At 39.2% G+C, this 204,251-nt stretch overlaps 1 protein-coding gene and 1 pseudogene across 4 annotated transcripts; both read left to right on the top strand.

Moving 5' to 3' along the window:
* Positions 1-82,321: 82,321 nt before the first annotated feature.
* Positions 82,322-203,903, top strand: FAM135A (family with sequence similarity 135 member A). 3 transcript variants are annotated; one of them, XM_082855775.1, is made up of 23 exons: positions 82,322-82,687; positions 95,998-96,087; positions 97,497-97,612; positions 114,146-114,225; positions 139,443-139,582; positions 139,696-139,766; positions 141,195-141,368; positions 144,156-144,282; positions 144,890-145,043; positions 148,982-149,059; positions 153,136-153,185; positions 159,089-159,244; positions 173,120-173,193; positions 174,522-174,676; positions 175,481-175,744; positions 176,417-177,254; positions 178,990-179,156; positions 180,276-180,367; positions 180,867-180,964; positions 183,324-183,475; positions 185,066-185,176; positions 196,596-196,709; positions 203,000-203,903. In XM_082855775.1, exons 3-23 carry the CDS (start codon positions 97,536-97,538, stop codon positions 203,203-203,205), a joined length of 3,378 nt encoding a protein of 1,125 aa, XP_082711901.1. In that variant the 5' UTR covers positions 82,322-82,687; positions 95,998-96,087; positions 97,497-97,535; the 3' UTR covers positions 203,206-203,903. The 3 variants fall into 3 exon arrangements, with proteins under 3 accessions (XP_082711901.1, XP_082711900.1, XP_082711902.1); XM_082855774.1 differs by having other exon boundaries at positions 175,481-177,254; XM_082855776.1 differs by having other exon boundaries at positions 174,893-177,254.
* On the top strand, positions 197,037-197,948 carry LOC309972008 (homocysteine-responsive endoplasmic reticulum-resident ubiquitin-like domain member 2 protein; annotated as a pseudogene). Its single transcript has 2 exons — positions 197,037-197,119; positions 197,169-197,948. The product of its transcript is annotated as a homocysteine-responsive endoplasmic reticulum-resident ubiquitin-like domain member 2 protein (transcript).
* Positions 203,904-204,251: the final 348 nt, after the last annotated feature.

The following is a 204,251-nucleotide window of genomic DNA, read 5'->3' as shown; positions in this document are numbered from 1 at the left end:
GAGACTGTCCTCAATTCTTTTCATTCTTTTTTTTAAATTCTCCTCTGAGGTAGTTATTTCTACTATTTTATCTTCCAGGTCACTTATCCGTTCTTCTGCCTCAGTTATTCTGCTATTGATTCCTTCTAGAGAAGTTTTAATTTCATTTATTGTGCTGTTCATTATTGTTTGTTTGCTCTTTCATTCTTCTAGGTCCTTGTTAAACATCTCTTGTTTTTTCTCCATTCTATTTCCAAGATTTTGGATCATCTTTACTATCATTACTCTGAATTCTTTTTCAGGTAGACTGCCTATTTCCTCTTCATTTGTTAGGTGTGGTGGGTTTTTACCTTGCTCCTTCATCTGCTGTGTGTTTCTCTGTCTTCTCATTTTGCTTATCTTACTGTGTTTGGGGTCTCCTTTTCGCAGGCTGCAGGTTCGTAGTTCCCGTTGTTTTTGTTGTCTGCCCCCACTGGCTAAGGTTGGTTCAGTGGGTTGTGTAGGCTTCCTGGTGGAGGGGACTAGTGCCTGTGTTCTGGTGGATGAGGCTGGATCCTGTCTTTCTCGTGGGCAGTTCCGTATCCGGTGGTGTGTTTTGGGGTGTTTGTGATCTTATTATGATTTTAGGCAGCCTTTCTACTAGTCAGTGGGGTTGTGCTCCTGTCTTGCTAGTTGTTTGGCATAGGGTGTCCAGCACTGGAGCTTGCTGGTCGTTGAGTGGAGCTGGGTCTTGGCATTGAGATGGAGATCTCTGGGAGAGCTTTCACCATTTGATATTACGTGGAGCTGGGAGGTCTCTGGTGGACCAATGTCCTGAGCTCGGCTCTCCCATCTCAGAGGCACAGGCCTGACACCCGGCCGGAGCACCAAGACCCTGTCATCCAGACGGAAAAAGAGAAAGAGGAAAAAAAAAAATATATATATCGTTGCTCCCAAAGCCCACCTCCTCAATTTGGGATGATTGGTTGTCTATTCAGGTATTCCACAGATGCAGGGTGTATCAAGGTGATTGTGAAGCTTTAATCCGCTGCTTCTGAGGCTGCTGGAGAGATTTCCCTTTCTCTTCTTTGTTCTCACAGCTCCCAGGGCTCAGCTTTGGATTTGGCCCTGCCTCTGCGTGTAGGTCGCCGGAGGGCGTCTGTTCTTTGCTCAGACAGGACGGGGTTAAAGGAGCCGCTGATTCGGGGGCTCTGGCTCACTCAGGCCGGGGGGAGGGAGGGGGATGTAGTGCGAGATGGGCCTGCGGCGGCAGAGGCTGGCGTGACGTTGCACCAGCCTGAGGTGCGCTGTGCGTTCTCCCGGGGAAGTTGTCCCTGGATCCCGGGACCCTGGCAGTTGTGGGCTGCACAGGCTCCCCGGAAGGGGTGTGTGGATAGTGACCTGTGCTTGCACACAGGCTTCTTGGTGGTGGCCGCAGCAGCCTTAGCGTCTCGTGCCCGTCTCTGGGGTCCGTGCTTTTAGCCACGGCTCGCGCCCATCTCTGGAGCTCCTTTAAGCAGCGCTCTTAATCCCCTCTCCTCGCGCACCAGGAAACAAAGAGGGAAGAAAAAGTCTCTTGCCTCTTCAGCAGGTCCAGACTTTTCCCCGGACTCCCGGCTAGCCGTGGCGCACTAACCCCCTGCAGGCTGTGTTCACGCCGCCAACCCTAGTCCTCTCCCTGCGCTCCGACCGAAGCCCGAGCCTCAGCTCCCAGCCCCGCCCGCCCCGGCGGGTGAGCAGACAAGCCTCTCGGGCTGGTGAGTGCCGGTCGGCACTGATCCTCTGTGCGGGAATCTCTCCGCTTTGCCCGCCGCACCCCTGTGTCTGTGCTGTCCTCTGTGGCTGCGCTCTCCTCCACGGCGCCGAAGCTTCCCCCCTCCGCCACCCGCAGTCTCCGCCCACGAAGGGGCTCCTAGTGTGTGGAAACCTTTCCTCCTTCACGGCTCCCTCCCACTGGTGCAGGTCCCGTCCCTATTGTTTGGTCTCTGTTTATTCTTTTTTCTCTTGCCCTACCCAGGTACGTGGGGACTTTCTTGCCTTTTGGGAGGTCTGAGGTCTTCTGCCAGCGTTCAGTGGTTGTTCTGTAGGAGTTGTTCCCTGTGTAGATGTATTTCTGGTGTATCTGTGGGGAGGAAGGTGATCTCCGTGTCTTACTCTTCCGCCATCTTGAAGGTCTCCTCGAGGGTTTTTTAAATTGAAGTATAGTTGATTTACTGTGTTGTGTTACTTTCTGCTTGCAGCAAAGTGATTCAGCTTTACATATACACATATATAGACATATATATATATATATACACACATTCTTTTTTAATATTCTTTTCCATTAGAGTTAATCATAGCATATTGAACATGGTTCCCAGTGCTCTACAGTAGGACCTTGTTGTCTATCCATTCTATATATAATAGTTTACATCTGCTCACTCCAACTCCCACTCCATCCCTTCCCACCCACCCCCACTTGGCAACCACAAGTCTGTTCTCTATGTCTGTGACTCTGTTTCATAGATAGGTTAATTTGTGTCACATTTTAGATTCCACATATAAGTATTATCATATGGTATTTGTCTTTCTCTTTCTGGCTTACTTCACTTAGTATGATAATTTCTTGCATCCATGTTGCTGCAAATGGAATTATTTCATTGTTTTTTCATGGCTGAGTAGTATTCCATTCTATATATGTACCACATCTTCTTTATCCATTCCTCTGTTGATGGACATTTAAGTTGTTTCTGTGTTCTGCATTCTGATTGCTCGAAATGCTGAAAATGCTGATTGCTCTGATGCTGAAAGCTATTTGCATGGAATGATGTCACATTCCATTCCCCAGGCAGGAAGATATAGCAGAGAAGGCAGGGACGTCTAAAATCAGGAGACGTGGCCTTGAGCCCCCCTCGTTCCACCAGTGGTGTCCTTAATTGGTCTTTTTTAAAAATTTATTTTAATTTATTTATTTTTGGCTGCATTGGGTCTTTGTTGCTGCGTGTGGGCTTTCCCTAGCGGCAGTGAGTGGGGGCTACTCTTCATTGTGATGCATGGGTTTCTCATAGCGGTGGCTTCTCTTGTTGCAGAGCACAGGCTCTAGGCCTGCAGGCTTCAGTAGTTGTGGCACACAGGCTTCAGTAGTTATGGCTTGTGGGCTCTAGAGCACAGGCTCAGTAGTTGTGGCGCAGAGCTTAGTTGCTCCACGGCATGTGGGATCTTACTGGACCAGGGCTCAAACCTGTGTCCCCTGCCTTGGCAGGCGGATTCTTAACTACTGCACCACCAGGGAAGTCCCCTTCATTGGTCTTAAAACCACTGAGCTGGTTTCCTTTTCCGTCCAGTGGGGACCCCCTTAGAAGTTCACTGTGAGACCCAAGCTCATCCACGTGAGAGAGCTTTGCAAAGTGTCAAGTAACCTACAAAGGTAATTATTGTTTCGGAAGTATTTGGGGAGTCCCTATGATGTGCAGGACCACAGTTTCGCATAGTAATCACAACTGAAGAAGGCAAACTCTCAAAAACCTTAAAATGTAGCAGAGAAGTGAAGACATACATACCCTGACAGAGTAGCAGATAGTAAGTTCCCTAAGCAATACCCCATGACTTCAACTCAGTTTGACAAATATCCATGAAACAGGCTCTTGAGATCCAAAAGTAAACATGGTCCCTGTCACTCGTCTGGCAGGAAGGACAGAGAAACAGTGATGGTGTCAGTACAAGCAGATGGTGATAAATCCCGTAAAGAAAGAGCTTACTGGGAATGTGTTAGGTCTGTGGAGAAAGGCAGATGGAGAGGCTTAAGCCTAGATGTCCACGGGTAAAGTCTGCAGGAGATGGCAGCGTGTGAAATCTGTTTCCAAGTACTGGGTTTCTTTTTCCAGAAAAGGTGAAAAGGACCAGACGTGGCATTGGATCGACCAGCGCAGTAAGGCAGCTGGTTGCTGGGGGTGGAAGTGGAGGTGACCACGGAGACTCAGCTGTTCTGGGAAAACGTAAGGGTGGGTTCGCACCACCTCCAGCAGAAGCCTGATCACCGTGGGGGGAAGAGAATGGTGCCGACAGAGTCAGGGAACCAGGGAGGGGAAAACAGGGACGTTGGTTCCGGGAGGACAGGATCTACCAGACGGGTTTCTTGTTTGTTTCTTTTTTAAATCATAACTTTAAAATAGCAATTTTATCTGGGCACTCTTCTAAGCATTTTATCTATAGTGACTCATTTAACCACACAGCAACCGAGAGTGGTAGGTGCAGTTATCCCCACTGGAGGGATGAGGAAACTGAGATGAGGAGAGTTTGACCACATTGTGGGCTGAAAAGAGGGAGCCAGCACCTATACGGAGAGCAAAGATGCTATCTGAACTCAAAGGAGGGACTGCTCGGGGATTACGGATGATCGATATTGTCCTTTCCACATTTTTTAACTCCTAACTTCTCTACCATAGGCATTATCATCTTTGTAATCAGAAAACTAAACCATACAAAAATGGGCAATCATGGCTTCCCTGGTGGTGCAGTGCTTAAGAATCTACCTGCCAATGCAGGGGACACGGGTTCGATCCCTGGTCCGGGAAGATCCCACATGCCGCGGAGCAACTAAGCCCGTGCGCCGCAGCTACTGAGCCTGCGCTCTAGAGCCCACGAGCCACAACTACTGAAGCCCGCACGCTTAGAGCCCGTGCTCTGCAACAGGAGAAGCCACTGCAATGAGAAGCCTGCAAACCACAATGGAGAGTAGCCCCCACTCGCCACAACTAGAGAAAAGCCCGCGTGCAGCAACAAAGACCCAACGAAGCCAAAAATAAATAATTTTTCTTAATGGACGATCGTGTTAGTGATTAATATTGTCTTTAAATTTGTCCTTATGTCTTCTATGTAAAAATAAGATTTCCAATAAGAGAGTTCGTATCCTGAGGGTAGGAACGGTCCCTTATTTCTCCTTTCCCCCCACCGTCTGCACCTGAGGCGTGTGTGTGTGTGTGTGTGTGTGTGTGTGTGTGTGTGTGTGTGTGTGTGTGTGGCTTTTAAAGGGAACAAAATTAAACCCAACCAAACCCAGACCCTTGTTAATAATGCCTCAAATTTAGCTTTCCACACGCTAACTACCCTGTGTTGCTGTCCTTGAGTACCTTTAGTATGTGCTTTAATTCTTTTTCCTTCCCCTTCCATTATCCCATCTCCCACTACCACTACTTAAGGACCTAGGATATAGGCATCCTCTTCTGGGGCCGGCCGGCCAGATGGCAGATATGTCCTGCCATGGGCTCTCACTGTCTTATGTTGGGGATTCACAACTTTCCCCTGTAACATCACCCAGATATCTGAGTAATAATCTGAGCATACTGTCATTTTTGTTTCTTTGTCATTTTCATAAGCTGAGATATAAATTAAATTGCAGTCTTTTACATTCAATCTTAACGTAACTTTCCTTCAATGTATTGATTTTTTTAAGTTTGTGCTTGTTGCCGATATTGTTGTTTTTCTAGGGAAGAGAAAGCAAAAATGCCATTTTTCCTATATTTTGATATTCCTTTCTTTCTTCTTCCTCTCTCTTAGCCAACCCATCCCTGAAGTTCATGCTTCTCTTCCTCCTATGAAAACTGTTCCCCTTGGTTTCCTCACCGCTATACATTAAAATTTCAAGGGAGGAAGCCTGAACTCCTAGGTCCATTCATGGGGATCACTTCCTCCCAAGTTCAATGCAGGTCCTGTAGGGCTTTGTCAGGGAAGAAGACAGTCATGGGCGAGGAAGACATGTAAGTATCAGCCTGTCTCCATGCACTGGCCTGTGTGGACCTGCGTTCAGCACATTCACGAAAGATGGGGAGGTTGTAATTGTTTAAGAACTGCTTCCCACTTCTTCCAGAAGTGCAGGTGAGAGGGGTCCCAGGACGAGAGTGAAAAGAGAACTCCCTTAAACAGAATGCTGGTTCTACTCGATACAAAAGAATGTGTGTATATATAAACTGAAACACTTGACTGTACAGAAGACATTAACACAATATTGTAAATCAACTATACTTCGATTAAAATAAAGGATTTTTTAAAAAGCTGTCACACAATGCCTGAAATTCTGGACCTATTTGTCCTCTGAATTTTTGATCCATTAGAGACATTATAGCTGTGTGAAACAGTATATTAAAATGACTTGCTGACCTTTTTAAAAATTCCGGTGCTTGGATCTACTCAAGCAGATCTGGGTAGATCAGACTTAATTGTTCAGAGGTTCAGATTTAATTGCCTGGGCATCAGTATTTTCTTAAATCCCTCTCCCCAGCCCCTCATGCCCTCCACGTCCACCCCCAGTGATTCTAACACGTAGTCAGGTTGGGAACCACTGCTATAGAGCCAGTCCAAAAACCCAAAAGTTTAAGGGGTGGTTGAACGTCTATGTATCCTCATTGGATCTTGAAATACATTCTAGATCTAGTTTCTTTCTAATTAAGATAAGATTACATCTGAGGTGACAGTCAAAGCTCTTCACCAAATTATCTCTTCTTTACTACAAACATGCACAGCAATATTAAATTAAAACATCACTCCAGGGCTTCTCAGGGGACTAAACAAGAAATTTGACCTAGTTATCTTTACACCAGCTGCACGTGACATCGCTAAACTTGCTAAGGAGACAGCAAAGTCATTTGGGACGGAATGTTTCCATGTTAATATGACTTTGATCCAAGAAAGCAAAGAAGCGTATTCTGCTGAAAGTAATTAGAAGATGTGGCACTTTTAAAAAAACATCTAGTCAAAGAGATTATAAAACTCTGGCCCTGAACGTCAGGACATATGTGAGCTTTGGGACGTGGAGAGCCATTCCTTGCTTCAATTCCTAGCTTCCAAGTCTGGAATAAAGCAATATTCAGGTGCTCTAAATACAGTCTGTTCATATTTAAAATAACAGAACGTTTCACCTCTCAATGACTCGTGAAAACTGTAGAAGTGCACCCCAGTGTAGAGGGCAGAAACTGCGAGCAACCATGCTTCGGAGTTTTACTAAAAACAGCCGCAGCTGTGGTCTCTCCTCAGTTCATTCCTGGTTGGTTTCATTTTCAAGTTAGGCAATTAGATTGAGACCCTTTCCTCAAGGGGCAAGAACTTTTTTCCTGCAACTCACAGAGGACAGTGAAACACGATTCTCCTGACCCTCGGTTTGAGTGGCTCTTTGTCTCATGAAACTTCTAGGCTCAGGTTCATGTCACACACACGCACACTGTCTTTGCAAAGAATCCACAGTTCATCCTCAATAATATATAAACCAAAAGTCTAAGGTGACCAACTCATCCCAGTTTGCCCAGGACATTCCCGGTTTTAGAAAACCTGGCGTCCTGGGAGTCACCCTCCCATCCCGGTCCTAAGCAGATCAGGATGATTGGTTACCCTAAAAACAACCAGAATCAGACTCCAGCCCAGAGTGGACTTGGAGCTGTCGGGACCATCCTTGGGGCCAGCCGTTCCTTCCTGATAACGGTCAGCGGTACCTGTGGAAGAGGGTGGACTGATCCACCAGCTCCCCCCCACACCCCCTCCCCTCATGGGACCTGCCACCATGCTCTGTATGTGTTATCTGGAATCCTGCCAACAATGTGGAGGACAATTGTCCTTACCCCAATATTAGAATATAAAGAAATAGAGGCTCTGATAAATTAAGTGAGCTGACCAAGACCACACTGGTGGTACCTGGAAGGGCAGGAGCCCATCACCAATAATACATCTGAAGGACTACGTAGAGAAGATTTCGTAAGAGCTAAGGCAAAACTAAGTAATAAAACATGGAGGGAGAATGGAAATGACAAACAAAATATCAGACTCTATATGAATTCAATCAAATGTGAGGCATAAACAAGACAACCCGAAGCTAACTGATGGATTACAAATCGCCCAAAGTCAAATTCCTACGCTTCTTTATAGTAACCTCCCAAGTATTCAAATAAATACCGTGACCTTAGGCAAGAAAGGATTTTCTATTCATATGTATGAAATACTTTGTTCCTAATTATTTCTCCTTAGAGTGAATAATAATGTCTAGCATAAATATGATTTGTTGCTTAAATTTTTGTATTTTAATTTATTCTCTATGTTTACAAGGATCATAAAGTTGCTATATAAGAACTGTCTAACAGGGGCAAGAAAACTGTTGATTTATAATTTATATCTTAGCTGTGTGTATTTATTCTCAGCATATATTTAAATATGTGCTGATGTAAGTCAGCACATATTTTTGGACCAACATAATTACAAAAATATTCCTAAAGCAATTCATGTCTGCTGTCTTTTTCTTGACATTCCTTTATACTCCTAATTTTCCCTATATGTCAGTCCTATTATCTGCCTCCTTACAGTGGATCTTTGGAAAAGCACAAACCAAAGGAGATGTCCTTCTAGTAGCTACTACAGGAGCTACTAGTAGTACTTCTAGTAGCTACACCTAGAGGAAAGGAGCTGACACCCATCAGTGATAATGAGAGTGAGTTTCGATGATGTGTGATGGCCCAGGGCAGGGTCCCCACGTGAATCTCTCAATAGAATGGCAGAGAGGCAGACTTTCTGGTGCTGATTTTTAATTATTTTTTTTAATGTGTGCTCCTATGTTATACCATCTTAAGGTTGTCCGGCAGCTTAAAAAAATTAATATACTCTTAACTGTTGTCAGACAACTAGATTTACAAGTGGCAGAATCAACAACCAGACCTGACCTAACATTGTCTGGGTCTCAGTAATTTCCAAAGTCTCCAGTATTGTGGCTTACCAAACACCTCTGACATCTGGAAAAGTTGAATAAAATGTCTTTAGGATACCATTTCCATCCATCTTCAGGGTATCTTTTTCTCTGAGAAATCTTGAACATAGCACATTTCAGCACTTTCCATAAAGATCTTTTTTTTGAGGCATAGTTCATTTACAATGTTGTATTACTCTCAAGTATACAGCAAAGTGGTTCAGTTTTATAGATAAATATATATATATATATATATATACACACACACATTTATATGTATGTATTCTTTTTCAGATTCTTCTCCATTATAGGTTATACAAGATATTGAATATAGTTCCTTGTGCTATTCAGTAGCCCCTTGTTTTTTTTTATCAATTTTATATATAGTAGTGTGTATCTGTTAATTCCAAACTCCTAATTTATCTCTCCCACCCCCCTTCCCCTTTGGTAACCATAAGTTTGATTTCTATGTCCATGAGTTTATTTCTGTTTTATAAATACGTTTGTTTGGATCATTTTTTAAGAGATCTTTTACTGAGGAAGCCCTGTAGAGCCTTTATGTCGGCATGGAAATGAGAGCCCATCAAAATGTGATACTCTATCAAAGATGGACTCAGGTACTTCAAGCTTTTACCAACTGGCCATGATAGAGCAGAACGGATATGATGTAGCCTCTCTGGATTAGATACTCTCTAATCTAACGTAGGATGTGCAGGCAGCGAAGGTGGCTCCCTGCGGACTTTATGTGTAAATTAAATGGATTCTGCCATGGACTCAATTTTTGGGCCCCCCTGTCGCCCACAATTCACAAGTTGAAATCTTAATCCCTGACGTGTTGGTATTAGGTGGTGGGGCCTTTGGGAGGGGATCAGTCGTGAGCGTGGAGCCCTCACTGTAGGGATGGTGCCCATGAACGAGAGGACCAGAGAGCTCCCTGGCCTCTTGCACCACGTGAGGTCACAGCAAGAAGACTACAGTCCGTGAAGCAGGAGTTAGGTTCTCACCAGACATCGAATCTCCTGGCACTTGACCTTGGACTTCCCAGCCTCCAGAATGGTAAGGAATAAATTTCTATTGTTTGTAAACCACCCAGTCTGTGGTAACTTTTTATTGCAGTTTAAACTGACCAAGACAGGCTCTCACAGCATCTTTTTTTTTTTTTAACATCTTTATTGGAGTATAGTCGCTTTACAATGGTGTGTTAGTTTCTGCTTTATAACAAAGTGAATCAGCTATACGTATACATATATCCCCATATCTCCTCCCTCTTGCGTCTCCCTCTTCCTATTTGTGAGTGGGAAGAGTCTGGGCTGGGAACTCTTTAACCAGCTAATGAGGGACATAAGAGAATCAAGAGTGGGAGAAAAAGATTTAGTTCCTTTTACTTTAAATTAAGTACTGTATGGATTTATCATAATCTAATACTGTTGCCAGATTTTCTTTAAAAAAAATTCTTATAACTGCTTCATCTGCACTATCAGAGGAAAAAATGGAAAAGAATAATCTGAAATAAAAGCAAATCAAAATTTATAATTGTAATACCTGTAAACTCCTGAAAGTTTAATGGTTGTATTTTGTTAACAACCAGCCATGTAGAGGAAAATTTTATATTTGTCATATTGCCTGATAAATATGCAGGTGACTTCCTTCTTTGGTTATATTCTGTTTCATCATCAGTGGGAAAAAAAGTAACATGCAAGCTTAGTCACTAAACTCATGAAAAACAGATGGACATTCTGAATAGTGCTACAAATTGAGCCATAGGGGCTTCCCTGGTGGCGCAGTTGTTGAGAGTCCGCCTGCCGATGCAGGGGACACGGGTTCGTGACCCGGTCCGGGAAGATGCCACGTGCCGCGGAGCGGCTGGGCCCGTGAGCCATGGCCGCTGAGCCTGCGCGTCCGGAGCCTGTGCTCCGCAACGGGAGAGGCCACAACAGTGAGAGGCCCGCGTACCGCAAAAAAAAATAATAATAATTGAGCCATAAAAAGAGAGAGACCCCTAAAATAAGTAAATAATGCTTTTGCACAAAAACTCAAATCAAAGGTTAAAGCTTGGCACTGTTTCTGAATACCAATTCAGTGCAAGCCAGTACACATGTATAATTATAAATTCCAGGTCACGTTTCCTATTTACCTATGCTCCGCTCTTTTCTGCACCAATCACTAGACATTAGCAAGACAAGATTAAGCACAAACGGACAAGTTAATTGACAATGCCATTAGAATTGTGGAGAGAACTGAAATAACTCTCAAGCTAATTGTTGAGTGGGGAAGTTGGCTTTTACAGTTTCCGTTTTGCAGAAATCTTTACACACATCTTTTTTTTCCCCAGAAACTCGACATGTGTGAAGCTGTACTGACGGGAGGTAGGGGAGATGATCTGGAAAAATTCTGGATCAGGTGTTTCAGAATTCTCACCAGTAGCAAATCAAGCCAAAACCAGGTTGAAAGATCCCCAAAAGCATCTTGTAATCTGCTAGCAGCAAACTGTGAGTCACGTCTATTTTTTGATCCTCTGCAAGAGTACAAAACAGGAAATAATTTTAGAATGTAATAATGTTTCTTTCCAGTTACTTAGAGAGATTTGACTTTAAATTCCGGTCTTTCTCAGTTGTCACATAAATATTGGGTTGGCCAAAACGTTTGTTCGGGTTTTTCCGTAACATCTTATGGAAAAACGCGAACAAACGTTTTGGCCAATCCAATACCTTCTCCGCCTTCTGAATATTGTTGTGTCATAACAATCTCCTAGGAGGGACTCATCAAACAAAGTGTCACACCCAGGCAAGTCATATAACATGTATGACACGGTAGTTCACAGCAGCCAAATCTAAAGAAACCTGGAAAAACTCAAACCCAATTCTAAGTAGGTGTCAGTATCCATGTGAGATGATAGTGGCCACTGATGACAAAAATTCTGCAATCTAAACAAAATGACAAAATGACTATATGGTGATCCCACATAAATGTACAAACATGACAAAAAAGATTAAAACTAGGCACCATTATTAAATACAAAATCCAGTTATTGATACATGTGTGCAACTAGAGATTATATCTCTCCATCCTTTATGCTAGAGACATTGAGAAACAGGGCAGCAAGAGATGCTAGAGACCTAGTCCAAAGGGTCAAGGGCTCTTCCCCTCCAGCAGCCCCTACAGTGAGGGGAGGAGAGCATGGAGATGCTGAAGCCCTGTTTGTTGATGACTTAGGTGACAGTAGTATCTTTTTTTTTCTTTTCTTTTTGCGGTACACGGTCCTCTCACTGTTGCGTTCTCTCCCATTGCGGAGCACAGGCTCCAGACGTGCAGGCTCAGCGGCCATGGCTCACGGGCCCAGCCGCTCCACGGCATGTGGGATCTTCCCGGACCGGGGCACGAACCCGTGTCCACTGCATCGGTAGGCGGACTCTCAACCACTGCGCCACCAGGGAAGCCCCAGTAGTATCTTTTAAAGTACTTCAGGGCTCAAGCTGAAGGTGATGAAGAGCATTTCCAAACCATACTGACTGCTGAGACCCGTCAAGGGTCTAAAATTCTACCCTCCTTGCAAGCTACTGAGACAGGCTGCCACGTATTCACAGCTGCTGGCAGAAGACACGAGATTCCTGGCTCAGAGGCAAAGGACAGTTTACCATTCCTAGCTGTAGCCAGAGCATCAGCATTTGTGTCAGGGCCCTGAACTCCAGTTCCCACAGGGGATGTGAAGGCCAGGTGATGCCTGCACGTGGAGTGGGGCTTGTTGCAGGAGAGCTTAGGAAACCCCAGTCTTTTAGAATGGGAAGTCAGCCTGGCAGAGCTTGTCTTGGAGGGAGATGGACCTATTATACTGGAGAGTAAACAGACTTGACCTTCGTCTACATACAGACACTATCTCTACCTGCTCACACAGTACCATCGTCCTCAGAAACTGCACTCACCACCCCAGTCCCAAATTGCCCCATGTTTTTCCTTTTATTCCCCAGCGGTTTCTCCATATTGAATCTAGTCCTTGTTTTTGCTCTGGTGTCTGAACTACTGACTCCCAGCCCTAGCTCTTAGAATCACCTCTGACTTATGTGCCTAGCTCATACCCCCAGCAAGAGGATCTCACAAGTATCCTACCACTGACAGCTTCCTTACCTCGCTGGCACTGGCACTCAAGCACTGCCCTGATAAGGAGTCCTCTCCTCTCACAGGGCACATACTGGCCACGAAATTGCTTATTTCTAGAGCTGGGTAGGATGGACAACCTATAGGTGACTGGATAATTGGTTCAGCCTGCTCTAGCTTTCTTTTTTTTCTTTTAATGAGCTTTCTAGGGAAGGAGGGGACTCATCTCATGCATACGCAATTTTAGTTAATGCTATTTGGAATAGTCTTTCAGTCTGTAAATCCCATATGTTGCCATAGAAACAAGTCTGCATCTGAAATGCGACCAGTCAATTCTGAAATTATGATTCAGAGCACTGCTATAAACTGGAACAAATCCAACAGGTACCCGGCGTATCACTATTTAGGCAGTAAGCGGCATTGTCTCATTTTCAAGTCAAAAAATGAAGAGAGAAGAACCCAACTTGGATATCCATAAAAATTCAAACATATTCAAAGTAAGAACATTTCTTCTTGATTATGTTACCCTTGAAGCAGCATTAAAATAGAGCTATGTAGGGGCTTCCCTGGTGGCGCAGTGGTTGAGAGTCCGCCTGCCGATGCAGGGGACACAGGTTTGTGCCCCGGTCCAGGAAGATCCCACGTGCCGCGGAGCGGCTGGGCCCATGAGCCGTGGCCACTGAGCCTGCACGTCCGGAGCCTGTGCTCCGCAATGGGAGAGAACGCAACAGTGAGAGGCCCGCATAACACACACACACAAAAAAAAATAGAACTGTGTACACCATTCAGAAAAGACAAGGTATGTTTCAAATGACTAAACAGAATGCAGTGTGGGGAAAAGGGTTCATTTAAACAGCTTTATTCTTCTTAGCAAAGGAAACTGTAAATTTATTTATTGGAAGAACTCCAATAAATTTTAGAGTGAAATTTTAATACTCTCTTGCACCTATCGTCTGCTTGAAAATATTTTAACCACTTCATATTCCCAAATGGAAAATTATTAGGAGTTATGTAGCCCATGGGAAGAGAGTCACAGATCTGAAATAAGGATCCCAAATTTCCGGAATTTAGGGGCAAGGTCGGAAATTTTTCCCATATGGAATTTATGACAAAAAGAATAAACATAAAATTAATTAAACGATCCATCAATTAAATTAATCCACCCCAAATGATGATAAGCTCACGTGTTGGCAGTAAAACTTAAGTGCTTTCCAAATCTCTTTCTGGAGTTCACGTTATTGAGATTTCATCAGGAAAACACTGGTATGCAGTCTGTAGAGAAGCAGTGTTCTAGGGAATTTTCTGCGGTGATGGAAGGAAGCTGTAAGCTGTGCTGTCCAGGATGGTAGCTGCGGCCACATACGGCTATTGGGCACTTGAGTGGGGCTAGTGTGACTACAAAGCTGAACTTTTAAAAAAATGTTAGTTAATTTAAATTTGAATTGTGACATGTGCCTAGTGGCAACCATAATGGACAGCACACATTTATATCTTAATAGTCAGAGTTGATATTCAGAGTTGGAGTCATACTGACAAGGTTCAAACTCTGGCTTCACTATCTATTTTGTTACTTTTCTCTCCCCCATTGTTGGGTTGATGTGAAGATTCAGTGTGTTACATGACATGCTATATGAATCTTAGCAATCTTTTAGTTTATTTTTACTGACGTATAGTTGATTTACAATGTTGTGTTAGTTTCAGGTGTACAGCAAAGTGATTCAGTTACACACACACACACACACACACACACACACACATATTCCTTTTCAGATTATTTTCCCTTATAACTTATTACAAGATATTTTGTATAGTTCCCTGTGCTATACAGTAGGTCCTTGTTGGTTATCTATTTTATATATAATAGAGTGTATATGTTAATCCCAAAATCATTCCAAAAAATGATACAAATGACCTTATTTACAAAACAGAAATAGACTCACAGACATAGAAAACAAACTTACGGTTACCAAAGGGAATGGGGGCAGGGAGAGATAAATTAGGAGTTTGAGATTACCAACAGTTATTATTATATCACAATTTGACGATTTTCTAGCCTGATGGTCAAGTTACCTAACCTCGCAGTACATGAATAATTTCATCTGCAAAACAGGGTTAATAATACTCCTTCATGGGGTTGTTCTGAGGATTAAATGAGATAATGCATTAAAGTGCTTTGCACACGCCCACCACATGGAAGCACTCAATACATGTCAGATGTTATTATTCAATTATGATTGAAGTCATATTTTAATAAGAGATTTTTATAACTTGTAGAAAATACTGGAGAAAACGGGGTGAAGTTATAATGATTTATACAGGGTGAGCCAATAACAGGGAGCTAAATCAAATTTGTTCATCATCAAATGTAAGACTTTAAAACTGGAATGATTCCACCAAGATTCAAAAGACACATGAGATTCATCTCAACACAGTCTGCCAACTTTTCTTTTTCATAGTTGCAGCCTCATTAGCAGAGGAAAAATGTATATTATATATATTTTTATTATATATATTTATATTATATATTTTATGTATGTATATTCTATATTCTATATAATATGTCTATTATATATATGTATATGTATTCCCTTCGTCTTTCCTAGTATGGCGTTACTCTTTCCTTATATTCAGTAGCTGGTAGCACAGGAAAGGTAGGTAGAAGAAATATATCACTTCAGGAAATCCTGTTTCAAATTATTTCAAGATGTGCAGCGCCCATCAATGACATTCCCAGCTCTAAAAACAACATATTTATAGCCACGACTTTGCACACCTCAAAAGATATCTTAACATGATGTTCAAATAAACCAGTAACTCCCACACATGTCAACTCTCTCTATTTATATCTTAACTACAGTACCAAATGATAAAACAGCTAAAGTTTAAGAATTTAGAGAAACTGTTAACACATTTTTTAAAAACGTTTCTTCAAATGCTTCAGAACTATGTGAGGTCTGGAAGATCTGAGAAGGAATGCTGCGAGTCGTGCATTAAAACAGTTATACCTCATAAATGGACCTGGTGTGCCCTTCTCATCATTTTTCTGGCATCTCGACAGCAGACAAGGAAAGTTCTTGTTTATCCGGCAGACTCCTCGGTAAAGTCTAAGTAGGTCAGGGCAAGAAGCAAAAAGCCTTTCTTTCAGTGAGAAATTAGCAACTTTATATTTAAGACGACTTTGACCGTACAGCTGCCTAAAAGCAAACACGTAGCAGACCCCTCGCTCCCAGATGTGTGCTCGCAGATCCTAAAGACATAACAAACCTTCAGTGTTGGAACTGCAGATTTCCCGGGATATTTTGTACTCTGCTAATCACAGTTTGCGAAATTGCGACGCGATGTCAAAGGCATGGCAACCTGTGATTATCCTCGGCCGTGGCTGCCCCCTGAGTGAGCAGTTAGTTGTAATTCAGACTCCGCCTCTGGCAGACAAGGTAATCTGGCTTTGGGTAATTTTCAAGTACAGATTGGAGTAAGAGGACAAAGGTATGAGGGTCGGAATTCAATTTAGAGGCAGCAGGAAGATGATGTGAGTCTGACTTTCCAAGGCCTCCCAGATTGGACTACAGCGTCTCAAGCTATCACGAGACAAGGATCACACCTGTGCCGTGTCCTTTCGCAGGGACGATGCTTCTATAGATCTGAACTTTTAACTTACACCAGTGTCTGATGATGACCGTTCTGACAGTGACATGTAAACACTTTATTGTGTTCACATGAGTAATGCAGGTGGTAGATGGGATCTCTCCACTCCCTGAGTTCCAGCTGAAACTGCCCTGCTCTGCCCAAAGCCTTCCCCAGGGTGTTGCTGATTTGGGGGTAACTATATTCCCAAGGCCTCCTCTGCCTCAGCTTCCTGCATCCACAGATGTGTCCCTACTTCACTAGGCATCAATTTGGACAGAAGATACAAACCTTTCATCAATTTCCACCACCCACCCCCCAAAAAACGGCTCATTCACAGAGAACATTCACATGGTTAGTAGAAGGGGGCGGCATGGACTCATCTGAGGAAAGATCCCCTGAGAAATCAATGACCATAAATGTAGGTAAGCAAAGAGATAGACTCTCTCCCACTCTCTAACCCCGAACCACGCTGTCTCAGGTGATCATGGCCCAGTGAAGACAAGTTACTTCCACATAAGACTAAATGGTGTTCCGGGATGGAGTTCAAATACAGTATTCCAAAAGTACACGCATATATACGTATTAAGGACTACATCTTTAAGAAAAACATAAATGAGAAAAATGGCCAATAAGCTCCCCCCACACACCTGCATAACTTGATGACCACACCACAGTCTTTATCTCACCACTAAAAACAAAAAAGAAAAGAGACCTTTCAGTAATTACTGTGGCCCCAGTTCAAATTCTTGATAATTGGACATTTTTTTTAAGTTTAAGATTTTAGTTTCATGATTAAACGCATTGTGTGAAGTACTTGATTCTGGCTTGTTTCAAATTTTAAATTGCTTTTCTTTCCCCCTGGGTAAGGGATTTGGAAAGAACCCCATTTAGAAAGCAAGCCATCAGGGCAGGGAAAGGAGTATTAACTCACTGAAGTCACTATATATACTTAAGAGAGCCTATAGCCTTGATTGAAGTGCTAAGCTAAATATGGTATCTCATCACACTTCTCTGCTGGAGCCAATGCTGCAGAAAAGCAAACTGACATGAATGAGGTTCTTTGATTAATTTTCTAGTACAAGACAGTTTAAACATCACACTGGCTATGTAATTTAAATTAAGCAGATGGAGATGGCAAAGTCCTTACAAAGATTCCTGCACACTCTTCCGGGATTAAGAAGTCTCTTGTTTAAGCACCAGAGCCTATCTTAATATGAGTTACGTGTGGATATCGGCTATTGAGTTGCCAGGTCAGAGGGAGTGTGATTCATGTGACCCAGATGAATGATTCTACTGCAGAAAAAATAAATATACAACTACCATATTGTTACTCTGGTAAGTGGTGTTATCTGTTATGGCTCTGTGTTCTAACCAGGTAAGCTTCTATCGGACACCCTGACAGGAGTTCTCCCCGTAGATGGTCTCGGGGAATTTGATGCTATTGGTTTATGACCCATCCCTACTCCCACACTCGTGAGAACGTCTGCAAGATGAGACAAGCACGCGTGGACTCTTACCATGGAGCTAAATCAATGTACTGAGTTACCATAACAGAGCAGAGTTCAGTGTTGGTCTGTGAAGCCAACCTATTTCTCTGCTCTCACACTGTCTGACTCCTCATCAGACTTGTTCGTGATGACTAAAGATACAGGCATTATTTCTTCTACTTGGGCTACCTTGCTGCCTAAGTTTGCCTTACTGGTTCAAACCAGAAGGGCTTTTCTGGGCTTGTCGGCATGGTGAACAGCTGCTCAGGACCCCCAGCCCCCAGCCTGTGCCTACATGGTTGCTGCGACACCGGTGGTCCATACGATGCTGGATGCATTCCAACTTCTTCCTTTGGCTCCCAGGAGCTGTATCCTCTTCAGTTTCCAGCTCTTCTCTCTTATTCCCATCTGTGACTCGACAGAGATATGGGGTTACACTCTGTAGGAGTGTAGTGTTCACACTCTGTAGTGTTCCCAGAACAATGTTACTCTATGTGGCAAAATGGGAGGCATAATCACGTTGTCAATGTGATCCTGGTTATGGACAGTCAAATAGCCATGATATCCCAGTGTATTCAGCTGGGCCCAATATATTATCAGGCAAAATGCTTAAAAGTAGGAGAGGAAAATGGAAGAGTTAATCAGAGATGCAGGAGAAAAGAAGGCAGGAAAGAGGAGGCAAAAGGAGAAGTCACAGGGAATAAGTATGAGAATCCCTGGACCACCACTGCTGCTTTGAGGATGGAGAAAGAGGCCCACTAGCCAGGGATGCAGACTGGACCACATTGCTGCTTTAAGGATGGAGAAAGAGGCCACAAGCCAGGGATGCAGATTGGACCACATTGCTGCTTTAAGGTTGGAGAAAGAGGCCACACCCTGGGATGCAGACTGGACCACCACTGCTGCTTTGAGGATGGAGAAAGAGGCCACACCCTGGGATGCAGACTGGACCACCACTGCTGCTTTGAGGATGGAGAAAGAGGCCACACCCTGGGATGCAGACTGGACCACCACTGCTGCTTTAAGGTTGGAGAAAGAGGCCACACCCTGGGATGCAGACTGGACCACCACTGCTGCTTTGAGGATGGAGAAAGAGGCCACACCCTGGGATGCAGACTGGACCACCACTGCTGCTTTGAGGATGGAGAAAGAGGCCACACCCTGGGATGCAGACTGGACCACCATTGCTGCTTTGAGGATGGAGAAAGAGGCCACAAGCCACGGATGCAAGCAGCCTCCAGAAGCAGAGAACAACAATTAGCCCACAGCCAACTTGGAAATGAGGAACTCAGTGCTGTACCACATGGAGATGAATTCTGCCAAAGACCCAAATGAGCGTGGAAGTAGATTCTCCCTCCAGGTAACATCCTAGGCAGACCGGCACCTTGATTACAGCCTGTGGCACCCGTAGCAGGGAAACCAGCTGAGCCTTCCAGGCTTCGGACCTACGTAACTGTAAAATAATAACTCTGTTCTATTTTAAATTGCTGAGTTTGTGATAATATGCTGGTAATAATAGGCAGCTAATACACAGTCAGATCTAACTTATTATAAGAATATGATCCTCTCTGCTTTTCTAATCGTATAGTGCCTCCATACCTTCAAGGAACTTAAAATCCAAAAATCATTTTAAATGACCTTGTCTTTCACAGAAGTAATTTCAAAAATTTGTCTTGTGCCTTTTGCTGAAAGCAAGAATGGTCTCTATTATTTTGCTGCTGCTTTTTGGAGGAATTGGCTTAAAGATTCAAGACCTAAAATGTACTTCTCCAAAATTAGCAAAATCACAAGACAGTAGTACTCTTGTGAACTTCTCCCCTGAGTCTTAGGTGGTGAGTTTGAGTTCCAGAAAATCCAAGTGGTGTGTTGGAGGAGAGCTCTCAGCAAGACCCAGAGGCATGAATCCCTGTCCTAGCTCTCATACGAAACAGCTAGGCAGCCTCTTGGAAATCAGTTTGCTTCTCTGGATCTCGTTTCTTTCCTCTAGAATAAAAGGGATGGGAAATCAGGAAGGCTTCCTTGATGAAGAGCTGCTCAGTTGGAATCTGCAGGCCTGATATACATCAGTGAGGTACGAGAAATGGGCAGATGCTGGGAGAAGAGTGGGTCGGCAGGCTCAGCCTGTCAGGTTCTATATGCCACGTGCTACAGTATCACTCGGTGACAAAAACACAGAGCCCAGAACAGTCCGTAATGGGCTTGGAAGAATTTACACCGCTTGCAGGCAGTGTTACCTCTAAGAAGGTTTATCTGGAAAAATTGAGGGCTGAGAGAGTCTTATAACGTAGAGTTTAAGGGCATGGAACTTTTGGTCACGCCTCCTAAATCGAGTCCTGGCTCTACCACTTATTAGCTGCATGTTTTCTCTAGATCCCTCAGTTTCCTCATCTGTAAAATGTGTATATGTGTGCAAATGCTGCTCAGGACAGATCTTGGCACATTATATAAATTAGCAAGCACTACACCAATGTTTATCAATAGTATTGCTATGGACTGAATTGTGTACCCACCCACCCCCTGGCCAAAATTCATACACTGAGGCCCTAACCCCTGTTGTGATAGTATTTGGAGATGAGGCCTTCAAAGGTAGTTGGGTTCAGATGAGGTCATGAGGATGGGGCCCTCTTGATGGGATTAGTGTCCTTCAAGTAGAGACACCAAAGAGCTTGCTCTCTGTGTCCAGCCTGTGAGCACAGAGTAAGAAGGCAGCCACCTACAAGCCAGGAAGAAAGCTTTCACTAGAACCCGGCCGTGCTGGCACCCTGATCTCAGACCTCCAGCCTCCAGAACTGTGAGAAAATAAACTTCTGTTGTGGAGTCTATGGTATTTTGTTATGGCAACCTGAGCTGACTAAGACAATTATTAAGGAAGAACTTCAGTTTTTGCTCTGTAACTGCTATCTTATGTAACTTTCCTTTAAGAATATATTAACGTATTTTTATTATTTAAATGAACTAAAAGCAAATCAAGGGGGAATAAAGCCCTATAGCCCATTTACAGTGATACTTTCATTTATCTCATAGACTCAGAAGCGTACCAGATGCAGGTTGAATGAGCCATCAATGAAAGACATCAACTGTCCGTTTCATCAGTACTCACACTCAATTTGGAAGATGTCTCATTGATCCACTCATCTACTTTAAAGTGATGCAGTTAACAAGTATTGCAATGAAAAGACCCTTCAGAACAATGTCAAAAATTCAAGAGAGCACTAAAATGTGGCTCTTCTGATGACATTTAGAAACATATATAAAGTTCAGCAATTACTTCAAAGGATGACTATGAAAAAGAAACATTCATAAAATTCACAAAATTCAGACCTTGGAAATTATCTGTAGAACTGCTCATATAATATTAGAGAAAATACTTAAAGAGAAATTGTAAGTTGGCAAATTAAATATCTCTTTAAAAAAGGACAACTATACGCCTGTTATCAAAATATAATTTAAAATGTAATGGTTGCTGTCTTGGTGCTTACAATTTAGTGGGTTAGAAAGGTATTTTTAAATAATCAAATAAATTAGTGTACAACTACAAACAATAATATGGATTTTATTTTTCTATACTCTCCCAGGGGCCCCCAACCCCCGGGATCTAATGCCTGATGATCTGAGGTGGAGCTGATATAATAATAATAGAAATAAAGTGCACAATAAAGGTAATGCGCTTGAATCATCCCGAAACCATCCCTCCACCCCCAGCCTGTGAAAAAATTGTCTTCCACGAAACCGGTCCCTGGTGCCAAAAATGTTGGCAACTTGTCCATAGTACTTTTTAGTTATTGCTATTAATCTTGTTTGCTTAGACCCTAAATCAGCCTTTCTATCCCCTCTATGTACATAAAGAGCTATACACAATGAGGAAATTATTATATAAGGCACAAAGCACCGGCCTGAAAATCAGTTGAGTCCCAGCTCTGCCACTAGCCAAGTGAACTTGCAGAGTTCTTTAGACTCTGTAAAATTAGGTGGTACCATAGATATCCTGGTAGGGTTCTTTCAATTTTAAAATCACATGATAAGTATCTTTCCAATCACAACATTATTTTATATTCCAACAATTTATTGTTTCATAACAAATAAAGGCTGTGTCCTCCAGAAGGCAAAGGGACTTGAAAATATTCACGTATAAAGAATTCACACAGGGCTTCCCTGGTGGTGCAGTGGTTGAGAGTCCGCCTGCCGATGCAGGGGACACAGGTTCGTGCCCCGGTCCGGGAAGATCCCACATGCCACGGAGTGGCTGGGCCCGTGAGCCATGGCCGCTGAGCCTGTGCGTCTGGAGCCTGTGCTCCTCTACGGGAGAGGCCACAACAGTGAGAGGCCCATGTACCACAAAAGAAAAAAAAAAAAAGAATTCACACAAATAAGTAATAAGCAAAATTGTAAGAACACAATAGGCTTGGCTCTAAGAAACTTATAATAAAGAGTGTTCAGTATAATCAATAATAGACAGGTTTATTTGTGACCAGAGGATGGTTGACTTGTGTGATGTTAACATCTTTCTCTGGAGGTCTTTAAAGACAAAGCAGTTGCAGTGGGATGGCTTAGGAAGCAAGAGGGTTGGGATTACGTGTCAGGCACATCCCAGCCCTCTGAACATTATCTGAGACATTTTCTTCAGAACTCAAGAATTTTTTTCTGTAAAGGAAGAGCTCTTTTTAATTATGCATGGACATAGACATTATTAATCAAACTCTATCTTTGAATCATAATGCATGCCAAAATCCCTAGAAGTTAAGAACATGTATAAGAATTTATGAGAATTTGAAAATTCCACACAAAGGTCATTACAAAGATATTAAAGGTCATTTGCTTTGTTTAAATGGGATGTACTTTATGATTAGGGCTGATTCACACCCTCTGCAATACTCCAGGGGAATTAAACACATTAATCTAATTATGAAAGTTTCACATCACTCTTAGTAGAAAGGCATTCAGCAAACTTCGGAGAAAGAGAGGGTGACTGCATGAAAAGATAGTGAGCCCATTGGAGCCCATTGGAGCTTGTTTGTACCCAAGCAAGAAGGAACCAAGAAAGAGAGACACTGGCAACGTAAAGAAGATAGGAGGAAACGGAGGGACCAGTCTTCATGAAAAGAAATGAAAGACTGAGATTCAAGACACCAACGAAGAGATAAGTCTTGGAAGGAATGTTTGCTCAAAGGGTGGAGCAAAGGGGAGTAAGATGGGAGAAGAAACAAAGAAATTAGAAGGGAAAGAAAAGTTGCAGAGAACCTAATAATAGAAAATGGATCACTTTTTCCCATCTTCTCATAGAGACATAAGGAATTTCCAAAGGACTGAGCTTGTGTTAATCTTCTCTCACTTACTTAAATGTAGTTAGCTTCATCCCTGCAGACTACACTTAATACCTAGTCTTAATTCACTCTAAGCCTGATGTCTTCTAAATCTTACATGCTTTTCATGAATTTTCAGGCGGTCACTCATGCGCCATGGCCGCTAGCAATATCATACTTTTAGATCGGGAGCTGCAGGGATAGGAGAGAGTTTACCAGCCTGACTCAGTGGAAGCAGGAGACCGTTATTCACAGGTTTTACAGGCAGACATCTTGTTTGAATTGAACACCAAACATAATAAAAAGGTACATTTCATTTTTTTTAATGGTTGGAAAAATGTAATTTACAGAAAAGTGTGTTTTCCTTTATATTAAAGAGACAGGAAGAAAGGGAGGGAGGGAGGGTTGCCAGTTCTAAAATTCTGGAAAGTTGTCTGACACCCCTCCCTTCTATTTCTGCTGTCTCCCACAAAGTTCCTAAACCGACAGTGTCCAAGTCAGCAGATAATCGGGCACGCAAACCTACTGCTCCCAACAAACGAGTCAACAGATTTGGAAATACTGATTTATTTCACGTGGGCCAGTATCACTCTTTAAAAACAAGGGATGGTTATTGTGTCAATTGTCTCATCTTTAAGAACCTTCTTCCAAGAGCACAGAATCCTTGTTATCGGGTTTCTCCATACAAGTGATAGTAGAGCCTCTCTGGTCTTCCTTTCCTGCGTCTCCTTCCTCATCCGCAGGGCATCGCACTCTGTCTCAGCCCCTTCTCACCTTATACCCACACCCTCCAGCTCTCCAGTTCCCAGCTTTCTGAACACCTCCTTGAATCATCTTCATCTTGTCTTTCCAGACCTAAAACCTTTCAGTGCCTCTCCATTGTGTGTTACAGGGGCTATTTTGTGGCACTCATGGATGGGCTTCAAAGGGATTTTTGAAGGCATTGAAATTCTGTGCTAACTTTTGTATACTGTGCATTATTTTGCTGGTAAAAATATCCAGTTTTTTCACATCCTCCTAGAGGCCCTAAAAAATGTTGAGAACCACCAGTCTAGAGGGCAAAATCCAAACATGACATGCAAGAAGTGAGACCAAGTCTGAATCCTAAGTAGGATCTTCTGCTAGGTCAGTTCTCCACACCGTATTCGTTCATGTATTCATTCAATAAACATTCGCTGAGCACTTCTATGTTCCAGACAGGACAATAGGACACATAAGTGAAAGAACAGTTTCTTCCCTAAAGAATTTCCAAGCTCTCCTCACAACTCCCTGCTCAGGTGGGTAGGGAATTAGGTCTGTGGCCAGGCTTGCAATTTCAGGAATTGGAACAAGGTATGGATGTGGAATAACAGAAATGGCCCTTGGGGTCAGCAACAAAAGGGATGCCGTCAAATCTGAAGGGGGGTGCTGGGCAGAGAGGTGAAGACCAAGCAGCAGCTGAATCCAAGGTTCAGCCAATCTAAACAGAGCAAATGAACTCAAGAGGATAACACAGGAGAGGGACCAATAGAGAGACCCTGAAGGTCCCGCACCTGCCGCCATGTTTCCTACGCATCCTGCAGCTGTGCCAGGGAGAGCACTGTCGGGACACTGAGAAGCAGCAAAATGGGGTGCCGAAGTGTTCTGAGAGTCGTGGAGGGCCTTACAGTGGTGGACACACGTGAGCTGACCCTTTAAAGAGGAGCAGGACGCTGTCAGGTGGACAGACAGGAAGGCAGGACATGCCATGAGGGACATTAAATACAAAGCCCAGAGACCTGACACAGCGTGTTTGGGAGAATGAAAAGTGCTTTAGTGCAAATAGAGGTTTGGGGAAAATAATTTAGAGATGATGACTGATAACCCAAAGTATACTGATACACGACATTGCAAAAGAAAATTAGATTTGTAATTCAGAATGAAAGAGCAGGGATAATTAGAGTTTGCTAGACCCAAGCCTCTTTATTTTGCAAAGAAACTCAGGTTTGCAGGGGCTGGGGGACGAGAGGCATCTGTCTCACCCAGGTTAACTAAACGACATCCTTGTCTGCTGGTCCCAGCTTTGATGTTGCTTCTGCGATGCACAGCACAGCTCTGTGACCTGATCCAAACAATTTGGCCTCACACTCAAACTGGGGTGTTCAGAAAAAAACCATCCATGCCTGCAAGGTTAGAGGGTAGTTGAGAAAAAGGTAATCTTTCATCTTCATGGTTTATAATACTGAGCAGCTTTGGAGATTCTAATAAGAAACAAAATAGAGAAGACCCGACAGGGGCGCCGCGATCCCACCATCCCTGCCTGGACCAGCACGAGGACCAGCCTTGAGTCTGGAGCCTGGGCAGTGGTGTGCTGACAACTGTTTAAGCACCAGCATTCAGGACGAGAAGGCGGGAGGCTCATCTGCAAAGTCTTCCGACTTCTGTGTTGTGACTCTTCCCTTCATGGCCCGTTCCAAGCTACCAACGTGATGTAACTGAGATGCTGACAGTCGGTCTCAGGAGCCAGGACAAGCTAGTTCAAACACAGCACTACGGGTGGACCTCAATAAGCCCCTAATGAATCCATCCACAGCCAGCCAACAACCACCTGCAGGGCTACCAACCTCCTTGGCTTCAGTCAGTGGTTGAGCCAGGGCTGCCCATTCGTGGCAGATCGTCAAATAGTGCATCTATCTCGCTAGCAAGTGCCGCGCTTCCTAGAAGAATAGAAAGAGGCTAAACCCTGCCTTCCTGGCACAAGAGCACTGGCGGCTCCTCCTGACCTTGGATCACGAGCTTGAACTTGACCTCGGTCCCCACCGTGGTGTGCCCATCACACTCCAGGGACCAGAGTGACCAAAACGTCGACCAAAATAGAGCTGGGAAATCACCCCCTTGCAAATTTTCAAACAGTCTCCACGGAAGTTACAGGGTTTCCACTGCTCCTGGAGTATTTATATTGTCCTGAAATTAACAGCACGGAAATCAAGTTGCGATCAGGCAGATGGAGTTCAGGGGCCGTCAGGCAGAAATCAAGGTCAAGTGTGACACCTGGGGACAGTCTCGAGCCGTGAGGGGCCATAGGGAAGCGTGGTGACACTCACCAGCCACAGTTAATATCACTGCTGGCCTTGTGCCCCTACTGTGGCTGAATGTGACTAACAGGCTCCGGGCAAAGCACTACAGCCTGGCGTCTCTTAAGACCTGGGCTATGCGTTTGCAGCCACACTAAAGTGGGTATTTGAAAGGTCCTTTAAGGAAAGGCCTTCTAGGGCTAGGGGATCGTGCAGGAGCGTCCCCTGCAGGCTTCACCACTTAGCCAGCCCAGCTGGAGCTTCTGTAACTATCACGCCCTCCTCCCAGCTTCTCCCTGCTTTCCTGGCTCCTAAATTGACTTTGATTCAACCAGGCCACCCTGCGGCCCTCTGCTGCCCCCTCCTGTCGCCAAGTGATACTGACTCCAGCGGCCCCATGCTTTGGACCCGAATCCAAGGTCACCCAAAATCTGTTCTTTCCCCTCTGACTTCTGCATGTTCCTGTGAACTGTTGGCAGCTCTTCCCAATTTGTCCTCTGGCTTCACAGACAACTACCTCTCCTGGCTTCTTTCATAACATCTCTGTTGACACTCAGTCCCTTCCCGAATTTCGTCTTCTTCTGTATTAATAATGAGCATCTTCAAAGAGACAGTTCAAGGACATCTGCTTCTTTTCTCGTATATTGAGTCTTGGGGAAAGCCATTGCCTTACAGATTTTCAAACAGCAGCCTCAATGGAAGTTGTAGATTTCCATTACAAGACCTATGCTACGGTTTCTCTCCACCCTGCATTGTTCATTCTCTCTCTTTTCACAAACTTTACTTATAGATTTCTGGGCTGGAGTTAATCATTTAGCTGGTTGTCCGGCCCTGGCACTCGAATGACAAGAGTATAAGATTCAGGCTTTCAGGGACAAATTGTGTAGATCTTTCTCAGAAAATTAAAGTTTTTCTTCCCATGTGCAAATCCAGCACACTTCTGCTGGAAATTCATCAGCACTAGAAAAATGATGGTTAATCAGACCCAAAGAAGAGGCAAATGTGTACACAAACCAAGACAATAGGGTTTTGGTTCATGTACATATCGCGAACCACTCAATGGCATTTGGGCAGAAAAATGATGCACTAGTCATGTGGTTTTCACTAGCCTCTGCATCCCCTCCCCTGTTCAACCCCATTACAAAGGAACAACTTTATAATTTACAAACACACGCACATGATAATTATTCTATTTTCTAAAGAGGTGGGAAGATTCGCAGTATGCCAGTGTCAGTTCCAAACAGGATAATCTATTGAGGATTAAGTTCTAAGCTTATCCTCTCTAAGTTCATCCATAATAATGAGATTTGGGTTCATTTGAATATAAAATGCTACAGCTGAGTATCTGCAAGCAGGATTTATTAAAATCCTTACCCAGGTTATTACTGAATGTGCTGCCTACATGTCTGACATGATTTTCCTTAAAAAAGATAACATTTACCCAGAAGTGAACTAAAATGACTCCACAGTGTAAACAAATTACCTCATTTCTATTTTAAATAATTGTACTTTATTTTACTTTTTAACCTAATCTTGGGCATTTTCCACTTTTAATAAAGAAGTATTTTTCTGTCATTGAATAAAATTAGCTGATCTAAATCAAACTTTATGCCACCAATTTTATAAGAGAAGTCTACTCTGAAGTAAGCATACCTTATCATGAGTAATAAAATATACTTATTTTATTTATTTTAAAAATGGCTTTTTAAAAGCTTCATTATAATTTTGCCAATAAAGACTTTACCAGCACTGAATTTTACATATCCTAAGGAATGAGACATCCTATTTTTGACTTTTAACCTGACAAACATCCTACAAATAACCCATGATACAGAGATCCATCACTATCACATGTGGGGAAATATGTTCAATCAATTAAAGCTTAATTTAAAATAGTGAACATAACCCACATTTAATATGTGTATATATATCAGAGCTTAAGAAATTAACTTGAATGTAGTTAATACAAAACCTGACAAAAACTAACAAATTCTTCAAGTACCTTCTGTTTACAGTGCAAATAGAAATGTCTTTGTAAAACTCAGTCGGCCTCAATTATAAGTGGTTAGAAACTAGTAATAAATTAGTATGTCTTGAAGTCCCAAGTCTTGTACTGAAGGCAGTTAACATCAAAAAATAAAAGACTGATAGAGTCATAAAAATTTTGTGCAAACATTAGCTCAGTACTTTGAACTAAAGTGTAAACATAAAGATTAGTCATTAGTTTGCCGATGGTTCTTAACAGTTCTTGGACATCTACCAAAGTTTGTGCACTCAGAGCTGTGTAGGAAACCAGTATTTCTTCAATATTGCCACTAGATGGCAGGGACTTGGAGACCCAACTTTGGTCTAAAAGCAGTTTAAACAAAACAAAACACAAAAGCCTATGGGATAAAGACACAGACCTACTAGAGAATGGACTTGAGGATATGGGGAGCGGGGAAGGGTAAGCTGTGACAAAGCAAGAGAGTGGCACGGACATATATACACTACCACATGTAAAATAGATAGCTAGTGGGAAGCAGCCATATAGTACAGGGAGATTGCTCAGTGGTTTTTGACCACCTAGAGGGGTGGGATAGGGAGGATGGGAGGGAGGGAGACGCAAGAGGGAAGAGATATGGGAACATATGTATATGTATAACTGATTCACTTTGTTATAAAGCAGAAACTAACACACCATTGTAAAGCAATTATACTCCAATAAAGGTGTAAAAAAAAAACCCCATGGGAGAGATGGACCTACAAGATGACAGAGGAATAAGACATGGAGATCAACTTCCTCCCCACAAATACACCAGAAATACATCTAAATGTGGAACAACTCCTAGAGAACACCTACTGAATGTTGGCAGAAGACCTCAGACTTCCCAAAAGATATATATTTTTTCTTCCTTTTTCTTTTTTACTGAGTATGTGTATGCTTCTTTGTGTGATGTTATCTGTATAGCTTTCCTTTTACCATTTGTCCTAGGTTCTGTCTGTCCATTTGTTTTACTTTTTATATTTTTAATAATTTTAAAAATTTTTTTTATCTTAGGGCTTCCCTGGTGGCGCAGTGGTTGAGAGTCTGCCTGCCGATGCAGGGGACACGTGTTCGTGCCCCGGTCCGGGAAGATCCCACATGCCGCGGAGAGGCTAGGCCCGTGAGCCATGGCCGTTGAGCCTGAGCATCCGGAGCCTGTGCTCCACAACGGGAGAGGCCACAACAGTGAGAGGCCCACATACCGGAAAAAAAAAAAATTATCTTAATAACTTTATTTTATTTTTATTATTTCTTTATTTTTTTCTCCCTTTTCTTCTGAGCCGTGTGGCTGACAGGGTCTTTGTGCTCCAGTCAAGTGTCAGGCTTGTGCCTCTGAGGTGGGAGAGCCAAGTTCAGGACATTGGTCCACCAGATACCTTCTGGCTCCACGTAATATCAAACAGTGAAAGCTCTCCCAGAGATCTCCATCTCAATGCTAAGACCCAGCTTCAGTCAATGACCAGCAAGCTACAGTGTTGGACACCCTACGACAAACAACTAGCCACACAGGAGCACTGCTCCACCCATTAGCAGAGAGGCTGCCTAAAATCATAATAAAGTCACTCCAAAACACACCACCGAATGTGGTCCTACCCACCAGAAAGACAAGATCCAGCCTCATCCACCAGAACACAGGCACCAGTTCCTGTCACCAGGAAACCTACAAAACCCACTGACCCAACCTCACCCACTGGGGACAGGCACCAAAAACAACAGGAACTATGAACCTGCAGCCTGCGAAAAGGAGACCCCAAACACAGTAAGTTAAGCAAAATGAGAAGACAGAGAAACATGCAGCAGATGAAAGAGCAAAGTAAAAACCCACCAGACCAAACAAATGAAGAGGAAATAGGCATTCTACCTGAAAAAGAATTCAGAATAATGATAGTAAAGGTGATCCAAAATCTTGGAAATAGAATGGAGAAAATATAAGAAACGTTTAACAAGGACCTAGAAGAACTGAAGAGCAAACAAACAATGATGAACAACACAATAAATGAAATTAAAACTTCTCTAGAAGGAATCAATAGCAGAATAACTGAGGCAGAAGAACGGATAAGTGACCTGGAAGATAAAATAGTGGAAATAACTACCTCAGAGGAGAATTGAAAAAAAAGAATGAAAAGAATTGAGGACAGTCTCAGAGACCTCTGGGACAACATTAAATGCACAAACATTCACATTATAGGGGTCCCAGAGGAAGAAGAGAAAAAGAAAGGTACTGAGAAAATATTTGAAGAGATTATAGTTGAAAACTTCCCTAATATGGGAAAGGAAATTTTAATCAAGTCCAGGAAGCACAGAGAGTCCCATAGAGGATAAATCCAAGGAGAAACATGCCAAGACACTTATTAATCAAACTATCAAAATTTAAATACAAAGAAAAAATAGTAAAAGCAGCAAGGGAAAAGCAACAAATAACATACAAGGGAATCCCCATAAGGTTAACAGCTGATCTTTCAGCAGGAACTCTGCAAGCCAGAAGGGAGTGGCAGGACATATCTAAAGTGATGAAAGAGAAATACCTACAATCAGGAGTACTCTACCCAGCAAGGATCTCATTCAGATTCAATGGAGAAATTAAAACTTTAAAGACAAGCAAAAGCTAAGAGAATTCAACACCACCAAACCAGCTTTACAACAAATGCTAAAGGAACTTGTCTAGGCAGGAAACACAAGACAAGGAAAAGACCTACAATAACAAACCCAAAACAATTAAGAAAATGGTAATAGGAACATACATATCGATAACTACCTTAAATGTAAGTGGATTAAATGCTCCAACCAAAAGACATAGACTGGCTGAGTGGATACAAAAACAAGACCTGTATATATGCTGCCTACAAGAGACCCACTTCAGACCTAGGGACACATACAGACTGAAAGTGAAGGGATGGAAAAAGATAGTCCATGCAAATGGAAATCAAAAGAGAGCTGGGGTAGCAATTCTCATATCAGACAAAATAGACTTTAAAGCAAAGAGTATTACAAGCGACAAAGAAGGATACTACATAATGACCAAAGGATCAATCCAAGAAGAAGATATAACAATTGTAAAAATTTATGCACCCAACATAGGAGCACCTCAATACATAAGGCAAATGCTAATAGCCATAAAAGGAGAAATCGACAGTAACACATTCATCGTAGGGGACTTTAACACCCCACTTTCACCAATGGACAGAACATGCAAAATGAAAATAAATAAGGAAACACAAGCTTTAAATGATACATTAAACAAGATGGACTTAATTGATATGTATAGGACATTCCATCCAAAAACAACAGAATACATTTGCTTCTCAAGTGCTCATGGAACATTCTCCAGGATAGATCATACCTTGGGTCACAAATCAAGCCTTGGTAAATTTAAGAAAATTGAAATTGTATCAGGTATCTTTTCTGACCACAACGATTTGAGACTAAATGTCAATTACAGGAAAAATCTGTAAAAAATGCAAACACATGGAGGGTAAACAATACACTACTTAATAATGAAGAGATCACTGAAGAAATCAAAGATAAAATAAAAAAATACCTAGAAATAGATGACAATGAAAACACAACAACCCAAAAGCTATGGTATGCAGCAAAAACAGTTCTAAGAGGAAAGTTTATAGCAATACAACCCTACCTTAAGAAACAAGAAACATCTCAAATAACCACCTAACCTTACACCTAAAGCAATTAGAGAAAGAAGAACAAAAAAAACCCCAAATTAGCAGAAAGAAACCAAAAATAAAGATCAGATCAGAAATAAATGAAAAAGAAATGAAGGAGACAATAGCAAAGATCAATAAAACTAAAAGCTGGTTCTTTGAGAAGATAAACAAAATTGATAATTCATTAGCCAGACTCATCAAGAAAAAAAAGGAGAAGACTTGAATCAATAGAATTAGAAATGAAAAAGGAGAAGTAAAAACTGACACTGCAGAAATGCAAAGGATCATGAGAGATTACTACAAGTAACTATATGCCAATAAAATGGACAATCTGGAAGAAATGGACACATTCTTAGAAAAGCACAACTTTCCACAACTGAACCAGGAAGAAATAGAAAATATAAACAGACCAATCACAAGCACTGAAATTGAAACTTTGATGAAAAATCTTCCAACAAACAAAAGCCCAGGACCAGATGGCTTCACAGGTGAATTCTATCAAACATTTAGAGGAGAGCTAACACCTACCCTTCTCAAACTCTTCCAAAATACAGCAGAGGGAGGAACACTCCCAAACTCATTCTCCGAGGCCACTATCACCCTGACACCAAAACCAGACAAGGATGTTACAAAGAAAGAAAACTACAGGCCAATATCACTGATGAACATAGACGCAAAAATCCTCAACAAAATACTAGCAAACAGAATCCAACAGCACATTAAAAGGATCATACACCATGATCAAGTGCGGTTTATTCCAGGAATGCAAGGATTCTTCAATATATGCAAATCAATCAACGTGATACACCATATTAACAAATTGAAGGAGAAAAACCATATGATCATCTCAATAGATGCAGAAAAATCTTTTGACAAAATTCAACACCTATTTACAATTAAAAACCCTTCAGAAAGTAGGCATAGAGGGAACTTACCTCAACATAATAAGGCCATATATGACAAACCCACAGCAAACATCGTTCTCAATGGTGAAAAACTGAAAACATGTACTCTAAGACCAGGAACAAGACAAGGTTGTTCACTCTCACCACTTACTCAACATAGTTTTGGAAGTTTAGCCACAGCCATCAGAGGAGAAAAAGAAATAAAAGGAATCCACATGGGAAAAGAAGTGGTAAAGCTGTCACTGTTTGCAGATGACATGATACTATACATAGAGAATCCTGAAGATGCTACCAGAAGACCACTAGAGCTAATCAATGACTTTGGTGCAGTGACACAAAATTAATGCACAGAAATCTTTTGCATTCCTATACACTACTGATGAAAAATCTGAAAGAGAAATGAAGGAAACACTCTCATTTACCACTGAAAGAAAAAGCATAAAATACCTAGGAATAAACCTACCTAAGGAGACAAAAGACCTGTATGCAGAAAACTATAAGACACTGATGAAAGAAATTAAAGATGATACAAACAGATGGAGAGATATAACATGTTCTTGGATTGGAAGAATCAACATTGTGAAAATGACAATACTACCCAAAGCAATCTACAAACTCAATGCAATCCCTATCAAACTACAAAGGCATTTTTCACAGAACTAGAACAAAAAATTTCACAATTTGTATGGGAACACAAAAGACCCCAAATAGCCAAAGCAATCTTGAGAAAGAAAAACGGAGCTGTAGGAATCAGGCTCCCAGACTTCAGACTATACTACAAAGCCACAGTAATCAAGACAGTATGGTACTGGCACAAAAACAGAAATATAGATCAATGGTACAGGATAGAAAACCCAGAGATAAACCCACGCACATACAGTCACCTTATTTTTAATAAAGGAGGTGAGAATATATAATGGAGAAAAGACAGCCTCTCCAATAACTGGTGCTGGGAAAACTGGACAGTTACACGTAAAAGACTGAAATTAGAACACTCCCTAACACCATACACAAAAATAAACTGAAAATGGATTAAAGAGCTAACTGTAAGGCCAGACACTATAAAACTCTTGAGGAAAACATAGGCAGAACACTCTATGACATAAATCACAGCAAGATCCTTTTTGACCCACCTCCTACAGAAATGAAAATAAAAACAAAAATAAACAAATGTGACCTAATGAAACTTAAAAGCTTTGCACAGCAAAGGAAACCATAAACAAGAGAAAAAAACAAACCTCAGAATGGGAGAAAATAGTTGCAAATGAAGCAACTGACAAAGGATTAATCTCCAAAATTTACAGGCAGCTCAATATCAAAAAAACAAACAACCCAATCCAAAAATGGGCAGAAGACCTAAATAGACATTTCTCCAAAGAAGATATACAGATTGCCAGCAAGCACACGAAAGAATGCTCAACATCACTAATCATTAGAGAAATGCAAATCAAAACCACAATGAGGTATCACCTCACACCCATCAGAATGTCCATCATCAAAAAATCTACAAACAATAAATGCTGGAGAGGGTGTGGAGAAAAGGGAACCCTCTTGCACTGTTGGTGGGAATGTAAATTGATACTGTCACTATGGAGAACAGTATGGAGGTTCCTCAAAAATCTAAAAATAGAACTACCATACAACCCAGCAATCCCACTACTGGGCATATACCCTGAGAAAACCATAATTCAAAAAGAGTCATATACCACAGTGTTCATTGCAACACTATTTACAATAGCCAGGATGTGGAAGCAACCTAAGTGTCCATCAGCAGATGAATGGATAAAGAAGATGTGGTACATATATACAGTGGAATATTACTCAGCCATAAAGAGAAATGAAATTGAGTTATTTGTAATGAGTTGGATGGGCCTAGAGTCTGTCATACAGAGTGGAGTAAGTCAGAAAGAGAAAAGCAAATACCATACGCTAACACATATATATGGAATCTGGAAAATAAATGGTTCTGAAGAATGTAGGAGCAGGACAGGAAGAAAGATGCAGATGTAGAGAATGGACTTGAGGACACGGGGAGGGGGAAGGGTAAGCTGGGACGAAGTGAGAGAGTGGCATGGACATATATACAGTGCCAAATGTAAAATAGATAGCTAGTGGGAAGCAGCTGCATAGCACAGGGAGATCAGCTCAGTGCTTTGTGACCACCTAGGGGGTGGGATAGGGAGAGTGGGAGGGAGACGCAAGAGGGAGGAGATGTGGGGATATATGTATATGTATAGCTGATTCACTTTGTTATAAAGCAGAAACTAACACACCATTGTAAAGCAATTATACTCCAATAAACGTGTTTAAAAAAAAACCCCAAAACACTAATAGAATTAAATTTGATCAGAAGAGTATACACTTTTAGTTTTTGATTCAAATGTGAAGTTTAATTCACTTCTGAATGCTTCCTTATCTGATAGAAGTGAAAATGATAGCTACTTGGTAAAGCAGTTTTAAGAATTAAATTAACCAATGTAGATAAAGAGATTAACACAATACCTGGCACACAATAAATGATCAGTAGATGGTAGCTTTTATTAATGGTTAATGTTCATGCGATTTTCTGATTGGGATTTGAATTTTATTTTTTTATCATTTACCAGTTTGTAACTTTCCATACTATAGTGAAGCATATGCTTTTTTAAATAAAAAATTTAACTTTTAAGGTATATTTTGAAAAAACTGTTATACATCCATTGAATTAAAAAGTAAAATATAGTATGTAAAATAAAATAAAATAATTCCAACTGGTTAAATTTAGTCAAAATAAAAGAATATTCTATCATCTCTTCAAAAAAAAAATCCCTATGGTAATGGTAGGCATAGGGAAAAGGTGTTTATAATACTTTGGGTCAAAGAATCAAAGAATGAATAAGGAGTCTTTCTTTACAGCAGATTCAGTTTTCCCATATGAACATTTAGGATACTAGAATTTTACAATTTGGCACACATAGGACAAGTGAAAAAAATTGGTGGTGAAAGAGAAAAATATTTCCCTAAAATTTGTCTATTTTTAACTATGATAAATATTACAACAGAATAGCAATAAGCGAGAACTACAGAGGTTAAAGCCTATGGTCCTCCCCTCTACCCACTTTGGAATGAACTCAGATGAAAATATATCTGCCAACTATTAGGAACATACACTTACAGATTAGTAAATTAGTTGAATTTAAATTGAAGCCATCTGGTGGCATATTGAACAACTTAAATGTCTTTAAGTGTAGCTCCTTATTTATAAATCCCAATGGTAATTTTCACTCCAAACAACATTTTTTAACAGCTTACTGAGATAAAACTCACATACCATACAATTCAACCATTTACCCTGTATAATTCAATATTTTCCAGTATAGTCACAAAGTTACACTGCCATCGCCATTTCTAATTTAAGAGAATTTTGTCTCCCTTAAAAGAAGCCCCGTACCCATGGGCTGTCAATACACATCCTCTCTGCCATCCCCCACTCAGCAAGCACGAATCTACTTCATGTTTCCATGGATTTGCCTCTTCTGGATTTTTCATATACATGGAATCACACAATATGTGGTCTTTTGAGATTGGCTTCATAAATGTAGCATAATGTTTTCAAGATTCATCCATGTTGTAGCAGCTATCAGAACTTCATTCTTTTCTATTTATTACTGAAAATAGAAAATATTTTATATACTGCATTGATAATATTATATAACAGTAATACATAGCACATTTTCTTTATCCATTCATCAGTTGATGGACATTGGGTTGTTTCCACCTTTTGGCTCTTCTGAATAATGCTGCTATGAACATTGGTATACAACTATCTGTTTGAGTCTATGTTTTCAAATTTGGGGGTTTATACCTAGGGGTGGAATTCCTGGATTATATAATTCTATGTTTAATCTTCTGAGGAAATGCCAAAGTGTTTTCCACAGTGGCTGCACCATTTTATATTCCCACTAGCAATACACAAGTGTTCCAAGTGCTGTTTTCTAGTGGTTGTTTGTTTGTTTGTTTGTTTCTTTGTTTATTATGGCCATCCCAGAGTCTGTGAAGTGGTATTTTGTTGTGACTTTTGTTGTGTTCCCCTAGTGCCTAATGATGTTAAGCATCTTTTCATGTGTTTAAAGGCCAATTATGTATTTTCTTTAGAGAAATCTCTATTCAAATTCTTTGCCTATTTGTAATCGGGTTATTTGCCTTTTTATTATTGAGTTCTATGAGTTCTTTATATATTCTGGATATTTGTCCCTTATCTGATACATAGTTTGCAAATGTTTCTTCCATACTGAGGGTTGCCTTTTCACTTTCTTAATGACACCCATTGCAGCACAAAAGTGTTTGTATTTTTAATGTGGTTTAATTTTCCATTTTTTCTTTTGTCACTTCTGCTTTTGGTGTCATATCTAAGAAGCCATTGTCTAACTCAAAGTCACAGAGATTTACCCCTATGGTTTCCTCTAAGAGTTTGGTTGTGTAGGTCTTACATTAAGTTGACGACCCATTTTGAATGAACTTTTATATGTGTGAAGTATGAGCCCAACTTCATTCTTTTGCATGGGAATATCCAGTTGTCTCAGCATCATCTGTTGAAGAGACTATTATTGCCCAATTGTTGAACTGTCCTGGTCCAAGTAACATATTGTATCTTAAATAATTTGTACGTGTTTGAAAGTAAAATTAAGATATATTGCTCCAGATGCTTTACTGAGGCTCAGGCAAAGGTTATTCATTTAAACATTTCAAATGAACCTGTGATTTCAACATAGCACCATGCTTAGCCTCAAAAGACACTCAAATTTTTTTGACAAATTAATGAATAAACATACAAACATCTTTGTCATTTTCTATTTTCAAAAACCAGTTTATGTATCTCTTCCTTCATTTTGACTTTGTACATTTTACTTACAAATTATAAAATTTTCAAATTGTATAAGACATGACATTGTTAAATTCACTAAATTCTTACTTGTATCTATTTATTTTGCCTCTTGAGAAAGGTGTTACTATAAAGAAACTTGTTTAGAAGACTACCTATATTGAAATAGCACCTGACTTTAAGTTTGCTTGAAATTTTATTTCTTACAAGTGCTATTTCTCAAACTTGACCCCAATCTGCTAGTAGCAACTGCAGATGACACACAAAATGCTTTATGAACTTACTCAATAAAAAATGACATACAATGTGAAGAGGACAGTTACCATGCAATACTGAGCACTGGACCAGGCATTTTTACATATGTTAAGCCACTGGCCTGTGGTGGCAAAGTTAGTAAGCTACTGGCCTTGGATTCAAATCTAGATCTGTCTGACTCCAAGGACAATTTGCTGGCCTCTTTATTGTGTCCTTTGGAGATAGCAGTGATTGTGTTAAATTTCCCAATGAACATTTAATAGATGTGTCTCTAGACATATAGACAGGATTTAGATTTATAATGGTTAACACTGAGGAGGCCCAGGGACACATAAAACTTTTTAGTTCAAAACGTATGCTCCGACCAATACTGTAATACAAATAGAACTATAAGAAACATAACAGAATGTGAAACATGACAGAATTTATTCATTTATTCTTCCTTTTATTCACTCATTCAGCAAACACTTAGAGAGAGTGACGATTATACTCTAGACGTTACCCCCGGCACTAAAGATACATCCATAAACAATACAAAATTCCTGCACTCGTGGACCTTCCTTTCAGTGGATAGATACAGATAAGAAATACAAGCAACTAAAAATAAAATAAGCTCATTTTTGATGGTGAAAAAAAGCTATAAAGAAAATTCAAAAGGATGATGAAATGAAGAGTTAGAAGGGAGAAGGGCTACTTTGCCTTGGAGAGTCGGAAAAGGTCTCTATGTGAAGACGACATTTGCCAAAAAAGATGAGAGGGTGCCAACCATGCCAAGATCTGGGAACAGAGGGCTCCAGGCAGAAGGAGCAAACAAAGCAAGTGAAAGCACATGGAGGTGAGAGTAAGCTTAGAGGCTGCAGGAAGACGTAGATAGCCCAGGGGATGGGACACAGCAGATGGGAACGCATGGTAGGAGGTGAAGTCTGGAAATAGGCTGCCATGGGGTCGTGCAGGCTCTTGTCAGCTGTGGTAAGAAGTGTGGGTATCAGTCTAATGGCAGTGAGTGTACCTCACAGGATTAAAAGCAAAGAAATAGCATGGCCAGTGGATATGGTAGAAGTGGTCAGATTCAGGGCATAGTTGAGAGGTAGAACCAGAAGATCTTGCTGAAGTTTCACCTGTACAGGTAACAGAAAGAAAAGAGTTATTCATTCATGAAGCAAGGTCTCAAATTGTAAAACATAATTCATACTTGTATTTTTGTAAGACAAGAGAAAAAAAGTAAATTTCTTAACAGAATTGAAATTTAAAGAAAAACTCTGTTCCCCTCTTTCCTCCTGTGGAGAGTGTTGCCATCACCAAACATCCGATTGTGCATTCCAACAATTCTAATCACACTATGTGATTCTAGGTATAGAACATTGTTCCACGAAAAATGGAAAGAATGAACTATTTTGCTGTATTCACTGAAGGGATTTTCCTTTCAATAACTGTGTGTACTCCTAGTGGCCGACATGTCTGGGGGTACCTACCCCCTCCTCAGCCTCTGTCTCTACAAACTAATCTTACCTATAATCCCACCCAAGGAGCCAGCCTAGATGGCCATGCTCGTTCCATGTAATTTCATTCCCTTCCTCCAAGACCGCAGGTGATTGGGCCAAGATTGCCCAGGGCTGGCTAAGTTATTGGCAGATCAAAGGGTTGACAGAACAAAGACAGAGCCCAGTGACTTCTGTAGCTCTAGGGGAGTGGAAACTGGAGGTAGCAGGCTGGGGCAAGGGTGGGACTTGGGAGCGGGGGAGGTGAGACCAGTATGAAGGCAGGAGAAAGCGGCAGACCGAAAAGCAGAATCAAGAGAGCATGCAGACGCGGAATTTGAGAAGTCCAATCCTTTGGGTGGGTATCTTGCAACCATAATTCCAGGCTGAGACACTTCTCTGCTCCACTTAAAATATGATGCCATTTACATCTACTGGGCTTTATTTAACTTTTATTAAGAACAAATCTACTGCAAGACCTGGCTGTAGGGTGGCCACGGGGGGATACTGTTGACAACTGGCCTGTCTTTTCCATTTCAGTGAAACAATAATTCTGTCTCAGTATCACTCTTTCAAGACAGCTTCAGACCACCAACGTCCTAAAACCCTCGGTGGCTCTGAGAAAGGGAAGAAGGTTAGAAATTACAACTCCCTTTTCCAGAAACCCTAACAGATATTCCAGGCCACTTAAAACTTCTGTGACGGCCACCAAACTAACAGCAGAAACTGCAAGAGAAGACATTTTTTCTGGCCAACTTGATTAGATCCAGCCCTCATTTGCTAGTTGAGATTAGAATATGTTGGGTGATAAGATTTTGTATATGAGAGTTACAAGCGTGTTATCACCCCTCTATCATGGGGCCAAAATAAGAAGAAAACGTGAAGGGCTAGCACTCTAAATGTGTGGGAACCTGATAAGGAAAAGGAAGTCTGCAATGTGTGTCCACAGATAAATTTCACCAAGTGTAGCAAAAATCAAATAATAAATATTCTGGGCACCAAAAGATCTAAAATAGAAACAAGGACAATATGATGTATTTTTAGCTGTATATTCTCACACAGACTATATTTCCAAGTATTATATATTCTACACATATATGTACACTCATTCATAAAGAAAGAGCTGCAAAAAGACACACCCACCAATGAGAGCAGTGGTTGCCTCTGGGGAAGCCTTCAGGGGACAGGAGTGGTCGGAGGGAACTTGGGCTTTAGCTATAATGTCTGAGCTTGTTTTTTACAACAAGAATTGCTTATATAATTAAACATACTTTTAACTGCTTGAGGAAAATATGAAGAAAGGCTTGAAAAGGAAAAAAAAAAAGGAAAAACTACATCATAAGAAACTGTGTTTCATGCAGCAGGGCAACTAAGCCCGCGAGCCACAACTACTGAGCCCACATGCCGCAACTACTGAAGCCTGCGTGCCTAGAGCCCGTGCTCCGCAACAAGAGAAGCCACCACAATGAGAAGCCCATTCACCACAACGAAGAGTAACCCCTCTTGCCGCAACTAGAGAAAGCCCTTGTGCAGCAACAAAGACCCAGTGCAGCCAAAAATAAATGAATAAATTAATCAATTAAAAAAAAAAAGAAACTGTGCTAATGTGAAAATAGTTGCAAAAGACAAGGGTGTGATGCTGCCCTGTTTACCAACCTATAATCTATGGAAATCGCGGCTAAAGGCTCACATACCCATGCAACCAAATTCTGACGCAAAACATCTACAGGTCCCCATCGTCCACTGTTTCACCGAATTGGGGAGGAATAAGATGTTATCTAAACCCGCTACATGGGCAAGCTGCATCAGTAGAGAAATCTAGGTTCCAGGACAGTTTACGTTCTCAACAAAAGATGGACTGTCCGAGCTCTTTCTCACTGATCTTGTTAAAATCTAAAAAGATGTGCCTGTCAGAAAGTTGGTGGTTGACATATATATACTAATATGTATAAAATAGGTAACTAATAAGAACCTGCTGTATAAAAAATAAATAAAATTAAATTAAAAAAAAAAAGAAAGTTGGTGAGAGCTTAGCTGCAGTGGTAGTACTGATAAGGAATCCTCACTTCAAACCCTGAAAGTCTACTGCAGTAAGTTAGCAGTGGACAAACAGGAAACAACAAATGGCAGATGACCTGTTCTAAACATCACTGTTATCAAATATGAAATCATTATCCGCCTTGTCATTGCTTAATCCTTTCAAACCACCCGAAGTTATTCAATACATAACTGAAATTTCTAACCTTACACCAAAAATTTCCCCAACCATTTATCAGAATATGAATCACAATTTCAAACCATTCTTTTTTAAAAAAGAAAAGAAAAAAGAATAGTGAGAAATGTACTTACTTGTGTGCCAGATATCTCAAAGTTTTCCAAAAGCATGAGCTAATCTAAAAATATTCTAGAAGCACAAGATGAACTCACACTTTTTCCATGTACCTTACAGACATGTTGCCAACGTTACTGAAGGTATTCAGAAGGAAAATCCGATTATGGTTTTCATGAGAAAATCAAAGGTCACTCTGAAAAAATACATGAAATGTTAGGGAAATCTTCAGAATGTCTAGGAGGAGAAATATAAAAAGTAATTTCCCTTGGAATTCCTTTTTTCTGTTTTTGAGGGGAAGAAAACACAAATAAGTAATTGAAGACATCAAGTTTTTAAATGCACTCTTTTATTCGATGTGCTTTTGGGTACACCACTGAACCACTGTAAATAGGGTGAGGAACTTCCAATTGACTTTTCATTGTTGATATTGGCTTTGCACACTGTGTTCTTTTAGACTGCCCCATGGGCCCCAGACCTCATATGTGCACAATGGCAGAGACAGCTAGGAGGTGCTGCAGCTTCCAAAGCAAGGAGGGCTGGCTAACTGCACCGTGTCAGACCTGAACCCGCGATCCTGGGATCCTCAAGGCTATAATCAAAAGAGCTGATAATCAACCAATAACTGCTCAGATAAAAGCCGTTTTCAAAAATAATGGTGAGATGAACAGTATTTCAGAAAATAAAAGTATATTACTGAAGACTCAGAAACCAAATAGCAGAGTATAAAATCAAATTTTGCTTTCAAATCATGTCCAAAATGCTTTTTTGGTTGTTGTTTTTAAATCTCAGATAGCCTTTGGTGCAATAAATTTAAATGTGGGGGTTTTTTTGTTTTGTTTTGTTTTTTAGTTTTTTGTTTTTTTTGCGGTACACGGGCTTGTCACTGCTGTGGCCTCTCACGTTGCGGAGCACAGGCTCCGGACGTGCAGGCTCAGCGGCCATGGCTCACGGGCCCAGCCACTCCACGGCATGTGGGACCTTCCCGGACCGGGGCACGAACCCACGTCCCCTGCATCAGCAGGTGGACTCTCAACCACTGCACCACCAGGGAAGCCCTAAATGTGTTTTTTAAACCTAAAGTTTTATTTATGTGGATTTTAAAAGTCTAAGCTTTCAAAAAGTAGTCTGTATCAAAATAGGTTTTTAAGACTCTGTGAGTTAAGAATTCATTGTTATGGGATCTTGAATGAGCTACTGATCAGAAAGGAATGGGTAAGCTAAGGTAGGGGCAAGTTAGTAATTAATAATCTAGTAAGTTAGTAAACTAATAACTTTTCTGCTGAAACAGAAAATTTAAAGCAACCACAAAGTTCAACACAAACAACCAGCAACATTTGGCTACATAAATAATGGTTCTGTCCCTCAGTAGATCCCCATCAACACAGGAGCCTGAAAAACCAGGAGTGAGGAACTGTGATGGTTAATTTTATGTGCTAATTTAGCGAGGCCGTGGCACCCAGATATTTGGTCCGGTGCCAGTCTGGACATTGCTGAGGAGGTCTTTTTTGATGATATTCACATTTAAATCAGTAGACTTAAGAGTTAAGCCATTTATCCTCTGGTTGTGTGTGGACCTCATGTGACCAGTTGAAGGCCTTGAGAAGATAGACCGAGTTTCCCCAGAAGCAGACGTAATTCTGTCTGCAGTCTGTCTTGAGAACCAAGCTGCAGCACCAGCTCTTGCCTGGGTTTCCAGCCCACGCTGCAGCTTTGGACTTGCCAGCTCCTACAATCACAGGAGCCAATTCCTGCAACTCTCTCTCTCTCTCTCTTTATTTATCTATGCTTTACGTACGTAGGTACATAAAAGAACCAAAGAGAAACACTTTCTCTCCCGACTTAGCAGGTTTTCCCGCTAAAAAAAGACATAAAGACAAATACCTGTCCTATGATTACTTTTAAATATGTGCATTTCCATGAAAAGAATGAAGCCGAAGACTTTGGATTCATTTACACAACAAATGTTTATGGAGCACCCACTACACGGCAGACCCTGCACGGTCCCGGTTCCCATGGGGATGCAGCAGAGAACAAAAGAGACTCAACCTCAGCGCTCGCGGAGTTCATCATCCAGTGACGAGATACACATAATAGAAAAATAAATAAACGCATAACGGATTCAATGGTATTAGTGCCAAGAAGAAAAATAGAGCAGGAAAGGGAGATGGGGAAGAGGGTTGCTGTTTTATAGTGATCCGGGTGGGCCAAGAGGGTATCAGTGGAGGAGAAATACCAGGCGAGGGAACAGCAGGTGTAAATGTCCGAGGGGGGGTGTGCCCGGTGTGGACACAGAGCAAGGAGGCCAGTATGGCTAGAGCAGAGTCATCCAGGTAGAGGAGAACAGAAGACAAAGCCTTTCTCTGAGTGAGGCGAGAAGCCAGTAGAAGGTTTCGAGCAAAGGAGTGAGGTGATCAGACGTGATTTGGGACAATTACTCTGGCTGCTCTATGGAGAGTAGATTATGGGAGGACAAGCCTGGACTAAGGGAGACGTTGAAGACGTTATACTTCAGGCAGGAAAGGACGGTGGCTAGAGTCATTGGGTAGGAGATATGCAATCCATCAGCGCATGGGCGACAGAATTCCAAATTAGAGGTGCTCCTCTTTGGAAACATCAAGGTCTGAAGGCTATAGCTGATTATGGCACAGAGGAGTGACCAGTGTTTATGCATGAACCCAAGTAAACGTTCTTGGAAGTTCCGGAGTGGGGGACAGGCAGGAGGATCTCTCAGAGACTTTGCAACCACAATGACCCCTTTATAATCACAGCTAAACTATCCAATGTTCATGGCTGTGGAGAAAGGATGTGGGTCAAAGGGGACATAGTGTCTCTGCAGTCTAGCAAAGGGAGCAATGGCTTCTCTAGTCTGTCTCTAGAATTATCCCAGAGAGGCAACATGTTGGCTGTTTTCACATTCAGTCCGTTGCAGGGCACAGGCATCCTTATAACACAGAGGGATACAGCAGACTCTCTTGGCTTGATGGCAACAGATGCTAGGATCACCCACCTTCATCTCCTTATCCTGATTCCATGCTCCACTAACAACCTGATGCGTAGTTTACTAATTACTAGAGTTCCCACACTAGTGATCATGAACTTTACAATTTGCTTGATAGCTGTGCTTTTCATTGTAAATTAATAAATCGGTTCAAAGTTGTAATTTAGTGAATGCCATGAGTCTAACTGATGTGAATCAATCCTCTTGAATCCGAATGCTTAGAAAATTTCAGGTTTGTGTGTCTTGCTAAACGGAGGAACAGACTCTGAATCCCTGGCAATGCTGCGCTGAGAAGTTCGGCATAAATGGTGGGGTGACTTGAGTTGTCTTTTGATGAGAGAATAGGAGTTTGCTAGGTGAAGAATTCAGGAGGAAATCTGAAAGAATGAAATATGCAAAACCACAGGGACAGGAAAGGGAGCATTGTGTTCACATAGTTGCTTAACATCCACTAAGCAGAGACTGAGCATTTGAGCAATGTTGAGATACGTCTGGAAAAGTTGTTTGGGGTCAGATTATCCCCCAAATGCCATAACGAGAAGTTCGGATTCTCTCCTAAGGCCAGGGAGAGTGAAAGCTATCTGTGAGCAGAACTGGAATACAGAGGAATATATAGTTGTTTTAGAAAATGTCTCTGGTGACGATGTGGAGGATGGACTGGACAGGAGAGAAATTGGATGTACTGGGATGTATGAAAAAGAGTTTCCACAGGAAAGGACATGGACCTTAACAAAGGTGAGGGCGATGGGTACAGAATGGAAGCAGAACCAGCAAGACGACACAAAACGAACCACACACGAATATTAATAGAGAAGCGCGGGTAGCTTTAGCTTAGTCAAATAATTAGACAGCAAGGTCGTTAACTGAGATAGGGAAGGGAAATGGACAAGCAGGTTCTGGAGGTGGATATATTGAATTCAGTTTTGAACATGTTGATTTTGAAATGGTTATGAGTCATCCAAGTGGAGAGGCCCAGAGGCAACTGAAACATAGGTCTGTGGTTCAGGAGAGCTGTGTGGGCAAAGCTGTAACTTTGGAATTTGCTGTAGGTGACAAGCAAAGTCCTAGAAGTTGATCATTTAGAATATAAATTAGAATTTGGCAGTGTGAGGAAAGAGTCAAATGAATAGAATGCCAGATTCATCTAGAATGCCAGTTACCTCATGTGATTGTCCATTCAAAAAACTCCAGTGGGAGAGATCTTAAAAGTTCTCATCACACACGCATAAATCTGTAACTATGTGAGTTGATGGATGTACTTGACTTACTGCAATAATCATTTCACAATATACACAAATACCAAATCATGATGTTGTACACCTGAAACTAATATAAAGTTCCATGTCAATTGTATCTCAATAAAAAGTAAACAAATAAATAATAAAGTTTATCTCTGCACACCAAAAAAAAAAAAAAAAACCAAACCAAACACTTCAGTGGTTCCTCATTGTTTCTTATACCCTCTTCAGCCTGGTTCCTCATTCTTTCTTACACCCTCTTCAGCCTGACATTTGATGTTTGACCAGGATAGGTCATCCTCATCCTTTCCATCCTATAACCACCTCCCACCTGCTTTAGCAGAGATGGACTTCTCACTGTTCTACATGCCAAGACATTAGGCTGACTGGTTCACCATCTGCCTTCTCTCAGGTAGTCAACCCCACCTGTCCTTCAAGGTCAAGTTAATTTCCAAGACTTCTATGAAAAATGAGGAAGAAGAGGAAGTGAAAATAATTACCAAACAGTTTTGTCTATTTTACCTTACAGGTGGGCTAGAAAGAAGAGAAGGGGAAAATGGTTACGGAAATAAATAATGTCTCTATGAAGGTAGAGATCAGTAAACAGACACTTTTGACAACTATCATTCATGAACATGTATTTACATGCTTTTGATATTGAAGTTTCCTATTTACTTCAAACAGTAGTGTCTTGTTTTTACAGTAACATAGCAGCTCCTGGATTCAAGGTTTACAGCTTTCTGCTGAATACGTGAACAGTTGCTATATGACAGGTTTTGGTCCCAGCTTTGCAATTCAAGCACTAGAGAAAAATACATGGGGAGGTTTTTGAAATTACCCACACTCCTAGAGATTCTGTTATCACTTCCCTTGGGGGCTACCGCCCCTGCCTGAAAACCCCTGACTTCTGAGTCTTCCCACAGATGGACGCGTCACTTGCCTAGGTGTGGGTTTGCGAATCACTGCAGAGCATGTTGGGGTGGGAAAAGGCAGACCTCTGACAATACCTCAGGTTGGTTATCCCTAGTGAAAAAGTGACTCCCCAAATGAGAGCAATTAATTGGGTGACTCCAGTTCCTCAGGATATAAAGAATAACCCCCCAAAAGTATTAAATGATATAAGGAAATTTTTCCCGCAAATAGTCACACAAAAATTTGAAAAATATCTAAGAAATGCAATATCAAAGTGAAAATAAGCCAGCAGCCTGTCTCCAATCTGTTGGGTGATATATTTAGCATATTTTATAATTAAATAAGCTGACTTGAAAGTTGTTTTGAAAGTCTAAACTACGTAGTTTTCCTCATAAGACTGCACAGCACTCTGTATCTTCCTCATGGGCAATCATATTGATGAGGCTGTGTCCTCCAGAGAGGCGAGCTGTATTTCCTGCTACACTGCGTTAATAGCGCTTAATGATATGGATACAGTTTCACTGGGGCAGTCATTTTTTTATTCAGTTTATGAACACCAAACAGTCCCAAGCTGTTCTGATGACTAATGCCCTCATGTATTGTTCAATCAGAGCCAGGATAGCCAGTATTTATTTAGCATCTTAAATTTTAATAGCTTTGTGTTTATTTTTATTAACAAAAGCAAACAGAGCTCTTTTTTTTTTTTTGAAGATGTTGGGGGTAGGAGTTTATTAATTAATTTATTTATTTTTGCTGTGTTGGGTCTTCGTTTCTGTGCGAGGGCTTTCTCTAGTTGTGGCAAGCGGGGGCCACTCTTCATCGCGGTGCGCGGGCCTCTCACTATCGCGGCCCCTCTTGTTGCGGAGCACAGGCTCCCGATGCGCAGGCTCAGTAGTTGTGGCTCATGGGCCCAGCTGCTGCGCGGCACGTGGGATCTTCCCTGACCGGGGCACGAACCCGTGTCTCCTGCAGCGGCAGGCAGACTCTCAACCACTGCGCCACCAGGGAAGCCCGCAAACAGAGCTCTTTGAAATAAGTAGACAGTTGGCTCTGAGGAAAGATACTAAGGTACCAAAAGTTCAAACTCTAACCCAGAATTTTAAAATCAGAGGAGACTTGGACCATTCCTTCCGTGGTTGACTCCCACTTTGGGTGTGCAACAGAATCCAGTGGGGAACTTGTTCAACATATGGATCCCCAAGATGGAAAGTTCTCCTGAGTTCCCCAAATCTGCAACTGAAACAGAGCTCAGGATGATCCTTGAGCTCCAGTGTGAAACTTACTGACCAACCCCCTCACTTACACGTGATGAACCTGAGCCCCAGGGAGGTTAAAGGACTTCCCCAAGGTCACATACCTGGATAAGGACTAATGACGGCCAAGGGAAGAACTAATGTAGCCTCACTCTCAGCTCTGGGCTCTTCACCTCGACTCCCCGCCCGTCTAGACCTCCTAGGTCCCCAGGGCAGGACCAGTCACCTCTCTAGGGCTTCCAAGAAGGAATATTCACAGACAGTTCTCTGCGGGTGCCGTGGACCAGAAGGAAGTTACCTCTGTGACAATAGCAGGAGAAAGGCTGTCACCTTAAGGGGAGGACAAATGATGCAGGCACCAACGGAACATTAAGGCCAAGTGCCAAGGGCTTGGTGAGACAGGCAGAGACCCCTCTGAAATGGCAAGTTCACTCGTGGACTCAACGTGAATAAAATCGTAGAAAATAAAAATAAAAACAGTCCATTTTGAGTTTATTTTTGTATATGGTGTTAGAGATTGTTCTAATTTCATAATTTTACATGTAGCTCCCCAGTATTACTCAGCCATAAAAAAGAATGAAATAATGCCATTTGCAGCAACATGGATGGGCCTAGAGATTATTACATTAATTGAAGTAAGTCAGAGAAAGACAAATATCATATGATATCACGTATATGTGGAATCTAAAATAGGACACAAATGAACTTATTTCCAAAACAGAAATAGACTCACGGACATAGAAAACAAAGTTATGGTTACCAAAGTAGAAAGGGGGGGATGGATAAATTAGGAGTTTGGGATTAACATATACACACTAGTATATACAAAATAGATAACCAACAAGGGCTTACTGCATAGCATAGGGAACTAGACTCAATATTTTTTAATAATCTATAAGGGAAAAGAATCTAAAAAAGCATATATATATATATATATATATATATATATGAAAAGTATATATATATTTCAATTGAAAAATGAAATTAAATTTAAAAATAAATAAAAACAAAATTTGTGCTCCTGGTAACAAAATCTCAGAAAGGCCCAAACTTACTTATCTTTCTGAATTTCAGTTTCTTATCTGTAAAAACAGTATGTTAAACCTACACACTATGCAGAATTACCAAGAATATAGCGATATTATTTGAACAGTGCTTCAGGCAGTCCTGGCACATGGTAGACACTCAATAAATGTTATAATTCTTAAAAATATTATTATGTGGTGGGAGAGCCAGGGAGATTAGAATTACAAACATACCAGAGTAGAATTATTGATCCCTCCCGTCACTAGAGTGCTGTACAAATTACAACGCATGGCAGATAGAGGGTATTAGAAAGATTTAGGAGTTTTAAGAGAGCACCTGTGTATAATAACACGAATGGGGCTCATGGAATATAATGTCGAACAAAGGAAGTAATGCTGAACAAAAACTGCCACAACCCAAAATATATTGCTTGGGAAGGCATAGTCAGGAGGCAGAGCTAGAAAGCAAAGCGAGGAATTAACAAAAACACCAGGATAGTCGTTCGCACTAAAGGGTACAGGGTGAGGGCGTTGCCATGAGGAAAGGCACTCGGGGGCTTCTGGGGTGCTGGCCGTGTTCTATTTCTTGACCTGGGAGGTGGTTACATCGCTGTTCCCTTTAAAACTTTTAAGTCTCTTTTTGTGTTCTATCTGTTTCTATGTATATATGTTATATTTCACAATAAATTTTTTCAAAGATTTTTCAGAAGCCCGAGGGATGTACTGGAGGTTCCTAGTATAGGTGCTGGGTTGCCTTTCCACATGGACTGCTAAGATTACAGAGTCCAGCTGTGCCGCGGGTTCGTGTAAATATTTGTCTGTGTACCGGCCCAGACGACTCACACCCCGGAGGTGTTGGGATGTTTAATTGCAAGGCACTTGATGGGAGGTTGCCAGGACCCATTAAACACTAAATATAGAGCCCATCTGAAATAATGTATGTCCTAAAGGAGAAGATAAGTAATTGTCTGAGTTTTACAAGGGCAAAGGCTTCATTTTTCCACCTAAAAAAATATTCCTGCATTTATTTTGTTTTAGGTGTGATTAGCCAGGAACTAAACTAAAACTTTAACTAAGACGTTAGAGGATGAAATTATAGTCAACGGCTGTGGTTCATCATTTCATTATTTCAATTGATTCGCACAGTTTTGACACCTAGAAAAGACGGCTTTGGATGGTGTACCCGTGTGTGCTGTTTTAAGTTACAGCATACTTACAAACTTAAAAACAATTTGGTATCAGAGTTGGTGACAACTGCTTCCACGAAACTGAATTCTTAAAATGTTTTTAATTTCCTGTGATTTAATATCTGAAGGCAGAAAATGGACCTAATTTATTAACATGCTACTTCAAAATTAATTATTTGGAATTACTTTAGTGAAGTATGTTACACAAAACAAGAGAGTACAATTTATAAGTACAGTTTAAAAAGTAATAATGAAGCAAACACCCAAGTACCCACCACACAACTTACGAAATAGAACATAATCAAAATCTCTCTGTTCCCTTTCTCCCCCATGAGAGGCAAACAGTATTTTGAATTTTGTGAATATCATTCCATGCTTTTCTCTGCAATTTTACCACATGTATGTGGTACATATAATTATGTATATTGTTTAGTTTGACATATTTTTAAGCAATAAATAAATGAAGTCATGTAGCAGCATTCTTCAGTAAATTTTCTTTATTCAGCATTACATTTTTTTAGATTTACCATGTTGACAAATGTATCCGTACTTCATTTTCAATGTTCTGAGTATTCTATGAGTATATACCATAAAGTACTGAGTCTTAAATTCATATAAAAGGTATTTGGGCTGTTTCCAGTTTGAGGGTTTTTTCTGTTACCAAATATGATGCTATAAACATTCTTAGACATGCTTTTTCCCTTGTGCAAATTTCTCACTAATGAATATCTGGCAGTGGAATTCCTAGATCATAGGTATTCATATCTTTAATTCGAGCAGATAATGCCAAATTGTTTTTCCAAAGTGGTTGTACACGTTTACGTTCTTAAATGTCTGAATTTGCTTTTCACTCCCACTTACTCAGTTACAAACAACACAGCAGTAGTAACTTTCCCTTGTAGATTCTCTTGGTTACAAGCATTGGACGCAAGCTCTGAAAAGTAACTAGGACTCACATAACCGGTCTATAGAAAGGGCAAAGGTAGGGTTGGCCTTGGGTGTGACAGGAAGCGGGAATTTGAATGCCATCAGGGCTTTCCCTCTCGCTCTCATTTCTGCCCCACAGTGAATGCCATCCTTGCTTTCCCAGAGCAGCTTCTCCTCTGAGGAAGGGACACTGTTGTCTGTAATTCCAGATTCACTTCCTTCCAACGTCTCAGCTCCAGATGGAAAAATCCTAACCAGAGATGTGACTGGGCAGCCTGGGTTGCAAGCCCATTCCTTAGATTGGTAATCCCTGTGACCAGCGGGCAAGGCCCACTGATGGGCTCACAGGACCACTTATGTAGCAGACAGTTAGGAGTCTTTTTCCCAGAGAAGAGGGATGAGACAGCAAGCCGATGACAGATGTAAAGTGTAAAGAATGACTATAACTGGGATGGTGGCTAAATAAAAGAAATCTGAGGCAAACCTTACATGACGTAAAGTATGACACCTGGAGACCAGAGCAGACAAAGGATGTCACACCTGAGGACCCTGACTCTTCCACCGTGAGAGGCCAAGGAAGGTGCATCCCTCTCTCCAGGTGACCGACTTCACCTGTGGAGACGTCGCAGGTGGCAGATATGGGGAGGGAAGGGACCTGGCAGCCAGAGCGTATCTTCTGTGGACTGAACTTTACCTGAAAGGACTGTTCAGCTTTAGGATCAGAGTAAGTTTTAAATGTAATCGACTTGAAATGGGAATATTTTTCCTACCAGTCAGAAGCTGGAGGCTTCAAATAAGAACAGACTTGTTATAGATGGAAATAAAGAAACCACATATGTTCAGCATAACTGCGCTGTGGTGGGAGCCTGCATGGCTTTGAAGTTCCTGCTTCTGTTTTCTGGCCCAGGCGGAGCTGACACAGCCCTCCTCTCAGCCCCTTCTGGCTGCAGGTCCCCCAGTCTCTGCTTGGCCCCCCTCTCTACCTCAGCTTAGGTGTCACAGAGCCTTACCATCAGGATGCCGCGTGGAGTCAGCGCCCTTGCACCTGGGGATGAAAACACCAGGTGTATGAGATGCGACCAGGGTCCAGCCGATATTCCCTCACGCTTGCACTTTCCATGGACGCCCGTCTGACTCCACTGGCCAACTCGGTTTCTTGGCTGAAGACTTTCTTTGGCCACCAGTGGCTGTTCACGAGCACACGACAGGCTGGAAACGGCAGGCAGTTAAGGTTCTTCGGGAACAGCCCCAAACCATTGACTGTCTGGGAGACAGTGGATAAAGACTCCAGCTCCTTTGCCCCTGGTGTGGAGTCACCTGAGATATGTGCTCGGACATACTCTCCAGAGTCCCCAGCAGGGTTAGACCCCAATTGCCCACGTGGCAACTTGTGTGACAGCACACCTGTGAAATAATAGAAAACCTATGTAGTGCAAGTCCCCTGCATACCATCGAGCTCCGTTCTGAGGACGCGTTCGGAGGTCCCATTTGTTCGTAAGTCTGACTCATTTAGATTAGGTACCCAACTAACACAATCGGCTATATAGTACCGTACTGTAATAGGTTTATAATACTTTTCACAGAAATAATACACAAAAAACAGACAAACACAAAAAATAAACATTTTTAATCTTTCATGACAGTACCTTGAAAAGTACAGTGCAGTACCAGCTACGTCACTGCTGCTTTTACGCTTGCTTCCGGACATCCTGGGCTTGAAATAAAGAGACTGTACTATTGTACCCTATACAATACTGAACAGTAAAGTACACAAAAGCACAACCACTTGTAGAGGACACACGCACGTGACAACATACACCAGACACATGAACTCACTTTCGTGATTGGACGCACAACGGCACATTCGCATCTTTGAAAGTTTGCGACTCGATGGTTCGTATGTAGGGGACGTACTGTACTGGTCTCTGCCCCTGGTTTCTGGCACAGAGCTCCTGAAACCCTCGTAATTTCCTGAGTGATAAGAGGCACCAGGAACATTGTTTGCTCTAACATGTGGTCTTTGACTCTGGTTCCTGACACAGGGCTCCTGAATCCCTTGTAATTTCCTGGGTGACAGGAGTGTCTTTTGTTCCAATGAGGCAATGCTGAGTGAGCCCCTGGATGGCTCCTGGATGGGCCCTGGTCACCAGAAAGAACAAGCCATGATCAGAAGCTTGGAATTTCAGCCGTACTGCCACATTCTCTTGAGAAGGGAGAAGGGCTGAAAATGGACTTGATGATCGGTCATGCCCACCTGATGAAGCCTCCATAAAACTCCCAACAGTAGGGGGCTTGGGGGGCTTGCAGGTTGGTGAACACATCCGTGGAGTGGGGTGCGGGTAAGGCAGCCCACCTCCAAGGGGACAGACGTCCTATGCTCAGGACGCTCCCAGGTATCTCTTTATTAGGCTGCTCACCTGAATCTTTTATCACATCCTTTAAACTGGTAAACGTACGTGGTTCCCTCAGTTCTGTGAGCTGCTCTAGCAAGTTAATGGAACCCGAGGCAGGCATCATGGGAGCCCCCGATTGGCAGCCACATCAGACAGAAGTGGTGGGTACCCTGAGGACCTGCTCCTTGTTTTTTTTTTAAAAAATTACCTACAATTACCTCTAATTCCACCAGACCTTTAAATATATATGCATCACATATTTAGTATGGGGAAAACTCACTGTGATGTGGAGAAGGTAAAACTGTAAGGTTGGAAGTTCAAATAAAAAAAAGCAAATAATATTACATACATACAAATAAATTATATAGTGCTTCCTTGTTGCCAGGCACTGGTGTGATCATATATTTTACGTGTATTAATTAACATAAATAATTAATCGTCAAAACCATCTTTTGAGGTAGGTAATATTATGGGACAACTGAGGCACACAGAACTTACATAACTTTCCCAAGGTCATACAGCTCGGAAAAGGTAGAGCCAGGAAGTTGTTTTGTTGTTTAGTTTTGTTTTGTTTTGGCCACGCCGTGTGGCATGTGGGATCTTAGTTCCCCAACCAAGGATTGAACCCGTGCCTCCTGCAGTGGAAGCCCGGAGTCCTAACCCCCAGATGGCCAGGGAAGTCCCAGGATCTGTTCCTTGTGATTGGCACCTGAAGAGGGCTGGGGGCAGTCTCGTGTGACTGGGGGATCTGACACCATCCCCATTAGACAAAGTCAGAATTCAGTTAAATTGTAAGACACCCAGCTGCTGCCTGGAGAACTGCTTGTGCATGGAAAGGACCCCACGCTTTTGGTGACCAGAAGTGTCAGAGTGAAGTGTTCGTTGTGAGAAGTGAAGGAAACACACAGGAGAAGGACTGTGGGTTATTCCAGCACTGCACCCTTATTGGCTTTCTTCTTTTATGTTTAACTTCTCCATTAACCTACTGGTGTTTCCTGGGAACACGTCCCAAATAAATCCTCCCATTCCCAAATCCTTTCCTTGGCTCTGCCTCTGAAGGGCCACAAATTGAGACAACAGGGAAACACAACTTAAGAGCTTCTAAAAATGTGACTGTGCTGTATCTGCATTGCTGTGGCCATGCCCCAGATTTCTGCAGCAGAGTCTGAGGTAAGCTCCTCTCAGGATCCCAAGCGGGAAACAGAAGCGAGAGCCCCCCACCCCTTCACCCTCGTTGTTATCCTCGAGTAATCAGTGCAAAGTTAGGACACATGCTTCCTGAATCTCTTCCCTCTCTGGCTTCTCTCTCCTCCTTTCCTTGCTGGAACACAGGTAATTTTTTCTCGGACATTTCCTATATCATATCTTCCTTCTACTGTGGGAAAGTAGGCCTCCTGCTTATATAGTACAAGGGTTTTGACTACCATTGGCTGAAGGGGTATCCTTCTTAAACTCCAAGAGAAATCTGTGTGCTAGGTCATCCTGGTTTAGCCCTTGGTATGTGAAAGGGGAAAGATTGAGCAATTTATAAAATGCTCTCTCAAAGCTTGTTGTATACACTTATTTTTTTCAATTCAGAAACTTTCACCTGTTTTTATCCTTCATTCTTTCTGAAACATCCATTTCCCTGATGGAAACATAGGTACTGAGGAAAAATAGGGAGGAAAGAAACAAACGAAAGTCAAATGAAGAATACAGAATTTCAGGACCTTTCCTAGCAAAATAGGTCAATTTCAAACAAATAGTTCTCCCGATATTCAAAGAAACTAAAAGCAAGTTTCCCTTCCTGAAAAAATGAGCCTGAAAAACTAACAGGTGATCAAAAAGGAGAGGAAGAGAGAACCAGAGATGAAAATTGAGTTTATGGAGCTCAGGAATGAATAGAAGAATAAAACGAAACTGTTACAGACGTGAACCTCCCATTAGACCCCACAAAAAGTAAAATAGATATGGATAAAAGCACAGTCAGGTACAAAGAGAATAGGCTTGGGGAAATAACAAAATGAAATGACAAAGAACACAGAGATAAAATAAGAAAGAAGATGACAAATAGGGACAACATACAAATAATCGCTATCCTAGAAGAAAAGAGCGCACGATATAGGGGGAAAATCAAATGTATAACTGAATGCGTGTTCCTGAAATAAAGATTCAAATCCATAGGTTACAAAGACATAGCGTAGCCAACACTCCAGAAAATCTGACTAGGACTGATTAATCAGACAGATCCCCGAAAATGGATTTGAGGACAGAAGTTGTAGTAAGTTACACGGGCAAGAAATAAGGAAGCACATGAAAAACATCAGCTGAAAGAAGAAAGAATAGGAGGAAATGAATTCAGGATATTGAGGGTCCTGACATGTTGGAAGACAGCAGATCATAGCTGTTGAAAGGCTGGCTCTCTAGTTAGACCCCAGCCCTACCCTGTTACCCCGTGTCCTGACAAATTATTTAGCCTCTCTGTGCCTCAGCTTCCTTACCTCTAAAATGGTGATAGCCGTAGCCATAACACATAACACAGTGAGACTGAAGACTGAGCTGATGCACTGAATCCTCTTAAAAAATGCCCAGCCTGTACGAAGCACTATTAATTATTACTAAACCCAACAGAGCTTGGTAATTTTCTGAAGATGGAGAGTCAGAGAGAGAAGGGAGAAACAAAGGTGATTCCTAGGCTTCAAGACTGGACAGTCATAGCCCCATTCATTATCAAGGAGAATACAGAAGAGAAGATTATAAAAAAGGTCCCCAATTATGGATTCATTTTGAACATTTTGTGATGGAAGCATCTTTGGACAGAGCTGTGCCATGGGCAGCACCTGGAGCTCTCCGGAGAGCAGTCAGGGCTGGGGGCAGATGCAGACACCTTTAGTGTGAGCTTGAAGCCAGGGGAGTGGGTAAGATCTCCTTTGTGATACGCACAGGAGGGAAGGAAGGGGGTGAGGGTTGAGCTGCAGAACATCCTCACTTAGGGCCTGGGCAGAGGGCTAAGGTCTGTGACAAGGGACCAGGGGGATAGTTGGAGCAAAGCCACCAGGGCTTTGGAGAGCCTGAGTTCGGGAGCACAGATCAATGGTTAGTGTTCTGTCAAAAGGAGGACACCCCTCCCACGAGAGAGAAAGAAAACTGTAAGGATGTGTGTGGGAGCAGATAAGTTTGTAGACTGTAGTTGGTAAAGCTGAAGAGAGTTCCCATCTGATGCTTTGATTTTGTCTATGAAGTAAGAGCAAGGCCACCTGTAGCCAAATACAGGAAGTCAGTGCAGGACTGAGGGTTAGGATCAGTTGATGACAGGAGGGTGGCCAGAGGTGTCCCTTTTCAAAAAAAAAAAAAAAAAAGCCTCATCGAGGACCCAGCAGATATGGAATGAAAAGTATGAACTATAGTATTGCAAGTAAAAACATTTTTTGCCAAGGTTTTTTCTCAGCAATTTTTCCAGTGTTCTGAATGTAGAAACAAGATCCAGGGTGGAGAATTTGAGGTAAGATGTGGCATGCAAAATTTGTTACATGGCTACTCTTACCATAAAACAAAGTATAAAATAACGAAAGTCCATTTCAAGATTTACCTGGCACTGTAGTATTGGCTTAGGATACAAAATACCTGTATCCCGCCTCACATTCCTATTGTCTATTGAAAGGATTTTAATCATTTAGTAAAATCACTCATAGCATACAATGAAAAGTATTTCCTAGAATTTTTTAAAACTAATGAGAAGGAAGCTTGAATATGCTGATTAACATGGAAGCTAGTTATTGGGAAAGGAAAGATTATTGTTTTAATATCCTTTTGGTTACTCTAAAAGATTCCAAAACTGATAGTATAACATGCTATATAAAGTACAAGGCTTAGTCATAGAAACATCAGTCTCATACCTGGGTTTTCATAGTTAGTATAAATGTCTGGAGGATTTTTTATCCTCCACCTGAATGGTTTAAAACTCCCAGAAAGCTCACTACACAGCATAAAAAAAGACATCTTAGAAATAATTATTTCAAGTTGTTTATGCAGACAAGCGCATTTCTGTTCACCTTCAACATTCAGTAGTTTGTTGTAAATTGGTTGGAGTGAAATTAGGAAATCTCTTCAATGATCATTTCAAATATACAACGTATTAAATACTTTAAACATCATTCACAAAACAACATTAGGGCATTAAAGTAAAGCTCCCTAATCAATAGAACCGTTAACTTTCCTTCTTTCCAAGGAGTCAGTTGTCAATACAAAAAAATATGTGAAAGAAATGGGTCAGTGAATGAGACGTTAAGACAATTTGTTGAAGGATAATGAATCAAACTGGGGGAAACAAAAAAAAGTGAGAATAAAGATTAGCGATAAGTGGATTAATGCAAGTAAAAGTAAGGTGCATTTTATTAACAAACTTATAAGGCAAATTCTGCAGAATAAACAAACTGTCAACAGCGAGTCCATGAAGGAAGAGCTGCGTCTGGACACCGGTTTCAGATCCACGTCCACTAGCTCAGGAGGCAGCAGTGGGCTGCCGACCAGGGAGAACCCCAAAAACTGAAGCACCCCTTCAGCTCCTTTCTCCTCATTTCCTCCCTTATTTGACGTTATATGTGAAAACAAATCAGGTCAATGAAAACCAGTGAAAGGCCACATTGGGACGGAGTTTGTGATAAGACAACAGAGGTGTTCGTGCGTCTAGAAGAAGAAAAGGGAAATACAGGTCCTGAAAAGTGCTAGACTGGGAAGATAATAACTTCGTTAGAAATGATGGAGAAAGATGCTTAGTCCTCAACACGGTGGTGTTGTTTGTGTGGCATGTGATGACTTCTAGGAGCCTCTTGCTGTGGACCACCTGGATTAGATATGGGTGTAAATGATTTTTGGAATCGTGTTCTAAGTGGATATCATATCACAAAAAGCCAATGGTTCTCCAATGACTTATCACATATGTGGCATCTCTACTCATTATTGGGGGAGAAACTCTGATTTAACTAAAGTGGAATATGAAACATGCCTTTTTCATTCTACAGGAGCCCATTCCTCCTTACTAGTTAGGTTTTCCTAATTACCAACACTTGTTTTTCTGAAACCTATGCAATCAATCCTTTGTCAGTTCCTTACTACTATTATTTGCATTTCAGAAAGTTCCAATGCAAAGACAATTTAGGTTACAATTATATTTGGAGGTGAGAGTACTGAAAATCTATGAGTACTTCTGAAAACCTGGCAAATGGTTGGCTCTCAGTTGCTTTCACTACTTTATTTGATGCCTAGTCAACTCAACTGGGTGCCCAAAACTCCCTTTCTATTTATTCTCAACTTCTATTATACAAACTAGTTTAATAAATTAGTTAGCCTCTATTGTTCTAAGTTCTTGGATTTTTTTCACATCACAACTCTCCAGTTTCCAGTGTGTTATTTCCTGTTATGAAAGGATTCAAAGTGGTTTGTTTTTTTATTGTTGTTTTTTCAAGAGAAGGAGGCTCGCCAGTGGTACTTGGGGATATTTCGCAATGCTAGTTCCTTCCTGTATAAACACACACACACACACACACACACACACACACTCAAACACACACTGGCCCTGGGTTAGAAGTTGCCAAATTTCTCAGGTCTTCAAACCGCCCTTTCTGGCTCTTTTCTCCTCCTTATGGAAGCACGTCCTGCCCTTGAATTGTCCCACATCCTGGATTCTCCTCTCTTCCTTACAAACTGCGTGGCACGGGTCACAGCCCTCGTGCTCCTGGGTGACAGTGGTCCACTTCTGCAAGAATGCATGCACTGGGTAGCAAAGCAAAGGGAAGAAGCAGGCTGGCCCCTCAGCTGGCAGCCTCAATCTTTCTGGGACACCAGGGCTTCTCCTTCCTACAAGTTACATCCTGTCTGTAGACAGACTGGCCCAACAAGGTTGTATCTGTTGCAGTGAAACTTGCCCCAGAGGGTGTGTGTTGGAGCAGAGGGGTGTGGGGAAGAGGAGAGGTGAAATAGGAAGTGGATTCTCAACAAAGAGTTAGAATCCAGCCCATCAAAATCTTACATATACTCAGTCAAGGAAACCCTAGTGAGTTTTTTCCCGATATTTTGTTCTAGAAGAGAGCAATATTAGCATATTTTAGGAAAGAAAACCTTGAATTTAGTAAAATATCACTAAGTGAGAGGTACATGCTTATGATATATGATTAAATGTTATGTTATTGACAAAAATGTTATTTCGAAGTTATCTCATACACTTAGGTTTAATGAAGTCTTAAATACATAGAAGTATTACAGGCACATATTAAAGAAATACGAAGTAGGGAGGCTAGGTGGAGTTGAAAAACAGGCATTCAAATAGTTCAGATTGCTCATTCCTTGTATACGTCTGGTTTTATGTGTGAGAGTGTTTGTCACCCTATTCAGAATACTGGGAATTTTTGTCATTTATTTATTTTTTTAAATTGAAATATAGTTGATTTACAATGTTGTGTTAGTTTCAGGTGTACAGCAAAGTGATTCAGTTATATACGTATATATATATATATATTTTTCTTTTTCAGATTCTTTTCCCTTATAGGTTATTACAAAATATTAAGTAGAGTGCTATACAGTAGGACCTTGTAGAATACAGTGACTTTTTTTTTTTTTTTTTTTTTTTTTGCGGTACACGGGCCTCTCACTGTTGTGGCCTCTTCTGTTGCGGAGCACAGGCTCCGGACGCGCAGGCTCAGCGGCCATGGCTCATGGGCCCGGCCGCTCCACGGCATGTGGGATCCTCCCGGACTGGGACACGAACCCATGTCCCCTGCATCGGCAGGCAGACTCTCAACCACCGCGCCACCAGGGAAGCCCAATACAGTGACTTTTTTTTTTTTTTTTTTTTTTTTCGCGGTTTGCGGGCCTCTCACTGTTGTGGGCTCTCCCGTTGCGGAGCACAGGCTCTGGACGTGCAGGCTCAGCGGCCATGGCTCACGGGCCCAGCCGCTCCGCGGCATGCGGGATCTTCCCGGACCGGGGCACGAACCCGTGTCCCCTGCATCGGCAGGCGGACTCTCAACCACTGCACCACCAGGGAAGCCCTACAGTGACTTTTAATAGTACTTGTGGAATCATTTTTTTTTTTTTTTCTAGCCTGTGGAATAATTTATTGTGGAACAGCTGAAAAGGTGCTCTAATTTACTAACACTTCAAAGCATTGTTTATTTTCTCAGGGAAAGAGCTAGAAAGATTTGTTCCAAATTTAAAATGTCACCCTGGTAGTTTAATATTCAAAAATGAGTAAGTACATGGAGTTACCAGTGATATTTTCAAATTCATATTCTGGCTTTATGTACATGACTGGGTTTTTGTTTGTTTGTTTTCTTGTTGTTTGGCAAAACCATAGCAAGTATACCAAAGTGAGCTAACAGTCTTCATTCCAAAATAATTTCTGAACCATATGGCAAAATTTTGATACAGATGACTCAATGTGCAGTCATGTTTCATTATTATTAACAGTGAAACCAATGAGAGAGGTAGGCTTTAGACACAAATTAATACCTTATAAATATGAACTTACATCAGACAATATAGATATCATCTTAAAGTACTTACTCTTCAAAAAATAAAATAGGGCTTCCCTGGTGGCGCAGTGGTTGAGAGTTCGCCTGCTGATGCAGGGGACGCGGGTTCGTGTCCCGGTCTGGGAAGATCCCACGTGCCGCAGAGCGGCTGGGCCCGTGAGCCATGGCCGCTGAGCCTGCGCGACCGGAGCCTGTGCTCCGCAATGGGAGAGGCCGCAGCGGTGAGAGGCCCGCATACCAAAAAAAAATTTAAAAAAATAAAATAAAATAAAATTTTAAAAAATCAGAGATTAAGGGAAGAAACAGATTGAGTGATACTATATGCCAGCCAGACACTGGGCTGGATGCTTCACATACCTTAGGTTATTTAACAGTCTAGTTATATAGGAAATTTTTTAAGTTGTGGAAGTTATCTTTTTCTAAGCCAGCATAACACTTTTTAAAATTTTTATTTTATTGAAGTACACTTGATTTACAATGTTGTGTTAATTTGTGCTGTACAGCAAAGTGATTCAGTTATACATATATATATTCTTTTTCATATTCTTTTCCATTATGGTTTGTCACAGGATATTGAATACAGTTCCCTGTGCTATACAGTAGGACATGTTGTTTATCCATTCTATATATACTAGTTTGCATCTGCTGTTACCAAACTCCCAATCCATCCCTCCCCTGCCCTTGGCAACCACAGTCTGTTCTCTATGTTTGAGTCTGTTTTTCTTTCGTAGATAAGTTCATTTATGTCACATTTTACTTTATTTTTTTAATTTTTTTTATTTTATTTATTTTTGGCTGTGTTGGGTCTTCATTGCTGCATGCAGGCTTTCTCTAGTTGCAGTGAGTAGGGGCTACTCCTAGTTGCGGTGTGCAAGTTTCTCATTGCAGTGGCTTCTCTTGTTGCAGAGCACAGGCTCTAGGCATGCAGGCTTCAGTAGTTGTGGCTCATGGGTTCAGTAGTTGTGGCTCGCGGGCTCTCGAGCACAGGCTCAGTGGTTGTGGCACACGGGCTTAGTTGCTCTGCAGCGTGTGGGATCTTCCCGGACCAGGGCTGAAACCCATGTCCCCTGCATAGGCAGGACGATTCTTAACCACTGCACCACCAGGGAAACCCCTGTGTCATATTTTAGATTCCACATATAAGTGATATCATATGATATTTGTTTTTCTCTGTCTAGCTCACTTCACTTAGTATGATCATCTCTAAGTCCATCCATGCTGCTTGCTGCAAATGGCATTATTTCATTCTTTTTTATGGCTCAGTAATATTCCATTGTGTGTATACCCCACATCTTCTTTATCCATTTATCTGTCAATGGACACTTAGGTTGCTTCCATGTCTTGGCTATTATAAAAGTGCTGCTATGAACACTGGGGTGCATGTATCATTTTGAATTAGAGTTTTGTCTGGATATATGCCCAGGAGTGGGATTGCTGGATCATATGCAAGTCAGCATAACTCTTGACTACTCATACATTCATAATGCAGAGATCATTTGCTCTGCCCTATGTTTCTGTTGCACAAGATTTTCTCTTTTTTAAGTCCTATTTCTTTTTTCCGGTACGCGGGCCTCTCACTGTTGTGGCCTCTCCCGTTGCGGAGCACAGCCTCTGGACGCGCAGGCTCAGCAGCCATGGCTCACGGGCCCAGCCGCTCTGCAGCATGTGGGATCCTCCCGGACCGGGGCACGAACCCGTGTCTCCTGCATCGGCAGGGGGACTCTCAACCACTGTGTCACCAGGGAAGCTCTATGTCCTATTTCTTGAATAACCAGCTGCCTCAGGCTTGGTGTGGAGCAGTCTCTGAAGGACTGGGCTTGTACGTCGACTCACTTTTCAAAATATTTCCAGTACAGGTCACTCCTTCAGCGTCCCAGGTGCCTAATGAGTCGTGCTCCTCTCACAGCCAACCAGACAGGATATCAAAAGCTCCTTTATCTCTCTGGATGGATACAGAGCCATTAAGCTTAAACATGCCCTTTGCCAACAGACTGTGGGGTTTAGTTATTAACTTGGTGAGCTTCCACCCAGCTACCTATTCTAGGAAATAATTTGGTGAGTCAGGTGTTTTTATATTCATATTTCAGCAAAGCAGTAGTCTTTCCTGAGCACTGTGGCTGCAGGCTGAATGTCCCAGAAAGCTGTCCATCTCGACACAAGCTCTGTGGCTAACAGACAGAAAGGTGCATTGTCAACAGAATTCGTTTTGTTTTCTTTTAAACAACATTGCCTTCTTTGTGATAAAAGGTCAGTAAGCATTTGTTCACCTCAGCTTTAATGAGGCTGTGAGCTGTTACCATAAAGCACGGAGCAGCATCTTAACTTAGGGAGTGTGGAAGTGGGGATGGGAAGTGAGAGTCTATGATTCAGTGGGATGGAAACCTGAGAAGTTCCTCCTCTGCCTGGAAGAAAGGCCGCACTGGGAGCATCTGCCTTTCTTCCCACTCCGAGCAAAGACTAGACTCCCTGGTACGTTTTCCTTATGGCAGCATATGGTGTGACAGTGCCAAGTGAGACAGCTCCAGGGACACCTCTTCCTTCAGCCAGACACAACACCTGATCCAGAGGAAGAGCTGTAGGGAGGAAGGAGGAAAGGGTGTGAGGGGGCACAGCAGACTGGGCACCTTCCCTTTGTCATCAGAGCAAATGCAATCAGTGCTCACCTGCTCGGGACCTGAGGATGCTCGTAATTCGTACAACACCATAAACAGGACTTAACTTCCTAAATGTAAAGACATAAGGGAAGTTTGATCGTCTGTATGAAAAAGTTCTCCTGAAATAAAATGAGTTGATTTTGTATTCAGTACTTCCTGGGCAGTAGGTGCTGAACCAAGCACCATGCCTACTTTTGCTACCAACAAAGCTCACGACAAGTCCAGAAAGTTGCCATTGTTTCACCATTTTACAGATGAAAAACTTGGGACAGTAACTTGCCCAGAGTTCCATAGCTGAGCCAACATTTGAAGCGAAGTTTTGTTTGTTTCTAAGACCCAGAACTATTGACAAGGATATTATATTGCCTGCATAATAACTGATTAAATAAAACTAACATGACTAGCATGTATCCTGCATATCTAAGCTTACAATGAATTTGTATTATATATATAATAACTTATTTTGATATAAGAATTTTACCATTAAAAAAATCACAAAATGATGTTTCACAGTCAACGTTCTACGACAATGAGAAACAACACTGACAAAACATGGGTAAAATTCATACTATAGGCAGCATCAAGATTCAGTTCAAACAAAAGCTTTACAGACAAGCAAAAGCTAAACGAGTTCAGCACCACCAAAGCAGCTCTACAAGTGTTAAAGGAACTTCTCTAGGTGAAAAAGAAAAGGCTACAACTAGAAACAAGGAAATTACAAAGTGGAAAAGCTCACCGGTAAAGGCAAACATAGAGTAAAGGTAGGAAATCATCCACACACAAAGCTAGTAGAGAGGTTAAAAGACATAAGTAGTAAAATCATCTGTATCCGCCATAAGCAGTTAAGGGATACACAAAACAGTGAGATGTACAATATGATATCAAAAACAGTAATTGTGAGGGAAGGAGAGTACAAATGCAGGGTTTTTAAAATGCATTTGAAATTAAGAGATGCAACTTAAAACAATCACGTATACATATGGACGGCAATACAAAAACCTCATGGTAACCACAAACCAAACCACTGAAAGTCACAAAGGAAAAAAAAAAGGGTTCAGATTTGACAAAGATGGGTTGTGAAGTCTCAGGCATTCTTTGTACTTCTCTCTCTATTTTTATATAGGTGTGAAATATTTTACATGGAAATATATTTATAAAAGACAGATCACTACCCGTCTGGCAGAATTTCTGGCCATTATTTTCACCTTGATGATGCCCTAGGTGACCCTGTGCCTGGGCTCACAGGCATTACCAAAAATAATAAAAAGAAAAGCTCTGAGCTAAAAGCCTATCTTAAGTAAATTTTTCTAGGAAAATATGAAAAGACTCTATGGCCAGATTATTTTAGCGATAAATTCTTCTAAAATCCCATGTGATAGAATATACTTTTTTAAAAAAGGCTTCTAAATTTATTTTACAAATTTAGTAGACACCTGATACCCATAAATGACAAATGCAAAGGAAAGGAGGGAAGGGCACAGAGGAAGAAGGGAGACGGTAAGAGAGAACAAAAAGGAGAAAAAATTCAACACAATATCCTTTATCAATACAGATGGAAAAAACATTAAATAAAATTCTGCCAAATGAAACTCAAAAATATATTGAAAGAAAAATCAAGCCCCACCAAGGAAATTTTACTCTCATGGAGTGGAAGGAAAGTTGAACATAGGTGGCTAGACATACAACACATGGCATCTATAGGTCAAAGGAGAAAACTTAAATAGATATCAAAAGGGTACCTAATAAATCTAACACCAAGTCTTGATTTTTTAAACACCCACAGCAAACTAAGAGTAGTAGATAGATATTTCTCAAATTTGATAAAAAATATTTTCTTTGTATTAGTTAAGGTAGAACTATTGGCTGGAACAGATAAACCCTGAAATCTCTGCAGTTTAATAAAATATGTTTATTCCTTATTCCTAGGAGGTCCAGCCAGTGGCAGTGTCAAGGAGGTGAGGAGAGTGTGGCCTAAGGAGGGTGACGTGTGATGTACTGTCCACGTGGTCACTAAGGGCCTCTGTCACCTTTAGTACGTGACCTCTAAGGCTACCCTGAGAACTGACATCTAACCAGCAGACAGGGAGAGGGAGAAAATCACACATGGGAAACTTCTGATATGGGTTGGATCAGGAAGTGGTACCCATCACTTCCACTAATATCCTGCTAATAGAACTTAGTCACATGGTTGCTTCTACTATGGAAATGGTGCCTCACCTGAGTCTATCCTCCTGGGCATCACATAGTCTTCCACTGCTCTTCCCACACAGATTATTTACCCATTCACAAGAGAAACAGTCCAAAATCCCATTCAGTCACTGTATCCAACTCAGGATCAAGGATCTCCAAGTGATGGTCTTCTCCGTCTGGTAAGGATGTTGCCTAAGAGTCCAGACACCTATGAACAAAAATGATAAATTATCTTCCTGTCTTCCTCCCCTAAATACACACACACACACACACACACACACACACACACACACACACACACACACATCACTACATAAAACAGGGGTCCTGCTTCTTAGATACAACCAATTTTGTCTTTCATTCTCATCCTATTGTTTTGGTTCTTTCACCATTATAAAGGAATCTTCCTGCTGAAAAGAACAAAGAACGAACAAACGCAAAGCTCATGTCTAAACAACAACTGGATCTTTGCTGGGTGACAAGTGGTAATTCTTATCTCTAGAAAAGCCGCCTAAAGCAGAATTACTTAAACACTCCCCCTGACTCTATTTGCCCCAGGCATGCTTTTGCTCCTTCTGCCAGTATTATTTCCACCCCTGATTCAGACTTTAGAAGTCTTGCTGAGAAATCTGCGCTTGACCCTAGGGAGCTACCAAAGAATTTTAATCGCAAGCTTGATAGCAATGAAATTTGCATTTAGAAAAGTCACTGGGGGATGTGGAGCATGGCTTGAAGGGGCATCAACTGAAAACTGCAGACATTCAGAGTAAACTGAAAAAAAGAAAAAGAAAAAGAGATAGAAGAAGGAAAAGAAGAAGGGCCAGTTGGGGGCCTTGTGATTATCAGTGAAATAAATACAGTTTTAGACAAATGACTCAAGGGACCTTGAACATATCAGCTCAGGAATGTCAAAGCTCTTTTATTTGCCTTGTGGAGATAAAGGAGAAGATGGGCTAAATAACAGTATCTTCACCAAATTTAAAAATCATCAATTAGGGCTTCCCTGGTGGTGCAGTGGTTGAGAATCCACCTACCGATGCAGAGGACACGGGTTCGTGCCCCGGTCCGGGAAGATCCCACATGCCGCGGAGCAGCTGGGCCCGTGAGCCATGGTCGCTGAGCCTGCGTGTCCAGAGCCTGTGCTCCACCATGGGAGAGGCCACAACAGTGAGAGGCCTGCGTACTGCCAAAAAAAAAAAAAAAATCAATTAAAAATTTTATGCTCTCTGCCTACATGTAAGAAAGGCAGACTATTCATTTGTTTACAAAGGATTCATCAGCTGATTTCAAGCAGGACTACCTTTATTGCCCTAGCATTGTGCTGTGTCTAGCAAATCTAAAAATAAAATATTAACTCTTTAAGGATTAGAAATAGGTGAGTTCTATTTCAAATTTTTTCAGAGGCCCAGAATTTTAAATTAAATATTATCTTAGTATGCTTTCTTAATGAGTTGTTTCATGAATGAGATAAAGTATGTGATAGCATAGATAAACTATGTGAAAGCACAACATGGGACTTCCCTGGTAGTCCAGTGGTTAAGACTCCACGCTTCCAATGCAGGGGGCACGGGTTCAATCCCTCGTCAGGGAACTAAGATCCCGCATGCTGTGGGGAGTGGCCAAAAAACTAAAAACAAATTTTTTTTTTAATTTTTAAAAATTAAAAAAAAAAAGCACAACATTCACTGAAGCCTGCTTTGTGCAAGTCACCATGCCAGAGAGAAAGAAGAACAAGACGTGTTCTGTACCTTAAAGGAACTTTTTAAGTCAGGCAAAAGTCAATGGAAGATTAATATCTTCCTGTGCCAGGACACTACATATGAAGTGTTTGTGATTACCCAAAAATTCAGATTCCAAAGTGAGGGCCTGTAAATCATGGAGCAGATCAAAATAGGTCCCACATCTAACTATTAATTGCCCTCCTGCTTAATGAGATATCCTGAGAAAACATCAAAGCCATAACAAAAGGAATGGAAGCACCAAGCTGAATAGAGCTGACAAGTCTACTTCTGCAGGAGAAACGCAGAACAATGGAGAATGTGATATTAGTGTCCTGCTCACAATACGAAGAGATCACCCAGGGCCAGGCTGGTTACGTGGCTTGTCCAGATTCACACCATTAGTGATAGCACAAGAGTTGGAATCCAGTTTTCCAGATTACTAGTGCAACAATAGTCTTCCCATCTTACCATATCAAGAGGTGGAAGAACAGTCCTCCCTGGACAAAGCTAAATAGTAAATATATTCTGCATTAAGACACAGGCTGGGCTTCCCTGGTGGTGCAGTGGTTGAGAGTCCGCCTGCTGATGCAGGGGACACGGGTTCGTGCCCCGGTCCGGGAAGATCCCACATGCCGTGGAGCGGCTGGGCCTGTGAGCCATGGCCACTGAGCCTGCGCATCCGAAGCCTGTGCTCCACAACGGGAGAGGTCACAACGGTGAGAGGTCCACGTACCACAAAAAAAAAAAAAAAAACACAAGCTGGCTCAAACCTTGGCTCAAACCTTTTCTACTTTATGGAAGTATCTTTGGGAAAAAAGAGTTTCAGAAAGAGTATCCTCAATCTTTAATTCCTTCTACTTTCCTATGTTGATGGTTTGGTAAGGAAAATCTAAAGTAAAAATTACCTGGGAAACTGGTTCCCCTTATTTTACTAAGAGACTAGAAAACCCTAGAGGGGTTTTCTAGTCTAGAAAAAACCCTAGAAAACCCTAGGTCCTTGTCTTAGTCTGTTTGTGCTGTTATAACAAAATACCATAAACTGGGTGACTTATAAACAACATAAAATTATTTCTCGTAGTTCTAGAAGGTGGAAGTGCAAGATTAAGTCACCATCAGATTTGACATCTGGTGAGGGCCCACTTCCTGGTTCATTGATGGCATCTTTTCACTGTGCCCTCTCATAGCAGAAGGGACAAGGGAACTTTCTTGGGCTACTTTTATAAGGGCACTAATCCTATTCATGAGGGCAGAGCCCACATGACCTAAGCACCTCCCAAAGTCCCCACCTCCTAATACCATCACCTTCGGGGTTGGATTTCAACATATAAATTTTGGAGAGGACACAGACATTCTACCATAGCAGTTGTATAGTACAGCATCTAGAAAAGGTGGAAGGAATCTCAGGCAGGGGTAAGAAAGTGAACCCAAGTGCCAAGACTGAAATATGATCAGTTTAGCTAAGATAAAGGCTAAGTTGGAAAGGTAGGTAAGTTCTAACTTGTGAAAGGTGTTTAAGAAAAATCTAATGAACATCTGCTCAGGCCAGAATGGAGTACCAAGGACTGGATTTACTACTCCTCTGGCCACCCACCATTTCCTGTATAAAGCAACTAAAAGAATTTTTTTAATAGAAAAGAAATAATAGTTTTCAAGAAAAAGGATATCAGGCAATAATCCCCGAGAGACAGGAAACAAAGGAAATGAGCCCTAAAACTGCTCTAACTTACGGCATGGAGAGAGTACCCAGAGTGTGGATCGGGGAGGGGAACGCAGGAAAAGCCTGGTGAGTTCCTGAGTTGAAGAGATGCAGCAGTTGAGGAGGCTGTGGTAGGTAGAAGTCGCAGGGTAGAGGCCACATAGTAAATATTTTGGCTTTGTAGGGCGCTTAAAGTTTTTGTCTTATATTAAAATTAAAAATGTGAAAACCATTCCTAACTCATAGACTATATGTAAAAGGCCATGGGCTGATTATGCCATAGTCTTAGTTTGATACCCCTGTTCTAGAGGGGGAAAACCACCATGTGAGATGAAAATTACACTGGATAGGATTAACAACAGAGTAAACATGCAGAAGGAAATATGAGTGAACTTTAAGACACAGCAATAAAAACTGTCCAAAATGAAACTCAAGAGAGGAAAAAAAAACTAAAGAAAAAATTATTTTAAAAATAATTGACGGGCTTCCCTGGTGGCGCAGTGGTTGAGAGTCCGCCTGCTAATGCAGGGGACACGGGTTCATGCCCCGGTCCGGGAAGATCCCACATGCCGTGGAGCGGCTGGGCCCGTGAGCCATGGCCACTGAGCCTGCGCGTCCGGAGCCTGTGGTCCGCAACGGGAGAGGCCACAGCAGTGAGAGGCCCGCGTACTGCATAAATAAATAAATAAATAAATAGACTATATAAAGCATAAATAAGTTGTAGGACTGCTCTATGTTAATTAATATATATGCAACTGTAGCTCCCAAAGGAAAGAAGGATAGAGAGGTATGCTTGAATAAATAAAGGCCAAAAGTATTCCAAAATATCATGAAAAATATAAACCCATAGATCCACGAACACAATAAACCTCAAGCATGAAAAATATGAAGAAAACTACACGAGGACACATCTGTTGTTTAAATTGCTTAAAACAAGGAATGAAGGAAAGATCTCAGACACAGAGAAAAAAGGGCACATTACACAGCTAGGAACAAAGATGAGTGTAACCACAGATTTCTTGTTGGAAAGAAGCAAGTGAGAAGATAGTGGAGCAGTGTCTTTAAAACACTGACAGAAAAAAATGTCAGTCTAGAATTCTGTACCCTGTGAAAATATCTTTAAAAAACAAAGGTGAACCTAAAAACAAAACAAAACAAAAAGGTGAGGTAAAGACATTTCCAGACATACAGGAGCAGAAAGTATTCATCACCAACACACCTGCACTATAAAGAATGTTAAAGGGAGAATCTCAGTCAAGAGGAAAATGATACCAGATGAAAATCTGAATCAGTACAAAGACAAAAAGAGCACTAGGCATGATGACTCTGTGAGTAAATACAAAAGAGCTTCTCTATTTAAATTTATTAAAAAAATAATTGACTGTATACAGCAAAAATAATAACAATACATTGTGAGGTTTGTAACATGTAGAAGTGAAATGTGTGACAATAGCACAAAGGCTGGGAGGGGAGAATGAAATTATACTGTTGTAAAGTTTTTATACTACATATTAATAGTGTAATATCACTCGAAAGTAGATGGTAATAAGTTTTAAATGTATATGATAAACCTTAAAGTAACCTCTAAATACCAGAAGAGTGACAGCTAGTAATCCAACAAAGGAGGTACAATAGAATTATTTTTAAAAAATAATGCAAAATAAGACAGAAAAAAGAAGACTGAGACAAAGAACAAATGGCACAATTGAAAACAAATACCAAGATGGTAGATTTAAACCTAACAGTATCAGTACTGACACAAAATGCAAATGATCTAAACATGCTAATTGAAAGGCAGATTGGCAGTTTGGATAAAAAACAAAGACATATCTAAATGATACCTTCAAGAAACCCACTTTAAATATAAAGACACAAATATGTTAAAAAGTAAAAGGACAAAAAATGATATACCATGGTAACACGAATTAAAAGTTGGAGTGTTTGGGACTTCTTGGTAGTGCAGTGGTTAAGAATCCGCCTGCCAATGCAGGGGACAAGGGTTCGAGCCCTGGTCTGGGAAGATCCCACATGCCGCACAACAACTAAGCCCGCGTGCCACAACTACTGAGCCTGCACTCCATGAGCCACAACTACTGAAGCCCGCGAGGCACAACTACTGAAGCCCACGCGCCTAGAGCCCCTGCTCCACAACAAGACAAGCCACCACAATGCGAAGCCTTTGCACCGCAATGAAGAGTAGCCCCCACTCACCACAACTTTAGAAAGCCCGCGTGCAGCAATGAAGACCCAACGCAGCCAAAAAAGAAAAAGTTGGAGTGGTTATATTCATACAAGACAAAATAGACTTCAGAGCAAAAAATATCACCAAGAAAACTGAGGACCATTTATTAATGATAAAGGGATAAATTTATTGTGAGAACTTAATGATCCTAAATACATATGCACTTAATAAGAGGTTCAAAATGAATTAAGCAAAAGCTGATAAAACCACAAGCATAAATAGCAAACCCACAATTATAATCAGAAATTTCAACACCCAGTTCTCAATAATTGATAGAACAAATGGATAGAAAACCAGTAAGATATAGATTGGACCAATACTATCAGTTAACTTAACATAAATAGCATATCTAGTATGGTCCATCCAATAATAGCAGAACACACATTCTTTTCAGGTGTCCACAGAATATTTATTAAAATAGTTTATATTCTAGACCATTTTAAAGTATCAATAAATTTAAAAGGATTCAAGTCATACAAAGTATGTTTTCTGGCCACAATGGCATAAAATTATAAATAAGTGAAATATCTCTAAAATACCCTCAAATATTTTGAAACTAAATACTATACTTTTAAATAACCCATGGGTTAAAGATGGAATAAAATGGGAGATTAGAAAGTATTTTTAAAAGAATGAAAATGAAAACAAACACGATCAAAATTTGTGGGATAAAGCTAAGGCAGTATTTAGGGGGGAAAAAATCATACTACTAAACACCTATACAGAAAAGAAAAAGAGTTCTCAAATTATACATTTTCAATTAAGAAACTAGAATAAGAACAGAGTTCAGAAGTAGACATACATGGGCTTCCCTGGTGGCGCAGTGGTTGAGAGTCCGCCTGCCGATGCAGGGGATGCGGGTTCGTGCCCCGGTCCAGGAAGATCCCACATGCCGCGGAGCAGCTAGGCCCGTGAGCCATGGCCACTGAGCCTGCGCGTCCAGAGCCTGTGCTCCGCAACGGGAGAGGCCACAACAGTGAGAGGCCTACGTACCACAAAAAAAGAAAAGAAAAAGAAAAGAAAAAGAAACAGACATACATATATCAACACGATTTTTCCACGAAGGTGTGAAGGCAATTCCATGGATAAAGAATAGTCTTTTCGAGTCAAGTACCACAGTGTTCATTGCAGCTCTATTTACAATAGCCAGGACATGGAAACAACCTAAGTGTCCATCGACAGATGAATAGATAAAGAAGATGTGGCACAGATATACAATGGAGTATTACTCAGCCATAAATAGAAACAAAATTGAGTTATTTGTAGTGAGGTGGATGGACCTAGAGACTGTCATACAGAGTGAAGTAAGTCAGAAAGAGGAAAACAAATACCATATGCTAACACATATATATGGAATCTAAAAATAATGGTTCAGAAGAACCTAGGGGCAGGACAGGAATAAAGAGGCAGATGTAGAGAATGGACTTGAGGACACGGGGAGGGGGAAGGGTAAGCTGGGACGAAGGGAGAGAGTGGCATGGACATACATACACTACCAAATGTAAAATCGATAGCTAGTGGGAAGCAGCTGCATAGCACAGGGAGATCAGCTTGGTGCTTTGTGATAACCTAGAGGGATGGGATAAGGAGGGTGGGAGGGAGACACAAGAGGGAGGAGATGTGGGAATATATGTATATATATAGCTGATTCACTTTGTTATACAGCAGAAACTCACACACCATTGTAAAGCAATTATACTCCAATAAAGATGTTTAAAAAAATGAAATAAAATAAAATGCAGCATTGGAACAAAAAAGAAGAATAGTCTTTTCAACAAATGGTGCTGGAACAAATGGATTATTACATGCAAAAAATAAAAAGAGAACAACAATCCATATCTCATACCATATATAACAACTCAAAGTGGATTTTAGATTTAAATGTTAAAACTTTTATAACAAAACATAGGAGAAAATCTTTGTGACCTTGAATCAGAGAAAAACTTACTAGTTATGACACCAAATACACAATTCATAAAAGAAAAAAATTGATAAAATAGGCTGTCAAACTTAAAGTTTTGCTCTTCAAAAGATATTGTTGAGAATGCAAAGACAAGTCACAGACTCAGAAAATATTTGCAAATCACTTGTCTGTTAAAGAATGTACAGTAAAATTGACACACCATTGTAAAGCAATTATACTCTAATAAAGATGTTTTAAAAATTAATTAATTAAAAAAATAATGATAGAAATTAATATATTAGAAAGTAATAAGAAAATGAATACATAAAACCAAGAGTTCAGATTTGGCATAAATACATTAAACATACTACTTGCTTGCTTAGCAAAAAAAAAAAAAAAAAGAATGTACAGTATATCCAGAGTATATAAAGAACTCTCAGAAATCAGTAACAAGAAAACAACCCATAACATAATGTGTGAAAGATTTAAACAAACACTTCACCAAAGTTACATGATGACAAAAAAACTCATGACAAAAATGCTCCCTCCAGACATTAGTTATTAGAGAAATGTACATTAAAACCACAGTAAGATATCATTATATACTTATTAGGATACTAGCATTAAAAAGATTGACCATACCATGTTGAGGATGTAAAGTAACTGAAACTTTCAAACACTGCTTGTGGGAATGTAAATTAGTACAAATCAGTGGGAAAACAGTTTGACTGTTTCTTTAAAAATTAAACATACACCTACCATATGACACATTCATTCCATTCCTGGGTATTATCCAAGAGAAATGAAAGTATTGATATATGTCCATACAAGTACATGTAAAAACATTCATTGCAGCTTTGTTTGTAATAGTCCAAACTGGATCATGCCACCACCACAATCAGTTCCTACATTGATGCCCTTAACCCCCAGCAAGACTGTATTTGGAGACAGAACTTTTAGGAGGTATTTAAGGTTAAATGAGGTCAAAAGGGTGGGACCCTAATCCAATAGGATTGGTGGTCTTGTATGAAGAGGAAGAGATCCCTCTTTTTCTCTCCATCATGTAAGGACACAACAAGAAGGCAGCCTTCTGCAAGCTAAGAACAAAGCTCTCACCAGGAACTAAACAGGCCAGCACCTTGATCTTGGACTTCCCAGCCTCCAGAACTGTAGGAATTCAATTTCTGTTGTCTAAGCCACCCAGTCTATGGTGTTTTGTTATGGCAGCCAGAGCTGACTAACCCAGCGGACTACTACTGAAATAAAGTAGTTTGGTGCTTGCCTAGGGATAGGCGTGGGTAGGGAAGGGGACAGGATATAGGGTTACCAAGAGGCTCAAGGAGACTTCTCATGCTTGTGAATATGTTCATTATCTTGATTATGGTGATGATTTTACAAGCATCAACGTACCAAATTGTACATGGTAAATAAGTGCAGTTTTTGTCAACTGTATCTCAATAAACTATTTTTAAAACCTAATAAAGTTTTGCCTTAGCACTTGTAAAATTTTCATCTACAAATTTCAATCTTGACAATATACTATTTATATGATCATTTTAAACCAGCTAAAAATTAGTAGAAGATATTTTTTACAGGAGTAACTTAATAAAATCCTCTGTCAGCTTTTAATTCCTACATCCTACATGGTGATAAAGCAAGAAAAAAGAAAAGCAACTGCCAAGAACATTTTTCCTTCACTTGTAAAAGCAAGTACAAAGGCATATGTTCTCTTAAAGGAGTTTCTACAAATAGAATCACCCAAAGGCTAACTATTTTCTCATCTCCCAGATCACTTTAAACTACTTTTTTTCTGAATAATTTGAAAGTAGTGGTAGCTTTTAAAAACAATGGAAATAATGAATGAAATTCATATTCCCTAATACAAAGAAGCTTTTATTTTCAATACCCGAGACAAATTTGGCAACTGTTACACATTTCAAATAAATCTAAGGATAAATAAATTTGGTAGTTACCCAAGAAAAAAATAAAACATAATGACAACTATAATACAGAAAAATGATTTTATTGTAGTTTTTTTTCTTTCTATTGCATTCCCATCAATGTTCCCAATGCAGAAACTAAGAAGTGGAAAGAAGAGTTTTCCACTGAAGACATTTTAAACATGTGAAGTTAATTTTGCATTCTCTATGTTCTGCAAATTGACATAGGAGTTTAGAATTGTATCTGTTGCTTTTCATAGAGGAAATTAAACACTAATTATGGACACATTATAAGTTCAATTCATCCCTTAATCTTCCATGACTTATTATTCCTGCCAGTGCCAGGAATAATCAGAAATGTATACCTTTTTTTTTTTTGTAAAAGATCTTTGTAATAATTTCAAAACATTCTCGTGAAGCAGCTTCTTATTATGATACCCAACTTATAGATCAGGAAGCTAGAAAAGAAAGTTATGCAAAGGTATAAGGTCACAGATATTAGAAAACTGTTTTGATTTTTTGATTATGTGTTCAATCCATAAAGTTACAAATACAGCTGTGAGGTTCCGGGCTTAGGTAAATGGGAGGGGAGGAGGGTCATTAGCAGACACTAGAAGGTTGGTAGGGAGATGGAGCTGTGTGTGATGGGGAAAGGAGAGCAGGATGAGTCTGGGATGTGTTGAGTAACAGGAGTCGACAGGATACCTCAGTGACAGGGCCTGACATGAAGCAGAAAGAAGTTTTGTGACTGGAGTTAAGGATCATGACTTGAGATAAAAATGTGAGTCATTAGAAGAGTGAGATAGTTGCCCTAATATGTTTGCTATCACAGATCAAATGGCATCTAGTGTAAATATTATCTTTTTAAAAATCATGTTACACTTCTAGCATATGAGGAAGAGAATAATTCAGAAATAATTTCATTACTGTCACATGATGCTAGATAATTACACTTCACAGGAATGATTCGGTGGGATGGTGGTGGAGGGAACACCTTCTGTCTGACACATTATCTCTGAGTGATCCAAGCAGACACTCTGTCTTTAGGAAATCCAGATCATCAGAGCTGCAACCAAGGAGTCACTGTTCACCCCTTTCACACTGTACAGCAAACACTTGTTTGTATTTTAATCGATTATGTAGCTATCAAGGTTTTCTTTTCTGTAATATCATCATTAAAGTCTGTGTACAATTTAAAAAACTGTATCATTTAACATAGATTCAAACATTTTTTTCTTTAATACATTTGCTAGCTTTGAACTTAGAAGAATATACTATATAAAGTCCTTTCCCTTCCCTCACCAAAAGCCCAGCTCTCCAAGTTTCCCTCAGAAGCAAACAACATTATCAGTTTAAAAAGAAAGAAAGAAAGAAAGAAAAAAAGAAAGAAAGAAAGAAAGAAAGAAAGAAAGAAAGAAAGAAAGAAAGAAAGAAAGAAAGAAAGAAAGAAAGGAAGGAAGGAAGAAAGAAAGGAAGGAAGGAAGGAAGGAAGGAAGAAAACTTTTTTTTTGAGGGTTTGCTATTACACTACAGGGAAGAAAAACTTGGTAATTGAGTTTTATATTGTGATTCCTCCAGAAAGACCATGGCTATTAAGTCATGAAATAATGTTATGACATTAAGTTGTGAAGTAATACATTTGTCCTTCTGGTTTGTAGTTGTTACTAAACCATGAAGGAAGTCCTGTAATGAAACTTTTTTTTTTGCCCCATCTCATATTTGTTAAGATTATATAACCTTTAAAAAACTTACCTTGAGTACTGTGGGCACTTTCCCAAATGTCTGCAAATGATTAAATCTATATTTTACATGGAGACAAGAGTGACTGCCCCAGAAGGAATACTCCAGTTAAGAGAATACTACAGTTAGAAGGGTTTAGTAAAGATTCAAATACATTCTATGCCAAAGTGAAATCATGTAAACCATAGATAGTAAACCACAGGATAGAAAGGATTCCAACTTTGCATCCTTTGAGCATGCATAGCTTGGATAGAAAATGACACATATAACATAAAACTTAGCTTAAACGTTAAGTGTGTTAAGTGTGACACAAAAATGTTAATTAGCAGCGCAGAGGCTGACTCAAAACCTTGGGAGATAAATGGGATGTAAATTTAGAGTCACAAATTTTCTAAAAGACTTTAGATACCATATAATCTGATTCTCTTGTTATGAGAGAAACTGAGACCTAGAGAAGGTAGGATTACACAGATTACACAGACTCTTCAGATTACACAGTGTATTGCAGATCTAGAACTTGAACCAGGTAAACTGATGCCTAGATCAACGCAGTCTGCTCTCTAATAGTCTGTATGTCAGGAGATATCATAGTTTTTCTAATTTTAAGAGAGTATTCTTCTATTGACAAATCATTTCCAGGAAGTCTTGTCTAAACCTCTAGGTTAGTTAGAAGGGAGCTCCTTTTCTGGACTCCCAACCAACCTTCTGCCTACCCCAATTTTAACTCCTTGGTACAACTTTTTGACTTTAGAGGTGCCTGTCTCCCCTTACTAGATTGTAAACTCCCTGAGAGTTAGGAGTGACTCTTAAACCTCCTGTACCCTAGTAACTAGCACAGTGCTTGGCATACATTGACTAGGTAATGAAAAAAATACTAAATTGATCTTTCCTTGAAATCCTTCAAAGGCTCACCATGATCTGATCTTTGCCTGGTTGTCTAGCGTCACACCCCCAAATTGTGGCACCAAATTGCTTAGTCTTAGTTCTGTGCAAAGATCAGTTTCTTGTTGCGTGGTTTTGTTTAAGCGATCTTTTCCTCCTCTATTCCTCCTCCCCCCCCCCATACACACATATATTCCACTGCATTAACTCTCTGGAATCATTTCCTCCTGGAAGTTTTTCTTGACTCATGACCTCTCCCAACCTAAATTGGATTAATCCTCTTCTGAGCTCCAGTAGTTCCCTGTGCACACATCTCTGCACTACACACATCACATCATAAGGCAGTTATGTAAACACTCCACCCACGTTCTGTTTTATTCATGTTGGTATCCTCCAAGATTAGTATGCTCTCTGGCACATAGGTATTTTAAAAATGTGATTTGAACAAAAAGAATACATTAATAGGGAAGGAATCTTGGCACAGGGTGAATTTTAGGGAAGACATAGATATGGAACTGCAAACTATTGGATATTTAGGACATTTTCCTAAGAGAGCCAGAGCTAAAAAAAAAAGAAAAAAAATAGGAAAAGGCCTTCAATTGTGAGGCTACAATTCAAATCGCAAAACAAAAAAACCTTTACGTGTAAGGATAGTAAAATGCTATTTGGCCATCTTTTTAAAAGACAGAGATTAGGAACCAGGAAAGCAAGCCATTCATGCAAATGCTAATATACTGGTTATCTTAGGGTAACAAGGCACTTACAGTCATGTTAACAAGACATAGTAACACAAAGAAACACCAGAGGTTAAATTATATTCAAAACCTGTCCCCCAAATGGTCTAGGCCAGGGTTCCCCAACTCTTGGGCCACAGACTGGCACCAGTCCATGGCCTGTTAGTAACCAGGCCGCACAGCAGGAGGTGAGCAGCGGGCGGCAAGTGAAGCTACATCTTTATTTGCAGCCGCTCCCCATGGCTCGCATTACTGCCTGAGCTCCGCCTCCTGTCAGATCAACGGTGGTATTAGATTCTCATAGGAGCACAAACCCTACTGTGAACTGCGCATTTGAGCCATCTAGGTCGCATGCTCCTTGTGAGAATCTAATGCCTGATGATCTGAGGTGGAGCTGAGGCGGTGATGCTAGCACTGGGGAGCGGCTGCAAATACAGATTATCATTAGCAGAGAGGTTTGACTGCACAGAGACCCTAATAAATCAATTGCTTGCAGACTCATATCAAAACCCGATCTGTGAGTGGCAAGTGACAAGTTGCATCTTACGGAGTAGATTGGACATAAGCAACACACATCGGGGGTCACTGTCCCCATCACCCCCAGATGGGACCATCTAGTTGCAGGAAAACAAGCTCAGGGCTCCCAGTGATTCTGCATTATGGTGAGCTGTATAATTATTTCATTATATATTACAATGTAAAAATAGAAATAAAGTGAACAATAAATGTAATGCACTTGAATCATCCCAAAACCATCCGCCCCCGTCTGTGGAAAAATTGTCTTCCAGGAAACTGGTCCCTGGTACCAAAAAGGTTGGGGACTGCTGGTCTAAGCTACAAGGCATCGGTTTTACTCCCAAATCAGTGCACAAAGCTTTTTCTTTCCAATTCATTTTTATTGTGATAAAATATACATAAAATTTACCATTTTAATCACTTTTTTTTGTTGAAGTATAGTTGACTTATAATGTGTTAGTTTCAGGTGCACAGCAAAGTGATTCAGATTTATATACATATCTTTTTTCTGATTCTTTTCCTTTACAGGTTATTATAAAATATTGAGTATAATTCCCTGTGCTATACAGTAGGTCCTTATTGTTTATCTGTTTTATATATATAGTAGTGTGTATATGCTAATCCCAAACTCCTAATTTATCTCTCCCCCGCCCCCATTTTAAGCACTTTTAAAAGTACATATTTCAGTGCTATTAAGCACACTCATATTGTTATACACCCTCACCACCATCCACCCCCCTCAGTTGTAAAATACCCGCCGCAGCCGCAACTTCCTTCTTTTCAACTTTGCTTTTGTAACACACTGAGCTTTCCGCACCACAAAAGGTTCTTCTGGGTTAGGTTCAGAAACTGGGGTGAGTGAAGTAGATCACTGAAGGATTATCCTTCACGGGCTCCGTTCATGGAACCTAAGAGGTATATTCACTTTGCCCTCCAGCCCTTTTCGGCATCAGTAACCGAGCAGTAACCATAGCAACACGGACACCTGCCCCCCCCCCCTTAAATGCAGCAACCGAGTCTCCAACGGCAGCTGTCCCTTCCCTTCCTGCTGCGCAGAGTGACCAGCGCGGGGACCGGGCTCTTCATCCCGGACCGCAGGCAGGAGGTGAGGAAGAGAGAAGAACGAAGGACGCTGTGAGAAATACAGCTCAAGTCCCCGCATTCCCTCTCCTCACCCGCCGCTGGGTACCATTCCCAAGGCGCTCACCCTCCTCACACCCGCAGCCGAGCACTTCCAAGACGCTCGCGCTTTTTATTGACGCAAACGTCCCGTTCTCGCGGGAGGTTGGGAGCGGGAGCCCAATAGGGCGGACAGAGCTCTCGAAATCTCAGTCGGCTCTGGAACTGGAGCGGCTGCCCGGGCGCTCGGAGCGCGCGGGGGGCGGGGCGCAGGCCTGGGGGGCGGGGCCTCGCTTGGAGAGGGGAGGGCGGACGGGGGCGGGGCCGCGCGGCGGGACCTGTGGCTCCCAGGTAGCGCAGCCGGCCGGGCTCCCTCGGGACCGGGCGACTGCGCATGCTCGCTGGCCGCGCTGGGCCGCTCGTCGGGCGGCGTTGACGAGCCGGCTCCTCAGCGGCGGAGGTTGCGGTGCTACGATGGCGAGGTGAGGGGCCCGCGGCGGGATGGTGCTGACCCGGGCGGGGCCGCCTTCTTGCAGCGACACCACGGGCTCCTTCGTCCGACGGGCGGCGGAGGAGGCCGAGCCGGGCGAGAGGTGAGCTGCCAACGTCCTCCCGTCCCAGCTCGCGACCCCCGCGACCCCCTCCTTGTCCTTCCCGCGGGCCCGGCGGGAAGCGGCCTTCTCTGCGCCCGGTCCGCCCTCGCCGCTCCGGCCCTCACCGGCCGCTCGGGTGGGAGCCGGCGCCGGGCGGCTGAAGGTCGGTGGGGACGGCAGTGCGGACGCGCTCGGGGTGCGGAACCGCTGTCCCCCGTGCCCTCACTCCTGCCCCCGCCACCCGGTGCCCCCGGCCCCCCGGCCTCGGCCCCCGCCCCGCACTCCTCCTGCCCGCGCCCCCCTGCGCCCCCTCCTGCCCTTCGCTCTCTGCCCATCCTCGCACCTCGCTCCCGCCCGTGCCCCCCTCGCGGATCCGCTCTTCATCCCCGGTGGTCCCCCGTGGGAGGCGAGGTACCCCTTGCGCGCCTGGACTTCTCTCTCCCCCTCCCCCCCGTGCATCCCTGGGCCGGCTCTTCCCTCACCGGCCAGGCTTCCTACTCCGCCACCTCTGTCATTGCTCCCTCGGCTCTCTGCTCTTCCCATTAACCCCCTTCGGTACTTCACCTTCTCTCTCTTGTGTGAGTTTCCGACGGTGTGTTTGGCTTTAGCATCGCTCCGTGCTGGAGTTCGTTCTACGCCCCTCTCGCTGCCTGAATCCTTCCCTCTCGGTCCCTACTTCATCGCTTCCGTTTGACGGCCCCTGACCTCCAGTTTTCTCCATCCTGATCCCATCTCTACTCTCTAATCTTGAGCTTTTTTTTCTCTAAAACTTTTTCTTTTTTCTGTTTGCATAGGTCGAGCCTCTTAATGCCAATCCGTTTTACTTCTTATTAAATCTCTGAAGAGTTCTAGTCTCTTTTACTTTCTACCTAAACCAGGTATCCACTCAGTGTACTTAGTTCAGTTTACAGTTTAATAAAATCTCTTCCTTTTCTTTCTTCACTGACTGGAAGTATCATCAAAAGAGTGACAGTAGCAATAACCTGTTACACTTACTGATAGAAGCTTTAATTTTTAAGAATTGTGTTTGCCTGACATGTCAAGAGAAGCCACTTGAGGACAGAGTTGATGAAAATATAAAGGCTGACCTCCAAACATAAGGTTAAAATTTGGAGATTTTATTGTCCTCCGGGAAATACAGTTGTCCAAGAGCTAGTCTTAAATGAAATTTAACAAATTAAAAAAAAATAAAATCAGTTATTAATTTGATATTTTATACATTTGCTGTTGCAACTGATTGCATCGTTTTTGTGATGGTCTCTGTAATAAATGCATAGTTTTTACTAACTTACAGAATTAGTGTCCTTACTAAAGGAGAAACATATCGGACAGAAGTACTAACTTTTTGAATTGGGTAAAAGAACTTTCTAAACAGTTGTGGAGGTTTTTGCCTCTACTTCATGGTGATCACGATTTGGCTTACAAAAAACTTCTCTGTAAATAATGTTGTAGGATCTTACTTTGAAGGCATCTGCGGGAGCAGTCACTCTCAGTGAAGTTTGCGTTTATTCTAGGGCCGAAGAGCAACTGGATTATGTATTTCATTCTGGAATCTCAAAGCAGTCCACAAACAGTAAATTCTTCCTTACGTTGTCTATGTCAGGTAGGAATTAAAATTTTCTGTTTCTGTTGTACAGAAGGGAAGCACCAAGACAAAGATGTGTAGTTCCTTATTTGAAGGTATAGGAGAGGTGAAAGTAGAAGGAGACACTGTTTAGGGTCTGAGGCGGTGAAACCACATCTCTTCTGGAAGAACCAGCAGTTCTTGTGTATGGTAGCAGGCGATAAACTCCTCAGCTTTTAAGATTTTAAAAATGATTTTTCCAGTGCAAATAGAGATAAGTGCTGCTTCTGAAGGAGGTCTTCCCATCTTTCAAAGGCAAGTCTTTCTATTTCTAGGTAGCTATTCATTAAAAAAGTAAATTCTTACAAATTCCTATTGGTATTTATAGTGAGTTGATTCTGTGCTCTTAGAAATTAAAATAAAGATTCATGGTGGACAGCGGGCACAGGGCTAGAAATCAGGAGATCTACACTCTTCTGATGAGTCATGACATTAGTTTGTAGAAGTCACTTAACCTCTATACCTCGGGTGTGTCTCCCTGTAATATGTGGGTAAACGGGTGGCTGGCTACCCACTAATCTTTCAAAAGCAAAGTAAGCCCTAATCATTTAAACATGCTTAGGGCCACCACAGGCAAAAATTGCAATATAAACTCTGAATTTTTATCTCTTTTAGACTACGTCGTAAGTATAATTGAATGCTTAAATCCCAGATCACTGCAATTTAGATGTTTTTTTTTAAATTTCAGACTTATGTGAAAACTTTTAGTAGCATGTGCCATGAACTGTGGACTCGTTTAATGTTCATATGCAGTGAAACAGCCACTGCAGCGTTCAGTATGTTTGCTGAAAATGTAAAGTTACATTTACATAAACTGAAAAAGTAAAGTTAACAGGATTTTGGTTACTTCCATAAACTTCTGTTGTCTTATATTTTATCTTTGCTGTGATGTAGACCCTTGAGAGTGGAGGTTCTTTAGGGGATAGAAAGGGCAAGGATTTCCTTTGCTTTGATTCGAAGTATCAAAAAACTTTAAAAAGTAAGAAAAAACTGCTTAAAAGTGAGTTTTGTGATATGTTCATTGTATGTTTAAATACATGGATGGAGATGGGAGTATGTAGATCTGAAGTGAGTAGTGTATCTTTTTTTTTTTCCTTGAGTTGTCAGGAAGAAGGTTTAGAAATGAATATGAGTAAGAAGTAGAGTGGTAATACAGAAAAAAGTGTTCCTAATGAATGGGCCCAGGGGATTTTCAGAAAAATCAGAGAGCACAGGTTGTTTGGCAGGTCTAGATTTTTCAGGGAAATAGAGTGGAATGACTTCACAGTGAGTTTTACCATTTTATTTTCAAAGATTGCCACTTTTAACAGGTTCACACTTGGTAATCAATGATGTGCTTAAATTTAATAACAATTAGGCTCTTTTTTCTTAATGGAAATATAGAAGTGTCAGGTCCTTTTGACTTAGGAGTTATAAATATTATTTCCATTTGAGAAAACTGAGGCTTAGAGAGTCTGAATTAGAATCCAGGTTACCTGGATCTGTTACCAAAGTTAACGGTATACTGAAGAAAGCAAGAAAGCAGAAGCTGTTAAGAAAACATTGGTAGTTTCTTGGAATATTTTTCAGAGAGAGGATTGTGCTTTCTGTTCCGGTTCTGAGTTTTGTTCTCTGTTGAGATAACTAGTAAGATGAAATATTTTCAGAATGTTGGGCAGATCCCTGAACTAGGTAATAGATAATGATTGTGGTTCTTTCTGAGTTTCTCTTTATGTTAAAAGGAGTAACTAGTTTGGTACTTGGGGCTATTCTGGGATTTTTAAGATATATAATAACATGATATATTCAAAGGCGTTCTCTATTATGTTACTGGCAGGTTTGTTTTGTGGCATATACAACTGAAAAGTTTATATGAACTGCTCTTAATAAATTAAATCCGATTTTCCATGTAATGTCAAAAGTATCTTTTACCAAGTGTCCCGTAATGAGCAAGAAAAGTTGTTTCTCAGTTTCTTTACTTCATTCATGTGGTAAGTCAGTCATCGAAATACTCTCAGAAGTTACTGACATTCTTTCTACATTATGTTTAACAATTATTTTTTCTATGGATTTTCTATCATATTAATACAGTTATTGAAAATTAACAATGTTCTGAGAGTGCTTCTTAATCTAAGTGTCAGTTCTAAGATGAGTAATAATAATATATTTCTCTTTTATTAGACACAACTGTTTAAACCCCAATTTTGAAGAAATCAGAAGATAGCAATGCCTTTAAACTTCAGATTTTGTATTTGTGGGTGTGAGGAATTTGAAGATTTCATGATTAGGGAATAATGTTAATTACATGGAAAATTGAATATAGTTAATTTATCAAGTGTAATTGTTCCATCAATATTGCATTCTGATTTCAGGTTTTCTTGTAGTAGGGGCATATTTATCTCATGGCTTGATGACTACTGAATCTATTTCCTAAAACAAGGTGTGGACTTTAGAATTATACAGGTTTAAATATAGGCCATGAAGTTTGACACTTTTGAGATATTTGTCCTCTTTTCATTATTTTCTAACTGTGTGACCTTGGATAAGTTATGTAAACTTTTTGCTCCTTAGTTTCTTCACCTGTAAAATGGAGTAATAGTAGCTCTTTCAGATTTTTATGAGAATTAGGTGCAGTAATAAAAGCTACTGGTGTAAGAGTAAGTAATCCAGAAAGTTTTGAGTGTTCATATTTGGTTTGTATTTGATATTGCCATTTGGTCTATATTTGGTATCAACAGGGAAACGTATAGCTTTTTAAAATATAATTTGTCTATCAAGCTATTTTGCTTATCTTTCCTTTGCAGGATTTCCCTCTTACCCTCTCCCCAGAAGAGAAGAACTTAGTACTCTATTCTCTTCTTAAATATTTCTATAATTAGTGCATACAGTATGTGGCCCTCAGGAGTTCGTTTTGATGAGTGATGAGTAGCAGCAAAGCGTTCTAGACCGGTGACTTTCCTCACTTTACATGTCCCCTTTACTCTAGCGGTTCTCTTAAGCTCATCTTTGTTGAGAATCACCTTTTAAGATGAGAGATGTCACTGATGAAAGGGTGTTGTGTGTGCGAATAATCGTGGAGGCAAAAAGGTTAGATGCCATCTGAGTGGTGGTGAGCCTCAGAGTCAAGAGATGTCGGGTGGCTTGGCTGTTTTAGAGTAGGGTATAATCCAGGGACTTAGCATGCTTCACCCCTGAAATAGGGAGCTTCCAGAGCTGGGCAGGGTGTCGAGGCCTCAGCCAGTCCTAAAGGGAACTGAATGTCAATCAAGAAACAAGACCATAGGCCAGCTATTTAGACTGAACCAAGCAATGCAGACCTAACCGGCTAAGGTGGCCAGAATTACACCAGAAAGCAGGGTGAGAGGTGCAAGACTAGTACAGACGTCACTGGCTGGTTGTTTTCAGTTTATGGCTGTCTCGTTTGAATTGGTCAAGATTAGCTCAAAGACGGTGAGGGCCGGACCCTTGTGGACTGGAGTTCTGCTGTGCCCTAGGTGAGTGGTCCTTAGGAAAGGTGGCGGCTGAGCGTACTTTCGCCAAGAGACACATCTTCCTACTCTCCTTGGTTTGCTACAGAACTTGAGTGTTACAGGAATCTTTTATTATTTGCAAGGTTATGAGACAGCATTCTGAAGGCTTCTTGCGGAGCGCCTCTTTGGGGCTTCCTGTTTATTCATGGGAGAAGGCCCCAAAAAATGGACCCAAAATTGACTAACTAGTATTAAATGGATTGAGTTAACCTCCTTCTAGATCTAGAGGATTTCTTTGTTCCCATCGTATTCCTATTTAACAAACTTGAATTTAACTGTACATGTTTGATGCCCTTCCCTTCACTGGTCCCAGATCCCAAATGTCAGTCTCAGTCCCCAGATATCTGTCATAGTGTGAGTCCCTCATCTGGTTGGGCTTGAATTTGATGTTCCTTCATTTGTTCCTATGTGTCTATCATAATGTGAGCATCTCACTACATTGAGTGTGAACATTTAGAGATGTATAGGTTTTTGTACACTATGACCCCTCAGTGCAAGTTTACTACATTATCTAGTGTTCATCTGAAGAACCAGTGATTTTTTTTCTAAAGCTGGAAGAAAACGTGAATGTGCTTTATTCATTGAGAAATGATGTATTGATTGCCAGTATGGAGCCTTTCTAAGGGTAAGTTGGTCCATACGTATTTCTTACCTTATGTGGTATCTTTAGTACCTAACATCTGCATACAATTGGGCATCATTATTTGAACGGTCAGTATTACAGGCTCTGAACCCATTTGTCCCATGGCTGCTGACTTGGGAATGGAATTCAGAAGCTGGAGCCATTGGCTCCATCATTGATAAAAGTGGTGCCTTTACTTCTTAGGTTGACAAAGGGAGTGTCTGGAATCTCCAATTTGTTCAGCTTCTTACCCTCGGCCTTAGGAGAAAGAATATCCTCTGAACATCTGTTTTGGGTTCATAGTTCAAGAGTCAAGACGTTAACTCTTTGATTTCTGAGAAAGGATCTCATCATCACCTGTGGTCTCTAGTCTTTTTTAAGGAACCTCTGAACTAACTGTGCCTCTTAGTTTCAGATATTTCTGTGTCCTCTTTTAGGTTTCTGAAACACTCAGGAGTTCAGGCTGAGCTCAAAATGTTTAGCTATTGTTTCAGGATGGGTATTGGTGGTGCAGGAGCATCTCCCACGTTTTTCCAGGTATCCACGCCCGGACTCCTCTTTGCGGATACCAGAGGTCTCAGCTGATCCCATGGGTGTGAGAATCCCTGATCTTAGAAGCTAGGCACAGTGTTTATGCACCCAGCACTGTTTCTGGGGCAGTTACTGTGCACCCTAGTGATTAAGGAGTTGGCTTGGCATTCCTAGACTAGGATCCAGTAGAAATATGTGAGATACATGTAATTAAACATGTCCTCGGAGCTACATTTTAAAAAATAAAAACAAACTGATAAAATTAATTTGTATAGTATATTTTATTTAATCCAACATATCCAAAATATTATTTCAAGATGTGATCAATATAAAAAACATATTAATGAGACATTTACATTCTTTTTCTGTACTAAGTCTTTGAAACCCAGTGTGTGCTTTACATCTACAGTGTATCTCAGCACACTCATCTTTAACAGTTAAAGTAAAATACAGCCCTATCAAAACAATAAAGTTATGTTTAATGAAAAAAATGTCTACACTGCTTCAGTGTTTAGATGTAAATGTAAACGAATTAAAAATTTTAAATTCAGTTCCTTGGTCACACTAGTCGCATTTCTGTTGTTCAGTAGCCATTGTGGCTGCTGGCCGCCATGTGGGATGTAGCGACTCTTGAGGGCCAAGGCCGTCTTCCTGTCTGATAGGTGACCGCGTTCCTCTGGGAGTGGGCTGCCTTTCCCTGAGGTGTTACAGGGGATTGTCGGGTTTGACTGTCAGAGAAGTCCCTCTTCAGACCTAAGAGCATTTGTGCCTACGTTTCTCACTTAGTATCAGGGGCAGTTTCTGGTTGAGGTTTCCCCTGTGGCATCTTTGGATTGAGGTTTGTAGTTTACGCAGCTCAGTTCTTTCTTAGGGACCTAGGAAATGGCCCAGGCAGGGACTCTTCTTGAACAGACCTCTCAAGTTATTCTGTTTAGGCTACTTTGCCAGGGCCAGGAGAGCAGAGTGGACAGTCTCAGGTAAGCCAGGGTTCCCATAGCTTCAGAGGCTCAGATGAAAGTGACAGATATGAGCTGTCTAGCAGACTGTGCAAGAGGCCATGAAGCTCACAGCTTCCGGGGGTGCAGGGAGTTTCTGGCAGTGGAGAGTCTCCCAGGCACGTCTGGGTAAAAGGAAAGGCTCCCTCTCTTCAATTTCTTTCCTTCTTGAGAGAGGACAGGCCAGGATTTCCCTCTTTCATGAAAGATTCTTTGCCTGATGAACTGAGTGGCATGAGAATCTGTGGAAGTCAGACATTGCAAACTTTGAATGAATTTGTCCTGTAGAGGAATTTGATTTTCACTACACAGGTTTTGTTCTGTTGGTGTTTGTTTGGCTTTTTTTAAAATTTAATTTAATTTAATTTACTTTTGGCTGTGTTGGGTCTTTGTTGTTGTGTGTGGGCTTTTTCTAGTTGCGGCGAGCAGGAGCTACTCTTCATTGCGGTGAGTGGGCCTCTCATTGCGGTGGCTTCTCTTTTGCGGAGCATGGGCTCTAGGTACACAGGCTCAGTAGTTGTGGCACATGGGCTTCAGTAGTTGTGGCTCGCGGACTCTAGAACGCAGGCTCAGTAGTTGTGGCACACGGGCTTAGTTGCTCCGCAGCATGTGGGATCTTCTCAGACCAGGGCTCAAATCCGTGTCCCCTGCATTGGCAGGTGGATTCTTAACCACTGTGCCACCAGGGAAGCCCCTGTGTTTGTTTTTTAACTAGCTGGCAACATCTAAAATTTAGGTGAAAACCTTTAGGAAAAACATTTTCAATATCTACTTGGAAATTTAGAAGCCTCTGATGGTGCTGGGCCAGCAGGGATTGTGTGGACCTTAGTAGCAGTTACTCCCTATGATGGGGAAGAGCGGTGTATGAGGAGAGGGTCCCACAGATCCCCCTGGACTCTGAGAGTGCTCTGAATTTTTCCTTCCTTTCTTTTTTGCCTACTCTCCTTTTGCTTTAGTCTCGTCTCCTTTGAATTTTTTTCTTCTACCAACATATAAAAATAAAAATAATTCTTTTTTGTTTTTTGGGGGGGAATGAAAAATAGATTTATCAGTATTACTCTGTATATATCTGTACACATATGTTTCTACTTAGGGAATAATCAGTAAAAAGGGATGAATTGAGGAAAATTAGGCATCAACAAAAGAACAAAAAGCACAGCAGGATATGAGACGAAAAGTGAAGGAAATTGCTAACAGATCTTGGACTTATACTGGTAAAGGAATTTTATCATAAAAGTTTATTCATGCAAGACTGTTTTCAATACATCAGTGTAATGATTCCTTTCTTCAAATCGGTTGGGTTTAAATAGGAGAAAAATACTAATAGTTAATATTTATGGAATATTTAAAGCTAATTTATTAAGTGTTCCTTAAGATCTTAAATTAAGTGCCTGCCATGTGGCAGGCAGTGGGGTACAGCTGTGAACAGAGTAGTTAGAATTTCCTGCCTTCATGAAGCTTACATTTTACTGGGGAGAATAAAGACTACTAAGTAGAATCTTTGGTTTGTTAAATGGAGATTAGTGCGGAGTAGAAAAAATAAAGGAGGAAAGAGATAGGGTGTGTCAGGAGAGAGAGTCCTGTTTTAGAGGGTGTGGCCCGGAAAAGCCTATTTGGGAAGGTAACATTTGAATCAAGGCTAGGAGGAGTAGAGTGAGTCATTTGGATGTTCTGGAGGGAAGAGTGTTTCAGGGAACCACTGCAGATGCCCTGAAGCAGGAATCTCTCTGATGTGTGTGGGGAATAGCAAGGAAACCATGTGACTGGAGTGGGCAGACTGGTAGGAGATGAGAACAGGGAAGTGATGGAAGATCCAGATTCTGTAAGGTTGTCATTACAAGCCCTTGTGAGACACTACTGCTGAATGTGGTGGGAAGCCGTTTGGGGTTTGAATCAGAACAAAGACAGACAATTTGAATTATTTTCAAATAATGTATGTCATTTTATAGCATTTCATATTGTATATAATTATATAACATAATTATTAATTAATATATGTAATACATAATATAAAAGATCATCTGCCTTCCTCTTTGAAAATAGCCTAGAGTGGGGGATGTATTACTTAGGGTATAGGTTAGGTACAGTTTCTGTAATAAAGAGTTATAAGACATAAAAATCTGAACAGTCTAGATATGTTCGACATCTGTGCTGTATGAAACCATTCAGGAATCCAGAATCTTTCCATCTTTCTGTTTACCATTCTTCAGGTTTTGTCCTAATCTGTGTGGTCAATACTGGGTCACTATTCAGAAGGTATTCCGGCCCGTAAAAAAGGGAAGCAATGAAGTCCAGGGCAAAGAATTTCCTTTTAAACAAATGAGGCAGACATTGCATATATTACTTCAGTTTGCGGTCCACAGAAAGGATCGATTGGCCACACTTGTCTCAAGGGTGGTTGGGAAACGTAGTCTCAGGCTGGGTGACCATTCAGCAGTGAGGAAGAGGAAAACAGAAATGACAAGTAGTTGACCACAGTCTTGCAGTTTGGCACCAAATATCCATGTGTATCCTTCATCCTACCTATTGAAAACACTCCAGCTCCCTTCCCCAAAGGAGACAACCCAGGTGCAATCCTCTTGTTGCACTAATCCAACTAAGCGATCAGTACTTCCTGTCAGATCCGCAAGTCCAGTGACCTGTAGGCAAAACACAGTAATTTGTTCCTGAACCTGTAGGCAAAACACAGTTATTTGTTCCTGAATCAGAAACAGGAAAAGAATAATAAAATTTTCCATTTGGGTAAGTAAGCAGTGAGAGACACATAGAGGTCTCTGGTTGAGAGTAATGCTGGGCAGTAATGGTGTAGCATCTATTATCCTTAGTTCTGCTTTCTGGTAAGAATGCCTATATTCATTGCACTATGACCCCAGTCTTTGCTGTCTGGGTGTTTCTTCCTTACGTTAACCTCCATGACCACATCTGAAGTTGGTATTGAAAATTTCCCAACTTTGGAGGGTATATAGCTTTCATAGTCAGTTTCCTGCTACTGCAGGCTTGCTATCCTGCAAGTGCCATGGTCACAGGTGTTTGTAGGTTAGCTTATAATTTCTCTGACAAATACAATTCTCTCAAAAATATATTGGGATTCTTTTCTGTTTGTCTCCATTCTGTTCTGGTGCCAGTGACTATAGCAAAATTGTTTCCTGGTGTAGTTCTTAAGCCTGCCTTATTTACTGCTCTCTGTGCGCTGACCGCTTTATCTCATTCTAATGGCCACTGTCTTGAAGCCATCTGAAACAGCAGGCATTGGGGGGTGGGATGGCAGCACCCTAAAATATAATCTTAGCCACAGCGCTAGATTCGTTTCATCAAGATTTCTTAAAAGTTCTGCGAAAAATGCCGTTGGTAATTTGATAGGGATTGCATTAAATCTGTAGATTGTCTTGGGCAGTGTGGTCATTTTAACAATATTGATTCGTCCAATCCAAGAACAAGGTGTATCTTTCCATCTGTTTGTGTTGACTTCAGTTTCTTTTGTCAGCATCTTATAGTTTTCAGAGTGTAGGTCTTTTGCCTCCTTAGGTAGGTTTATTCCTAGGCATTTTATTCTATTTGAAATGATGGTAAATGGGATTGTTTCCTTAATTTCTCTTTCTGATAGTTAATTGTTAGTCTGTAGAAATGCAACAGATTTCTGTCTTTTAATTTTGTATCCTGCAACTTTACTGAATTCATTGATGAGCTCTAGTAGTTTTCTGGTAGCATCTTGAGGGTTCTCTAGAACAAAAAATTTTAAGACTTGTATGGAAACACAAAAGACCCCAAATATCCAAAACAATCTTGATAAAGAAGAGCAGGGCTGGAGGAATCACACTCCCTGACTTCATACTATACTACAGAGCTACAGTAATCAAAACAGTATGGTACTGGCACAAAAACAGACACATAGATTGATGGAACATGATAGAAAGCCCATAAATAAACCCACACTCTTATGGTCAATTCATCTATTACAAAAGAGGGAAGAATATACAGGGGAGAGAAGACAGTCTCTTTAATAAGTGGTGCTGTGAAAACTGGACAACTGCATATAAAAAAATGAAATTGGAACATTCTCTAACACCATATACATTTAGGATTAAAGACCTAAATGTAAGACTGAATGCTATAAAACTCCTAGAGGAAAACGTAGGCAGAACACTCTTTGACATAAATCGTAGCAATATTTTTTGGATCCATCTCCTAGAGTAATGGAAATAAAAGCAAAAATAAACAAATGGGACCTAATCAAACTTGAGAAGTTTCTGCACAGTAAAGGAAACCATAAAAAAAAAACGAAAAGGCAATCTACAAAATGGGAGAAAATATTTGCAAATGATGCAACTGACAAGGGCTTAATTTCCAAAATATACAGCTCATACAACTCAACAACAAAACAACAAACAATCGAAAAATGGGCAGAAGATCTAAGTAGACATTGTTCCAAACAAGACATGCAGATGGCCAATAGACACATGAAAAGATGCTTAACATTGCCAATTATTAGAGAAATGCAAACCAAAACCTCAATGAGGTACCACCTTGTACTGGTCAGAATGACCATCATTAAAAATCTGCAAATAACAAATGCTGGAGAGGGTGTGGAGAAAAGGGAACTCCTCACTGTTGGTGGGAATATAAGTTGATGTAGCCACTATATAAAACAGTATGGAGGTTCCTCAGAAAACTAAAAATAGAATTACCATATGGTCCAGCAATCCCACTCCCGGGAATATATCTGGAGAAAACCATCATTTGAAAAGGTACATGTACCCCTATATTCATAGCAGCACTGTTTACAATAGCCAAGATATGGAAATGACCTAAATATCCATTGACAGATGAATGGATAAAGAAGATGTGGTATGTATATACAATGAAATACTACTCAGCCATAAAAAATGAATGAAATAATGCCATTTGCAGCAACATGGATGGACCTAGAGATTATCATGTTAAATGAAGTAAGTGAGACAGGAAGAAAAATATCATATGGTATCACTTATATGTGGAATCTAAAAAAAATGTTACAGATGAACTTATTTACAAAACAGAAATAGGTTCACAGACATAGAAAACAAATTTATGGTTACCAAAGGGGAAAGAGGGGGGAGGGATAAATTAGGAGGTTGGGATTAGGAGATACAAAAACTGCTATATACAAAATAGTTAAACAGCAAGGACCTATTGTATAGCACAGGGAACTATGTTCAATGTCTTGTAATAAAGTATAGTGGAAAAGAGTCTGAAAAGAATATATATATGTAACTGAATCACTTTGCTGTACACCTGAAGCTAATACAACATTGTAAATCAACTATTCACCAATAAAAATTTGTTTTGAAAAATAAAGTCTTAATAGAAGTCTTTGGGGAAAGTACTAATAATCTTATCTCCTGATAATGCAGGTACTAAGGACCCACATCTCTATATTTCCTTCCATCTTACCTTGCAAACTGGCCAGTTCTTGCCTGAGTAAATGCAGCAAAGAACCACTGACACACACAAATATTGTGGTTCTTTTCATCTACTTTCCCTTAAGTTCTGGGCTTTTTATGGGCATCAAGTTCTATAAGTTAGTGTAGGCAACAGTTTATGGAATGTTTTGCTCCATTATAACCAGGGTCACCATTATCCTAGTAATATCTGTTTCCCTGTTGCCTGCTACCCAGTGACCTAGCCAGTGCCACACATTTTAGGATTATGTTGTGGCAATACTCTAATTTTGGTATTAATTTCTGGGTTAAGGAAAAGGCTGCTGTAAAGGGATCCAAAAGTAAAATGGCTTAAATGAGAAAAAAGTTTGTTTCTTCCCCAGATAACAGGCCTACTAATTTAGGTGGTAGGGATGCTATATTCCATGAAGGAAATGAAGACACTAGAGGGGTAACTACCAGAATGTTGGATCTGGGGCTCAGATCCTCAGCCTTGTTTTAACCATTGTGCAGTACTTATATATATTTATCTCTTCCTGGTGGCACTTTGAGGTGTCGGGAACTTAGCTATGCCTTGATCTCTTGCATTTCCTAGCTTATAGTAAGTGTTCAATAAATGTTTGAATGAATGAATACGTGTTTTATATCTGAGTAAGTTAAGGCATAGAGACCTAAGCAAACTTGAGTCACAGGGCTGGAACATGATCTGAACCCTACACAGAAGAATATATGTACAGGAGAAGCTGTCTTAGATAAGAGGCTACTTCCATGAAATGGGGCATATCTTATATAAAGGTAGTATCATTTTGATCTCCTTAGGAATAGTTACTGTAAAAACTTTTTGATGTGATTATTAAGGTTTAAAATAACAATTATGGAAGGTGGTAAAGTCTATATCTGTATGATGGAGAGAAGAAAAAAATGTATGAGGAAGAGAGAATGTGGTCTTTATTCTAACATATTTAGTACCTAAATAATTATACCAAGGGCAAAAGACTTTTTTTAAATTTAAGCAATAAATATTTGGAGTGTGAAAAAACTATCCATAGCATATCCAGGCAACCTTTTTCGTCAAAATATTTTAAATAGCTCATAGCATACGTGTGTATGTATATACACACACATTTCACATATCTGTGTGTGTGTGGATGTGTGTGAAGTTTCAGAAATCACTCCACCAAGGGAAATACATATTTTTTAATTAATTTTTATAGGAGTATAATTGCTTTACAATGTTATGTTAATTTCTACTGTACAGCAAAATGAATCAACCACATATACACACACACACATATATATATATATATATATATATATATCTCCCCTCCCTTTCGGACTTCCTTCCCATTTAGGTCACCACAGCGCATTAAGAAGAGTTCCCTGTGCTATACAGTAGGTTCTCATTAATTATCTATTTTATACATAGTATCAATAGTGTATATGTGTCAATCCCAATCTCCCAATTCCGCCCACCCCCGCCTTTCCACCCTTGATGTCCATACATTTGTTCTCTACATCTGTGTCTCTATTTCTGTTTTGCAAATAGGTTCATCTATACCATTTTTCTAGATTCCACATATATGTGTTAATATACGATATTTGTTTTTCTCTTTCTGACTTACTTTACTCTGTATGACAGTCTCCATCCACGTCTCTAAAAATGATCCAGTTTTGTTCCTTTTATGACCCAGCAATCCCAGTACTGGGCATATACCCAGAGAAAACCATAATTAAAAAAAGATATATGCACCCCAATGTTCATAGCAGCACTATTTACAGTAGCCAGGACATGGAAGCAACCTAAATGTCCATCGACAGACGAATGGATGAGGAAGATGTGGTACATATATCCAATAGACTATTACTCCAGAATTACATAATTTAAAATGGTGAATTTACATCTTAAAAATTAATAAGCTTATACTGTTTTGGGTATTCATGAAGATTGTTTCTGAATCACTGAACTCAGAAAGCACTCCTTTATTATTGTACTTTGAAGTATATACAAGTGAAGCATAACAAAGATATAATAGTTTATATTTATATGTGAAACTGAATGAAAACATCTCTAAAACTTATTCCTAAGGCTTATGGAGGGTATGGATCTTTTAGATAAATTGAAAGTACTAAGTAACTAACGACGCATAGGTTTCCTGAAAATGGACATTTTTATGTCTGCTATTTTGTTTGAGATGTTATTTTTTCTTTCTCATAGGGGGAACAATATTTTTTTAGCAAGAATCAGTAACTGGAAGTACAACATTGGTTATTTAATGATATTAAAATGAAGTTCTGACCAGCAGAGGTAAGAATATGGCATTTAATTCATAATAGATCAAAATACTTGCCAGATTTCTATGAAGAACTATTTTAAGAACTGTGAAGGGTCTGAGAATTTATCCCGCTTGCAAAGTAACAAGTTAGCCTGCTGCAGCGCCATGGTTGTGGGCAGGAGACATGAGATTCCTGGATCAGAGAAAATGATAGTTTATATGCATGGCAATAGCACTGGCTAGAGTATGAGGCCCCCTGCGTAAGAGTAGGTTGAGTTATGGAGAGGACCCCTGAGCTGAGGAACCCAAATCTTTTATGACGGACAGTGAGCCTGCTGACTTATGCCTCAGGGGAGACTTTATTACATTGCACAGTAAATAGATCTGCCCTTAATTCCAGTATGAGACACTGTATCTGACTCCTCAGACTGTGCGAAACATATGTCCTTGAAAAATAGTCCGGAATAAAGGCGGTCAGTGTCTCTGCCTGCAAGACATGCAGAAACACAAGACTCTCAGAATTGTCTTTCAACACTCTCTTACTCCAAACTGCTTTTTAAAGCATGTGTCACTGATAAGGATAATTGTGATAATGCTTTTTCGAAATAGTGTGAAGATGGAAACCACTGAAATACCCAACAGCAGGAGATTGCTTAAATTATAACATTCACAGTATAATAGTTATTAACTAGGTGTTCATCAATAAAGTGAAATACACAGGTTATAAAATGTACATGTAGTTCGATCCTACTTTTATAGAAATTGTACAAATGTACACACGAATGAAGAATATATACCAAAGTATGTATTTCAATGGATAGAATTGTGAATGGGTTTTTTTTTTTTGCTTGTCTATTTTTTTTAACCTCTTGAAAATGAACACTTTAGGCTTTTGTAATGAGGGAAAATTTTTTTTTGAAATTTAAAAATGAACAGTCACTTAAGAACTTCACCTGACAGAGAAAAAGCTTCATGAATTTAAATGGGAATTAAAGAATGTTAATTCTTTTGTTTTGACTCTGAAGTTGCCTTTATATGCAATGTAGAACTAGAAGAGAATGATTGGGTAGCATAATTTTTTCTTCAAAAGTTACTGTTTTATCTATGATAAAGTCAGAAGTTACTTTTAGCAATTTGCTATATTATTTATTATCACATAGTTGTCACGAAGGAAAACAAATCTTAGAAAATGCATTCTAACAGGGCATATCTTCTAGAGTAGTGCTATTTAGTAAGTATTTCATTAGTAAGTATATTTAGTGAGTATAGATTCTGGTGCTATATAGTCGGGTCAGGCTAACGTAGGAGCACTGTATTAATTAGCTTCACTTTTATTTCCTGCCTATGTATCATACTCTGAAATATGTTTAATATTAGTGATTTTGTAAGTTGGCATTTTTATTGTGCTTTCATGATTTTTTTTTTCCCTTCTTTAACCAAGGTGCTGTTACCAGATTTGTCTTCTGACTATAAATTAAAAATGACTGAAGTTCAAGCAATGGTAGAATTCTCCGTGGAGCTAAACAAGTTCTACAATGTGGATTTATTTCAGAGAGGGTTTGTATTTTAATGTGAAAATTATATATTTTGCATAAGATAAATTGTACAGTTTTCATTTAAATTTAATTACATATTCTTGTTCCACCATATATAAGGAAAACAATGAGCTATATTCAACTATTTTCTCAGGGCAATTTTATTTCTAAATATATATTTGAGTATATTCACATGGATTTAATGATAATGCTGGATATATTTAACGTGTGTTTATGAATTTGTACTGAGCATTTTAATGAAAATGTTTAAGATCTAATTTCTGCTTTTTAAAAGCTAACAGTGTGTGGGAAAAATAAAACATATATACACAAAACACAAAATGTTGTAGGAACACAAAGTGTTGACTCCTCAAAAGGTATGTATAGAAAGCGCTCCGGGAATCAGAAGAGAAAGATATCTTTCTGGGCTCGTACGTTAGGAAAAGCATAATGGAGGGATAGGATCAAGGTATGGATAAGATTGATAGGCAGAGGATAAGGTGAAAGACCCTCTTAGTAGAGAGTGCATCATGAGTCAGTCTCGGAAACAGGGATGAACAGGTTATTTTAAAGAGTAGTAGGAGGTTGGATATTCTCTAGTAGAGTTGTGAAAAGATAGTAAAGAGAGGAGAGGTTATGTTTGTGAGGGGCTTTTGATGTCTGGAGGGATTTGGGTAGCCATTGATTGTTTCCAAGGAAGGATGAAACTGTCACTGTTACTACAATCAGCACTTACTGACATGATGAAGAGCATGGTGATATTGGATGGATGGTCGTGTAGAAGAAATAGAGGCGCAGGGAGCAGTGTGGATGTGCTCACGATGTCTCAGGATACAAACCTGAATTCCTGTGCTGGCAGTGGTAGCGGTGGGGCTGTGACCAACCCGGGTAGGATGAGAGAAATCTTCTGTTGTTTGTCTGTCTTGGCTTTGCCATCTTGTTGAAAAAAAACAGACAGCTGTGCTCTGCTCTGCTCCACGTGGTCTCTCAGGACAGCCTGGGCTTGTTCTTATGGCAGAGACAGGAGTCCAAGAAAGAGAGCAGAAGTTGCAGGATCCCTTGTATTAGCACACTTGTTTCCTCACTGCATTCTGCTGGCTAAGCAAGTTACAAGGCCAAGCCAGGTCTGGGCTGGGGGCTCTTTGGCCAGTGAAACTCACTGTAAAACTTTATGGGGATTCTGTATGTCTGATATAGTCCATTCCATGCTCTGAAACCCACACCCACAATTGTTTATTGAGACATGACTACTCTCTCAATGAATCACTACTATTTGGAAGTCAGAATTCTGTGGGATCACGCCCTTTAACTTCCTAAAAGCCTTTTTGTCAAGCTGAGAATGTCTACTTAGACACTGCCCTTAACTCCTTTGGAGATCTAAGAAAGGGATTTACAGCCACTCCCTTGATTAGATCTTTGTAAGCAGTTTTATTTTCCTCCCCAGGAAGTCTTGGTTCCTCTAGATTCTGCTTGTAAAATGATCAGGTCTTTCTTTAGCTCATCTCTTTCTTGCAAAACCTTACTACCCTTGCTAGGAGCAACCAGGTGACATTTCCAATATTGTGCCAGGAAATTAGTTTGCTCGAGTCCAAAAGTTTCTTGGGTACAGTGTCTAACTTCTTCTAAGTTATTGTTTGAAAGCATACTGACCAAAAGTTCATCACTACAAAACATGGGTCACTGTTTTTTAAGTCTCCTATAGTTTCCGCATTATTCTTTTTGCCTCTGTAATTGTAACTAACCGTTACTTTGGTCCCAAAGTCAGTGCCACATATTTTAAGTTTCGTTAGTACCCATTTTCATATTAGTTATTTATTGCCACAGTAATGCAGCTGACAACAAACACAAAGCCTCAGTGGCATCACAGCAGTAAGCATTTATTTTTGCTCACAGATCTGTGGATCAGCTGAAAGATTCTGCTGATCTGGGCTGGCCTGGTTCATCTTGGCTGGGCTCATGAATTCACAGTCAGCTGGCAGGGTGCTACCTGGTGCAGAATGGCACCACCTGGGTGCACTCAGCTCTGCTTTATCATCTCTCATCCTCCAGCTTATTGTCATAGAGGAGGCAGGGATCCAAAGAGAGAGAAAGGAACTGTACAAGAAGACATTTTAAGACCTAGGCTTGGAACTAGCTCACTGTTACCTCTGCCACATTGTACTGCCCAAAACAAGCCGTAAGGCCAGCCCAGATTCAAGGGATGGGGAACTACACTCCACTTCTTAATGGGAGTCTCATTGAGAGAGTGTGGATACAGGGGTGGAGGAAGAAATTGAGGACATTTTAAAGTCAGTCTGCCACACACTTTAGCATCTTTTGGTTTTTGTTATTAATTTCTGTGAGGTATTTTGGGGAATAAAGAGTAGGATTTAATGAGTAACTCCATGTGGAGGATGATGCCGAGACAGAAAAAGCATTAAAAAATATGTGTGTGGAGGGTGAATTTACATGATCTCTAGGATTACCTTGAAATAGCTCAGCAAAGAAAAAAATGAATATATGAATCAAATATGGCAAAATCTTTTTCACAGATGAAAAATGGGCAGTGGGATATGGGTGCACTGTTCTACTTTTTGCAAATTTAGAATTTTTAAAAAGAAGAAATTTAAAAAGATAATGCTGAAGTTTCAAATCACACTGACTTGGACAATATTAGTGATATTGAAATAAACAGTGAAGTTGAAGGGGGCCATGGTGTGGGACTCAGAATTGGTTCATTTCCATATGTTGAGTTTGAGGTAAGATACCAAGTGGAGATAGTTCATAAATAATTGGAGGTTTGGAACTGGAGATGAGGACTAAGTGAACTGTTGTTCCATTTTATTGTCAGCCGTCGTAAACATAGCATGTATGATTGCTGCTTTCATTAATTTTCTGCTATTCTACAATCTAGTTCCCACATCCATTGAGGACTTTTGAAGAATATTGTTATGTAACTGATCTTTCTAAAATCGAATAATTAGAGGCTCATTGTTTTTAGATGTATTGCTTGACCTGTTTATTTGTAAGAATATTTTCAAGGATATAATTTACTCTTTTCTATTCTGATTTATCAGTTCCTGCCTTTTAAACCTTTTCTTTATGCTTCTTATTGAGTCTTTACTACCTTTGCCATAAGCAAGTTAATTTAGAGCTTATGTTTGGCTGTTATGTTAAATAACTGTCAGCTTTGATAGATAAACAGATAAATTTATCTAAATTTATATTTAAATGTTAGGAAATAGAATATGTCTTTTCCAATTTATTTTCTGATATATGAAATGTCTGTTTAGGAGACTGAGATGAGAAACTTACAAATTCAGGTAATGAAATGCAGGCAGAACTCAGAGAGACTGCACGTTCAGCTCCTGACCACTGCAGTAAAGTGGGTATTGCAGTAGTCACATGAAGTTTTTGGTTGCTCAGTGCATATAAAAGTGATTTTTATACTAAACTGTAGTCTGTTAAGTATACAATAAATAGCATTATGTCTAAAAACACAATGTACGTACCTTAAGTAAAAAATACCTTAATGCTAGAAAATGCAACAGTAACATCAAAGATCACCAATCATAGATCACCATAGCAAACATAATAACAGTGAAAATGAAATATTGCAAAAATTACCAAAATGTGACGCAGAGACACGAAGTGAGCAAATGCTGCTGGGGAAAATGGCACCGTTAGGCTTGCTCGGCACAGGGTTGCCACAGACCTTCAGTTTGTAAAGAAACACATCATGTGCGAGGTGTAATAAAGTGAAGTGTAATAAAACGAGGTCTGCCTGTAGTCCTGTGCAGTATTTTACTTCAGTGTTTTTAAAATAACATCAATAAATATCTTACTGCATAGTACTAAGTCATAGCCCAGCAGGAACTAATGGAGGTGGAGTATATGAGGAAGCACTTCTTGTGAACGTTTGGTGATGGCCCTTGTCCTGCGCGTCCACAGTGTTTAGTGTTTAATTTTGCCACTGTTGTTGTTACACGATAAGGGACCGACTAGGCAGGGCCTAAGCTGTAGGCAGGCGCAGAAGAGAGAGAACATGTGGCATCTGAATAGGTCTGTTTTTACCATAATTACATTGTTTTTCCTTAATGGTAAACCAATAGCCCAGATACTAACAATCTAAAGAAAAACTAGCTGTATTTTCATTTTAACCTATTCTGTCTTTTTTTAAGTATGGTAGATTGTAAACTCTGAAAAGAAAATTGAGACTCTACAGCATTGATTATGAATTTGATGTTATTAAATGGTATGTGGGCATATGTCTTATATAAATGAGAGATATAAGAACTCAGTGTAACTAACTTGTTTTGAGTTGTTTATTATACTAGAAGTACATGATTACAAGTTGGTGGACTTAACAATTGACTCTCTTCAAAATTCGTTTATCAAGAGGGCTCCAAAGGGGGAGGAGAGATCGCCTTTTAAATATACAGGGAAAAATGTTATTTAAACACCTGTTCTCAACAGCATAAAGGATAAGAGAGTGGGATTAAATTGAAGCTGTAGCAATTTCAGTTAGGTATTAAACTGGAGGGGAAATTTCCTCTCTTTGGAGACCATTGCAAAATTATGAGAACATCTTTTTCTGGAATTCTTTAGGATATTGCTATTGAGTACTCATCTGCATACAGTTTGTTACTAATTCAAGAAGAGGTGAGGCACTTCCGTCAGAATGTAGATTAATGCACTGCTTTCTTCAGTGAGAAACTCTTGCTAGGAAGGGAAAAAAAAAAAAGACTAGTTAAAACAGTGTGTTCTGAGATGGAGTCAGTTTGCTTTATTTCACTGCAGGTTGGTAACATGTCACAGAGATGCGCCAGTGTACGTACCACAGTTTAAAGAACACAGCTTTAGAATATCAGTGAATGGCTTCTAGAATGGAGTTGAGTTTAATTCATTTCAGAAGGAAGCAAATGGACTAATGTTAGGTATTCTCAAATATTTAGAAAGTGTGGGAACTTGGGCAAGGTGCTGTATGTTTTAACATTCTTTTGTAAAGCAAGTGAAATGTTATCAGTTTGATTTGTTTCCAGGTGTGTTTGGGAGAGTCAGCAATCCAGCATACTGCTGATAATAAAACAAGTAATGAGGGAAACGGCCATGGGGTGCAAGTTGAAACGATGATAGTAGTACTTTGTTATTTTTTATTTTCTTTCGCATGTGGTTTCCCACAAAACAGTTTAATTACATACCTGTAGCTACAGCTGCTTTCCCTAGTCAATCCTAGCACCATTCCCTTGTCATAAGCTATACTGTTTGTGTATACATTATTGTGTATACATTTGTGTATACATTTGTGTATACATTATGTATACATATGTATACAAATGTATACAAATGTATACATTTGTGTATACATTATTCAGCTATACTGAATAATGTATTATGATTTGGAAATAAAGAAGATCAAGGATATGGACTTAGAAATTGTTTTCGTAAATTTCAGTAACATCACAAAACCGTGGAGCTGAAATCCTCTTAGGAAAGGCCTGTAGAACCCTAGAAACCGGGTTCCATACTACAGTCTTTAAAGGCTCTGAAGAAAACAATCTTAAATCCCTTCCATTTATGATTCTGAGGTTGTTAAACTCATGGGAAGTTAATAGTTTGATTTAAAAATGATTGTCAGCCAAAAGAGAAAATTTTATGCTGATTTTTTGGATTATTGACATTGATTACAACCTTGGAAAAAATGATCCCTTGTCTATAATGTCATGTATATGTTGTATAAAGTTCACAAATTGAGGACTTCTGATTAAGTGGTGCTGATTGGACTCACAGGAAACCACCTCAAATTTTCTTCAAGGCCTTCAAAACTGTCTAAAATTGTCTCTTTCTTCAGTAAGGTATAAGAACTGAGAATACTATCTAAGAAGGTCATCACTTTCTCAGGTTTAAATGAATCAACCATTCTCTGTAGTCAAAAAAGTTAGTTTTCTCACAGCAATTTACATCAATTATTAGACTACTTCTGAATCTTTAGGTTTCTCTCATTATTGTGTCCTACCTCATTTTTAAAAATCGATGCCATAGTATAGGTCTGCCATTTGTGGCCTGTGTGAGATAGGATGTCTGCATCCTTTGAAGGAGCATAATGATGGAGCATAACAGTCAATGATGGAGCTGATACTGACTGAGTATACCAGCAGTTAGCCAGTACTGGCCTTGAACGCATCTGTGTTTGAAGTATAAATATATAGAAGAAATCAAATTAGGAACTGTGAAAAGAACTATAGAAGACAGAAGAAAATAGTTTAATATTAATGTTGTCAATTAAGTAGAAGAAAATCTTTCCATTAAAGGACAGTTGTTATGAGAAGTGTCTACTCGAAAATCAAAGCATAAATGACGTGACTTCAAGGCAGTGCAAACACCAATGGGAAGAGAAACATGAAACTTATGAATTTGTGTACTTGTTAACAAAGTGTACAATAATGTGTTTCCATAATAATGCAAATATGTAATTTAAGGGACAATTTGCATAAAGAGGAATTTATTTATGGGTCAAATATTACTTAACCCAGGGACTACCTGTATGGATTTTATGAGAGTTCCACCTGTAAATAACAAGGTGCTCTCAAAGAGGTAACCAGTAAATTTGGCTAGATAATAAACAATAAGAATAGATCTTTCCTGATCTTAATAAAGACTTTTTGAGACAGCAAGTGAGCTCATTGTTTTCTTGACAAAATTAAAGAATGGATTTTAAAAGTTAACATATTGGGGTAAAAAGTTTATATTTCAAAAGTTAAAGAGTTCTGTTAAGTATCCAGTTTCAAAAGATTTTACCAAAAATGAAATAAAAATCTGCTCTGAAGCTTTTTTCCTAAAATTACTCATGATCCTACAATAACTCCACAGCCTCTTCGGAGCTTTGCAGGGAAGATGTAGTGACCCAAGTAGTCTGTCTTTTGTAACAGTAGGAAGATATTCTAAGAAAATACAGAGTCTTAGAAAGTATACTCTTTACTTACTCTTTTTGAATAAATTATTTGTGATATGTTCTTGAACAACAGGAAAGGGAGTAAAAATTTAGAACTCTAAATTAAGGAAGTTGTAATAGGAGATTAGCTTTGAAACTTATTGAAATGATAGAAATAAGTCAAAATAATAAATATATTTACAAAATTAAATCTTAGAGTTTTTAAAAACTATGTCCATTTCAAATAGATTAGTGAATTGGTTCTCCAGATTCATTAATAAAATATGGAAAAGGAGAATGATGGTGGGGGAAGTAATTGTTAAATTCTGCATCTTACATAAATGAAAAGCAAAATTTTTAAAAATGTCTTTCTGTAAAAACCTATACCTATATACTAATGTTTTTGAAAAACTTATTTGCTTTCTAATGGAATTAGAGATTATATGTGGTTATTACCAAAAAAAAGCAAGTTAACCAGAGTCGACATAGCAAATGAAGGAATGGAAAAAGTAAGCAACATTAAAAAAAATATATAGAATAAGATGACAAGTACAAACATTTAAAATTATTGTGACCATAAAGCTCAAATAGTTTTAAGTTTTCCGGTTTAAAGGCAGACTTTTGGATTTTAAATCCAATAATTTTCTGTTTATAACAGACATACCCCATGTTTTGAGAACAGATGCCTGCAAATTAAAAATGCTGATTTGGTGAATTGAAGCTTTTATCATTATGAAAAGACTTCTGTATCCTAATAATGCTGTTTGCTTTTAACTCTGTTTTGTCTAATATTAATATTGTGACATCAGCTTTCTTCTGGTTAAAATTTTCAAAGTGTACCTTTTACTATTCTTTTATTTGCAGACTTTCTCTATCCTTGTATTTTCAATTTTTTTGTTGTAAACAACATACAGTGGGATTTATCTTTTTCATTCTCTAGGGCACTCTGTGTTTTAACTGGAGCATTTGGTCCATTTATATTTAATGTAATTGCTGATATATTTGTGTTTATATCCATTATCTTATATTTTGTGCTTTCTATGTAGCCTCTTCTTTTTTTCTCCCTGTGCAGCTCTTTTTTTTTTGTTGTTCTGATTTCTGCCAAGATCTTCAGGTTTATTCTTTGAGAGAGATTTTCCTTGTGTCTGGCCTTTGGGGAAATACCAATCTAGGACTCACTTTTTGTTTCTTTAAGGAAAAGTTTAAAACATATGAAAGTATAGTAAACACATATATACCTATGATCTAGCCAACAATTATCGGAAGTTTTTTTCTCCTTATTTCACCTATTACCCTCCTCCCCAATCTTTTTTTAGTATCTCTAATACAGGAAGACTTTTGTTTTTAAAAATCTGCAAAAACCATTATTGCACTTAAAGAAATGTTTAAAATAATTTCTTGGCATCAAATAAAACAGTGTTCTCATTTCTTCAGTCATCTTATAAATGTGTTTTTATAGTTTGTTTGTCTGAATCAGTATCCTTCCAGAATTTACAGGTTGTATTTGGGTGTTATATCTCTTAGATTTTTTAAAAAATTTGTAATTGCTAGTTTGATCCAAAAGCTTGATTAAATTCTGATAATTTTTGAGAAGAGTCCTTCATAGTTGATGCTGTGTCCTTCCTGTTACATTATGTTTGGTGACATAAAATGTCTGCCTCTTTTCATGAGATTGACTCAGGTATTGTCAATCTGATGCATCCATTATAAAGTTCTCCATCACTTAATTGACGGTACCTATTCATAACTTTTCCAGAGTCATTATTTTATTTTACTAGGGCTTACAAAATGGTGATATTCAATTATTCCTTCTGCATTTATTAGCTATAATTCTGTGAAGAAGAATTTTGCCTCATTAACTATTTGGTTACTCTGAAATACAGTTTATACAGGAAAGACATGGCAAGTGTTTTATTTTTTTCCTTATTTACTAGTTTTCAGAATATTGTGTTGTTGTTGCTCTAGCATCTTTCAAATATCATCAGTTTTTATTTAGTACAGATATATCTCGGATATATTATGAGTTCAGTTCCAGACCATCGTGATGAAGTGAATATCACAATAAATAAGTTCACAGGAATTTTTTGGTTTCCCAGAGCATGTAAACGTTATGTTTACACTTAAAAAAGTAAATGTGCAATAGGGTTTTGTCTAAAAAAAATGCACGTACCTTAATTTAAAAATACTTTATCACTAAAAAATGCTAACCATCATGTGAGCCTTCAGTGAGTTGTAATCTTTGGGCTGGTGGAGGGTCTTGCTTCAGTGTTGATGGCTGCTGAGTGATCAGGATGGTGATTGCTGAAGGTAGGGGTGGTAATGTGACAAAATAAGACAATGAAGTTTGCTACATTGATTGGCTCTTCCTTTCACGAGCCATTTCTCTGAAGCATGCAGCACTGTTTGGTATCATTTTATCCACAGTAGAACTTCTTTCAAAATTGTAGTTAATCCTTTCAAACCCTGTCCCTGCTTGATCAACTAAGTTTAATATTCTAAATCCTTTGCTGTCATTTCAACAGTCTTCACAGCATCTTCCCCAACAGTAGATTCCATCTCAAGAAACCACTTTCTCTGCTCGTGCATAAGAAGCAACTCCTCATCCATTCAAGTTTTGTCATGAGATTGCAGCAGTCCAGTCACATCTCAGGCTCCACTTCTAGTTGTAGTTCTCCTGCTGTTTCCACCACATCTGCAGTGACTTCCTCCACTGACGAGTGAGTCCCTCCAAGTCATCCAGGAGGGTTGGAATCAACTTCTTCTGAACCCCTTTTAATGTTGATATGTGGACCTCTTCCCGTGAATCATGAATATTCTTAATGGCATCTAGAATGATGAATTCTTTCTGGAAGGTTTTCAATTGACTTTGCCCAGATTGACCAGAGGAGTCACTGTCTCTGGAAGCTATAGCCTTATGAAATGTATTTCTTAAATTGTAAGACTTGGAAGTGGAAATGACTCCTTGATCCGTGGGCGGCAGAATAGATGTTGTGTTACCAGGTGTGAAAATAACATGAATCCCACAGTCCACTCCATCAGAGCTCTTGGGTGACCAGGTGCATTGTCAACAAGCAGTCACATTTTGAAAGGAATTTTTTTTTCTTAGCAGTAGGTCTCAACAGTGGGCTTAAAATATTCAGTAAGCCATGTTGTAAACAGACGTACTGTCATCCAGGCTTTGTTGTTCCATTTAGAGAGCACCGGCAGAGGAGATTTAGCCCTAGGATTTTCAGAATGGTGAATGAGCATTGGCTTCAAGTTAAGTCACCAGCTGCATCAGCCCTAACAAGAGAGTCAGCCTGTCCTTTGAAGCTTTGAAGCCCGGCATTGACTTCTCTCTAGCTATGAAAGTCCTAGACGGCATCTTCTAATAGAACACTATTTTGCCTATATTGAAAATCTGTTGTTCAGTGCAGCCACCTTCACGAATTATCTCAGACGGATCTTCTGGATAACTTGCTGCAGCTTCTCCATTAGCACGTGCTGCTTCCCCTTGCACTTTGTTGTTATGGAGACGGCTCCTTTCCTTCAGCCTCATGGACCAGCCTCTGCTGGCTTCAGACTTTGCTTCTGCAGCTTCCTCATCTCTCTCAGCCTTCAGGGAGTTAAAGAGAGTTGGAGCCTTGCTCTGGATTAGGCTTTGGCTTAAGGGAATGTTGTGGCTGGTTTGATCTTCTCTCCAGGCAACTAAAACTTTCTTCATATCAGCAATAAGGTCGTTTTGCTTTCTTATCATTCGTGCATTCACTGGAGCAGCACTTTGAATTTCCTTCAAGGCTTTCCCTTTACATCCACAGTGTGGCTTCCTGTTTGGCACAAGAGGCCTAGTTTTCTGCCTCAGCTTTGAACATGCCTTCCTTACTAAGCTTAATCGTTTCTAGCTTTTAATTTAAAATGAGAAACAACCAACTCTCCCTTAAACTTGAACACTTAGAGGCCATTGTAGGTTTATTAATTGGCCTAATTTCAATATCGTGTGTCTCAGAGAATGGGGAGGCCCGCGGAGAGAGAGAGATGGGGGAATGGCTGGTCGGTAGAGCGGTCAGAACACACACAACATTTATTAAGTTCACTGTCTTATATGAGTGGTTTGTGGGGCCCCAAAACAATTACAAGAGTAGCGTCAAAAATCACTGATTTAATATGTAATAATTAAACACAAGTAATAATAATGTGTAACACATGTAATGAAAAAGTTTGAAATACTGTGAGAATTACCAAAATGTGACACTGATACACGAAGTGAGCGAATGCTATTGAGAAAATCATGCCAATAGACTTGCTTGACACAGCGTTGCTAGAAACCTTCAACTTGTAAAAAACAAAATATTGGGTTAGCCAAAAAGTGCCTTCGGTTTTTAAGTAAAAATAAAAGACATATTTTTCATTTTCACCAAGAACTTTATTGAGCAACACATTCACCGTTTTGTTCCACCATCTTCTGCCATTTATCAGGCAACTTCATAATTCCATCTTCCCAAAACTTTTTATCTTTTTGAGAAAAGAACTGTTCTAGATGCCTTTTACAGTCTTCCAGGGAATTGAAATTTTTTGCATTAAGAGAATTCTGTAAAGACCGAAATAAATGGAAATACAAAGGTGCAATGTCTGGTGAATACAGTGGATGAATCAGAACTTCCCAGCCAGGCTATAACAGTTTTTGCCTGGTCATCAAAGAAACATGCGGTCTTGTATTATTGTGATGGAAGATTATGCGTTTTCTGTTGACTAATTCTGGACGCTTTTCGTCAAGTGCTGCTTTCACTTGGTCTAATTGGGAGCAGTACTTGTTGGAATTAATCGTTTGGTTTTCTGGAAGGAGCCCCTTCCAATCCCACCATATATACACCATCACCTTCTTTGGATGAAGACCGGCCGTTGATGTGATTGGTGGTGGTTCATTTTGCTTGCCCTCTGCTCTATTCCATTCCACATTATAGTACAGTATCCACTTTTCATCGCCCATCACAATATGTTTTAAAAATGGAACATTTTCATTATATTTAAGTAGAGAATAGCATGCAGAAATATGGTCAAGGAGGTTGTTTCGTTTAACTCATGTGGAACCCAAAGATCAAAGCCATTAACATAACCAAGCTGGTGGACATGATTTTCAGCACCTGATTTGGATATTTTGCATATGTCGGCTGTCTCCCGCTGGTATAATGTTGGTTGTTCTCAATTAATGTCTTGATTTGATCACTATCAACTTCAACTGGTCTGCCCAACCGTGGCGCATCATCCAGTGAGAAATCTCCAGCACAAAAGTGTGCAAACCACTTTTGACACGTTCTGTCAGTCACAGCACCTTCTCCATACACTGCACAAATCTTTTTGTGTGTTTCAGTTGCGTTTTTACCTTTCTTGAAATAATAAAGCACAATATGCTGAAAATGTTGCTTTTTTTCTTCCATCTTCAATATTAAAAAGGCTGCACAAAAATTCACCAATTTTGATAAGTCTTTTTTTAAATGCATGCTGATACGACAGCTGTCACATACAATCTAATAAAATTGTTTTGAATGAAGTTAAAGACAACCAAGGGCTGCTAGAGCCATCTTATGGGAAAAAACCTAGTGAACCTTTTGGCCACCCCAATACCTTTGAATAAAGTGTGATAAAAACAAGTTATGCCTATACCAATATGAACTCATGGATTTTTAATGTATCTGATGGTAATTCTGCATCATTAGTCTTCTTGATGTTCAGAGAGAGCCTTGTAGGTTAATTTCTGTGAACTTCTCATGGAGTGATCCAGGCAGTATTTGAGAGCTTCCGTGTTTCCTACTGTTACTAGCTTTTCCAGATTCTAGTATATTCCCTGCTCTAGATTTGGAATCAGCCAACGGGCTCTAGTTCCTTGTCGTAGGAAATAGTGTTTAGAGATCGTAATATATGTGTTAAAGATACACATTTTTATTGAGTCATTGCTTCTAGGCCTTCTCAGTTGACAGAGATAGAAAATACATTTTTTAAAGAAAAATACATGATAAATTTTTACTATTTTCCTATTCTAATTTTAGATTACAAGGATTTTACTTTTTTAATTTTATATTTATCTCTTTTCATTTACACTGAAAATCTTGGTTCCTAATAACATGATTACTTAACTTGCTTTATTCATGTGTGTGCAAATATGTCTAAGATAATTTCAAAATAATAGCACCACCAAGAAGACTATAAATGTTGTTTAAAGCTTCTTTGGGGTTCTCTTTTATTGTAGGATATATCCCATGAGGAATAGGCACTTAAAGTACTATGTTTTAAAAATCACTTGAAAGAACTTTGTGAAATTGCAGTTAAGAAGGTACACATTAAGTTCAGTTGTTTTAGGGTGGTTTAGGGGATTGCTTTTTTTTAATTTATTTTGTTATATAAAAATATTTTGTGGTTCCAAAATCAAAACTCTGAACTCTGAAGTACATACATTGAGAGAGGCCTTGTTTTCATCCTGGTCCCTTCTCCTGACCTCCATTCCCCCACCTATAGGTAACCATTTTATTTTTTTATTAGTTTTGTGTATATCCTTCCCTTTTATTACTTTTTTTAAAAGGCAAAAAATATATATAATCATATCCTTTCTTCTTACACAAAGTTAGCATAGTACACATGTTCCATGCTTGCTTTTGTTGGTAAAAAATGTATCTTAGAGATCACTTCTTTGCAGTACGTATAGATATACTAAATATAGATATGTAAATATAGGTATACTAAAATATATATATAAAAGATTACTTTTTATAACCATGTGGTACTGCATTGTATAGTTGCACCATAGTTTATTCAGCCAGTCCCTTAATGATGGACATTTTGCTTTTTTCTTGAGTTTTCCTGTTGCAGTTAAGTCTGCAATGAATAGCCTTGTGCTACCTCATTGAATATTTTTGCTAAAGTATCTTTGGGAAATAGTCTTAAAAGTGGGATGCTAGGTCAAAGAGTAAATGTCTATGTGTTTTTGCTCCTTATTGCTAAATTCCCCTCCATATGGCGTTGCACAATTTTACCTCACCAGCAGTACAGAAGAATTTCTTTTTGCCCAGAGCCTCACCAGCAGAGTATTTTGTCAAACTGCTGGTTTTCTTTCGATGTGAGATGAGGAAGGATAGCCCATTATAGTTTTAATTTGTAGTTTTTAAAATTATAAGTAAGATTGAAATTTTTTTCTTGTATTTAAGAGACATTTGCAGTTCTTTTTTGGTGAACTGTTTATAAATTTTCTCTTTCATTTTTTTAGGTTAATTGGCCTTTTTCTTCTCAATTTTTAGATGCTCTTTATATATTAGGAATATAACCCAGGCTTTTAAAGCCGAAAGTAAGGTTTGTCAGAATGGATCAGCAGGTGCCTGCAGGACAAAAGCAGCTTCATTGCGTTGTCTACCTGACTGATTTTGTTTGATAATTCCATACTATTTTGTTACTTCAATAATTTTATAAAGATATATTTTTATACTTTATTTGGCTGTTTTAGTTGTTTTTTTAGCAAGAAGTTGTTCTGAATAACCTAGCTCACCACAGCCTTTAGAAAAGGAAATATTTTATCCTTTGCTTTTAAAATTTTATCTCTTATTTGATATTTTACATAAAAAAAGTTAACATATGCACATTGGAAAGTTTTGTTCATTTTTGAAGATTTATACCTTTAAAGTATCATTAATTTTAATTAAAAAATATATTTACAGTCATAATAGACTGCTTTTATAAATGCAAAGTGAACATCACTTAAAATAATGTAGGTAATTACTTCCAGTGGTTTGTTTCTCCTGTATCTCTAGAACTTAGCCCAGTGGCGAAACATAGGTGGGTCCTCAATAAGTCATGAATTAATGCTACGTGTATGTATATGTATACACACGCACATTTATTTATTTTTTAATATGTTGAACCGTATGTTTTAGGCACTTTTTTTTTCATTTATTTATTTTTGGTTTCATTGGGTCTTTGTTGCTGTACGCGGGCTTTCTCTAGTTGCAGCAAGCAGGGGCTACTCTTTGTTGCAGTGCGTGGGCTTCTAATTCCGGTGGCTTCTCTTGTTGCGGAGCACAGGCTCTAGGCACGTGGGCTGCAGTAGTTGTGGCACACGGGCTCAGTAGCTGTGGCTCGTGGGCTGTAGAGCGCAGCCTCAGTAGTTGTGGCACACGGGCTTAGGTGTTCTGCGGCATGTGGAATCTTCCCAGACCAGGGATTGAACCCGTGTCCCCTGCATTGGCAGGCGGATTCTTAACCACTGCGTCACCAAGGAAGTCCCACATACACATTTAAATTCAGGGAGTTTTAAATTAGGATACTCTAACAGTATACAGTAAATGCAGAGTGTTGTTTAAATGTCTCTGAATTTATGTGTGCAAATCATTATATTAGGATTGAGGGTGTACACTTACAAATAGGACATAGTTCTTGTGCTTAAGAAGTTTAAAATGAAATGTCTATCAGTTGCTTATTCTTAAGCTCTTATACCACATACCTGAATATTTTAAAATAGCAATATTTCACTTAATCTTTAATTAAAATTAAAACTTTGCTCTCCTTTGGTCCCAAGGCTCCTGTTCTTTCCACTTTGATTTTTCTTCTCAGTCATCTCACGGCTTCAAGGTGACCTCATCTTAATCTCAACTAAGCATCTATCTCTGTGGAGTTTTGCCATGTCTCTTTAAGGCCAAATTGTGATTTTAAAGGTTCTAAATTGAATTGGCTACTGTTTCATTCACTCTTTAATTCGGGCTTTGTGATCTGACCATATGTTCTCTTCAAGGCCACACCTTCCTAGAAATAATAGTAATAAATATATTTATATATTTTAATCTTTGTATTATTTACAAATGTAATATTTAAACTATCATCTAGGAAATTATTAAAGAGAAATAAAGACTAAATATTCAGCTCCCTAGGGTCCATCTAAAGTCATCCCTGATTTATAATCTTCATTTAGCTTTTAGTAACCCTCTGTGTGTGTGTGTGTGTGTGTGTGTGTGTGTGTGTGTGTACAAAGATACATGTATCCTCCATTACATACACAAACTAGTAGTGTAATGATGTTAAAACACAAGCATATTATAATACTTTTATCTCATAATTTTTTCTGTTTAAACTGATATTGTTAATGACTGGTAGATTTTTTTAATATATTTTTTTCTTAATTTTGTAGAATAAATAAGCAAGTAAAAGTGCATAAACTAAACAGAATAGTTATGACCTCGAAAAAATACTGAATTCTTTAAACCAAATACATATCTTATAGTATGAAACTAATTTTTTTAAAACTGTCTACTATTAATCCTGTATTTTCTCAAAATTATGCTTAAGAATAATTTATTATCTTTTAAAAGAAAAAAATGAATAAATCAAATAAAGCAGTGAAACTCTTAGAATCGTTAGTAACTCCTATGGTTGCTATGCATTCTCTCATTTAAAGTAAGATTGTTTCTCTTGTCTGTCTTTACACACGCCTGTTTCCCTTTGGGTTTTATGCCATGCTAGTATTTGATCTGTGTGTGGATCTGATACACTGTTTCCCACCAGCAGTAAATACTGTGGGAGACTGATAGAAGCAGACCAACTTTATTTTTTAATACATATAGATATATAGAAATTGCGGCATTGCATATTTTTAAATGTTTTGAAGTGACTTCTTTGTCTCTTTTGCTTTAGTTTTTACCAGATTCGTGCATCTATGAAAATTCCACCAAGAGTTCCCCACAGAGTAGAAGCTAGTTTGTTACATGCAGCAGGTAAGCCAAGGAATATTTTCAACTGTTTTTAAAAAATGTGAAGCAACATTATAATGACCAATAATAAATTTCATAATTATTTTTATCTTTTAATTACAAATATAAGATGCCAAAGAGCATCATTCTCATACCTTTTATAAAAAATATATTTGAGGCCTCAGTAAAACAGGCTTGGTTATAGGTTCCTTGTCTCCCTCTTAGGTTTCTTACGATGAGTGAATAAAAGAAAGTATGTGAAATTTCCATGAAACCAAACATAAGTAGGGGTAGTATCATTTATATCATGTAATATATAAATTTAACAAATACACAGTGAATGTGGACACATAATTTGACATATGATCACAAAGGTGTTTTATGATAAAGTTTTATAGTATGCGTTTTGAGAATATTTTTCAACCACTTTTTTTTTCCGGTTGATTAATTAGAAAACAAAGGGCCAGAAAGCATAAAATAGACATGTTATAGCAGCTCTTTTATTACTCATATTTTGAGGAGACACACCAGCATTAAAGGATTGGTGGCCCTGACATAATCATTGGGCATTTTTTCAGCTTTCCTGATACAGTATACTCTGTTTCAGTCTAAGCAGTTAAAAAACGAAATGGTTAATGAAACGTACTAGAGAGTTATCATATATTTCTAATATGAATTACTAGTTTTCAAAGCATCACAAAATAATAAGTATACCTAACATTAAAGCTATGTTGAGCACAGTTCAGTTCATTTTTGAAATTTAAAAATATATTCTGGGAATTTGAAGTGTTGAGGATTATCTTTCTTAGGGTACTATGGATACCAAAATGCTGGTTAATGTTAAAGTTTAATGAATTGTACGTAATGGAGAGTTTACTCTTTCTGAAGACTGTCAAAATGCTCCGGGAGGCCTATTGCTTATGACCAAAAATATGTACCTTTTTTCTTTTCAAAATTAATTTTCTTCTTGGGCTGGTGTACATGTTGGAGTATACATTTATTGTCAATAGGTCTTTTGTAAGTCTACTTTCTAGGAAACAGGTTAAAACAACTAATGTTACAGGACAGATTGGTACTGCCTTTTTGACCTTAATCAGCAGACTAAATGTCCTGCTCTGTTGTATCTCCTAAAGTTGCCAGTTGGAAAATAGTGTAGAAAAACTTCTTTTTTCTGGACTACCTTTTTATTTATATATATTTTCAGCCTTATAGAGGAATAATTGACAAATATCATTTTATATATTTAAAGTGTACAATGTGATTTGTTATACACATACATTGTACAGTACATATACATATGTGATTTGTTATACAGATACGATGTGAAAAAATTGCCATGGTCAAGATAATTAACACATCTCTCACTTCACAGTTAGTTGTTTTGTGTGTTTGTGGGAAAGAAGGCCGAAGATTTATTCTTAACAGATTTCAAGTATACAGTACTTTATTACTAACTATAGTCATCATGCTGTGCGTTAGATCTGCAGAACTTATTTTTCTTATAACTAAAAGTTTGTACCCTTTGACCTACATCTCCCTATTTCTCCCACACCCCAGCCCCTGGCAACTACCATTCTACTCTCTGTTTCTATGAAACTGACTTTTTTGTTTTGTTTCCACATGTAAGTGATAACATCCAGTATTTGTCTTTCTGTGTCTGACTTATTTCATGCAGCTTAATGCCCTCCAGGTTCATCCATGTTGCTGCAAATGACAGGATTTCCATCTTTTTTTATGGCTGAATAGTATTCCATTGTTTAAAGAAGCACTGCATTTTCTTTATCCATTCATCCACTGACAGACACTTGGGTTATTTCCACGTCTTGGCTATTGTGAATGATGCTGCAATGAAAATGGGAGTGCAGAATTTTCTTTTAGATACTGATTTCATTTCTTTCAAATACATATTCAGGAGTAGGATTGCTGGATCATTTGGAGGTTCTATTTTCAGTTTTTTGAAGCTCCTCCATACTGTTTGCCATAGTGACTGCACCAATTTACATTCTCCCCAACAGTGCGCAAGTGTTCCCTTTTCTCCACATCCTGGCCAACATTTGTTATCTCTTGACGTTTTCATAATAGGTATTCTGACAGATGTGAAGTGGTTATCTCTTTGTGCTTTTGATTTGCGTTTCCCTGATGATTAGTGATGTTGAGCACCGTTTCATGTACCTGTTGGCCATTTGTATGTCTTCTTTGCCAAAAAATGTCTGTTCGGTTCCTCTGCCTATTCTAAAATCAGATTGTTTTTTTGCTATTGAGTTGTTTGGTTCTTTATATATTTTGGATATTATCCCCTATCAGATATATGATTGGCAAATATTTTCTCCCAATCAGTAGGTTGCTTTTTCTTTTGTTGGTGGTGTCCTCTGCTGTGCAGAAGCCTTGTAGTTTAATGTAGTCCCACCTGTCTATTTTTGCCTTTGCTTTGGTGTCAAATCCAAATAATTGTTGCCAAGACCAATGTCAAGGAGCTTTTCCCCTTTGTTTTCTTCTAGGAGCTTTGTGGTTTCAGGTCTCAAATTTAAGTCTAATCCATTTTGAGTTAATTTTTGTGAGTGATGTATAATAGGGTTCCAGTTTGATTCTTTTGAATGTGAATGTCCAGTTTTCCCAGCACCACTTTTCAAAGAGACTTTCTTCTCCTTATTATGTGTTCTTGGTGCCTTGTCAGGTATTAGTTGACCATATGTGGTGGGCTGATTCCTGGGCTCTCTTTTTTGTGCCATTGATCTATGTGCCTGTTTTTATGCCAATACCATACTGTTTTGATTACTGTAGCCTTGCAATGTAGTTTGAAATCAAGAAGTGTGATGCCTCCAGCTTTGTTCTTTCATTCTCAAGATTGCTCTGGCTATTCAGGAACTTTTGTGGTCTCGTACAAATCTTAGGATAATTTTTTCTCTTTCTGTGAAAAATACCATTGGAATTTTGATAGAGATTATATTGAATTTGTAGATCACTTCAGGTAGTATGGATATTTTAGCAATATTCATTCTTCCAATCCAAGAACACAGGTTATCTTTCCATTTATTTGTGTCTTCTTCAGTTTCTTTCCCCAGTGTCTTATAGTTTTCAGTGTACAGGTCTTTCGTCTCCTCTGGTTAAATTTGTTCCTAAGTATTTTATTGCTTTTCATGCTATTGTAAATGGGATTTTCTTCTTGATTTCCCTTTCAAGCAGTCCATTGTTAGTGTATAGAAATGCAACTGATTTTTATATGTTGATTCTGTGTCCTGCAACTTTATTAAATTCATTGATTAATTCTAACAGCTTTTTGGTGGAGACTTTAGGGTTTTTATGTATAAGATCATGTCATCTGCATACAGAGATGATTTTAATTCTTCCTTTAAATTCTTTAATTTAATTAAAGAATTTAATTCTTCCTATTTGGATGCCTTTAATTTCCTTTTTTTGCCAGTTTGTTGTGGCTAGGACTTCTAGTACTGTATTGAACAGGAGTGGTAAGAGTGGGCATCCTTTTCTTGTTCCTGACTTGAGAGGAACACTTTGAACTTTTTACCACTGAGGGTTTGTTAGCTGTGGGCTTGTCATAAATGGCCTTTATTATGTTGAGGTACATTCCTTCTGTACCTAATTTATTGAGAGTTTTTATCATGAAAGTATGTTGAGTTTTGTCAAATTATTTTTCTGCATCTGTTGAGATGATCATATGATTCTTATCCTTCATTTAATCCTTCATTTATCTTCATTTCGTTAATGTGGTATATCACGTTTATTGATTTGCATATGTCAAACCATCCTTGCATCCCAGGGATAAATCCCACTTGATCATAGTGTTTGATCCTTTTAATGTGCTCTTGAATTTGGTTTGCTAGTATTTTGTTGAGGATTTTTGCATCTATGTTCATCAGAGCTATGGTACGCAAAGATATCAACACTTTTACAAATGCAGTGGTGCTGAATGAACTGTGAGACGTGCTGCTTTTCCTGCCCAAGACCATCCCCAGCTTGGCTACCTTTTATGTGTGTCATGTTCCACAGCTTCTGAACCATCCTCTGAAACCCCCCTGGGAATGTAAATCTGGCATCCCAATTGTATTTCCTGCCAGTATACCCCAGAGTAGCCTATGGTGTTGAATGTTTAAGTTTGTATGAAAATTATAGAGAATAATGGTTGATGGAATGTCATGACTTATTAGAGGCTCACAGATATAGTAGATCCAAAATAATGTTCAGGTGAGTTTCCTCACCAGCAATCTGAAAAACAAAGAGCAAAGAAAGGCAGCCAGTTTATTCCAATCTAAGAGGTATTGGTTCCTTTCTCTTTTTATATCTTTCCTCCCCCAAGATTTGTTTCATTTTAAAATGATATTTAAGAGTTCCTGGAGTATGTGTACCTTTTTAGTATTAGTAAATTTGTTAGGAAAAAGTATCCTTCCAAAACTTTTCTGCCTCCAGAAATTACTCCTATGTATTTGGCTGACTTTGTTTTAATAAATATATATCACTGATTTCTAGACTCATCCTTGCTAACAACATAAATATGTTTAAGTCTCTTTTCGCTTCTGTTCCTTAACAGTTCACGTTTCCTTCCAAGGGCTTGAATTTTCTCTGTACTTTTTGTTACATACCCTATTTTTCTTCTAATTTAGATTTGTGCTTCCATCTCAAGACCTTTTCTTTCCAGCTCTATATTTTACCATATATCTTACACCAGGTGACTATTTCTGGAAAACTTTTAAGAAGAAGAGAAAAAAATGATGATTTTGTCTGTGAGTTGCAGTAGGCAGGTTAGATGGTTTGGGAATTAGATGGTGTTATACAGCTTATTGCAACATGTTTAAATTATTTCCAGCACAAGATTGTGCTGACAGTGAGAGGCTTGAGTCAGGACATAGCTGTCATCTTATAATAACATCAGTCATGAGAGACAGTGAGTATTTATGGGGCTGTTGAAAACGGAATAACAACAGTGCATTCAGAGATTTCTACAACAGAGAAGTCATTGCCGGTTCTGGGAAGCTGGCTCCAGTTTGAAATGTTAGAAGACTATGTACAATTTTGATAAAAAGTCAAGAACAACTCGCCATTTCTAATAGTGATAGTAGTTTTTAAAAAGAAACCTATACTGTTTTATTTGATTTTTTGTATCTATCCATCCCTTTTCTCTGAAAAAAAAAATATTTTTATGCAAATAATACCATCAAAGAGTTAAAAGATCCATTAGTCCAGAAAGATTAGTAGTGAAAACCATAGCTCCTTCTCTGGATTCACCCGCTTTTAACTGTTTCTGTAGCCCTGATGGTTCCCCTACATGGACATTCCACGTCCTGTGACAATTTATGTCACACCACTTCCTCCCTCTCCTCCTATTTTTTAAGAGGTACCATTATTCTCACATTTCTCTTTGATCATTACTGGAGCTTCAAATGAAATATTTAAAGCTCTGTTTCTTATTTCAGCACATATGACAGACCCCTCATTTTCTAAAGTAAGGATATAAACAATCTTACCTCTTTTTTCAAATTTTCTCTTTCCCTCCACTTCCCAACCTGTTGGACTTGTTTTATATCATCAAGATTGTTAACATTCATATTCGGATTTGTAACTGTAGTTAAATCTTGTGTTTTTTGTCTATGGGTTTATTCCAAATATTGAAAACAAGTAAACAGCATTTACATTTCCATGATAACACAAGAGGAAAAGGGTTTATAAAATTGAAATGACTATCCAACATAAAGAAGGAGGATCTTAAGTTTCTGGCAAGACAAGGCAAATCTAGTTCTCGTTTTGATATTGATCTGGGTCACCTATGAAATCGAGATAGCTATAGGTATATCTTAGGTATTTTAGTAGTTGTAGAGTCAGTCAAAGGTGCAGTTTTGTTGTGGTGAACAAAGTAATTCCTTGGAATCAGGATACCAGCTTCCTTTTATGTTACCTTGGAAAACTCACTTAACCTCTGCGAGCTTCAGTTTCTTATCTGTGAAATGTGTAACCTGCTTTACAATAAGTGAAAGTTCATAGCAAACTGTAAAGGGCCATATACATGTAGGATATTGTTACTGGGCTTCTAGTAATACAAGAAAGAATAAGAAGCAGTCAAGTTTGATTCATTTACTATGCCATTTGTGAACCATTTAATGTTGTAAAGAGCTGAAACTTATATTATTAATTGGATGTTTTCCTATGATTTATGTAATTCTTTTATGCAACATAGTAATTAAGCACATAGGATAACATCTCATGTTAATAAGTAAATCTAAATTTTTTTTAAAACATCAATAAAACCATTTCTTGGACAAGAAGCATGAACCAGGATGACCAAGGGCAAGAGGGGAAAACCGAAGGGAGGAAGAGACCTCAGAAAAGTCCCTGGACTTTATAACTTATTACAGAAATCTGGGTACCTGGGCTTCCATTTCTATTCATATAAAGCTCGTGTAATCTGCACAGAGTATTTGAATTTAGACATAACTAGTTTCAAGTCTTGTTCTGCTGTTTACTAGCTTTATGGTCTTAAACAAATTATTCAGTTTCTCTGAGCCTTTCCTAATCAGTGAAATGGAAATAATCCGTGTTTCACAGTGTGTTTTTTGAAAATTAAGTGAGAAAATTGGGTCAAGAGGCCCGGTGTAGTGCTCAGTAAATAGTGGGTACTTTGTCCTGGCTTCCCATCCTATCTTAACTGCCGCAGATGTTAAAGAGCTGCAATAAGGTGACCTCTAGGATCTCAGCACCCGCTTGATGTAAGGACAGTCTCGGAAGAGGGAGCTACTGGAGCCGTTTGTGTGCCTCTCCCTTCTCCGTGTTTAAGGGTTGGCCTTGCTTGTACACAGGAGAGCTGATTGGTATGGTCTGCCCTCTTCAGCACCTTCTCTGGGTCTTTTCTTCCTCAGTGAGACAGCTCTTCCCCTCTAGTGTGGGGTTCTGTAGTGAGTGTAAGAGTGAACTGCAGGTATGTCTTTGAACTAGTTTATCAGTGTGGCATAGAAGACCAAGCACAGGCTTTGCAGCAAACAGCAGTGGCATTTATTTCCTGGACAACTTAGTTACGTTATCAGAGGCTTGGTATCTATAAAATGGATATGTTAATCCCTGCCCTATAAGATTGCCTAAAGGATTCATAACAATATCCGTAAAGCACAGTACCTGACACATAGTAAGTGCTCTATAGATGGTAGCTAGTAGTAGTAGTGAGAAGCAATAAGTAAGTAATAAGTAGTCATTAAAAGTCAGCTATTGTTCCTTTTTTCTTGAATAAATTTGGCATTTTTATTGAATAATGTAACACTGTATAAATTTAACATTGTATACAATGTATTACTTTGATACATTTGTATATGTACTTTGATTGCCATTGTAGTGATATTTATCACATTACCTAATTATAGTACAGTATTGTTGTCTTTATTCATTATGCTATGCATTAGATCTCTATGACTTATTTATACTATACTCATTGCAAGCTCATACCCTTAAGCTACATCAGTGTTATCTTCCCACTCCCCCATACAAGGGGATGGCGGGGATGGGAAGATAAGATTGTTCTTATCTTACTCTCTGTTCGTTATGAGTTTGCCTTTTTTTTAGGATTCCACATATAAATGATATCATACATACTGTCTTTCTCTAACTTACTTCACTTAGCATAATGTGCTCAAGATCCATCCATATTTTCGCAAATGGCAGGATGTCCTCCTTTCTTGTGGCTGAATAATATTCCATTGTGTATATACACACCACACCTTTTTTATCCTTTCATCTGTTGATGGGCATTGAGATTGTTTCCACATCTTGGGTATTGTGAATGATGCTGCAGGAAACACAGGAGTGCATATATCTCTTCAAAATCCCATTTCCGTTGCCTTTGGGTATACCCAGAAGTGGAATTGCTGGACTGTATGGCAGATCTATTTTTAGTTTTTTGTTTTCCACAGTGGTCAGACCAACTTACACTCTCACCAACATCGTGTGAAGGTTCCCTTTTCTCCACACCCTCGCCAGCACTGTTGTCTCTTTTCTTCTTGAGGAGGGTCATTCTGGCAGGTGTGAGGTGATAGGTAATTGTGGGTTTGTTTTGCATTTCCCTGATGATTAGCCTTGCTGAGCATCTTTTTATGTGACTGTTGGCCATTTTAGTGTCCTCTTTGGAAAAAAAAAATCTATTTAGTTGTTCTGTAAGACTGCTGTTTATGGGGAGAAAGAAAGAGAAATTGCCCAAAATTCAAGCAATAATATGCAGGGAAAGTCTTATTACTAAAAAAGTATATTCTCCACTTGGATAAAAGCTTCACAACTAGATAAACATTTGGACTAATAAGAAGTTAAACCTGGTTGAACCAAAAGGAAATTTCCAGCTATTTGTGTTTGACCAGGGTTTTTCTAAGGCTGTCTATTCTGGGTAAGATTCCTTGTGCATATTTGTATTGCATTCTTTTTCCTACCTACCACCACCCAGTGCTTTTATACTGGTGGTAGCGGTTAAAAGAAGAAGGGGGCTTCCCTGGTGAAACAGTGGTTAAGAATCCACCTGCCAATGCAGGGAACATGGGTTCAAGCCCTGGTCTGGAAAGATCCCACATGAGGTGGAGCAACTAAGCCCATGCACCACAACTACTGAGCCCGCGTGCCTAGAGCCCATGCTCTGCAACAAGAGAAGCCACCGCAATGAGAAGCCTGCGCACCGCTGTGAAGAGTAGCCCCTGCTCGCCGCAACTAGAGAAAGCCCGTGAGCAGCAACGAAGACCCAACACAGCCAAAAAATAAAATAATAAATAAATACATACATACATAAATTCTAAAAAAAAAAAGAAAAGAAAAGAAAAGAAAAAGGGGAGGGACTTCCCTGGTGGCGCAGTGCTTAAGAATCCGCCTGCCAATGCAGGGGACACGGGTTCAAGCCCTGGTCTGGGAAGATCCCACATGCCACGGAGCAACTAAGCCCGTGTGCCACAACTACTGAGCCTGCGCTCTAGAGCCCACGAGCCACAACTACTGAGCTCGCGAGCCATAACTGCTGAAGCCCACATGCCTAGAGCCCGTGCTCCGCAACAAGAGAAGCCACTGCAATGAGAAGCCCGCGCACACAACAAAGAGTAGCTACCCCTCGCCGCAACTAGAGAAAGCCTGCACGCAGCAACTAAGACCCAATGCAGCCATAAATTAAAATTAATTAATTAATTGATTAAAAAATAAATAAAAGAAAAAGGGAAGTCTGGAAATAGGGGCTAGGTATCAGGAAGAGTTGGCCCAGGTGCTTTGCCTTGGCAGTGGCTAACTGGCCACTTGTAATGAAGCGTCAGTATTTTGCAGTGCTGCTAGAAGAACCATCTCTTTCTCCCCTGTTAGTTGTTTCCTTAAGCTCTGCCCAGACACCAACCTTTCAGGGCCTTCCTTTGACAGACACTGAAATGTTGTGATAGATTTTTCTGAATTGTGAAGATTTTTCATGACTTGACCCCCATCCTACATGTCTGACTTTATTTCCCACCATTGTCCCTGTGGATTCTCTGGGAACAAATTCGCTGGGCTCTAACCTCCCTCCTATTCTGTGCACATTCCTCCCCTCATTGTCTCCTTTGTTAGCCTGTAGATGCCTCCCATAGGCACTGAGGAGTTTCCTCTGCCATGTTGTCATAGCGCTTTCTATAGACTTCTTTCAGCTCTTAGCATCTTAACACATTTTTTCCAATTCAGAAATGGAATTCTAATGCAAACAAACAGCAAGAATCATTAAAGAAAAATGCTTTTAAAAATGAGGCAAGTTTAAAGAAATATATAGCTAGAGACAATTCATATTATGTCACTAATTGATTACTGTTATCAGGAACTGAATAATTTCAACAACTGTGAATGGAAAAATCACCAGAAAGTCAGCTCTTGCAATAAACTCTTGCATAGATTATGAAACTTGAGTCCATTTGGCATCACAAGCCTCCACTTCCTTTCCCTGGATTCAGCGGCTTCCTTCTGTCACTGCCATTTGTGGTCTTTTTACCTGGCTGAAGAGACAGTAATAATTACAGTGCCATTTGCTTTGGCCTCCGGAAATAAGGAATTAGGAGATTATCACATTGTACTGCAATTATTTGCTTGAATGTTTCTATCCAAACTAGACTGGGAACTCTGAAAACAAGGACAGTGTTCTCATTTATGTTCATATCTCTTAGTTCTCGTTATTTTAGCGGCAAATTATGGTTGAATGAATGCTCACTTGTGCACAGAATACCAATGCTAGCTGTTTAACCAAAAGAGATGGCAATGCAGAAAGATGGTGATAGGAATAAAATCTAAATTATCATGACTTAATGGAAGTATTTGTAGGCCTCTACCACAAGTCTCTCAAAGTGTAGGTTTGGTGTTTGGGTTAGCAGATGACTGATAGGCAAAGTGAAAATAGAGTCATTTCAACAAGGAAATATGGCACTAAATTAAGAAGTTAGATGGAAGTTCAGTTCTTCAATAGATACTTGCTGAGTGCCTATTATGTGTAAGACATGGTACTCACTCGTAAATCAAAGCAATGAAACATGTTTATGTGGTTCCTAACCTCATGGATGGAGGTTATCATCAAATAAGTGTTAAAAAGCAGGGAGGCTTTCCGACTCAAGACAATAAACTGAGTACACACATATGTCTTGGTCTTCTTGTTTCCAAGACTCCTCAGTAATAGCAATGGAGGAGTGTAAGAAGGAATAACAAAAATATTTCAGTGAATTTTGAAAGACAGAAAACAGAAGTAGGAGCTGAACTACCTTTTCGGGATACTTTCCCTGCAAGCGTGCAGATGGGAATAGCAGATGAAGGAAAGTGAGAGGCGGGCCTGAAAACAGGGATAAATTAAAGGTCTGTAATCAGGACAGCTGGGCACCCCAGGCCCAAGTGCAGAATGTCAGGAAATTAATGTTAACCTTAGGACGAAAACCTCAAGGCTTCTCTCTAAATAAATTGCCATGGGTTACTAACACTCCAGAGTAAAGCACTTTTTTTTTTTTTTTTGGTAAAAAACACGTAACATGAAATTTCCCCTCTTAACAAACTTTTAAGTGTTAAGTGTTGCTAACTGTATGCACATTGTTGTTTGACAAACTCTGTACGTTGAACATGGTGTACCGAGGACTCCTCATTTACCCCAGCTCCTGGCCCCTAGCAACCACTCTTGTACTTACCGCTTCCGTGAGTGCCGATTTGAGATCCCTTGTGTAGGTAGAATCACGCAGCATTCATCTGACCTATTGCACTTAGCATAAGTCCTCATGGTTCATCCATGTGGTAGCGTATGACAGGATTTCCCTCTTTTTTAAAAAAAAAATTAATTTATTTATTTATTATTTATTTTTGGTTGCATTGGGTCGGTTGCTGTGCGTGGGCTTTCTCTAGTTGCGGTGAGCAGGGGCTACTCTTCTTTGCTGTGTGTGGGCTTCTCATTGTGGTGGCTTCTCGTTGCAGAGCACGGGCTCTAGGCATGCAGGCTTCAATAGCTGTGGCTCATGGGCTTAGTTGCTCCGTGGCATGTGGGATCTTCCCGGACCAGGGCTCGAACCCATGTCCCCTGCATTGGCAGGCAGGTTCTTAACCACTGCGCCACCAGGGAAGCCCACCTCCTTCTTTTTTAAGGCTGAAAATATTCCATCTTATATCGCATTTTCTTTATCCATTCATCCGCTGATGGACATTTATGCTTCCATGAACAGCACAGTGCAGATATATGTCTTCAATACCCTGTTTTCAAATCTTTTGTATAAATATCCAGAAGTGGGATTGCTGGATCATATGGTAGTTTTCTTTTAATTTTTTGAGGAACCTCCATACTGCTTTCCATGGTAGCTACATCATTTACATTCCCACCAGCAGTGCACACAAGTTCCAATTTCTCCACAAGTGCTGACCGTGTACCTAATACCATATGAAGTAAGAAATAAATGAAGTTTCTTTTTTTTAATTTTTTAATTTAATTTTATTTATTTTTTTATACAGCATGTTCTTATTAGTCATCCATTTTATACACACAGTGTATACATGTCAATCCCAATCTCCCAATTCAGCACACCACCACCACCACCACCCCGCCGCTTTCCCCACTTGGTGTCCATACGTCTGTTCTCTACATCTGTGTCTCAACTTCTGCCCTGCAAACCGGTTCATCTGTACCATTGTTCTAGGTTCCACATATATGCGTTAATATACAGTATTTGTTTTTCTATTTCTGACTTACTTCACTCTGTATGACAGTCTCTAGATCCATCCACGTCTCAACAAATGACCCAATTTCCTTCCTTTTTATGGCTGAGTAATAATTATATATATGTACCACATCTTCTTTATCCATTCTTCTGTTAATGGACATTAACGTTGCTTCCATGACCTGGCTATTGTAAGTAGTGCTGCAGTGAACATTGGGATGCATGTGTCTTTTTGAATTATGGTTTTCTCTGGGTATATGCCCAGTAGTGGGATTGCTGGATCATATGGTAATTCTATTTTTAGTTTTTTAAGCAACCTCCATACTACTGTTCTCCATAGTGGCTGTATCAATTCACATTCCCACCAGCAGTGCAAGAAGGTTCCCTTTTCTCCACACCCTCTCCACCATTTGTTGTTTATAGATTTTCTGATGATGCCCATTCTAACTGGTGTAAGGTGATACCTCATTGTAGTTTTGTTGTTGTTGTTGTTTTGGTTTTTTTTGCGGTACGCGAGCCTCTCACTGTTGTGGCCTCTCCCGTTGCGGAGCACAGGCTCCGGACGCGCAGGCTCAGCGGCCATGGCTCACGGGCCTAGCCAGTCCGCGGCATGTGGGATCTTCCCAGACCAGGGCACGAACCCGTGTCCCCTGCATCGGCAGGCGGACTCTCAACCACTGTGCCACCAGGGAAGCCCCTCATTGTAGTTTTGATTTGCATTTCTCTAATAATTAGTGATGCTGAGCAGCTTTTCATGTACTCTTGGCCATCTATCTGTCTTCTTTGAAAAATTGTCTATTTAGGTCTTCTGCCCATTTTTTGATTGTGTTGTTTGTTTCTTTAATATTGAGCTGCATGATCTGTTTATATATTTTGGAGATTAGTCCTTTGTCTGTTGATTCATTTGCAAATATTTTCTCCCATTCTGAGGGTTGTCTTTTCGTCTTGTTTATGGTTTCCTTTGCTTTGCAAAAGCTTTGAAGTTTCATTAGGTCCCATTTGTTTATTTTTGTTTTTATTTCCATTATTCTAGGAGGTAGATCAAAAAAGATCTTGCTGTGATTTATGTCAAAGAGTGTTCTTCCTATGTTTTCCTCTAAGAGTTTTATAGTGTCCGGTCTTACATTTAGGTCTCTAATCCATTTTGAGTTTATTTTTGTGTATGGTGTTAGGGAGTGTTCTAATTTCATTCTTTTACATGTAGCTGTCCAGTTTTCCCAGCAACACTTATTGAAGAGACTGTCTTTTCTCCATTGTATACCCTTGCCTCCTTTTTCATAGATTAGTTGACCATAGGTGCGTGGGTTTATCTCTGGGCTTTCTATCTTGTTCCATTGATCTATGTTTCTGCTTTTATGCCAGTACCATATTGTCTTGATTACTGTAGCTTTGTAGTATAGCCTGAAGTCAGGGAGTCTGATTTCCTCCTGCTCCATTTTTTTTCCCTCAAGACTGCTTTGGCTATTCTGGGTCTTTTGTGTCTCCAGACAAATTTTAAGATTTTTTGTTCTAGTTCCGTAAAAAATACCATTAGTAATTTGATAGGGATTGCATTGAATCTGTAGATTGCTTTGGGTAGTATAGTCATTTTCACAATATTGATTCTTCCAATCCAAGAACATGGTATATCTCTCCATCTGTTGGTATCATCTTTAATTTCTTTCATCAGTGTCTTATAGTTTTCTGCATACAGGTCTTTTGCCTCCCTAGGTAGGTTTCTTCCTAGGTATTTTATTCTTTTTGTTGCAATGGTAAATGGGAGTGTTTCCTAAATTTCTCTTTCAGATTTTTCATCATTAGTGTATAGGAATGAAAGAGATTTCTGTGCATTAATTTTGTATCCTGCAATTTTACCAAATTCATTGATTAGCTCTAGTAGTTTTCTGGTGGCATTTTTAGGATTCTCTATATATAGTATCATGTCATCTGCAAACAGTGACAGTTTTACTTCTTCTTTTCCAATTTGTATTCCTTTTATTTCTTTTTCTTCTCTGGTTGCTGTGGCTAGGACTTCCAAAACTATGTTGAATAATAGTGGTGAGCGCAGACATCCCTGTCTTGTTCCTGATCTTAGAGGAAATGCTTTCGGTTTTTCACCATTGAGAATTATATTTGCTGTGGGTTTGTTATATATGGCCTTTATTATGTTGAGGTAGGTTCCCTCTATGCCCACTTTCTGTACAGTTTTTACCATAAATGGGTGTTGACTTTTGTCAAAAGCTTTTTCTGCATCTATTGAGATGATCATATGGTTTTTATTCTTCAGTTTGTTAATATGGTATATCACATTGATTGATTTGAATATACTAAAGAATTCTTGCATCCCTGAGATAAATCCCAGTTGATCATTCTGTTTGCTAGTATTTTGTTGAGGATTTTTGCATCTATATTCATCAGTGATATTGGTCTGTAATTTTCTTTTTTTGTAGTATCTTTGTCTGGTTTTGGTATCAGGGTGATGGTGGCCTCATAGAATGAGTTGGGAGTGTTCCTTCCTCCCCAGTTGTATGGAAGAGTTTGAGAAGGATGGGTGTCTGCTCTTCTCTAAATGTTTGACAGAATTCACCTGTGAAGCCATCTGGTCCTGGACTTTGTTGGAAGATTTTTAATCACAGTTTAAATTTCATTATTTGTGATTGGTCTGTGCATATTTTCTGTTTCTTCCTGGTTCAGTCTTGGAAGGTTATACCTTTCTAAGAATGTGTCCATTTCTTCCAGGTTGTCCATTTAATTGGCATAGAGTTGCTTGTAGTAGTCTCTTAGGATGCTTTGTATTTCTGTGGTGTCTGTTGTAACTTCTCCTTTTTCATTTCTAATTTTATTGATTTGAGTCCTCTCCCTCTTTTTCTTGATGCGTCTGGCTGATGGTTTATCAATTTTGTTTATCTTCTCAAAGAGCCAGCTTTTAGTTTTATTGATCTTTGCTATTGTTTTCTTTGTTTCTATTTCATTTATTTCTGCTCTGATCTTTATGATTTCTTTCCTTCTGCTAATTTTGGGTTTTGTTTGTTCTTCTTTCTCTAGTTCCTTTAGGTGTAAGGTTAGATTGTTTATTTGAGATTTTTCTTGTTCCTTGAGGTAGGCTTGTATAGCTATAAACTTCCCTCTTAGAACTGCTTTTGCTGCATTCCATAGGTTTTGGATCGTCGTGTTTTCATTGTCATTTGTCTCTAGGCATTTTTTGATTTCCTCTTTGATTTCTGCAGTGATGACTTGGTTATTTAGTAACGTATTGTTTAGCCTCCATGTGTTTGTGTTTTTTGTTTTTTCCCTGTAATTCATTTCTAATCTCATAGCATTGTGGTCAGAAAAGATGCTTGATATGATTTCAATTTTCTTAAATTTACTGAGGTTTGATTTGTGACCCAAGGTGTGATCTATCCTGGAGAATGTTCCGTGCGCACTTGAGAAGAAAGTGTAATCTGCTGTTTTGGGATGGAATGTCCTATAAATATCAATTCAATCTATCTGGTCTATTGTGTCATTTAAGGCTTCTGTTTCCTTATTTATTTTCATTTTGGTTGATCTGTCCATTGGTGTAAGTGAGGTGTTAACGTCCCCCACTATTATTGTGTTACTGTCGATTTCCTCTTCTATAGCTGTTAGCAGTTGCTAACAAGAAGTTTCTGCTCCTTTTTCCTGAAATTCTCCTCCCTTCCGTCTTCTTTTGATTAACTTTTTCATGGTATTTCAACTCAAATGCTGTATTGTCACCAAAGCCTTTCCTGACTCTGCAGACGTAGTTCACCCTCATCTTATGAGATGCTACAGCACTCTGTCCTTCTCTGTCACACTTAGTGCAGATGGAATTTACAGAATTAGATGAGGGCAGGGAAGGTGGTTTTTTGGTTTGTTTTGGTTTGGTCTGGTCTACTTAGCTTAGAACAATGCATGACATAGGTAATGTAATAAGCATTTAAAATTTTATTGTGAAATGTATCAGACATTTTTGAAGATAATGTAAAACATTATTTTATTAAGTGATAAAATAAACTCCCAGGTACCAACCCTTCATTTAAGAAACAGAATATTATTAGTACCATAAAAGCGCCCTGTGTAATCCTCCTGACTTTTGTATTAATCATTCTTTAGTTTTGCTTATAGTTTCATTACCTATGAGTATATGCCAAGGACGTGTCTGGTTGAGTTTGGAAAAACTGAGTAGCAAGCACAAGTTCAGCTGTGGGGGAAAGCTGCTGCCATGAGAAAGCTGAGCAGTCCCTGGGTTATGGTGTGCTTCTGTGCACTGAAACGTTTCAGGATCCCTTAGGGGAGTTAATGGGCAAGGTCAGGAGTGACTTGTTTGAACCCACACTTCCAAGCCATAGTGTGATGGAATATTTTGTGAGTTCACACATCCAGGGCTCCTGCCAGGGTCGTAGTGTGATGGAGTATTGTGTGAACTCACACACCCAGGGCTCCCGCCAAGGTCGTAGTGTGATGGAGTATTGTGTGAACTCACACATCCAGGGCTCCCGCCAAGGTCGTAGTGTGATGGAGTATTGTGTGAACTCACACATCCAGGGCTCCTGCCAAGGTCGCAGCGTGGTGGAGTATTAGATAGCCAACGTGTGGAATAGGCTGGTTTACATCTACACTTACCGTTCAGTTTTCCTTCCTTCAACTCTTAGGAGTAGGGCAAAGCAGAAAACCTCTGTGAGGGGAAAAGACTGCCCTCATATGATCTAGGCTATAGGGCAGAAACTTTCTTAGTGCACCCTCAAGCAAATCAAGTGCTGAAAGGAATCTGGCCAAGCTTTTAATCTGTTCTTAGGTTAAAAAATGGCCCCATGGCAGCACAGGTCTTTCAGATGATAGACCTCGGTGTAGCTGTGTGTTGAGCACACTAATCCAATCTTGGTCAGTCACCTCTGTATCTAAGACAGAGGACCTCTTTGGAACCTTCCTTCCTGTCTTCCTAGGGATTCACTGTACCTTCCTTGTGCATTGTATCTTGTTTCCTAACACCTATTTTGTCTCTTGGTTTACTCTCTCATTTTGGTGGAGGCTATTCTCTATTATCTTGTTGGGGAAAGTGGTGTAGGAAATAAATATCTCTGGAACCTTTAGTGTGTAAAAATGTCTTTATCCTGCTCTTACACTTGTTTAGCTAAGTATGGAATTCTAGGTTGGAACTCTTTCCTTCAGAATTTTGAGAATATTGCTCCATTGGCTTTTGGGTTGCAGCCCTGCTGTTGAGAGTTTCAAAGCTTTTCTGGTTGCTAGTTCTTTATATGTGATCCTTTTCCCCTTTCAAGAATCTTGTAGAATCTTCTCTTTGTTTTGGCTGCCCTAGTGGCACATGATGATGTACTTCTGGTCTCTCAGTACTCATTGGGCCTTTTCCTCTGGAAGCAGATGTACTTCAGTTCTGGGAAATTTTCTTAGTTTGTTAATCATTTTCTCCCATTTGTCTTCTCTGTTCTTTCTTTATGGAACTTCTGTCATTTAGATGATGGATCATCTTCACTGGTTCTCTTAATTTTTAGTTTTTTTCCTCTCCTTTTTTTCCATTTATTCCTCTTTGCTGTATTTATTAGGTTATTTCTTCAGCCATAACTGCTTTTTTGAGCTTTTTGCTTTTCTTTATCCCTTTTTTTGGTCTATCTCTCTTTCTCCTTCCTCTCTCTCCTCCTTTTCCTCACTCCGTCTCATTCCATTTTTTCTTTTAAAATTCAAGTGCTCTTTTGTTCTATGACTGTTCCTTTGTTATAGCAACATTTTCCTTTTTAAAAATTTATTGTATTGAAGTATAGTTGATTTACAATGTGTTAATTTCTGCTGTACAGCAAAGTGACTCAGCTATACACATATATACATTCTTTTTATATTCTTTTCCATTATGGTATATCACAGGATATTGAATATAGCTCCCTGTGCTATATAGTAGGACCTTGTTGTTTATCTATCCTATATATACTAGTTTGCATCTGCTAATTGCAAACTCCCAATCCATTCTTCCCCCACCCCCACCCCCAGTTATAGCAACATTTTCTTATTTCATGAATGTGATTTTTTTTCTTTAAGAACAATACTGATAGATTTTTAAGTTTTATTTCTCTCTACAAGTTGCTTTTTCTCTGTTTTGGTTTCTAACTTGCATGTTAGAAGCTTTCTTCAGGTGTCTGATAGTCGTCAGTTATCTGCACGTTACTGAAAGGAGGCTGATTGGACGTTCAGAGAGCACTCGTGGGACTTGTGTCTTCGAGTGTCACATTAGGGTGATGTTGGTGAGCTGATTGCTAGGAATCTGTGAAGTTGGTATCTGAGATCTTACCTAATAAAATAGATTTACATAACAGATCTATTATAGATAGTTTGGCCTGGTCAGATTCCCCTTGTCAGGAACTGTGAAGAAGCTGAGATTTTACGCTACATGTTGTTGAAAGTAGCTCTCCATGGTTTCTCAGTTTCCGTACGTCTAGTGAGCAAGGACACTGAAAGGCTTTTGTTCCAGACCATCTTTTTAAGGATGTTGCTGTAGTGAAGAGCTTTGGGAGGTGTAGGTAGTGTCTCTGTCTGGAGCAGAAGGTGGATTTGTTTACTGTCCAGTATGACAGAGATACGGTCTCCCTCCAGTTCAAAGGTTAGACAGGTTTTCTTATACCTCCTTAAAAAAGATCAAGGTTTCCTAAGCTTAGAGTTCTTCAACTGTGACCCAAACCCTATGCATGCGTGGTATCCACCTGTGTCACCCCATGTGACTTGGGGGAGTGAGAACAAGGGCAACTGAGGTGAACTTGAAACTCTGACCCCAGAGTCTCGTGCCTCTTGCCAGCATCCATGACACTGTGGCCAGCTAGCTTACTGGCTTGCAAATAGGGTTAGACCTTACGCTCTTTACAGTTCTTGAAATGCCAGGGAAGACTCTAGCCTGTTTCCTTCCTGGAGAGTAAGACTCCTTTAACTGCCAGCATTCTGGGAACCCAGTAGAGGAAGAGCTCTGTGCACCTCGGCGTTCAGGGTTCAGAACGCTTCTGCTTATACCTTCGTGCTCTCAGCTTTGCCAGGTGACTTCCCGTTCAGAGGACCTCTGTTCTGTCATCTCTGGGGAACAAACCTCCAGACTCCTCAGGTGAAGGAGGCCTGTAGCAGGGAGAGGACGTGGGGATCTGGTCCTTGCTGAGAGGTCCCCTTCTCAATGAAGCATTGCCTGACTTTTCTATTTAAAACCGCTATCCTTCTCACCCTCTTTCCTCTCTTTATCTTTCTGCATAGCACTTATTACCTTCAGACGTACTGTATCATTTTTCTTATTTACTGTCTTTATTCTCTATCACCCTTCCCACTGGTATATAAGCTCCAAAAGGTCAGAGATTTTTATCTCTTTAATTTTACTCTTTATCTCTAACACCTAGAAAGTGTCTATTATGTGCCTATTTATAGACTATCTGTTATAATATAGCTGTTGTCATAGCTATTCAGTAAATATTTGTTGACTGGATGGGTGAATGAACGACTGGAGGAACTTGCACAGCTTTTGCCCTTGGCTTCTGGTTTGAGAATAAAACTTGATAAGTTTATTTTCTTTAAGTCATTGGTACATCTACTTAAAAGCTTTAAATATTGATGTTAATTGAGGGCATAGGTGACTCTCACAGCAGGTTAATTATTGTTGTTGCAAAGCAATTTAGGATAATTTGTTTTGTGTACAATTTCTTATCATGTGGTTTAGAATCCTGTTTTGGGAACTCCTAACTGCAGTGTTCTTTGTTTCTGTTAGAGCATTTCTATCACTCTCAGTCAGTAAATACTGGATATGCGTAGTTTGTAGGTAGAGCTAACGGGATTTGCTAAGGACTGGACGTGGGGCATAGAAAACAGGAAGGTTAATAAAGATTGAATTTGGGGGTTTCCCTGGTGGCACAGTGGTTAAGAATCCGCCTGCCAACGCAGGGGACACGGGTTCGAGCCCTGGTCCAGGAAGATCCCACATGCCGCGGAGCAACTAAGCCCATGTGCCACAACTACTGAGCCTGTGCTCTAGAGCCTGCAAGCCACAACTACTGAGCCCACGCACCTAGAGCTCGTGCTCTGCAACAAGAGAAGCCACCGCAATGAGAAGCATGCACACCACAGCGAAGAGTAGCCCCCGCTCGCTGCAACTAGAGAAAGCCTGCACGCAGCAACGAAGACGCAATGCAGACAAAAATAAATAAATAAATCTGTGACCCTGTTTAAAAAAAAACACAAAAAGATTGAATTCGGGCTAATAAGTGGCAGAGCCTGAATTTCAACCAGAATCTGTCCTTAACCACTATGCTGGGCTTCCCTGGTGGCTCAGTAGTTAAGAATCCACCTGCCAATGCAAGGGACACGGGTTCGAGCCCTGGTCTGGGAAGATCCCACATGCCACGGAGTAACTAAGCCTGTGCTCCACAACTACTGAAGCCCGTGCACCTAGAGCCCGCGAGCCACAACTACTAAGCCCATGTGCCCCAACTACTGAAGTCCGTGTGCCTAGAGCCCATGCTCCACAACAAGAGAAGCCACCACAAAGAGAAGCCTGCACACCAGAACGAAGAGTAGCCCCCGCTCGCCACAACTAGAGAAAGCCCGTGCGCAGCAACAAAGACCCAGTGCAGCCAAAAATAAAGAAAATAAATTTAAAAACAAAAAACCCCCACTATGCTATGCTTCTTCTTGAATAAGAAAACCACAGCAAAGAAAATGATTACAAGGGCGTGGCCTGTGCGGTGGGGGCAAAGCAGGAGAGTGAGACGTTCAAGGAGCCAAGTAACCTGGTTATTTTATCTTCTTTTGAAATAAGAGCCAAACTGCTCAGTTGAGGCTGAAGGCTAGGTTTGAGCAGAGAAAATATCCTATGAAACAGTGATCTAGGAATGTGGGGAGGGAATGGATTCAGCAAACCTAGTGTGATTGCTCGGCAGCACTGAAGGCCTGTTCAAGCTTAGTGATCGTGGATTCGAAGTCCGGTCCGTCAGAAGAGCTGTGTGTTCTTCCCAGCTCCATTCACCTCATGGATACAAGTGTGGGTTAGGCAGAGAGTTAGGTTTACAAAGGTTGAGATTTCTGCGGGCAAAGATGACAGAGCAAGAGTAGTATGTGTGTCCTTAACAGGACGTGTGCAAGGGTGAGTGACAATGTGAACCATGGAGGTTAAGGTGGGTCAGGAGGGAAGTGGGCACTTGAGGGGAAGCAGGGGGCGATGAAGAGGAGTAGCATCCCGCGGGGTCAGAGGGTTGTTGAGCTGCTGGCCTTAGAGGGAGTGGGCTGGAGAGAAAGGCGGGCGTGTGAGGGGGTGTCGATTGGAATTTAAGTTACACAGGGATCGCAGTCATTGGCCACGTAAAGGTCCAGGGTTCGAGGCAGGAGTGGGAGCCAGGAGGGCTGCAAGGCGAGAGCCCTGAGGGTCAGGAGGGAAGGCATCGGGGAGGTTTCTCACCCACAGTGATGGCTGCAGTCATTCGGGAGGAAGTTAACCTTGAGTTAAGAGATACAGCCTTCAAGAAGTAAGGGCTTCCAGGGCTTTGTAGGGACTGCAGACAGGAGCAAAGTGCCAAGTGGTGCTGTGTGGCGACGTGGCATTCAGAGGCAGTGGAGGTGGCCATAGAGAGGAGACACAGAGGCTGTCTGCAAGCACTGGCGGGCAGCGCAGGAGCTGCAGGCCGGGCGGGAGGAGGAATGCAGAAGAGCTGGAGCCTCACCGGTGCTCTCTGAGGTGGCAGATTCTGACTTTGCATTACCTGGGCGCGTTAAAAAATTTACTTTCCATTGAGGAAAATTTCTTCCTCTTCTCTGTAAGTTACAGAAGTTAAGTTTCTGATACTTGATTTCCCTTCATATATGCATGAAGGGAAAAGTTGTAAGTACGATACAAAGAACTTTCTTCCTGGACTGTTTAAGAGTAATTTGCCAACACGGTGCTCCATTATCCTCAAACACTTTAGTGGGTATTTCCTCCAAACAAGAGTATTGTCCTACATAACCCAATGAAATCATGAAATTAGAAAGCTAACATTGATACATTACTGCCACTTTATCCTCAGACCCACTGAAGTTTTGCTAGTTTTCCCCATAAAGTCCTTTGCAGCAAATGATCCAGTTCAGAATCATGCCTCGTAATAAGTGCTGTGCCTCTTCAGTCTCCTTCGTTCTGGAGTAGTTCCTCGGTCTGTCCTTGAGTCTCATGACCATAACGCCTTTGAAGACTGGAACCCTGGTAATTTGTAGAATGTCCTTCAGTTCTCATTGGTCTGTGATTTCCTCACGGTGTGTGACAGACAGGACTATCTCAGGAGCAGTGCTGTTCTCATCTCATGTATCTCACTAGGTGACACATGACTTCTGTGTGTCCCATTAATGTGATGTTAACTTGTATCATTTAAGTCTCTGTCAGACTTCACTGTAAAGTCACTCTTTTTCCCTTCAAACTTCTGGTGTGTATGTATGTATTTATATCAGTGTGGATTTATGAATTTCTCTATTATTCAGTGCATGTTAATCCATTTCTGTCATCATTTACTTTGACGCTCAGTTTATCCCCGCTGTGACCAGGGAAACGTCTTCAAGCTGGCTTCTCTGCCCTTTTGACGTGCCCCCTCATTCTCCTAGCACTTACTTGCTTTCTGGTATGAAAAGATGGTCCAGATGGATCTTGTCCTGTGTGTGCCCCAGCTCTGGACTCAACCATTTCTGCAAAGCCTTGGTTCTTCTTCGTGGAGAATTGTATTAGAAACCAGTACTGGGGGCTGTGTTCTCAGGCCCTGTGAGTGGACAGAGCTCGTGAGTACATGTATGTACATATATATTTACCCATACACGAAGACATTTACATGTATTCATGTAAATGTATTTACATCTGTTTTTACACCTGTTTTTCCTTATCTAAACATGTAGTAAAAGCACGAGTTCACATGAGTATTTCTACTTTTAGTCCAGTTTAGTCCAAAACCGCAGGATTCGTTTTATCTCCTTTGCATCTGTGGACCTTCTTTCCCTGAAAGGTCTCAGTAGGGCACCTGGCTCTCCTGACCCTTGGTGTGTTTTCTCACTTGATCAGCCCCTTCCATAACCAGCTCCTGTCAGTGCCTCCCTCCCTCACGATGCATCCACCCACCTCTCGGGCTTCAGCACCTCCTGCAGCCCACGTCCCTGTGCGACACCCTCCTCACCCCACCCGGACTTGCTCAGCCCTCCTGCCAGGAGCTCCTCCTGCAGGAACATTCTCCTCCCCTCACTTGGGCTCCATTGCAGTGTATCGGGCTTCTGCCCACACCCACCTTCACCCCCCGAGAGAGGTTTCTCTCCTCCTTTTGGGACTCCGGCACCCTGTACCAGGCTGCCCCTCTGCCAGGACCCCCTCCTCCCCCACAGTCGTAGGTCCCCTCCCATGCAGTTGCCCCCTCATCTTTCTTGGGCTCCCAGTACCTTGTTCTACCTGGATTGCCCTCAGCACCTGCACAGGCTCAGACCTCAGGCCACCCCAGCAGGGACACCCACCTTACACCAGGTGGACTCTGGAATCTCACTCTGGGCTCCCTGCCCACGGAGATGCCCACTGTGCATAGTCTCTAGATTAAACATCTCCAGGTTCTTTCCCATCGTGTTATTTCTGGAGGATTGAGTAATAAGACAGCAAGTGGGCTGTTGGGATGACCTGACACCCAACAGCCCAGAGGTGGACCACACTTTGCAGGTAAAGGACACAGTTGTCCGTGATACTGCTCTCACCTCAGATACCAGCTGCAGCTTGAGGATCCATAGGCTACCCTTGCTTCTGATCACATGGCTACAAACTGGGAGTTACTAATTACCCGCTCAGGTTCAGTAATTCACGAGAACAACTCACAGAACTCGGGAAAGCACTCTGCTTATTATTAAAGTTTTGTTATAGCAAAGGGATACAAATCAGAGCCATCCAAAAGAACAGGTGCACAGCGCCAGGTCTGGGGGGGTCCCAGATTTGTGAAGTCCATTGTCATCCCCCCAAGGGGTCAGGATGCATTACCCACCCAGAAAAATCTATGTATGACAATGTAGAGAGTATCACCAACCAGAGAAGCCACCCCAAGCCTCAGTGTCCAGAGTTTTTATTGGTGTTTCATTACATAGCCGTGGTTGATTGAATCATCACCCACATGGCTCAGTCTCCAGCTCCCTTCCCTGCCCTGAAGGTTGGGCTTACAGCATGTGGCTCAAAACCCCAAATTTCCAATCACATGGTTGATCTCACTGGTGTGGCCAGCCCCCGTCCTGAGTCATCTCCTTACCGTAAACTGTCTGGGCCACCATGAATAACAGAGACACTCCTGTCATTGGGAAATTCTAAGGATTTAGAGGCTAACTCTCAGGAATTAGGGACAAAAGCCAACCAAATTCTTTATTCCAAGAGTTTAGAGTTTAGTTTACTTCCCAGGAAGCAGGACAAAAGCCAACCAGATTCTTCACTAGGCAGCTATGGAAAACTAAATTGCTTTCTTCTGTGGTATACAGATCAATTGTTCAGTCTTAAAATATCTACCTTGAGATTTCTCATTTACCTTCTCAGATTAAGTTGTATAAGAGTTCTGTAATGGTTATAAGGTACTTATTTACTCATTTTTTTAAACAAATATTTTAAAAATTTATTTGCTTATTTACTTTTGGCTGCATTGGGTCTTTGTTGCTGCGTGCGGGCTTTTCTCTCATTGCAGCGAGCGGAGGCTGCTCTTCATTGCGGTGCACGGGCTTCTCACTGCAGCGGCTTCTCTTGTTACGGAGCATGGGCTCTAGGCGCTCAGGCTTCAGTAGTTGTGGCACACAGGCTCAGTAGTTGTGCCTCACAGACTCTAGAGCACAGGCTCAGTAGTTGTGGCACACGGGCTTAGTTGCTCCGCGGCATGTGGGATCTTCCCAGACCAGGGCTCAAACCTGTGTCTCCCGCATTGGCAGGCAGATTCTTAACCCCTGCACCACCAGGGAAGCCATATTTATTCATTTTGTATCATAGTAATTAATAAACTTTCAGAAATGTTCTAATACTGCTATATAAAATCATGGCATTGGAGTAATATAATCAAATGTATGGTAAAGTAAAATTGTATTGTATTTTTCCTTTTACCTGTCAGTTACATATCTTATCTGTTTTAGGTATGACTTTAGCCTTTCCAGCTTCAGTTCATGATTCTCTGATTTGCAGTAAAACATTTCAAATTCTATATAAAAATGAGGAAGTTGTTTTAAACGATGTCATGATCTTCAAAGTTAAAATGTTGTTGGATGAAAAAAAGGTAAACATTTCTTCATATATATTTAGATAAATAGTTTTTGTAAAGCCTCAAGGCATATTTCTAACTTTCTATAAAATATTCAAAAGGCAGCTCATAGTATAATTTCTCTTCAGATTGAAGAAACCCTTGAGGAAATGAATTTTCTGTTATCCTTGGATCTGCACTTCACAGATGGAGATTATTCGTAAGTAGGCTAATCAAACAATTAAAAATCGTAAGTTACTCATGACTGTTATCTATCTGTATTAGAGTCCCCATTTTCTTCTTAGAACCCAGCCTACCCCCTTCTTTATTTTGGACCCCTTCTCCCTTCTGGGAGAGTCTCATGGGAATGGTTAGGCCTACTTTTTTGTGCACATGCTGATTCCATGAGCTCCAGGTAGCAAAGTCAGACGACTTGAAGAAACATGAAACAATTTCCTAGACTCTAGAAATTGCACAGTTGATACAATACCACTGCCTTGAGGCATTTAAACACAACCGAGCTCTATTCCACTGCATCACTGGCTTATCTTTCTTGGTGGCATGAGTGATGCCACCTTCAGGTGGGACTCTCTTGATATTCAGAGTTATCAAGACTGATGACTCTTAGACTTAACAGTTGTTTCCAGAGTCCATGAAGAAGTTGTAGGACTGGCTACCCTGAACTTGTCCACACATCCGGACATACAGTCATACATTTTAGGGACAAACTGTGCTTGTATTCATTTAAAACAAGAATCAGAGATCCATTTTACTATTTTACTTTCGTGGAGTTGTTTTTCATTTCAAATGTACCTGTAGAAATACTTCTTGAAAATTGTATATAAATTCAGACTACATGTGGGATAAATGTCTAAGCAGTTACATTTCTCAGAGGTCTGCTTGTGAGATGTCGTCTTTACTACCTGGAGGAATAAGAATTTTTTACGTGGTGGCTACTGCCCCTCTGTGATACTTGTTTATTGCAGGGAATTCCTTGAGGGGTTCTTTTTTAAAAGAAGTCAGTTCTATAAGTGGAGTAAGCTGAAATGAGTAAATAGTTAATTAGCTGTAGGTAATTATAATGTACATATTGGTTAAAAATAGATATATATTTGGACATATTTTCATGGCATTGTTTCAATTTTTGTATGTGTAAATCTAATGACAGATTAAATATCTGTAATAAAATATATACCAATTATTGATACCTGCTTATTTTTGAGCAACACTTAATAACAAAATTTTGTACCATAAAAACAATTTTAAGCACCTTTTGGGATTTATCACAATAGGATTTGACCTACACTGTACTGCAACTTTATTATAAACAGTATTCCCTATGGAGTAAAATTTTAAGTTGAGAGTATTTCCTAAAGTATCAAAAAGGACTCGTTTTGTAGGGGCATTAGTGAAAAACAGTCCATTAACATGGAAACTGTAAGTATAGTTAGAAAACTAGAAGATCTGGTTATTTTCTTACTGTTAGATTTCATATTACTGTCTAATGCAAATGTGATGCTTTAAAAATTATTCTCATTCTGTTTTTAAAAAATAAGTAATTAAAGGTTTTGATAGTTTAAACTGTGCTACAAAATGTTTGCCTTTACTAAATTTTTGTACTAATAAGCAAATGTGTTGCTTTTTATAGGGCAGATGATCTGAACGCCTTGCAGCTAATAAGCAGCCGAACACTGAAGCTGCACTTTAGCCTCCAAAGAGGCCTCCATCACCATGTCAATGTCATGTTTGATTACTTCCACCTTTCTGTCGTGTCTGTGACAGTCCATGCTTCATTGGTTGCACTACACCAGCCACTAATAAGGTAAATGTAACCACTTTCCCGCTCCTTAATTACATAGTATCTTTTACTTTTATAATGAAAACATATACTTTGATAAAGATAACTGAAATAGGAATTTCTAAAGTCACACTTACTTAATAAACACTTTCATTTTTATACTAAAGTATTAATAAAATATAAGAGCATGGGAACATTAGATTGATGACTTTTTTATTACAGAAATATGGAGCATTCTTTGTCAAATAAACTGACCAAGAAAAGTAATGCAATATGGAAATAACCGTACAGCATTGTTTAGTCTGCACCTCTGTTTTTATGCAATGCTGACTGTAACTATTCATTCTCTGGGAAAGTGTATTCATTTTTTCATAGTTTTTGTGTCTTTTCTCTAGACTTATTTATCTTCTTAAATCTATACAGTAATTCTTGTTTTCTAAGTTATTAACCAATTTTATGGATCTTTACTAAGTAAGCAATTTTAAACTATGTCATGTTAGCCTAAAGGTACATAATATTCTGGATCGTAATAAATTCATTGGGATAATTATTTTTTCTGCTCTCTTCCATGGGGAGATGGGTTGTCTTTCATTAATGTAAGAATACAGTTCAAGCTCTTTAGTTCTTACAATAAGACATCATCCTTGTGCCATGGGTAACAGATAGACACTTTTAAATCAGTAACTTATGTGAAAAGGCTCCAAATTGACTTGACTTTTGAACTACTTTACAATTTCTGATGCAAATTTTATTCCAGCAACTGATATTAGGGATGATGCTTAAGAGTTATAATGTTAAACTGACTTATCAGAAAACTAAGTAGGTGATTTTGTAGAATTACCTACTTCAGAATTTATAGAAAACCAAGACAATGTAACATATTTCCCCCAAGTAACAGCCTGTTGCATGTCTTTACGTTGCTGTAAAAATTGTGAGCCGCACTTCCCCTGTGTTGTCCCGTGATGTCTTTAGAGCATGGGGCCAGGAAGAAGTCTCTTTCTCCTGATGGCCTGCTTTGCCTTCCTTATTCTGTAGTAAGATCTGGAGCTAGTTGTTTTGCCATTTTTGTCTTTCCTGTTAGACCTTTGAGAGCTTGTTCTCAGTTGCTATAACTTTTGTACACAGGAAAGTGTTCCTATGATTATATATAACTTTATTATAAACTTACTCAAAACAATTTTAGATGTTGATTAAATAAATTAATTTTTAACAGCATGATAACTCAATGAAAATTCTTTGACAGGAAAGTATGTTTTTTAGAAGTATAACTTTCGAATAAGTAGTATACAATATTACTTTTAGATGAATAGCCTGTTAGGTTTTAATGCTAAAAGTTTTTAATCTGTTTATAAAATACATTCCAGTATTTTTCCGAATTTCTTAGTTTTGTAATTTCAGTAAGAATCCCTAACGAAGCTATTTCAAGCATTCCTTTTTCTTTATAACAATGGCTTCATTTCTTTTCGGAAGAAATGCGCAAACAGTCCCTAGCGGTTAGCTCGGGTTATCACTGCTGCTCTCTAATCGCTGAGTACGGAGAGCTCATCCTGGTGACTCAGTGCGATTCCTCCTGCGGTACTGCAGCTCTTGCACAGACTGGTGGGGAGAGGCGGCTCATCTCCTAGAGACCGTTCACTGCAAGGAGAGGACATTTTTGGCTCAGAATCAGAAGCCAAGAGGACTAGCTGTTGGCTCTGGTTGGCGATGGGAGAAGAGACTGAGGTGCCTGTGACAACTGGGGTTGCTGCTCTTTCCGTCACTGCCCTGGGCTCTGATGTCCCCTCTCTCGCTGCTAGAGCTGTGCCCTTCTTTGCCTGTAAAGGAGAGGGTCGGGAAGGAAAGCAAGGCAAGGGGAAGGAAGGCTTTTTGCTGGTGGTACGCTGGTAGAGGGGTCCTGTTAACGGTAGTGTTCCTCACTATTTATGCTTCTATAAATGCAGGGTTTCTCCTGAAGTTTTGTTATAGCTGGACTTTTTAGTCCTCTAAACTAGATGAAAAAATTTTTAGCTTACAGTATTACATATTTAAACGTTATTATTATTATTTTAATTTCTTCAGTAGTTGTGGTGCGTGGGCTCAGTAGTTGTGGCTCACGGGCTCTAGAGCGCAGGCTCAGTAGTTGTGGCACACGGGCTTAGTTGCTCTGCGGCATGTGCAATCTTCCCGGACCAGGGCTCGAACCCGTGTCCCCTGCATTGGCAGGCAGATTCTTAACCACTGCGCCACCAAGGAAGTCCCTAAATGTTATATTTATATAAAACAATTTCTATGATCAACCCAACTATAGACATTAAATCAATGAGTTAATGTAACTGAGGTTAGGATTTTTCTTTGCTTGTTTTTTGTATAACTTGTTTCTTATATTTGATTTTTTTCAATATAGCTTCTTTGGCTCAATTTTTTTTTTTAATGGCTCAATTTTAAGAAACACTTCATAGCAAGTGGTATTTACCAATGACTTGCAACACCCTCGTTGCTAGGATCTAGATATTTCATTTTTGCAAAGCAAATTCATTTTGCAAATGAAGGCTGCTCTCTGCTTATGGTACATTTGATTTACTTTCCTGTCTTTTCCCTTTTGCCAAACTGCCAACCAGTCAAATGCTTTGGCCTTCTTATAGTTAGCCAGTACTTTATCTCAAATTCTTAAAGGAAAAATTGTAAAGTTACTTTAAGAAGAGTTTAGAAATCATAGCCTTGCAAAGCCCTTGCTTTTTATTCTGCCCCTCTAAGACTTTCTTTTGTAAACATTTAACTTAACACTATAAATAGACTCTTATGACAATAATAATGTGATGCTTGTTCCTCCAGCTTTCCTCGCCCTGTGAAGACTACTTGGTTAAACAGAAATGCACCAGCACAAAACAAAGATTCTGTGATTCCTACTCTTGAAAGTGTGGTCTTTGGTATTAACTACACAAAACAGTTATCACCAGACGTAAGAACTGATATGTTTATAAATCCTCTTTTCTCTCTTACTTTGAATGAAATTTGTTTTAACTGTTATGTTTGTGAATGTGATCATTCTTTTGTTCATTATTTGAGATCAACAACTTACAGATCTAATTAAATATGATCTTAACAAATTGGTTGGTTCCAGTTGTTTTTTTGAAAACGAACCTGACACCTCAAGATTTTACAAGACTTAATGGATAGAGACCTTTGACAGCCGGGGTCTTTTTTATTACTTACTCTCTCCCCCTGCTCCCTTCACACAACTGGTAGAATCATTTTTGCAAAGGTGCTTGTAAAGAGTCACTGCCAGAGTTGAGACCCAGAGTTGAGACCCAGCAGTATGAATACAGCCATTACTCCCCTGAAAGAAAAGGGGGCTCAGACTACAAAAGTGGAGTACCACTCAGTCGAAGTTTCCTGTGTTTAAATTACGTGTATGAATGAGAACAACTCCCTAAGATATTGCTAGATTTCTTATCCGTTTTAGAATTAACTGTGATTTGTAAATCCTTTATTTTTCTAAGCTTCAAGGGTGCTATTTTTAGACTCTTGGTTACTAACAGTGTGTCCCAAATCGACTCCTTGTTTAGGGCTTCAGCTTCGTCATTGCAGACTCCTTCCTGCGTCACGCCTACCGTTTCCATTACACCCTCTGCGCCACCCTCCTGCTGGCCTTCAAGGGGCTGCACAGCTACTTCATTACGGTAACGGAAGAGCTTCCCTCTTGTCAGAAACTAGAACTGGGTATGTTGAAAGTAGCCAGACCTCTGCTTTAGTTCAAGGCACTCTCTTCATTCTCATATTGCTAGTTATCAGCTTGGCCATAGTTTCTGTACTAAAACCAAGTTTATGTGCTTCACTTTTGCTTCTCTCTCAACTTCATCTTTTTCAATCTTTGATAATTACTTTCTGAAATTAAAAAAAACTGTATGATATTGAGAAATAATTTCTTGGTGCTAAGTTTGAAATGAGTCTTTTGGTAGATTTTTTTGAACAGTATGTCAATATTACTGCTTCTCTTAGAATACAAGCAGAAAGCTTACTAGAAAACAAATGTAATTATGCATAGAATTATTAGATAGGGAAGAGAAATTAGATAGATTAGGTAACATAAATTAAATCCATACTTCCAAATATTTAACAGTCTAAGCAGATTGTAGGTACTTGGGACCGTTGTTTTTAAATATGTTTGGTGTTTTTTTGGTTTTTGTTTTTTTTGCGGTACGTGGACCTGTCACTGCTGTGGCCTCTCCCGTTGCGGAGCACAGGCTCAGCGGCCCATGGCTCACGGGCCCAGCCGCTCCGCGGCATGTGGGATCCTCCTGGACCGGGGCACAAACCCGCGTCCCCTGCATCGGCAGGCGGACCCTCAACCACTGCGCCACCAGGGAAGCCCCATATGTTTGGTTTTAAGTGATCTCAGATCTTATTTCTTTTATTTCATTTCAGAAAATAATAACATTACTCAGTTTTAACATTCTGAAACTTTTAAAAATAATTTTAAAACACCAGTCTTTGGTTTTTGTCTGACATTAATATCTGCATGTATATTGTAATACACAATAAAAAATCTTATTGCCTTGATTTTGTATACCACTTGTAGTTTGCAAAATACATATATCACTTCACAGAAGATAAATTATTGAGATTCGCAAAAATGTTTTTATTAAGACATTTTATGAAAGTTTTATAAGCTTTTACTTTCAAATATCAGCTAATAGCTCATCATAAAAAGCACATTTTAATTCTCTTTAGAATAAATTATTTTCATCATTACATACTTGAATAAATCAGAAATTACTTTTTAAATTTTACTGAAATTAATCACTGTTCTTATTTCTTTGTTCCTCAAGGATCTGTCTTTTAACAATATTGATGCACTATCAGAAATAGTTACTGAAAATAATTCTTGGGTTTGAGACTAATTAGCCCGTTTTTATAACTGCCTATCTTGAGATACAAAAGAATTGTAAGAAAGTGATCTGTACCTCACTGAAGTTCAGCTGCGAGAACAGGCTGGCTGTTGTACCACTGCCTGTCAGCAGATGCTCCCACGGGTTGGATTAATTTCATTATCAGTCAGTTGAGTGCACACTTTTCCTGACTTGACTAGAAACAGATATCATTCAGTTGACTATTTAGAATGCTTAATTCAAGGATCCCAATGTATCCCCAGTTTTACAAGCAGTAGGAAAATGTTTGTTCTTTCTTGCTCATGTATTCTTCCTCAAGTCAAAAATGGTAGTACGGAAACCTTTTGATTACTATTCTCTGGAATATTCTTTTTCCTTGCTGTTTCATGTACTTAGAATCTTCTATTTCCCTTAGGAAAATCCTTTAAGAGACCACTGCCTCAAGTGTAAACTTCTAAAAATGTTCTTTTTTGAAAATGAAAGAATTGTTTGTAGAATAGAACTAATTTAAGCTATCACTAATCCTCAATTAATGGAAAAATTATGCTTCATGTATTTTTTAATTTGGTTCTTTGGGATTCAAACACATTTTCTTAGGAGAATTATATGATACATTTTGGTTAACTTAGGTTTAATGGTCAGACCACAAAACTATTAAACCATAATGTTAATGAAGGGCGATACCATGTTACTGAAAAGTAGTGGTATGACACAGAAACCACGTGGAATGGCATTTCTATAGGAGAATCTGTTAGTAGTTTGGATGTTGAATTCGTGGAGGCATCATCGTGTAGTGCTCAGCACTGCATGTGCATGTGTGCACCATTGCTGTCACTTACTATCTGTAAGTAACTGGGACTGTTTATGCAAACTGGTTTCCATTCTAAGGGCAGGAGGATTGAAGGGGTCCAGATGTGCTGAATGCATCAGGAAGGGAAGAGGAGGGCATCCAGAAAGCAGAAGGCGTGAGGAAGCTCCACAAGGAAAACTGGTTAACGGAGGAATTCCTTCGGGCTGAGCAAAGTGCTGAGGAAAGAGCAGGCCTCTTCTAGGTCTTTGAAGAGCTTTGACATCCCCTTTCCCTTAATAAGGAGTCAGTTCAGCACTGAGAGAGACAGGAGAGACTCCCACAGCTGGGTGGGGTTCTTGTGGGTTAGTACAGAGAGCCGTGTCTGAGGTGGGCCTGTCCATGCTGCGTGCATGGAATTTTCAGAGTTTTACTGTGTAATGTTCCCGAATGGAAAAACACTTGAACCACATTTTAACTTATAAAAAAATATTTCTGTACAAAAGGAAATAATGTTTAAAGGAAACAAGCATCTCTTTTCAAAGGCAAAGATTTATTTCAAATAGCTTAGACAGTATTAGCACTAATTTATCTAACTTCAGTATGATAATTCATTTATTTATAAGATTTTTAACTTTGGGGTAAGGATGGCTTTTATGGCACATATGTATTACTTTGGGCTTATGAATATAATGTAGAAAATATCATAATTAAAAGAGCCCTTATGTTTAATTTCAGGAGTCAGTTACTAAATGAATATCAATTTTATTCCAAATTATTTGCTTAAAATATTTTATCAGAAAATAAAATTCTAAAGCAAACCCCTAGACTTCAGTTTCAAATAAGTAAATAATAGTGGTAGAATAAAATTATTAGTACCTTACACATGGTGTTTACTCAAAATATATTTGTTGAATGGATGAATGAATGAAATAGCACAATACAGTTTTTGTTGATAATTGAAAAGTACATAGACATCAACACATACTTTATAGTAGTTTCCTAGGGATTTTTAAATTCAAGATTCATCTTCAGTAAATATTTATCAGTGATACTTTGTGTTATTCTTAAACTTTTCATTATTTATATTTTCTATTTATTGTGAACTTTAGTTTATTCTTGAATGCATATTCTAGGAAAACATCTAAAAATTTTATTAACTATTCAAAAACAACTATCGCATATTCTGAACTATTAACATTGTTTATTTTTATCCTAGCAAAATTAGGTTGTAGGCACTAGATAATATTTCTGTAAAACACTGTTGACTAAACATCATTATATTCACCAGTTTTAGTAAGTTTGTAAAGTAGTTCTTGATTAGAGGATGTATTCTATTTCCTTCTACTATTTAGCACTTTTCTTGAGTTTTCAAATATGTATATATTTAAAAGTCTTAAATTCCACCATGGTGTGTGAGGAGTGTATCTAAGCTCTATTCCCTTTTTAAAAATAATGCCTTGAATTCTGTTCTGCTTGTGTCTTTTTCTTTTCTCGTAGATGAATGATGTACATTTTTTTGATGACATACAGTTAAATATTGGTTTGGTGCAAGGAACTCTTACTGAAAATGGGTGTCAGGGATTCTGGAATCTAGGCTTTACCAAGTCTTGTAACCTTTTGGGGCCCCGGTCTCTACACTTGTAAAGGCAGGGGGTTGACCTCGCTGATCTCTGAGACCCCTGCCAACTCTAAAGTTCTGAGTTTAAGAAACTAAAACATAAAAATAATATTGGATTATGAAATGTTGAGTGGCACATACACTTAAATAGAGAAAAGAACAAAGTAACATAAACGTGAATGTACATCATTTGTAATTCTAATAAGCTAATTAACTAACTGAAAGATTTTGCTTTAGTGTTCTAATCTAACTGCACTATCACATCCATACTAAAACTATTAATAACAAATTGGAAAATTCTAATAAATTTTATTGTAAAAGGAGTATAGTAACTAGTGCTGTGTGCAATCCTTATAACTAGCCAAGGCCAACATGCAGGTCCTTTATGAGCGCCTTCTCAGAAGAAAACAGCCACCAACCCAGAAAGACACCTGTCTAGGTACGTTTACAAATAGGTTAAGTAAATAATCCCTTTTAATTAGCAGGAAACTTTGCTTTAAATTAGTGTCAAATTTCATAAATATGTATTTCTTAATATTGTATGTTCCTACCACCCGTATGTAAGAACTTACTATTAGAATCAATTTGGTTTGTAGATAAGCTTTGGTTAATTTGTAATTAATTTTAATATTGAAGTTTTTATTTAAAACTGGAAATGTTAAATGCAAAGATTTCTTTGGCTTTTAACATATTCATTTTAGAGTTCCTACAAAGAGCACTTTTTGGAAACCATGTTCATTGCCAGAATTTGTTGGTTTAATGGTAATGCCTTAAATTTGTTCAAAGTCAGTTTGTCTTTGGGTAGGGCTAAGGGTAATAAAATGTGGTTTAAAAACTGAAGCTAATTTCGTGCATTACAGAAGTAAAGAGAGAAGCATCTTTAGTATCTGGCTTTGTTTTTTGAGTCAATTTGTATTTATTTTTTATTGTTCTAAGTTTAAAAAGCAAAATACAGTAATATCAAGTCGCCACTATCCGGATATGTTACACATTTGAAAGGAAATATTTGATCTCATTATTTTATTGATATATTTCCCTATATGTTATAGACTTTTGTTCTTGAATAGCAATAGTACTTAATTTATTATCTTTCCATAAGTATACTGAAAGTTTTTACTTGGTGTTGAATAGACCATCACTATTACATTTTTTAAAAGTTACTAAAAGCTGTAGAAATAAAAAATAAAATTAAATCACAGCATTTGTTTCTCAATTTTCAGAAGTATGGACAAAAGGAAATTAAGGAGCCAAAATCTTTCTCCACATTTCTCAAATGAAAACTAGCCCAGAAATACTTAAATTGTGTCAGTTTTCACTAAAACTGTGAAGCGAGAAACTTACCTTTTTATCAGGAAGGAAAAAAGAAAGGTTGAAGATTTATTTATGACCATTATTTTAGAATATAATTTTATATTCTCATTAAGTAACTTAACTATAAAATTAAAGAATTCATGGTGTGAAATTATGGTCGTTTATGACATGTTTTAGTGGTCTTTTTAGCAATAAAAATATACTTCTCATTAACTATTGTATTGTCAGCCTATCAATTTAGATGTGAGCATGCTAAATAATTTTTAAAAACGCTGCTCATATAATAAGGCCTATATAAAGAAGGGCCCAGTATTTGGTTGAGTGGGAAAAGACTTGATTCGAAACTAAAACATAGTGAAGTTCGTTAATAACACTTTTTTGAGATATCTTTCATCCTTAACTCCTAGCAGTGTATTGGTATTATCTGAACTATGCTATGAATATCTGTTGAATGAATGAGGAGATGAGAGGGTGGATAGATTTAGAAGATAAATTTAAGATACATTTACCTTTCGACTTAGCAACTCCATTTTTGTTCATCTGTAGCACGGAAAGGAGTACTCGTATGTAACGGTATATGTGCACGCACATTGATCACAGTATTCTTTGTGGCAAAACACTGAAAACAAAGATAAATGCCCATCATTCAGCAAAGAATGGACTTTGAGGTACCCACACCAAGGGATATTATGCAGCCATTTGAAAAAAGTGCTTAAGGGCTGCATATCCCATTTACATGGAGTAGTGCTGAGAGAAAAAAAGCAAATCTCAGCACGTTTGTAAAATACACCCATTTTTGGAAAGCAGTGACTCCAGATCTCATATATGTATATATTTGAAAATATGGAAGGATGTGTTCTAAGCTGCCACCTTCAATTAGCAGGAGGAGCCAAGGTAAAACAAAGAGTGTAGGGAGCTCCATGGTGGCCTAGTGGTTAGGATTCCAGGCTTTCGCTGCCACGGCCTGGGTTCAGTCCCTGGTTGGGGAACTGAGATCACACTGCATGGCGCTGCCAAAAAGAAAACTTGTAAGAAAATAACCTGTATACGTTTCTATACAGTTGTATAAATAGATATATAGGCATTTTTAAAGGAAAAATTAATTAAACTCAGTTAAAATCCTAAATGATGTTGAAATCATTTCATCGCAAAGGTTTTGAAGTTAAGTTTTGCATTTAAGCATTCCTGAAGGTGTTTGCATTGAAGTAGCTCTCACGAGCCATAATGCAAATGGACCAGTTTCTGCACTTAGGCTCTTGTATGTAAAGATGAGAAAAGTGTATCAAAACTCTAAAAAGTTTATTTTCATTTTTTAAAAATTCATAGGTAGGATATGTAACCTACTAAGACCAATTTTGCTGATTTTCTTCTATCAAAGGAAAACATCATGAGTGATGTGAAAACATATGATGATGTTGGCATATGGAAGTTATGATTTTAATACAGGGTCTGCCAGATTTTTTCTTTTTTCTTGGAAAACCTAACATTAGAAGCCACTGATTTACCTGATGGTGAAATGATTTTTGAAATCTCAGCAGATTTCTTTAGTTATCAGTGGGTTATTTATATATTTGGTGAATTCCAAAACATTTGTGTGTCCTCCTGGTTTTAGTTACCAACAGAGTGTTTGTTGTTCCCATCATAGCTTGGTTGTGTTCAGCACATCAGTGTAACTGCTTATTTTATCAAATTTAAATGTTTATCATTCTTTTTATCAAGTAGTAAACATTCAGTATACCTTACGAGACAGTGAGCTGATGAATGAATTCAAGGATGTCGCAGAATGTATTCTTGCTTTTGTGTGAGAATGATCAGTTAAACTCCCTTAGAGCAACACGATTATGGAATGTTGTGTGCTGACGCTATGCTGTTAGAGTTCTCTTAGGAGAACTCATTTTAGTTTGATTTCTGAAGAAAAACTGAGTATATCTAAACATGATATTTCACGCTTTAGCGAAATGTATTCCCTGCAAAAAGTAACTAATAAGTCTTCTGTTCTGTTAGTTTCTGTACTCCTTTGTAAATATTACCATTTTGATTGTAAATTAATCTGCACCCCCCTTTGTAAATGGTTGTAGCATACATTAAATAAGTCAGGATTATATGGGAAAAAATTGCCTCAGTTTTAGACTGTCTGATAGACAACTGAATTTATTAAACTAAAATAGAAACTTACTTTTTGTCGGAAAGGATTTTGTCATTCATTTTCATTAAACAGCTTATATTCCAGGCATGCTTTATATATGTTTTGGTTATAAAAATTATTTTGACTTGAACTATTAGCTACTGTAAAAAGCAGAGCTTTTGTAAAAAGTGAAGCATGTACATATGTAATACAAAATACTAAGATCACTGGAATTTATAATATATGAAGTGCAATAAAACCTTAGTTGTATGTTTTATCTTTTCTGTGGTGCAGTTGTGCAAGTTACTTGAGGTATATAGTCAGTAGTTCCTTGACAGTGTTAGCCTCTTATGAGAACAGAAACCTGCTACTTAATACAGGCATACCTCACTTTATTGCACTTCACGGATACTGTGTTTTCCACAAATTGAAGATTTATGGCAACCCTATGGCAAGCAAGTCTGTTGGCAGCATTTTTCCCAACAGCATTTGCTCACTTTGTGTCTCTGTATCACATTTTGGTAGTTCTCTCAATATTTCAAGCTTTTTCATTATTATCATTATTTTATTATGGTGATCTGTGATCAGTGATTTTTTTATGTTACTATTGCAAAAAGAGTACAATTCACTGAAGGCTCAGATAATGGTTGGCATTTTTTTAGCAATAAAATATTTTTAAATTAAGGTATGTACATTGTTTTTTAGACATAATGCTATTGCACACTTAATAGACTACAGTATAGTATAAATGTAACTTTTATATGCACTGGGAAACCAGAAAATTCATGTAATTAGCTTTATTGCAGTTTTCACTCTTTTGCAGTGGTTTGGAACTGAACTGCAATATTTTCGAGGTATGCCTGTAATCAGAACATAGAATTTACTAATTATCACATTACCTGCATGATTAATGTGTTTAGAAAAATATATTACATTGAAATTTAACTCATTTAATATAGTCCTATATTTTGCAACCTTCTGGTTTTTTAAAGGTAATTTAATTTATTTCTATAATTTCAAAAACAGTTTACAGATCTAACATTGAGATACTTCCTCCAATTACTCTTTACTCCTTTCAGAGGAAATGGATGTGGAAGCGCGACTTACTGAATTATGTGAAGAAGTCAAGGTACTTGCATTTTTAAAATTCACGTTACCAAGTTATTTGAGTGGATTCTGTTTTCTAAGTATTTTATTGAACAAAATATTAATTATTTATCCTTTCTAAAATGCAAAGATAAAATTGTTGATCTAGGTAGAAACACAACTTAGTTGATCAAACAACATTTGACTTGAACGTGAAGTTAAATTAACTTTAAAATGTATATTATTGTGCATATAAATGAAATAGCAAAGACTGATCAGAAGTGTCCTTTTTCTCTTATTAGTTCACTCAAAGAATTTCTGGAAAATTTTTTTTAAGCATTACTTAAACTTACATATTTTTTAAAGTGATATTGTTTAGAAATGAAAGTTTGTTTTATTTCAAGAGATCAGTTTGTCTCAGACCATTTTTCCACTAGTTCATTCTTGCAATTAAATTGAATAGATTTTTATTTTTCCTTTTTCTTCCCCATGGAACTAAGTGTTTTGAGTATTTTAGGATCCCTATGTATTTCACTCTTATTTAGCTACGTTAATGGAAGAAATCGGAGACATGAATCAAACAAAAATATATTGACTTCGGGTTGTATTTCTGTATGTAAATTTAAATGAGGACTTGACCCCTTTGGAAAAGGTATTTACCTTCTCCTTGTAAAATTATACATAGGCAGGAGCACTAATGTCATTATAATAGTTGCCCCAAAGAATTATATACGCTTAGAAATAATCTTAATAAGATGTTTGTGATTAATATGGAAAAAAAATCCACAGTGTTTCACTGACATATTAAAGGAAATTTGGATGAATAAACATTTATGATACTCCCAGACAGAAAGGTGAACGATCTCTGAAAGATCCAGTTTTTCTCAAGTTAATAATATTAATGTATCTATATCAAAATCCTGTTGGAAACTTTAAACTTACGTTAAAGATCACTTAAAGAAAGGTAAGGATGACTCAGAAAAACTTTTGAATAATAATAATATAGAGGGACTTGCCCAAGTGGATGCTAACATATATATATATAAAACTACAGTTATGGAAATAGAGTAGGACTTCTCTAAAAGACTAGAAAGACAAATCAATGAAACTAAATAGCACTGAAACAGTCACTAAATATGTTTAAGAATTGAATATATGATAAAATATCGGGTTACATAAATAGTGTGGTAAAATACCATACTATAGAAGAAAATTCTAAATGGACTTGAAGAGTTAAATGTCCAGAAAAATTTGGAAGATAAATTTACATATACATGTATATATAAACAATCTGATCTTAGGATATGAAATAACTTTTTCAGAGTAATAGTATAAAAGACAAAATAAGGTATTGATGATTTGAAACTTCTTTAAAACAAAATAAAATATAAATAAAGTTGAAAGGAAGCAATAAACTGGAAGAAAATATTTGCAATACTTAAAAGTGGCAAATGATTAATACTCACAATATATAAAGAGGTCCTATGCATCAGTTTCAAAACAACCCCCGGGAAAAAGGGATATGCATAGAGGCAATGTACAAAATGCAGTTCTTAGCAGAACAAGTTAGCTACATAGGTGACGCTAAGTCTTACTGAAAACCAGGGAAATGCATATTTAAACAATAAAAGGGTTTTTTGACCATGAAATTTGCAAAAATGAAAGTGACTGCTAATCTGCATTGTTGATAAGGGTGTAGGGAAACTAGTATCTGCCTGTGCTGTTGGTGAGGGTAGAAACTGGTACATTTTTTAGGTCACTTCATCAGTCTATTCTGAAAACATCTATTAAAACACATGCTCTGCCACAAAACAGTTTTTATTTAGGAATCTGTCCCGCAGAAGTGCTAATACATTTCAACAGACATAAAGAATTGTCAATTCCCATGTAGCCATTTGAAAGGATTAGGCAAGTCTCTATGCATTGACATGGATTCTTTAATTCAAGATATATGTATTCATCTATGATGCAAGGTACTGTTTTCATGCTGAAAAGCTCTCTAGGATATATTAATTGAAAAAATAGGGACTTCCCTGGCAGTCCAGTGGTTAAGACTTTGCCTTCCCTGATCCGGGAGCTAAGATCCTACATGCCTCAGGGCCAAAAAACCAAAATGTAAAACAGAAACAATGTTGTAACAAATTCAATAAAGACTTAAAAAAATGGTCCACGTCAAAAATCTTTAAAAGAAAAAAAAGAAAAAATAAGTTGGAAAAATATGAGTATGATTTTTATATGTTATCAAAAGCTCTGTATTTGATCATATTTGTGTGATTAGATTACATATAAAATATTTGAAAGGATATATATACACACATACATATACATTTCAAACTTAACAGAAATACAGAAAACAGGGCTTCCCTCGTGGCGCAGTGGTTGAGAGTCTGCCTGCCGATGCAGCGGACACGGGTTCGTGCCCCGGTCCGGGAGGATCTCACATGCCGCGGAGCTGCTAGGCCCGTGAGCCATGGCCGCTGAGCCTGCGCGTCCGGAGCCTGTGCTCCGCAACGGGAGAGGCCACAGCAGTGAGAGGCCCGCGTACCGCAAAAAAAAAAACAACAAAAAACAGAAAACAATAGAATGAAGGATGGGGCTGTGAAGGAAAAGTTTTATTCTTTACTCTATATCCATCTGTACTAAGTGTTAAAAAATTATATGTATTCAAATATTACTAATAAATTTTTATGTACTCGTATTTAATTTCAGCATTTAAATGGACGTCATAAAATTTAACGTAAACTATGGTAAACTTTGACAGCAGATAGAATACACAAGAGGTGGAATAATAAGAGGTCTTACAAAGAGGTCTTACAAATCGTTAAGGAAACCTGTTATTCCCCATTTTTCATATTAATATAGGTTAGACACCAAATTACAAAAACTGGTAATAAGTATATGAAAAATATTTAATCTAATTATCAAAGAACCCAAAATTTAAATATTCTGACATCATTTTTAACCTAGCTGTGATTTTTTTTTTTTTTTTTTTTTTTTTTTTTGCGGTACGCACAGCTCCCACTCTTGTGGCCTCTCCCGTTGCGGAGCACAGGCTCTGGACGCGCAGGCTCAGCGGCCATGGCTCACGGGGCCAGCCGCTCCGCGGCATGTGGGAGCTTCCCGTACCGGGGCATGAACTCGTGTCCCCTGCATCGGCAGGCGGACTCTTAACCACTGCGCCACCAGGGAAGCCCTAGCTATGATTTTTTAATAACAATGTAATGCTTATTGAGATGCGCTGAGATACAGATTCTCGTACCTCGTAGATCTTTCTCAGAGATTAGTTTGGCAGTATGTATCCAAAGCCAAAAAGAGTATTTCTTCTCAATTTATACCAAATAAACAGAAATTCATATGTAGTGTAACTTATAATATTGTAAAACATTAACCTAAATAAATCCCCAGCAGTAGGACAATGGTTAAAGAAATCATGGGACACTCATAATCTAAAAAAGTTGTACAACCTTAAAAATGTTGCTTTCAACAAATGTTTGATGTTGTAGGGAAATGCTCATACTGTGTTATCCAGTGAAAATGGCATAAAGCTACATATGATTCTGGTTTTTTCCTCTCTATAACTGAAAAAAATTGAAGACTATAAACTAAAATGAACTTTATTTTTTTCTTTTTTGCTTTCCCCCATTTCCAAGTCTATTAAAGTAAGCACCATTTTCTAATCAAACAAGGTCAGTGAGTGCTATGAATAGGACAAAATAATGAATGTTATTTGAAAAAAATATATAAATGTAAGGTCTTATTATTCCTACATTTATACATATAAAAGATCTTGTCAAACTTAATTCTGATTTCCTTTTTAATATAAAAAAGAAATTATTATTTATATTTTGACACTTACTGTAAAGAGTTATATAAACCAAAGGAGTAATTTATACCCGAAGGGATGCTTTTCCCAATAATGAAAATACTAAAAGTCCTTTCTCAGAACCTTGGTGCCATGATCCCTGAGAAATACAATTAATAAATACAAGGTATCTAGATAGCCTTGCTCTCTGGAGGAGAATTAGTTCTACTTGTGTGTAGATTATACTAGGTGTAGCATTGCTTGCCTTACGTAGTGCTATTTAATCACTGTCAAATACTTATTCTAGTCTTCTTTTCCTAACTCCATTAAATTCATTCCTGAAACAATACTGCAGGTTTCAGCTTCTTTATAGTACATCTTAATCTTTTGTGTGTTCTTAGGAGACATGAGAAACTTGTTAGCTTCATTTCTAATAACACTTATAACCCATTTCCTGGGGCAGAACACCTCTGTAGAATTTCTGTGTATGTTGATGAATCAGTACTTATCATCTGTTGACTCTATTAGCTTCCATTCCAGAATTCTGGAATTTGTCAGCGTTTTCTGAGTTTGTCCTTTTATTCTGGGAGCTTTTTCCTTATCCGAGGCCTGTAATTCCTTATTCATTCATTCATTTATTCGTCCAGTAAGTATTTATTGAGTGACTACTGTGTACCGGTAACCAGAGTCACAAAAGTGAATAAGACACGATCCCTTCCTTTCTTACTAATGCTGCGGAGTTTTTGTTTTAAGTGTTCTCTTAGTTAAGAAGATAAATGGAAGCTTGGTTTGGGTTGGGGAAGAAAAGCCTGCTGGATTGCAGACTTCAAAAAGAAGCCAATACAAACTGAGAGAAAGAGGGTCATATGTGATAAGCAACATTTGGGGGTTTTGTTTGTTTTTAGAAAGGGAGGGTGCAGTGCAGTTTGGGACACGTTGAACTGTCCGAGTACAGTCATCCAGTAGATGCTGGATCTAGAGCTCGGGGAGATGTGATCCAGAGCCATAAATGAGGCCATCATTGGTGTGTAGGTGGGAATGGCTGTCAGCTTCAATCTGAGCAGACTTCTTCCATCTTTATAGTATGAAAATGAGATCAGCACCCATGTATGTATTTAAAGTAGATTTCTTAGTGTTACTAGTAATTAAAGACAGATTTTTGCATCAAGATACTACGTCCCTGAAGACTGACTGCTGCCTCAGTGTATTGAAGAAAAGCCTGTCCTTATGATAAAAATGCTTGACCAAAGAGAAACATCATTCTGACTTATAGTCCTTTGTTATTCTTTGTTTAGAAGTTCTTATTTTATCAATTCAAGAAGACCAAATGCCTTTTAGAAGATTCTGCATCTCATTCAGTACTCTTAACTTCCATCATCAGTTTAGGTGAATATTTAAATAAAGGGGATAATTTAATACCACTATTAGAACACTCATAATAGTATATTGTAATCATTTACCCACTTTTCTTTCCTCATTAGACTGCGAACTTTTCATATTAATCTTGGTGTCTGTAGAATGTAGGCCCTAGCATGTAAAATGTGCGCAGTAAATACTGGGTGAGTGAATTGTTAGAAAAGAGAAGGAAAGAAGTGTTCGACAGCTCTATGAAAGGATTCCCGCAAGCAAAATAAAATCTAGCAGCACAGGTGTGAGGGCAAAGCAGTACTTTAGAGAGTGTCTCAGTCCTTTCTGAGGAGTTACGGGTCTTTTAAGTACTTTACTTAGCTGATGGGGAAAAAAATCAGATTTTAAGATTTCATCATCTTTCAAAATTTTTATAACTTTCATCATGATTTGTACATTGTGTTTAAAATTCCCAGTATTTTAGTGTTTGAATTTGATCATGTTCTATAGAATCCTGATTTGTAACTTTAGACTATGATGTTATTTCAGTAACAAGATACCTCCGGTATTGAAATATTGGTTAAATGGTCGAAAAGTGCTGTAGTAACTATCAGATAGAAAAAAGCCATGGGTCAGTTGGTCTCTCTCCACACACACATGCAAGTGCGCACACACACATGCAAGTGCACACACACCCATTTTTTAAAACTAAAAATTTGCCTTTGTATTCTCAGTAATATATATAGGTGTGTTATGGTAATTCTCAGCAGTAAAGGTTTTTTCCCTTGTCATTTCAGAAAATAGAGAATCCTGATGAACTGGCAGAACTTATAAATATGAATCTCGCACAACTTTGCTCACTTCTAATGGCTTTATGGGGACAGTTTCTGGAAGTTATAACACTACATGAAGAGCTAAGACTAGTACTAGCACAAGAGCACCATACTTTGAGGGTAAGTTTAAAAAAAGTGATGTTAGAGCATTTTAATGAGTACAGTAAGTCCCCTCCCTACATACGAATCTTCAAGTTGTGAACTTTGAAAGATGCAAACACATGTTCGCATGTCCAGTCACGTAAGTTAGTTCACGTGTCTGGCTACGTTGTCACGTGCGTGCATCCTCTACAAGTGGTTGTGCTTTTGTGTATTTTACTGTACTGTACTGTATAGAATACAGTAGTATAGTATCTTTATTTCAAGTGTACGACGTCCGGAAGCAAGTGTAAAAGCAGTGGTGATGTAGCTGGTACTGCTAAGAAGCGCCAGCTGTTGTACTGCACTACTGTACTTTTCACGGCACTGTACTGTAAGATCAAAAATGTTTTCTTTATTTTTTGTGTTTGTTTTTTATGTATTATTTGTGTGAAAAGTACTATAAACCTATTACAGTACAGTACTGTATAGCTGATTGTGTTAGTTGGGTACCTAGGCTAACCTTGTTGGACTTACGAACAAATTGGCCTTATGAACACACTCTCGGAACAGAACTCGTTCATACGTAGGGGACTTACTGTGTCGCTTTCTATTTCTCCCTTCAGATCTGTTAGTATTTGCTTAATATATTCATGTGTTCTGGTGTTGAGAACATATATATTTACAGTTGGGAACTCCCTGGCAGTCCAATGGTTAGGACTTGGTGCTTTCACTGCAGTGGCCTGGGTTCAATGCCTTTTCAGGGAACTAAGATGCCACAAGGTGCATGGCACAGCCAAAAATAAATAAATAAATAAATTAGGTCAAGTTGATTGATACGGTTGTTTAATCAATATTCTGGATTAACTGTTTTTTCCTGTATCAGTATTTTAAAGACATACCTTTATCATCATCCTCCATAATCTCGGATGAGAAATCAGTTGTCATTTATATTGTTGTTTCCCTCCAGTTGCTGTTATAATTTTCTCCTTATCTTTGGCTTGAAGCAGTTTGACTCTGACGGTGCCTTGTTGTAGTTCTCTTTATATTGCTTGTAGTTTATATATTTTCTTTATATTTATCTAAATATATATTTATATATTTTCTTGGTATTTATCTTTATGTTTATTTATCTCGTGATTTGCTGAGATCCTCATATCTGCAGGGTGATATTTTTATCAAAATTTTAGCCATTAGAACTACAGAATTTTTCTGCCCCAGTTTTCTCCTCTACTCTCTCTCTCTCTCTGGCACTCTGATTTCACTTATGTTACACTATTTGATATTATTTTGTTAGTAGTTTTTCTCTGTGCTCTTCAGAGTGAATAATTTCTGTTCTTCCATCTTTGAATTCACTAACTAATTTCTGTAGTGTCTAATCTGCTCTAACTCTTCTCTAGTAAAATTTTCATTTCAGATATATACTTTTTACTTCCAAAATTTGCCTTTGGTTCTTTTCTTTTTTTAATCATTTCATTTTTCTGCTAAGGTTCCTCATCTCTTCATTCATTATGACCAGCTTCTCCCAGTCATTGGCCAGTTTATACTTACGGCTTGAAAGTACTTGCCTGAACTTCTGGTTTCTGATCCAGCTTTAAGAGGCTTGGACTTCATCACTCCCTTTCTAACAACAAGAAAAGAGCTGAACAAACCAAATATCAACACACCTTTTTAGGTCCATTAGAGAACCGAGGCCACGGGATAAACTCCTGACCCCCAAACTGGAGAGATGGCTAGCCAGTTACAGAGAATCACATCTTGCCAAAGCAGAAACCAACCCATGAACAGAAGTCACCAGGAGCCAGTACCAGGAGAGCAAAACTTAAACTGTAATTGATGAATTTCTGGAGGCTCAGTGTGAACAAGCTTGAGTTAATAACTCCAGGAGGGCCCAGTCTTAGGGGACACCCACACTTCTATGAGTTTTAGCTCCAGGAACCCTACCAGGTTCACATAGTTCAAATCAGAGAAATCCCCTCATGCAGGGAGAGGGGGAAATAGCCATTTGTAAATACATCCAGAGCATTCTGTCTTTCTTAACAAGACCTTCCTCCTCAGAAACTGTCTTTCTAGAGTCCAGCTGACCTGGGGGACCCAGCTCCAGCCCTCTCTAGCCTTCCACTTGGGGGAAGGAAAATACCCAACTTATACATTATTAGGGATTCGCAGATTAAAGCAACAGTGAGATACCATGCACACCTGTAAGAATGACTAAAATTGAAAACACTGACAGCACTAAATATTGGTGAAGATGTGGAGCAACAGGAACTCTCATTCATTGCTGTTAGGGATGCAAAATGATACAACCACTTTGGAAGACAGTTTGACAATTTCATATAAATCTAAACATACTCTTACATAATAGTCCAGCTACCATGCTCTTTGATTTACCCAAATTAGTTAAAAACTTAGGTCTGCACAAAAACCTGCACTCGGATATTTACAGCAACTTTTTTTTTTATAATTGCCAAAACTTAGATGTCCTTCATCAGGTGAATGGTTAAACAAACTGTTGTGTATTTACACGATGGAATATTTTTCAGTAATAAAAAGAAATAAGCTATCAAACCATGAAAAGACATAGAGAAACCTTAAAAGTATATCACTGCTAAATGAAAGAAGCCAATCTGAAGAATTACCTACTATATGATTCCAATTCTGTGACATTCTGGAAAAGGAAAAACTACAAATAAATAATCAGTGGTCGCCAGGGGCTCAGGGGGATTGGGAGAGAGTCTAGTGGGTGGAGCACAGGAGACTTTTAGGGCAGTAAAACTGTTCTCTATGATATCGTAATGGTGGATACGTGTCACTGTACATTTGTCAAAGCCCATACAATTCACAACAAGAAGGGTGAACCTTAATGTAAATGATGGACTTTAGTTAATAATAATGTATCAATATTGGTTCGTCAGTTATAACAAATGCATCACCATAATGCAAGACGTAAATAATAGGAGAAACTTGGGGGCTTGAGGTATAATTGGAACTCCCTATACTTTCTGATCAATTTTTCTCTAAACTAAAACTGCTCTGAAAAACCTAGTCTATTAATTATTTAAAAAGAGAAAGAAAAGTACTTGCCTGCTAATTCTAACACCTAGATTGTCTTGGAGTCTACTTCTACTAACTGCTTTTATCTCTTGGTTGTAAGTTACATCTTCCAGCTTCTTTGCATGTCTAGTTGATGTTCTTCAGTGCTTGAAACAGTTGCTCCTGTATCTTGTGCAGTTTTGCAAGTTGTTTTCAGTAGAGTCAATCCAATACTACTTGCTCTGTCATGGTCTAAGTAGAAGTTAAATAGTGCTTTTCAACCATGGCTGTACATTAGAATCACCTAGGGAACTTTAAAACTTACCAGTGCTGAATGAGGCCCAGGCATGGGTGATTTTTTAAAAATTCTCCAAGTGATTAACAGGGTTAGGCTTTTCCCTGAATACGAGCATTCTACTAGGGCGAGTGGGAAGTGAAATCTGGCCTGTCCTCCCTGGAGGCAGGTTGTATCTGCCTGTGGAAGGAGCACCTTTTTGTTTTTGTTTTGAATATAGTTCCCTGGGCTATACAGTAGGACCTTGTTGTTTATCTGTTCTATATATACTAGTTTGCATGTGCAAATCCCAAACTCCCACTCCTTCCCTCCCGCTTGGCAACCGCAAGTCTGTTCTCTGGTCTGTGAGTCTGTTTGTGTTTTATAGATAAGTTCATTTGTGTCCTATTTTAGATTCCACCTATAAGTAATATCATATGATATTTGTCTTTCTCTGTCTGACTTAACTTCACTTAGTATGATCATCTCCAGGTCCATCCAAGTTCCTGCAAATGGCATTATTTCATTCTTTTTTACAGCTGAGTAGTATTCCATTGTATATATGTACTACATCTTCATGCATTCATCTGTCAGTGGACATTTAGGTTGCTTCCATGTCTTGGCTATTGTGAATAGTGCTGCAAGGAACATTGGGGTGCATGTATCCTTTTGAATTAGAGTTTTCTCCAGATATATGTGCAGGAGTGGGATTGCTAGATTATATGGTAGTTCTGTTTTTAGTTTTTTGAGGAATCTCCATTCTGTTCTGAAGGAGCACCTTTTTGAATTTGCCCTTTAAAGCTTCCATATGGATCAGCAGGACCCTGGATTCTAATGTGTAGCCACTAGCTTCCCCTAACAAGGGTGGAGGGTCAGGAATTCTTACTAACTTTTACGGAGATTTTAAGATCATAACGTTTTCAAGTGTATTGTTGCTTTCTGTGCTCTAGAAGAGGGAAAGAGTTAGAAATAACTTGTATAGCCATCCTTTCCCACTTAAAGGTTTCTTTACAATGCTGTGTTATCTATTCAAAACATTGCGCAGTTTGCATTTTTAAGAACTCATCTCTAAAACTGCTTCATCTGATATTCCTTCAGTACAACTGTATCAATGAACCTTAATATATTAAGCTCTATCTTTTTTAATAAAGTAGAAGTACTTTCTGAGAACATATTGTTTATTTATAATATTTAGTTTGATGCCATTTATTTCCTATTTTGCAAGGTTTAGGCAGACTCTCATTGTTAATGTGATTATTAACATAAAATGTATTATAGCTTTTATGTGTATATACAAAAAACATGCCCAGAAGTTTCAAGAAATAAGTCTACCCATAAGTGAATTTTGTTATCATCCAATATGTGCTTTCTAAAGGGCTGATTTTTTCCTTAAATTATTTTTGACCATTTTAAATGAAAGGTTTCTAGTGTGCTTCATGGTTGCTTACCTTCTGAAGTAGAGTATATGGAACCTAATTTAGCCCTTTCAAAGTGACTTCGTTATCATTATCAATCTTGTGTAATGTATTCTGCTTTAATAGTACACTGGTGTCCTGTGCTCTCAAAAATGTCTGGATAGTAGATCCTCCATTAGAGAGGCCCAAGTTATATTAATTTTTTTACTGATTTTATCTGCTTTTTATGGGAATTTTCTAGGTTTTCTTTAAGAGGGGCCTTTTTGTTTCAGCATCAAGTTCTTATTTCCTTTGTCTAGTATACTTATGTATACTTAATGCCTATATATACTATGTATACTCTACTTCTCTTTCTCCCTTGGTTTCATTTGCTCTTTATAATGTACTGTGGATTGAGAAAACAAATAACTTAAACCAGTAGGGGTTGTATCTAACAAGTAAGCATAAATCAGGTTTGTATAAAAAGAACTTAAAGAACATTTGTTCAGATAGCCTCATCCACCAGAGGGCAGACAGCAGAAGCAAGAAGCACTACAACCCTGCAGCCTGTGGAACAAAAACCACATTCACAGAAAGATAGACAAGATGAAAAGGCAGAGGGCAATGTACCAGATGAAGGAACAAGGTAAAACCCCAGAAAAACAACTAAATGAAGTGGAGATAGGCAACCTTCCAAATAAAGATTTCACAATAATGATAGTGAAGATGATCCAGGACCTCGGAAAAAGAATGGAGGCAAAGATCGAGAAGATGTGAGAAATATTTCACAGAGACCTAGAAGAATTAAAGAACAAACACCTAGAAGAATTAAAGGACAAACAAACAGAGATGAACAATACAATAACTGAAATGAAAAATACACTAGGAGAAATCAATAGCAGAATAACTGAGGCAGAAGAACGGATAAGTGACCCGGAAGACAGAACGGTGGAATTCACTGCTGTGGAACAGAATAAAGAAAAAAGAATGAAAAGAAATGAAGACAGCCTAAGAGACCTCTGGGACAACATTAAATGCAACAACATTGGCATTATAGGGGTCTCAGAAGGAGAAGAGAGAGAGAAAGGACCCGAGAAAATATTTGAAGAGATTATAGTCGAAAATTTCCCTAACATGGGAAAGGAAATAGCCACCCAAGTCCAGGAAGCACAGCGAGTCCCAGGCATGATAAACCCAAGGAGATATACACCGAGACACATAGTAATAAAATAGACAAAAATTAAAGACAAAGAAATATTATTGAAAGCAAAAAGGGAAAAATGACAAATAATATACAAGGGAACTCCCATAAGGTTAACAGCTGATTTCTCAGCAGAAACTCTACAAGCCAGAAGGGAGTGACATAATATATTTAAAGTGATGAAAGGGAAGAACCTACCACCAAGGTTACTCTACCCGGCAAGGATCTCATTCAGATTTGATGGAGAAATCAAAAGCTTTACATAGGAAGCAAAATCTAAGAGAATTCAACACCACCAAACGAGCTCTATAACAAATGCTAAGGAACTTCTCTAAGTGGGAAACACAAGAGAAGAAAAGGGCCTACAAAAACAAACCCATAACAATTAAGAAAATGGTAATAGGAACATACATATCGATAATTACGTTAAATGTAAATGGATTAAATGCCCCAAACAAAAGACACAGGCTTGCTGAATGGATGCGCAAACAAGATGCATATATATGCTGTCTACAAGAGACCCATTTCAGACCTAGGGACACATACAGAATGAAAGTGAGGGAATGGAAAAAGATATTCCATGCAAATGGAAATCAAAAGAAAGCTGAAGTGGCAAAACTCATATCAGATAAAATAGACTTTGAAATAATGAATGTTACAAGAGACAAGGAAAGACACTACCTAATGATCAAGAGCTCAATCCAAGAAAAAGATGTAACAATTATAAATATATATGCACCCATATGTACATGGTGCACCCATATATATATGGTGCTTATGTACTGAGGTGCTCCTAAACATAGGAGCACCTCAATACATAAGGCAACTGCTAACAGCTCTGAAAGAGGAAATCAACAGTAACACAATAATAGTGGGGGACTTTAACATCTCACTTACACCAATGGACAGATCATCCATAATGAAAATAAATAAGGAAGCACAAGCTTTAAATGACACAATAGACCAGATAGATTGAAGTGATATTTATAGGACATTCCATCCAAAAACAGCAGATTACACTTTCTTCTCAAGTGCGCACAGAACATTCTCCAGGGTAGATCACATCTTGGGTCACAAATCAAGCCTCAGTAAATTTAAGAAAATTGAAATCATATCAAGCATCTTTTCCGACCACAGTGCTATGAGATTAAAAATCAATTACAGAGAAAGAAACGTAAAAAACACAAACACATGGAGGCTAAACAATACATTACTAAATAACCAAAAGATCACTGAGGAAATCAAAAAATGCCTAGAGACAAATGACAACGAAAACACGACTATGGGATGCAGCAAAAGCAGTTCTAAGAGGGAAGTTTATAGCAATACAAGCCTACCTCAGGAAGCAAGAAAAATCTCATAAACAATCTAACCCTATGCCTAAAGGAACTAGAGACAGAAGAACAAACAAAGCCCAAAGTTAATAGAAGGAAAGAAATCATAAAGATCAGAGCAGAAATAAATGAAGTAGAAACAAAGAAAACAATAGCAAAGATCGATAAAACAAAAAGCTTGTTCTTTGAGAAGATAAACAAAATTGATAAACCATTAGCCACACTCATCAAGGAAAAGAGGGAGAGGACTCAAATCAATAAAATTAGAAATGAAAAAGGAGAAGTTACAATAGACACCGCAGAAGTACAAAGCATCCTAAGAGACTACTACAAGCAACTCTATGCCAATTAAATGGACAACCTGGAAGAAATGGACAAATTCTTAGAAAGGTATAACCTTCCAAGACTGAACCAGGAAGAAATAGAAAATATGCACAGACCAATCACAAGTAATGAAATTGAAACTATGATTTAAAATCTTCCAACAAACAAAAGTCCAGGACCAGATGGCTTCATAGGTGAATTCTTTCAAACATTTAGAGAAGAGCTAACACCCATCCTTCTCAAACTTTTCCAAAATATATCAGAGGGAGGAACACTCCCAAACTCATTCTACGAGGCCACCATCACCCTGATACCAAAAACAGACAAAGATAACTACAAAAAATGAAAATTACAGACCAATATCATTGATGAATATAGATGCAAAAATCCTCAATAAAATACTAGCAAACAGAATCCAAAAACACATTAAAAGGATCATACACCATGATCAACTGGGATTTATCCCAGGGATGCAAGGATTCTTCAATATACACAAATCAATCAGTGTGATACACCATATTAACAAAGTGAGGAATAAAAACCGTATGATCATCTCAGTGGTTGCAGAAAAAGCTTTTCACAAAATTCAACACCCATTTATGATAAAAAGTCTCCAGATAGTGGGTATAGAGGGAACCTACCTCAACATAATAAAGGCCATATATGACAAACCCACAGCAAACATCATTCTCAATGATGAAAAACTGAAAACATTTCCTCTAAGATCAGGAACAAGACAGGGATGTCCACTCTCGCCACTGTTATTCAGCATAGTTTTGGAAGTCCTAGCCATGGCAACCAGAGAAGAAAAAGGTATAAAAGGAATACAAATTGGAAAAGAGGAAGTAAAACTGTCACTGTTTGCAGATGACATGATACTATACATAGAGAATCCTAAAGATGCCACCAGAAAACTACTAGAGCTTATCATTGAATTTGATAAAGTTGCAGGATACAAAAGTAATGCACAGAAATCTCTTGCATTCCTACACACTGATGATGAAACATCTGAAAGAGAAATTAAGGAAACACTCCCATTTACCATTGCAACAGAAAGAATAAAATACCTAGGGAGGCAAAAGACCTGTATGCAGAAAACTATAAGATGCTGATGAAAGAAATTAAAGATGATATAAACAGATGGAGAGGCATACTATGTTCTTGGATTGGAAGAATCAATATTTTGAAAATGACTATACTACCCAAAGCATTCTACAGATTCAATGCAATCCCTATCAGATTACCAATGGCATTTTTTACAGAACTAGAACAAAAAATCTTAAAATTTTTCTGGAGACACAAAAGACCCCCAATAGCCAAAGCAGTCTTGAGGGAAAAAAACGGAGCTGTAGGAATCAGACTCCCTGACTTCAGACTATACTACAAAGCTACAGTAATGAAGACAATATGGTACTGGCACAAAAACAGAAATATAGATCAGTGGAACAGGATAGAAAGCTCAGAGTTAGACCCACGCACCTATGGTCAACTAATCTATGACAAAGGAGGCAAGGATATACAATGGAGAAAAGACAGTCTCTTCAGTAAGTGGTGCTGGGAACACTGGACAACTACATGTAAAAGCTACACTCCCTAACACCATACACAAAAATAAACTCAAAATGGATTAAAGACCTAAATGTAAGACTGGACACTATAAAACTCTCAGAGGAGAACATAGGAAGAACACTCTTTGACATAAATCACAGCAAGATCTTTTTTGATCCACCTCCTAGAGTAATGGAAATAAAAACAAAAATAAACAAATGGGACCTAATGAAACTTAAAAGCTTTTGCAAAGCAAAGGAAACTACAAACAAGACGAAAAGACAACCCTCAGAACGGGAGAAAATATTTGCAAACAAATCAACAAAGGATTAATCTGCAGAATATATAAACAGCTCATGCAGCTCAATATTAAAAAAACCAAATGACCCAATCCAAAAATGGGCAGAAGACCTAAATAGACATTTCTCCAGAGAAGACATACAGATGACCAAGAGGCACATGAAAAGCTGCTCAACATCACTAATTATTAGAGAAATGCAAATCAAAACTGCAATGAGGTATCACCTCACACCAGTTAGAATGGGCATCATCAGAAAATCTACAGACAACAGATGCTGGAGAGGGTGTGGAGAAAAGGGAACCCTCTTGCACTGTTGGTGGGAATGTAAATTGATACAGCCACTATGGAGAACAGTATGGAGGTTCCTTAAAAAACTAAAAATAGAATTACCATATGACCCAGCAATCCCACTACTGAGCATATACCCTGAGAAAACCAGAATTCAAAAAGACACATGCACCCCAATGTTCACTGCAGCACTATTTACAATAGCCAGGTCATGGAAGCAACCTAAATGTCCATCGACAGAGGAATGGATAAAGAACATGTGGTACATATATACAATGGAATATTACCCAGCCATTAAAGGGAATGAAATAGTGCCATTTGCAGAGCCGTGGATGGACCTAGAGACTGCCATGCAGAGTGAGCTAAGTCAGAAATAGAAAAACAAATATCGTACATTAACACATATATGTGGAACCTAGAAAAATGGTACAGATGAAGGAGTTCGCAGGGCAGAAATAGAGACACAGATGTAGAGAACAAATGTACGTACACCAAGCAGGGACAGCGGTGGGGCGGGGGTGTGGGATGAACTGGGAGATTGGGATTGACATGTATACACTAATAGGTGTAAAACGGATAACTAATAAGAACCTGCTGTATAAAAAAATAAATTAAATTCAAAACAAGAAACATTTGTTCAGTGAACATTTGTGAGGTGCCTTCTTTCTTCAAGGCAACATAGATAATATATCACATACTTGGACTCTGCACTACAGATTAGAATCTAACCTGGATGAGCATGTATAAAATTATTATAGTAAATATTATAATAATATGTGATTAATATATTAAATTATAATAAATATAGTTATATTAATAACTACCTATTAAAATTATTATAGTAAGCATTGCTTAGCAATTTAAACAACCTATTAGGGTGAACATAGATAAAGGAACATTTAACTCTTTAAAGCACTATAAACACCCATTTTGAACCCTTAAAGCCTTTTTTTTTAACGTCCTAGTTAAATTTTGAATAGTTGATATTGTCAAATAAGTGGATTCTTTAAAATTAGGGTACATACTCAAAATGTGTCTTACATATATATATATATATATATATATATATATATATATATATATATATATATATATACCAAAGTATTAATATCTGTTACTCATATCCTGAGTTTGTAAATTTGACATTTTTTTTCTGTGCCTGCCTTTTGCCCAGAATTAAGCTGTGCTGCCATCAGGTGGCAGTGATGCCTTAGTGATGGCCTCACAGTGCTGTGCCAGCCTTTTTCCTCACGGGTTGCCACTGCCCAGAAATCAGGGCAGGAGAAAGTTCAGACAGAGAGCCTCGTCTGGGCGCAGACAGGAAAGGAAAGACTTTATGATAACAGGGAGTCTTAATGAAGAAGGGAAGGGATCAGTGGTTGGAGCACAAGTCTTGACACTTTTCTCAAGTCTTTATTTGAATCCCATGTGTATCACAGCCCAGCTGTGTTGTCTTGCCTCACTTGTTAAATGAAGATATATCCACTTCATAGGGTTTTTATATGGTTGAAATCAAAGAATGAAACTAAAGTGCTTAGCACGGAGCCTGGTAGGGAGGATGCTGTCCAGAAATGATGGTTCTTATTGTAGGGATCAGGGAAGGTGGGAAGGCAGGCCCAGCTGCAGCTGCAGGAATCCAGATGACTTCAGGCTGCATTTCTTTACACTTTACAGCCCTCGGGGAAAATACCTCTAACAGACAGACAGGCAGGCAGGCAGATAAGTTTTCCTCATGTCTCCCTTAGTGTGGGAGAGGAAGAAGGGGCCGTCAGCAGCATTTGAAGGTGAAGACAGTTGCGTCCTTCCCACAGATGTTTCGTTGCCCCCGTCAACTTGTCCCTCTGAAGACTTAGTTTCACCAACTCAGGGACACAAGCTTAGGAAGTCAGAAACTCAACTGGCTATAACTTGATGATGAATAAAATGTTTCTTCAATTCACTGTACTTTTTTTTTTTTTGGCTGCATTGGATCTTCATTGCTGCACGCAGGCTTTTCTCTAGTTGCGGTGAGCAGGGGCTACTCTTTGTTGTGGTGCGTGGGCTTCTTGTGGTGGCTTCTCTTGTTGGGGAGCATGGGCTCTAGGTGCACGGGTTTCAGTAGTTGTGGCACGTGGGCTCAGTAGTTGTGGCTCACGGGCTCTAGAGCGCAGGCTCAGTAGTTGTGGTGCACGGGCTTAGTTGCTCCGCAGCAGGTGGGACCTTCCCAGACCAGAGCTGGAACCCGTGTCCGCTGCATTGGCAGGCAGATTCTTAACCACTGCACCACTAGGGAAGCCCTGAGAAGTGTACAAATTTGTTTAATATAAGTTTTATGTGACAAGGTAGCCTTCATAAGGAAATGAAGACCCAAAGAAACAGACCTGAGTATTTTATGATAGGCTTGATGAAGAGTTGACAGTTCATGAAGGAATATGATAGGTTAAGGAGTATGAAGTAATTGTAGTAAACCGAGGGAATTTATTAGCAAGGCCTGTTTGTAGGCTTCTTCTTGCCATTCCTTTGTTTTGGGAGATAAGAATGGACGTTCCATTCCTCTGGGTATAGTGAGGGCACCTCTCACATGAAGGTTTTATGACCTGTTTTAGGGGAGAAGGGTTGGTGAGGAGGTCAGGGTGACTCTCTTGCTCTTCCTTTTCTTAAATTTCTTCACCTTAAGATATTCAGTATGTCAAGGTGCCATAATTTGGGGTAGCATGTCCAGAACCCCATCACCACCAGCCTCTCCTCTCTTTTTTAAAATACAAGGGGGAGCGTATAATACATAATTTTTTGCATTTGGCTTTTAAAATATTTGACTCTTTTTTTGAATATGTTTTTTTTGGCTGCATTGAGTCTTTGCTGCTGCCCGCAGGCTTTCTCTAGTGGTGGTGAGCAGGAGCTACTCTTCGTTGCAGTGAGCAGGCATCTCATTGCAGTGGCTTCTCTTGCTGTGGAGCACGGGCTGTAGGCGTGCAGGTTTCAGTAGTTGCAGCACGCTGGCTCAGTAGTTGGGGCACATGGGCCCTAGAGTATGTGGTCTTCAGCAGTTGTGGCGCGTGGGCTCAGTAGTTGCAGCGCAAGGGCTCTAGGCCGTGTGGGCTTCAGTAGTTGTGGTGCGGGCTTGAGTAGTTGTGGCTCGCAGGCTCAGTAGTTGTGGCACACAGGCTTAGTTGCTCCGTGACATGTGGGATCTTCCCAGACCAGGGCTCAAACCCATGTCCCCTGCATTGGCAGGTGGATTCTTAACCACTGCGCCACCAGGGAAGCCCCTCATTGTACATTTAAAACCAAAGACCCCTAAGTTGTACTTCCCTTTAGAAAAAAATCTTAGGTGTAATATAATTCCAAGATATAATATCATTTCTCTCTCCTCCATGTACCCTTCAAACAAAATATCTTTTCCATCCCCTTACTGTTGCTCCAGTGCTGACAAAGCCTTTTCCTGCATAGTTAGAAATGAAAGGGTCAGAATACAAATATGATGGAAGAAATATTCAACTACATTTGACCAGTATTTACCAAGTACTTGCTTCTGTAACATACCAAGACATATTTTGGGGGAATAGCAAAGATCATCCAAAACACAGTTCCTACTCTAATGTGTTCCTACACATTAGGAGAGGAGACAGGTCACGTATACAATTATTTTAAGAAAAAATGTGGTGAATGCTACAGTGGTAATTGTAATAGCTTATATTTATAGACACTTTCCAGATTAAAAACTGCTATCAAATACATTATCTTGTTTATTCTTTGCAATAACCCCCTATGAAGAATAAGTATTAAGTGTAATTGAAAAGGAGTCATCGAGGCTCCAAGGTGAAATGCCGAAGGTCACAGAGCCAGCGAGTCCACCATCAGCTCAGCTGGTGTGTACTGGGATGCCTGGCACACAGCACCAGGGAGTGCTAGCTGATCCCACCATTCTTCTGTGCACTGGGTGCTGTTCTTGGTGTGGGGATGTAGTGGTAAATAAGACAGACAGAATCCCCATCTTCAAGGAGGATGAATGGTGGATCCATAATGTAAAACGAAATTTCTTACCTACATTCTATTCTTTCTTTTAATTCTTGCGGTAAGTACCAAAATACAGTGCTTTGGCCACCCTGAGGAGGGAGAGTAATTCTCACAGGGATGGTTATGGAGGGCCTCGCAAAGGGGGTTTCTTTCCCTGCCACCCAGTTCCTGATTGACTTTTTAAATGTGCCATGTTATTCATACTCCCTTTTGGAATTTTCCAGGTGCGCAGATTTTCTGAGGCATTCTTTTGTTTTGAGCATCCGAGAGAAGCTGCCATTGCATACCAGGAGCTTCAGTGAGTAGCATAAATCCAAAATTTAAATGATTCTATTTCCTTTTACATAAGATATCATCAGAATTTATCAGTGACAGAACATACAATATTTACAATGAAATTAGGAGAATGTGAAGTTTAGAAAGCTCCTGTTTAGTCAAATTGCGTTTAATCTTATGCATTACTTCACTAAAGACCCCGCCCTTGCATATGTACTGTGCCGTTACCCCTCCCCACACAGATCTACCCCACCCTCGGGAGTCCCACGCAGCCCTGGCTCCAGCCTTTCATTTGGCCGTCTTGTTGTATTTTTATCTTCACAGGTCAGAATCTCTTACATTTATCATTATGTATTACATATTTTCACAGGTAGTCTGACTGACACTTCCTGCTGTTATGTAAAAGATTTACAATTCAAATATCCTGAGTAGATGCCTTCCACTTTCCCTACTGAGTACATTTAGATCTGGTTTTCTTTGGCTTTAAAGAATATTTTGAGGACATTATGTTGAGTGAAAGAAGTCAGACATAAAAGAGTAAAGAATATATGACTCTGTTTATATGAAGTTCTGGAACACATGAGACTAAGGTGGAGCAAGTCAGAAGAGTGGGTGTCTTGGTGTCGACTTGGGCTGGGAGTTGGCCTGGAAAGACGTGAGAGTACTCTCTGGACAGGTGGAAAATGTTCTGTATCGCGTGTCCATTTGTCAGAATCGTGCAGCCAAGATTTGTTTGTTTCAGTGCATGTGAAGTATATGCCCCAACAGACAACTCTCAATAATCATAGGGTGTGTAGGTAGGCAGTGAGTGGAGATACAGACAAAGCAAGAAGGGAAAACGTTTGTTGATGGGGCTTATGGTGCTGTTCTGTGTACTTTGATTTGTTTCAAATTTTCCATAAGAAAGTTTTTTTAAAAAAACTATTTTGCATTAGAAAGTTATATACCTTTTTTAAAATAGCTGTTAATTGTATTCATCAGTACATGTTAACTTTTTTTCTTCAACATTATCATCAAATCGTTAGCAGGCATTTGAGCTTTTGGTCTTTCTCCTCTATGCTATTCTCAGCTAATTAGGATGTTCAGACATTAAGCACAGATGACTCACTTTGAAATGACATTTAAAAGTATAGAAGAGTATAATAGAAATTAAATAATTTATCAGTAAACAATAATTTTATTAGTAATTTTTGTCAACAAACCATAATTTTCATCGTACCAGTTTTTATCTCTGACCAAGGAGCTCTTTCGTAAGGAGGTTGTCTTGAGGAGGGGTGGTCCTGGAGAGACGATGAGGTGAAATTGGTGTGATTGTCTAGATTGCAGTCTTACGTAAGACGTGTTTTTCAGTGCTCAGAGTCACCTCCAGATGTGCACCGCTCTCAAAAACACTTCCTTCTGCAGCTCTCTCCCACCCCTGCCTATTGAGTGTAGTGAATTAGATGGAGATCTCAATTCATTACCTGTGATCTTTGAAGACAGGTATTTAGATGCAGTTACTGAAGGTAAGTGTAATCTAACCAAAATATGTAAGCTGTGTGTGTCATTTTCAGTATATTCTAATATACATAAAGCCATTCCTTAATGTGGGGCTGTTTTCCCCCCTCCAGTTTTATTTATTTTTGAGGATATTAGAAAGTTATAGTCAGAGAAAGTAGTCTTGATCATATGAGTTCTTATACCTCGTTTTAAACCTGAATTTCTTTTTCTTTGGATAAAAGACTTAGATGCACCCTGGATGGGAATTCAGAGTCTTCAGAGATCAGAGTCCAGTAGAATGGATAAATGTGAGACTGAAGAAAGCTCTCTAGCTGGACTTTCCAGCCCAGAGTTGAAAGTCAGACCTGCTGGGGCCTCCAGTTTTTGGTCTACAGAAGGTGAAAAGCAGCTAACAAAGTCTCTAAAAGGAAAGAATGAAGAATCAAATAAATCCAAGGTTAAGGTTACTAAGCTCATGAAAACAATGAAACCTGAAAACACAAAAAAATTAATAAAACAGAACTCTAAGGATTCTGTGGTTTTGGTAGGCTACAAATGTTTGAAAAGTACAGCATCAAATGATCTCTTTAAAAGCTTTGAAGGCAATCCTTCACATAGTCAGAAGGAAGGTCTGGACACCACAATATGTGGATATAATTTTGACCTAAAGACCTACATCAGACAGACAAGTCAAAAGGAAGCTAGCTATTTGCCAGCTAATACAGAGAGAACTGAACAAAAGTCTCCAGATATTGAAAATATGCAACCAGACCTGTTTGATCCTTTGAACTCTGGCAGCCTAAATCTTTGTGCAAATTTGTCCATTTCAGGTAAACTTGATATCTCCCAGGACGATAGTGAAATTGCACAAGTGGAACACAGTGTGGCATCCAGAAGTTCATCAGATGATTGCCATGATCATCAAACTGCCCCCACTTCGGGAGTTAGGACAATTGAAGTAAAGCCCTCTAATAAAGACCCTTTCGGTGGAGAGAAAATAACTGTTAAAATAGGACCTTGGACAGAGCTTCGACAAGATGAAGTATTTGCGGACAGTTTACAACTACCCAACTTTGAGTCCTTAGAATCTAACGGTAAATCTAAATCTATAGAACTAACACTTGAAAAGGAAGCTTTGCAGGAAGCAAAGTGTCGTTCTGTTGGAGAATCATTAGCTAAGCTAAGAAGTAATCAACCTGCTTCTTCTACAAGAGAATATCATGTTGTAGTGAGTGGAGACTCAATTAAGTTACCAGATATTAGTGCCACGTGTGCCTCGTCTCGGTTCTCAGATTCAGGTGTGGAAAGTGAACCAAGCTCTGTTGCAACACATCCAAACCCTGACCTAGTCTTTGAAACTGTACAAGGGCAAGGTCTTTCCAATAACGAAAGGTTATTTCCTCAGCTTTTGATGAAGCCGGATCATAATGTAAAGTTTTCAGTAGGCAGCCACTGCACTGAGAGCACAAGTGCTTTCAGTGAGATCCAGTCATCCTTAACGTCCATAAACTCTCTGCCTTCTGACGATGAGCTGTCACCTGATGAAAATCCTAAGAAATCTGTTGTACCTGAATGCCACCTAAGCGATAGCAGAACCGTGTTGAATCTAGGAACAATTGATGTGCCAAAGTGTGACGATAGGAAAAAGTCAAGTATTATCTTGCAACAGCAGAGTGTCGTGTTTTCAGGGCATTTGGACAATGAAATGATAGCAATACATTCCTTAAATTCAAGCACTAAAGACCCTTTACAATTTGTTTTTTCAGACGAAGGTACTTCCAGTGATGTGAAAAGTAGTTACAGCTCCAAACCAAACTTGGACACTTCGTGTAAAGACTCCCAGAGCCCTGATAAATCTAGTGACCCTGCAGGGACCGCAGTTCCGTTAAGTTCAGGACTGGTTTGTTCAGGCACCCCTTGTGTCGTTTCAGGTTCCATTTCTACCAGGACAGACGTCAGTGAAGATAGAACTGTGAAAAGAAAAAATAGCGATGCGTTAAATCTCAAACAAATGTATTCAGAAGCCCCTACGGTTAAAGATGAAACGCACCTGGGTACAGGTGACCCTTTTTCAGCCAGTCCTGATATGGTAAAGCAAGGGCTTGTGGAAAATTATTTTGGCTGTCAGAGCAGTACAGATACTTCTGACACGCGCACTATTAGCTACAGCAATTCAGTTAGCCCTCAGAAGGAAGCTTCTGACAAAGAAATTAGTCACCTTCAGCAGGACCAGGATAAAGAGGAGGAGGAAGAAGAGCAGGACCAGCAAATGGTTCAAAACGGGTATCATGGGGAGACAGATGACCCCGCCCCGGGTGGGGCAGCACTTGCTCACTGGGCAGACCGAGGCGCCCCAGGAGGAGAAGGGTCTATCAAATCCGGAAGGATTAGCACTGACCATCTGAGGGATGGTATAACCGTGCCTACTGTCTGTACCTCCGGCTGTCTGTCCTTCCCATCTGCACCACGAGAGTCTCCTTGCAGTGTTAAGTATTCTTCTAAGAGTAAATGTGATGCCATTACAAAGCAGCCAAGCAGCGCTTCTTACAACTTCACCTCATCACTGTCCTGGTATGAAAATTCACCAAAACCTCAAATACAAGCGTAAGTAATGGAGCACAATAGCACGTGCTACTAAAGAGAGAGAGAGAGAGAACATATATGTATATTTCTCCAGTAACATACATATTTCACGTTCTCTGGTTTCTGTAATACAGAAAGTGCTTCTTCGATTAGCTGTCTGAAATGGAGCAGTGAACTCACTATGCTCTTTGACAGACAGACCTGCAGTTCCCAGTATGATTGTCCTGTTCTGTAGGCTCGACTTGCCTGATACAGATTTTCCATTGGTAACTTTATGGTAGAAGTATGGAATAATTGAGACTAAAACCCTTTTTTTCCCATCAATACCTCATCTCTCCCCTGGTTAACTCCCAGACAAAAGTTAGGTTTTATATCTAGCAAATAAGGACAATATTAGATAATTGCTAGAAACTTCCTAAAGCCTACCAGACTTAGATTGCCTCAGCTAAGTCAGTGTTTCCAGAATTGGGATTTCATGGACCCGTAAAAAAATCCAGAAAATTTTGAGCATGACATAGGTTTACTAGCATGGCACTGGTTTTCTACTACCTTAGTCCAGATGGAATTATAATCCCTGGAATAAAATGTCTGGGTATATCTACTGTAGGTTTTTTAAGTTCTCAGATCATTCTGATGTATACACATAAGTAAGACCCATGGTGCCCACACCTAGTGAACCCAGCAAGGTGAGAACAGCCCATTGAAGACTTGTAATGTGCTGGGAAGCTGAAGGTTGCATCACCTCCTGGGTACCTCAGACTCTTCTGAGTCATTAGTGCAAGCAGTGGTCTGTATTCTTCACCCAGTGTGTCCTGCTCAGTTTAGTGTTCATCAGCTTCTTGGAGTTTTACTTTTATCAGTTCAAATGATCTAATGTTACGACAGTTAATAATCTTTGATGTTCTCAGTCCCCAAGTTGATTAGAAATGTCACTTATTCTATCAGTAAATGAGTGTATGCCACCAATTTTATTTAATCACATCCCCCTCTTAGTTCTGTTCCTTCTTATTGGTATTTTTAGAGAAAAATACAAATAACCTCATCTACTAAATACTATACCTGCCATTCTCACTGCTACACTGTGTAGAATATCTCCTTCTTTGCCTTTTATATAAGATTAAAAAGGAGCAAAGAGGGTAAGATTTGATCACAGGGTCAGCATCAGACTGTCCTCTGTGCAGTACTTCTCCCGTCTTTTCTATGCATACAGTATAAAATTCAGTAGAAAGCATAACTCCATTCCCAGTGTTTTCTTAGTGGATTTCAAGTTTAAAAGAATATTTTTAAGGGCTTCCCCGGTGGCGCAGTGGTTGCGAGTCCGCCTGCCAATGCAGGGGACACAGGTTCGTGCCCCAGTCTGGGAAGATCCCACATGCTGCGGAGCGGCTGGGCCCGTGAGCCACGGCTGCTGGGCCTGCGCGTCCAGAGCCTGTGCTCCGCAACGGGAGAGGCCACAGCAGTGAGAGGCCCGCGTACTGCAAAAAAAAAAAAAGAAAAAAAAAAAGAATATTTTTAAGTGATGTCAGGCTTTAAATACTCATTGTATTTGATTAGAATATGTACTAAAAAATAGTAAAAAAAGTACTCTCTGATTGCTAAATCATTTAGGTGAGCCCACATATTTTCATTATTTTAAAATCAAATTTTTCTGCATTTCCTCTTCTGCAGTTCTCTAAATGCAGCAGATTATCTTTTGGGTTCTAAAAACTGAATATAATACTTAGTAACGAATGTCTTTTACACTGTTTTGCTTTAGCTTCCTTCAGGCGAAAGAAGAATTGAAGCACCTTAAGCTCCCCGGGTTCATGTACAGCGATGTCCCTCTTCTGGCGTCCTCAGTGCCCTATTTCTGTGTGGAAGAGGAGGAAGAGGGTTGTTCCGAAGGCGGAGTCCATCTCATTGTGTGTGTGCACGGCCTGGACGGTACGTAACGTCTGCACGTGTAACCCGTAGCATCTCAATCTTTTCTTTTCCTAGTAGATCTCATTTAGTTTTATTTTAATCTTTGACCTGAAAAAAGATTTCTGAATTGCTGATATTAATTAAATCTTAAATACTCTCTAAAACAGAGATGTGCTTAATTTTGCTGAGTATAATATTAGATTTCTTTGTAAAGTAAAATTTTCCATGGAATTGACATCCACACGCCAACATTTTATTTATTTTAACTTCGGATTTTTCTGTCTTCTCTCTTTTTATTATTTTTGTCAGCTGTCACCTCGTGGCAATCATTTTGTCTCCCTTTGATCATCTTTCTGCTTCCCTTTTAGCTTGCTGCTTTAAACCTTATGGACAAGAAAAATCAATACCTAAGAATTAAAGATTCACTGATTAATCAGGGTATAACTTAACTTCTTAATACCTTGTTTCACTGCTCTGGTTTTGTGACAGCTGTTTCGGTTACTCAACAGCCTATTTTTCTTGGTTAGGAGCTATGTTAGAAGACACCAAATATCTCTGGACTAGCAGACTACTACTGTGTTATAAGGTGATTCTGTAGCAACAAATTGACAAAAGATTTTATGGATTATAAAAATGCTAAACACAGGTCTGAGCTAGTAAATTCTTATGAAATTGGAGATTTTTCTTTAAGAAAAACAAAACCGTGACTCAAGGAATAAAAGATCTCTAATACTAACCTCTTTCCCCCCACTAATAAAATTTTCAAAGAATTATCCTCCAAGAAAGGCTTCTTGGCCCAGTAGTATCTCTGGTAAATTCCTCTTTGAAATCTTCAAGAAACACACTATCCCATGTTATAGGGAGGAAGACAGACACACTGCTGGGGGGGCGGGGAGCGGTGGCGGGAGCATCAATGCGACCAGACCTCTGAAGAGACAGGCTGTTGGAGGCCATAGCCAGCTGATGGAAATCTGCTGTGAAATAGACACTGAGGATTCTGGTTCCCAGGGCCTTGTCTCTTCACAGCTGGCATAGGCCTACGCTTGTCCCCAAGAAGTGTAACAGAGTATGAGGGTGTGCACTGTACCTTTTGCTTTATCTCGTCCCTTAGGTATAACTTTGATTTTCTTCATTTTCTAGGTAACAGTGCAGATCTCCGGTTAGTAAAAACTTACATTGAACTTGGACTGCCTGGGGAAAGAATTGATTTTCTTATGTCTGAGAGAAATCAGGTACAGATAGCTGTGTTTTCAGTGGAAGCACACATTTTTCTACCAGTTTCTACCTAAATATTTGCTGACTACAAAATGCCTGTAGTAGTAGATATAATTTTTCTGACTTCTATGAAGTTTAACAATTAATGCGTAGCCTAAAGAAGTAGAAGTGATTTACAGTTTGATTTATGAGCTTTTTACATGTGCAAAATTCCTAGAATTTCACATTCTGTGCAAATATTTTAATTAAACCATTATAAATAACCTTATGTTCAGTGTTGATAGTGGACTAAATGGTTACCTAAATGAAGTGTTAAGAACAGTGAGCCTTTTTTTCCCCTAGAAATTCACTACTTGTTCATTTTAATATAATGAATATTACATTCACTAACTCCTTTAAAAACCACTGGTCTTTAACCATATTTTCAATACCTAAATTAAAAATAATGTTTATATTCAGTGTTTTATGTAATTACACATATTCAGTATATAACGTATCTATTTCGCTTTTGTTTAGAATGATACTTTCGCTGATTTTGATAGCATGACTGATCGCCTTCTGGACGAGATAATACAATATATTCAGATATATAGTCTAACAGTCTCAAAAATAAGGTAACTTCTATAATATTACATAAATGGTTTTTATATCTTTATGAATTATAAAAAAATCACACAGAATTTCTGGAAATTTTGTTGTCCTATTCTGAAATATAGGATACCACAACTCTAATTTAAAGAGAATAAAAATAAAAAGATTTTAGGGAAAGACCACATATTACATAATTCTGTTTATATGAATTGTCCAGAATTGGCAAAATTATAGAGATAGAGGTAGATCAGTGACTGCTTAGGGCTGGGGGAGAGGGGAGATAGTGGGGGTCGAGGGGGGCGGTGATAGCTAAAGAATGTAGGGTTGGACTTCCCTGTGGTGCAGTGGTTAAGCATCCGCCTGCCGATGCAGTGGACACGGGTTCGAGCCCTGGTCCGGGAAGATCCCACATGCCACGGAGCAACTAAGCCTGTGCACAACTACTGATCCTGCGCTCTAGAGCCCACGAACCGCAACTATCGAGCCCGCGTGCCACAACTACTGAAGCCTAAGCGCCTAGAGCCCATGCTCTGCAACAAGAGAAGCCACCGCAATGAGAAGCCCGCGCACCGCAACAAGGAGTAGCCCCCCCCCCCCCACTCGCCACAACTAGAGAAAGCCTGTGCGCAGCAACGAAGACGCAGCACGGCCAAAAATAAATAAATAAATAAAATTATTTTTTTAAAAAAAGAATGTAGGGTTTCTTTTTAAGGTGGTGAAATATTCTAAAATTTCTTGTAGTGATGGCTGCACTACTCCGTAAATACTCTAGAAAGCGTTGAGTTGTACACCTTAAACGGCTGAATTGTATGGTATGTGAATGATATCTCAGTAAAGCTGTTACCAAAAAGAAAGGTTATAGGGAAATGGATATATATTAAAGAAATGAAACTGTAAAAATACTTTCAACATGTCATGACTATACTTTGAGAGTCAGCTTTCCACAAGCAGGAGATGATGATCAAATCAACATGTCTTACTATTTAATCACAGATGTTGTGAATAGACATGGGGGAGAGAAAAGCATTTGTTTCTTCTAGTCCGGTAAGAATTAAAGAAAAAGTCAAAACTAATCTTCCTGCCTCAAAAAGAGAAGAGTAAACTGATGAGTTTCATACCCCAGCTGGGTTAGAGGAGGAAGCTGGCTCTTTATACTCTAGGCTTTTGTAGAGTTTGCTTCCTCTCGGAAGTACAGAGTAGGGACAGAGAACAGAGAGAGCAGGTTTTTATTTGAAGTCACTGTTTAAAAACAGATTTCTGTTAAAATGTGGTGGGAGATGCAAGTATGTGGAGGGTGGAGAGAGATTGTCTTCTTGTTCTAGTCATTCTCATTTATGGATTTTTCATCTGTTTACTAAATTTTCTATAGTCATCTTGTATTCCTTTTATTAATTTGTTATTTTATGATGAGAAAATAAGTCTACTTTTTCAGTTCTTTTATTCATCCACGAAAGTATGCCTTCTTCTAGATTAGATGGTCAGTTATAATCAACCATTATTCAAAAGCTTGATTTGGTTGAATGAGGACTGTTCGTTATCAAACTTTACTTCACAGCTTCAGGAAGTTTGCAGCTTCTCACTATTTATGTCTGTAAACTAGTTATATCTGTAAACCACTTTTAAGACAGCTTTCAGCCTTTCTTCTTTCACTGTTAATTGTCCCGAGGGATTCATATACTGTCTATCATAAAATAATGGTAGGCAAAAAGGCTCTTTTGATTTAAACTATTCCTTAATAAAGGTGAAAAGCTTTATAAGTATTAGTTATTCTTTTGGTATAATTTTAGACTTACTGTCAGAAAATGCACATTTTTTTTCCTGTGGCTTGAAAGTACTTAGTCAGAGAACTCCCCACCTTGGAGTGTGGACCAGAGAATAAGAGAAATGGGGATATAATGTCTCCTAAATCATGCTTATACGTATAACTTCATGATTTTGTTTTAAATCATGACTTGACAGGTAAATAATTGGTGTGTGTACCTAAAGATGCAAATTTATCATCTAGTCAATGTATTAGCACTTTTAAAATGTATTTCTTTCTAAGTATTTACGAACTAGGAGTAAAAATTTTCTGGTAAGTAGTATCCTATTTCTATAGAGTAAGTATATAAACTCTATAACAATAGGAGTTTTCTGATAAGTAGTATCCTATTTCTATAGAGTAAGTATGCAAACTGTATAATAATAGGAATTTTCTGCTACAATCTCACATTTTTTGCTTCAAAATGTAAGTTATGTCATTTCAGAGTATCAAACCATAGTTTTAAAACATATTAGAACATTTTAAATGCTTAGTATTTCACATCTATGTACAGTGATAGCAGCTTTTATTTTTTTTTAAACTAATACTATGGGAGAAATGTCATTTTGTTTCTCTTATAGCTTTATTGGACATTCGTTGGGCAATTTAATAATCCGTTCAGTGCTTACAAGGCCACGGTTTAAATATTACCTTGACAAACTTCATACCTTTCTATCACTCTCGGGACCTCACCTTGGTACGCTCTACAACAGCAGTGCTCTTGTTAATACAGGTAAGAAGTTTTATTGTCCAGTACAAAAATTATGGCGTGGAGAGAAGACTTAAATACAAATTTAATATTTTCTGGTGTTTATTTTAGAACAGATTTGTCATGTACTTGGAATTTCATGAAACAAAAGATGTATCTGTTTTTCTATTTTGTCATGCACGTGAAATAAGCTGACAAAACTCATTTCAGAAAATGTCATATTGAGATATTTGTAAAGTCACAACAGCATTTTTTCCCTTTTTATCGTTAAACTGTTTAAATATTTTCAGTAAATGTTAGTCTTATAAACAGGCTATTTTGTTGTTCCATTAGTTGAGCAGATAACAAATACCTATGCTTAATACATTTTAAAGTTATAAAATGTTTTATATAGAACATTAACTCTGATTTTGGTTTGATAGTGATAAAGGGATATTATGAGAAAATAAATTCTAAACTTTTAAAAGAAATTAAAGTAAAAATTAAGACCCCAATTTTGATTAGAATAAATATGCTCATTAAGAAGGATCTGATACTTGATTTGCCCTTTATTTGGCTTTGTTTTTCCCTTAGAATTTTAAAATGGCTTTTATAATTTAGTCAGTTGATTCCCATTGTAAGAATTAGATTTCATTCTGACTTTCTTTCATTGAGCCTTGAAACTCTTATTTCCATTTTCTCTTCTACTTCTTTCATTGACAAATAAACCATACCATTTTCCTTTGTATCCCATTTCAAATGGTGGTATTCAAAATCTAGCTAGTTGTAGATTTTTACAGTTTCAAGAAGAGGGCTTGAGAAAAATGAAATCCATAAATAGTACAAAATAGAACCCAGTATGAATCGGGTGCAGTACTTTGAATTTCTTTCTTTTGAATTTCTTTCTTCACTAAACTTTTCCCCAGGTAGACTTTCAGTTGGCAGCTTTAATCAGTTAAAGGGTTTTTTCCCTCTTTTCCTCCCCTGTTCACCTCAGTAATAGAATCAACAAAAGTAGAAATGAGTAGTCTACAATCTTGAAAACCAGCTCCAGAGTGATTGAGGTTTCACTTAAGGGGAAGATGCACTTAAATACGGGTAACTGGTAATATAAAGAAATACAATTAAATATGACACTGAAATTATATTCAGCTGTTACTAGAAAACATTATCCAGTTGCTCATCCTTAGAGTTGGTCCTTATCCAGTCAGTCTCCCATGACTGACCTGTGATTGTCTAAAGGCGCCGTGCTCAGGCATGTGGATCTACTACTGTGTTTAAAGTTTACTCCCCCTCTGCTTCATTATAATTTGAACAAGTATATCTAAAGGTGTAATTTTCCCAAATGTGTTCTTCATAGACCATTACCTATTTCATTACCTAATGAAGTAGAAATAAATAACAAGCCCTCTGTCAACCACCGTTAACCCATCGTTAACCTCTGTGTGTCTGTGTGTTTATATTTGTTATCAGAAAATGGAAATATTTTGCAAATATATTTTTTATTCGCCAACAAAATGCTAATTTGGGAGATATATTTTGAAGTGAAATATATATATTAGAATGAATAACGTTGGCATATGGTACTATGTATTTCCGGTTTATAACTCTCACATACCATTTATAACTCTCTAGGTCTGTGGTTTATGCAGAAATGGAAAAAATCAGGTTCTCTTTTGCAACTGACATGTCGAGATCATTCAGACCCTCGCCAGACTTTCTTATACAAGCTTAGTAATAAAGCCGGTAAGTATATAGAAACAGTTTTGAAAACACTCACTTGAAAACCTTTTTTAAAATAAACCTTTGCGCTTCCCTGGTGGCGCAGTGGTTGAGAGTCCGCCTGCCGATGCAGGGGACACGGGTTCGTGCCCCAGTCTGGGAAGATCCCACATGCCGGGGAGTGGCTGGGCCCGTGAGCCATGGCGGCTGAGCCTGCGCGTCGGGAGCCTGTGCTCCGCAACGGGAGAAGCCACAGCAGTGAGAGGCCCGCGTACTGCAAAAAATAATAATAATAATAATAAGTAAATAAATAAATAAACCTTAAATCAATTATCAACATGTCTTTCTGGTGATTAAAAAACTATCAGTCGGTTGTTATTTCTTAATAGTGAAATAGACTCACAGAACTAAGCAGTTGATAGCATGTTTTAATTTTTTTTACATGATTGTATTTATTTTTTTGTGAGCTGCACAGCTACTTTGAAGTTATCCTAAAAATTTTGGCCTTTATAATTCATACCAGCTATAAGTTAAGTTTTTGAACTAGGCCTCTGCATGTCCTAGCCCTCCTGTCCTTCTAGCTACCCCCAACCCCAGTCCTCAGCCTTTGTTTTAAACTGCCACATTTTTTTTTTTACTTTCCTATTATAAGCATTTCTGGAAAATGTCAGAAACGAAACCATTAATAGTTATTCCTTCTTCAGATTCTCACCACTGGATGGATCTTGTTACTCATCTCTCATTAACCAGCTATTAAATGTATTCCCCATCTTGCATGTGTATTCTAAGCTTTTACTCCCGGAAGTCCCCAGCTGGTCCTTGGCCATTCATTCTCACGCTCTGTAAGTGACCTCGCCTGTGAGCTTTCCTCTCTCCTGGACTCATCCTCGCACTCACAGATTCCTGGCACATTCTTTCCACTGTGTCCTTTGAGGTCTCCGCCTGAGGAGAAGAGACTGCCCTCATCTGTACCTTCCTCAAAGACTGTGATCGCCACTTCCTGCTGACAGTGGAGCCATAACTGAAAGCTGGCTATTCCCCAGCCCGCCCCCGCCTGCCCACTCCCCCGGCTGTGGAGCAGAGGGTGGCACACTTTTTTGCTAAAGGGCTGGATAGTAAACATTTTGGCTTGTGGGCCGTAGGATCTCAGTTGTAACCACTCAACATACCACTGTAGCCCAAACACAGCTATAGACAACACATGAGCTAGTGAGTGCGGCTGCATTTCAAAAAAAACTTTATTTACCAAAAAAAAAGGCAGCAGTCCAGACCACACAGGCCTGCCATAGAAGCAGCTGGATTTCTTGATTCCTCAGTTACTGAGGCCCACCTAGAGCGGGAGCCCGTCCTCTTGCTTTCCATCCCTCCCAGTCGTGACTTCTCCACCGCCACGTGAAACTGCTTCTTTGAGCCTCAGCCTTCTCGTCGTCTTCAGTATAATGCTCTCCTGCGCCCTCCTTGCATCTGCAGTGAGAACTTTGACAAGAGTTCATTGACAAATATTTATTACACAGTTATGCTTAGGAAAAGACATATTTCTTTTTTAATTGTATGATTTTCTTTTTTTTAATTTATTTTATTTATTTTACTTTTGGCTGCATTGGGTCTTCGTTGCCGCTTGCAGGCTTTCTCTAGTTGTGCGAGCGGGGGCTACTCTTTGTTGCGGTGCATGGGCTTCTCATTGCAGTGGCTTCTCTTGTTGTGGAGCATGGGCTCTAGGCGCACAGGCTTCAGTAGTTGTGGCACGTGGGCTCAGTCGTTGTGGCTCGTGGGCTCTAGAGTGCAGGCTCAGTAGTTGTGGCTCACGGGCTTAGTTGCTCTGCGGCATGTGGGGTCTTCCCGGACCAGGGCTCAAACCCATGTCCCCTGCATTGGCAGGCAGATTCTTAACCACCGCGCCACCAGGGAAGCCCGGAAAAGATATTTTTCTTGAACCTTAATATACTTAATCCTGGCATCATTTTTGGTAATTTGATGAGCCAACCCTTTAGATGATTCACCAAGCATTACAGAGCCTTTCTCAACTCTGGTAACCTTCTATTCCGCTCCACTGTGAACCCTTACCTGTGGCTACACTCCACCCAGAAATTTCAACGAATATTCCACTCTGTCACTGTAACAGCCTGTCCTTTCTCTCTCACTCCCTTATTCTCACCTGCTTTCTAGACTCAGTTAAGATCCCTACTCCATCTTCCTAAGATGACCCTGTGCCTCAGGATTTCCTCCCCTTCCTGACCCGTCTCAGACTCTGAATTATCACTTTCATCATTCATACACTGTCACCCTTTGCTTTCTATCATAGCCAACTAGTAAACCTGTACTACCGCTTCTTCACCTAGCCTGTTGAGCTCTGCCACAAAGGACACGCAGACGTGCACATCACTACTGCTGTCAATCCGTGGCTTCCCTGTCTGGTTATCTCTTAGTAGCTTTCTACTCATTCCCTTCAAAGTTTCTCACCTCTTTTCCTCAGACTTAAACTACCGCTGCTGCCTGCACTTCCACAAATGGCTCTGTTCTATCTGTGAAAGTCAAGGCCGTCAAGCAAGGACTTTCCTACTTCCTTCTGTTGGCCTGCAAGCATCAGCATACCTAGACCTGTGTGTGCAGCTGCCTTCAGAGTATATTCACTTAGATGTCTCATGGGTGCCTCCTGTGCAGTGTGCTCAGACACCTCCTGTTTCCCCTCAGATTGGCTTCTCTGCATCTACCCAGGCAGAAACTTAGAAGTCGTTCTTGACTTCTCTTTCTCCCTTTCCCCCATCTGCTGAGTTACCGATCCCTGCGACGTCCAGCCTGCTTGGCCCTGGTGGAGCCTCCCTTTCCTTACTCTGTGACTGCCTTCGTCCAGCCTCCATCACCTTCACTTAGATGATAGCTGTGGCCTCCAAACTGGTTACCCTGCCTCCTGTATGCCCCCCTTCTCCTCTGTCTCACTTCCTCATTGGATGAAATGATTTTCTAAAAATTAAATCAGACCGTATTGGTCCTGTTCAAATATCCTCCAGAGTGCCTTCTAGTTCTCAGGATGACGTGTAGAGTCCATGGCTTAGGGCATCAAATCCTGTATAATCTGGCTCCTGGTCCTTTCATGTGCTCTGTACCCTCCTCTTTGGCAGATGGGCATCCTTTGCTGTAGTCACTTTTCACGTGTTTGTGCTTCCTCGCCTTCACCATGCTTCTTCTGCCACTATTCCTCCCCATGCGTTTGCCCATCTTTGTAGCACTGATTCTCTTCATCTTCTAAAATTACACTCCAGCACCACCTGCTCTCCGGAGCTTTCCTTGAAGCCCTATCTGATTCGGTGCGCCTCTGCTGGCAGAGTACCAGCACATGCCTTCATATCCCAAATCTCATGTCTCAGGACTGACGACAGTAATGAATTCCACTCCTCACTTGCCTGCTACATATCTGTGCTTATATTTCAAACTAAATGTGTCTAAAATTGACAGTTTCTTCTTTTGCTGCCTCTTTTTTTGACCTTTTCTAAATGTTACTCTGTCCTCTAGATTACTTGGTTTGAAACACCTCAGTGTCATCCTCGATTGACCCCACTTCTTTTCTTTGCATAACACATCCCAAGATTGTTAACGTCATCTCTGAACTGCTGTAACATTATATATGAACCTCTTTTACCATAGTCGTTATAGCTTGTCTCATGTCAGTCATTTTTATGTATCTCAGCCTTTTTTCCTTAAGTGGGATCTGTCATGACAACCCTTTCCCACCGCCCCCCACATACCCTCAGCATTCACAGTAGTTCTTCCTAGTAGGCGTTCGCTGTCAACCCACTGAATCAATGAGTGATCTTTTCAATATTATGTTTGGTATCCAAAAGCAGGTCAAATATTGTACGGTAAGCTGAAAATCAAACCCATGTATTTGGTGAAGGCTGAAGTAGCTTGAACTTGTAAACTTAAGCCCTGGCCTTTTAAATCCACTTTTCATCTTCATTCCTCTCATCATGTCTTCCATCCTGCTCTTGAAACATTTGATACGAACACTAGACAGATTTAGTCATTGAATATAGCCCACTTCATTTGAGTCTTGTTTTAACCTTTTCAAGATTCTGCCTTAAATACTGCTGTCAATATGAGAAAGAGAATTGGGAATGGTTATTTCATGTGTCGCCTGTTATTAGAATCAGTGAAAGAAAAGTTCTTTTGTAGGTGGAGTTTTGGGATTTTGTTTCTAAGGGTAAAAAGTAACAACAGTAAGCTATTTATAGTACACAGAAATACATACTTGATTCACAAAACCACAAGATATTCCTACAAAATCAAATACATCACATAGTTCTCATGTGAGAAAAACTTACCCTGACTAGAACCATTACGTGTAGCTATGTGTATAGCATTGTGAGTAGCCATGGAGTTTGTACCGGGGCTGCTACTGTAAAAATTCTGTAATTCATGGCATTTCCCAACTGACTGAACAGATACTTGTATCACTAAGTTTATAATTATTAGTAGATATGAGTAGGTCTTTTGTACTTGAGTTATTTTTTAAGGATTAGTTAAAACTTTTCCTTACAGGTTATTAATTTATTATTTGCCTTTTAATGCATGGCAGGACTTTCATCTCCCCCCCGCCCCCGGTTGTACCAGTGTAGCACTGTTTAAGAGACAAACTTTGAAGGCACACATAGATACTAGTTTTAGCTGAGACACTGATAAAGTTTACTTGATCTAAATATTAAGTAATTCTGTTTCTTCATTGGTAAAATGGGAATAATAGTATCTTCCTCACAGGACCATTAAAGGTTGAATGAGATAATTCATGTAAAATGATTATGGTCTGAATAGCACGAAACTCAGTAAATATTAGTTGGTAAAAATAGCTCTAAATGAAGAGGTGCCTGAACTAAAATAGTATTAGTATTATAGATTATAGAAATTTGCTGTCACATTAACATCATAAATCTATTTTAGGAGGTTTTTTTTAGCAGAACTGTCAATATTACTAGCTATAAGAATTGTTCAAATGACTTATTAAAATTGTTTTTGTGTTTTAAGATTTCTCCTTATAGCTAGAAATGAATTTATTAGTATACACCTGAATTGAATTAGTATTATTATGGAACATAGCATGAAAGCATACTATGTTTTCTAATAATAACTAGTACATTAAATAATACTAAAATATAGAAATAAATAATAGCCAACACACAAAGCACATACCGTATTCCAGGTGCCACCCAAGCATGTCATACACGTGGGTGTGTTTAACCTTATGAAGTAGGAGCCCCATTGCCCCACTTTGCGTGTGAGGACACAGATGCCCAGAGTGGCCAGACGCCGCCTCAGCCCAGAAGCTGGTACCACAGCCATCATGCGTGGTCAGACCAGGTCGTGTTAAGCCAGTGACGTATACTTTCAAGAACTTGAGACGGTTATCCTAATTCTGGTTTTAAATGTTAACAAATATTCATTAATTGATTTTAAAATTATAATACTGTCATGGGAGTTGGAACAGGTCTCTCTGAGCTGTTTTTTTCCTTTTTTTTTAAATCATCTAAAGAATTATGAGAAATGAGTAGTCAACTCCTAGGAAACTGCTACACCTGTATATATACATAAAATTCTTTATTCACAAAGTAGAAATATATGGGTTCACATCAGAAACATAAGTAAATAAAACAGGAAAACATAGAGCAGTGTTTACTTAACCAATTTACGTAGCCAGTGTGCTAGTCTCAGATATTTTTAAACAATCAAGAGCCCTAGAGATAACTGTTCTTTTATATTTTACTCTGCTAAAGCTATAAAGTCTTTGATGCCCTGATCCAATTATTGCTTCTGTTTCTTCTGAATGGCCAATTTCCTATTCTTTTGAGAACGCGTAAAATCACCTGTCTAAAGCAAAATCCAGCCTTCTACCCTCTTCCCTTGTTTATTTAAGCAAAGACTCCCCTGTGGGTCTTCATTTTGAAACAGTCTTTTTCTCTGCAACATATCATTGGTTAATAGCATTCCTTAATCGAAAGCTATTCATTATTTTAAAATTAAGGAAGCATTTAAAAGCCTAAAGTAATTTGAGTGATTTCTAAAGCAATTAAGAAATGTTATCTTTTTGTAAAAATCAGGTATTTATTAAGTGTGAATTGCCTTTGTTGTTTTGTGAACACAATAGATATTGTAGAGCGCTACAGAAATGTTACGTTTAAAAGGAAATTATCTTTTTTGATTAAGGCATTACAATTATAAACAATGATTAAATTTTTAAAAATTTTTATTGCACTCTAGTTGATTTACAGTGTTGTGTCAGTTTCAGGTGTACACCAAAGTGAATCAGATATACATATACATATATCCACTCTTTTTTTAGATTCTTTTCCCATATAGGCCATTACAGAGTATTGAGTAGAGTTCCCTGTGCTGTACAGTAGGTCCTTATTAGTTATCTATTTTATACATAGTAGTGTGTATATGTCAATCCCAATCTTCCAATTTATCCCTCCTCCCCTTTCCCCCCAGTAACTGTAAGTTTGTTTTCTACATCTGTAACTCTATTTCTGCTTTGTAGATAAGTTCATTTGTACCCTTTTTTTTAGATGCCACATATAAGCAATATCATATGATAACAATGATTAAATTTTATAGCAGCTTTTAATTTTAACTAAAAAACCTATAGCATCCTACAGATTGCTGATAGAATATATCAATAATTTACACAATATAGTTGCAGCATGCTAGCATGTCCTCACTGAATATCAAGGGAAAGAAAGATGAAGGAGCCTAGAGCAATGTGGAAGGTAAACAGTATACTGTATCTAGATGAGGTGACAGCAGTGCTGAGTAGTCAAGATTACATAGAGAGAAGGCTCAGGGGCTCTCCTGCATTCCTTGGTGAGGGCTCAAAAAGAGCCAAAGAACAATCTACCCATTGTTGGAATTTCAAGAACAAAGTATCCTCATTTTAAGATCTTCCTAAAAACATCTGCTTAGAATCTCTTAACCAGCTGTTGAATTCTGACAAATAAAATATAACAATTAAAGAAGTCTCCTGCTGTGCTACTGTGGTACAAGATAATCTTTTCTTCCAGCAGATTACAGAGGTGTTTAATAATAGGTATCACTTGATTTGTAATTAACATTTGTATTTTGTTTCTGGAAGTGTAGGAAAGCATCAGCAGCAGCTTACATTATTTTAGGAAGCAAATTCTTTCAAATGTATTTAAAATAAATGAGTAAAAATAAGAATAGTTTAATATTGAGTAGACTGTGTCCATTTAGAAAGCACAGGGTTTCTCAGCCTCAGCACTTTGACGTTCTGGGCTGGATATTCTGTGTTGTCAGGATCTGTCCTGTGCGTTGTAGAATATTTAGCAGCATCCCTGGCCTCTACCCACTCAATGCCAGTAGAGCACACACCCATCAGCACCTCACCTACCCCACCCCCTGCTTGTGAGAAACAGCGTTGTCTCCAGACACTGCTAAATGTTCCCTGGAGTGCAAAGCCACCAGTGCAGAACTGCTATTTTTGGCAGTTCCAGAAAGTAACCAGAGATGAGTCAATATGAATTGCTTTAAAACTCATTAAATTTTTCAGAAAAAAAAATGAGCAGCCAAAAATATCAGGAAGGGCTTCCCTGGTGGCGCAGTGGTTGAGAGTCCGCCTGCCAATGCAGGGGACACGGGTTCGTGCCCCGGTCCGGGAAGATCCCACATGCCGCGGAGCGGCTGGGCCCGTGAGCTATGGCCACTGGGCCTGCGCGTCCGGAGCCTGTGCTCCGCAACGGGAGAGGCCACAGCAGTGAGAGGCCCGCGTACTGCAAAAAAAATATATATATATATATATATATATATATATATATATATATATATATATATATATATATATATATATATATATATATATATATATATATATATATCAGGAAGACTGAGATAATGAAGGTGAAAGTTACCGTTACGGTGTTCGTTCATACATAAGCCATGTAATTGTGCAGTCCAGAAAAATAGTGAACATTTACTTTAATCTTTTTCTTAGCAATCCTGAAAAATAACTAAAATATTTAGAAACTTTTCCAGTTAAACTGTCTCATTCTATAGATGGGGAAATCGTGTTACTTTCCCAAGTTACAGGTAACTTTTCAACCGAGAATGAGTCACCTTGGGCTGAGTGAAGTGCTAACCCGAGGGCCAGTGGACGAGACCATCTCTGAGCAGGTAGAATCAGTGCAGGTGCAGAGAGGATGAACTTACAGTACAAGGCTCCCCCAAATACACACCTCAGACATTGTCATCAGCTGGACTTCAGCTCGGATGAAGTGCTGCCATGATTCCCACCAGCACTGCGCCTCGGGGGCTACCATGTTTCTCTTTGAGTTTCTGCCCTCTCTAGCCAGCGCTGCTACACAGGAATGGAAACCAGAAGACTCAAAACAGGGTCAGAGTCTGTTTGACTTGGTTCTTGGCTAATACAAAAAGCAAACCTTCCATACAGAAGCACAGTACTAGTAATAATACATTGTTGTTGAAAAAGTATTATTAAAATAATTACTAAGTTTAAAATGCATTTTTAAAGTACAGTGCTGTCTTGGGAATCACGTTTAAAAATATGACAATATCTTGTATCTATGTCAGTGTCAGAATCTGTGATTGTATCTGTTTTATCATCATGGAATCTGAGAGTTAAAGGGTTTCTTGGACATCCCCTCCTCTCCCTTTGTTGGTTTGCATGCTTCGTCTCCACCGAGCTGCCTGAACTTGGGGAGACATGGGTACTCCTCTCCAGGGTCTTGGTCTAAAGCAGTGATTCTCAGCCTGAGTGCCATTTCTCTGTAGAAGCACAACAGAATCTCCGCGAATTATTTTGAAAAGTATATTTAATTTTTAAGGTAATGGCTATTACTCTTATAATGTAAACTATAGAAATAGAGCAGTGCCGAGAAAGGGGGGGGGGCGGGGAGGTAATTGGAGGGGAGAATAAAGCCCAAGGACAGATTCATTGAGAGACGGATCTTTTTTTAAGACGGGAAGTATAATACTGTAATATTTTCCATCCTGATAAGAATGATCCATCCAGAAGAGAAAATTGATGTGAGAGAAGGATGGGACAGCAACTAGAGGCATGCCCTTAAGCAGACAGGAAGAAGGAGTGGGACCTAGTGCACTAGTGCAAGGGCCGGCCTGAGGCAGGGTTGGGCAGAGCGAGAAGGTACAGATGCGGGAGGTGGGTTTTGTGTTAAGGTAGAGTCTGCGGAAGCTCCTTCCGACGCTTCCGTGTGCCCAGTGAGACAGGAAAGCCATAACGTAAGACAGAGGGGGACATAGAAGATGCTGGTGGTTTCCGGAGAAGTACAGAGGTGACCGTTACTGAGCAAGGCTGCCACCGGCTGTGCAGTGTCATTCCTGTCGATGTGATGGGAGTGATGCCCCCCGGAGATGTGCAGTGTGGTCGCCTTTATGGAGGACACACATACACACCTTTTAGATAAAAGAAGGAGCCAACTGTGCTGTTACATGGCTGGTTTCATGCAGTTTGGGATAAAATTTCATTTAACAGCATTATACTTAGAGATTCAGAAAGTACAGTACCTAAAATAACTGGGTTAGAAGTGAAGAAGTACCATATGACCGTGGCTTTCACATTTTTGGCTTCTTTACCCCTCAAAAGAATTTTGGAAAAGTTTGTATCCCCTTGTATAATTTTATGGTGACACCTAAAACTGTTTTCTATAATTTTAAATAGCTGCAAAGGATGTATTTTCTGGCATATGAGATAGTATATTTTTACTATATTTAGCTGGAGTCACAGACTTAGCTCATTTAATTTATGGAAAATATGTGCCATAAGATCTAACGGGCACAGCCATTTCTTATTGTCAGACAGTCGGTAACATCAGACTTACTTTTCGGAAGAGGAAGACTTCGTTCATATTTTGCTTGGTTCTCCCAGAGATTTTATACCGCAGGGCCATATACCATAAGAAGATCTGAAATAGATTGGAGAAATGTCTTTCCCTTGTAAAGTAGGAGAAGGAAAAGTCATTTGTAGAAAAGTGCTCCTATGAAGTTGGGATCTGGAAATCAATTATCTTAGAGCTGTAAATGCCCATCTACACCACGGAGAGTCTTAAATTACCCCTGGGGGTAAGTGTATACCAGTTCACAGACCTCTGCTCTAGGACACACAGACGTTTCCCAAAGTAGCACCAATGAAGACTGTCATCAAGTGATGCCAAAAGGGGATGACTTTGTCTCGTGAAATGTGAAAATGAAGGGGAAAAAATCAAGTTTTCTTAAACTTTCTAAAATATTTTAAACGTGTGTTCAACTGAGTTAATTCCTGTTATAGACATTCTCTTATTTCACTTATATCTCTAGAATCTTATATATTCAAGTGGCCACAAAGTAGTATCTTCTCATTGGGAAAAGGAGGGATACGTTATATTTGACACAGAGGGTATATACTGTTTCACCTGGCCATGTGTCAGTCTAAGCTCTTCCCATCATTAGGATCCTCAAGTTCCAGGAAAGACAGGGAGCTTCTACAAAGGCTTCCTGTATTCTGGATTCACAGCAGTCCCCACAATTGACCTGTCTCTAAGAGTCTGAATTTCAGTGCACATAAGAGTATCAAAGTTTTATTCTGAAACATTCCAGAACAAAATTCTCTGTACTGCACACACAATTCTAATGTGTCACTATTATTGATTTGTATCTTATTTAATTATCATATAAAATTTTGATTTTGTATATACTAGTCTGAGCCAAATAGTACATTACTGTAATTAGAACATTATCGGTATTAAAGAGGTCAAGAATGTGGTTTCAGTACTTAAGTGAGTTATTTAGCAAAGTACCCCCAAGGACACAAGTCCTAAATTCACGTAGTTTACTGAAAAATTTTAAAAAAACAAAATAGACCTGACAAAAGTCTGTTGGATGGTTCACAAAAAATCGTTATTTTTATTGGAAAAATCGAAGTGTTTATCCTCTTGACATCATGCTTAAATAAGGAGAAAATATAAGTAATATTAGGCAACAGTCAAATGAAAACCTAAAGTAAAAAGTCAGCTTTAAAGGATTTAAATAGGGTGTTTTGTTTGTTTTTATGGAAGAATATATGTTTCTTTGGGGAATAATCCTAAATATTGATGAATATCCTTTGGAAAGTAAAAGCGTCATGAAACACTTGTTATAGAATTTTAGCCAACCACATCCAGTCTCCCCCTAACCCCCAAGGCCACAATCCTTGCTCTCACTCAGTACAAACACACATTTCTCATATCAGCACATAAACTACATATAAGGAAGCTGGGGATTTTGGTAGAGAATGTATAGAAATTTGGAGAAAGAATTCATCAGTTATTTTAAAAGGCATAAACTTAGTACTACCAAGGAAATAAAGTTTATGGCCACTTAATATGATGCTAGTAAGTTATTTCAAATCTAATTAATTATTGCACTGTAACTCAGTATTTTTTCTTCACAGGGCTTCACTATTTCAAAAATGTTGTACTAGTGGGCTCTCTGCAGGATCGCTATGTTCCTTATCATTCTGCCCGCATTGAAATGTGCAAGACAGCTTTAAAGGACAAACAGTCAGGTAACAAAGTATATTAGAAGTATTTCAAAGAGCTACGCCTACACATGAGTTTCTCCCAAAGTTTTCTTGCAGTTGTCTTCTCCCTTCTTTTTGTTGTCCTCTCTTTCCTTCGACTTCCTTTTACACCCGCTGATAGTAACAGCTATCCTTCCTCCATTTTCCTTCCTTTCTTTTCTTTTGCTGTGTAAGATGTTTTGGCCAATGACACAGTAGTTGTTCTTTTGAAATCTTTTTTTCATCTAATTACCAATGCTTCTCCGTTTTATTGCCTCAAAAGTAATCCATGCTTTAATTTCCTCCGGATTATTGGGATTGGTGGTTGCAGTAATGGTCATGCTGCATGTTCGGCTGTACTTAATTTTAGTCAAAGATGGCAGCGAGCGGACTCATCAAGAAATGAAAGAGGAATAGTACAATGTCTGACGCCACAAAAATACAAGTATCGTAAGAGATTACTAGTCATCAGTTCCCATATGTAATGCAAGGAAATGTAGACAACCAGGTTCCTGGGCAGGCTGTTCCGGCTGGATTCCCAGGGTATCCCACTTTCAGCCCACTGCAGATGCTGTGGTGGCAACAGATGTATACGCATGAGTATTATATGCAATATCAAGCCGCAGTTTCAGCTCAGGCCACATCAAATGCCAACGCAGACCAGCCTGCTACTTCACAGCCTCTAAATGTGGCACATGTTCCTGGAGAAGAACCCTCATCAGCTCCAAACCTAGTGACCCAAGAAAATCGACCCATGGATGAGAATGTTCAGATGAATGCACAGGGAGGTCCAGTGCTAAACGAAGAAGACTTCAGTCGAGACTGGCTAGACTGGTTGTACACGTTCTCACGAGCTGCCGTTCTCCCTAGCATTGTGTACTTCTGTTCCTCTTTTAGTCGGTTTATCATGGTAATGGGAGCCATGCCACTGGTTTACACCGAGCTGGATGGTTTCATTTTAGGCAAGAAGGAGGTCAGCAACAGGCTCCCAATAATAATGCCGAAGTCAACAATGATGTGCAGAATGCAAACAATCTAGAACTTGAAGAAATGGAGCGTCTTATGGATGATGGGCTTGAAGATGAGAGTGGAGAAGATGCAGGTGAAGATGCCAGTGCAATTCAAAGGCCTGGATTCATGGCAGCAGCTTGGTCTTTTATCACCACCTTCTTACTTCACGAATACTAGAGGGGCCTCCCCAGGTTGCCAATTAGACCTGAAAAATTGTGCCGGCTGCAAAGGAGGGTCTGAATTTAGGAAAGTGTTTTAAATAACAGTGCAGTTTCAAAACATTGTTTACTTTATTTTCATCATCATGTATAGAGGTGTTTTTTTTCCTTAAAGCTTCTCATTCATATGAGAAGCAAATGGACTACTAAATGTGTGATTTTTTTTAAAGATCTTAACATAGCATAATAATATTGGTCTTCGAGGTTTTATTAATTTCAATTATGTATATTATACTAAGACAGACCTGTTTGTGTGTCTTCTTTAAAGAGCTGCTTCACGTATAAATGTCTATGGCTAATATCTCAGCCCTTCAATGTATAATTTGAATAAATATATCTATTTTCTGTGAATTATACTGAGAGTTTTAAACAGAATGACCTCATAGTTTTTAACAAAAAATATTATTTACCTAAAATGTGCTAGTAGCATCTTGCCCAGCCATAAAGCAATAAACTTCTCAATAATGTTAATTTTGACATTTGAATAAATGGAAACTTTCTATTTTAAGGGCATGTATCCCATCAATTGGAATTAGTACCTTGAAAAAAAAAAGGCACCTCTTCAATGGAATTAATAGTGATATAAAATGTTTGATATAGGCAGGACTTTTATAAAATAAGATTCTGGAAATTGCTCCCTGTAATTTTTTAAAATAAAAGGTCAATTATGAAAAAATAAACACCAATCAAATGGACAACCTAGAAGAAATTAATACATTTCTAGAAATGTAAAATCTCCGAAGACTGAATCAGGAAGAAATAGAAAATATGAACATATGATTACCAGTAATGAAATTTAATCAGAAAAAAAAAAAAAAACCTCCCAACAAACAACAGTGCAGGACCACACAGATTCACTGGTGAATTCTACCAAAAATTTGAAGAGAGATAACAACTATCCTCAAACTATTCTAAAAAATTGAAGATGAAGAAAGACTTAACATTATTCTACAATGCCAGCATCACCCTGATACCAAAACCAAGCAAAGGCACCACAAAAAAAGAAAATTATAAGCCAGTATCATTGATGAACATAGAAGCAAAAATCCTCAACAAAATATTAGCAAACCAAATTCAACAACGCATTAAAGGGATCATATACCAAAAGTGGGATTTATCCCAGGGATGCAAAGATGGTTCAGTATCTGCAAATCAGTTGATGTGATACAACACACTAACAAAACAAAGGATAAAAATCACATGATCATCTCAATAGATGCCGAAAGGGACTTCCCAGGTGGTCCAGTGGCTAAGATTCCACGCTCCCAATGCAGGGGACCTGGGTTTGATCCCTGGTGAGGGAACTAGATCCCACATGGCTGCAACTAAGAGTTTGCATGCTGCAACTGAAGATCACACATGCCGTAACTAAGACCCAGCACAGCCAAATAAATATAAATAAATATTTTTTAAAAAATAGATGCCGAGGGCTTCCCTGGTGGCGCAGTGGTTGAGAGTCCGCCTGCCGATGCAGGGGACATGGGTTCGTGCCCCAGTCCGGGAAGATCCCACATGCTGTGGAGCAGCTAGGCCCGTGAGACATGGCCGCTGAGCCTGCGCGTCCAGAGCCTGTGCTCCGCGATGGGAGAGGCCACAGCAGTGAGAGGCCTGCGTACAGCAAAAAAAAAAATAGATGCCGAAAAAGCATTTGACAAAATTCAACAGCCATTCATGATAAAAACTCTCATCACAGTGGGTATAGAGGGAACCTACCTCAATATAATAAAGGCCATTTATGACAAACCCATAGCTAACTTCATACTAAATGGTGAAAAGCTGACAGCATTTCCTCTAAGATCAGGAACAAACCAAGGATGTCCACTATCATTACTTTTATTCAAATAGCATTGGAAGTCCTACCCACAGCAATCAGACAGAAAGATAAATAAAAGTCATCCAAATTGGAAGGGGAGAAGTAAAACTGTCACTGTTTGCGGATGGCATGATACTATTTGCTTTTCTATGTACTAATGAACTATGATAAAGACAAAGCAAAAAAAAGAATCCTGTTTAAAATTGCATGAAAAACAATAAAATACCTAGGGAATAAACTTAACCAAGGAGATGAAAGACCTATGCTCTGAAAACTATGAAATATTGATGAAGGAAATTGAAGATGATACAAAGAAATGAAAAGATGTCCATGTTCATGGATTGGAAAAATTAATAGTGTTAAAATGTCCATACTCCCCAAGGCAATTTACAGGTTCAGAGCAATCCTTATCAATATACCAATGGCATTTTTCACAGAACTAGAACAAATAATCCTAAAATTTATATGGAACCAAAAAAGATCCCAAATAGCCAAAGCAATCTTGAGAAAAAAAGAAGAAATCTGGACAATCACACTCCTTGACTTCAGACTATACTATAAAACAGCAGTCATCAAAACAGCATGGTATTGGCACAGAAACAGCCACATAGATCAATGGAACAGAATAAAGACCCCAGAAATAAACCCACGCACCTGTGGTCAATTAATCAATGATGAAAGAGGCAAAAACACACAATGGGGAAAAGATAGTCTCTTCAATAAGTGCTGCTGGGAAAACTGGACAACTACATGTAAAAAGAAGAAATTAGAACATTTCCTCACACCATATAAAAAAATTAGACTCAAAATGTATTAAAGATCTAAATGTAAGACCAGAAGCCATAAAACTCTTACAAGAAAACATAGGCAGAACACTCTTTGGCGTAAGTCATAGCAATATTTGCATCTGTCTCCTCAGGCAATGGAAACAAAAGCAAAAATAAACAAATGGGACCTAAATAAAGTTCTCAGTGTGAAAGCTTTTGCACAGCAAAGGAAACCATCCACAAAACAAAAAGACAACCTACTGAATGGGAGAGAATATTTGCAGATGATACGACCAGTAAGGCAAAATATGTAAACAGTTCATGCAACTCAACATCAAAAATATGAACAAACAGATTATAAAATGGGCGGAAGACCTAAATAGACATTTTTCCAAAGAAGACATACAGAGGCTAGCAGGCACATGAAAAGCTGCTCAACATCACTAATCATCAGGGAAATGCAAATTAAGATCACAATAACAAATACTGGTGAGAATGTAGAGAAAGGGGAACCCTCGTACATTTGTAGTGGGAATGTAAACTGGTGCAGCCATTGTGACAAACAGTATGGAGTTTCAAAAGATTTTAAACATTATAGAACTACCATATCATCCAGCAATTCCACTTCTGGGCATATAGCCAAAGAAAATACTAATTCCAAAACTTATGTGTACTCCAGTATTCATAGCAGCATTGTTTATAGTAGCCAAGACATCAGAGCAACCTGAGTGTCCATCAGCTGATGAATGGACAAAGAAGATGTGTATCCACATAATGGAATACTACTCAGCCATAAAAGAGAATGGAATATTGCCATTTTCAGCAACATGGATGGACCTGGAGGGCATTATGCTTAGTGAAATAAGTCAGACAGAGAAAGACAAATACCATATGATATCCCTTATAGGTGGATTCTAAAAAATAAAGCAAACAAACAAATATAATGAAACAGAAACAGACTCACAGATACAGAGAACAAACTAGTGGTTCCCAGTGGGAAGAGGGATGGGGGAGGGGCAAGATAGGGATAGGAGATTAAGAGATACAAACTACTGGGACTTCCCTGGTGGCACAGTGGTTGAGAATCCGCCTGCCAATGCAGGGGACACGGGTTCGATCCCTGGTCCGGGAAGATCCAGTGTGCCGCGGAGCAACTAAGCCCGTGCGCCACAACTACTAAGCCTGCGCTCTAGAGCCTGCAAGCCACAACTACTGAGCCCACGCACCACGACTATTGAAGCCCTCATGCCTAGAGCCCGTGCTCCGCAACATGAGAAGCCCACGCACTGCATCGAAGAGTAGCCCCTGCTCGCCACAGCTAGAGAAAGCCCGCTTACAACCATGAAGACCCAACACGGCCAAAAATAAATAAAATTTTAAAACAAGAAGAGATACAAACTACTATGTGTAAAATAAATAAGCTACAAGGATATATTGTACAGCACAGGGAATAGAGCCAATATTTTATAATAAATTTAAATGGAGTATAATCTATAAAAATATTGAATCAATATGTTTGTACACCTGAAACTAATATAATATTGTAAATCAACTATACTTCAATTAAAAAAAGAAATAATTTTTAAAAACCGTTTTTTATGAAATCTATATTCTATTGATCCCTCTTTTAAACACATCTCTCTTCTTTCTCTAATTATGCTTCTGTATGTTATTCACTTCTCATCATTCCTCAAGGCTACATCCTGCCTCTACCCTGAAATTCACGTTTGATGGACATGTGTTAGCACCCATCTGTTAGTAATATAGTAATGCATGAGCATTAAAAACTGTTTCGCTCCTCTTAAGGCAGTTTGTGCTTGTATATGTACATATGTGTGTAACCTTTACCTTCTATGCTCTGCATGCCCTCAATAAATCCATTGTACGAATTAACCAAAAAGAGGGAGAGAAGAGCACAACTTTGAAATTAAAAGCAAAATGAAGCATTAAATAAACCTGCAGGCCAAAAAAAAAAAAAATTCTCAATTTGACCTATGAGCCAAACTCACATTGTTCTGATTATGGGAAGTTGCTATTCTTTCTCAAGATAATTTGGAAATATGTGGAATAACATTGGCTGCCATGGAAACTTTTTTAAAGTATTTGCTCTTGACTCAGGTTTTAAATTTTGCCTTATCAGAATGTCTCAGCATGGCTCCTTTACCTTCATAATGAGTCATAATTGACTTAAGGTTGAAAAAAATTATTTGCTCTGTTATATTCATTGCTTTTAATTAAAAATATCAGGTTGGCAAGAATAATGTATGATAAATTTATTTCGCTTGACTAGATAAATAATGTGATTATATTTTCTCTAAAACAGTCTCAAAAGTGATATTCAAGGGGAAAAAAACCTTTTAAAAGACAATTTTCTGCTTTAAACGGAAATAATGTAACTAAATTTTATAAATTATATAAAAGTTGGCATAGAATTTTTTTTCAGTTCTTCTTGTGAATCGATTTTCCTTTTTTCTATTTGTTCCATAGGACAGATCTATTCAGAAATGATCCACAACTTGCTTCGCCCGGTTCTGCAAAGCAAGGATTGTAACTTGGTTCGGTATAATGTCATCAATGCATTGCCCAATACAGCTGATTCACTTATTGGGAGAGCTGCACATATAGCTGTTCTGGATTCGGAAATATTTTTAGAGAAATTCTTTCTGGTTGCTGCCCTCAAATATTTCCATTAGGATTAAATGCATTGGTAGAGACTTGACAATTACCTCATTCAACAGTGATTCAGATAATGTATTATATTAAACTGTAGATGCTGATAAGTTCTAAGAAATATTTATACCTTTTTATATGGAAGATAATTTATATCATCCATGTTTAGAGCTTTTTAAACATCAACTTTACTTTCTAGGTAATGTGGCTGTGCAATATTTTTTTAATTTTATCTTTTTACTTTTCTATTACTTTTTCATATATTTTGCTACATAAGTATTTCAGTGAAACTCTAAGCCCATATGTATGTCTGATTGTTTATTATTGGCTTTCCACAATCCTCACATCAGACACATTGTATTAGAGGCCGTTATTGCTAGAATAGCATGGGATTTTAAATTTTCTAGTATTGGGGTATTATTTAGTTAATCATAAATTTTACTTTTAACATTTTACTATGTTTTAACTGGAAGTAAAATTATGGCTGCTAAAATATATTTTTTGAAATCAACTCTTTTGCCCTGTCAAATCGGGTAGTTCATATATGACAACGTTATAAACATTTTCTATAAAAGAAGCATTATTACTGTTGCTAGTAAATATATGTCATGCCTATTAAAATATATTTTCTACTGGTGATTTCAACATTATTTCTCATATTGACTTTTATTACTGGAACTTTTCATGTTCATGTTAGCAGCATCTAGAGATTTTTGAATGTTTGAATGCCCTCTGCCTTGATTTGGTTGGAATTTTGCTAAATTTGGAAATGTTGCTTGAACTTTCTGACTACATTTCTTTAACTTTTTTCATGGACTTCCTTGTATGTACATAATAATTAAATGTTGAAATTTATGAACTACTTTTATGAATTTAGATAATTTTTAAATATTGTTAAAATTTGTTGAACTAAAGAGTAATGTAAATAAAATAATTCATGTTTCAAATGGAACAAAATAATTAACTTTACATGTTTGGTGATACAGATGCAAATGTTTTGATATATGGAGATGTAAAGTCTTTTGACTTTATTCAAGGTGCTGAATAGCATTAAATTCACTATTTTCCT

The sequence above is a fragment of the Leucopleurus acutus genome, assembly GCF_964270905.1.
Source record: "Leucopleurus acutus genome assembly, chromosome: 15".
NCBI lineage: Eukaryota > Metazoa > Chordata > Mammalia > Artiodactyla > Delphinidae > Leucopleurus > Leucopleurus acutus.
This window is presented reverse-complemented; position numbering and strand designations above follow the sequence as displayed.

Excerpts from the sequence above, each read along its gene's own strand:
- FAM135A (XM_082855776.1), top strand. The coding sequence starts at position 97,536 with ATGACTGAAGTTCAAGCAATGGTAGAATTCTCCGTGGAGCTAAACAAG. Across the intron at positions 159,245-173,119 it reads AAGAGCACCATACTTTGAGG|GTGCGCAGATTTTCTGAGGC; the intron begins GTAAGTTTAAAA and ends GGAATTTTCCAG. Across the intron at positions 179,157-180,275 it reads GTGTGTGCACGGCCTGGACG|GTAACAGTGCAGATCTCCGG; the intron begins GTACGTAACGTC and ends TTCATTTTCTAG.